We start from the raw sequence: 214,864 nt of genomic DNA on the forward strand, positions 1-214,864 counted from the left end.
GGAAGCTGATCTTCTCAAAACAAGTGGAAGTGAGAGTAGGGATGAATGAACTTGGACCTCTTCCTGGTCCATGAGCAGCTTCAGGGAAGAAGGGTCCTGGACCTGGAGGAAGACCTCTTGCCACGAAGCACAGAAAAAAACCCAATACAAGGACTGTGGAGCTGAGACACAGAGAACACTCAAATCTTGATGACATCATTTGAGATATACTTGTGTCTAGAAATTGCAGTTGTACATCCTATATCTTCTCTTTTTACTTAAGCCAGGATGTCCTAGGCTTTCTGCCTTGGTACAGGGAGTGAGCAGAGTGTTACTTGCATGGCTATCACTTCCTAACTCTCTCATATATACCTTAGGCCTTATATACTGAACTTTGTTTTTGCTTTGGTTGGCAGGGATAGCTCATTATGTCCCAATATTTGTTTTCTCTTTCTTCCATGTAATATCTAGCTAAGCTGTCTAGAAAAATAAAGATGACAATTCTTAGCTTCCATTGCAGTTGTGGCCAGAAGATGAAGTTTTGGCCAATAGAGTGCAAATAAAAAGATAATAAGGTAGCATCCAGAATGCTTAAAAGACAGAAAGAACTGGCCCTTTTCTCCATCCTTCCTCAATTTTGCCACCTGAAACATGGATGTCATCATTTTCTTTTTTTTTAAAGATTTTTATTTATTTATTTTTAGAGATAGATGGGAGGGAGAAAGAGAGAGAGAGAAAAACATCAATGTGCGGTTGCTGGGGGCCATGGCCTGCAACACAGGCATGTGCCCTGACTGGGAATTGAACCTGTGACACTTTGGTTCACAGCCCGTGCTCAATCCACTGAGCTATGCCAGCCAGGGCTCATCATTTTCAACTTGATGATAAGGCCAAACCAAAGGAATGGGATGGACAGGGAGCTGGAGTCCTGGGCATTGCAGGGAGCAGAGCCACTACATTGATTCTGGCCTGACACTCCCAGACTTCATTTATGAAAATGAGAAATATATTTCTCTCTTATGAAGCCAATTCTATTTTGGGTTTCTGTCAACTCAATGCTGAATCTAATCCTAATTAGTATACCATATTAAGTTTCATGTTGATAGATTTGGACTCTGGTCTTTAGGTACTGATGCCCTCATCCAACATCTCTGCTCTGTCCAGCTCTCTATCATCTGTTAATGAGAACAGTGTGCTGTCTGTGCTTCCCTCCCAGTCATTAATAAAAATAGAATCAGGAGAGGGCCAAAGACCATAGCCTACTGCCTATGACAGAGAGGTTTCTCACCAGAGTTCATGTTATTTATCCACTTTGCCTTTGGACACAGGTGTGGAGGTGTGGAGGGAAAATGAGGAGTATCAGCCATGATCAGTGGGTCTCAAACTTTATTGTGTATCAGGACCACCCAGAGGGCTTGTTGAAACACGGACAGCTGGACCTCATCCCCTGAATTTCTGATTCTGTACATCTGGAGTGTGGCTCACATACTTATGTTGCTAACAAATCCCAGGTGATACTGGTCCTGATGGTCCAGGGACCACACTTTGAGAACCATTACTCTAGGCTACGATTTTTACTTGGTAGGTGATCTATAAAAGAGGAAGAATATTTAAAAATAGTTTGGCTGTGGAAAGCAAGACCTTGAAGACACAAAAGGGGCTGGGATATCTGGGAGTGTTGGACTCTGAGAGGATCAGAGTGCTGCATGTGGCCTCCAGGAAGGAGACCAGCACTGTTGGGGCCAGAAAAAGGTAAACTGTTCTCTTTGCTCTGGAAGAGGCCAAAGGGGCTGCTAACCAGTGGCTTCTATTTTCTCAGTGACGAATATGTGAGAGCATTACCTGAAGCAAGGATATTAGCAGGGTGAGGAGAAATTACAAAACAGCCTCACACGTCCCATATCCTGAGGCTGTCTAAGGCATACTGGGGAATGACAGGAGGACTCTATCAGGGCTGTACCTGCCTGAGGAGTTAGCTGACTCATCTTTGTATTGGCACATCTAAATATCAAACTTGACGCAGTTCCAGGGAGGATATGGCACAACACTTATCAAGATGTCTCAGGCCCAGCAAAGTGCTTGAGGAATATTCGGCTCACATTTAACAGTCAATGAGCATGTGAAGCTCAGTTTGTAGTTTAGACTGTCTCCCTGGAACAAAATGACAATTTGTTACTTTTCACATGGATACATTTTTGATGACTTTTAATGAATTAAAAAAAATATGTTTTGTGGGCAGACACTTATAATGTGTGATTTTTCTTAAGAGAGGGAATGCTTCATGTATTGTTGGATATCACACCTTAAAAATATGACAAATACACAACTACCAAATCCCGAAATACAGTTTTCTTTCTGAAGTAGGGTTACAAGAAGACCCAACAGATGCTGCCACATGAACAGATGCTGCCACATGAGCACATTTCAGCTCACTTCTGATTCACAGAGCAGCCAGAACCATAGTTCAGTTCCTTTTCTCTGGGGATGTGAGGAACAGGAGAATAAATCTGAGGACATTTCGAATGGCTTCACACCCCACCGCTGAGCTTAAGATTGGTGCTATTTCTGAGAGGAAGAAATTAAGACCCTCAGAAAACCAGAGGACCCCTCTGTCACTAGAATGAGTCCACAGGGAAAATGGTGGAAATCAAGCATCAGGATTTGCCTGGGTTTAGGGAGGTGCCTGGGATGTGAGATTTTTTTCTTTTTTAAAAAATATATTTTATTGATTATGCTATTAAAGTTGTCCCATTACCCCCCTTTCATTCCCCTCCATCCTGCACACCCTCTCCTACCCACATTCTCCCCCTTTAGTTCATATCCATGTGTCATAAGTTCTTTAGCTTCTGTATTTCCCATACTGTTCTTGCCCTCTCCGACTATTTTCTACCTACCATCTATGCTACTTATTCTCTGTACCTTTTCCCCCTCTCTCCTCCTCCCACTCCCCTGTTGCTAACCCTCCAAGTGTTCTACATTTCTGTGGGTCTGTTCCTGTTCTAGTTGTTTGCTTAGTTTGTTTTTGTTTTTGTTTTAGGTGTGGTTGTAAATAATTGTGAGTTTGCTGTTATTTTACATATTTTTTAATCTTCTTTTTCTTAGATAAGTCCCTTTAACATTTCATATAATAAGGGCTTGGTGATGATGAACTCCTTTAACTTGACCTTATCTGAGAAGCACTTTATCTGCCTTTCCATTCTAAATGATAGCTTTGCTGGATAGAGCAATCCTGGATGTAGGTCCTTGCCTTTTATGACTTGGAATACTCCTTTCCAGCTCCTTCTTGCCTGCAAGGTCTCTTTTGAGAAATCAGCTGACAGTCTGATGGGAAGTCCTTTGTAGGTGACTGTCTCTTTATCTCTTGCTGCTTCTAGGATTCTCTCCTTATCTTTAATCTTGGGTAATGTAATTATGATGTGCCTTGGTGTATTCCTCCTTGGGTCCAACTTCTTTGGGACTCTCTGAGCTTCCTGGACTTCCTGGAAGTCTATTTCCTTTGCCAGATGGAGGAAGTTCTCCTTCATTATTTGTTTAAATAACTTTTCCACTTGTTGCTCTTCCTCTTCCCCTTCTGGTACCCCTATAATTTGGATGTTGGAACATTTCAAGATGTCCTTAAGGTTCCTAAGCCTCTCCTCATTTTTTTGAATTCTTATTTCTCCATTCTTTTCTGTTTGGTTGTTTCTTTCTTCCTTCTGGTCCACTCCGTTGATTTGAGTCCCAGTTTTCTTCCCATCACTATTGGTTCCCTGTGCATTTTCCTTCATTTCACTTAGGGTAGCCTTCATTTGCTCATCTAATTTGCAACCAGAATCAACCAACTCTGTGAGCATCCTGATCACCAGTGCTTTGAACTGTGCATCTGATAGGTTGGCTATCTCTTCATTGCTTAGTTGTTTTTGCTCTGGAGCTTTGATCTGTTCTTCCGTTTGAGCCTTTTTTTTTTTTTTTTTTTTTGTCTTGTCATATCTGTTATGTATGAGGAGCAGAGCCTTAGATGTTCACCAGGGTGGGGTAACCCAGTCACTGGGTTGTGACACTGTACGTGGGGGCAGGGTCTGAGAGAGAACAATGGTGCTTGCTCCACTCTGTTGGATTTCAGTCCCTTCAGCCACTTCCCCCGAGCAAACTGGGCCCCTCTGGTGCCGATTCCGTGTGGGTGGGGTTGTGCACCCTGTGGGACTTTCCAAGGACCCCTCCTGTGAGGCTTGGAGTCTCTCCCTGTGCCTCAATTCCCACAGGTGTTTCCAATCAATGTCATGAGGCTCTATTTCCCAGCACTGAGATCCTGGGTTGTGCGCATTGCCTTGCTTCACAATCGCTGCCTCACTGGGTCTGCCATTTGCCACCCCTCGGCCGGGGTCCACCCGCTGTAGTCTTGCACACCCGGATTCCTTACACACCCGGTTCCAATGCTCTCTGCTCTCCAAGCTGCAACCCACACCAGGCTGCCTGACTCCGCCCCTCCTACCGGTCTGGATGAATGGGTCTGTTGTAACTTCTTGGTTGTCCAACTTCCATACAGTTCAATTTTCTGTCAGTTCTGGTTGTTATTCTGTTTCGAAATTGTTGTTGTCCCTATCTTGGTTGTGCGAGGAGGCAAGTGTGTCTACCTATGCCTCCATCTTGTCTGGAAGTCGGATGTGAGATTATCAGTGCTAAACCTCTGATAGTTTCTGGCAAACCAGGATAAATTAATCACACTGGCAGGGGCTGATCACTGAGGGAAAACCCAAACTGGTATGGAGCACAGGAAGACTGCTGTATTGATTTCTGGTAGGAAACAGGGCTGGCCTTGTGGGTGTGTGACTAGGGTACCATAGTCACAGCCTTGGGGTCAGGAGGGCCCATGCTTGGTATAATGTTCTGCTGTTGTCACTTGAAAGTCTTCATAACTTTTGAAGAAAGGGTCCCTCATTTTCATTTTGTTATGGGTCCCACATGTTATGTGGCCAGTCTGCAAATTATGTGGCAAGGGAGCTGGGATTTCTGTTTTGCTTTCTATGAGGCCTGATGAAGAAATGCAGACTGGTTTTCTGTCCTGCCTTTCCTCTTTCTGGTTAAGCAAAACACATGTGAAGTATTTCTTTGTCCATTAAGTTTTTCAAAGGCTACCCTACCTTATCACACATGTTAGTATATAAAAAAAATTAAAGTTGGCTCAAATGAGGCATTTCCACCATGGATGGGATTCTCCTAGCAAGGAAAAGTGAGCAGGAGAAAGAACAGGTAAAGCATTTAGAAAAATCTGAGAAAGTGTGGTATAAATATCATCATAGGGGCCTCCACTGGGGGAGAAGCTATGCAGAACACTGGATCAAAGGGAAGCCTCCTGGAAGATGAAAGGGGTGATAATTGTAAGTTGAGAGAGAGAGTTTTAGAATAAAGGTGATAATAATAGGCACTTAGGGGGAAACTATGACAAGTTCATGTTGGGAGGTGGGTGGGTGGTGAGATTGAGGAGAGAATATTAATTCTCTCCAAGTTATTCAAACAGAAAAAAGTTTTTCAAACAGAAGGGTGTTTTACTGTGGTATTTACTGTTGCTTTTGTCATTTTAAATAGGGACCTTGGTGAGGACAGGGGATGGCTAGCTAAGAGAGTAAGGATAATAATTAGCTGAGAGAGGGTAAGGGAAGTTGAACTGGGAGTGTGAAGCCAGGGTAGCTGAGCAGGTGTGAGATTGTCAAGGTGACCTTGGGGAAGTGGCTGAGCTCAACTTGTTCTCACTCCTAACTGGGACCCAGAGGGTCACTCATCACAAGGGTGACCACATCACCCAGCCCCTGCCACACCTGGGTCAGACCTTCAGAAACAGTCCCCAGCACCAGAAAGACATTGCACTGAGCTGTTCCCCGAAGCAGAGTACCTGACACTGCAGCTTAGAAAGGGAGGTAGAGTAGGACCTACTGTGAAAGTCACAGGCTCTTTGAGATTTTCATTGTATTTTTCTTCTGGTCTGTGGATGGATAGATGTCAAAGCTGTGTAATGGATGACAGGGGGAATGTAGCTGGAATCAGACACAGGGATTCTGCCCCAGTGGTGGAAAGGATGCTGGGTTCCTGTTGTTTCTCTCCACCACCTGGAGGTAACAAGTTTGAGAATTGATTTGTGGAGGTCTGAGCAAAGCATTCTGAACTTCTCAAGGGGGAAAAGTATACTGTAAAAACAATGTGACCTGGCTGGAAAAGAATGATTTTTAAAGCTTAGAGAACTTGGCAGTGTGTGTGTGTGTGTGTGTGTGTGTGTGTGTGTCTGGGTTCTGAGTTCTGTTAAACTAAGTGATGAGTGGCTTCCAGGCAATGAAGCAGATATTTCCAAGAGGCTGTCAATATGTCCAGAGCAAGAACACCAAACCCAGGTGACCACATTGCTGTCTTGTTAAAATGCCCTTATATTGTAAAAGTTACTTCTCTTTTAAGCTCTGCCTTAATAACTTTTTTAATTTTATTTTTTCCATTACCATTTATCCCCCTTATACCCTCTCCCACCACACACCTGTCAGAAGGGCTATCATCAATAAATCAACAAACAACAAGTGCTAGAAAGGATGTGGAGAAAAGGGAACCCTAGTGCACTGTAGGTGGGAATGCAGACCGGTGTAGCCACTGTGGAAAACAGTATGGAATTTCCTCAGAAAATAAAACATGTAACTGCCTTATGACCCAGTGATTTCACTTCTGGGAATATATCTGAAGGAGCCCAAAACACTAACTTGAAATAACATAACCACCCCTATGTTTGTTGCAGCGTTATTTACAATCACCAAGATATGGAAGCAGCCCAAGTGTTTATCAATAGATGAGTGGCTAAAACAACTATGGGACATTTTCACAATGGAATTCTACTTGGCCATAAAAAAGAAAAAAAATTTACCCTTTGCCTAAACAATTCTAAAACTCAGAACAAGTCTGCTGATACATGACTTAAAAATGATTATGCATATCCACACAGTTCTAGAAGTAACTTTTATGAAACAGGATACATTTAAATATTTTTGGGGGGTGGGGATGGGAGAACTTTTGAAGTCAACTCAGGTATGCCTTGGAAAAAAAATAGACTATTTTTGTGTTAAGATAAAAATTTCCCAGGTGATCAGGCAGGTAAATATATATTTTTATCTTCACATGAGGACATTTTTTCATTGCCTTTAGGGATAGAGGAAGGGGGTGGGGCGGTGGGGAAAAAGAGAAAGAAAGAGACAGAAAGAGAAAGAGAGATACAATGATGTGAAACAGAAACATTGATTGGTTGCCTTGACGGAGGATTGAACCCAAAACCTGAGTATGTGCCCTGACTGAGAATAGAACCTGTAACCTTTGGGTCTATGGGACAATGCTCCAACCAACTGAGCCCCACTGGCTGGGGAAACAAGGTAAATATTTTAAAGTTTAAGGAAATAATGACAATGTCGACATTTAATGAAAGACAAAGGTAATTGAAATTATTGTTCAATGGTGAAAAACTAATTTCAAAATCTATTTTTAACAGATTTTACTGAATAGTCACTAGAGGGCAGCATTTCATAAAGGTTTGATAAAAATCTACATTAACTAATTTGTAGACATCACAGAAGTTTAATTTGTTTTATTAACATTGATAATAGTTGAAAGTACTTATCTTGCTTCCATCAGCACAACTAAAGGAAGCTTGTGTGCTTGGTTTCTATGAGGAGTAAGTAGTTCTTAAAGCAGTATATCCTAATTTGGAAAGGGTGTATCTGTTTTTATAGTGTTCAAGATGATAAAAAGCAATCAAAGGAACTAAAAACAATTTAGGCAGTACTCTACAAGTCCCAGATTGATCCCATTGGTTTGCTAAAAAGGAGTTTGGTTGCTTTAACTCAATCTCCAACATATTATTTACCCTCCCTGGGAAACTGCCCAAATTTGGCTACATTTCACATGCTGGGAAATGCTCTGAGCCTGAGCCAGCTGTGGGATTGCCTGAGGTTTTGGAACAGCAGAAGAGAGGTGGCAGGCTGGTTTCCAGGGGCCAGAAACATCACAGCCAGACCCGTGGATGGCAGTGTTCGGGAGTAACAGGGACAGATCTCTGCCTGGCTCATAGGCGTCAGTCAGTAAATGTTAGTTCCTCGTATGTTTACTCTCTATACAGTTATTTCTTGACTTGTGATACCACTTAACCTATATTTGCTGTATTTACAATTTTAAAATATATTTTTAAGGTTCATTTGTTTTTTTTTTAAAATATATTTTATTGATTATGCTGTTACAGTTGCCCCATTACACCTCCTTCATTCTCCTCCACCCTGCACACCCTCTCCCACCCATGTTCCCCCCTTAGGTTCATGTCCATGTGTCGTAAGTTCTTTAGCTTCTACATTCCTCATACTATTCTTGCCCTCCTCCTGTCTATTTTCTACCTACCATCTATGCTACTTATTCTCTCTACCTTTTCCCTCCTCTCGCCTCCCACTTCCCTGCTGCTAATCCTTCATGTGATCTCCATTTGTGGTTCTGTTCCTGTTCCAGTTGTTTGCTTAGTTTGTTTTTGTTTTTATTTTAGGTGTGGTTGTAAATAATTGTGAGTTTGCTGTCATTTTACTGTTCATGTTTTTTATCTTCTTTTTCTTAGATAAGTTCCTTTAACATTTCATATAATAAGGGCTTGGTGATGATGAACTCCTTTAACTTGACCTTATCTGAGAAGCACTTTATCTGCCCTTCCATTCTAAATGAAAGTTTTGCTGGGTAGAGCAATCTTGGATGTAGGTCCTTGCCTTTTATGACTTGGAATACTCCTTTCCAGCTCCTTCTTGCCTGCAAGGTCTCTTTTGAGAAATCAGCTGACAGTCTGATGGGAAGTCCTTTGTAGGTGACTGTCCCTTTATCTTTTGCTGCTTCTAGGATTCTCTCCTTATCTTTAATCTTGGGTAATGTAATTATGATGTGTCTTGGTGTATTCCTCCTTGGGTCCAACTTCTTTGGGACTCTCTGAGCTTCCTGGACTTCCTGAAAGTCTATTTCATTTGCCAGATGGAGGAAGCTCTCCTTCATTATTTGTTCAAATAACTTTTCCACTTGTTGCTCTTCCTCTTCCCCTTCTGGTACCCCTATAATTTGGATGTTGGAACATTTCAAGATGTCCTTAAGGTTCCTAAGCCTCTCCTCATTTTTTTGAATTCTTATTTCTCCATTCTTTTCTGTTTGGTTGTTTCTTTCTTCCTTCTGGTCCACTCCGTTGATTTGAGTCCCAGTTTTCTTCCCATCACTATTGGTTCCCTGTGCATTTTCCTTCATTTCACTTAGGGTAGCCTTCATTTGCTCATCTAATTTGCAACCAGAATCAACCAACTCTGTGAGCATCCTGATCACCAGTGCTTTGAACTGTGCATCTGATAGGTTGGCTATCTCTTCATTGCTTAGTTGTTTTTGCTCTGGAGCTTTGATCTGTTCTTCCGTTGAGCCTTTTTTTTTTTTTTTTTTGTCTTGTCATGCCTGTTATGTATGAGGGGCAGAGCCTTAGATATTCACCAGGGTGGGGTAACCCAGTCACTGGGTTGTGACACTGTATGTGGGGGCAGGGTCTGAGAGAGAACAATGGTGCTTGCTCCACTCTGTTGGATTTCAGTCCCTTCAGCCACTTCCCCCAAGCAAACTGGGCCTTTGTGGTGCTGGTTCCCGGGTAGGTGGGCTTGTGCAAATTCTAGGACCCTGTGGATCTCTCCAACAAACTCTCCTGTGAGGCTTGGAGTCTCTCCCTGTGCCTCAATCCCCACAGGTGTTTTCAATCAGTGTTTTGAGGCTTTATTTCCCGGAGCTGGGACGCTGGGTTGTACAGTCTGTCTTGTTCCCCAGTTTTGCCTGGTTTATCTGCACATGAATGTGGGACTGCCCAGTCAGCCAGCTGCCTTGTGCACTGTGTCCTGCTGCACAATTGCTGCCTTCCTGGGCCTGCCTGTTGCCACCCCATGCCCCTGGCTGCCAGCTGCTGCCTGCATGCCCAAGGTCTGCCTGCTGCCGTCTTGCACACCCAGGGTTTGTCAGCTGCTGCCTTGAGCACCTGATGTCACCACTTTTTTTGCCTCGAACCCTCTCTGCCTGGAGGCCTGACTCCACCCTGCCTACTGGTCTGGATGAATATGTCTATTTTAACTCCTTGGTTGTTGGACTTCCATACAGTTCAATTTTCTGTCAGTTCTGGTTGTTATTTTGTTTCTAAATCATTGTTGTCATTATTTTGGTTGTGTGAGGAGACATAGTGTGTCTACATACGCCCCCATCTTGACCAGCAGTCTCCAACTTTAAAATATTAAAGAAATACATGCAAAATGATAAAAAAAACAGTGTAATATGATACATGATCAAATATATCTTTCTGACCCCACATACCAGACTCCCTCTCAGGAGGTAACCATCAGTGATGATTTTTTTCATATCATTTAGAAAATTTCCCTGACAAACCTTGTCTATACAGGGATATACTATACACATTTTTATACAAATAGGAACATACTATATAAATGCTATTCTATGTCGTGCTTTTTTATTGTTGCAGTTCAAGAATGCATCTTAGAAATTTTTCATATCTTATTGCTTAACTTTTTGAATTTTATTATTTTCCAATGGCAGCAGCTTTATTTTTTTCTTTTCCCCTTTGCCACAGTGTCAGAGAGAGAGAGTACTATCAACATACTGGGTGTTTAACAACTATTCTGGAAATCTTTGGCTGGGATGTCAGCCAGCTCCTGGTGAGGTGGGCAAGGAAAAAGGAAGGGTATGATCACATTGAGGAATCTGTTTTGTTCATTTCCAAAAAATAAGACCTGGAAAGACTACATTGGGTAAACTTGTCCAGTACTTGACAAGCCCCAAATACTTGAAATTCACTGCAAAAGTCTTGTATCATTTTGGTCTGTGGGCTGTCCCAGCTCCTTTAACTTGTCATTACTAGTTACCTGTGCCTGTGAGTTGGCAGGTGTTCATAGTCTCATTGTTGCTGACTGGGTGCTCTGTGCTGATGGGGCATGAAGGGATGGACCTTCAGAGGCCAAAGATGTCATTTATATAGGTCTCATGTCCCATGCTTTAGCAGTGATGGTGGCCTTCAATATTCTCCTCTTGGGTCCCCAGTCCTTCATTTTAAAGATTGTGTATTAAGAAAGTGGAAATCACATACAAAGGCTATAGGCATTTTCCAACCACGGTCTGTGAGAATGACAGATAGTCCAGGTTTAAAGAGTAAGGCACCTGTGGAAGGAACTGGGGACAGACCATCCTAGATCCTGAAGAGCCCTGAGAAGCATGCTCAGGAATTTGGAATGGAAAGCCATGGAAGATTCCATACAGGATAACATTGAGTGGATGTCTATTGTGTTCATCAAAACAGAGGAACATAAGGTATCCAGGGAGGGAGAGAGCAGAGAATTACCTGAGTCTTGTGCATACTGAATTTAGGGGACATCAGAAATGGCTCTTGGTGATTTCTGATAAGAGTTTGGGAGCTCAGAGGGGTCAGGAATGGGGATGTGTGAGTGAAAGGTTAACAAAGCATTTTCTCCTTTATGAAAAAAAAAGACCTTGGGTTAACTGTCTAGCTCTTTGTGCCTGGAAACCTGACAGAAGTGAATGCTGGTTGGGTTAGTGGGCAGCACAGCTTCTGGGAAAGACTGACCTGTGATCAGTGGGCTGTGTGTGGACTGGGAGGAACGTGAATGAATGTGACTGCCTGGTGGAAAAACATAACTTTGGGCTTCCTGAGTGGAGTGAAATGATGGTGCATGCCTCTGCCTGAGACCTGGAAGCTCTGCTCTGGGATTGTTCCAGTAGAGATTGCTCCTAATATGTGGAGCATCTGCACCCACCTGTCGGTTCTCAGGCTCTCATCTCTGCCCTGTGACTTAGGCCCTTATACCCAGGCCCAGCCTGCTAGGGGCACCCTCCTAGGGTGCTGCTGCATGCACTCTACCTCTGGTAAAGCTGGCAGCAGTGAGGTTTCCTGGGTTCTGTATGTTTACCAGGATGAGCCTAAGATTACAAGGAGTGAGCACTGAAGAAAGAAACTACTGTATTTATATGTGACACACAAACCCCAAATTTTTTCTCTGACTTCGTGTTGTCAACTTTTTCCTTCACTGAACTCCAGTAGTGAGCCAGACAAATGTCCTTAGCATCTGGGATAGTCATTACTGGCCATGGGCAGGTGCCCGTTCAACGCTTGTTGTGTAACTGATGTCAATAGTTATTGATTATCTGCCATATTTCAAGTACTTTGTTAGTTTCCAAAATACAAATACATGTCAATAATCCCTTCCCTCAAGGACTTCACATGCTATTAGACAGAAAATACTTAGAATGTTGTCACAGTGTGTGATAAGGGGAATGACAAATGAATGACTTCCAAGGTTGATATTAGAGTAGCTGATTTTATATCCTTTGAAAACATACCAAAAGTGGAATTGCTAGATCATATGGTAATTCTATTTTTAATTTTAATTTTAGCTCTATTTTAAAAGTGAACCCATTTCCTAAGGTATGCCTTTGGTACTTGTTTTCAAGTTTATATTTAAATTCTCATATGTTTCTATCTCTCTACCAACTAATCACAAATCATCATCATCATCATCATCATCATCACCATCATAGTTAGCACTTATTCAGTACATATTATTTACCACTTTACAGATGAGAAAACTGAGTTGGTGGAACCAGTATTCAAAACCTGAAGTCTGACTCCAGAGCCTACCTTATTTCCTGTTGCTGCCCCACCAGGGACATTTAGGTGCAATGTATTCCAGGCATTTATGTGTTTGGACCAAAAGAAATAAAAAAAGAGTATTTTGTATATGTCTGTAAGTAAAAATTAAAGTGAATTATTCTTCAAATGTTTCATATGTACTGTGGATTTAGGATTGGTGTAGTAAAAAATTAAAGTGAATTATTCTTCAAATGTTTCATATGTACTGTGGATTTAGGATTGGTGTAGTAAAAATATCTAGTTCTCATGTACAGTTCTGCTAAGTGAGAAATCACTTAGAGTCCCATTAAAAAAAAAAAAACAACACATGGTCCAAACAAAAACCTCCCAAATAATCAGATTTAAAAATAGGCAAAGGACCTGAAAAGACATTTTTCCAAAGAAGACATAAAAATGGCCAACAGGTATATCAAATGATACTCAGCATCACTAATTATCAGGGAAATTCAAATCAAAACCACAATGAGGTATCATTTCACACCTGTTAGAATGGCCATCATCCAAAGGACAAGAGATAACAAGTGCTGAAGGAGTTATGGAGAAAACAGAACCCTGTGCACTGTTGGTGGGATTGCAAACTGGTACAGCCACTGTGGAAAACATTATGGAGGCCTCTCAAAAAAATTAAAAATAGAACTACCATATGACCTAGCAATTCCACTTTTGAGTATATTTCCAAAGAATATAAAATCAGGATCATGAAGGGATATCTGCATTCCCATGTTCATGCAGCATGATGTACCATAGTCAAGATGTGGAAACAACCTATGTCTGCTGAGGGGTAAACAGATAAAGAAGACATGCTACATATACACAATGGAACATTAGCCAGCCATTATAAAGAAAGAAATTCTGCCACTGTGACAATGTGGATGGACCTGGAGACCATTGTGTTAAGTGAGATAAGCCAGACAGAGAAAGACAAATAATGTATGGTCTCACTTATATATAGAATGTTAAAAAAAACATGAACTATAGAAACAAGGTAGAGATTAGAATGGTGACTACCAGGGGTTGGTAGGGAGGGGGAATGGGGAGATAATACTGTATTACTGTATACTTCAAATTCGGTAAGAGAGTAGATCTTAAGCAGTCTCACCACCATCAAACACACACATATACAACAACCAAAACATTTGACCTAAAGTTAAAAATTAGTGCCTATTATATTTCAGGTAAAGTTTCAGTTATATGGCTTTTTAGTTTTGTTTTGCCTTATGTATGTTTGTTTAGTTTTATATTATCCTTGTGGAAACCTCAGGTAATTTATTTTAAACTTTAATTATACCTGGAAGACTTAAAATTTTGTTATGGTTTTAACTGTGGTAGAATGTTGTGCATATGGATGTTGAATTTTACCGAGCACAGGGAAGTGGAAAAACATTTCATCGGTCCTGTATTTCTTGGTAATCCTTGAAAAAGGCTAGGAAAACTATTTCTTTCCATTTTTGTAACTGGCTCCCTCTTCTTCCTTCCACCTCCTTTGTTGACTATCCTGTAGTTTATTTGGGGAGCCAGCCTGATCTCATGGCTGCTCCAGTTGGTCTGTGTGACCTGGGCCCCGTGCTGCTTGGTTTTCTGCCCTGGGCTCTACCTTCCCTTCCCCGACTCTTGGACAGGCTGTAGGGAGAGATGACAGGAAATTCCGAGTTTCTCGTCACATTTCTGCTCCTAAATCTCTACAATGCCATGAATACAAGGCTGTGTGCCTAAGCAGGGAGTCCACATGATGCATTGTTCCAGTGGGAGGCCTTTTTAAAAAAAAATTTACTTATTTATTTTTAGAGAGATGGGAAGGGAGAGAGAAAGAGAAGGAGAGAAACAAGGATGTAAGAAAGAAATATCAATCAGTTGCCTCTTGGAGCTGGAACCTAGGAATGTACCCTGACTGGGAATCGAACCCACCACCTTCCGCTTCACAGGACAACACCTAACCAAATGAGCCATACTGGTCAGGGCCCAGGGGGAAACTTTTCATAGTGAGTTGGGGACTAATAATAATGACACCGGGATATCAGGCACAGAATGGCAATCCCAGCAAAGCTGAGATGAACAGTCCCCTCCCTCAGTGTGGGAGACATCAGTTGAAGGCTTCTGGACAGAAGGGAAATGCAGAGCAAGCAACAACTTAAAATTTACTATCACTTACTCATCACCTTCTAGAAAGTCCCTCAGGCCTCTCCCTGCTCTGTGTGGCTTGATTTCTGGGAGGGAGAAGGGACTGATGTGAAAGGGACTGGTGTGAAAGGTCTTCTCTGCTCTGCCCAATAGGTGTCCACTAGCTGCATGTGGCAATTTAAATTTAAATAAATTTTAAAATTCAGTTTCCTAGTCACATCAGCCACATTCAAAGTGCCCAGTGGCTACTACATTGGATGGGCATGAATGTAGGCCATTCCTGTCATCCCAGAAAGTTCAGCGCCGGACTGTCCTCAAATCTCCCTTCCCCCTTTCCTACTTTCAGGTTGTTTTTCCTCCCCACTCTACACACACACACACACACACACACACACAGCCCTCACCTGACTGTCCAAATTCCATTGGTTTATTACGCAAAGAAATTGACAATTCAGGCTTGCCCAAAAGGCCTCTTTTCTTCCCACTAAAAAGAAGTGTCCTAGCTCTCTGAACTGTTTTCCTCAAAACCAAAGACTTGGCTACCTAAAAAAGGATGGCCCCTCCCTTCTACAAGGCAAAAGTGTCCACAGTCAGCTTAGTGCCTCTAATGTTCTGACACCAAGTTCTGACTGTAGCATTTGCAGGCAGTTTTATTACTTTATCATCATATGGTGAATAAAGAAGTACAAGAGGTTCTAAATCATATCATTGGTTTATTTGGCTATAAATAGCAAAAGGAAGAAATGGAAATGAGAGTTACAGCTCAGGCTTAGGCATATTAATTTTTATTTTTTAATATATTTTATTGATTATGCTGTTACAGTTGTCCTATTATAGTTGTTATGCTATTACATTTTTTTTCTTCTTGTTCTCTCCCTCCACTCTGCGTCCTCACTCACCAGCATTCCTCCCTTACTTCATGTCCATTGGTCATACATAAAAATTCTTTGGCTTCTCCATTTCCCATACTATTCCCAACTTCCCCCTGTCTATTTTGCATTTATCATTTATGCTTCTGATTCTCTGTACCTTTTGTTCCATTTTCCCCCCTCCCCATCCCTGCTGATAACCCTCCATGTGATCTCCATTTCTGTGGTTCTGTTCCTGTTCTAGTTGTTTGCTCAGTTTGTTTTTGCTTTTAGGTTCAGTTGTTGATAGTGGTGAGTTTGTTGTCATTTTACTGTTCATATTTTGTATCTTCTTTTTCTTAGATAAGTCCCATTAACATTTCATATAGTAAGGGCTTGGTGATGATGAACTCCTTTAACTTAACCTTATCTGAGAAGCACTTTGTTTGCCCTTCCATTCTAAATGATAGCTTTGCTGGATAGATAACCTTGGATGTAGGTCCTTGCCTTTCATGACTTTGAATATTTCTTTTCAGCCCCTTCTTGCCTGTAAAGTTTCTTTTGAGGAATCAGCTAGTAGTCTTATGGGAATTCCTTTGTAGGCAACTGTCTCCTTTTCCCTTGCTGCTTTTAAGATTCTCTCCTTATCTTTAATCTTGGGTAATATAATTATGATGTGCCTTGGTGTGTTCTTTTTGGGGTCCAACTTCTTTGGGACTCTCTGAGCTTCCTGGACTTCCTGAAAGTCTATTTCCTTTGCCAGACTGGGGAAGTTCTCCTTCATTATTTGTTCAAATAAGTTTTCAATTTCTTGCTCTTCCTCTTCTCCTTCTGGCACCCCTATGATTCAGATGTTGCAATGTTTAAAGTTGTCCTGAAGGTTCCTAAGCCTCTCCTCATTTTTTTTTTTTTCAATTCCTGTTTCTTCTGCCCTGGTTGAATATTTATTCCTTCCTTCTGGTCCAAATTGTTGATTTGAGTTCTGGTTTACTTCTTGTCACTGTTGGTTCCCTGTATATTTTCCTTTATTTCACTTTGCATAGCCTTCACTTCTTCCTCTATTTTGTGACCATACTCAACCATTTCTTTGAGCATCCTGATTACCAGTGTTTTGAATTCTGCATCTGATAAATTGACTATCTCTTTATCACTTAGTTCTCTTTTTGGAGCTTTGATTTGTTCTGTCACTTGGGCTGTATTTTTTTATCTCGGTGGGCTCATTACATAGTAAGGGTTGGAGGCTTAGGTATTTGTCAGGGAGGGGCAAGCCAGGTCACTGCATTGTGGAGCTGTATGTAGGGGAGGTGTCCAAGAGGGAACAATGCCACTTACTCAGCTCTTGGCTGGCTTTCAGCCATATTCCCCAATACCCACAATCAAATTGGGCCCTCTGGTGCTGATTCCCAGGTGGGTGGGTTTGTGTATGTTCTAGGACCCTGTGGGTCTCTCCAATGAACTCTCCTATGAGGCTGGGAGTTTCTCCTGCCACCTCAGCCCCCATAGGTTTTTTCAATCAGATGTTTTGAGGCTTTATTTCTTCACACTGGAACCCTGGGTTGTGCAATCTGTCTCATTCCCCAGTTGTTCCTCCTGGTTTATCTGCATGCAAATATGGGACTGCCCACTCTGCCAGCCACTGCCTTTTCTAACCCCGTCATCCAGCTGCGGCCTTGCCATGAGTCTTATCTGCCCCGGCTGCCATCTCTACGGCTCCTAATGTCTGGATGAATGTTTCTTCTTTAACTCCTTGGTTGTCAGACTTCCATATAGTTTGATTTTCTGGCAGTTCTGGTTATTTTTGTTTGTTTGTTTTTAAATTTGTTGTTGTCCTTCTTTTGGTTGTGTGAGGAGGCAAAGTGTATCCACTTATTTCTCCATCTTGGCTGGAAGTCTGCACGTTGACTTTTAAATAGAAAACATTTGATTTGTATTGAGGAAGAGTCCATCTGTCTGCCTATGCTGAATAATCTTGCTAGATAGTCATGCATACAAATATATTGAAACAGGACTGGCATATGTGTGGTTTCATTGTCATTGAAAATAGCTTTTCTATTACCACAAGTAACAATTGCATGTGAAGGTGTTGTAGTTTACATAACTGTTCTGTATCATGAGATACACTAGGAAATAGTTATATTGCAGAAAATGGTGAATATTCACCTGAGGGAAGAGATGATTCATCCTGTCTTGGCAATGGTGAGGGTATACTTGTATGTTTTCAATCCAGTCTTTTCCAAAATCATCCAATTGCAAAAGTTCTAGGGCTTAAGCCTCTGCTTTGAGATATTTATTGCTGAAGTTTTCTCAGAAAATCATCATCCTCCCACTACCACCATGACAAAAAGACTTAAAGGGAAAATGCTGCCCTTCATGTTTTCTCTTTGTAACCCAGGACCCAAGGAGAGAGGCCTTAAAGGGCTCTGGAGGAAGTAGCATGGGATGTTATCAGTACCTGTCACAGACATGACACCAGCTAGAGACCACAGCAAGAGGATGGACAGTAAGAGTGACTGACAGTTGCCCAAGGGGAGGGGAGCTGGGTGAAAAGGTGCAGAGAATGAGAAATACAAATGGGTAGTTGCAGAATAGTCACAGGGATATAAGGTACAGCACAGGGCATATAGTCAATAATATTGTAATGAGTATGTATGGTGCCAGGTGACTATGTATTGGAAATATCAGGGCGATCACTTCATAAATTATATAAATGTCTAACCACTATGCTGTACACCTGAAATTAATATAATGTGGAATGTCCACTGTAATTGAAAAATTAGAAAATGAAAAAGAATGTATGATGGGATGATAGCAGTGGAAAGTTGAAAGGCCAGATGAAACGACATTGTCCTTAGCAGATGACAGCAAATGACTTTGTGGGACCAGGACTGTCCTTCTCAGCATCCCCAGGACTAATCACAGCCCAGTGCACAAAGAAAAAGGAGAGGTAGATACCTTGGGTTGACTGAGTTTAATCAGGAACAAAGGAGCTTTGAGGAGATCCTACCATCATAACAATTGAGTAACTAATGGTGATGCAAATCTGGAAGACTGGCTGGGCTGAGTTAATCATTAAGGAAACTGGGACAAATAGCCAGATACTTGGAATGGAAAAGAACATTTGACCTTTTCCTATACCAAAATGTTCTAGATAGTAAAAATGATAGTGTAAACAAAGCTAAAAGGCAATATAAGGAAATACTTTCTGATTGAATGTGAGTGGCCTAAGATGTAAATTTTAAAGAAAAACATAGATTTAATGATACAAAGATTTTAAAATTTTGCATGCAAAAATGTCTCATGACTGAATGCACATAAATTGGGGAAAATGTTCTAGCAAGTAAGACAGAAGTTTACAACCTAACCATATAAAAAACTCTTACTAATTCATGAGAGCAGGTTAATACCCAAAAGATACATAGGCAGACAATGTGAACAGACATAGTGTAAATAGAAATGATCAGTGGTTGACATAGAAAAATGTTTAATATCATTAGCTAGTGTTTAGGAAATATAAACTAAAACAAAATGCCTGTCGATTCAGGGAAGATTTAAAATGTGATAATCCTCATTTCAGGTGAACAAATAGCAAGACACTCATTCACTTTGCTGTTTGGAGAATAAATTGAGTCAAATCATTTGGTTAGTAATTTGGCAACCTGTAGCAAGAGTTTAGAAGAGATTAAAATTGGAAGCTAGCCCTGGCTGATGTGGCTCAGTTGGCTGGAATGTGGTCATATACACCAAAAGGTTCAGTATAGGAGGCAACAAATCAATGTTTTCTTCTCTCTCTCCCCCTTCCTCTTTCTCTAAAATAAATAGACATATTTAAAAATGTTTTTTAAAATTGGAAACTTATGTTTTCCAGATAGGGGAATATTTCAGGATATCGTGTATATCTACATGCTAGGCTACTATACAGCATTAAGATGGAGGTATTGGAAAATATTTAATGACATGGGAGAACACAAAGTGACTAAAAGCAACATGCTGAATTATATATACAGCATGACTGCAACTGTGCAAATAATGTGCATGGAAATGGTTTGAAAAAATGCATGACTCTATCTGTGCTTATTTTTGAGAGTTGTAATTATCAGTGATTTTATTTTCTTTCTACTTCTTTGTACTTTTATAGTGTAGAAAATTCTAAGTTAGAAAAATTTGAAACTAGTTTTTGTTAGAAATATATATATATATTTTTCAGCTTTACTGTAACTTAATGGCTCCTGCTCTAATGGTTCAAGATGGCTAATGCATTTGTCTCAAGATATTTGAATAATGATCCTGTTGATGTTTCATTTAATACTTTTTTATTCTTAGTATGTATGTGTCAGGTACCATATTAAGCACTTAACTCATATGAACTCATTTAGAATTTACAATACTCAAATAAGGTAGGTCATGTTGTTACCCATATTTTATGGAGCAGAAAACTGAGGCACAGGCAGGTTACTTAACTCCCTCAAGGTCACACAGCTAGTTAATAGCAGAGATGGGATTTGAATTCAGGTAGTGTTGCTCCAGTGGTCCCACTCTCTATGCTCTATGTGCTTATGTTTAAGAGAATAAATAATCTTGTCTTTCAGGCAAATAATAAAACCTTATGAAAACAAACTAGCATCAAACAAAAGTCAAAAATGTAAAATGACATTCATGGGTCAAGAATATCATCAATGAAATAAAAGACTTAAATTAGATCATCTTTAATATGCCCCTGGATATACATTCTATGATTATATTTATTAGTAAGAAAAACTGACTTTTGTATACTCTCCTAGGTAGGAATGTCAATTATTTCCTTCCCTATCACTTCCTTCCCAACCTCACACCTTTTTATTAGAGATTCACCCATGTGACCCCTGACACTGCCCCACTACCAGCCCAGTTGATGGATCAAAGAAAACTATCTCACCGAAGCTGGACCAGTGAGTCCTGAGTTTGGAGACAGTGTGCCGATTCTAGCCTGCCCTTGATGGTATGTACTGAATTCAATGTGGGACCCTCCTGGCCATTTTCTACTGTGTGCTGGGGAAGCACAGAGGCAGCTCTGCAACGTGAGCAGAAAAGAGACTAACAGAGAAGAGAGAGGACTTGATCCTGCAGCTCCATCAAGACTGGCTGGGGGTGGGACTAGACAGGTGGGGGTGTGGTTGTCTTATTTTCAGATCTTGGTTCTAGGACTCCATGACCATGGGCAGTATTATCTGACCTTGGATCCTACAACACCCTGTGTCCTTTCAGTACTCCCTTACTTGTGTTTGTTTGCTTTATCTAGTTTGAGTGGGATTATTACTTGCTACCAACCATGTAAGATGTGTGCAGTTGGTTTCCAGCACAGATAGTCTCACAGGCAGAGCTGCTGTGGGACTTGAATGAGATGATCCCATGAAAGAATCAGCACACTGTCTAGCACAGTGGTCTCCAATCTTTTTGACACCAGGGACCAGTTTTGTGGAAAACAATTTTTCTATGGACTGGGGTGGGTGGGGGATGGCTTTATAGCCTGCCACCAGATACAGCTTAATTGTCACTTGCCACTTACTGATAGGGTTTTAATATGAGTCTTCAAACAATTGATTTATTATGGTCTCTATGCAGTCAAACCTCTCTGCTAATAATACTCTGTATTTGCAGCTGCTTCCTAGCACTAGTATCACCATCTCAGCTTCACCTCAGATTGTCAGGCATTAGATTTTCATAAGGAGCATGCAACCTAGATCCCTCACATGCACAGTTCAAAGTAGGGTTTGCACTCCCATGAGAATCCAATGCCACTGCTGATCTGACGGGAGGCAGAGCTCAGGTAGTAATGTGAGTGATGGGGAGCACCTGTAAATACAGATGAAGCTTTACTTGCTCATCAGCCATTCACCTCCTGCTGTGCAGCCCGGTTCTTAACAGGTCACAAACTGGTTCTGGTCCATGGCCCAGGGGTTGGGGACCCCAGTCTAGTATGTAGAAGCAAAGTTATCCTATCTTCAGTCCCACTGCATCTCAAGAAAGGTCAAAGGGCTCAGTGTTCCCTGTGCTGAATACAAGGAGATCATAGAGGTTCAATGGCTAGGAGCTGGGCTGAGGCTGGAGGGGGCATGTGTGGAAGAAGGCAGAGGGTGTCCAACTGCAAAATCCTCTAGTTCTCAAATAGTCTGAGCTATAAAACTTTGCCTTCACTGCTCAGTCTGTTGATGAAATGATGATGGCCAGGAGTAACCAAGAAAACATTCAGACGTGGTATATATTTACTAAGGCAGGGCATTCTTATTTTAGAGTCTTCTTAAGAAATTGGAGAGAAAATTCTGTTATTTGAAGGCACTCATCCTGGACATTTGCAGGTTCCAGTATTTGAATATTTGGGTTTCCTTACAATAGTCCCTCAACATAGGAATGTCTCTGAACCAGGCAACCAGCCATGAGTCATTATCCTCTCCACCCCAGCTAAGCCAGATTAATTAGTTTTCTCCTTCAATATCATTCCCATTATAAAGACATGACTTATGAAAGTTAAACCACTTGTTGAGTTGCCTACCATGCAAGAGGCAAAACTTGGTTTTGTGCCCACATCTGTTCTGCAAAGCTTGCTGCCTTTGTTGCACATATCCATATGCTTGGCTTTTGCAGGCAAATATTTCAGCTTTTACCAGACATCATCTTGGCCTAGGGGAGGGTATCTAGGCTGGCTTGCCACCAGAATGGATATTGCCTTTTCTCTGCCAGGTTGTGTCTACATGCCTGGGACCACTGGGCCAGTGCATAGGGCGAGCAGCTAACATGTCTGAGCAGATGTTGACAGGCAATGGGTTTGAGGTGTGATCACCAGGGCTGAACTCTAGAAGAGGGATGTGCCTTCCACATGTTTTTAAAGATAACCTTGAACAGTTGACATGGGGAAGATACCCATTTGATTGTAAGTGATTTTACCATTGTAGGTAAAACCTCAAATCCTCTAACCCCAGTGAGCCCTCTGGGGTTTAAGTTAGTTACCCTTTACTTCAATAAACAGCACCTAAATAGAAGCAGATCACAAAACTTTTATTACATGAAAGTTAGACGTCATGGTAATTACCAAGTTACAAGTGCATTTAAGTTCATGTGTGTGGACACTGCAGAAGTCAGGCTGGCTTAATGACAGTCCTGTGCTCTGGCTCGGCACATGCCTGTGCAGCCCAAGCTAGAACTGTACACGCAGTGAGCACAGGTCAACGAGAATGTCAGACTAGACTACCAACATCAGGTTCATTGTTACATGAAGCATTACAGACATGAAACTCCAAAGACCAGAAGACTATTATTAATGTGATTCTTACTACAAACCTTTACTTCTACTTATATTCTCCCATAGGACCAATGTAGCAAATCCTTGACTTGGGGGGACAGCACCACTTCTATATTTTCAAACTTAAATGGGCCACAGAAGCTGTAAACATGTAGTGGTCCTCCTGATGCCCACTACAGGTAGATGCCAGCTGTCCCCTCAGGAAAGTGCAATTTCATTGAACTGGTGTGAACAGTTTATGTTGTACATCTTCAATCTGACATTTCTCTTCTATTTCAATTAGCACCAGTTTATTTGAAATATTTTTCCTGGTGTTAAGTATTTAGAAAACTTTTTTAAAGCACACACAAAGTCCCAAACAATGGAAAGCAAAGAAAAAAAAATCAAAAAAGTTGTTTTAGAGAACAGCATTTAGAAAAACAACATCATTTAAACATTCGACAAATCTATATACAACGTGCCAAAAGCTGGCCAGGAGCACGGCTGAGGAGCAGTCACTGAACGGTGTCTGAACCTGGACCTCCGCAGGCTGTATTTACAGTTGACTAGGTATTCAGAAACATAGTATCAGAACATATGAATTTGGCTAAAAATGATATAAAAAGACATTCCACATGACTTCTAAATGGTAGCAAACATACCCAGTATAACTAAACATGAGTGTCAGGTTTACAAGTGCGTTTCCCAGTATTTTACATACAAACAGTTGAGAAACATTGTCAGTGGACACAGAAGGAAAATAGACTGTAGAGAAATGGATTTCTCTATTTCCACATTGTCAGATGAAGGAAAGGATTTTTTTTCCATGTCATGTAATGTAGTAAAGCATTGATTAAGGAGCAAAGATAAATTATTGGTGGAAAAGTTTTCATGAACATACAAAATCAACAAGAGGGCTGAATAAACACATCTACATTCCATATAAACATCCCCCCCAAAATGAGTCATCATCTCCATGTAATTTTGAAAAAAGATCAGTAATTTGCTTTGCTAGAAAATATTTTATTTTTTCATTTTTAATTGAATTTATTGGGGTGATATTGGTTAATATAATTATAGGTTTCAGGTGTACCATTCTATAATACATCACCTGTGTATTGTATTGTCCTCACCACCTCAAATGACAATATTTTATTTTTATATTTTGTTCTTTGGAACTATATAACCCAAATCTTTGAGGAATAGTTTTTTAATAGAGGATTAAACACAACAGATACAACCCACACTCTATTTATCCAATGTGATCCTCGTTAACTCTATGCAATTTTGTTTGATTGTTAATCCAGTGTTACTAGAACACTCTAAGAACTGGGCGCATCTTGTGACAGCCAACATGTCCTTTTTCTGTTTAAGAGGTAAAATGTTTACATTTCCTATTAATGTCCAAAGACATTTCCTATTAATTCACCTTAATGGCTGAATTTGTTAGAGCCTGAAATTTCAATGCCCTGTCTTTAAAAATATCAGCTAGAAGAATATAGATGGGAGTCCCACCTCCCCATAATAACATGTGTTCAAGTTTATCTTGAATAATTTGTGGTTGTGATAAGTCTCTATGAAAAGAATTTACTTGGGTTCAACACAAAATAAACATTACTCTTTGAAAATGCATAGTTTGTAACATTATACATTCATTTACTGACATTAATAACCTTTGTAAGCACTCACTCATCTCCAAATGGTGGCTAAAACTATTTCAAAAGATGTCTAAAAATTGGATAGCATGGCCACATTGGTTTTGAATTAGTAGTGCCCAATTACAAGTTAAGGCCTGTCATTTGAAGGCTAGAATCATATAGGAAGAACCCTTCTTTCTCTTTAGTCTGATTTTCTCCTTTGCTTGTTTCGCAGGCACTACAAAGCAGTGTTTCCTACTGACAGCATTTCCACTAACAACCCCATAAAGATGTTTTAGATTTTCATTTCAATAGTTTAGATTTGGTATAGAAAACAATTTGAAAGATGGCTTGATTTTTAAAAGTGGACTTTTTTAAACTTTATCATGAACTAAGGGCAACAGAAGTTCTGTGATAACTGCTGTTTCTCTCAATCTCTAGCCCCTCATTTGAAGAGGACCATAGGCCACTTACTTGGCCTTTGCATTTGATGATAGTCATGAACCCTTTGGGACCTAGCAATTTCTTCTTATCCTGAGTTCTTCTAAGTATATAGGTTTTGATACACAAAACGCTTTGGAAACTATACTAGTGTCTGGTTATTCCAGAGAGCACATGTTCAAATGGCTGACCGTTGTCTGACCATTAACTACAAAAATAGGGATTTTAGGGTGTATTGTAGGAAAATATTGATAAATCGTGTTTTTTTACATATGTCATCCACATTCCTGGGTTATTTTACACCCAGGGCATTTTCAGTTATTGAAGTCACAAGTATATTTCGGGGTATTGAGCTCTTCCCTAAAAATCTAACTCTTTTCTAAAACTTCCTACCAGTGGTCATGAAGGTTCCCCAGACAGTTGGGAGACTTCAGAAGAAAGAATTTTTCTATCATCACAGGGCTTGGTCAAATCACAGTCATTGATTTCCAATTAGCAGAGTCTATCAAAAAAAGATTTAAAGAGCAAAGCAAGGGTTTATAATCTGCAGGAGATGCATCCTTATTTTGGGGTGCAGTAGGGGTAGTTTATGATGAAGCTACACCATTGATCCTGGAGGGTCATTCCAACTCTGGCAGCAGGCACTGGTCCTAAAGTTCTTCCTCTCAGTCTCTCCATCCCTGCTCAAAGCATGGGAGGGAGGCTGCCCCCAGGTGAGGGACTAGGGCTTCACTGTGTGAGCAGATTGGAGCTGCTACTTTCTAGATCCATGAATATAAAATTAAAACAAAGACACCCTGCAGAAGCCACTTCTTTTCACATTTTTAAAAATGCTTCCATTTTCATGTAATGTGGGCAAAGTGAGCCCTGGGGAAATTAAGGTGAAGCTTACTCCCTTTGCCTTCCTCCATTCCTGGTCCACATGCAAGGGGCTGGTGGTATGGGACTTGCATGGGGCTTTGAGTCAGAGTGAGAGGACTAGATATCTGCCTGTCCTTTATCAGTGACTTGGCCAGTCTTTTGTGATGAGTGTGGCGGGCTGCGTGCTGACCAACCCTGCTCTCTGAATGTACTCCTAAAACTGCTCAGATGTATGGGAATTCTTCCCAAGGGGGTGGCCTCACAGACTGAGACTAACGCACCAGTCATGATGACTTTTATCCCTTTGGATCTTATTTAAGAGTGAAAAACCAGCAGCCCCAGAAGCAAAATGCATAATCTGAGACCTTGGGAGAGGAACATACATATTAACAGTGTAGTAACATAGGAACATGAATGCAAGGTGGCTACCAGGATGGGGACTGTTCTCTGTTCTCAAAGCTCAACTTCTCCTGAGTGTTGGTTTTCCTCTTTAGTTAGAAGAAAATAGATGAGCAACTCTTTTTTTTAAAGAAAACATCACTCTTTAATGACAGCTTACTTTGCCTTCACCAGGAGTTGCTACTTTGTATTCTCGCTAATTTTCTGAGTTAAAAATGTAGAGAATTGCCCTCTAAGTGAATGTAATACATGGGCCCCGATATCAAAAGTTTGCCTTTGGCCACTTGGTTTTTATGAAACCCTTACATTGACACCTGTCTTTGCTAACAGAATGAAATTCGAAGAGGATTTTTACTTTTGAGAAAAAAGCCATCACCTTACTCTAACATAGGTCTTCGTGTTACTGATTCAGTTTACAAAAAGTTTCATAAGCTCACTCTACCTTTGGATAGGTGGGGGGGGGCTGTATTTAAGTAGACTTGAGAATTAATTTTTAACAGTTTCATAATACAAATGAACACAATCTTTTCTTTGGAAGGTGGCAGTTAAATACATGGATGGCACCCAATAAGAAAGAATATTTTTTAAAAAACAAGGGCTACAACTTAAGCACTGAGTTCAAGATTTCCACCTTCTTTCAGATCTATCATTACCCCCTCTCTGAGGGGGTAGCTTTCTTCTTGTTCCCTGCAGTTTAGTCCTTCTAAGTCCTGCCACGGTCACAGCGTTGGTGCCAACCACTGCACAACAGGCTTCTTTCCCAGCAGAGGAAGAAAGGGCTCCCCTCTGTCCTCCTCCAGTTCTGTATTATTGCTTTAGAAACATTTATTAAAAAGCCTGTTAATGATGTAGGTGATGGGCCGGAATGGTTTAGGTCCCTTCCAGCTCCCTGTGAGTGGCTTTATCCTGTACTCAAGAAGTGAAACCTGGTAAACTAATGCAGAAGGGTGGCAGGAAATCCATTCAAGTATCAGACCACATTGGCACCCCTCACAGTGACAGAAATCTCAGGCATCACCAGAGCTATTTAAATTGCATTCATATTTAAACATGACTTAACTAGATTCCCAGGTGTTTCCAACTTGGGGTTAACGTGATTTTTTGATGTGATCCTTACACACTGTAAATATGAGCTGTTTTAAAATTTTCTGGCATCAATTTAAGTTTACATGGATAGCAAATGTTGAATGTTAGCAGCAAAATAACTTTTCCCAAGGAGTCTAAACTGTTATGTGTGTTAGCTACTCAACTCCTATAATGACCACCTATATGGTTGGAACTTTGAAGATGTAGGATGGTGCTGCCCTAGTCCTAGTTTGCATTTGGAAATCATTCCTTTGTATTTAGTAATGTGAGTGAATGGGCTTTTCTATGCTGAGAAACTGGATTGGAAGAATGGGTTGAGAACATAGTAGGTCACTAGGTTTTCTCAGGTCTGGATTTGTTCTGGAAGAGTAAGGTCTGAGCTTTATTGAGCCCTTGCCCTTGAATTTGTAGGCATGCAAGAGGCTGACTCCCAGGCTCAAGATCACTCCAGATTAGCCTTGGAGGTAGGTGATAGTGATCCTAAATATCCCTGTTCTCCACTTGGTTCTTAGGAAGTACAAATAACCATGTATCTGAAAGAGACATACTTTATTATAAATGTGATTGTCCCAACACCATAAGGATTCTGGTGTGAGATACAGCCTAAAATCACTTAGTCCATCCATCCAAATGAAGGAAGTGACATCTAATTTTTTCCATGACATACTTATTCCTATTTTGTCTTCATCTTCAGATAAAGATGCTAAGGTTTTCTGTGTGGAAAAATTCCATTCTGAGGTCAGTGGACACTCTAAAATACCCAAATACCTACCAGTTTTCCAGCAAGGATTTTGCCATATTGGAGGTGAAACCACAGAAATATTACCCAGGGACAAAATGTCACAAGGCAGGAAGGGAGGGGGAAGGAGTGTAGAGGGGTTGGCAAAGGGCTTCAGCATAAGGGGGCTATGTGTGCTGTCTTAAACTTTGGGGGTTCCCCACTGCCTTCTTTTAAGGCTCAAGGCTGCTCCTTTCCAGCCCCTTATCACAGTAGTTATGGCAGTGAAAACACTAAGAAAGTTAGGATTACAGTTATTCAATACTCTGGGGCATGGCCTGAGCCTCAAGAAAGCAGAGTGAGAGCTGGGTACGACTTCAGTATGTTTTGATCTGAGGCAAGGCTAGTCTGAGGACATTATACTTCCATAATCAAGTCTTCCATGAGAATGACTTCTGGGGAGAACTGACCTCTTTCCCTCCCTTGATTTTAGTTGTCCAGATAGTGCCAAGGTGAGTGTGGGGGGTGTGGAATTTGGCTGATGGAGGAACTTGACTGATGGTTGTGGAATGTGAACTTTGTGTCTCCCAATAGCTGGATCTGGTGGCCAAAGGCTGCACCTGCCCACATATAGGTTCCTTTGGTCTGCACAGTGCTGGTCAAGAATCTGAGTTAGTGTCAACACTAAATGTCAGGTAAGATCATATTTCCAAGTCAGAAGATCTAGCTTCCCTGGGCCTGATTTCTGCATGGTTCTGATTGTCTATGGCTGGGTCACCCCTTCAAAAGGGACATGTTTTTTTCTTGTTCACCATGATTGCCACCATTCTCTAGTGTCCATATTTTGCCTGATCTAAATCATTCATTCACAACCCATCTGGGCCTTCTAAAGTATCTGGTCTATACCATTAGGAAGCTTCTACTTAAAAATGAAGCAATGCCGTAGCCGGTGTGGCTCAGTGGATTGAGTGCCAGCCTGCAAACCAAAGGGTTGCTGGTTTGATTTCCAGTCAGGGCACATGCCTGGGTTGTGGACCAGGTTAGGTCCCCAGTGGGGGTGCATGAGAGACAACCACATATTGATGTTTCTCTCCCTCTCTTTCTCCCCCCTTCCCTGTCTGTCTAAAATAAATAAATAAATAAATAAATAAAATCTTAAAAAAAAAGAAGCAAGACTCACTTGGTTCAAAACCATTCAGCAGTGAATACTTCCTGGGAACTTTAATGCTAACAACAGAGACATTCCAGGGGAAAGGACATAGAGATTTTCAGACTTCCTCATCTCAAGGACCAGGAGCTGAGACCATATAGTCATTCCTTAACTCCATGCATTTCTAGTTCTCATGTGTACAGATTCAAAAGCCCTTTTGAAAGCAAGGTCTGAGTGACCTTCTGATGACCTCATAGGAGTTGCCCAATGGGTATATGACCATTGTATCCTAGCTTTTCTTTTGATGTTATCTGCATACTTGGCTAATGGGTCCAGCTTTTGAATGAGTAAAATCTTAGAAAGACAAGATACTTTCTTGCTTTAACAGTGAGTGGGATAAAAAAAAAAAAAGAACTATAGCACTGTGAATGGTCTGGCAAAGCTCAGAATTACTTATAGAGTTAATAAAGTCTCCATGGGTGCCTTCCTCATTTCCCAGCTCTTGAGAATACTGTGACTTTCTGATGCCAACCTGGCATGTCTGTGAGTTTTTCTGGTTAAAAAAAAATCAATCACTTGTTCTGATAAGGAAATGCAAGTTTAGCTGAAGAGAAAATTATTTTAAATACCACTAACCATCTAAGAATTCTACCTTTGGGCTTACATTCCATGATTTTAGAAATTTCTGCCAAATGATACTTGCTAGTTTAACACAGGTTTGTGGTTCTGGTAGGTCAGTTGGTAGCTTGTGTGTGTGGCAAATCTATCATTTTACACTAAAAAATGTATAACAATATTTCTCTCATTACTTATAAGCATGTCTATTGACTTCTTCTAGATTTAAGATACATAGGATGATTCTTAAAGTGTCTTTCCCCTCACAATACATTAAAACACACTGTTAATGATAAAAGGTGTAGCTGTTGCCATCTTGATTTTCTTGTATTAATCTTTCCATCTGGTCTATATTTTGACCCCTCACTGCAGAGGGTTAACTGAAAAGATATGCACCAAAACACTTGCTTAAAAGAGGCATAGCCCTTTGTTTGGAGAGTAAGAATTGCTTATAATATTAATGCTTCCTGTCCAGTAAGACTGTCTTTTAAAAAATAAGCTACAATGTATAAAACCAAGGTCATTTCTCTGAAAATGTTCATGTTTTTTGTGATTACAAAACACTGCATCCTGTAAAATATCTCTAGTTCTGTTAACTTGAGAAGTTAAGTACTAATGCTTATTATAAAAGTGGTATGTCTCTCAGAATTATAGAAGCTTAAGCAGTGTATTTCTTGTCTTATTTGGAAAATTAAGTTATAATTGTTATTGTATTTCAGATTACATTCCAATATAACACATTACCATTGTGATTCTCAGACCCTCAGGAGAAGTTATAAAATATGAGATTGTCATAAAAAAGGATCTATTTACAAATCAAGACCACAAGTAAAAGTCCCACTTTGATTGCTGGTCCTATGATAGATACACTTTTTAAAGCATCTGGACCAGTGATTTTCAAAGAGTGTGTCACAAGAATTTTTAAAACATGCAATACCACTATTTAGTTAGGGGCACTCACCTCTTCCCCATAGATTGTCAAATAAACAAAAAACTGACAACAGCCAACATGACAGGTGTCTGGTGTGGATGAATCAAAATTATACTTTTTTTTCAGATTGGCAAAACATAGAACATATTTTTGGTATGCCGGAGAATTTTAGTAATTAGTTTACATTTTCCATGAGATTAAAAGGTTGAAAATCACTGATCTAGACCAGCAGTCCCCAAACTTCTTGGCACCAGGGACTGGGTTTTCCATAGATAGGGCTGTGGGGGAGGGTGAAGAGGAGGGAGAGTGGGAGACAGGAGGGGAAGCTCAGGCGAGCTTAGCTCATAGCCCTGTTTCTAATAGGCCACAGATGGGTACCAGTCCACAGACCAGGGTTGGGGACCCATAATCTAGACCATTGGATATGGGCTCAAAGTCAGTCGCAATGACATATATTTTATACTTTCTTGCTGGATTGGTGATACAATTGGTACTCCAAAGTGCTGATTTCATTTTATGTTCTGACTTGTGGTTCATCTAGTTACAATAGAAAAAGACAAAAGAAAACAGTTTCCATAGGGAGGAATCCTCAGAGAGGATCCCCACAGGTATAAGGAGCAGGAAGAGTGTGTGTGTTCATGGTCAGGAGGGTTATTTTCTTAGAAGAAATGAAATTTGCAGTTGCTCCTCATGCCCAGCACATTCTTCAAAATGATCCACACCCCAATACCTGCGAATCCTGCCGTGTTTCCACTCACTTGTGTGCACAGATTCTTCCTGGTGCTCACCAGGTCACTGCTACAGTTGAAGTAGTCAAGAGAAATTCTATAGGGTCATGAGAAAAAGCAGCACCTTGTCCAGGAAAGTCCATGGAAGTTTGCTCCTTAACCTGCTATCACAGATTTAATGTTTTTCCCCTGGGAGCTTTTGCTCATAGCTAAGAACTCTGGTGAACTAAGAACCTACTGGTGATGAGAGGAAGGAATGCCAAGGCTACATATTCACAACTACATTCCAAGAAAGCCTTCCATGAGTCTCTGGACACCTACCTGGGATGGTGCTTATGGTCCACACACCAGCCTTTGACCACAGCTCAGCCACAGAGAAACAGCTCTTCTCATAAAGCATCCCCTAGCCCCAGAAAAGTTGGTCTCGTCCAGTTCATGTAACTTTGTCTTGAAATAACATCATGTTCATGAAAAAAAATTTTTTTTCTGACTAGATGACTCTGGAGATAATATCTTTCTAATATTAAGCTCCTCCAGCTCTATTTTTCACATACTCTTTAATTTTCCCTGAGGAAATGAATATTATTTATAGTATTTTGCTACTTTTCTCAAGGCATTCTGTTCTAAATGTACAAGTCTTTCCACTTTTCTCTAAACATTCTCAAGTGAAAGCTATGCTTTCGTTTCCAATGAAGTCTGCTGAAAAAGGCAGTGGGCTGTTCCCATAGGTGTGGACACCTGATTTCTGCCCATGCAGATGGCCGCTCCCCAGCGGGGCTCAAGGACAGCCACCAGTGGCTCATCAGCACTAAGGGGTGGGAGCCAGGTGCCCATGGGCCTCTTGTGTTTCTTCTTGGTTCTCCAACACTCTTGTTACTTTTTCCATGTTGTCACGCTGTCATCCTACAACTTGGGTGCATGTTCCCTGGGAAGGACAAGGCAGGGGTGTCCAACCTTTTGGTGTCTCTGGGCCACACTGGAAGAAGAAGAGTTGTCTTGGTCCACACATTAAATACATTGTGACACACAATCACAAAAAAATCTTATAACGTTTTAAACAAATTTACGATTTTGTGTTGGGTTGCATTCATAGCCATCCTGGGCTACATGCAGCCCATGGGCCATGGGTTGGGCACCCATGGACTAAGGGTTAAAACTACTGTTGATGACTCTCTCTCTGTGCAGTTATCTGGAGAATACCTGTCCATCACTATGAAATGCCTTCTTTGGAGAGAGATGAAAAATAAATGTTTTCTGAAGGAAGGAGTATCAAGGGAGAGAAAAGTCAATGCTCTGACGAGCCTTATTTAGAAATACTTTGGGACCAGAGTCCACTACATTACATTCCTGTTGCAGACAGGTCTCTGAGGTCCCTGTGATGGATGGGGCTCCAGTTCAGCAGCCAGTGTGCTGTGGGACACCCCTTCCCATCCACCACCTTCATCCCTCCACCAAGTGAGAGAATATAAAAGAGCATGGTAGCCCAGGGATGGCATAAATAACTGTTGGGCTTAATTTGGCACTTTGTTTAGTTCCAAAGGATAACAAAATAGCTTTACATTAAAAAAATTTAGCTTTTATAATCAGTGTTGTACATTGCAATTCATAGCTTGCTGGGTGGCCTTCAAGAAATTGAATTCCTTTTTTTCCAAGGCCAGCCAAGAGAAGCTCAGTGGTCCCTTAGTTACTACATGCCTTTGTACAGGGTAGAGGTGTCTGTATGGCCAGGGAGGAGCCCCCATGTGGTGGGAGACTTGGGAAAGTATATGTAAAGAAGGTGTTGGAAAGGCAAAGAACTCCCAGGGAAGGGCATGCAGCTCTACCTTCTGCTCATACCTGTGCATTTGGCTAAAATCCAGGCAGAGCTCAGAACTACTCATGCCCCATGTCTCTGTAGGACAGCCATAGAGCCTGGTCCCAAGGTTGCTCCACAGCAAAGGTCTCTCTCTCCTTGTGTCCAAAAGTCCTCTCTGTGTTGCAGGGATAAATTCAGCACCTCATCATGTTAATCATTTTTATTAGTGACATAATCCAAGGATCAAGAGCCAGGGAACTTTGCTGAAGACAAAAACCTCGGCTCCAGGGTTGTACCCCAACCACCACTTAAATATATGGTGAACCTGCTCAAATGGGTGATCGGCCCTGAACTCATGGGTCACTCCACCTACAGCTCAGGGCCCTGGCACCAGGCCAGAGCCTCGTCTCACAGTGGGCGGTGCCTGTAGGTGAAGCATCAGGTCACCTGGGAGGAGAAAAGACATGCTTGGGTAGAGGATGCAAAAACATTTCCTTACTTTAAAAAAAAATGTCTTTTCTTGGCTAACCTCATAAATATTAAATACATTACAGATGATGCCATGGTGAGTGCTGATAGAACATCATGATGTGAAATTAAATAAAGTTTTTTTTTCTGTTCTCTCGGAATAAGTGTTTTTACAGAAAAAAATAAATGGAGGAGGAAAATAGGATCTTTTCTAGAGAATAATGTTTAAAAAAGTCATACGAGAATTAAAAAAATTAAGTTGCCAAAATATAACCATATAGATTGCGGATATTACATTACAGAATTATATATATATATATATGTTTCTGTTCTCACTAGATGACTTCTACTCTTTAAACAAAGGTGTATGTACAGTCTCTAGATGTATATTAAACTTTCCTCTGTGCAACCTTCTTTAACATTCCTATGGCTGATTCTAGGCTCCTGTCCTGCACAGTGCATCCTATAAGGTACTTGTACCTTTTTGCATAGGTATAGGAGAAATAGCTCTCTAGCAGGGCAATCGAGAGGAGGGTAGGAAGTTATAGGGCTTGACAACTACCCCCTCTCCCCACACCACTACCACAAAAACCAACCAACCAACCAGGTAAGAAAGCCTAATAATAAGCAGAACACAGCACAAGCCCTGTCCTACTAAATCAAGAGCATCCTATACCGACATGCATTTTCCTTTTGGCATTCTCAATGTTCCCTTCTGAGCCAAATACTTAATGAATAGCTCCACTATTTTTACAAGAAAAATAAAGGTTTGGATCCTCCATTTACCCATAAAATATTTAGATTATTCATAAACCCATCTTCCAGACACACTAAAGCATGAAACCTGCCCCAGTGCACGCAGACTGGAGGTTGGTCTGTTTGACCTCACGTGGCTTTCTGAACAGGTGGAGATGCGGAGGCTGTGCTCTGCTGTTTAAAAGCAAATCTGCAGGGACAGTTTGAGTTCTTGACATTTCTCAAACCAGACAGTGAGAAGTTTTGAGGGAAAGCTTGATGACCCATAGACCCGGCAATGACTTTGTCAGATGTGCAGTGACACACATTTTAGCTGCAGTTCCCATCACATCCCTGAAAGAAGTGTCAGGCTTACCCAGAGGGCTCCATGTGCCAGGTCTGGATTGAGTTGAGCAGGCAGAAGAGGAGCTGCTTGGGGAAGGGCTTCTTACAGATCTTGGGAAGACTTCTAGGTGTTTCCCATCAGTGACAGCTGGGTGTCCTGAGCTCAGCTTGGAGCTGAAGTCTGCTGATGAGTTCAGTCAACCTATTTTTGAGTTTCCACCATCAGGGGCCCTGCAAGCCCACAGCTCTACCATTTCAGGGCCATTCTTCAAAACAAAACAAAACAAAGAGAAAGACATGGAAAAGATACCCAGAGTGCTGCCCCAAGAAGTCAAATGGAAACTGGGAAAAGACTATTCACACGAAAGTGTGTATTGTTCTTTGTACAAAAGCTACAGAATCACATGTAGCTTTTTTGTGTGTGTCAATACCTGCCACTGCCCCTCACCCTCAACTGAAATGGTATTTTTCAGAAAGCTTGTCAAAATATGCCTCCTTTCTAGGTAAAATGGGCATTGTTGATTCCATTGCGATGGAAGTCCATAGTTTTCAAACCTAGACACATAGTAAAGCAAATTGACTTTCCTTTTCACACACACAAATTAGTAATAGCTGCTCTAGGTGGGTTCCGAACAGATCAGTGCCTGTGTGACTTATTTTTTGCTGTAATTCCACCAAGGTTCCTGGAAGTGTTTTCCTGGGCTCCAGATGTGTTTTGTTCAGAAGGAAGAGTGCTTTCCCAAAAGCTGCAGTGGGAGGTGAAGGTGGGGTGACCTGCTCGGTGGCTGTGACCTGGTGGCTGTGACTAGATTACTGCTGTCCCTTAGGTTCCTCAGTCCAGGAAGCGCTGGCAGGCCTTCTTCCAGCGGCAGGCCGTGCACCACAGGTCTCGGTTCTCCATGCCATATACCTTCCGGCATTTCTTGCCTTCTCCACGAGGCTTCCTGAGGGTGTGTGAGGGCAGCATGGTCAGTGGGAAGAACTCAATGGACATTCCACTGAGGGCTCAAAATCCCTCAAAAGATGGAGAAAAGAAGCTAGGAATTTCAGCAGAGCTCCCTCCAGGTCAGGCTTTCACATATGTTGGGTGATTTCCCCACCACTGCCCAGGGCTGCTACAATTGGCTTCTCTAACTCTTAAGCTTCTACTTGTCCACTTGCGGACATGATATTGGCCATCTGCACAACACTGAGTTAAACACATACAATGAGAAAGACCAGCAGAGAGCATTACTGTTTCAAATTTTTAAAGATGTGCTTTTAAGTGCTCTCTCTTTTTTCAAGTGTGTAGCATCACGGTTAAGGGAATCCCAAGAGGTACTCCTTGATCTGGAGTAAAAACTCTATCTTATAGTTAATTTAATACAGTGGTTAATGCAACATGGCTTTAAGTAGACCCAATAATCACCATTGCTTATTCTCTAGCAAAACTTACTGCAAACTGTTACAACAAAAAAACAACAAATTTTCCCTCATAGTTAACGGATGGGGAAAACCATGGAACAAAAGAAAGTGTGTCTCATCCATTATAGGGACATTTTATGGAAGGTCTTATCTCTCATTTCTCTTTCTTTGTTTCAGTTCTATGTTTTAGTTGATTCCCTTGAGATGAGGAGTTTCCTACCTTAGGCTGACCATCCCCCTGGGCGGGGAGGACAAGACTGTGTGACTGTGCTGTCTCTGCTCTCCTGTGCCCATAGGATGGTGATGTGTTGGTGACACCTGGTGAGGACATGGAAAACAAAGTTGATGGGGCATGTTCTCTGTGCCATACCTTTATTTAGCTTTGTGATGTGGGCAGTGGTTCTTCACCATTAGAAATGGAGGTGAAGTGTTTCCTTCACAGAGACCACGTGTTAAAATGGATGGGGGTGATGCTCACAGCAGAATTTAAATGCACCTCCAACAGAAAAGACCCAATGGCAATTAACACCTTAAAAATCTTCATGACTTCACATGTGTGCATTCTAATTTGCCCATAGTAACATATTTCATTTGAATAACATTTTAAACTATAAAGGATATTCCTATTCCAAGCATCATGATTTCTTTTTTAAAGAAGAAAAAGCTAGAGAGATTAAGAGATCTTTCTAAAATTATACAGCAAGTCAGTGGCCACGCTGAGTGGCCTTTGGCCTTCTGTTCACTTTGTCATTCACAGTCACTAAATAAATGGCTTCTAACATAAGATACTCACATGCAACAAACCCCTTCTGGAGTCGAAAAGGAATAAAGGGGAGAAACCAAGAGCTTGAGGAAATCAAGAACAAATATCACCCACATAATACTTACTGTCACTGTGTGCTAAGTCTACTGACAAGAGCTTTAATTTCCACAACTACCCTAAGTGATAAGTATTACTATTGTTCCCATTTTATAGATAAGGAAACCAAGGTAAAAGGAGGTTATAAAACTTGCCCAACATCATGGACCCTGCAATGGCAGGATAGAGCTGTCCTGAGCTCTACCCCCTAATGCCTCTGCCTCCAGTCATAATAGTAGCAGGGCCCTTCTGGTTCTCCATTCCCTGGATGATCACTGAGTCTCTCTGCACACCTGTTCTCATAACACTAAATATCTTCCCAGATTCCAGAATTCTCAAAAACTGCCAAAACTAACTTTCATAACAAAAGATAAATGTTTCAAGTAAATATACAACATTTGTGTTACAGAAGAGCAGACACTTGATACATTTTAAAACCCAATCATCTGGAAGCCAATAGGGACCTAGAAATACCATTACCTATTAACAGTCACAGGGACATTCCCAAGGCAAACTTATACAACTGATTTTCTCTAGTTCAGGGGCTAGTACATTTATTTTCTTTCAATGGGAAGTAGTGTATGTACATCTGTGTTATTTCCCCAGATGTTAATTTTAAAAAGATGAAACAAGTAACAAAAAAACCTAATATTTTAAACCACTGTTGCTATGACTCTGAATTATTCCGTACCATTGGTCTTTACTTTGCTAAAGTTGGGTGGCATGGATGCATTTGATGTATGTAGATACATAGGCTTTTCCAGGAGCAGAATCCCAACCCATTCCCCATCCCCATCAGAATGCATAACAGCAAACCAGAGAGTGTAAATTTTACAGGTGTGCTTAGCTGTGACCTAGAATGGTCTAGAATATACTCATCTGAATTGTTTTCAGTGATCAGGACAATGGAAATTTTAAAAAATAACTGTAGAACTTTTAGAATCCCAAGAACACTTCCCTATTTAGTCATAGAATTGAAAAAGTTGAGGGGACATGGCACTATTTCCATCAGCCCAGGATGTTGTGGAAAGTTCTAAATTTTGCAAAGCTGCCCCCCACCCCTTTTACGTGGGGTAATATGAGATTACAGGATGTTCTTCATTTAGTGAATATTTATTGAGCACTGACTGTACACCAGACAATGTCCTAAGCTGTGGGGATACAGTCTGGAACAAAACAAAGTCTCTGCCCTCATAGAGCATACATTCTAGTGGGCAGAGAGTCAATGAACACCAAACACAATAAAATAAGGTAAGAGGCAGCTTTGTCAAAGGACAGAACATTTATTTATTCAGAGTGGTAAGAGAAGGCCTCTCAAGGAGACTACCCCTTATCTCTAGGGCACCCCAGGGAAAGGAGAGCAGTGACAAAGCACAGTGGGTATAGAGTGTCAATGGGGTCAGAAGACACTGTGTGGGGGCAGAAGGTGGGAGAGCAGGAGGTGTTAGAGTCAGGTTATGCCCTGTGACTGTGATGAGGAATTTGAATATTATTCTAAGGCCAAGGGAGGCCACTAGAGAGTTTTAAGAAAGATGGCTGATTAGCTTTGAAAAGATTGCTTTTGGCTCCTGGGAGAATGACTTGGAGATAGCTGGAGAGAAACCCCAAGGCTGGTTCAGAGCTTATGTAGCATTTTGGTGGGAAACATACTGTTGATTTAGATGAGGGCATGGCTGTGGTGTTAAGAAGGGGCTGGACCCATGTCTATTAGGGGCAGAGTCTGGAACTTGCTATAGATGAGATATGGGACCAAACAAACAAACCAACAAACCCACAAATCTTTAGATGAATCTGAGAGGAATCAAGAGGTAAGGATGAACCCTCATTTCTGGGCTGAGCAGCTGGTGGGATGCTAGGACCACTTATTGAAGTGGAGAAACAGGTAAAAACTACAGGTTTGGGGGAGGAAAGAGGACAGGGTATTTGAAAATACCAAGAACATAGTTTGAAGAACATGGACCTTCTGCTGGAATAACCCTTGTCTACAGTCTATTCTTGCTAATGGCTTTCTCAGCCCCAGAGATGAGGGCCTATATGTCTTGAGTCCAGTCCTGGTGTCTACAGGACACAGCAGAGGCCAGGACTCACCATACCTCACATGTGGCTCAGGCGTGGGGGAGGAGCTGTACAATCCAGCTATTGAGCAGGCCTTGAGACATAATGGCAAAATGATGGGTTTTAGCTTCTTATTTTAGGTGGGACTGAGGGTGGGGAAGTCCAGGTGACCAGCACAGGGAACTAACATTTATTCAGCACTTGAAAACGTGAGAGGCTATGAGGTTATTGTGATCTCTTTTAATCCTCACAAAACCATGCAAAATGCTGTAGAAGTGCTACAACCTGCAGACGTGCTGTTCCTTCCCTTTTGCAGGTAGAATAATTCAGGCTCTGAGCAGAAAAGAGGCCTGTGCAGTGTCCTGGAATTCGGAGCAGCAGAAATTTCCTGGGATCTTGTTCAATGAATTACCTTCCACATGTTATCTCATTTAATTTTCATCATGATCCTAGGATAGGTATAGCCATCATTTCATTTTATAGGTGAGGAAATGGAGAGGTTTAGTTGCCAAGGCCACAGTTAGTCACTAGTGGACCTGGGATTTGAACATGGCTGTCTCATACCACCTGGCCTTGGAACTCGGTTCAGAGTGATAATGCCCTGCTCTTTCCCCTCTTCCATTGATGGGACAATGAGTGCCCTAAAGCATTCTTTTGTCTATTTCTCCCAATGGTCTCCACTTTTCAATTTTTATTTATTTTATATCTTAATGGTTTCTAAGTGCTCTTTTGGGGCATGTTTTATAAAGTACATAATGTGCTTAGAGAGTACTTTATGGTATTATTTCTAAATAATATAATGATTGGGTGATAGGCCTATAATTTGTCTACTAATTAGGTGTAACCTCAGAAGCATTTAAAGCACTCTAAATTATACTCTGCAAATGTCAGGCTAATTTCTCCTTCAAGTTGAGGAGATTCATGTCATATGTATGAGTCACTCCCAAATAGGGAGGATCACGTTCTCTGACTGCTGTGTTACGGCAATGCGATACGTCACAAGTGCCATGATGGGGCATGCTCAGAAATGTCAGTGCTAGGCTGTACTCAACAGAGCAACTTTCCAAGTGCTGCAGTTGAGGGCACTGCTTAACAGAGGCCCTGTGACTGTCAAGAGGTCACAATGTAGATGCCAGGGTTGGAATCTGTGGCTGAGCCTCACCAGGTCAGTAATATGGTTGTTGTGTCCTTCTGTAAACAAGTTGCAGACATTTCTTTTCTTTGTGATTTTCTACCTCTCAAATGGAATTTAAAAAAAAGATCTTTGTCTTGTTTTAACCTCTTAGGACATACTGTTTTGAATTCTCCCTCTAGGTGTTAAAAACCCCCAGCTAAACCACTAACAAGCAGGCATGGCTATTTCAGGTTGGGAGATCCTCCTGGCTTGAAGCCTCCTGGACTGACCCAGGGACAGCAGGCTGGTCTATTCCTACTGGCTTGCATGGGGTCTTTTATGGCCTGGATGTCTGTGTTGCCCCAAATCCGTATGTTGAAGCCCAAGCTCCTAGCATGGTTGTATTTGGAGATGGAGCCTTTAAGGAAGTAATTAAGAATAAAGAGATCCAAAAGATGAGATCCTGATCCACCAGGATTAGTATTCTTTTAAGAAGAGACACCAAATGGTTCTCTCTCCATTTCTACCCAAACCCTCCAAGAGAAAAGGCCATGTGAGGACACAGAGAGAAAGTGCCCTCTGCAAGCCAGAAAAATGCCCTCACTGGGAAGAAATTGGCCAGAACCTTGATCTGGGACTGTTGGCTTCCAGAACTGTGAAAACATAAGTTTCAGTTATATAAGCCCCAGTCTATGGTACTCTGTTAATGCAGGGTGAACAGACTAATGTGCCATGAAAAGACAGAAAGGAATGGACATAATTAGAAGAAAAGACAGTCATTCAGGAAAAACAGGTCAAAGAAAGTTGAATTAATGAAGGTCCTCTCCTTATCCCTATGTCTACAATCTTGGGCTAGGAAGACACAGCCCCCAGTGACATTTATAAATATGCAAATTGGCATTCTTGTTCCATACCTCCACAGCGGGCCTTACCCAGGGAACTTATTAAAGCTCAACATCCAGGAAGTCCAGCATTGGCAAATGAATAAACAAAATCCTGCAGACCTTGAGATTTCTCAGAAGGAGATTATTTGCACTCTCCAGGAGGCTTATAAAAGCAGCCCCTCTTCCAGGTCTCAAAGATTCTCAAAGAGGGAGGCAAATCTTAAATGGGGCCCATAGCCTCAAGTTGTTTGTTTTGGAGTACAGAAATGTATTTTTTTTAATTCTTAATTTTGTGTGTGTGTCTAGTTCTGGCCAAGATGGAGGGGTAGGTAGAAACCCTTTGCTTCCTTGCACAACCAAAAGGAGGATAACAACCAATCTAAAAACAATAAATAACCAGAAGTGCCAGAAAATCAAACTGCATGGAACTCTGACAACCAAGTAATTAAAGAAAAAAATCAACCAGAACAACCAGACCAGTAAGGCGGTGGACCACATAGGCTGGGCTGGCTCAGAAAAACTGAGGCAAGGCAGTGGACTGGTGGGGCTGGCTGAACGTGAAACTGAGACTCAGAGTTGACTGTGGACTATGGCGGGGGTTGCCACGATGGGAGAAACTCCCAGCTCACATGGGAGTCCATTGGAAAGTGGGGCTTGTGCCCAGCAAGCAAGCTGCATTGTTCCCTCTCTGACACCTCACCCAAAGACAGTATCACAACACATTAAAGAGGGCTGCCCCCGACCCCCCCCCCCACACACCTTGAATGCCTAAGGCCCTGCCCCCTTACAACTTAACAGGTGCACCAACACAAAGAAATATGGCCCAAAGAAAGAACAGCAAAACTCCAGAGGGAGAGAGAGAGTGAGCTAAGCGATGAGGAGATAGCCAACCTGTCTGATGTGGAATTCAAAACATTAGTAATCAAGATGCTCACAGAACTGATTGAGCTTGGTTGAAAAATGAAAGAGCAAATGAAGACTACCCAACGTGAAATAAAGCAAAATATTCAGGGAACCAACAGTGACAGGATGGAAACCAGGACTCAAAGAAACAATTTGGAATAAAAGGAAGAAATAAACATCCAACGGTAACAGAATGAAGAATAATTTAAAAAAATGAGGAGAGGCTTAGGAACCTCTGGGACAACTTTAAACATTCCAATATCTGAATTATAAGGGGTGCCAGAAGGAGAAGAACAACAGCAAGAAATTTAAAACTTATTTGAACAAATAATGAAGAAAAGTTTTCCCAATTTGACAAAGGAAATAGACTTCTAGGAAGTCCAGGAAGCTCAGAGTCCCAAAGAAGTTGGACCCAAGAAAGAACACACCAAGGCACATCATCATTAAGGTACTTGAGATTAAAGATAAGGAGAAAATCTTCAAAGTAGCAAGAGAAAAGGAGACAGTTACCTACAAAGGAATTCCCACAAGACTATATCAGTTGATTTCTCAAAGAAACTTTACAGGCAAGAAGGGGTTGAAAACAAGTATTCAAAGTCATGAAAGGCAAGGACCTACATCCAAGATTACTCTATCCAGCAAAGCTATAACTTAGAATGGAAGGGCAGATAAAGTGCTCCTCAGATAAGGTCAAGTTAAAGGAGTTCATCACCACCAAGCCCTTATGGTATGAAATGGTAAAGGGACTTAAGAAGATAAAAAATATGAACAGTAAAATGACAACAAACTCACAACTATCAACAAATGAACCTAAAATACCAAAAAAAGAGAAACAACAAAAACAAAAACTAAGCAAACAACTAGACCAGAAACAGAATCATAGAAATGGACATCACTTGGTGGGTTTTGGGGGTGGGTAGGAGAAGAATGAAGGGGGGTAAGGTACAGGGAATAAGAAGCATAATTGGTAGGCATAAAATAGTTCAGGAGAGGTCAAAAATGGCATAGGAAACAGAGGACTCAAAGAACTTATATGTATAACCCATGCACATGAACTAATTGGGGAATGCTGGAGTGTTGTTGGGGGGTGCAGGGCAGAAGGGGGATAAAGGGGGAAAATTGGGAAAACTGTAATAGCATAATCAATAAAGTATACTTAATTTTTTTGTGTCTTCCATGCACTTTATTTTTTCTATTGTATTTTTTCCATTACCACTTAGTCCCCTCATATCCCTTAATCCCCTCACAATGACCACACTGTTGTCCATGTTCATGAATCCTTTTTTCTTTTTGCTCAATCCCTCTACTCTCTAACCTCCCCCACACTTAGCTGTCATCCTGTTCTCTGTGTATGAGTCTGTCTCTATTTTGCTTGTTATTTCAGTTTGTTCATTAGATTCCACATATGAGTGAAATTGTGTGGTATTTGTCTTTGACTGGCTTATTTCACCTACCATAATGTTTTCCAGGTTCATCCCTACAGAAATATATTCTTAAGAAACATTTTACAAAATGCCAACTACTCTACTATTCAGCCTGAACATGGTTGAGGCTCTCATTAACACTAATTCACTATAATTTAATATGTTGAGAGTCTTTGTCTGAAAACCCTGTTACATTCATTCAGAAGGTAGAAATTCATATGTTCTTACATTCAACTTGGCTTCTGTCTTCCAGGGGTGAGATAGCATTCCTGCAGAAATAGGGACAGTGGCTGGTGTTCTCAGTGGATGCATGACAGTCCTGTGCCTGTGTGCTGTGCATTTGTGAGATCCAGCCCCGTAGAAAGAGGCAGACAGGAAACACTCATCTTTTTTTTTTGTTAAGCATCAACAGAGAGTATAGTGGATGAAGAACATTTTTGGTGGTAAGCTAATTTAGTCTAATCTAGACTAAAACAGATGTCCTGCAAAATAGTGCCCTCTGCCCTCATTTTTATTTCAAATAGGAATGGCAAGCTTGATTGCTAACACAGTCTACAATAGGCTGAACCAGACCACACAACCAAGTAATTGAGAAATAATTTATTCTCTGGTGAAAGAATAAATTGGAAGCTCATATAGGATTTAGTGAGAGACCCAATTAACCCAACTACTCTGTATACATTCTGTCAAAGCTCTAGTCTAGGGTGTCCCTGAACCAACACAGTGAAATTAGGGGCTCTGAAAAAAACCTAGGGCATTGAGATGAGGATAGAGAGATACATGGTGTTCACAATAGGGTTTTAAAATTTCACTGTTGTAAAACAAAGAAGGTACCTAGATAGTAGCCTATTGTGTAAGACATTGAGGAACTTTGGAGAACATACTATTCAGAGTGATTTTTCTATACTTCCATAGGAAATGGTTTAATTAATAAAATATAGGGGTAAATTCTGTCTGAAAAGAAGTCTGAACAGGGTTGTTCCATCTATACTCTCTGCTTGTTTTTACACAAGTCCAGCTCTCAAGTTAAAGACAAGAATAGCAGGTCCCTGTCATTCTGTAATTGCAGCTGCCTTTCTAGTTTAGAAGGATTGTTGCAAATGTGACCCTGAGAACTACTCTAGATCACTGTTCTAGCTTGAAACAACACTAATACCTAATTTATAAGTTGTTCTCTCCCCTGTCTACTCACATGTCATTGACTGCTTTCTTGGTCTTTCAGAGCAACCAGCAGTGATCACTATTCCATGAAGCAGGTAACTTTCATGATTACTCCAGATCCACAATATTGTTAAAAAATCAAATTCTAGAAGTCTTTTCTAGAAACTACAAATTCCCCAACTGCTGCCAGCAGGATGTTTTTTATTATTGGCTAGTTCTCTAGGGATTTAATAAATATTCCTTGGTGTAGAGCAGCAGAATTGATTGAGACACTTTCATTATTATCAGCTCTGCAGGAGGTCTTAGTATTTGCTGGAAACATCTGGGAGTTGCCAGGGGTTGAAAATATGAAGATTTTGTGAGGTCCTTGGAGAGAGATGTGTAAGGGAGAAAAATAACATGAATATCCATTATCATATGCAACTTTCAGGATCTTACCAGGAGTTATAAATGCCCTGAACATCAATAGTGTCAGGGGTCTATGGATATTCTGTGATAAACTATAAAGGAAAATCTACAGGGAACCAATAGTGGAGGGGATGAAGCCAGAGTTCAGATCAATGATTTGAAACATAAGAAAGAAATAAGTGTTCAACCAGAACAGCAAGAAGAAAAGAGAATTAAAAATAATGAGGATAGTATACCAATCCTCTGGGACACCTTCAAACATACTAACATCTGAATAACAGGGATCCCAGAAGGTGAAGAGAAAGAACAAGAAATTGAAAATTTATTTGAGAAAATAATGAAAGAAAACTTCCTGAATTTGATGAAAGAAATTGACATACAAGTCCAGGAAGCACAGAGAGTCCTAAACAATTTAGACCCAAAGAGGACCACACCAAGACACATCATAATTAAAATGCCTAAGGCTAAAGCCAAAGAGAGAATCTTAAAAACAGCAAGAGAAAAGCAGAGATTTATCAACAAAAGAGTTCCCATTAAGACTGTCAGCTGATTTCTCAAAAGAAATCTTGCAGACAAGAAGGAACTGACAAGAAGTATTCAAAGTGATAAAAGGCAAGGATCTCCAACCTACATTACTCTATCCAGCAAAGCTGTCATTTAGAATGGGAGGGCAGATAAAAGACCCAATATAAATTTTTAAATGAATGGTTAGGAATCAGGTTAATTCATAGTAATTTATCAGATAGCAATCATTTAATATGTCAAATCAATTCTTATCTACTACTTAAACCTGATGGCATAATTTAGCACTGACTTATTTTCAAATTACCCATCTATATGGGTATATTATTCAGGCTTTGGGGGGAAAAAGAGATCTCAATTTATTTACTTTTTTGAACCTTCAAGATAACATACCCACAAATAATAATTTTAAAGTCACAAATATTATAAAGTTACTCATAATGATAAATGCCATTTATGTACAGGGTCTTTTTCTTTTATGTTCAGGTTCTGAGTTCAGAGATTGATTTTATAAAGCCTTTTGGAAACATACAAATATACTGCCAACACAAAAAGTTTTGATGTATTTCTAACACATTGCTTATCAGCAGTGAAACATTCATGTGCTTTTCTTAAATTCCAGTTAAAACACCTTTCACAGAGTAGCTGGGCCTATCTGAACCATGAGATACATTGCTGAGGAGTTTACAAATATGATGTAAGACACAGGGTACTTCTAGTGTTGTGATGTTCGTCTTTTTCTTGCATGAGTCTAAAATTTGTTCCCTTACTTTATATTTGGTTTTGACCAGCTCTCCATGTTTTTGTACTTGTACTTACTGGAATGCCTGTGAAAGTAACTGGAGGAGACTGCCAAGAGATGCTGAAGCTGCTGCCATTGGGGGCAAACTTGGTGGATCCTGGAATGGTCACAGGGGGTGTGGCCTGTTACATAGGAAACAGAGAAAATTGTTATGAAAGAACATTTTTCCCCAGAGCCTTAGCTGTCGTTAACAAGGTAGGGCCTCAGAAATGATCTCAGCTGTATTAATTATCTTATAGGAAGAGATTAAACATGGTCAAAGAGAATAGCTAGAAATAAACTTTTTATATATATAAGCAAACTATCTAAGGTATGAAATTAGATGGTTTTTGATTATTCATCTCTATATTTTAGGACATCTGTGCTATAAAATTTGGCAATAAACTTTTATACAGTGGTGGTGGGTGGGTGTGTAAATTGGTATGACATCTGGTAGGGTGATCTAAGAATATATAAAAATTCTTAGTATTCTGGATATTAGCCATTTCACTTCTACAATTCATTCTAGAGAAATTATATATATAAAAAACTGTAAAGACAAATGTCCAACAATAGGGAAATGTGTAAATAAATCATGATATGCCCACAGAGCCATTACAAATGATGTTGTTGAAGAATACTCATTGGCATGCAAAAACATTCATGATATATTGACTGGGAAAACAAAGCATAGTATAAATAGTACTACAATAGATTCCTTAATTGTTCTAAATTGATTTTTAGAGAGGGAAAGAAATACCAATTTGTTGGTTCCACTTATTTATGCATCATTGATTGATTCTTATATGTGCCCTGACTGGGGATTGAATCCACAGCCTTGGTTTATTGGGACAATGCTCTAACCAACTGAGCTACTTGGCCAGGGAGATTCCTTAATTTCTACATATACATATGGGAGAAAGCCTTGAAAGATACAAAAAGTATTAACCAAGGGGCTTTCTTGTTGTTGGGATAAGGGATAAATTTTCTTTCTCTGTTTCTGTTTTTAGTATTTTAATTTTTTTGTTTATTCTATTACAGGTGTTCCAATTTTTTCCCTTTTGCCCTCCTCTGTTCTGCCCATGCCCCCACTCCCACAGTCCATCCCCACACCATTGTCCATGTCCATGGGTCATTCATACATGTTCTTTGACTAATCCCCCTTCTTTCCACTATTCCCCTCCTTCTCCCCTCTGGCCACTGTCATTCTGTTCCACATTTCCTTGTCTCCATTTTTAGTGTTTTCTACGCCGAACATTTATAATACCTATAAACAGAGAAATCCCAATATTATGAACACAGGGTTTAGGATGCACCTTCTAGATCACTGAGTGTATGTTCCAAACCATTTTATAGATGAAGAAAATAATTCTATTAAGTTTGTTCAAGCTCACTATTTTGGACCTAAGTGCAACATTGACAAACAAGAACAAAGAAATAAATAATTCCTTTGACCAACATAACAAGAGTCAGCAGTAATATTTATTGTACTATCTAATTGAATAATTAGCTCCATTCCATTGTTCTGGAGTTTAAGTCTACTAAATAAGTGGCCAAATTCTTCCTCTACAGATTTAGTTTTTCTAATGATAACTACAGTTGCTGATGACAGTGGTTATGTCTCTGGTACCATTGGAACAATATTTTGGCAATACTTAGAAGGAGCCATAACTGTTCAGGTTGTATCCTCTGACTCAGTAATTACCCTTCTGTGAATTCAAAGAAAAGAAAAAGCTACCGGCACAGACATATTCATAGTGAAGTTATTAATGACAGTGAAAAAACTGGACAGACTAAAAAGTAAGATACCTGATAATAGGAGAATAATGGAAAAATTTGATTTAACTTTTTGATGAAAACAATTCAATTTAACTTTTCCTACTTGGCTTTAAAAGGAAAAAAAGGAAAGAAGTGAATTCAGCTACAGGGTTATACACAGTGTGTAATGTTGTCTTTCCACTCATAGGTCAGAATGTGACTGCTTTTGGTCAGGGATAAATTGTCACTCAGGGTCCCTTGCATGTCACCTTGTAAGCATGGTTGGTGTGTATGAAGCACAGGTATGGGAGAACACAACTACAAATACAGGGTAGGGCAAAAATACGTTTACAGTTGTGAGTACACAAAACACAGGTTTTTTCATTATTTATTAACTATTGCATTATTTTCTATATGAACAACCACAAATCTTTTGCCCCACCCTGTATATAAAGGAGATTTCTTTTTTATTTTTATTCTCTAAAAGCTTTTATGTATTTGTTTTTAGAGAGAGGGGAGAAGGGGGCAAAAGAGGAGGAGAAACGGGTGTGTGAGAGAAACATCAACTGGTTGCCTCTTGCACGCCCTTAACTGGGGACCAGGCCCACAACGCAGGCAAGTGCCTTGGCCAGGAATCGAACCAACAACCTTTGGTTTGCAGGCCGATGCTCAATCCACTGACCTGCACCAGCCAGGGCAGATTTCTCTTTTCAAAGTTATATAAGGTAGTTGAGAATTATAGATAAAATGTTTTCTTAAAATTTGAGTGCATTAACATTTTATTAAAACAAACCAATTAAAAAAGTTAATAACTGCTGGGGTCAAGGAACTTCAGCCATGTCCTCTGTTTGATGATTTATCTGTAAGGCCTTATCAGACTTCAGAGTAAAGGAGTCTCCTGGAGGGCCTGTCATAGCACAGGCTTTGGGCCCACCCCAGCTTCTGGTCCAATGGGTCTGGGTGCCCCAAGAACTGACGTCTCCCAAGTTCCCAGGGGATGAGGACACTACTGACATGGGGAACACTGACATTCACCTGTCTAGTCTGAGAGGGTTGCTTGCCAACTCAGAAGCAGGGCATACAATCCCAGATTTGGGGTAGAGAGCTATTCTGTCACTATACTAATGCTTTTCAGTGCTCACCTTTCTTGTTATTTCACTTATAGCATGTGTCAGGCATCTTTCTGAGGCTTTTATACTACTAAGGATTGTAATCCTCATAATTGCCTCTAAGGGATATCCAGTCAATCCTGGGGATTCCAAGAACCCAGAGGGTCCTTTCTGTGAGATCTTGGCTTTAAAAGGAGAAAAAGGAAAAAATGAACTCAGCTACTGGGTTACTGTGTGTGATGTTGCTTTTCTATTCCCAGGGGAGAATGGGACTGCTTTTGGTGAGGAGCCAACTGCTACTCAGGATCCCTGGCACATCACCTGGTAAGCATGGTCAGTGTGCACGAGGTAGAGGGTGGTGGGGGCTGAGCGGCTCAAGGGCGTCATCAGTTTAGTTTCAGTTTTGGCACAAGGGGTTTCTGTTCGGCTTGAATCCGAGATGGGGAAGGTGGGTGGTGAAGCCAGGGACTGGGATGGCGAAGCTGGGGCCAGGCTACCCAGTCCATCTGCCACTGAGTCTGTGTTGAGCTTGATCTCTGTGTAGTAGAAGTCCTCTTCGCCATCACTATAATCGGAGTCCCCAACACGCCTAGTGCAAAGGACAGCAAAACAATCAGACTAAACCATCTTGCACATGCTGTTCCCTATATCTGGAAGGTTTTTCCTTTCCCTTGTCTACCTGGAAAACTCTTACTCTGCAACACTCAGCTGTCCACTTCCAAGAAAGACCTCCTTGACCTCTTAGAGTAATCTGTGTAACCAACCAACCAATCAATCACCTATTCAACAATTTATTGAGAATCTACTATGTGCCGACACCTTCTAGGGTCTCTTAATAGCATAGTGGCCAAATTATGGATGGACTCTGTCCTGATGGAAATTAAATCTACTGGAAGAGGCAGATAAGGAACCCATAAATAAATAGGTATTTAATGTACCAGGTAGTAATAAATCCTAGAAAGAAAAATTAAGAAGCATAAGAGTGTCCTTAAGCAGGGTAAGTGATGGGGATGGGGCATATTTTAAACTGAGTTCAGAGGTAGCTTCTCTGAGAAGGTGATTTGAGCAGAGACCTGGGTGAGGTGAGAGGGAATGCATGCCAGATTGCAGGAAGACTAATGCACAGTGAGGAGCAATGAAGGTCAGGGGTGGGAGTGGCTTGGTGTCTTCTGTGAAGGGCAGAGGCCAGTGGCTGGGGTGAAGGATAGTAGAGAGTGGTAGGAGAAGAGAAGACAGAGGCAAGGTCACAGAGGGCTTTGCAGCCCACAGGAAGTGCTTCAAGTTGTGTTCTGAATGTGATGAAAGCCACTGGGGCTTTGAGGAATCTCAGTGGCTTCTTAAACAGATCCCTCAACATCAAAGACCCAGATGAGTGCCAACAGTGGCTGGTGGGTGGGGTGTTGGAAGTGACGAGAGGTCAAGTTTTGGATGTATGTTTAAGGTTAGGATTAGCACTTCACTCTTGAGTGTTAGATCCTCCATGGTCCCTCTGAAGGGTGTTCATTTTATTTAATTCACTTTATTAAATTACTTTATACATTTTTTAATGCTTTAACCTCTATTGCCTCCTTTACAACATTCTCTAGGGCTATGTGTTGCTGCTCATCCTCTCGAGGCTTCACACATATCAGCATATGTGGCATACAGTAGGTGCCTATTCACTGTTGAATGGATGAATGAGGCTGATGCTGTTTGGCATGGTGATGACACGCATGAATTCTGGAGTCAGGTGTCTCAGTTTCAAATCCTGCGCTATGGAGCTGTGAGTGAGGTTCTCACTGAGCAAACGGGATAACACAGTGCCTGCTGGTGGCGAGGGCTAAGTGAGCAATGAGACAGTGAGGAGAAGTGTTTCTGACCGGTGAGAAGAACACGGTGCTTACGAAATCAGAATGAGGTATATGTCAGAAGGCAGGAAAGTGTCTTCTGCTTTCAAAGCTCTCCCTGAGCCATGGAAGTTTTTCACAGCACATTTTAAGTAAATTAAAATAACTGTCCGAACCATAGAAGACATTTATTCCAAGTGTTAATTGCTAAAGAAGCGGTGTGTGTCTAGTAACCTGGCTTTATGGGGTGGCTGAGCAAGGGCTGTGTGTCTTCCTCCTGTGGGGTCTCCCACATTTCAAGGATAGATCACTGAGTTGCAATAAACTGTTTCCCACTTATGATCCCTTTAGACAACCTAGAATAAAAACCCCCTTTTCTTAACCTTTCTCTTTGGCCAAATATGTGGCTTCTCCCAGCCCTGGTTCATGTCCGCTGAATGCTCAGGTAGAGTCTCTGGGGAGGTGTCTGTGCTGTCTCAGGTCTGGGTGGCTATGGTTTTTTTGATGGCACCCCCCAGAAGACCCCAGAGAATAGGATGAAGAATGCACATCTGTCTGTTCCATTTCTGTCCTCATTTCCTTTCCAGTCAAGGGCAGGCCGAGTTGCTACTGGTTGCTGCCAAGTCCTACACACAGGCTGGGGGAGAGGGTGCGTCCACCTGGGGATAAGTCAGGATGAGCCCCGGAACACAAGAACAGAGGGATGGTTTGGAGAAAAACGGTACTTTCTAAATTGGCTGGTGTGCACTGCATGACTCAGATGAAGACATAGTTTCTTTGGGCTTTGGCATCCACAACCAACATGCATTAAATATGTCCCCTTGTCTTATAGTCACAAAATTGAGCTCATGGGCTAGGGCAAAGGCAATTCATCTCTCTTGTCTGAGAACTCCTGCGAACCCAGGCCTGTTCCTGGGATTACTGGCAGGCTGTGAACGCTAATCCCCAAGGCCATTTTAGAGCCCTGAGTAAAAAGGGAACCCCTAGGAAGCAAATACAGTGACTGCACTGTGAACTTCACCCAGGGGGAGAGCACCCAGGAGCTCAAAGGAAACTATGTGGTACCACTTAGTCTACAGACAAGAATATAGCACCAGCTTCTGCATGATGCTGAACAGGGTACAATTTTCTGGGCAGATGGACTTGAAAACAAACACCCTACCTCCTGACTGTAGCTATGGGAAATTCTCTCTAGACCTCTAAATAATGCTGAGCTATTTCCATTGTGGGTCATCCTGATGATTAGGTAAAAGGGGAAACACTGCAGGATTTCTTTCCCGAAGTCTTCAGTTACAGAAATGGTGTGTCTGCCCACAGTGCTTCAGGGCAGACCTCCTGGCAAGGGGATTGAAAGCCCAGCCTTGCTGGGCCACACCCACTAGATGATCTGCCTGGTGACCTCTGTGCTCTGCTCTGGGAGGGACTGACTGTGCCACAGACATCAGCCTCACTGGTTGGGGAGGAGGTTCCTACTTCTCTCCAGTCATTGAAGGACCCCACCCATGCAGGTGAGCAAAATAACCTAGAACCCATTTTTTTTCTTTTATAACACTTTTATGGATGATGTATTTCCTAAAATTATTCCTTGCTGAGCAAAGTGACTGTAGTGTCTGTTTCTTAACACTCATCTTGTTGAAAGGACTCCTCTGTGTGTCCAAGCATTTGGTTGCTGTCTGTGCACTGGTTATGACTTAAAGCTTCATAAGGTCCCTTTTCAGTCCCATATCCCTAGACAAGAGAGACCCATACCCCAAAGAACAAGGCTGGGGAATCATCACTGCAATTGGTATGGCTGCTTATCACCATGGCTCCCAAAGATTTACCTTGTATTTCTTTAGAAAGGTTTTTATAAAACACAAGGAAAAGTGTAGAAAATGACAGAGCCAAGTCATCAGGCATCGTAACAATGGCAAGAGCAGCTGTGATTGACACATGGTGCTTAAAACCTTTTTAGGGTCTGTATGCCTCTGAGGGGATAAAATGCACATTTAATTTTACAGACAATTTCAGAGGGGTCCTATCCTACCCTAGTGTTGTCTTTTTGACAAATCACTTTCACTATGTTTTATTTTTGACCTTTGCATGTGACCCCCCTGTAGGGTGAATTGTATTATTAACCTCAGAGTGGTGACTCACCTAACATCTCTCAGCCAAGTACACTTTGCACCCATGATCCTCCCACTATGTGGTATAGGCCTCTTATCTGCAGTGATTAAGAAGACCCAGCAAGCCCAGGCCCTTCTTGTGTTCAGAACTTTGAAGGCACAGCTTGGTGGGTCCTGCCTGAGAGCGGGCACTAGAGAAGCCCACACCAAGCGCTGAAGGGAGGGTGGCCTCACCCAAGGTGAATGGTCCGGATGTGTTTCTGGATCCCTACTGCAGTACTCAGCACCTTCCCACAGTTTTTCCAGAGGCATTTGAACATCACCTTCATGGAGTTCTAGAAATGGGAGAAGAAGTTATATTAAAATGGAAACACACATATCAATATTGTCTTTATGTTGTCCCAACACATTTTTTCCTTACTTTTATTATTTAAAGCATTTAGTGACTTCACAATATTAAGGGACAAATCCTCACATTATGAGTGCTTCCTGCCCATTTTTCAAATGATGAAGCTGTGCTATTCAAAACTCTCTCTACCTGCTCTGTGCCATGGAGGTTGGCCTGGTGTATCAGTGGGCCCCTTGCCTGTGGGTCTCAGGTTGGGGCTGGCCCCTGAGAGACGGGAGGCTATGGACTCCCCCAGCTTCCCTTCAGTCTGGCCACAGGTAGGCAGTGGCCACATTTCTCCTCTGAAAACTACCACTTCTGCTAGTATTTCCAGAGTTTTGGTAACCTTCTGAGTTCTGGAAACCCCTCTCTTTACTCGTCTCCTGGGTCTTGGGGTGGTAATGACCTTGCCTGGTAGTTAGCCTCTGGGATACCACACCACCCTTCTGGGTTTTCCTCAACCCTGTTTGCACTTTTGTAAAGAGCCTCTTCATCAAACTCTTTTTAATTATTCCTCTGAGTACATCACCTGCTTCCTGCCAGAACCTAATGAATACAGGGAAAAGTAGGTTATAAAAGAATACGAACAACATGATTTTTGTGTGTGGGAGAGATGTATGTAATGCAAATAAGTATGTATTCTTGCATGGTGGAAACATTGGGTAGGGGTATCTTATCTTTACATTAATTTCCAAATATAAAAATTACCCTATTTTTAAATTTTTAAAAGTTATTTCTCTAAAAATGTAAGTAACCCTGTAGTGCACGTATGATTAGATCAACTTGAATGAAACCAAGGGTCTGTACATAGGTGAAGATGTTCTGCGTCAAACCAGAAGGTCCCTTAAATGGTAGTCAAGTACTTGTCAAAGTCCCCTAACTACATCCAATGAAGACAAGTCCTTGTCTACAAACAACCAACTTGCTCTTGCTGTGGGAGGAAACAGGATAAAACAGCTAAGTAAACAATGCTGGGCTTGCCACACAGGCCCAAGCCTGTCCCAGGCAGCCAAACTAAGTGCAGCTGCTGGCAGAGTCACAGCCGCCCAGTCTGAGTGTGACCACCTGTGATTCAACCCTGGCTTCTCCTGGCAGCTCGACCCAAGTTCAGGAGACTGAAGATCTGGAGGAGGAGACCACTGTCACTGGGATCACATGTGCCTGATCTGACACTCACAGCCATGCCAGGGGCAGCCGAAGCTCCCTGCAGCAATGAGCAGAGACACATGCCCAGTGTGTGGCTCCAGGCAAGATCTGCAGAAACACTGGCTTCAGTGCTGTGGCTCAGGACAGCAAGGGACAGCTGCCTGGAGGCTCTCTACCATTGCAGAAGCTTTTGGACTGTCGCTGACACCAACTGCCTTGGGGTTGGAGGCTGAGGTCCTGGTCCAGGATGCTGTCACTGTCTTTTTCATGGTAAGCCTTGGCCCTGGTATGAATTGTTTCCTCCTTAGGATTTATAAAGTGTCTTCTACTTTCCTCACAGAGCCCAGCATAATACGCAGGACTGACAAGACGATTGCTGAAGGTCACCTTTAATTCCAAGGGAGGAGACACACCTGCATTTTGAAGAATACTCATACCTATACTCACGCCTTAGGATAAGTCCAATTAAAGTTATATTCCAGAACTTACTTGACTGTCCAGTTTAGCAGTAGCAGCCTGGGGTTGATACCAAGTTGACTTTCCTGAGGCAACTAAGAAGATCCTAAGGTATGTCCTACATGGAGATTAGGGTGTGTATATATGTATACATGTGTGCATATGCATATAGGTGTGTGTTGGGGGTGGAGGCTCATACACCCAAGCCTACCAAGAGGACCAGGTCCTTGAAAGAAGGAGGCATTTGGTTATATTGCACAGGTGGGTTTGCTGCATTACACATGGCCCTCAACTGGCCTTATGGGGGAGGAACCCACACTGCTTGGCAGAAGCTTCAATAACCCTCTCAGAATCAAGAGGTCCACACAGACCCTCAGCAGTTTCCAAAAGACTGAGAAATGAACAGATGTATTTAAAAAACCATAAATGCCTAGAAGCTGACAGGGGTTCCAGTCCTTTTCTTTATTGGGAAAGCAAACTTATACATGTCATCTCACCACTTTGGGGCTTTATTTCTTTATTTGTAAAACAGGAACACTGAAGAAGATGGATATTTTCGGTCTGTGAAGTGTGTGAGGTTAATGCATAGTGATGGGTGAATTCAAATGTATATGAACCATTGATGAAACATCTCCTACCTACACGCACTGTTTACAGATGTTGTTCTTTACCTCAGCATAATGACTTTGAGCTTCACCCATTGTTTCGTGAATTGGTGGTTGGTTCCTGTCCGTTGTATGGTGACATTCCACTGAAGGAATGTGCCACATTTTGTTTATCCATTTCCTTGTTTATGGACATTTGGGTTGTTTCCAGTTCAGGGTGATGATAAATAAAACTGCTATGAACACTTGTCTACAAGTTCTTCTGTGGACACAGGTTTTTTTATTTCTTAGGTAAATATTCTAGGAGTGATTTACTTTACAAGAAACTGGCAAACTGTTTTACAAAGTGGTTGCGTTATTTTGTGTTCCTACAAGCAGCACATGACAAGTTCCTGTTAACTATTCCACTATTAATTCCACTTGGAATTTTGTACACCCAAAAGTGCATGCTATGTTATTCCATTTAGTTTAAGTTCCACAACATGCACAATTCATCTATTGTCAGCTCAGGGGGGGCCTGTTTGCAAGGTGCAAGGAGTGTCCGACTGGAGAGGGTCGCCAATAGGCTGGCCTAGATTAGAGTGCTCATTACCCAGGTGTAGAAACTTGCCAAAACTCACTGAACTGTATACTTAAAACAGGTTCATTTTATTGCACAAAGATTATGCCTAAAGTTGATTTTAAATGACTTCTTTAAAAACAACAAAAGCATCCCTGAATTTATACAAATCTGCAGTGACTATGTGTTTTCTCAATCAGTGGATTCTAAGAGTGCCTCTCATTTTTGGGGGCTTCTGCCCATTTGTAGACATGATCAAACAATCTTGTGAGGTGGAGAAGTTGACCCTGGACTGGATGACTTCTGAAGTCCTCCAGATGCTCCAACCCCATATACTGCTGGGGTGGCAGATTATTCTACAAGGCTGTCACTAAGTTGCCTAGATCACAGTCTTTACCCTGATCCACCCCCCCGCCCCCGCTCTGGCTGGCTGTGTGGTGTCATCACTGTGACATCCACTCAGTGTGACCTGAGTTGCTTTCTTAGCATTGCTCTGCCCACATCTTGCCTGATGGGCCTATTTCTGAAGCAGCAGGTTTTCCTGCACAAGGCTGTGCTCAGGGGAATGCTAGGAATGAAACCAGCACTGAGATGAGGACATAAGGGCCACGTGGGTCTGCTAGCTTTTCAGAACCATCATTCGCCATTTAGTGAGTGACTTCTTTCTGGGACTGAAAGACTGAGACACTGATTAGTTCTTTGTTTACTCCTGAACAATTGTTATGCTAACTTGATGCTTTTTCTTGTGACTTGAGCATCTCCTCAGTCCACAGGTAAAGTGGTCCATGGTCCAGACACCTGTGAAAGAGGTGAAAATGAAGAAGCCTGGAATTCTGTGACTGCCTCTGAGTTGCTGCGCTTGTTCTGGAAGTCAGAGCCCTGAGCTGGGTTTCTTTGTCTGGCCTCAGTTTCTACCACTGTCACTGCTGCCCTCATCCCTCACTGGATTGTAGGCTGGGGTCCCCATTAACCTGAAATACAGCCAAGGTATCTGAGGGGCCCAGGGTATACTGAAATGGTTATGATGGAGGCAGGCTGGAGGATGGAGGCAAGTATTCCGTTCTCTACACACCCATACTTCTCACATTTCCATTCAGTCTGTTGTCAATGCAAAATATGAGCAGCCAGCATTTACTGCTCACAGAACCCTCACAGCAACCCCATCTTTTTGGTGCTGCCATGACCCGTATTTTACAGATGAGGAAACAGAGGCTTAGAGCAGTCAAGTGACTTGCTTAAGGTCACATTACTTGGAGCTGGAGTGCTAATTCCCAAGCACAAACTGTTTGATTCTTTTAAGGAATGGGGAAATCTGGAATCTGAGATGGAGAAAAAGCATATTAATAGTTAGCTAATAGTTAGTTATCAGCATGTCTTGATTTTTTAGAGATCTCCTGGGATTGGTCCATAGGATTTTTCTTCCCGACTGCATGTAGGGTCACTGCATCCTCTGGTCATGATAGGGACTGCACCTTCCTACAGTCCCAGTGTCCTGCCCACACTACCAGGGAAGTCCTTTCAGTCTGTCTGTAACTCCAGAGGAAAAATTCTGCTAGAACTTGGCTGGATGCAGTTGGTTGACTAATCTCCAGAGCTGGGAGAAATCCTTTCTTTCCCCTTTCTTGCATTCCCACCTACCTTGGCTGAAGGGCATCTTGAGTGATAGGTGCCTCAAGCAGGGAGCCCCTGAACACAGCCTGCAGTCCCCCTTGCTGCCATCATTTCTTCCCCAACCCTCTGCTCCCTTCTCCCCCTGCCACCAGGTAATGTTGGCTGGTGCTGCCTCTGATTATTTTCTCTCCACATGAGTCTCCTCTGCAGGCAGAGGCAAATGTGGATGCTTTGAATTAATTTGCCTCGAGTTTCCTCTTTGCAATTTCAGCTGAGCTGATCTTACCTCTGCTACATTTTAAGAACTATAAGACCTTGAGCAACTCATCTAACCTGAATGAGCCTCTTCTTCAAAATGAGGATGTGGATATGCTGAGAATTTTTGTGATGATTAAATAAAATGCTGCATTTAAATATATTTCATAAACTGTAACTGAGTATGCAAATGTAGTTATTATCAGCAAGCATTTCTTCTTCACTACCATAGTAAGCAATGATGGCTTGTCTAGGGGCATCTCACACTCTCTTTCCTTTTACGTAAGTGGAACATGGGTGAGGTATCCATGGTGGGGGCACACAGGAGAGACGAGAGCTTCTGTAACCAGGAGAATCAGGATCATGGCTTTGTTAAGGGGCCCTAAAATGTCTATTAAAATGTTGTTATGTTCTAGTTGGTTTAGAAAGGGCTTATAAACCCTTTTTATGTATGGTCACTTTGAATCTTCATGGTTGTCCTAAGAGAGGGTTGATAATACCTGTATGTTTGTGTTGTAGATGAAGAAACTGATGACCAGAGAAGGAAAACAATTTTCTAAAGTGTTCAGTGTTGCAAAATTAACTTGAGAATGGGGCTCTTTTGATTTCTTTAAAAGATTTTATTTATTTTTTTTTAGAGACAGGGGAAGGGAAGGAAAAAGAGAGGTAGAGAAACATCAATGTGTGGTTGTCTCTCATGTGTCCTCTACTGGCCTGCAACTCAGGCATGTGCCCTGACTGGGAATTGAACCAGCAAACCTTTGGTTCGTGGGCCAGCACTCGGTCCACTGAGCCACACTGGCCAGGGTCTTTTGATTTCTGATCAGGGCTCCTTCCTTTCTCACAGATTATGTTATTTCTTTATGACACAGAACAGAATTTTTGCCCATGAGCCACAGTAAGAGATCCCTTATGCACAACACAAACAAGTGTACAAATGAAACAAAAGCTCTGATCACGCACAACACACCATATTCTGTCCAGTTCATTAATGAAGCCATATCTGATGATAGCGAGGGCCACACACACAAATGGCCCCAGAGAGAAAGTCTGTGCAGCCTGAAGCAACAGGATGACCCTTCAGGTCCCCACACGGCTGTTTTGCCTGAGGGTTCCCACCAATACAAGTGCCAGTCTCTCTCTAAGACTAGTCAAGCGAAGACCCAGTGTCCCTGGGAACCCACAGGACACTGAACAGGTCGAGCTCCCTGCCCAGTGGACTGGTGTGTGGAGCAATAATCTTCATGCACTGTCTCTGGGAAGGGCAGGAGCCTCCTTTATCCCCTGTTCTCCAAACAGAGAGAGGGTCCTTGTAACCTCCACAGTTACAATGCTGTGTAATCTAGCAAAGATGCAGGGAGGGATGGTGTTGGACCAATGCCATCTCTTTGTTTTCCTCTTTGAAATAAATTGGGAAAATAAAAAGAGAAGGGTTGTATTGCAGTTCTCAGGATTTTGCTTCGGATTTTTGTTTGTGAATAGTCACTCATAATGAAGCCACCAACAATAACTTAAAAGACAAATATATAAAATAACAGCCTCATACTGGCATAGCCATTTAAAAAATAATGTTAAAATGTTTTCTAGATGTAGCAGTGGATTGTTTTATTCTATGAAGTAGAAATGCTTTTGAAAAATTGTGAGTGGTCATGAATTTAAATATACATGAAGAGAATGAAAGAATATGAGCTTTAGGTTCAGGCAGATCTGGGTCTGAGTGGCAGGTCTGGCCCCTCTAACCTGCAGGACAGGGCAGGTTCAACATCTTATCTGCCTGATCTTCAATTACCTCATATCAAGTTGGGAAAATGATACTTACCAGACAGGACAGCTGTGAGGAGTAAATAAATGTGTAATTGTATTAAATCAACTGATTAGAGCTCCTTTTTTAGCTTTTAGTTTAGTAAAATACAATTTTTGTTCTGTGAGTACTACATACATGTATGTGTCGGCTTTCATGCATGTTTCACATATGGTTTTCTAAAAATAAAATTTGAAACATTGTTTCAATATGCTCTTTGAAGCTGAAAAGAGAAAAGGATATTTTATTTTACAGGATGAGCTGGGGCACCTATGTCAACTCTGACACCAGGTTGCAACTTGACCCAGAGGGGTTGGTAAGGGCGGGAACATACATGCTTGTAAGACACGTGTCCACACTTAGTGGCTCTGTCTCCGATCAGGACCCTGGATTTGTTGTGGGTCTTCAAAGACCAGGAACGGGGAGCAGAGGCTGACCTTTCTTTTCCTTGGGATGGGCTCGTCGAAGAGCAGGTTGCCGGCCTCAGCCTCGTCGATGCCATCGTCGGGCGCGGGGCTACGGAAGGGCTTGGCGCTGTCGGCGGACAGCGGTGGTGACGGGGTGGACGGGTTGGACTGGTCGCTGGGGGCACTCCAGCTCCAGTAGCCGCTGCCGCAGCTGCTGGACGGGGCGCCACCCTCCTTCCAGGATCCGCTGAGGCCCTCTGCAAGCCAGACAACCAGCGTCAGCGCGCACGCGCACCTGGAGTGCTGGGCTGGGAATGCTTCTGGACAGACTTGGACCCTGCAAAGCCCCTGCAGCCCACCCCAAAATGTGCAACATTTTGGGCTGGGGGTGCAGTATGCATACCTCACAAAAAGTTGTATTATGCTTTGTAAACACTGAGCTATTTTAATCATATAACAGGTTTTTCTAACAGTGTTCTGATGTGGGTGGTTTTGTGTTTTTTAGGATGACAGTGGAGATGATATGAAAACAACACAGAAAAAGTTGTCCTCATTCACTAAGTTTGGGGACCTCTGAGTTTATTGATGGTGTTTCTAAGAGGGAATTATTTGCAATATTATCCTCCTTTCCCCACCTCTTATTTTAACTTTTTAAAAAAGGAATTTATCATAGGTCTGTGATCTTTGGAATACGTTTATAAAAAAAGTTAGTCCAAGATTTAAGAATCTAAAAGAAATAATAATTTCCAGATAGTTACCTAAAGCCATTGGCCTTATTAAAGAAATAACATTGCTTTACATTTGGTGTTTTCCAACTCACGAAGCTCATTCACACAATCTCATTTGTTCTCACAACGTCTGTCTCTCAGAGCTTGGACTGTCATGCAGATTTTACAGATGAGGGCCTGAGGCACCAGGAACTTTAGTGATTTGCCATGGAATGAGTTTGTGAACCCGGGCCCAAACCATGGTCTACCAGTTGGTCTTCTTTGTCCTTCAGTGCATATGGGTCCTGTGTAGTAGGAATCCTCCTCTCTTTCCAACAAAGCTGAGATTGGAGATAATTACTAGTAAGATAGCTGTTGAGTTTCACCTTTCCACTTGTGGTGGAAACATGGAATGTTTGCTAATGTGGAGAGATCTTTGCCCAGTTAGAATGCCTTTGCGGAGGTTCTTTTAATCACTGAAGATTTGTTTTACCATGTAAGATGCCTGATTTTAATTAGCTTTTGTACAAACTCAACTTTCTTTTTGGATAATTTCTCCTCCATATTTATGTGCATTTTGAATATATTAAAACTCTATTATAAGTACAATGGGGCAAAATCCCAAAATGCCTCATTAAAACAATGCTGTTAACATGTGTGTAATTAGTAATGAAGTGAGGACACATGGTGGACTAGCATTCATGGAAAAATGTCTTGACTACCTTCATGCAATTATAGATTTCCAGCATATTCTTCAACTATGTGAAGCAAAAGTTCAGTTAGAGGAATGAAGTTTTAAGTTGAAATAGCAGAAGGGAGTTTTCCCATCTCATTAAAGTGAGGCTCTAACTGAATCAAATGGTCATTTTTGCAGGATCACATCTTTCTGACACTAAGAAAACCAAATTAGCATCTCATACAGATGCACTAACCAGACCCAAGTGGCCTTTTATAAATAAGAAAGCTCCATTCAATACAACATCACATGAAGAGGAGCCTAATGTAAGGCCTTAGGTACTATTACCTGGTGTGGCAAACTCTTCGGCAGGCTCAGGAGGCTTATAAATATACCACTGCATACACTTATAAAATAAAATAACTCTGTGGCACTTGCTGTGTCATCTCATGTTAGGTATGAAGAATTGAACTTATTTGGAAAAGCAACAGTTTCTTTTGAAAAGCAATGTGGTTGCATTACTTCATGTCAATGCCCAAAGTTAATTTGCTTACTTGGGAATGACATTTCCTTTAAGAAACACTATTTAATGAGAAGGATAATGTGAGATATAAATGAATTTTTCAGAAAAAAGTCAGAACCAATTTGTAATTTTTCTTTCTTAAAGAGCAGTGTCTCCTTGTCTTAAAAAAAGTATTGGGCAAAAATACAGACAAGCCCTGCTGGAACTCTCACCCTCTTTGCAGACCCATTTCCTGACAAAATGATCCTTTTCTAGCACAAAAAGGATCACAACAGTTTTCAAAAATTTACTGACATACAATAATTCTGGTCATAATATATATTTCTTAAAAATCCAATGCCTTCATTATCATTATTACCATTAATGGCTTTTCCTTGTTAAGAATTTGCTGCTTGTTGCAGACTTAATGAAAGATCAGACAATTTGGGAATATTAGTTGGATAGTTATTTTTAAAAACCATAATGAACACTGAATTACTTTCTTATAACTATGCTAACAAAAGTTTGCATTGAAGAAGCAAAAGGTTTTACTTTCATTCTAACCCTTCAAGGTAAAAAAATAACATTAAAAAGGTTCTCAATTCAAAAAGAATGCCACGTTAAAAATAATGGTCACATTAAAATATATTCTTTCTCCTCTGAGGGTTCTATGAAATCCTGCAATTCTTTTTTTTTTTAAGCAATGAAAATCTACAATTTATTTGCATTTGGTGGCCCAGCTTGGGACAAAGTAAATACTTGTTTGTAACCCCTAAGAATTTTTTTCACTATTAACTTTTTTATCTTTTATATAATTCCTTTTGCTAGGATTGGTTTTGGGGATTCTTCAGTTTTGCTTTAACTGCAATCTTTCTTTGGTGGCATAGCCTCACTGAGCAGACTAAGTCAGGATGCTTGTTAAAGGGGCCCTGAGAAGAAAGGCCCTGTCATTCCACAGCATTGGTTAGGCTCACCTCACAGTCAGCTCACCCATTCTGTGTAATGAGGTGGCCTCGCCTCCACTTGTGGTGGTCATGACAGGGGGTGGGTACTACTGATTTATGGTTTTGATTTGACTTCCCAGCACCTCGATCATTCTTTGCATCCACAGTTGGAGTGGAATATGTTTTGGTGAGGATTCACTGGCTGTTCAACAAATTTATTTTCACACCTCACACTTACTACCAGATTATGTGTGAACCATACCTTGGTCTCATAACTGACTAGGCTGGTTTTTGAGAAATGGTGTTCCAATGTTGGTAACATTCACTCTGTGGTCTCAGTGCATTACATTTCAGTCAGCTGCAATCTGATTTCTGCCCGTGGTTGGTCCACCATGAATGCTCTGGCCAGATCTCCAGGGACCTTCATCTTGCTACAGAATTCAGTCTGTTTCACAGATGAGCTTCTGAAGCATCAGATGTGTCCTTGAAACACACATCTGATGCTTGCCTTCCATGAAACCACACTCTTCTAGCTCTCCTCTACCTCTGGTCATCCTCAGGTTCTTCCTGGGTTCTTTCCCCTCTGCTGATCCCTTAAGTGATGGTGGGCTGCACCCCTTCCCTCTCAGTTCCCTTCTTCTCTTTGCTCAGTACCTTTCTACGATTCTCTCAGGGAGATCCCATCTACTCTCATGCCTTCAAAATGCTGCCTTTCAATTCCACCTGGATAGCTCAGATCTCCCCAGACACCATCCCTTGAATGAGCCTCAGTCCTGCCCACTAAACATGTTTCCAACTGAATCTATTGTCTTCTTCAGTGACCCCAGCTCTTGTCCCAAACATTCACCAATAGATGTACTCCTCTGCCTTTGTTCCCATCTCAGGGAATGGGTCTCCTTGATGAAGCATATCGACTGCTTGGAAGTCACCCTGTCACTCCCTCTCCTTCATCCTCTTTGTCCATCACTGAGTCCTGTTGATTCTACCTTCCTTATATTTCTCAGTTATGTCCTATCTGTCCCCTCTATGACCATCAATGATCAGGACACCATATTTTTTTTTTGTTCTTTTTTGTTTTTGCCTATAAACCCAATTGTAACTTTCCAGTGGCAATCACTTAATAGCTCTGCTGCAGCCTCAGATTAATGTCTACAATTAATGGTCTCTGATGTCATCTCCTATTGCCCTCCTGATTTCTCATAGTGAATCATATGAGTCCACAATATGTCATAACCAAGGTAACAGATCTGAGATCAGGAAGATATAGAAGAGAATTTCAGCTTTGCTATTTACAAGTCAATTAATCCATGTGCCTCAGTTTACTCATCTGTAAAACAGAGATCATGATATCTCACAGAGTTCTGAGAATTACATGAGATAAAGCAAACCTAGCACTTGTCACATAGTAAATGTTCAGTAAATGCTAGCTATTGGTATGGCTATGATTGAGAGTCTTTTACCCCTGCAAAGAGATTGGGACACTACATGGGAGTATGGACATTGTTCTCATTAATGTACTCAAACCATCTGGCACAGTACCTAATAAATATATATTGAGTGAATGAATGGACTAAATAATTGTGTTTGATTGAGGAGTCTGGCATAATGCTGTTTCAAAATATTTAATCTTCAAAGTTTTTTGATCCAATTACCTATCTGACTGAACAGAAAAAATGCTGGGAAAATAACTTCATTAAACCAATCCATTTACTCCATTTACTTGGGGAAAGGGACAAAGTACTGCAGGTAAGTGTCCTGGCAAGGTGGTATGTGTGGAATGGATAGAGGGATGAATGTGGTACCCTGGAGTCCCACATTTGCCCTGACTTCCTGATCATGGCAAGGATTAACTGTTCATTTCATTCAATAGGTATGAGACCCCTATGGGACCTCTCAAAGGGAGGCAGTGCTCTTGGTGCCCAGGGGCCCTTCCCTACGCTCGTCCCCTTGCTCACCATTTGGCCGCACAGGAGGACTTCGAACCAAAGGGCTGGTGGACAGGCTGGTTAGTACCATTGCTGCTGTCACTTTGTCCATGTCCAGTTCCTCTGAGGATTTCCTGGAAAATAGGGAGGGACACTATTAACAGTGATCACTCTGCATGGACTATGGGCCACGCCATGTACGACATACTACCACACACATGTACTCCCTGAATTTATCTCTTTGAAAATCCAGTGTTTTGTTAGCTTTATTGTACTGATAAGGAAGCTGAATTCCAGCAGTTAAGTGATCCCATCAAAATCCTATACCAGGGGTATCAAACTCATTTTCATTGGGGGCCATATCAGCCTCATGGTTGCCTTCAAAGGGACGAAGGTAATTTTAGGACTGCATAAATATAATTACTCCTTAACAGTTAAATGGGAGCTTGGTGCTTCTGCCGGGTAGAAATAAGGTACTGGGCTGGATAAAACAAGGTGGAGGGCTGGATTCAGCCCACAGGCCTTGTGTCTGCCACCTGTGCCCTATAGTATTAGGGAGAGAAGGATTCATCCATTTGAAGAACAACCCAATCAGTGTAAGAAGGAGACATGGGGGTCCTACAGGACATGGGGAGGTTCTGATTTTATTCTAAGTATAACCAGCCAGACAAGGAAGTCACTAGAGGGACTTAAGCAAGCCTAGTGACATTTATATTTTTAAAAATAATTACTGATCTCCTCTCTGGAGAATAGATTGTGGAAAGGAGAGCACAAGCAGGGAGTCTAGGGAGGAGAGAATTGCTAGGACCCAAGAGAAGAGGAAATGGTGGCTGGAATGATGGTTGGGGCAGTGGAAGTCAACCTGGCAGACTAGCTGAGACACTGGCTGTGAGGTGAGTGAAAGGGGTGACTCAGGGTGGCTCCCAGGTATTTGATTTGAATGTTAACTGGATCATTCACTGAAATGGGAGAAAGATGAGGGGCAATACTGAACCCCAGTGAGCTGCTTTGCAGCACTTTGCTGGAGGTGACAAGTCTGAGCAGTGGAGAATGTGTGGTAAAAGTGAGGACCACTCCCATCATTCACTGAAATGAAGATGATATTCTAGCTCGTGTATTTTGGCCAGTTAACCCCAATAAAGGCCCATAAGATAATGATCACTGTGGACTGGAGTCAGCTTTCTAAGGCTGATTTCAATAAAGAAGTTAATATCAAGAGGCAAAAACGTATGTAGTACACTGATATCAGATAAATTATACCTCCTGAGACATGAACATTTCAAATTGGGGGACAACTGAAGCAGCACAACAGAGGATTAATAAACCACACGGCCAAATTAATCATTGTGTTGACAAATGTGGCTTTCAATCATATGTGTGCTGCATAATTTGTAAAATCAATGAAGTCATAGAGATAGAAACTTGATAGTACAGTAGGAAAACAGATTCCTAAATCAGAAAAAAATCAAATTGTTTCCAATTTTGGGGGTGGGCTACTCAATTAATTTCATGATGAAGTTATAAAAAAAAGTATTATAATTTGGCTCTCCAGAGTCCACCATGATCCTAAATTACCAAACAAATCTTACTTTTCCAATCTAAGATGAGAATCTGAAATTTCCTTCTATACACAGTTCTTTCCAAAGTGCCGTTCACTCTTTCTTGGAAAATTGTTTTATTGAAAGACAAATTCCTTTTTTCAGAGACTTGCAATTAAAGATGCTTCTAGAACACTGAGTACACAGTGGAATTTACTCTGCAGAAGTTTTTAAGTCAACCTCATACACAAGAGAAAAAAACTACTCGGTCATTTAGTATGCCATGACAAGACTTTACAATATCCACAAGTCATAAGATCCTTAGACTTGGGAGTAAAGGTAAGGCCATTTTCTTATAGAAACGAAGTCTCCTGAAGCAGTGTGGAAAAGAACTTAAAGCACCTTACAGTCATTGAGTGCTCAACACCCCGTATAGGCATGTCACAGGGGCAGGCGTCACTAGGGGCCTTGTAGGAGAGAGGCTTGCTGGGTAGACTGCTGTCCAGCTAGCTGCCTACCTAGAGCCTAGCTGTTACCATTGCTTCACGCTGGTGTTGGGGCAGGAGCAGGCCACACTGTCACCCATCCCAGGACTGAATTGCAGGAGCTACTGACTGCTCTTTCCAACTCTGTCTTCTCCTTTTCTGTTTTTAACAAAGGGTTTGAGCCCTGGCTGGTGTGGCTCAATGGATTGAGTGCTAGCCTGAGAACCAAAGGGACACCAGTTCAATACCCAGTCAGGGCACATGCCTGGGTTTTGGGCCACGTCCCTGATGAGGGACACATGAGAAGAGACCATACAGTGATGTTTCTCTCCCTCTCTTTCTCCCTCCCTTCTCTCTCAAAAAAAAAAAATAAAATCCACCCTACCCACCAAAAAAACAATAAGTTTGAGAACCAGAATAAGAGGCCCAGGAACCATTGGGAAATGGCAGGAACTCCACAGAGAGTCCTCAGCACTCTTCCCTAATTTCTGCAAGGGCGGACTACATGGCTACTCTTTTTCCTTCTCTTTGGTTTCAGGGACCTTTATTTCCCCTCCCACAATCAGCTTTGTGTTTTTAAAAATATATTTTATTGATTATGCTACAAGAGTTGTCCCATTTTTCCCGCCTTTATTCCCCTTTGCCCTGCACTCTCCCCCTACCAGTATCCCCACCCTATACTCCCCACTTAGATCAGGTCTAAGGGGTCTTACATATAAATTGTTTGGTTTCTGCATTTCCTATACCATTCTTAACCTGGGGTCTATAGAAAATAGACCCCTGTCTATTTTCTATCTACCATTTATGCTCCTTATTCCCTGTAACTTTTCACTCATTCTCCTCCCTTTACCACCCTGCTGAGAACCCTCCCTGTGATCTCCATTTCTGTGATTCTGCTCCTGTTCTAGTTGTTTGCTTAGTTTCTTTTTTCAGGTTTGGTTGTTGATAGTTATGAGTTTGTTGTCATTTTACTGTTCATATTTTTATCTTCTTTTTTTTATAAGTCCCTTTAACATTTTACACAATGAGGGCTTGGTGATGATGAACTCCTTTAACTTGACATTATCTGGGAAGCACTTTGTCTGCCCTTCCATTCTAAATGAAACCTTTGCTGGATAGAGTATTTTTGGATATAGGTCCTTGCCTTTCACGGCTTTGAGTACTTCTTTCCAGCCCCTTCTTGCCTGCAAGGTTTCTTTTGAGGAATCAGCTGATAGACTTATGGGAACTTCTTTGTAGGTAACTGTCTCCCTTCCTCTTGCTACTTTTAAGATTCTCTCTTTTTCTTTCACCTTGGGTAATGTAATTATGATGTGCCTTGGTATGTGCTTGCTTGGGTTCAACTTCTTTGGGACTCTCTGAGCTTCCTGGACTTCCTGGAAGTCTAGTTCCTTTGACAGATTGGAGAAGTTCTCCATTCTTTATTCAAATAAGTTTTCAGTTTCTTGCTCTTTCTCTTGTGCTTCTGGCACCCCTATGACTAGGATGTTTCTGGAACATTTAAAGTTGTCCTGAAGCCTCCTAAGCCTCTCCTCAATATTTTGAATTCTTATTTCTTCATTCTGTTCTGGTTTATTTCTTCCTTCTGCTCCAAACCATTGGTTTGAGTCCTGGTTTCCTTCCCATCACTGTTGGTCCCCTGTACATTTTCCTTTATTTCCCGTTTCATAGCCTCTATTTTTTCCTCTATTTTGTGAGCATACTTAATCAATTCTGTGAGCATGCTGGTTACCAGTGTTTTGAACTGTGCATCTGATAGGTTGTTTGTCTTTTGTGTACTTAGTTTTATTTTTTCTGGAGCTTTAATCTGTTCTTTCATTTGGGCCATTTTTCTTTTTTTTGGTCTGGGTGGGCCTGTTATGTAGTAAGGGGTGGAGCCTTAGGTGTTCACCTGGGCAGGCAACCCACTTTGCTGTGTTGTAGGGTGTATGTGGGGGTGGGATCTAAAAGGAAACAGTATGGTTTGTTCACCTCTATCCCAGCTTTCAGTCATTTCCTCTTCCACCCACAATCAAATTGGGCCTTTCTGGTGCTGATTCCCAGGTAGGTGGGTATGTTTACATTCTAGGACCCTGTGAGTCTCTCCAATGAACTCTCCTGTGAGGCTGGGAGTTTCTCCCACTGCTGCCTCAACTCTCATGGGTTTTTTCAGTCAGAGGTTTTGAGGCTTTATTTCCCTGCACTGGATGGAACCCTGGGTTGTGAGGTCTGTCTTGCTCCCCAGTTGTTCCTCTTGGTTTATTTGCACAAAAATGTGGGACCGCTCACTCTTCCTGCTGCCACCTCACCCACTCCAGTCCTCCAAGTTGCCACCTTGCTGAGACTCCTCTGACCTAGCTCCCCATCTCTGCCTCTCCTACCAGTCTGGATAAATATTTCTTCTTTAACTCCTTGGTTGTCAGACTTCCATACAGTTTGGTGTTCTGTCAGTTCTGGCTGTTTTTTGTTTTTAAATTTGTTTTTGTCCTTCTTTCGTTTGTGTGAGGAGGCACATTGTAGGTAGATACCTATACATCCATCTTGGCCAGAAGTCCAGCTTTGTATCTTTTATTATTTTTCATTTCTGAGGTTTGTTTTAGAAGTCTAGTTGATAATTAAATCAAGAGCTGATCTAAGTGATTTTTTAAAATATGAAGATTCAATAGAGAAACTATCATTATAAAATATGAATTTCTTTTGCATTGCTAAAGTTTGCCACTACCTTTCAACATAATTATCAGATAGTAGATTCCTGATGAAGAATAACATGAACTAACATTAGCATCATCAGTGTTTTCATATTTGCATTACCTTTAGATTTCATGTTGGCATCAATGGTCACAACAACAACAACCACCACCACCAACATCAAGGGCCCACATCACTCGCTACTCAGCCTGTATTTCTCAGGGAGTACTTTTGGCATGTTGCATGAAACATCACCAGATGATAGCCTTGTGCTGAGCTGTGTTTTTGTTTTTTTTTTAATCTTTGTTTAATTTCTTTTGTTATGGTGCTATATAATTACTGATTAATTGGTTCTGCAAATTCAAATCCTTGTAATTAAACATGAAGAGATGATACACGAAGTAGAATTTGTTACACTTTGAGAAAGCTGTTGCAGAGGCCTTCTGGTAGACTTAGGGTTGGTGAAAAAAAACCCCAAACTCATTCCAGATGACAGTAGGTGTTTTCTTGTAATTGGAAATTGAATTTGAATCTACTGTTGAAGACTTCACCAATCACATATTTACAATAGGCTGAGACCTCCAAATAATCTTTCCTCCCAGATCTGGTTGAGTATTATAGAATTTACTGAGGTTGACTTGGCTTTGATGGATGAATAGGATTCTGGGATGGGAGAACCCCATTTCAGGCAAGGAAGCATGCAAGTGTTTGTCTTGCAAACAGCTTAGGAGTCCTGGTGGAGGAAGCAGTGGGAAAGAAGAAAGGATGAAACATGGGATGGTTTCTGTGCCTCATGTGCCTGGCTAAGTGACTTCTTGTGTTTTTGAAAGCAGAGAGAGCCACGGACATTCATGAACCCAGGAGACAGACAGATGATTAATCTGGGTTTTAGAAAGAGGTCAAAATGCTTAAAGTAATGGAAAACAAAAAAACTGAAAAAAAACTATGTAGCTATTTTTAGTTAAATCTTAATTCAAACCCAAAGTACTAGACTAAGAGACAGCTCTTCCTCTATGAACAGACAGTATTTAGTCTGTGAGTACAGAACTCCCTTGATATCAGCTAAGGATGTGTCTCTGGGGGAAAAGAGAGTGCAGGCTCTGGAATGAGTAGAATCATGTGGCTTTAAATCCACTCTCAGCCATCACTAGCTGTGTGACCTTGGGGAAATTACTTAACTTCTCTGAGTCTTTGTTTCTTCACATGTAAAAAGAGAATAATTGTTGAGACAATTCAATGAGAAAACACCTGTGAGCATCAGCAGAGCCTCACCTACAGCCAAGGTTCCATGAATGTGAGGTCTTAACCTTCACACTCACAAATCTACCCAGAGCATCTGTCTCGCAAGCAAGAGGGGTGCAGTCAAGGACTCTCCTAGCTCTTTTTACTGGGTAGCAGCACTAGAAAGATGTTGCTTTTCTTTTGGGTGGTGGTGGTGGGGAGTGAGGGTGCTGTTGGAGATACTGTTTTTCATAAAGAACCACACTGTTCTAACTTCATAGGAGTTACTCTGTAAGAGGTGACCACTGGCACACACAGAAGCAGCTGCCACATTGCTCACTGGGGCTTCACGGCAGTGCCTTGGCCAGGATCCACCTCATGACATCACAGCTCTTGAGGACTGTCTACAATAGCCAAAGCATGAATGTGTCTAGATTTTATGTTCACAAGTTCCTGCTTTTAGCCTTCACTCTAGAGGACTAGCTCTGTGCAAGCAGCTCTTCTGGGTACTGGAAATAGAGTCTCAAGACCTGGCAAAGTTTTGCCCCCCTGAAATCTATCCAGTCTGTTGGAGAAGCAGACCTTAATCAAACACATTTAAAAAATCATAAACCTATGGATGTGACAAATGCCAAAAGGGTGCTATGGACTTGATGAGGTCCTTCACACGTCCCCAGCTAAGGGAGCCTAGAAGTGAGCACTGGCCTTGCCCAGTTGAGGGCAGGGAGGAACTCTGGGCAGGCAGTTCAGAGCTTGGGCCAGGCTGCCTTGAAAAGGAGCAGAAAGGCTTAGCACGGTGTGCTATGAACTTGGACTGGGGACAGGCCCAGGAGGGCCTTCGCAGGTTGCTGGGAGTTTTCACCCTTATCTTCTAAGCCCTAAAGAGCACTGAACTATTTCAAGCAGGTTGGGCTTTGGAGAGGTCAGTTCAAGTTGGGGTGATGCTATCAGATTCACCTTTCAAAAAGCTCACTCTGGCTGCCAGGTGGAAAATGAGTTTCTTGGGTTTGACAACTGACGTTTCATCTGTGGAATTGATTGCTTAGTGACCATGGCAGCAGGTTGTAGAATGACATCATCTGTGATATGGAGGTACTCAGGAGTGTACATGGCATTAGGGAACTTGGCCACAGTCCCCGGTCCGTGCATGGGTGGGCACTGCTTGTCTGGCTCAGAGAGCTAGGCTGTGGCCAGTGCTTACAAGGCAAGCTATTGTTTATGTCACAAGGAGCTTTTTCTTCTTTTGAGTCACTTCACGCCTGAATGCCATTTGTTGGTGGGGAGGGAGCAGGGTGTGCACACACACCATATCCTTGGCTAACCCACCAGCTAAGAGAGAAATGTTTTACAGGCTGGAGTGCTGTAAGAGACATTAATCTGCAATTAAAGTGCTGTAGTAACAAATGGAAATAAGGGTGAAGAATACATTCCTCAGGTTAGCACTAATCCAGTTCCTTTGCAACAACAAAAATCTGCTGTTTAGACCCAGTTCAATTACTTTTAAAACTTGTGGTAATCCTAAAACAAGGAATTAAGTCTGAAAGTAAAAGTTCTCCTACTGGAAAGGTCAGAGTAACCATCCCCAATCTTGGAATTTTAGGAAAGCTTTTACTAAGAGTTTGGCAAACTGGATCTAGTTAACTACTAAATGTGTTTAAGCATAAAAAAAATTGTTTCCTTTCTGAAGGAATTTTGTAGCTAAAGTGGTAACTGTTAATACCTCCAAATTCATTTTAGTTGTTTCTTTTAGCACCAAAGGGAAGATCAGGGAAGCTGCCTATTGCAATAATATGTCCAGTGACCTTGATCAAACAACATGTGAAAAACAGCAAATACACTGTAACACATAAGGCAAGATAGATGTCTAACCCTTGCATCCAGTCTATGTCTCTGCTCACTGTGCACTGCTGACAGTTTGCACACCTACATTGACCTGTGGATCACACATTGAGTAGTATGGAAATATGCAAGTACTTTGATGTCTATCCCACTTCACCTGAAAAGATGATATTCAGTCTGTCCCTCTTTCTCTCACTTGTTTCTCTCTCTTTCTGGGCCCTACCACCATGGATTTCTTTCCTGGCCCTTGTTACTCTGGCCACAAGGCCCCACTTTCCATTGAAAATTGCCCCTTCTGCATCCTTACCTTCTCCCAGTTTCTGGACCTGAGCTCTCCCCTAAGTTTCTCCTGTTTCTGTTGGGTCACTCATCCTGCCTTACACAGAAGACAATCATTTATTTATTTATTTATTTATGTATGTATTTATTTATTTTTATTTTAACATTTTTTTATTATTGTTCAAACGTCCTCTTCATGTTCATGCAAAAGACCTTGGTCTCGCTGGGTTCAGCAGAGCAGTTACCTTGTTCTCTGACTCTTCCTAGTTCAGGCATCAACCAGCCTTTCCATTACCACCTTTCTCCCCGATAGCACCAAATATTTTGGCACATAAATTATAGCCACTATTTTTACCTGGAATTATGACCCCAGAAGATGTATTGAAGACCTCCAATTACTTTGCCATTTCTGTCCCCTTGGCCCAACAACATCTGGTGGATGGACTGAGGTTCATCCCCAGCAAATGCATTTAATAGCTGAGTGATTTTTAGGAAAATCTTGTAGCTTTGCAAAGCTTTGTATTCCTTATTTATAAAATAGAAATGTCAATAATACAAACCTTATAGGGTTTTTAAAGAATTAAATAAAATTATTAACATATATCTAGCATATACTAAACACTCAATTAATAGTAATTATTATTATCATCATCCTTTATCCAAATTCTCATTTCAGTGAACTAATTAGAGTAAAAGCCTAAATTGTACCTACTGAAATATTTATAGGTGAAATAACATGAAAATCCCCAAAAGCCTGAGCTTGAGATAATCAGGTGAAAAAAGATGAGCCATGTGAGCAAAAACTTTTTAGTTTGCTGTAGTCCCATTTGTTTAATTTATGACTTATTCAATTAATCATTTACAGGAATATTTTTTTACTTGCCCTAAAAATGTTGGCTTCTCTATGCAAAATTGACTTTGTTCCAGAGTCTGTGATAATTCTTCTGTATTTACAAAGGCTTGCAGACCCATCAGGGAACTCTGGAATGACAGCACTAACATTATTAAATAATAAGTTCCAAGTCCCCTGGAAACAATGCTGGGTGATTAGCTGGACTTGTTGATGTGAGCAGGCTGTGAAGTGCTGCTCTGAGAAACATTGTGCATGTCCCCAGATGGCCTTTTTGCTTTGTAGGTCTGGTGCTTCTGATGGCAGCCAACATATTCTCCCAGGGGTGAAAGGCCTGTCTTAGTCCATGCAGTTCTACCTGAACACAGAGCCCTCTGTGTGTGGGAGCACCCTTCAGTGATGACCATTCAGGTACCAGGTGATGGAAGACCAGAGGGAATACAACCAGGTTCTTTTTATGGTGTATGTGTATAAGTTGATGTCCTGTGTGAGTCTGCATGTGTCTCTATGCATATGTCTCTGTGTGTGTATCCTGTGTGTGCATGTGTCTGGGTCCATGTGTGTGTCTCTGTGGGGACCAGTGTGTGCTCTGTGCATAGAGGAAGACATGAAGGGAGTTGGAGGGGACCATAATAATAAGTTCCCAGACCCTGTGCCCATGGTGGCCACCTCTGTCTGGGTCGGCCATGTCCTTGCTGACATCTGCGTCCCACTAAGCAGCTCAGTTTGCCTCAGCAGTGGCCAAAGCAATGGTCAGAATGTCTGGAAGAGCTTGGGATGTTTCAGCCAGAATCCTGGGAGCAGTGGCCGGGCAGGGCCTGCAGTATGTGCAGGGTGGGGATGCTGGACAGGTGGGATGGAAGGGCCTGAGGCAGTGGGCAGTCTGCAGTTAGCAGTCCAGCTGATTAAGTGTCATAGTTGTCCTGGGGAAGAAAACTGTAATCAAAACTGTATCTCTTGAACTTACATTTGTGTCCAAGTTGGGTTCCTACAGACTTACTGTTAGGGTTGATTACTTTATTGCTTGGAGGCCTCAAATCCATTTAGGTCTTCATAATGGAAAGAACTTCCCACTACATTTTATGGTGATAATAGTCATTTCATGAGGGCAGTTGGAAAAAGTCAAGTCTGTGTTTTCTGGTATGCTAATTAAAGAAATATATGGTGAGTTTTGTCTCTAGAGTTTTAAAAAATAAGGTTTAGAAAGAATGTATTACTTATTTCTATTACTTCCTTGTCCTGAAATAGTAACATTATTATGTTGGCAACAGACCTAAATGTGGGCTTGGAGTTGTAGCCATTTATCTCATTGTTTTTGGAAAGAGAGAGGACTCACATTGTTCCCAACCAATCCAACCTGACTGACTGCCCTGGAGTGAGAGGGGACGCAAGGAATAGAGGGACACAAAGTAGTTTGCAAAGGCACTGCAGTATCTGCTCTGAGAATGAGGCCCTGCACCCCCCTCCCCTGCCACTCAAGCTGTGCAGAGAAGTGTTAGATACTCTGTGTGCTACCCCTGTCATGCTTTAGCCCGGGGGAGGGGGAGGGGTGGATTGGGGACTTGTATTCTTTTTGTAAATTTTGGTCTATTTCATGTTTGAGCTCTCTGGGACCTGCTTGCAGATTTCAGACACGTCTGGGTATACCTGAGCAGGACAGATGTATCCCCAGCACCCCTTCCATCTTGTGCTCTGAAGAGGGGACAAACTGGTATATGATGTAGACTAAATTAATCCCTTTTAAAGGTGCTAAGTTCCAGATTTGGTTTTAAAAGATGTAATCCTTTTTTCCTCAAATATGACATCTTTCCAAAATAGCTAGTATTTCCTGAGCATGCCCAATGCCAGATGCTTTATGTACACTGTTTAAATTGCCACTGTGGGTTGATATTATCACCCCATTTTACAAATGCCTTCTAAGGGCACTCAGCCAGCCAGCCAGGCCTGCTGAGTTCTAGTGACCCAAGGTGATCTTCAAACTACACACTAATGCTATTTGCATGACCATTTCTATAATTTTGTCTTAAATTTGAGACATACTCATCATCTTCTATAATTGAACTATATTTGAGAAATAAATGCAATCTGAGATTACATAGTTTTCTGTATAACATTTAAAATCATCTTATAATAAAAAGGATTTCTTATACATACATAGGTGATTCCATATTAATAGGGACATAGCATATAAATGTTCAAGTTGACAAAACAGATTAAATTATAGGCTTATTACTTATATTAAAAAGTGTTTTTGCTTTCAAAAGAATTCTTTAAATGAATTTTCTTTAAATAGAATTATTATAATATGCTTAAAGTGTGAATGATTAAATTCCAATTCAAATCATTTACTCAAATTCTAACCTGTATGTCACTATCTGTTTTATACTCCTAGGCTGAATCACATGAAATTGCTGATACTCACTATTTTTAATATGCAAAACAGTAGTTTCATATGATTCATATGTCTTGCTCTTATGAAACATTTATCTTTAGTTTCATGGGCTAGAAGTGAACTGATTTCTCCCCATTAAAAATTGATTGTTTCAGACTTCCAGCCAAGATGGAGGTGTAGGTGGACACACTGCGCCTCTTTGCGCAACCAAAATTAAGGACAACAAAAATTTAGAAACAAAAAAACCAACCAGAACAGACAGTAAATTGAACTGTATAGAAGTCCCAACAACCATTCATCCAGACCAGTAAGAGGAGTGGAGTCCAGGAAAAACCAGTGGCTGGAAGATCCAGGCACGCAGGGCACAGGTGGCTGCTAGCAGACCCTGGTGGCAGACCCTGGTGGCAGACCCTGGACGTGGGTGCAGAGAGGCAAGGAGCAGACCCAGTGAGGCATGCAAAGCAGCTGGCTGTCTGCAGTCACACATTTGAGCATAGATAAACCAGGTGAAAATGGGCAGCGAGATAGACCAAGCAACCCAGGGACCCAGCATCCAGAAATAAAGCCTAAAAGCACTGATTGAAAACACTTGTGGAGGTTGAGGTGCTAGGAGAGACTCTCAGCCTCACAGGAGAGTTTGTTGGAGAGATCCACAGGGTCCTAAAACATACACAGACCCACCCACCCGGGAACCAGCATTAGAAAGGCCTAGTTTGCTTGTGGGAAGTTGCAGAGGGGACTGAAATCCGACAGAGAGCAGAGCAAGAGCCATTGTTCCTTCTCTGACCCCACCCCCACACACAACATCACAACCCAGAGACTAGGGTGCCCGCTGGAGTAAACACCTAAGGCTCCACCCCTCATGCGTAACAGGTGCAACCAGACCAAAAAAAAAAAAAAAACTCAAACAGAAGAAGAAATCGAAGCCTCAGAGCCAATACTTTTTAGCAACCAAGAGATAGCCAACCTATCAGATGCACAGTTCAAAGCACTGGTGATCAGGATGCTTACAAAACTGGTTGATTTTGGTCACAAATTAGATGAAAAAAATGAAGGCTACACTAAGTGAAATGAAGGAAAATGCATAGAGAACCAACAGTGATGGAAAGAAAACTGGGTCTCAAATCAATGGAGTGGACCAGAAGGAAGAAAAAAAACAACCAAACATAAAAGAAGGAAGAAACAAGAATTTTAAAAAAATGAGGAGAGGCTTAGGACCCTCCAGGACATCTAGAAATGTTCCAACATCCAAACTATAGGGGTACCAGAAGGGGAAGAGGAAGAGCAGCAAGTGGAAAAGTTATTTGAACAAATAATAAAGGAGAATGTCCCCATTCTGGCAAAGAAAACAGACTTACAGGAAGTCCAGGAAGCTCAGAGAATCCCAAAGAAGTTGGACCCAAGGAGGAACACACCAAGGCACACCATAATTACATTAGCCAAGATTAAAATGAAGGAGAGAATTCTAGAAGTAGCAAGAGATAAAGGGACAGTCACCTACAAAGGAGTTCCCATCAGACTATCACCTGATTTCTCAAAAGAGACCTTGCAGGCAAGAAGGGGCTAGGAAGAAGTATTCCAAATCATGAAAGGCAAGGACCTAAATCCAAGATTGCTCTATCCAGCAAAGCTTTCACTTAGACTGGAAGGGCAGATAAAGTGCTTCTCAGATTAGGTCAAGTTAAAGGAGTTCATCATCACCAAGCCCTTATTATATGAAATGTTAAAGGGACTTATCTAAGAAAAAGAAGACAAAAAAATATGAACAGTAAAAAGACAGCAAACTCACTGTCTTATTAACAACCACACCAAAAAGAGAAGCAAACTAAGCAAACAAATAGAATGGGGACAGAACCACAGAAATGGAGATCACATGGAGGGTTAGCAACAATGGAGTGGGACTAGGAGAGAAGGAGAAAAGGTACAGAGAATAAGTAGCATAGATGGTAGGGAGAAAATAGACAGGGGGAGGGCAAGAATAGTATGGGAAATGTAGAAGCTAAAGAACTTATGATACATGGACATGAACTAAAGGGGGGGAATCTGGGTGGGAGAGGGTGTGCAGGGGGGAGGGGAGTGAAAGGGGGGAAATGGGACAACTGTAATAACATAATCAATAAATATATTAAAACAAAACAAAACTCTTCAAGATGCTAATTTGATTTTGTCAAAAAAAATTTGATTGTTTCAGGTCACTGAGCCTGACCGTGGTTACATTTCCTGAAGTATGTGCTGTGGATAATTTTATTTCTGGAGCTGGCTTTTACTGAAGATCATCTCCTATAATATAATTCAAGCAAGCTTAATTCAACATCTATTATGTGCAAAGTATTGCTCTGGGCAGAATTCCTTGCCCCACAACTTGTCCAAGGCTGATGTAAGGCCTCAGAATGTCTAGTTCCTGGGACAGGAGGAGTGGTGTCAAGGTGCCCTTTGAAGGATCCTCACACACAATATTACTTTTCTGTGCCTGGATTCTTTCAGTATGTTTTCACCATGTTACTCGCACAAGTTGGCATGAGTAGCATGTTCCATCAATTCACACAGCTATGATTTGATGACAGTCAATTTGAACTGTCAATTAGGTATCTGGTCCATAGAAAATAGTAACTCTATCACTCTTAGACTTGTGCACAGCAGTCTGATCTAAGGGCTATGAAATCAAACCTATGTACTGAACACAAAGGCTGAACAATTGCACACTGGGCTGTGTCTACTTGGTGCACGAGAAACATGACTTCCCCTGAGGAATAAGCAGGAGAAACCAATAGAGTCAGGAACACAATGCAAAGGTTACTGTTGGGCGTATCAGCAGATCAGTGACACAGCTGGGTGGCTACTGGCCAGGGCATATCCAGTTTACTGTAATACAAGGTAGATGAATACAGCTCAGTGATGCCAAACAGAGCTTAGGCTACAGCTAAGAAAAGTTTACAGTCCAAGGGAAGCAAAGCATTGGAGCTACTATTTCACATGTCTTCTGAAAACAATACAAGTAACTTAGAAGCCCAGGATGCTGGAATTAATATTTAATGTAAAAAGTATCACTAGAAATGACTGGAGGGGTCTCAGGTATAAATAATAATTTCCACCTCTGCTGGCAATGTTTCACACATTTAGGTTGTCATACCTAGTGTAGTTGTGGTTTATAGGTAGGTGCACTTACTATAATAGCATGTTGATTAAACTATCCACTCAATATATGTTTCAATTCTATGCTATTAAGAAGTTCTAAATATTCCCAATGCAAATAGACTTCTGTTACTCAATAGCTTAGTGGTTACCTGTCTTTTTTACTTAAAAAAATCATTATAAATTTGTATTTCTACATACTTGAAATGAACTTATGATAAGGAATTAACAAACATATAGACTACCAAATCTGGATTTACTTAAAATTTGATGAAAAAATGAGCCACTTAAACATGATTATAAAAATATGGAGAAAAAAGCCTTTCAGTATGACATGTCACTATCTCCATTAACAATACTTTCCTCACTTAGTATGGCATTTCTACAAAGGTTCATCTAGCACAGACAGAAATAAGTGCCTGCTTTCACTTGTAGGCAGGTGAAAGTTTGAGGAGTTGAGAGAGGTAATAATAATAGCCGCTGTGTCCATCTGAGTCCTCCAAGAAGCAGTCACCGGGACAAGATCAGTTCTGTAGGTGACTTATTGGGGAAGATGTCTGGGAAGGGTGGAGAAGTGGGAGCCCGTGAGGGTGAGGAGAGCCTGCATGCCCCCAGGTGGATCTGACACCCGTAGGTAAGGAGTGAGGAAAGCAAGCCTTGGGTAGGAAGTACTTCTGAGCAGTTTTAAGAGTCTCAGAGCAAGTCCAGTAGATGGGGGCATCCTGAACAATGTACCTGTTAGAGGAGTCCCAGGTGGGGCAAGGTGACCTGGCTCCAGCAGCCCTGCTGTGCTGGGTCCTGGGAGGGGAGAACTTCCTGTCTCCAGAACTATCTAAAGACCACTCCAATAACTGACCAAGATTTACCTTCATTATACTTTTTTGCATTGTGGTCCTACTGGGTCAAACCCAGGGTGTCACCCATTTCTTTAAACCACAACAGTTATCATTTATGCAGCATTTACTACATGCCAGCAACTGCTCTAGTTGTTACTTTCATGTACTCAATTGATCCTTATAGTAAATCTATGAGGTCAACAATATTATAGGTCCCACTTCCAGCGCTGAGGAAACTGAGGCACAGAGTGGTATAGGAAAGTAGGTAGTGGAGGTTGGATTCTCATCTAGGCAGCTGGACACCACAGTACGTGTTTGTTTGGATGGAATATTTGTGTCCTCCCAAAATTCATATGTGAAGGCTTACCCTGTAAGGTGATGGTATGAGGAGGGAATTAGGGTTAGATGAGATCATGGCAGTGGAGCCCCTGGGATGAAACTGATGCCCTTATAAGAAAAAGAGACACCAGACAAGAAGGCAGTCACCTGTCAACCAAGAAGAGGGCCCTCACCAAGCACCCAATCAGCTGGCACCTTGGTCTTTGACTTCTAGCTTCCAGAACTGTGAGAAGTAAGTGTCTGTTTTTTTAAGCCACACTGTCTCTGGTATTTTGTGAAAGCAGCTGGAGCTAAGAGTGTTTTCACCCCATATACTAAGGAAAGAGGTGGGTAAGAGTTAGACAAGTGGATAGGGCCAGACATGTGAGTGTGGTTTCCTGCAAGCTGGAGACCAGCGACACACCCAGTGGATGAGCTGGGCCAGCTTGTCAGCAGGGAAAGCAGGACACATCTCATTGCAAAGCTGGTTCCCAGGACCCCAGGCCTCAGCAGTACAACTCTCTGACAACACTCAAGGGTGGTTTCTGATGCATTCTGTCACAAGCCAAACTACATCCACAGCTGTGCTTGTCCTAGTCTGTTAGTGATGGGTGTCAGGGACAACCTCTAAGCAGCAACTTGGAAGATGGCAGTGATAGTTCTGATAGTAGCAGTGTCAATGGAAGTGCAGAGCAGCAGAGCAGCAAACAGCAGCAGTTGCATGGATACTGGGACCAGTGGTGTTTTGGTCAGACAGTAAGACTAGAGAAACATACAGTGAATGGGATTCAGGTGCAAACTCTGAATTGGGAAAGAAAAATCTATATATCTCCGCCCACAGATTTTGTAAATTACTTAAGTTGGTGGATTCTTTGAAATTGACTGATAGCCTCTGGCAGGTTAAACAGTCACTGTTTCAAAGAAACTGAAGGGAGAACCTATTAGCTCCAGCTATATGACCCGTCTTTAAGTGCCCCAAGCTAAAGGGCGGACAACAGCATACCAGTTTTAGAAGCAGGGTTCCCACCAATGGCTGAGGCTCAGATTTTTTATCTTTAATGCTGGTGGAAGTAAAATGACATGATTTCTGCAAAAGCAAATTATGCCTGACTCATCTATCACAACGCTTTGAGAAGAAACATGTGCACTGGCTCAAGCCCTCCATCTTCCCAACTGACACCAAGCTGTGGGATCTCTGAGGTTAGACCCTGCATGACTCTGAACCAAATCAGGTTGTGCAAGGAAGGGCATTGAAAATGACCCCTTTAGCCCTGATCAGTGTGGCTCAGTTGGTTGGGTGTTATCCTTGTAAGTGATGGGTCACCGGTTTGATTCCCAGTCAGCAGGGCACATGCTTGGGTTGTGGGTTTGGTCCTCAGCTGGGGCACATATGAGAGGCAACCAGTTGATACTTCTCTTTCACATCAATGCTTCTCTCCCTCTCTTTCCCACTGAAAATAAAATAAATAAAATATTAAATAAAGGTGACTCCTTTGGTATTTAAAAATGCCTTTAGTAACCAGTTTATAGACAGAAAAAAAAGGTGGAAATAAATGTGCTGTTCTTTAGATGGAGACATGTCAACCACTGAGTTCTTGTGAAACTACAGCTTTGGATCATTTTATGAATGGTCTGGATGAAGGCACAGAAACACTTTTGGGTTTGCTGATGGTCTGACTTCTGGTTGATAAGGATGGATTTCAGGAGCTATTTTAAGGGTCTTTTAAATGAGCAAAAACCTTGGTACATGTTAATGTGAGAACATGCAAAGTAACAAATGCAATAAGAAGAAAAACTATCACACACTTCTAGGCATATGATATCTGAGTGGTAGGTTACAACCCAGAAGAGTTTCCTGGGATTAAATAATAGAATCCACTAATAGGAAAGCTAGCTCGGGGTCAGCCAGGGCAACCTGTCATCTGAAGCCTGTGTCATCTGAGGCCTCTGCCCCTTCCACTGCCCCCTCCCCACATGCACATTGATCCTGTGCTGATACGGTGAGACAGTCATCATGCCCAGAGGCAGTCTCTTCTCTTTTTTTGGACAATCCCATGTTAGAAATTTCTCCTCTGTGTTGAGGCCACAACACTCTTTTCCTGATGTAGTTCAGTGTTTCAGGATTCCAGAGAGCAATTAGGATCCCTCCTCACATAAATGTCACTTGTATTTCAAGGACTCAAATGTACACTATAAGTCTTTTCTTTTTTAAAATAGATTAAGCACCACATATGTCTTCGATGTTTTGCTCCATACAATCTAAATGTCCTAAGTTCCCAAGTGAGATAAGGTTAATTTGCATCTGTCCCAGGCCCAGGACTGAATTCAGCATTTCAAGCATGATGTGGCCAGTGCTCTATGAAGGAGACCTTGTTTTGGAGGACTCATTTAAAAAAATAACAGATTTATTAAGTTACAATTTACATACCAAAAATCTCATGCTTTTAAAGTATATAATCCACTGGCTTTTAATATGTTTTCAGAGTTGGGTGGCTATCACTACTGCCAGAACATTTGCATCCTCCCCCCAAAAAACCCTGTGCCCTTTGGCAGTCACTACCTAGTCCCCAGCCTCTGGTAACTACTCATCTACTTTCTATCTTTACAGACTTGTCTGTTCTGGACATTTTACATAAATGGGCTGAGGCAACATGTTTTTTTTTTTTTTTTTGTGACTCTCTTCTTTAACTTGAGTGTTTTTAAGGTTTGTCCATGTTGTAGCATATATCAGGACTTTATTTCTCTTTATTGCTGAATAATATTCCATTATAAGGATAGATCACATTTTATTTATCCATTCATCAGCTGAGGAACTTTTATGTTGTTTCTACTTTTTTTGGCTATTATGAATAGTGTTTTTATGCATATTCACATACAAGATTTTATGTAGCCATGTATTTGCAATTTTCTCTAGGATACACTTGAGAGTGGAGTTGCTGTGGGTCACATATTAGCTCTATGTTTAACATTTTAAGGAAATGACAAGCTCTTTTCCACAGTGACTGTACCATTTTATAATTCTACCAGCAATAAATAAAGGCTCCAATTTCTCTATATCCTTTCCAGCACTAGATAGTGTTCATCTTTTTGATAACAGCCATTATATTGGGTGTGAAATCACTTTGATTGGCATTGCCCTAAGGACTAATGAGGTTGAATATCTTCACATGAGCTTGCTTTTCATTTGTGTATCTTCCTTACAAAAATGTTCAAGTCCTTTGTCCCTTTTCATTGGGTTAGTTGTCTTTTTAGTAGACCAATATCAGATATATGACTTGCAAATACTTTCTCCCATTCTGTGAACTCTGTTTTGGTGAAGCCCAGTTTAGCTCTTTTCCCTTTCATCACTTGTGCTTTTGATGTTATATCTAAGAAACTATTGTCTAACCCAAGGTCATGACTTTGTACCTATGTTTTCTTCTAAGAGTAGTATAGTTTTACCTTTCAAACTTAGGTGTTTGATTCATTTTGAGTTGATTTTTTTATATGGTTGAGTTGGAGTCTAACTTCATTATTTTTTTAAATATAAATGACAACTTTTATTTGGTGACAGACAGTGACAGATCTTTTTTAAATTATTCTTTATTGATTATAATATTATGGTTTTCCCAATTTTTCTCTCTTTATCCCTCCTCTGCCCTGTCCCTCCAGCATTCCCACCCTGCCTTAGTTTATGTGCATGGGTTGTTTATTATAAGTTCTTCGAGTTCTCTGTTTCCTATACCATTTTTTATCTTTCCCTGTCTATTTTATGCCTACGAATTATGCCCCTTCTCCCCTGTACCTTTTCCTTCCTATTCCTCCCTTCCTCTTCCCCACTGAAATCTCTCCACATGACGTCCATTTCTCTGATTCTTTTCTTGTTTTAGTTGTTTGCTTAGTTTTTGTTTTCATTGTTTTTTTTTTCTTTTTCTTTTAGGTTCATTTGTTGATAGTTATGAGTTTGTTCTCATTTTACTGTTCATATTTTTTATCTTCTTTTTCTTTGATAAGTCCCTTTAACATTTCATATAATAATGGCATGGTGATAATGAACTCCTTTAACTTGACCTTATCTGAGGAGCACTTTATCTGCCCTTCCATTCTAAATGATAGCTTTGCTGGATAGAGTAATCTTGGATGTAGGTCCTTGCCTTTCATGACTTCAAATACTTCTTTCTAGCCCCTTCTTGCCTGAAAGGTTTCTTTTGAGAAATCAGCTGAGAGTCTTATGGGAATTCCTTTGTAGGTAACTGTCTCCTTTTCTCTTGCTACTTTTAAGATTCTCTCCTTATCTTTAATCTTGGGTAGCTTAATGATGATGTGCCTTGGTGTGTTCCTCTTTAGGTCCAACTTCTTTGGGACTCTCTGAGCTTCCTGGACTTCCTGGACGTCTATTTCCTTTGCCAGATTGGGAAAGCTTCCCTTTATTATTTGTTCAAATAAGTTTTCAATTTCTTGCTGTTGGTCTTCTCCTTCTGGCACCCCATATAATTCAGATATTGGAATGTTTCAGGTAGTCCCAGAAGTTTATAAGTCTCTCTTCACTTTTTTGAATTCTTATTTCTTCATTCTGTTACCATTGGATGTTTATTTCTTCCGTTTGTTCCAAATTGTTGTTTTGAGTCCTGGTTTCCTTCCTGTCACTGTTGGTTCCCTGAATATTTGGCTTTATTTCACTTTGGTCTTCATTTGCTCTTTCATTTTTCAACCAAGTTCAATCAGTTCTGTGAGCATCCTGATTACTAATGTTTTGAATTCCACATCAGATAGGTTGGCTATCTCCTCACCACTTAGCTCTCTCTCTCTTTGGAGTTTTGCTCTGTTCTTTCATTTGGGCCATATTTCTTTGTGTTGGTGCACCTGTTAAGTTGTAAGGGGGTGGGGCCTTAGGCATTCACCAGGGCAGGGCAACCCTCTTTGATGTGTTGTGGTACTGTCTGTGGGTGAGGTGTCAGAGAGAGCACAATGCAGCTTGCTTGCTGGGCACAAGCCCCACTTTCCAATGGACTCCCGTGTGAGCTGGGAGTTTCTCCCATTGTGGCAACCCCTGCCATAGTCCACAGTCAACTCTGAGTCTCAGTTTCACCTTCAGCCAGCCCCACCAGTCCACTGCCTTGCCTCAGTTTTTCTGAGCCAGCTCAGCCCATGTGGTCCACTGCGTTACTGGTCTGGTTTTTCTGGTTGATTTTTTCTTTAATTCCTTGGTTGTCAGAGTTCCATGCAGTTTGATTTTCTGGCACTTCTGGTTGTTTATTGTTTTTAGATTGGTTGTTATCCTCCTTTTGGTTGTGCAAAGAAGCAAAGGGTTTCTACTTACCCCTGCATCTTGGCCAAAACTCTTAACTTACTCTTTTGAATAATGATATTCCAACAGACTTAGCACCATGTGTTAAAAAAACAATTCTTGAGTTGTCTTGGCCTCCTCATTGAAAATCAGCTAACTGTGATGGGGGACTCATTTCTAATAATGATACTAGAAATTTGCTTTTTATACTACTGAGTCATATTGAGTTTACCATCAACTAAATCCTTGAACTGTTTCGTAGGTATTTTTGTTTAGCCAAATCTCCCCCATCTTGCCCTTGAGCAGATGGAAACTGGGGCCCTGGATAATAGACTTCATCTTCATTGCCCTTAAATGTCACCTTTTCAGTTAAGCTGGTCATTTCACTAAGTTGAGAGCTTTAGGATGTGGAGTCCAATGTCTCTGTAGGTTTGTGTTATCCGTATCATTAGTTTTTCAGATCAGTCATGGAACATTTAATAAACTTCATATTGGGCAATGGATCTAGGTGTCCATGAGTAAGATGAGGTATCTGCCCTATGGAGGAGGCATAGAGGAGACAGATATTACAGAGGTAAGGTAATAAACAGATAACTTCAAATAGTGAGATTCTTCAGTAATAGGTCACTTAGGGAAAATCCCTTCTATCCATATATTTCTTAGTGGCATTTATATTAACACTATCATTTTAGAAGCCAGTCATGTCTCAATGGCATTGCCTAAGATTCAGTTCAGTAAGTAGTAAACTTTAAGATGTCCTCCTTGTATCTGATGCTGACATCAAGGAGACCACCCTCTTTGGTACCACTCAGAGGGGTTCCCCACAGGGACTGTTGGGCCATGAGCCTCACCCAACAGAGTCTTGCTTTGGGTTCTAGAAAATACATTGCAATCCTAACATGACTCCTTCAACTTATTATATTAGAGAGGGCCTGAGAACACTGCTGCCACTCTTCCTGGATAAATAATACAGTCATCTGGAGTGTCATCCAAACTCTTTCACCAGCAGCCACAACACTACACAGGTGCATGTTCTTCCTCTCTGTGAAAACTGCCACCTTGCAGAAAGTTCATAGGGTCAAAGAAGGATAATAAAAGGGGAAAGTCCTACTGAATCTAATGACAATGAAATGTACCAGAGAGAACCTTTCCCCAAACTTCTGTCACCTCCGAGATGAAAGTCCATCAATATGCATAAAAAAACAGCCTTATCCCCAGAACCAAAAACAGTGCCTGACAAGTCCAACAAATATTTGTTCAACAAATGAGTGACAAAAGGAAAAATTATTCTGCACTAGTCAAAACTGTGGCCTCTTCTGCAGGTTCTCTTGTCCCTGAGACTTTTCAAGTTCACCTGAGTATCAAATGTCCTGTTTTTTGTTTGTTTAATTTTTAAAAATTCCCTCTTGATTAAATACTCCCAAGGTTCTGAGGAGGTATTCCTGACTGCTTGGAAGCTTCTGGCTCCTCTAGGCAATTTTATTCCATGGGATTACTGGATGCTACTAATGACCTCCACTGGCTGGCTCCTCTGTGGGCCTTTGGATCTTTTCCTTCCTGCCTTTACATATTTAGATCAGTAGTTTTTTTTTTTTTTTTCAATAAAAAGGGGCTCCAAAACTGAGTTTCTTTTAGCAACTACTGATTTCCATCTGATTTATAAGTCAACTCCTAAGAGCAATTGTGAATAACATATAGGTCCTGTTCCATATAGCTCCATATAGGGTCATATGAAGGGGTTGGTGGCAGGAGGCCCATAGGGCCAGGACTGTGATATTACAGCATAAATATTTTGTTTAGCCCAAAATCTCTCTGTTGCTACTGATCTTTCTTTTCTGCCATTTTGCCTCCATGCACACAAGGAGAAGTCAGATTTAATATTCATCAATTCAACTGATTCCATGGAAACAATAGTAATTCCTAAGTTGAAAAAGAATTATGGATGCATGCTGATCATATTTCCTGGCTTAAAAAATCAAAATCCTCTCATCACGTTAAATTAGTCATTAAAATATAGGCCATCAAAGTATACTCTGCATTCAGGTCCTGATGTCTATCAAATGGGACAGGGAATAAGATAATATCACAAGACAGTAATTCGTTTCCCTTTTCTCATGGGCAGAAATACAGGATGCATTTCTAGGATCACTATGAGTTTATTAAGCCCACACAAAATGTGAATTAAATTACCCTTGTCCTTTATTTTCCATTAAGACTATCTCAGATACATGTTTTTGTTTCTCCCCAAAGGGAGCATTTTATTCTTTTTCTCATGAGAGGTTCAGAACAGGTTTCAGAGGGCACAGCACTTTGGGACAACATCCCTGGCAACTATTCATTTATGGCAGTGATTTTGCTATTTGGATTAGGCCCTCTGTGTTCTGGATTCTGACTTCTGACTTCTGATTTGGAGATGTAGGGATACAGGGGCACATGAGGCCTAAGAGGCAATGAGCCCAGAGATGCCTCCACATCCACCTTTCAGAGATTTGCTTGAAAGATTGATCTAATCCTACAGTTCTCAAACCTTCCTGCACCTTAGACTCCTGTGAAGACCTTTTAAAAATAATATAGGTGCCCAACCCCATCCCAGACTGATTAAATCAGAATCTCTGGGAGTGGGCCTGGGGCATTGATAGTTTTAAAACTTCCCGGGAGACTCTAATGAACAGCCTGAGTTCAGAACTACTGAGTATATGGTTCAGAGGTTAACAGGTGAGAAAGCCCTCATGACAAAAGACTGGAGACTTCTACCAACTCCTTCAGAGGGGCTCTCTTGATGTAATTTAATTCCTTTTATCTTTCTTATAAACACTAGGGGCCAGAGCATTAAAACCAAGATATATGCCGTGCTAGGGAGCTTACTTCACAGTCTTTGATATTTATAGGTCAGAAGACTTTGAGATTCCCTCCAGCACTTAACAGGATCCATATTTCTGAGCCCTGCCTACCTTCTAGAACACTCTTTTTCCCTGGATAGAGTCAAAGAAGAGCATGCCACTTAAAAAGAAATCAACAGCTCACAGCAGTAATCTTAGTTCATCGGGGTCACGTAGGCCTTTTCCTTTCACCTTCTAGCACCTGGAGCCAAAGTATTCAAGACAACACTCACATTCTTAGTCCCCAGAACTGATTCTGATTGCTCACAGGATGTGTATTGTCTCAGGACCTGACCCACAGGAGGAATTTTTGGACAGATGTTTAATTGCATGTCCAGAAAACTTAAGCTAATCTCTTTTGAGTCATTTAAACTGTTTTTGTTCATAATATAGCCATTTCAAGGAAAATAGTCACATTTTTAGCACTGCTCTCTATTCTGTATCCTTAAAATTGCATGTCTATTTCTAAACTGTGAAAACAAGGACTCAGGAGTCTATTCAAAATGGGATTACAATCTCATCAGTCTTATCTGCTGAAGGAGCCTTGCATTAAACTCTCTGCAGAGGGCCTGTGCTGTCAGGAACAATACCAAAGTGCCATGTCAGCAAGATTTGTTACTTGCAGCTATTCACTGTCAGCTTCCTCTGTTGGCTTGATTTATCTGCCACAGGGAAAACTAAGAAAGGCCAATTAAAACACTGCTTAAACTTTATCACACTTCCATTTTTAAGTTGCAAAGGCATTCCATACCCTTTAAATAACTGTAGTAGTTAAAGCCTCTCCAATGCCTTTAGCTAATGTAAAAGCCTCCTTGGCAAGGAAAATTTAGGTAAAAAAAATATGTGTGAAATGCCTTATAGTCCACCCATCACTCCCTAATTCTTGCACGAACAGCAGGGCTGTCACTCATTACTGTGAGAAGACACTCAAATATCCCATTGCCCTGTCACAACACCATGCATGCATGAAACCTCACTTACTCATTGAATTACTTCTTGGGAAAATGTGCATTTGCTCCTGCTCTGTGCGGGTTTGTGTCTGATACTGAGAACAAAATGGAAAACCAGAGTTGAACTCATGAGGTTCATACGTTATCAGGGGATGAACACAGACTCTGCAGTCTGCACAACTGGGTTGAGATTTTTGTTTTCTCAACTATAAATAGTAACACCTACTTCATAGGGCATTGTGAGATTCAGGAGATAATACACATAACACGGCCACCTTGCCCTCTTCCTCTGTTAGCCTGCACTCTGTCCAGCTTCTTTTGATTCTATTTCTGCAAATTTCAATCCATTCCTTGATTTCTAAATCCTGTTTCTGAATTACTGTCTTCTCATTGGGATTATTACCAGTTGGCTAGTTGGTCTGTCTGCCCACTCTAGTTTTTCTCTCCTCCCATTCTGGCCACCATCTTTTAATTAAGTCTTCAAACTGTGTCTTAGTGATCTCGCTGAACTTTATTCTGATCATGACATTTCCCCTTCTCCAAATCAGAAACACTGACTCCACGTTACAAGCTGGATGAAAGTCAACTCCCCAGCATGATGTTCAAGGCCATTCATGAGCTCACTCCAATTGAGGATTGTCTCTTTTTCATATATTTATGGGCTGAACGTGCATGAAAATATTTAAATATACTTATGTGTGTTGTTCTAAAATAAAGCTTTAGAGCATTCAACAAATTCTCAAATGAATCCAAAATGTTTAAGAACTTGCCCAACAGTGTCTGCCTGGTCTTTGTGTCCTCCTTCCAATGACTCCTGCTCCAGGGATTCAGCCACCCCAGAAATCTTCAATCCCTCACTAAAGTCAGGGGTTGGAACAAGAAATTTGTCTATAATTTCCTTTATGGAGTTCCCTCTCCCTGGAATGACCAACCCCTCAACTTGGCTTATTTAAATTCTACCCACTCTTTTAAGGTTATCTCAAATTCAAGTAAATGATAATAATTCCCTGGTTAGGATGAATAACTCTCTATATTACACCTCCAATACTGTGAACTTTATTGTATTTTTCTTCCCAGTATGGATGCATACTCTTCACTGTATGAGTTGACACATACAGTAACTAGAAGTTCCTTCTTGTAGAGGTGGAGTGCTCTCCTCACCCCACTGTTTTTGGGTGTGCCATGGCGCTTGCTTCGGCTAGGAGAATGGGACAGACCTGGTGGTGTGCCAGGTCTGGATTTAGGCCTCAAGGACATCACTGGCCTCTCCTTCGGCCCTCTTGCCCTTCGGCCATTGCTGTGAGAGGGGCATGCTGTGGTTAGCTTGCTGAGCCAAGGAGGGTGAATCATGAGGAGTGAACTTGAATCCAGGTGCAGTTTGAAGCCCAGGACTACTACATCTACTCTAGATCGTCTGACCCCCAGGCAACCTGCCTACAAATGAGTGAGAATGTGTAACTGTTGTTTTAAGTCACTGACTGTGGGGTGGTGTGCCACTCAGACTGGTTGTGCCAATAGCTACCTGGTACAATTTTTGTATAGTCTTGTATTTTAGCTTTCTGTGTACACAAATCTGTTCCTTCTGGTAGACAGGAGCCACACTCTTCATCTTTGTATTCTTTAGTGGCTTAGTCCATTTCTGTCATGGTGGGCACTCCATATGTTTTTGTTGATTTGAATCAGATAACAGACAATCTACTCAAGTTTAAAATCAGCAGAAGGAGTCATTACTCACCAATGTCGTGACTGTCATGAAAAACTACCTAGGAGCTCTGTACCTGCACAATCTGGCAAGCCCCCAAGAATGCTTCTAGGGAGGATCAAAGTAATAGTAACTACTAATTGATATACAAATAACTATTAGCTGCCAGGCCAATTATGGCAAGGCTACCCTTTTCAAAGTTGACAGAGGTCAATTATCACAAAGCTTTAAGGAGCTAGGACAAAGGAGCTGCTACTTGTCTAGTAAAGAGCAGATTTGGAGGTGTTTGACATGCACTCAAAAGGCCTTCTCCCTTTCACAAATCCTTTGGGGGCATTTTGGCTAGTTCATGAAGTTTAACTTAAAAAATGTTTGTTTATCATTCTGTTTTTAGGAAATGTGTTCAGAGCTGTGGGCTGGCCGCTGCTGCAGCCGGCAGAAGGGGGACCCTGAGTTCACCAGAATGAGCAAATTCTGTGAGAACTGGGTCTGCCTTTCCACCCTGGAATGGCTTCTACATTCCCCATGTGTGACCTCAGGAGACCACTTAGCTTACTTGACAAGGAAGAAACCTATAATAGAGTACAGTCGCTGGTCTAGATTCTATACACATTGTCCACTTCATCCTCACAGCAAAACCATGGGAAAAGTGAAGAGCTTTCAAGATGTTGATTTGTCTAAGTCACACAGCTATTCAATGGCAAAGCCAAGGTTTGAATGCAAGTCTGTCTGTCTGCCTCTAAAATCCAGGCTTTCCCCAGGATACCATGCCTCCCATTCACAATTTCTGTTGCCTTCCCCACCACCCAGATTTTACTGTTTGGATGTCCACCTCAGGTCAGGTGGAGTGTGAGGTTAACAAGTCCCCTGTATATTTGTATATAAATATAAAATAGGTTTATATTTCTGTTCCCCACCTCCACTGGGTTCTTCCCTTTTCCCCATGTGTTCTCAAAGTTTTGTAGCCAAGGTAATGCAGGTTATGAGAGAACTTCTGGGCTTTCTATAGACATGTCTGTATATAGGAAATGCTAAAGTATGAAGTGAATTTTCAAGACTAGTTTATGGAGCAATCTCCATGTTGCAGTCACAGGAACTTCCAAAATGTTCCATTTGAGTAACTCAGTGTGGAGGAGGCTAAATATCTGCAGTATTTTCCTTTTAGAGCTGCCAAAGCCACAAGGGAGAACAGGGAGCCACCAGAGAGCTCCTGTCATTCTCCTCAGTGGTCAGGGAGAAAGACCCAGGGGACTGTTTCCATGAGCCCCACTCCCTGCACTTAGCTACTCAGAAGGTTTATCAGATGCTGCCCTTCAGTTAGTCTCATCCAGCTCAGGCATCCAGCAGGGCCCTCCCAGGGCACCTGCACTGTGCTCTGGGGTGGCTCATCATGCTGTACTGCAGCCTTGGATCAGTGCTCACACCCTCTTCTTGACTGTGAGTTCAGTGGTTGAGAGAGCCCTTGCTTTTCTGCTCACTGCTCCATATCCAGAACCTAATACAGTCTGGCCTACAGGTAATGTAGGATCAGAGATTTTCAAATTAAGTTTTGAATCTTGAGGAAGCTAAATTTATTTTGGAATGATGTAATTTAAGAAAATAGAAGGAGGAGGAAGCTTGAGATTCCTAAAAAGGAAGGAGCTATGTAGATTACACAATCTTCATATCTGAGACATGCTCACCAAAGGAGATTGGTGAAGGCATGGGGGGACATGTGGGGGCACAGATGTTTGATTAGAAATTGCATGGGGGTCTAATTGTCTGTCTAATGAAAGTATTTACATTGTTAACCATACACCCAAGGCATACTAAGAGAGCTAAATAACATATTTGGTTAAAAATTAGAGCTTGTTCAGTTGTTTAAAACATTATAATATCAATTTTTACCATGTATACAATGACTTACTATGTTTTGTAACCAAACTGACTAAGCAGTTTCTGGACACTGATGGCATCTGCAGCATTCCTGACTTACAGTTTCTAAAACTATTATTATTTAACATTTGTAGTCCAAGGGAAGACCTCTTAACACACTGGCTTGGTTCAGTTAATCAAAAAAGCTTAATAAAAAGGAAAATCATACAAATGATCACACAAACCTTGCATTTTATTTTTAATTCAAACGGGCTAGATGGCAGGCTTGACCACCTCAGTGACCGAACATGACCATGCCAGGATGATCTGAACATAAATTCCCACCTGGACAGGTCATGGTGGATTGTCACATCCCAGGGCTACAGCCTCCTTAGCAAAGGTCAATCTTTACCTCAAGTGAGCCTGTCCATTGTTCTTATGTATCTAAGCTAACATACCTTTGAAATGTCAGAGTAATCTTCTCCAGACCCCTGGGAGGCACACCTACCACACACAGCAAAGACCACAGAACCCTCACTGTTATCTTGTTCCTTTAATACCCTCTCTGTGCTGTAAATGTTAATTGTTAACTGTCCTGTCCCCACCAACATAAAAGACAAATGCATTTCCATTTTACTCTTTATCTAATCCTAGAGATTGCCCTACTTTGCTTTCTCCCAACTCCCTAAATCTATCACCAATTTCATGTAGCCCCCTTAAGCCTTCTCCTTTAACTCTAAATATATAAAATAAGCTGCAAAACTGCCATTCTCTGAAGCATTTTATCAATCCACTGAGATCTCGCTTCTGGGCATGGTCCTCAGTGTTTTTTTTCTTGGCTCAAATAAATTCTTATAACATTTTTCTATAGGTTTGGATGTTCCTTCATTGACAAGAATCAAGATCTCAGAATGGAGGTGTACTCATTAAGAACTCAGACTGTGGAGTAAGACTGCCTGGCGGTGTCATTTAGTAGCTGTGTGGCCTCCACCCAGTTATTTCCCTCCTTCTCAATGTCCTCATCTGTGCAGTGGGCATGAGAACTTGCCTACCTCATGGGGCTGCTGTGAGGGTTAACTAATGAATGCAAACAGTTCACTAGGACCATCCTGGTACATGGGAACCTCTGTGTCAGTGTTCATTACTGTTACATGAATCATGAATTCTATAAAATACTTAGTTGTGATTTAAAGTAAGAATTTAAAGACATTTACTAAGCAAGAGAAATACATAATTTAAAGAGTTGTCCAGTCTTTTGAATATTTTGTAGCACCCAGTGTGTCATCAATTTTCAAAGCAACCTGTCTTTTTCAAAGCAATCAATTCCATTTTTATAAAAATAACTCACTGTTACATGCATCAACTTGTCTGTCCATTTTCTATAGCATCCTCCCTGTAATGGATTGGAGACTGTATCTGTGCTTGTGGACAGTGGGTTCCCTTTGCCTGCATTCCCCCCACCCCCCACATCATGAAGACAGGTGGTCTTTCCTCCATCTTTCTGTGAATTGCCCAGTGTGGTAAGACCACCAGGATGGCAACTGAGGAGTCCATGGGAGTTGGTGTCATAAAAACTGATGACTCTTGAGTATTAATTAAAAAAATTCTTTTGCAATTCAAGGGGTTTCCATTTCTTTGGTTTCAAGAAAACTGAAGAAGAACCTAATCAAGTTAGATCATTAAAAATAGCTGCTGAAGATAATACCATGTAACATTTGGCATTTATCTCTAGAAAGTTCAAATGATTGTGACATGGATATAATGAAACCCTTTCCTTTCTATCTACCTTAGTTTAGGTGTATATTTCAAAAACTGGATGATAGTGGCTATCAAATTTCTATGGCATTTAGATTCCACTGGATACTTTTAAAGTGATACTATTTAAAAAAATTAAAATATCAATATTATTATTTAAATTACTATTTAAATACAACAGTACCATTGAAATTCATAATGCAAAATTTAAGATGTCACCTTTAAACTGAGTGAGGGGGAATGTAGTTTTCAAAATTCTTATAGAGAATTCATGAGCAAAAAATTCTGAAGACTCTCACCTGGACCACAGCCTATCCAGTTTTTATTTTAAAGTATCAGAAGGAAAATTCTGGGTAATCCAGGGAGTCAGTTAATAGGTATTCCACTATTTTAAAGCTTCCAAAGGTCCTTATCATCATCACTTAGTCATTAATAAGAGAACCAATATGGTGGTGACACATTGGTTCTTACCAGCTTTAACACTGCCAATCCACTACAAGCCCTTCAGGAAGCTGTATTGTATTCATGCATGTCCATAAAAGGGGCTGCTCTGAAAAGTCTTAGGAGGGATTACTTTTTAACAATATTTTATCACCATCAATAATTATCTTGCCACATTGGAATTTTCACTTTTTTCTGTTTCACATAATTCAAAGTACTTATCAACCGCATTTGATCGGTCTTTCACAAAGCTTGATGAAATATGCAGGAGGTGGTCAGGAAGGGGTTGGGAAGTCAAGGGTGGTGTCAATAATACAGCAAATAAAACCAATGACCCTTAGTATTCAGAAAAGCATCTTGGATGTAGACTAGCCAGGCCATATTATGACTCACTATTTCTTTTCCAAGTGATGCTGATGTTTGGGCTCATTCAACCACATGCAAATACTTTCACATTTATATATGTACATGATAAATATATATTGTAAATTGACAAATATAAATATATATCTGTGAAATGGTACTTCCCAGGCCCCCATCTAATTTAATTTAAATTGTCTGGCTGTCTTCATCCACCATCATGGCTTTAAGACTCCCAAGTATCTCCTGTTCAGCCTCTGGCACTGTACTCCTGCAAGCTATTTGGAACTTTGTCCAATTTCCTGTGAAAGCCAGAAACCTGGGAGTATCTAGGTCTCACTCCCCTTCTTTGCCTCTGATACACAATCTATCCATAGTTCTATTGATTTTAGCTCAGCAATAACAAAAAACCTTTCTGTTCTGAATTTTTACCACCACTGCTAAAACCAGCCCTGGTTTCCTCTCTGTTGAGTTCATCCTCCCAGAGCAGGAGCCACAAACTGCTCTCCCTGCACTAGGCTCCATGGCATGGAGTCCATTCTCCACAATGCCATCCAAGCCATCCCTTCCCCAAGTGAACTGAAACCATGCCACTGGTGATTATTTGCACTCTCATTTCTAAGTGTCGTTTATGAAACCTGTCATCTGTCCTTTTTTAGAATGACACCCCCATCCCCTTTACCCTGGACTTCTCAATGGTCTTGCCTTTCTCTGAGTACACATGCTGTGTCCATCGACTCATTCAGCCCTTCATCCAGCACTTCCTCTGTGCCAGGCCCAGTCCTTGCTCACGGTCCAGCAGCAGATGTGACAAGTCCTTGCCCTGACACAGATCACATTCTGGGCTTTGTCATATTCCATTCTTTTTCACTTGTCCTTTTCTGTTCCTGGATTGCCCGCTTCCAACTCCTCATGTGTCTAGCAAATTCCACTCTATTTTAGGACTCAGCCTGTTTATCAGAAACCTTGGAAGGTTACCTTGACCACCCCCCCTCATACCTACAGTAGGTATTTCTAAGGAATGAACCCCAGAAGGTATAGCTTTCCCTGTGCGTGGCTGCATGCTCAGTGCCTAGACAGTGCCTTGCATATGGTGGGCTTTTAATAAATATTTATCAAATAAATTGTACCTTCCAAATATCTACCTAGCTGTTTCTACTTTGAGACCACAGGTATGAGTTTCTGATGGTCAGAAACTTGTCTAACTTGTCTCTTTACCTCCACTGCACATCACAGTGCCTGGTACAGTGCTAGCAACAGATAATGGTGGATATAGGCCATACGGATTTACATGAAGAAAACCAAAAACACAAATTAATTGGGGAGAGTGTGGTGATGGGTTAGTGTTATCCAACCCCTGGAGTGCGACATGTTAGTGGCTATAATGCTAAATTCCAGAACTCTAGGAATAACACATGGTGTTGTGTTACTAGGCAGTAGGAAGACACATATACATATGGCTAATTTAAAAAATGTTGGGGTGCTTATACATTTAATTAGCTGTTCCAGAAAAATGTCACGGTAGCAGGGTAGAAGGAGGGAAGCCCAGAAGGCTTCCCAGAAGAAAGCCAAGCCTTGAAGGGTTTCATTGCCAGATAAAACCCAGGACTCCCAGTTAAATTTGAATTTCAGATAAACTAAGAATAAAATGTTTGTAATAACTATGTCCCATGCAAGATTTGGGATATACTTATACTAAAAATGTAGTCACTATTTGAAGTTAAAATTTGACTGGGCCTCCCATATTTTTATTTACTAAATTTGGTCACTCTACCTCAGATAAATGGAATAGCTTGAGAACAAGGAGATCAGGGATGAAGAAGCACAAAGAGAATGGCCACCTGTGCAGCGTAGGAGTCTTAGGTGTGAGGGGTTGGAGAAAAGAGGAAGTTGGGGGGGGCGCCACTGGGTGGAAAGTGATGGGTCCTGATCACAGAGGCTTTGAATGAGTTTGATTTGTTAAAGAAGAATATGATGTCCTCCTTGGAACTTACATTCAGCAATGATACAGAGACTATATCCTTTATTAAAAATAGAGTGTACACATAAATTTTTATGGACATAACTCATACCTCCCTGGGATTTAATGTTAACACAGATTTTATGTGTTCTAAACACATATAGAGTTTATCCTTAAATGGGAAGATATTTATTTTCTAAAAGATAAATTAAATGTTTACATGTAACCAAGTACGGTTGAAATTTTTAAGTCATATGTTTAGATAATGAGTACATAAACATATTTGCCATCTGAATCACAGATATGAAATTAGTGATAAAAACAGAACACACTTGTTATTTAGTTACCCTAACCAGTACAGAACCTCTAATTTTAAAAATAAGTTACCAGATTAACAATTGACAAAAACAAATTAACAGTTTGTCTTTTCCTATTACATAAATGTCAATATTTGTGTTTTTTAATGTTTAAATTTAGCTCTGAAAAAGCAAGAATTCATTTGAAATATTTAGAAATCTTTTTTAAAAAAGCTAAGCATTGGAAAATGTTTTCTGCAGTTAAAAAAGTATAAAATGACTTTATTGAACAATTGAGGAAATTCGAATATAGGCTGGAGGTTAGATGATAATAACAGGTTATTTTAATGTTATAGGGTATATAATAACTGTGGCTAAATTAAAAATAAAATCCTTTTCTGTTTTGTAACTACATACGTAAGTGTTATGGGTACAATGGTACCAGGTCTGGGGTTTGCCCTTAAACTACTCCACCCAAAGGCGGGAGCAGATGAAACAAAGCTGCCAGAGTATCGACGACTGTTGAAGTGGGGTGATGGGTACATGGGGGTTCAGTGTATGATTCTATTTCAGTGTATGTTTGAAAATTTCCATAATAAAAGGTAAAACTCAAACAGGTTTTTTTCATGAGTAAATAATTTCCTTGAAAGTATATGCTATAAAACATTTACATCCTCTGTCCAACTCACATTTTAAAAAATATTTTTAAAAGATTTTATTTATTTATTTTTAGAGAGATGGTAAGGGAAGGAGAAAGAGAGGGAGAGAAGCATTGATGTGTGAGACATACATTGGCTGGTTGCCTCTTACAAGCCTCCAGTTGGGGACCTAACCTGCAACCTACACATGTTCCCTGAGTGGGAACTGAACCAGGAACATTTCAGTTTGCAGGCGGGCACTCGATCCTCTGAGCCACACCAGCCAGGGCCCAATTCACATTTTAAAATACATATATATTTACACCTTCATATTACATATACTGTATTTTCTTTCTGTGACTAGTTCATAAAGCAGTTGAATAAGTGTATGACATTAATGACCAGTCTTCCACGGACCAGTCACGGTACTTAGTGATTACCATGTAAGATTTATTTAATGTTTGCAACTCTTTTGATCCAGGCTTGTCATCCTCATTTTATAGATGAGGAAAGTGAGGCTTTATGGCAGTTCTCACCTCATAAAGTGTCTGATAGCAGATGTGTCTGATAGGAGATGTGTCTGAGTTGTTGGGACCCAGACTCAGGCTGCCTGATTTTGTGTGTTTAACTATTATTTGTCTGGCCAGGTAAACTAGTAGGAGTGTGAATATACTCTCCACACAGATTATAAGGAAAAGAATGTGGGAAACTCGCACACTCTCTTCCTCCCCACAATGTGAGGCTCAGGACCAGCCCTGTGATCAGATCAGAGCCAGCTGAGTCAGGCCGGGATTAAGCTGTTGTCAGAGCAGAAAAGGGGAAAGCTTCACTCAGACACAGGATGGGAGGAAAGTGAAGCAAAGGCTTCCCAGAGATCACAGCAGTTCTGCAACTGTTAACTGACTTCTTACGGATACAAAACATCTGAAATGCACAGGTGGCGTTTTCTGTGCCTTCCACACTGGTTCTCAGTCATTCAATGGGCCGGGCCGCGTCTCCTTTTGGCGTAGAGGCCCGCGTGGGGGTGGGGACAGGGAGAGGGAAACTGGAGGACGCTCAGCTACTTGGAGTGGCTGGCGCAGCTGCGCCTACAGCCCATGAGCTCATCCCCTGGCAGTGGGACCAGGGTGACGTCATGCAGCCCGCTTCCAGCCGCTGCAGCGGAGCGCGCGTTTTTCTCAAGCAGGAAAAATTAGCCTGGCTATTCCTAGTTGTTCCCGAGGAAATGGCATTTTATTCAAAAGTGTCGTGGGAAATGTAACGTATTGCCTGCCTGGTATCAGCTGCTGTGACAAAGGAAAACAGAGCTTATCAGTGAATAAGTCACTGATTACAGTCCTTACCAAAGGGGGCTCACTATAATGGCAAGAGATGTTCTGTGTGTCTTCAAAGTGGTTTAGCCCAAAAATATATTTAAAAAAACCCACTATGGCAATAATATCAAATTATAGTAATTATTATCATTATTTTTTAGCTTTTGCTGTATGCCAGGAACTAATTTAAATGTGTTCTATATATTGTCTAATTTAATCCCTACTACACCCTTGAAAAGTAGGCATACCCCAACCTCCCCATACACACTTTTCAGAAGAGGAAACTGAAGCTTGGAGAGAAAGGTAATCTGCCAAGTTTAGACAGCTTCAAAGCCCTCCACACTGTTAGTCACTGTGCTGCATTGCTCTACTAGCCACAGGACTGGAGGGATGGCAATGTTCAATAACAACTCAGTAGAACATGGAAGAGAGGGCTGTTTCTACCAAGTAATCTCAGGCATCTGAGCTGGGCTGGTTGCCATGCCTGACATCTCTTACCTCATTAGACCCCCATTTTATAAAGTGAAAAGACCTGGAAAGTAGTTATTTATTAAGAACCTACTGTGAAATAATAGAACAGATGTAGATTGGTTTCTGGCTCAGTTCCTCACACAGAGCTCCTATGATGGTAATTTCCTAAGTGATAAGAGCACTGGAAGCATCTTTTGTTCTAATATTTGGTCTTTGATCCTGGCCACTGACACTGAGCTCCTAAATCCTTTGGAATTTCCTTCATGACAGGAGCATCTTTTGTTCTAATGATGTGACTCTTGGTGGGCTCCTGGAAAGGGGCATGTTGCCAGAAAGACCAGCCCATGATTAGAAGTTTGGAATTTCCAGTCCCCCGCCCCGTCCCCCGCCCAGTCTGCCTTGAGGGGAGAGAGGCTGGAACTGGAGTTAATAATTGATCATGCCTATGCATTGACACCTCTATAAAAATCCCCAAAATGTGAGGTTTGGAGAGCTTCTGGGTAGGTGAACTTATGGAGATGGGGAAGGACTGGTGTCTGGAGAGCATGGTTTAAAATGCAAAAGTTTGATGTACACTCCACACCAGCTTTCATTTATCAATGGTACTGCAACAAGGACAGAATCTTCATCATCTTCTAAAGGACACTCACAAATTCACACTCAACAAATTCCTTTCAGACATATTCAATCTAGAGTCCAAAGTTAAGTAAGAGAGTTTCACTGGATGGTGACAAGCCTACTTTGCCCAGACGTCATTTCCTTCACTTTGCCAGTGAGCTGCCCAGATGGCAAAACAGCATGGTCACAAGCAACTTTGGTACAAACATGGCTCCTAGTAGATTATTTCCTTCTGTGGGTTATGCAAGGTGAGGGGGAAATGACAAACTCCTGCATGCTAATTATAGGTTCTCTATTTCATGGCTCCATGTCTTCAGCATAAAATAGGCAGAACTTTCTTTTGGTTAAATAAAGGATATTTAAACAAATTGGTAATTTATTTTTTTTCTAAACGCCTTAAGCAGATAATTCCCTTGACTCACGTATAGCAAATGTTGCTTTGGTACTTCGGCTTGACAGAGAAGAAGGAAATATAAACAGAAAAGGAGGAATGCAGCTCAGTGCCTTAACCAAGGAAAACATTTGCTGTCCTTTGACTACAGTTCACAAATAGCTTGCTTTGCTGTTGTAAAGTCAACAGAATTCTCTTGTGGTTTCTCTGCCCACCTGATAAACTCCTTTAAGTGAAAGACTGCTTCCTTCCTTTCAAAGAAGGCTCTATAATTCTGTGCTATTTCAGTGAACAGTTTTTGAATCTTATTTTCTTGCAACATATATTTCCCAATGCATAAAGTCAATTTTTTTTTTTTAATTCTCAACCGAGGATACATTCACTGATTCCAGAAAGGGAGGGAGGAAGGAAGGGAGGGAGAGAAAAACATTGATCAGTTGCCTCCTGTATATGCCCCAACCTGGGACTGAACCCACAACTGGGAATTGAACCAGCAACCTTTTGGTTAATGGGAAGACACTCCAACAAACTGAGCCACACTAGCTAGGGTGTTAACCCTTTCTTATATGGCAGACCTCCAGATGGCTCATGTGGATGTCCTATACTCTGGTTTAATTGGAACACTCAGAAGCAAACCTGTGAGAGGAAGGCCTCTACCCCTCTCTCCCCAGCCTTCCTGACTTTGTCCTATGTGCTGTGTAGATGGACAAAAGGCAGCAGCTCAAAGGTAATGGCTAGCTAGCTCCTGATATGGTCCCCGGACCAATAAATTCTGGGAGACAGCAAAGCCCTGTGTACCAGATGCTACTTCATCAAATTGATTACCCTGAAAAACATCTTCCTTCTTGAGCCTAATGGCTAGAAAGTATGTTTGGAAGCCATGTCTGCTTTTCCTCCCCTCCATTCAAACATTGGCTCCCTCAACAGTGGAAAAGGAGGCGAGGTAGGTTCCTTACCTTCATCTATAGATAGCAGACCCCGGGGTCCAGATCCTTACTCCATGGAAAAAGAAAAAGCCTTCCCATCAAGCCATATGGGGAGTAAAATCTAAGGATTTATAAATAAGCTTAAGGATATCTCTGTGATATTAGTGGATAAATACCTCACATGTCCCACACTAAATAAATATGAACTAATCTATGAGGGCTCCTACCAGCTCAGTCAGCCTGGAATCTCCAGTTCCCTAAGGTCAGGACAGTGAGCCTGGGACCAGTCCAGCAAACTGGGATTCAAATCTTGACTCTGCCACCTACCCTACTGTGACCTCACAGAGATGAATCGATCTCTCCCTGTGTCCATTTCCTCCTGGGTAATGTAGAGATACTGATCATGTCTAACTGCATGGGGTCATATGAGAGTTACATGAGATGACAAGTTAGTGTAACATGCTTATTTGCACAGTGGATGTTCAATACATGATGGCTTTTCTAATGATCAAAACTTCCTTTTCCAATAATCTGAAGACCTAGGGTAGTGAAATGTCACTCTAAGTTAAGGAAAAAAAGCCAAGAATTTTCACGACAAATCCATGTGAATGGCTTTTAGGCTATGAAACAGGGAGATCTTTTTAGACGTGAAATGTGGCTCATCTGAATTGAGATGTGTTGTAAGCATAAAAGAAATGCCTGACTTTGAAAACTTATTTTGTTTTTTTCTTTCTTTTTTAATCATTGCTCAAATACAGTTTTCTCCTTTTTACTCCCAATCCAGCCCCCTATCGCACCCCTCCCCACTTCCCTCCAATGACCACCCTCCCCTTAGTTTTTGACCATGTGTCCTTTAAGTTTGTTCCCGTGAACTCTTCCCACTGTCCCCTGAGATTCCCTCTACTCTCTTCTGTGGGCACTGTCAGCCTGTCCTCTATTTCAGTGTCTTTGGTTATATTTTGCTTGTTTCTTTGTTTTGTTGTTTAGGACCCTGTTAAAGGTGAGATCATATGGTATTTGTCTTTCACTGCCTGGCTTGTTTCGCTTAGCATAATGTTTTCCAGCTCCATCCAAGCTGTTGCAAAGGGTAGGAGCTCCTTCTTTCTTTCTGCTGCATAGAATTCCATTGTGTAAATGTACCATAGTTTTTTGATCCATTCATTTACTGATGGGCATTTTGGTTGCTTCCAGCATCTAGCTATTGTAAATTGTGCTGCTATGAACATTGGGAAGCATAGGTTCTTTTGAATTGGTGTTTTAGTATTCTTAGGATAGAGTCCCAGCAGTGGAATTGCAGGGTCAAAAGGCAGATCCATTTTGAATTTTCTGAGTAAGTTCCATACTACTTTCCATAGTGGTTGTACCAGTCTGCAGTCCCACCAACAGTGCACTAGGGACCCCTTTTCTCTACAACCTCTCCAACACTTGTCGTTTGTTGCTTTGTTTATGATAGCCATTCTGTCTGGTGTGAAGTGGTATCTCATTGTGGTTTTAATTTGCATCTCTCTGATAGCTAGCAATATTGAACATTGTTTCATGTGTCTTTGGATTTTCTGTATGTCCTCCTTGGAGAAGTGTCTGTTCAAGTCCTTTGCCCACTTTTTAATTGGATTACTTATCTTCTTAGAGTGTAGTCATGTAAGTTTTTTATATATTTTGGAGATTAAACCCTTGTCTGAGGTATCATTGGCAAATATGTTTTCCCATACAGTTGGTTCTCTTTTTATTTTGATACTGTTTTCTTTAGCCGTGCAGAAGCTTTTAATTTTGATGAGGTCCCATTTGTTTATTCTTTCCTTTATGTCCCTTGCTCTAGGGGACAAGTCAGTAAAAAAAACTTTCTGCGTGAAATATCTGAGATTTTCCTACCTACATCCTCCTCTATGAATTTAATGGTGTCACATTTTGTATTTAAGTCTTTTATCCACCTTGAATTTATTTTTGTATAAGGTGTAAGTTGGTGCTCGAGTTTCATTTGTTTGCATGTGGCTGTCCAGTTCTCCCAACACCATTTGTTGAAGAGGCTATTTTTACTCCATTTTATGTTGCTGCCTCCTTTATCAAATATTAATTGACCATAGAGACTTGGGTTTATTTCTGGGCTCTCTGTTCTGTTCCATTAGTCTGTGTGCCTGTTTTTATGCCATTACCAGGCTGTTTTGATTACAGTGGCCTTGTAGTATAGTTTCGTGTCGGGTATTGTGATCCCTCCTACTTTACTCTTCTTTCTCAAAATTGCAGCAGCTATTCGGGGTCATTTATAATTCCATGTAAATTTTGAAGTGTTTGTTCTATGTCTGTGAAATATGTCATTGGTACTTTAATAGGAATTGTATTGGATGTGTAAATTGCTTTGGGTAGTATGGACATTTTGATGATATTAATTCTTCCAGTCCATGAACACGGTATATGTTTCCATTTGTTTGTGTCTTCCTTGATTTCTTTCCTGGGTGTTATATAGTTTTCTGAATACAGGTCTTTTACCTCTTTAGTTAGGTTTATTACTAGGTATTTTATTTTTCTTTTTGCTGTTTCAAATGGGATTTTTTCCTTGATCTCTGCTTTTGCTGTTTCATTGTTGGTGTACAGAAATGACTTTGATTTCTGGATATTAACTTTGTATCCCTCTGTTTTGCCAAATTCATTTATTAGTTCAAGCAGTTTTTGGGTAGAGTCTATAGGATTTTCTATGTATACTATCATGTTATCTGCAAACAGTGACAGTTTTGTTTCCTCCTTTCTGATTTGGATGCCTTTTATTTCTTTTTCTTGTCTGATCGCTGTGGCTAAGACTTCCAGTACTATATTGAATAGAAGTGGTGAAAGTGGACAGCCTTGTCTTGTTTCTGATCTTAGTGGAAAAGATTTTAATTTTTTCCCACTGAGAATGATGTTGGCTGTATGTCTCTCATATATGGCCTTTATTATGTTGAGGAATGCTCCCTCTATTCCCACTTTCCTGAGTGTTTTTATCATGAACAGGTGCTGTACCTTATCAAATGCTTTTTCTGCATCAATTGATATAATCATGTGTTTTTTGTCTTTGCTGTTGTTTATGTGATGTATTACATTTACTGATTTGCAAATATTCAACCATCCTTGCATCCCTGGAATGAATCCAACTTGGTCATGTTGTATGATCTTTTAATGTACTGTTGGATGTGGTTTGCCAGTATTTTGTTGAGGATTTTAGCGTCCGTGTTCATCAGTGATATTGGCCTGAAGTTTTCTTTCTTTGTTGTGTCTTTATCTGGTTTTGGAATTAGGATGATGTTGGCCTCATAAAAAAGAGTTTGGGAGACTCCCATCTTTTTGGATTTTTTGGAATAGTTTGTGAAGGATAGGGGTTAGCTCTTCCTTAAATGCTTTGTAGAATTCTCCTGTGAAACCATCTGGTCCAGGGCTTTTGTGTGTTGGGAGTTTTTTGATTACTGCTTCAATTTCTTTTGTTGTTATTGGTCTTTTCAGGCTTTCTGCTTCTTTTTCATTCAGTTTTGGAAGATTATATTTTTCTAGAAATTTGTCCATTTCATCTAGGTTTTCAAATTTCTTGGCATACAGTTCTTTGTAGTAATTTCTTATAATCCTTTGTATTTCTGTGGTATCCGTTGTAATCTCTCCTCTTTCATTTCTGATTGTGTTTATTTGGGTCTTCTCTCTTTTTTTCTTGATGAGTCTGCTTAAAGGCTTGTCGATTTTGTTTATCTTTTCAAAGAACCAGCTCTTGGATTCATTGATCCTTAGAATTGTGCTTTTAGTCTCTATGTCATTTAATTCTGCTCTGATCTTGGTTATTCCCTTCCTTCTGCTTGCTCTAGGCTGCCTTTGTTGTTGTTCCTCGAGTTCTTGTAGGCATAGGGTTAGGTTGTTTGTTTGGAATGTTTCTAACTTTTTTAGGTGGGCCTGTATTGCTATGAACTTCCCTCTCAGGACTGCCTTGGCTGTGTCCCATAAGTTTTGGGTTGTTGTGAGTTTATTTTCATTTGTTTCCAGAAACCTTTTGATTTCTTCCCTAATATCATTCTTGACCCACTCATTGTTTAATAGCATGCTATTTAATCTCCATGATTTTGAGTGTTTTTGGTTTTTTTCCTTGGGGTTGGTTTCTAGCTTCAGTCCCTTGTGGTCTGAGAAAATGCTTGGTATGATTTCAATTTTCTTGAAATTCTCGAGGCTTGTTTTGTGTCCTATCATGTGGTCTATCTTTGAAAATATTCTGTGTACATTTGAAAAGAATGTATATTTAGCTTCTTTTGGATGGAGGGCTCTGTATATATCAGTAAAGTCCATTTCATCAAGGGTATTGTTCAATGCCACAATATCTTTGTTGATATTTTGTTTGGGAGATCTCTCCATTTTTGATAGTGGGGTGTTAAAATCTCCCACTATAATTGTGTTACTGTCCATATCTTTCTTGAAGTCCTCTAAGATTTTCTTTATGTATTTGGGTGCCCTATGTTCGGTGCATATATATTTACAATATTTATGTCTTCTCAGTGGATTCTCCCCTTGAGTATTATGAAGTGATGTTCTGGGTCTCTCTTTATGGCCCTTTTTTAAGAGTCCATTTTGTCTGACATGAGTATTGCTACTCCGGCTTTTTTTCCTATCCATTTGCTTGGAGGATTTGTTTCCAGCCCTTCACTTTCAGCCTGTGTAGGTCTTTATCCTGAGGTGGGTCTCTTGTAGACAGCAGATATGTGGGTCATTTTTTCTTATCCATTCAGCTATTCTATTTTTTTGATTGGGGCATTTAATCCATTTACGTTTAAGGTTATTACTGATAGGTACTTATTCACTGTCTTTTATGTACGTGTGTTCCTCTCTCTCTCTTTTCCTTCCCTTCCTTAAAGAAGTCCCTTTAGAATCTCTTGCAGAGCTGCTTTGGTGGAGGTGTATTCTTTTAGACTTCTTTTGTCTGGGAAGCTTCTTATTTGGCCTTCTATCTTGATTGAGAGAGACTTGCTGGATATAGTAGCCTTGGTTGCAGACCTCTGGTTCTCATTACCTGGAGTATTCTTGCCATTCTCTTCTGGCTTGAAGTGTTTCCACTGAGAAGTCAGCTGTTAGCCTTATTGGGTCTCCCTTGTATGTTACTTCCTGTTTCTCCCTTGCTGCCTTTAAGATTCTCTCTTTGTCTTGAAATTTTGCCATTTTAATTATGATGTGTCTTGAGGTGGGCCTCTTTGGGTTCCTCTTGATTGGGACTCTCTGTGTTTCCTGGATTCGCGTGACTTTTTCTCTCATCAATTTAGGGAAGTTCTCCATTACTTTTTCTTTCTTTTTTTTAAAATTTTATTTATTTTCAGAGAGGGAAGGGAGGGAGAAGGAGAGAGAGAAAAACATCAATGTACGGTTGCTGGGGATCATGGCCTGCAACCCAGGCATGTACCCTGACTGGGAGTCAAACCTGCAACACTTTGGTTCTCAGCCCACGCTCAGTCCACTGAGCTATGCCAGCCAGGGCTTCCTTCATTACTTTTTCAACTAGGTTTTTGATCCCTTGCTCTTCTTCTTCTCCTTCTGGTATCCCTATTATACAGATATTATTACATTTCATATTGTGTTGCATTTCTCTTAATCCCTCTTCATTCTGTCTGAGCCTCTTTTCCTTTTCTTGCTCTTTCTGGATGTTGTTTTCTATTTTGTCCTCTAGCTCACTAATCCGATCTTCTGCTTCATCGATCCTGCTTTTCATTCCTTCTACTGTGTTCTTCAGTTCAGAAATTGTATTCTTCAATTCCTCTTGACCTTTGTTGAGAGTTTCTATTTCCTTTTTAATGTTTATATAGTTTGTAGTGAGATTGATGTAGTTTCCCTCTAATTTCTGATAGCTCATTGTGAGTTCATTGAACTTCCTGATAATCATTGTTTTGAACTCACTATCTGATAGTTGAATTGCCTCTATTTCATTTAGCATTTTTCCTGAGACTTCCTCATTTCCCTTCAATTGGGGGTTGTTTCTTTGTTTTCTCATTGTTCATGGGTTTCTTCTTTTTTCTTCTTGTTTCTTACATTGATCTGTTCTGATTCCCTGTAATTATGGTGTGAACTTCTGTGGTAGAACATTTGTGAGATTCAGTGGTGCAATCTCCTTCGTGTATCCTGGTGTTCACAGCTTCCCCCTACTCTTTTTTTGTGATCAGTTGGAGGAGTAAGGCGAAATGGTTTAAGACAACAAGACAATGTACTATGATATTTACATTAGCAGCCAGAAGAGAAGAGATGGGTTATCCTTTGGCCCCTTATAATGTTAACAGTGATCCTCCACCCCACTATCCACATATTAGAAAGGATGGAAAGAGGGTAAGACTCTTATTGGGGATGAGAGGATTGTTAGCTGTATCTAGAAAGCTGTGAGGCTGTGGGAATTCAGATTCTAAGGTAGGGTTGGGTTAAAGATTAGTATATAGGAGTAGTGTGTAAAAGAATAGAGACAACCCCCACAATAATATAGTTCAGAAAATTGCAAAGTGGGCTGAGATCAGGTAGCGGTATTGAGTAGTATTTACAATTGTATGGACTAGGTCTTATTAACAGTAATAGTAAAGTGACAGTCTTGTGGCAGAATTGACGAGATCTAGATACCAAGAATAAAGAGTATAGAACCTTGAGAGGTGTATTAATGGAACACAGATGAAGGATAGTAACTTATCAACACATTGTGACTGAGATACCAGGGGGAACCTATCAAATGACAGTATAACCAGCCAAGCAAAGAAGATTATACAGAAAGAAAAAGAATACGAAAATATTATTAAAATAAAAAATGTCGGAAAAGTGAGAAAAAGATAATACAAATTTACAGTAACTTGCAAGATTAAAAAAAGGAAAGAAAAGCAGAAGATGGAGTGCAGGAGAGATAAATTTGGAGTGGAAAGAATAATATTAGGATGAATGGAAGAGAAACATAAGGGATTGTGAGGTATAAAAATAATAAGAATTGAAAAATAAAATGTCACATAAAACACAAGATAAAATCAATCAACCAACAACAGCCACAAAAACCAAACCAAACCAAACCAAACCAAACAAAATAAAAAAAAACCTCTTGTTGGTTTCTAACTGGCCAGACCAGTTTTTCTGATCTTGCTGGCTTCAGCTGGCTGAGGGACCTTTGAAATGCTTCTCTCTCTTCTCAGCCAGATCTCAGCCAGTCTGTTAGGTACCCTCAGTGCTCCCAAGAACACTCGCTCTCCGGAGCTCACTGCCACATTTTTCGGGACTTCGGGGTCCCTGCAGGGTTCCAGCTCTATGCTCTCAGGAGGCACCCGCGACGTGTTTTTTGGGATTCACTGCGCCCTCCCTGGGAATCCTAAAAGGGCACTCTCCTGCACCAAACCTTTGAGATCTGGGCTCTAAGGATCGCCCTAAGCGCCTCCCTGCGACCCTTCCTGGTTCACAGCGTTTGCAAGTCAGGCTTCCCGATGGGGCGCGAGCCGAGCTCTTCCCGGCTCTGTGTTTTCCACCCATCTGCATGCCCACCGCCCTAGGGGTGTTGGCACATTTCCCGGCTGCCCCTGATCATGTTGGCTGGAGGCCCTCACTTCTCCCAGGTCTCTGGGCGGGTGTTCATAGTCTCTGGGCGATTTTTTCCCAGTCCAACTGGCCAATCTGTTCCTTCAAGCAACACATTCTCCCCTGGAGTTGTTCAACCCCTGTATTCCGGGGGGGGGATTAGGGCCCCCTCTCCCGGGAGCCCTGAGGCAGACCCAGGAGCACTGGGCCTGGGGACTGCACACTCCTAGACCCTGTGCTGATCCCTGGGTCCCTTTTGTCCTGAAGCAGTCTCCTTACCATCTGGTTTTTCAGTGATCACAATAATTTTTGATGTCCTGCTTTCAAAAGTGATTCAGTAACCTAGTCCACTTGCTCTGTTTCTCCACCAATCCAAGAGTTTCCGTCCTCTTCACAGAAGCTGAGAAACACGCTGCCTAGAGTAAAGCCACCATCTTCCCTTCCGAAAACTTATTTTGAAAAAGGAATCCAAAATATCTCATCAATAATTTTAAAATATTGATTATATACCTGTTGATATAGAATTTTGGGCATATTGGGTTAGATAAAATATATTGTTAAAGTTAATTTCACCTTCTTTTCCCTTTAAAAAAGATTTTATTTATTTTTTTTTAGAGACAGGGGAAGAAAGGGAGAAAGAGAGGGAGAGAAACATCAATGTATGGTTGTCTTTCATGTGCCCCCTACTGGGGACCTGGCCTGCAACCCAGGCATGTGCTCTGCCTGGGAATCGAACCAGCAATCCTTTGGTTCACAGGCCAGTACTCAGTCCACTGAGCCACACCAGCCAGGGCTCCTTTTCCCTTTTTAAAATGTGATTCCTAGAAAACTTTACATATGTGTTTTGCAATATATTTTTTTGGATGATGCTATTCTAGAACACTGAAGTCACACTGGGAGAAGCTCTTCATTGAATTCTTAGAGCCATGAAAGGTTTAATGCATTTCCTAAGGTACTGCATGAAAATATCACAAGAGAACACAAGCCAAATGTATCACAAACTGCTAATGACATCATTAACCGCAGTCTCTCCCAGTGCCATGTGTAATCACTTAGGAGAGCAAAGAGCTCAGAGACTTTTGGATCATGGAAAGTTTCAAATATCCACTCAGCAATCTTCTTGTCATTCCTGCTACATCCATCATGATCTAATCTGGCTACAATTCAGTGCATGACATTTTTATCACAACCACAAATACACTAACTGATGTGCAGAGCCAGAGACAGAATGATCTTTGCTTAAAATAACGTGCTTAACTAATGGCCTGACCCTCTTACCATTGGGAAGGCCACAGGTAATGGAACACACATGTGAACTTAACCAATATTAAATATTCAAATAGCTAATTACATGTTTTTTTTAAATTAGAGGATAAACAGTTAAAGAGGAGACCCATCCCTTGCATTCCAGCAATATCATGTAGCATTCCATTAGCATTTTCCTCATTTTTCTACCACAGATTTTAAGTATGGGTATCATCTCAATATACTCGATAGAAATAAATTTGAAATTCCCAAATGCATCCTTAAGGAATGAAATAATTTTACTTCTTTTTGAGGCTCTATGGAATTTCAAATCAGTGTTACAGTATATTTTTGATGGCAGCTTCTATCTCTGCAATGTTATTATCTACTGTATTGAACTTTAAAGATAGTCAAGATAAAAAGAGAAATTTCAGTTCAAGGAATTTCCCAAGCACAGAGAAAAATCCCTTAGTTTTGATTAACAGGCCTGTAGCAATTATGCAGCTAAGTTTCAGGAAAAAAAAATGCTCTAAAAGAAAATTTAACAGTAGGTAGGAATGGCATTTTCTAGAAGAAATAACACTGTATGTTGAACATGTCCAGGACCTTAAGAAGTCAGTCACCCAAGTTTTAAATAAGGGTGAAACCTTAAGTTTATAATAAATAGAATATAAAATGTATAATTTATTCATTGTTTGGAAGATTTAAAAAAATATTTTATTTATTTATTTTTAGAGAGAGGGGAAGGGAAGCAGAAAGACAGGGAAAGAAACATCAATGTGTGGTTGCCTCTCATGTGGCTCCCACTGGGGACTTGGCCTGCAGCCCAGGCAAGTGCCCTGACTGGGATTCGAACCTGTGACCCTTTGGTTTGCAGCCCACACTCAATCCACTGAAGCTACACCAGCCAGGGCTAATTTATTTTGTTAGAAAGTGTATCTGTCACAACAGGAGGGACCCTGTATACTAGTGTGTCCATAAAAAGTATACTTTACAGTGCACACGCTTGTAATGAGTAGTAAATAAGTCACAGAAATCTAAAGCACAGTCTAATGAATATAGAAAGTAATACTGTACTGTAATGATGTAATATGATAAATATTGGTACATGGGCAATCATAATATATAAAAATATGAAAGTAACATGCTTAAACTTGGTAGTGTTAAATTTGATACACAAAGGTATCAAAGTACACCTGAAACTTATACAATGTCACATTCAAATTCATTCAATAAAGGATTACTTTGCAATTCCTCTTTCTACAATTCTGGAAGCGCTTTCACATCCTAGAACATCCGTCCATGTATATGAGCATGGCCCAATCCCACATGTACCAATACCCTTGATGTTACCCCTGAAAAAAACACCGTGCTTTAAAATGATGTGGAAGGGATGCTCAGAACCTAGCAGATTCTAAAGACAGACAGAGTGTATGCCACAAGAAAAAGCAGGCCCTTTGGAAAGATAAGGAAAACATCAAATCACCTGAAGCACTCTTAACTGATTAAATATATTTCTGTCAAGAGAAAGATTTAATTTCCTAGTACAACTCAGACTTTCTCAGGGCTGTTGTGAGGATTGCAAAATGGTACAATCTCTTAGGAGAGCTGTTTGACAGTTTCTTATAAAATTAAACAAGTATCCATACTTCTGGAGTTTATGTCCTGGCCCTACAATTCACCTGTTATATTCATTCATTCAAACATTTTAAGCACCAACTCTGTGCCTAGCACTCTTCTAGGTGTTGGGGGTTATCTTGATTGTGATGGTCCATATCTTTACTCTCATGAGGCTGACAATCTAGATGGGCAAGACATCTAAGTTTTCTGAACCTTGGTTTTCACCTCTGTCATTCAATGCAGCAGCTGTGACACACTGGCTACTGTGCTGAGTAGGGAGCACAAAAATCAACTAGACAGAACCTGTGCTTTCCAGTTCTTTACACATCCAACAGGGGCAGTGTACAATGCAGGCAAGTTCAGTGGACAGTAACAGGTGCTGGGAGAGGGGTAACGACAGTACTGTGGGGGGTCTGAACCTAGTACTTAGTGGCAAGGACACAGGTTGCAGGAGTGGGTCAGGGAAAGCATCCTGGAGAAAGCATAAATGCAATATGCAGAGTCAACCAGGCAAAATGTGCTCACAAGTTCATCATATCATTAGGAAGTTGACATGAGAATACGTATAGTCAGGAAAGCACTCATCAGTCCATTCCATTCACCAGTCTACTGTGCACCATGCACCAGTAATTGTATGAGGTGTTTGAAAACACAATATCCTCTTATCCTCCCATCAACCCCCGCAAAAAGGTACAATTATCATTTCCATTTTACAGATAAGGCAACTGAGACAAGTTTAAGTGACTTGCCCACTGTCACATGGCTATAAACATCACTGGAAAAAAAGAGGTTCACATACTACCCATAGTATGGGGTAAAACTGAGGGACAGGTGGTTTACCCCAATTTCCCTGTTTCTCCTGCTGTCACCATACATATTTCCCAGGAACTTGGATTCATCTAAAGAACATGACTTATTAATGGTGGCCTGTTAAGCATAATTTTTACAACTATCTATTGAATAATCATTTCTATTCAACTTCAAATGGATTTATTTCAATTTTAATAAACTTTAGCATTGTTATACATAATTCTCTTTTCTGACTAAGTCAGTGAAGAGTCTAGAACCTTCTCAGTGCCAATTACTGAGGAGACAATGGGGAGCAATAGATACATTTGCTGCCCCCTCAGAGTTTAGAGTTCAACAAGGCCCACAGGTAACTGAAAAGCAAGAATGGTGGGCTAAGGGGTATGATGAACAAGTATTATGACAAGGTGTTCCAGCCAATTTAACAGACACTGTCTCCATGTGGACTCTGTCCTTCTCTGATGTTCTCAGAGCTGTGCCTTTAGAGCAATGGTACAGCACCCCATTACTTCAGCCAGGTCTTCATTGTTGTGTATAGTATTGTTGGCTCCATGCAGAAAGGCCTCCCTTTAGCTCACTGTGAAGCAACTGCTCAGCTAGTCCCAAATTAGCAGTAATCACAGGAGCAGGCAAGCACAGTAGACCAGCATTGAAAGCTAGCTTTCAACCTGTTGAAGTACAAAGTGTAATTTGGACCTTTATTCTACTTTTGTTTAAGAGATGAAATGTGGAAGGCACACTTCCCACCAAAAGGTCTTTGTCAAGTGTCACATTTATTGAGCTTTTTGGACAGAACCACAGGACTGAAACAGCCATTTTACTAATATTCCACAACTTATTTGCAAAACTTGGCACTGGCTTTGTAGATGTGTTCTGCAACTCAATTTCAGGTGTTAAAATTATTTGTTTAGGATTTGCAAGAAGACCATAATTGCTAATGATAAAAAATAGCTAATACTTATTAGGCTCTTATTGTATGGAAGGTACGGTTTGCTAAGTGTTTTATGTATGCTACTCCAGTTAAACTTTATAAAAACCATAGAAGGTAGGCACTAGCATAACACATCAATTCTAAAGCACACATTAAAAAAACATTTTATTTATTTACTTTTAGAGAGAGAGGAAGGGAAGGAGAAAGAGAGGGAGAGAAACATCAATGTGTGGTTGCCTCTTGCGTACCTCCTACTGGGGACCTGGCCCAAAACCCAGGCATGTGCCCTGACTGGGAATCAAACCAGTGACCCTTTGGTTCGCAGGCCCACACTCAATCCACTGAGCTACACCAGCCAGGGCAAAAGCACACATTTTTGTTTACATTCTAATATGTTTGAAATTAGGGTACATCTTATAATCAATCAAGTTATATCAGTTTAATTGACAGCATTTTTTCTCTGTGAGTTACAGGTAAAGGAATGTCATATTCTATTGTAAAATGTATGCTGACTCAGATGCAATAAAATATGGTATTATTATCACCATTTCACAGATGTAGAAATTGAAATTGAAACACTTAATTAATGCCTGAAGTCACATAGCAAGTAAAGGGCAGAGTAAAGATGTACTATATTTTTTGGGCTATAAGATGCACTCTCCCTCCCTTGCAAATTTGGGAGGAATAAGGGTTGTTAGTGCTGCTGTTGAGTTCTGCTTACATTTACATTGGTGAAATATTATGTTATTTATGTGATTAAATATTTTACCACATTTTTTGCTTCAAATATTTTTTCCTATTTTCCGCTAAAACCTAGGTGCATCTTATGGTCTGAAAAATATGGGTAATCCCAGGTTTTTTTGGCTCAAAGTGCACTCTGAACTGGTAAATTTACTGCCTCTACCACATGGAAACAATGGGTTTTAGAGCTATTCATTAATTCAGCACTTAGCATCTGTGATGAGTTACCACCAAGGTAGGGATGCTGGGGCTACACAGATGAGTAAGACAGTTTTTTCTATAACCAATTAGGGACTATGGGCACCTGGGCAGTTAACTAGAAGGTTCAGCTTTGTACATTTTCAATGGACTCTAGAGTAACAGCAGATCTAAGTCCAGGTTTTCTTTTCAAGGCCTTTTTTTTTCAACTAAGAGCTGTTTTTTTCACTGGCTAAATATCTCACTCCTACACAGCAGCCTTACATGGAATAAGTTCTATTTAAGTCAACATTTTGTTGTACCAGACAGATTTCCCTTCCTCCCAGTTATACTCTCATATAACACTCTCCCTGTGTATGTGAGCAGGACCTGTGACTTTCTTGTAACCAACAGAATATGGTAAACGTGGTGGGATGTCACCTCCATGGATAGGCTACATAACTGTGACCTTCATCTTGCTGGCAGACTGTTTTGCTGCCTCTGATGAAGCAAATTGCCACATTAGAGAGACCCACATGGGTGAAAATTGAGAGCTGCCTCTGGACACCAGCCAGCTAGGAACTGAGGCCTTCAGTCCAATGACCCAACAGGAGACAACTCCTGCCAAAAACCCGTAAATTAGTTTGAGAGAGGATCCCTCTCCAGGTGAGGTCCAGATGAGATGTCAGCCAGGCTGACCCATTAAATGCAGCCTCATGAGAGAGACTCCAAGCATCAGCCCAGCTAGGCTGTGACCAGATTACTGACCCACAGACACTATGAGATAATAAATGTGGGTTATTTTGTGCTGCCAAGTGTGTGGTCATTTGTTATGCAGTAATAGATAACCAATATATGTGGTGAAAAGGTACATTCCTTTGCATTATGGACCTCCATGATGTTCTCAAATAGTTGATATCAAATGTTCCGATTGTGATTTTACTCTCCTTGGTTAGATCATATAAGTAACAGCTACCACGCAGTGAGTACCCACTAAGGGCCAAGTAAATGCTAGCACAGTATTAATGAAGCTAGGGCCACATTTGTCAGCAAGAGTTCACTCGTGTAGTTACAGCATATACAAGAAATATTAAGTATTCATTTCACTTAACAATTTTGGAAAAGGTTAGTGGACCCTAGCATTTTATTGTCTCCAAGGTGTTCTCTTATAACCTTGTTCACAAAGAGATTCTCCCATTCTATCTATTTAGCCTTTTTGCTGTTTTCAAAATTACCTCTCAAGAAGAGGCATCCAACCACTTTTTGCAGGGGTTGCTTTGCTTACAGCACAAATTTTAAAAATATATTACAGCATGGGGAATATAGTCAATAATATTGTAATAACTATGTCTGGTGCCGGATGGGTACTAGACTTAGCAGAGCAGTTACTTGGTAAGGTTTCTAATGTCTGAACTTGATGTTCTATACCTGAAACTAACATAAAATTGTATGTTAACAACTATGGACTTCCAGCCAAGATGGAGGCAATAGGTAGATACACTGTGCCTCCTCACACAACCAAAGAAGGAAAGCAACAAATTTTAAAACAAAAAAACAAAAAAAACAACACACCAGAACTGCCAGAAAATCAAACTGTATGGAGGTCTGACAACCAAAGAGTTAAAAAAGAAACATTCACACAGACTGGTAGGAGGGGCGGAGACAGGCAGCCAGGGAGGAGTGGACATTCAGCAAGGCCTCAGTTAGACGACTGGGTTGGGCAAGGCAGTGGCCGGCAGAGTGGGCAGTCCCACATCTGCATGCAAATTAACTGGGAGGAACAACTGGGGAATGAGACAGATTGCACAACCCAGGGTTCCAGTGTGGAGAAATAAAGCCTTAAAACGTCTGACTGAAAAAACCTGTGAGGGTTGAGGCAGTGGGAGAAACTCCCAGACTCAAAGGAGAGTTTGTTAGAGAGACATAGATGTCTTTCTATAAGATACACTTGTTTGAATAGCTATCTTTCTGGACACTTTTGGAATGAAATGGCAAGTGATGAAAATTTGCCCTAATACACAGATAAATGCTGCCTTACATGAGAAACTTCACAGAATTATTTTTCTTCTTGAAGGGGAAAAAAAGATATATTATGCGGGGTAAAAACTTTGGTAAGAGAATGAATACTTACCTTAATGATGAAGAGTAACTCATAAAGATGTCTTGAAAAGTATCATTTGTATTATGCGTGTAATTTTTCAATATGTTTAAACTTCACATTTAGAAATATTTTTCCATGCAATGTCCATAATCATTATTTTTTAAATCCTCATCTGAGGATATATTTATTGATTTTAGAGAGAGAGAGAAACATCAATATGAGAGACAAATATTGATCGGTTGCTTCCCATAGAGTCCTGAGTACTGAACCTGAAACCTAGGCATGTGCCCTGATTGTGGATCAAAACAATGAACCAGCAACCTTTTGGTGTATGGCAGGATACTCCAACCAACTGAGCTACCAGGCCAGGACTCCATCCTTCTTATTTTTTATAGCTGTACAATATTTCTTTGGGTACTAATCATAATTCATTAAATAGTGAATTATTGCTGAATATTTAACTCACTTGAAAAGTTTCACTTTTATAAATAATATAAGTGATATGTTTTCACACATAGTTTTCCCCTTAACCACTATTTTGGATACTTTACTTAAGCTAGAACCTGTGAAATAGAATTGTTAAACTGATAGTACATAATTTGTATGACTCAAGTAAGAACTGCTAACTTCTTTCCTAACAGAACTGGGCAGCTTTAACATGCCACCAGTACTGTTTGAGACAGGGACTTGTCTGCATTCTCTCCAGCAAGTCTGTTATTTTTAAAAAATTGCTTTTAGAGTTGTAGCTTTTGTTGCTTAATTTACAATGATTTACTTAGCAATTGATCATTAGTTTTATTTCTTTTGTGAAACATCTGTAGTTGAACTTTGCTATACATCTTTGGGATTTGGGAATTTTTTTTCTTTAAATCAGTTTGAATAAATTCTTATTAATAATAAAAATGTTGACATACAAATTATTTTCCGAATTGGTCTTTTAATATATTTATTGTATTAAGATTTTTTGACTTCTAGCCAAGATGGAGGAATAGGTAGATACACTGTGCCTCCTCATACAACCAAAGAATGACAACAACAAATTTTAAAACAAAAAACCACCAGAACTGACAGAAAATCGAACCGTATGAAAGGTCGACAACCAAGGAGTTAAAGAAGAAACATGCATCAGGACCAGTAGGAAGGGCAGAGATGGGCAGCTGGGTGGAAAGGACTTGCGGCAAGGCCGCAGTTAGACAACTGGGTTAGGCAAGGTGGTGGCTGGCAGAGTGGGCAGTCCCACATTCTCATGCAGATAAACCAGGAGGAACAACTGGGGAGCAAGAGAGACCTTGCAACCCAGAGTTCTAGCATGGGAAAAGAAAGCCTCAAAATCTCACTGTAAAAACATGTGGGAATTACAGAGGTAGAAGAAACTGCCAGCCTCATAGAAGAGTCCACTGGAGATACCCACAGGGTCCTAGAATGCACACAAGCCCACCTACCCGGAAATCAGCACCAGAAGGGCCCAATTTGCTTGTGGGAAGAAGGGAAGTGACCAAAAGCGGGTTGAGAGTTGAGTAAGCAGCATTGTTCCCTCTCTGACACCTACCCCACAAGCAGCACCACAATGCTGTCACGTGGGATGCCCCACCCTACTAAATACATAAGGCTCCACCCCCTTATACTGTAAACAGTGCAGGGAGACAAAAAATATGGCTCAAATGAAAGACCAGATTAAAGCTCCAAAAATAGAACTAAGCAATGAAGAGATAGCCAACCTATCAGATGCAGAGTTCAAATCATTGGTAATCAGGATGCTCACAGAATTGGTTGAGTATGGTTTCAAAATAAAGGAGAAAGTGAAGGCTATGAAAAGTAAAATAAAGGAAAATGTACAAGGAACCAAGAGTGATGGGAAGGAAACCGGGACTCAAATCAACAATTTGGACCAGAAGGAAGAAATAAACATTCAATCAGAACAGAATGATGAAACAAGAATTCAAAAAAAATGAGAGGATTAGGAACCTCCAGGACAACTTTAAATGTTTCAACATCTGAATCATAGGGCTGCCAGAAGGAGAAGAGGAAGAGCAAGAAATCGAAAACTTATTTGAACAAATAATGAAGGGTAACTCCCCCAATCTGGCAAAGGAAATAGACTTTAAGGAAGTCCAGGAAGCTCAGAGAGTCTTAAACAAGTTGGATCCAAGGAAGCACACACCAAGGCACATCATAATTACACTACCCAAGGTTAAAGATAAAGAGAGAATCTTAAAAGCAGCAAGAGAAAAGGAGACAGTTAACTACAAAGGAGTTCCCACTAGACTCTCAGCTGATTTCTCAAAGGAAATGTTACATACAGGGAAGACAGGGCTGGAAAGAAGTATTTGAAGTCATGAAAGGCAAGGACCTACATTCAAGGTTACTCTATCCAGCAAAGCTATCATTTAGAATGGAAGGGCAGATAAAGTGCTTCCCAGATAAGGTCTAGTTAAAGTCCATCATCACCAAGCCCTTATGATATGAAATGTTAAAGGGACTTAGCCAAGAAAAAGAAGATAAAAAATACGAACAGTAAAATGACAACAAACTCGTAACTATCCATAACCGAACCTAAAAAAACAAAAACAAAAGCAAACAACTAGAACAGGAACAGAATCACAGGTATGGAGATCACATGGAGGGTTATCAGCGGGGAGGGAGAGATGCGAGGACGGGAGGAAAAGGTACAGAGATTAAGTAGCATAAATGGTAGGTACAAAATAGACAGGGGGAGGTTGAGAGATAGTATAGGAAATGTAGAAGCCAAAGAACTTATATGTATGGACATAACATGAACTAAGGGGGTAGGAATGCTGGTGGGAGGGGTGGTGCAGAGTGGAGGGGAATAAGGATGGGGGAATGTGACAAGCGTAATAGCATAATCAATAAAATATATTTAAAATATTAATTTTTATACAGTTAAAATTTCTAATTCTCTTCTTTGTGATTTGTTCAGTTTATTTTCATATTAGAATGTCATTTGCTATAATTCTATTTTTCTTTTATATGTATTTATATTTTTTACTTTCCATCTGATATAATTTAGCTGTGTTTGAGAGGAAGGGCAAAGTTGATTTTCATTATTTCCAAAATTGTTAATGATCTATCCCAATGTGATTTTATAAGTAATCTTGCCCTTCCCTACTGAGTTGTCATGTGAGAAATTCTTAGTTATGCCAGGTCCTTGGACTGTCTGTCTAGCCACCAAGACTGAGTAGTTCTGCACCCATGCCTGTTCTCACAGCTGTGCTCACGCAGAACACAGCACACATCTAGTGACTGTGTCTCCAATAACTCCTGGCACTGGGAAGGCTGGCAACCCTCATTATTAATTTTTAAAAATTTTCATTAATATTCTTTCCTATGTTTGTTATTCCCCCTTCCACCAAATGTTTTATTTTGAACAATATCAAATCTACAGAGAATCTGAACACCTGTATACCCTTGACTCTCATTCTTTCTCCCTCCTTCCCCCAGAATGGTACCAGTAGGACTGGAAGGCAGGGGACAGAATCTTCAAGACTGGGAACTGAATGGTTGCTTACCAAACAGAGGCCTCCCCACAGACAGGCCCATGCCCTAATCCTTGAAACTGTAAGTGTGATCTTATTTGGGAAAAGGTCTTTGCAGATGTAATTAAGTTAAGGCTCTTGATATGAGTTCATCAAGTATTATGGTGTGGGCTCTAAATCCAATGACAAGTGTTCTTACTGGAGTAAGGGAGAAGCAGATTTGACACAGAAGGAGAGAAGACACAGAGAAGAGGAAGTAAAGTGCCCAGTAAGGAGAGATTGAAGGGATGAGGACACCAGTCAAAAAATGCCAACAGGCATGAGACCCCACAAGAGGGAAGGAATGGACTCTCCCCGGGGGGCCCTCCAGAGGTACTACGGCCCTAATGGGTCCTGGAATTATAGAACTGTGACAGAATAAATGTCTGCTGTTCCAAGTCACCTCATTTGTATTAATGAACATTTGATCCCATCTAAAACATACATGGAGATATTTGGTTCATAATCCACTAAATATTATGAACATTTAACTTCATTAAAATTTTATTCATGTTATTTTAATTGCAATTCATGAGTTTTGGACCAAATATCTCCATGGACATTTTGGACAAGACCAAATGTCCCACAAGGTCCAGTTTGTGCTAATTTATTATGGCAGCCCTAAGAAAGTAACACGGCATTCACACTACCCAATAAAAAAGTTTGGAAGAGAGCTGATTTGGAGAAGTGCTTGGAAACTGATCAGGATAATTTATATAGTTTGTGGGAAAATTATAGCATACAGGCTAAAAAGACAACACATTGGACAGAAGAAGCAAAGCAGCATAATTTTCTATTTCTATGTCCTGAGCTCATCATTATAGATTATTTGTCTAGGTGTGAACCACAAAGAGATGAAAATGCACATTCTTGGACCTTATCTCCAGACTTCTATTCCAATGGCCAGAGGTGGGCTCAGGAATTCAGTTTCAAAAACATCCTAGGTGACTCGGATGCAAGTGATCCTTTAACACTGGAAAATTTTTCTATAAAGGGCCAGAGAGTAAATATCTTAGGCTTTTCCAGTAAAATTTTCTTATGCATCCTAAAATTTGAATTTCATGTAATTTTCATGTGTTATGAAATATTATTCTTTAAAAACATTTTTTTTCTTCAACCATTTAAGAATGTACAAAAACAGGTGGCAAGCCAGATTTGGTTCAGGGGCCATCTTGTTTCCCAGCCCGGGCTTTACTATGCTGCAGTTTGCAAACTGCTGCTTTAAATGCTGGCACTGAGACTTTTCAAGCCAGTGGCATATTGTGAAGCAGCGGGAGGGAGGAGTCAGGGAATGTGAGGAGCCAGGTACAGCAGCTTCTTCTGGAGTAGCAGCCCACAGTGCAACTCTACTTCTGAAAGGCTGTCACTTGGGGAACACAATCTGCAGGTGTGAGGTCAACCCAAACATAGACTGAGGGCCCTGGGCTGGAGTAGTGATGGACAGCCCCAGTGTATAGTCCCAGTGTATGGGACTGTAGCCTCATGACAAAGCCTGGTTTCCACTACTTCTATTCTGCCCCTATTTCTTCCACTGCGGAATATCTCAGCCCCAGTGTATAGTCCCAGTGTATGAGACTGTAGCCTCATGACAAAGCCTGGTTTCCACTACTTCTATTCTGCCCCTATTTCTTCCACTGCGGAATATCTCAGAGCATGCAAAGGGTGGAAGGGAGTAGATGATAGAGAAAGTCTCAAATTCACTCCAGTTTGTAAGTACGTCACAAACTACAGTTTGTTAAATGCAGTTAGGAACAAATGACTTTCAATATATTTATTTCACAATGCTGGATTTTGGCCTGCTACCACAAGCATTAAAGAATTGCTTTCTTTTCGAGAAGGCCAGTTGCTTTCTCCCTTCCCAGGCAATCCCCACTGCTGCCTCTTCTCTGTACCTCTGGCTTTGCTTTGGCCCAGCTGGGAAAAAGTTATTTGCAAGCTCCCTGGACCTAGATCATAGACACAAGCAAGTACACATCACAGAAATCCATGACAAGAACAAGGGTCAATAAGATCTCAATAAGCTAGAAATCTAGGATCAAATAACAAGATGAAGTTTAACCAGGACAAATGTAATTGTTTGCATTTACAGTTAAAGAGATTTGATTATATAAGTACAAGGTGGAGCAGACTTTCTGAGTGACCTCAGGGATTCTTTTAACTAGAATCTCAAGGCTGGTGAGATGGCTGCTAAAGTACTTAACATGATTTTTGGCTGCATTAATGCAATCATGATGTCCAGATGAATATGAGTCCACTGTACTCTGAATAATAAGATGACATGTGGTGTCCTTAGCAGTTCTGGGTTGCAGGTTTTAAAAGGAACATTAAGACAAAATACAGGAAAGGTCTTCAGTAATCTGGTGTGAAGAGGAGAAGGAACAGGATAAGAGAGAGACAGAAAAATTTATCTTATTGAGAATATCTGAAGGAGCCCTAGTTGTCAGCAGTGCTTTTGAGAAAGTACTTATAAATATTGGAAAATGAGAGAAATGTCATATTTTGGAAGGTAAACTATACAATGAAAACATAATGGGTCAAAGCCATACATGTATAAAGTCTACATATTTGGACTCCTAGAGAGCAGACCTGAAGGTAATCTTGCTTCAAACACCTGGTGTGGGCAAGAAAATATGTAAAAAGGATATAATACTTGCATTCAAGTATTTTAGTAACTGTCACATAGAAGAGAGATAACATAGGTTGCTCGACAGGGCAGAACCAGAACCAACTACATAAGTTATTTGAAGTTAACGTGAAGAATAGATATGTAAAAATCAGAACTTCATTTTGAAAGGGAATGGGCTGGTTTTGAAAAGCTATAAACTCTATATACATAGGTGTGCTCAGGGCCTGGGTCCCCATCATCTGTCATTATGGCCACGATGGAGAGTCCTGTACTGGGTTGTGGACTGGGCTCCCTCACAGTCGTGCCTCCTCGGGCAAAAAGTCTAACATGTAAGAAAAGCTGCTTTTTAAAAAACAGTCTCATCATCTAAACCCACATGCTTATAGCCCCAAAGATTGGGATTTATTATCAAGAAATGAATAAATGAGACTAGTGATTATTGTTATACAAAAGAACACATTTTTAGTAAGTCCCCTTTAGTTGTGAAATACGGAAGTAAAATATACTAAAGAACAGAAGAGTCTTGTTTTTACTGAATAATTGTGAGTAGAGGTGGAGAGTGTATACTTCAATTGCTAAGATTACAGCAAATATTTGAACCACTGCAGTAACCTCAAGCAGGGAAAAGATTTCAAGCACTGTTTTACATCTGCTGTATGCTGTGTGCTCCTTCAGCTGACAAGAAGCTTCTGGGACAGAATCCAAAGAAATCAGACTATCTGCACACCTTTTTCAGAAAGGCTGCCAGGTCTTCTCTTTATCTTTCTTTTACTTCAGAAGTTATACATATGTGGCACACACACACACACGTGCATTCATGTGTGTACACAGACACCTTTGCTCTCCTTCAATAAGTGATAAAGGTCTAATTGTGTCACCAACCGTGTCACCAGGAGCCCTGATGTTCCCACTCAGAAGAAGAATTAACACCAACCCCATGAGAGTTAGGAGATGGAAGAGCTAAGTGAAGCTTGCAACAATTACAACCATGGAGTCATGTGGAAGGGGTACCATACCCTTCTAAACTACACACAATGAAATCATCAGAAACCTAAATGGAAAAAACTATTTCAACAGAGTCAACAAGAATGGCTGGTTTATGTTATTTCCTATTTTGGGGGGGAGGGGGGACAGCAAGGCAAGTTTTCATTGCTTCATGTTTACTCCTCCCCAGTACATTTTCTGGTGATAGCATCACAGCCCAGTCTCCCTCCCTCCCACCGTTCTTTAGGGTATGAAGCTCACAAGGGAGCTGGGGACTGAAAATGACTAACAAGTACCACCAGTGTGTTGTGAGGAGAAAAGAAACAATTGTAAAGGAATTTCTTCCTCCTCCTCCTCTCCCTCCTCCTTCTAGGAACTAATGTCTTTAAAAATTATACTGTATCAAATCTTAATTACAATAAATTTTCCATTTAAAAGTGCTCTGATGAGAAGGGAAACAATTTCTTTGCCATCTTGTAGCCATAGCGACTCATCAGGTTCTTATTTTCCCATATTAGCAAGAATTCAAGTCTATTTTCAAATTTCAAAATCAAAACACCAGGCAGCATAAATTTATGACACATTTTATTTTTCTCATTAAAATTCCATGCCTGAGAATAATCAGAATGTTTTCCAAATGCAGTGACATGATTTTTGAAAAGTGTTGGAACAATGAAAGTAGCTGAATACCTCTATAAACATACACAAAAAAACCCCAATAGAGTAAAAATTCACTCAGCTAAAGCAAACTCATCATCATAAAAATCTAGCAAATGTTAGCCTTGAGTTTACAACTCAACTTTTTTGACTATGAAGTTCACAACTTTTAACAACTCATGAAGGGAAAAAAAATCAATGAAACAGAAAGGCCCCAGTACCAGCCACCAATTCTATACCCAGTCTCTCTTTCTTTCCCACCTGAATGTCTACTGGACTTGGGATGACAATGTTTCCAACTAAAAAATTAGAAATGGCCAGGTAAAAATTCTGTCTGAAGATGTACCTGGACAGCGTAGGATGGGGAAGTCAGGGAAAGCTCTTTGAAAGGCAAACTGCACTCTTCACTTTTTGCTTTTTTCTCTTCATCTTATCCCCGCCCTGCGAAGAGTGTGATGTCAGAAGCTCCATACAGGATCTTAGTCTAGGAGGGTGACTGCTCCCTGTGTGGAAGGTGGAGCACAGAGCTCCTATGACATCCTGAGCTACTGTGTAAGCTATGAAGTAGTTTCTTTAGGACTTCTTAGTACATGGAGGAGAAAAGCCCATTTGTTTAAGACACTCTTTGTGAGGTTTCTACTACATGTTGCCAAACTCATTTTAACTGATAAAAATAATGTTGAGCACCCTTAAGGAATTTTGAAATACCTACTTAAAACAACTAATATACTGCCCTGGCTGGTGTGACTCAGTGAATTGAGTGCCGGCCTCCAAACCAAAGGGTTGCCGGTTCAATTCCCATTCAGGGCACATGCCTGGGTTGCAGACCAGGACCCAGCTGGGGGTGCACAAGAGGCAACCACACATTGATGTTTCTCTCCTTCTCTTTCTCTCTGGAAATAAATAAATAAAATCTTTTAAAAAGCAACTAATATACTAAGTGCTACCCATTTTTACCTATTTTTAAAGCAGATAGCCCAAGGATCTCTATTCTAAAATTAGTCCTGGCTGACTTTGAGTAAGTATATGGTCCCGAAAGGCAATGTTTTCACTAAGAATAGATAAACATGAACATTGTCATTGTTTGGGGGAAATAAATATCAAAGCACAACAAGGTGCCACTCAGAGAGAATTGCTTGGGGCTTCTGGGAGGGCCATTGATGGTGGAATGCCAGCTAGAACGATTCTGCAAAGCAGTTGAATATGAGGGATGTCAAATACCATAAAAAGTATGTGTACTCTCTAATGAGAAATAGTTTTTCTCAGGTTTATCATTTGAAAATTTGTAAGAATGTGCACCAGGCTTAGCTATAAGGTTGTTAATGTGGGTGGCACATGTAAGATGACTCCCAGTGATCTCTGCCTCCTGGTATTCTCCTCTTGAGTGTAGTCTGGTTCAGTGACTTGCTTCTAACAAACAGAATGTGGCAAAGATGATGGACTGTCATGTCTTTGACTAGGCTACATAATGTTGTGACTTTTGTGTTGCTGGCAGACTCTCTCCATGACATAGTAAAGGAAGGATATTCTTTTAACATATCGAGGCAAAGAAGAGTTCCTCTTGCTAAAGTTGGCTTTGCTGAAGCAGGCTGGCACACTGGGGAGGCCCCATGGCAAGGAACTGAGAGCCACTGCCAGCCAACAGCCACCTAGGAATGGAGGCTCTCCATCCAACAAAAGTGAATTCTGCATTAGTCACATGAGTTTGGAAGTGGCTACATTCCTGACTGAACTGTCACATGAGACCCAGACCCAGCTAACACCTTAACTGCAGGTTTATAAGGGATCCCAAAGTGAAGGACTCAACTAACCTGTACCACAGAAACTGATGTGTGTTCTTTTAAATCAATAGATTGGGGGATAATTTGTTAGGCAGCAGTAGATCACTAACTCAGTTGACTGAGTTTGTAATAATAAATAAGTGAAAACAACCAAAATGTCCACTAGGGTATTGACAGAGTGAAAATATCACACACATATGATATAATGCAATTCATCCACTAAAAATATGCTCTAGGTGAATATAAATAAATATTTATAAAGTATGTCTGCAGTGTATTTGTTACAATATATTTTTTAAAAGTTGAAAACATTCTATGCCATATAAAACCATTATTTGGAATAAATGCACTTCATATATATGCACATATAAAGAAGTGAGTAGAATCATACATGGCAAGGTGTTAATAGTAGTTATTACCAAATTACTGCTCTCTGGGTATTTCTTGTTTTATTTCTTCTGCTTATCTATACTTAGAAATTGTTTAAAATGTACACTGCATTATAATAAAAACACAGTTATGTACACTAGTCAGAGGAAAAGAACAATAAACAAAAAAAGGAATCACCAACAATATAGAATAACACAATAAATCAAGAAAGTTTCATTCATTCTTTTTGTCGATTGCCTTCTGTGTACCAGGATGAAATCTGAGAGGTTCTTTGATTTGATCTGGCATCAAAAAAGCAACTAATACAACAGTTGCTTCTGCATTAGTGGACGAAAGGTAAGTAATTCATTCTTACTTGCTAAGTGCACCAGATGGTATACAATATAAACAAATGAAAGAATTTCAAATAATGTTGCAAAAACATGATAATCAGTGCAAATGGGTAGAAATCATTACATAAAAACATCTGAAATTGATACTTACTATAAATAATAAAAAATTGACACCAATAGGACAAAGGTGAGAGGGAAAGTTACAAAAATGAGAAAGTCTAAGTAGTGTGAGTACAGGCAGATGAAATGTAGACACATCACAGAGGAATTGTTAAGGAAAGCTTAATGCTGTTTTGGTGAGTTTTGACTTTTTTGTCTGAATGATCTGTGTCTTTAGAGTACAAGTAATTTTAGGGCAGAAGCTTGAGTTTCTTCAATTCTATTTGTCTTATGAAGAAATACACTCATATGGCAGTCATTCAGAGTTTGCTTCTAGTGATAATTATGTAGGAAAAAATATTATATCAAGTTGACTTATCAGCAAAAAATGGCTATTCATTTTGTAGCTCAACATTTCAAAAATCTTTCTAGGAAACAACCCATATAAAAGACACCACCCAATTTCAAAATACTCTTCAGTAGACAAATCAGCTATTTTGAGGCAGCAAGATATCACACTGAAAGAAACTAAAAAGTGATTTTAATTTCCCAATGTGTCTCACTGACTTCCAGGGAGAAAGCTATGCAACCTGAAGGTAAAGCTCCTAGAATATAGGAGCTTTGATGAAGAAGCTCAAACAGGAAACCTGCCAAGGTCTTTGCAAACAAACACACAGTTAATTACAAATTCTTCTTCTGTTTGGACACTCCAAGCTGTGTTTGGGTACAAACCAACAAGTGGATGTGAATAATGTGGGAATACAGTAAGAGAACTAGTGATGGGAAACATAAAATGATTAAGCTTCACTGAAACTTGAACTTCAGAGCTGGAGGAAGAACTCTAGGATTATGTTCCCTGCTTGGTCTTTCTATGGCCTAATGGGTAGAATTCCAAGGAATTTTTCATGTAACTTTATGAAAACAGAAGTGAACAGTCACAGCATAAATGTACTTGAAGCACTGCATGGGGACAGAAGTGCAAGGGGTAAACACAAAACTGACCAAGCTGGGTTCCAGTCCAGGAGATGAGTGATAGAGCTGATGTGGTGATACAGAGAGGACTTACATGAATCCAGCAGAGACACAGAGATATTCAGGTAGACAGACAATAAGCACTAGTGCCCAAAGATGTAGAGACAATGCAAATGAATGACCTTTGGGTTTGGGAATGGACCTATCTTCCTTCCTTCCTTCCTTCCTTCCTTCCTTCCTTCCTTCCTTCCTTCCTTCCTTCCTTCTTTCCTTCTTTCTTTTGTTTCTGAATGGATCTCTCTCATACACACATTCTTTGATGCTGTTTGCTCTGTTTAAATGGCACAGTATATAAATGGCACTGTAACTTGTAATTTTGAGATATAAAATGTGAAACATAAAACAAGGAGTTATAAATCAGCAAGGGGCCAATTAAAATACTTAGACTGTCATTCAAAAACATTTCATAGAATGTAATAAAATGAGTAGGTGGTTGGTTCTATTTTAATAACTAAAGGCTACAGAAAGATTTTATTTCTTCCAGCTATCAGCCAAATATATCCAGGATTGATTGCAACATGGGAAAATACACTTTTGTGTTATGCTAAGCTAAAAAAATAAAATGCCTCAAAAGATTGCATCTGAGCAATGCTCCAGTTCACAGGAAAGATTATGTTAGGCTAAACAACCCTTTAACTTCAGTATTTTATAATGATATTGATAAACAGTATTTGTGCAATTAATGTAATAATCAAATTATGTTCAGCTGTTACTCCACCATTTTATCATAAATATGAAACCCATCTGTGTTTCTCAGTGAGGGTGTACTGGCCTTTAGAGCAGGAGAGTTATTAAGTGTGCAGAACTATTTTGCACAACCAAGACCGCACCCTAGACATTTCCAAATGCCTCTTGTGAGTAGAGTGGGGCTCGGTGGTGGTGTATTAATCACCTACAGAAAACAACTGATTTTGTGTAACATTTGTGACCATTAAATGGCATAACCATTTGCTCCTTTGAAAAACAGATCCTTATTCAGAAACCAAATAAAGCCTGAAAATAATGTTAACATTCCAAACTGTAGGATTGTATCTGGTAATACATATAAAAAATCACAAGGAGCCCTGGCTGGTGTGGTTTAGTGGATTAAGTGCCAGCCTGTGAACCAAAGGGTTGCCGGTTGATTCCAAGTCAGGGCACAGGCTTGGGTTGTGGGCTAGGTCCCCAGTAGGGGGTGTGTGAGAGGCAACCAGTCGATGTGTCTCTCACACATCGATGTCTCTCTCCTTCTCTTTCTCCCTCTCTTCCCATCCCTCTAAAAACAAATAAGTACATAAATCTTTAAAATTTTTTTAAAGTTGTAAGGAATAATTATAATAATGCATTATGCTGAAGTATTAAATTAAATCACAAATTTTTTAGAGTTGAATTAGATTTATCATTTAATTTGGAGACCCAAACCCTAAAATAAATGCTGACTTCTCCTGAGACCAGGCAGTGTTTAATGATGAATCCTAAGGTTTCCTGGATTCTTTGCTGGAAGGGATTTTAATAGTTCAACCAAAGTGCCTAAAACATCTGTAAAAACAGATGACAAATGGAGGTTTTTGTGTGCCAAGGGTAAATCAGTTGAGTGGAATTCAAGTCTCTTGACTTTAGGGGACAGTCCTTTTCTGTAGTTTACAAATTTTAGGATTTCAAGACCCTGCAACATTAAAAAAAATGGGAACCAACAGGAGGTGCTAATGTTTTAACTTGTCTACAATTAAACATTGGAAACAACCACCTACTACCCATCACCATGATTTCATAAAAGAAAAGCCATTCTAACACTGAAAAATGTAGCAACTCCACAAAGACTGACTATCCTTTCAGCTGAGAACTTCATCATGGACTACTGTGCAGAGGCTGCACTAGGTCACTTAATTCTTTTACTCATTCCTCATTTCTGATCAGCAGTGTTGACACTCAGCCAGTGACTACAAGGTTTATGATTGTTTTAACTATTAGTGACATGATTGAAGTGTAAATATTAAATATCTTACCACTGGAGTAGACAAAGACTAAGTATGTAAAACTCCATCTTTCACCAATAGACCAGTTGCCTGCTATGGAAGCTTCAGGCTTGGGGACCCACCTTGTCACTCGACAGAATTACCATTGCCTTTTTGGCGGTGATCCTGGGAACTTTTGGCTGGTGATACTGCAGTTCTGGGGGACAAGGAGAACAAACTGAACTGAAGAACCATGATTTCTGAGCCCAAAATAGAAACCCACACCATGTCAATCACAGGGTCTTTGGTGGGATTGGGGGAACCTGCCTTGATCTAAAATCTCCTCTTAGATAACACAAGATATGTTACTGGCAGTGATTTTAGTCAATTCAGAGAATCAAAGCTTCTGAGAGTCAGGGAATGAACATTAAAACTAGATACCATCTTTCTCAAGTAGGACTGTTATTTTTTTCTGCCTCACTAAATTTTAAAATGTTTGGTCATTTGTTTTCAGTGTCCAAAGGTACAGGAATAAGAAAACAAAGAGAATGTATTCCAGCCAGAGACTTAAACATACCATTTTCCAAAAAATGGGTCAGAATTCTGACTAGTAATTGTGGCCTTTTGTCCCTGCAGCATGGTCAGATTTATGTCAACTATTGCCTGTTTTGACTTCCAGTTTTTCTCCTTTATTCTGGACTCTCACTGAGCTCTGGCCATCACAAACAGCAATGTGCCATCCTGGTTGCACTCTTCACCCCCAGGCTGTCACCTTTGCTTCTTGGTCCCCATCAGGGTAGCCTTCAAAAAGCACAGCTGTCTTAAATATGAACACAAGTGGAAAACAGGTATGCGTTTCAGAGGATGGAGCAAAAGGCAGCATCCCTCCCCCTCCAATAAGAAGGAACACTGTCAGCCTATTAGCAAACAGTCACTCAGGCTCGATGAGTTTTAAGGGATGCCCTACCAAGAAAATGGGCAAAATCTGAAAAACCAGCTTTTAGAAAGAGTTTAAATCCATTGTCTGAACCCAAACTCTTAGCTTAAAATAATAATTTCCCATCTTTCAAATAATGTGGATGGAGCAGATGACTTTCTTGATGCTCATAATTCTTTTCACTCTGAGCTACAAAACCCGCCTTCAGCATGACTCGGTGACCACTGCACCACGTACCACCATGGAGCCTGTGGTGTGCACATCACCATGGTTTCTAGTTGTCATCTGGATGAAATACCCTACTTCCCTGCAGGCCAAGGTAGGCAGAAGAAAAGGCTTGAGTTTTTTCTTTATGTGGCTAATTAGAATTTATAGAACTAAATTACTCCGAGTCAGGGGAATAAAAGGGAAGCAACAAACACATTTGGACTTTGAAGTTTCAGCAATAGGCTCAGAAAAACTCAGTGTCTTTTCATTTTTATTCTTGGAAACAGGTTCTTTTCCCTATTAAGGCTGTTTCCTCCAAATAGACACATGGAGTTTCAATAATGTAGAGACAGAGGACTATAAGCAAGAGTGGGAGCTGTCCCCAAGCCACTAGGAGGTCCTTGCCAATGCAGAGGTTTGGCCTGATTCTGACCAGAGCCAAGAGAGAATAAGACTGACACCAAACCGAGCATGGGACATTCTTCGTGGAAAATGTCTCTGCCACTGATCTCTTCCAGATGTGATGCTGCTAGGCAGACCCATGTTGTCCTACTATGGATGCACAAAGAAGTAATTTCTCATTTTTTCCAGTTTCACCAAACATAGAAGGCTGACTGAGGCAGAGCCCCCCCACTTTTGCTATGGATGCCAGAGTGAACTTGCAAACTGCAGTGGTATCACATCTGAGATAAAGAAGACCAACATATTCAGCTGTGCTGGGAGTGATGCCGAGGAAAATGCAGGCAGCATAATTCCAGCAGAGTAATGTCTCCCTGTTTACAGAGGGAGAGACTCCACATAGAAAACTCTGAACCTAGAGACACCAAGCACATCAATGAAATGAAGTGGAAACTCCTTCCTTACCGATGCATTGACCTGACCTCTTGCTTGTCCAGAGGGTAGACACTAACCTGGCTTTAGGTGCCACATTGAAGTGGTCCAGGGCTGTGGCTCTACCATGGCTAAGTGGACTTTGCCACTGTGATGAAATGAGGCACAAAGCCCTCACAGCCACTAGTAATAGAGAAAATCTCATGTCATCAGATTCCTACAGAACACTTATGCAGTGATAAGGGTATGCTTTTGAAATGATAAGAAGAAAGCTTACTGAATTCTGTACAAAGATAGGCCTTGGGACAGTGTGTCCCAACTGTTACTTCTCAATGGACATTCAATAAACTTTGAAACAGTTATCAAAAATTTACATAAAAAGTTAGCCAAAAGACAATGAACCAACATTTTTAGAGCAGAAAGTGTGGACAATAGGTGAGTTAACTTAGCTTATGGACATATCAGCTCTCCTTAATGTATTTCCATTTGTTTGCATAGAAAAATATTTGAATTATAAAAAAATACAAATATTTATATAGTATACTATTGTCTGATACACCGCTGAGAAGAAATGACCTATCTTTTTATATCCATTCCTGTGGTTACAAAATATATTGACAATTGAATTTTGCATTAAGCAAACTAGCACTTCGAAAACAAAGTTGAATATTCTAAAACCACAAAATGGGCTTTTACTTCTTTTTAACCTTATCAGATTATAGGGTCTTCCTAGTTTTGAAGGATGTAATAAAGACCCAAGCCTTCTTAGTTTTCTCCATCCAGCCTGATCACACCTGTGGGAGGCACAGGCGACTGCTCTAGTGTCAACAGCAGTGCTGGGAGCAGGGTATCTCTTGGGTGGCCTGAGGGTGAGGCTGCCAGAAGAGTCACATATGGTGCCTCGCCCTGGACATGTCGGGGAAGGTCAATGGACTTCCTGGAGATGAATGTGCAGCAGTACTCCCAAATTCCTCCATCCTAGACACCAATTCTATTTTCTGAGTGATTTTATAGAAACACACTCTTCAAGAATTATTCTATTGCTTAAAATCATATTCTTCCTGAAGTAATCTTAAATGTCAATTGGAGGTATTATTGAATAGCTCTCTATAACCTAACAGACAAGAATCAAATTTCTAAAGTATTCCAAGTTAACCCTAACTCTCCAGCCTTAATCCTTAATACTTCCCAACTCAGAACTCTATATCAGGGAAGAAAACACGAGTTAAAATTTAAAAGAATTTGTAACAGTTTAAGTCAATAATAAGGTAACAAAGTAAACCCTTCCTACTTAGAAGCCTTTTTAAAAATTGATGTATTTGTTGAATTTCTAAGTTTACAGATAGCATGTATTAATGAACTAGTTTGTTACTAGTGTGTAAAGAAGCATGAGCACATGCATGAAGTGTGCTGACTGACATGCCAGGGTGGCCTTCAGGGCGGCAACTGCAGGAGATGTTGCAGCATCTAGTAACCATGAAACAGGCACTCTCACACTCTGGAAATGAGGCTGCTTTTATGTTTTTAAAGAACTATAACTGTGACTGTACCAATTTATCTTGTTTTTGACTTAGATGGAATTTAAATATCTTAAGAATTATAATTGTACTTCTGGCCAAGGTGGAGGCATAGGTAGACACACTGTGCCTCCTCGCACAACCAAGATAGGGACAACAATACTTTAGAAACAGAATAACAAAGAGAACTGACAGAAAATTGAACTGTGTGGAAGTCAGACAACCAAGGAGTTAAAATAGACCCTTTCATCCAGACCGGTAGGAGGGGCAGAGTAGGGCAGCCAGGAGCAGGTAGCAGTGTGGAGAGCAGAGAGCACTGGGACCAGGCGCATAAGGCATCCAGGCATGCAAGACTGCAGCTGGCAGACCCTGGCCAAGGGGTGGCAACCAGCAGACCCAGCGAGGCAGTGATTGTGAAGCAAGGCACTGTGCGCAACCCAGGACCCCAGTGCTGGGAAATAGAGCCTTGGGGCACTGGGAAATAGAGCCTTGGGGCACTGACTGAAAACACCTGTGGGGGTTGAGGCACAGAGAAATACTCCCAGCCTCACAGGAGAAGTTGTTGGAAAGTCCCACGGGGTGCACAAGCCCATCCACATGGGAATTGGCACCAGAGAGGCCAGTTTGCTTGGGGAAAGTGGCGGAAGGGACTGAGGTCCGACGGAGAGCAAAGCAAGTGCCACTGTTCCCTCTCGGACTCCACCCCCAACATACAGTGTCATAACCCAGCGACTGGGGTGTCCCACCCTGATGAAAACCTAAGGCCCTGACCCTCATACGTAACAGGCGTAACCAGACCAAAGGGGAAAAAAAAAGATGGCTCAAATAGAAGAAGAAATCAAAGCCTCAGAGCCAATACTTTTAAATGACGAGGAGATAGCCAACCTATCGGATGCACAGTTCAAAGCACTGGTGATCAGGATGCTCACAGAATTGGTTGAATGTGGTTGCAAATTAGATGAAAAAATGAAGGTTACACTAACTGAAATAAAGGAAAATGCACAGGGAACCAATAGTGATGGAATGAAAGCTGGGTCTCAGATCAATGGAGGGGAACAGAAGGAAGAAAAAAAACATACAATCAGAAAAGAATGAAGAAACAATAATTCAAAAAAATGAGGAGAGGCTTAGGAACCTTAAGGACATCTTGAAATGTTCCAACGTCTGAATTATAGGAGTACCAGAAGGAGAAGAAGAACAACAACAAGTGGAAAACTTATCTGAACAAATGATAAAGGAGAACTTCCCCAATCTGGCAAAGGAAATAGACTTCCAGGAAGTCCAGGAAGCTTAGAGAGTCTCAAAGAAGTTGGACCCAAGGAGGAACACACCAAGGCACATCATAATTACATTAGCCAAGGTAAAAATGAAGGAGAGAATCCTAGAAGCAGCAAGAGATAAGGAGACAGTAACCTACAAAGGGGTTCCCATCAGACTGTCAAGGTCTCTTCTCAAAAGAGACCTTGCAGGCAAGAAGAGGCTGGAAAGGAGTATTCCAAGTCATGAAAGGCAAGGACCTACATCCCAGATTGCTCTACCCAGCAATGCTTTCATTTAGAATGGAAGGGCAGATAAAGTGCTTCTCAGATAAGGTCAAGTTAAAGGAGTTCATCATCACCAAGCCCTTATTTTATGAAATGTTAAAGGGACTTATCTAAGAAAAAGAAGAAGATAAAAAACATGTATAGTAAAATGACAGCAAACTCACAATTATTAACAACCACACCTAAAACAAAAACAAAAAGATACCAAGCAAACAAGTAGAACAGGAACAGAACCACAGAAATGGAGGTCACGTGGAGGGATAGCAACAGGGGAGTGGGAGGAGGAGACTGGGGGAAAAGGTACACAGAGTAAGTAGCATAGATGGTAGGTAGAAAATAGACAGAGGAAGGGCAAGAGCAGTATGAGAAATGTAGAAGCTAAAGAACTTATGACACATGGACATGAACTAAAGGGGGGAATGTGGGTGGGAGAGGGTGTGCAGGATTGAGGGGAATGAAGGGGGGTGATGGGACAACTGTAATAGCATAATCAATAAAATATATTTAAAACATTAACTAAATAAATAAATAATTATAATTGTTCAACCTATCAGTTATGCACAGCTGGGAGTCATATTAGACTTACGCTGCTGAGTTTTCCTAACTAAATATCTCCTGAGCCACACATGCAGAAACATCTTACAGGGGAGGCACCTTTCCCCCCACTAACCCTTAAGAAAGATGGCCACAGAAAGCTACTGTTCCACCCTATTAGTTTGAGCAGAAAAAATAAACCACCATTTTACAGATAAATGGTAAATTGTGCTGAACTGTACAATTAGCTGATGGCTGACTCTAAAGCTGCAATGCCCTATTCATTTGTCACTCTCCACATGTGGCTATCGATCACTGCCCAGTTCAAGGTGAGACGTGCTGCAACAGTAAAATGCACATGTGACTTCAACGACCTAGTTTGCAGAAAAGAATGTAAATATCTCACCAATAATCTTTTATATTGATAATAGAAAGTAATGATATTTGGAGATAGAAGGTTACTTTTCCTGTTTTTAATGTAGCTATTAGAAATTTTTAAATGACGTATGTAGCTCAGATTAAATTTCCACTGGACAGTGCTGCTCAAAAGTTATTCTTTTAAAATAAGTAAACGATAAACCTCTTTTAATGATTTATTTGCCTTTAATTATTTATATGCCTTTCTGTAATAAAAGCAGAATAAAGGATCCATATTGGCAGAGGGGGGTGGGTAGTGGGAGGCAATGGAATGCAATTATTTCTATACCTGATTGTTTAAACTTTGAACAGGTGTAGGGAGACAAAAAGTTGCTGAATCAAATATAAACATAAACCAGTTCTGAGAGGTGATCTATGACATGGGTGCCACCAAAGCAGAGTGATGGCCCCCTGAAGCATTCTGGAACATTCCAGTGTAATTAACCTGTGCCACAAAGCCACTGTCTACCTAGCACAACATGGGAGAGGTTCACCTGAAGTTTCAGTAGTTAAATTTTCTCTAGTTTGCTACCAGAAAGGATTACATGAAGGAACTATTATTTACTATCCAAGGGCTCTTTGAAAGTCATGCCTGCAAATGTGGGAATGTAGCACTTTCAGTATTTTACTTCATAACTACCCAACTGCTCCAGAGAGCAAAGCCCTCAAAAATAGCACAGTGACATAAATTATTGATTATTTTAAAAATTCATATTAACAACCCAGGTTTTAAATTCACAATGGAATTCTAAACAGGTGACAAATTCTAAATTGACACTATTGTGTGCTTATAATACAAGGACATAAAACACAATTATTGGAAATTGATGAGTCTTCCACGTCATGAAGTCAACACAAATAAGTGTGTAAAATTTTCTTTAAAACACCGATACACACATACACACTTTCTGAGTCAAACTCATGTCATAAAACACAAGCTTTGTAGTGAAGAAAAGTAATAGTGAAGAAAAGACATCATCAATCCAGGTTATCAGTGTTAGTACAGGAAAGAGAACTGGTGATTCAGAAAGATTCTCTGTCTTACATTACTAATTTCCTTCAGGCTTTTGTAGAATATTAGGAAAGGCAACTGAAGTATATGTGTATTCAAATTACAGAAATTCAACCATAGGCACCTGGCAGCAAGAGAGAGCTATTTTGTAAAACAACAAAGTAGAAATCCCACCATTCCATTGAATGAAATTTTGCCCTAGAGTAAGAAGGGAAAGAAGACCTGTCCTTTTAAAATTGGTTTCAGATGCCAAATCTTTCATGGTGGGTCTCACAGGTGATTAAAGGCATTGTAAAGAATAATTTTGTCTGTACCTAATCTTTACTTATTTGTTGACTTTAGAATGTAAATCCCCAGCAAGAGGGCTTGATTGTGTCTGATGACACAATGCATTTCATTAAGTCATAATGTCAATTATAATCATTCCCAGCACTTCCTGTCTCCATCCTTCTGTCCATGATTATGCTTGCACTTTAGGAAGATTGTTTGACTGCTGTGTAACAAATGGTCAGACTGAGCAAGAAAGCAGGAACAACAGTTACTTGTTGGCCTGAATTACTAAAATGATGGAAAAGGATAAAAGTGAATAAAGGTTTCCTAAAAAACGATGTCTGTATAGCTGCTTCATAGAGAGTGCTTCAGTTCTTAACAGGAGTCCACAAATTATATAGTATTAGTATTTCTCCAAAATGAGTGGGTACATTCATATTCTCTTTGCAATGTATATATTTTGTTGAATAAGATAAGCTTAAAGTGACCTTTATACTTTCTCTCTTCTTCAGCAGTTTCATGTCGGTTACAGAGTTTGTGACTCCAACAGTTTTAATGCATTTAAATATTAAACACTTGCTCCAGAAACTGCTGTGCTCTAGAGATTCAGAAATAATGATACCCATCTTGCCTTACCTCTCACTTAATTCCAAATGTGATATAGGAGACTTCTATAATATATATATACAAGAAGTACATATAGTACAAATTAAGCTCACAATTTTCCATTGTATGTACAGGATATTGTTTGAAGTTCAGGTCATTTCCTAATTTTGAACTCAAAAGTAACAAGTTTCTGAAATTCTTTCAAACTGTACAACTCTCAGAATCATCCTATAAGCAGAAAATGATTTCATTTTATCTAGCAAGTGATAAATATGACATCACTATATTTTAAAAACCTGCAAAACAAACAGTATTGTATGGTTCTTTTTATTTTTCTTTCTTCTCCAGTAGCAAACCAACAATCTGTCATATTCTAATAAACTACTGTTAAATCTAGGAATATTTTGGTCCAAATTTTCTTTATTCCTATTACTACTGACTCGCTAATAGATTTCTTTAGCTTTAGGGTTTTAATTAGAAGATAGTTACTACTTTGCATGATCAAATTATAATTGCTGCTTGAGTGCAATCTAACCAATTTAAGTATCAGTGTGTGGGTACATCCAAAACAAACAAACAAACAAACAAACAAACAATGTCTAGCAAAAGAGAGTAACAAATGCATGCTCTAATGACCCAGATTATCTAATAAGGTTTGCCTAACTTTTGAGAGTTTACTCCTTTTTATTTTGTAGAGGCTGGATAGCAAATGATATTAGAAATATCAGTGCATTTTAAGGGTACATCATGATATGTAAAAAATAACAAATGAATGTTCTTCAATAAACACTAATGACAATCAGAAATCTACCCCAGTCTTCGGCCTCCTGTTTGTTACATGTGTGCTCCTGGGTGATCCCTTCGTATTTCTGAGTCTGTTTTACACACTTGTAAAACGAGAATTATGAAACCTCACTTGAGAGACATGTCAATTTTTTGGATGTCCCCCAAATCTAGGTGAGAAAAATGATAAACAAGAAAATAAGCAAAAGGTCTCATGTGTGCATTCTGTTATTGTTCATTGTCATTCTGCCATAATGTTGTCCTCTGGTTCAACAGTACCAGACATGTTTTAAGTAAAATTGTAATGTGACAAAAGCCTTTTGATATTTCAGATAAACACTCTCAGCCCAGTTTCAAGGTAGATCTGTCTTAAAAGGATTACCATGACATAAACATGGAATCATCAAACTTTTTCTGTAATGAGTCACATATAAATATTTTAGGCTTTACAGGCCACCTGTGATCTATTTTACATAGTCTCCATTTTTTTAACCCTTTAAAATATAAAAGCACTCTTTTTCCTTGTGGGGGAGAGTAGTTTCATTTTAAAAACATGCTATGATGAAACACTTTTAAATCCGTTTAAAAACCAGTGGTATTTTCTGAACAATAAATTTGTTTAACATTATCATTAGGTTGTTTGACTATACCTCACCCCCTTTTTTGCACTTTTTATTGGGGTATAATTCATAGAACACAAACTTAACCAGTAACTATTTTAAATGAGCACTTAGTACATTCACAGTGTGTGCAACCATTACCTCCATCTCATCCTAAGATATTTCATCGAATGTTGGCATTTATAGCTATAAATTCCCCTCTTAAAAGCTACTTTTGCATCTCATAAATTTTGATTTGTTGTGTTTCCATTTTCCCTGGGTCAGGATACTATGTGATTTCCCTTTTGATTTCTTCTTTGACACATTGATTCATCAGAAGTATGTTGTTAAACTTCCATATATTTGTGAATTTTCCAGTTTTTTATTGCTTGTGCTTTTGGTGTTCTACTTCATCGCCAAATTCAAGGCCATGAATATTTACCCCTGCTGATCTTGTATGCTGCAACTTTGCTGCATTTGTTTATTTAATAGTTTTTTTTTGTAAATTCTTTAGGGTTTTATGTATGTAAGAGCATGTCATCTGCAAATAGAGATAGTTTTACTTCTGCCTTTCTAATTTGCATGCCACTTATTTCTTCTTCTTGCGTGATTACTCTGGTTAAAATTTCTAGTACAATGTTGAATACACCATATTCTTTCAAAGATTATTTTTGGCTGCAAGCGGTTCTTATCCAAAAACAGTTTGTTAATTTCTACAGATTTCTAATGAGTGATAAAGGGGCAGCGAGGGTGTGGCTGGGAACGGTGGCCAGAGGCGGTCATGGTTCTCCTGGACTTCTGGTTAACTAGCTGTGTGGACGCAGCTGTGTCTTCAGAGGTAAATCTGAAGAGCACATAGTTTCTACAAGTGGTCGATACTTGTCCCTTGCTTCTTTCTGATGGTTATATGTAAACTAAAAGAGCAAATTGTTAATTGTAGCAGATTGTAAAACCACTCTTATCTCTAAGGCCACACAAAAAAAGGCTGGAGCTGAACATGGCCTTCAGCTCCAGCTCCCAAGCCTCTGACCAAAGACTGAGTATCCTTGCTGTAAGTGTCTAGGCTCAGTCCTACATTCCATGTGTCCTCAATATTTTTACACTTTTTTTCTTTTTATTATTCATTTGCCAAAATCTAATAAAATTTTCTTTTCTAGAGCTATAGGAGTTCCAACTACTGCAGCCTCAGTTGGTTCTGAAAAGCTGTGTCACACAAGCAAACTTCTTGGCAGAAAACCCTTCCTAAGTCACTATGTTTTTCACCAACCTCCAGGGCAGACACAGAAAAGATTTCATGGCCTCTTACCTTGCTGGAGGAACATCAATGTTGGAAGAAACAACTTTTCGCTTTTGCTCAAGGAGACAGATGGAGCGGGTATTTTCTTTGTCATGGTCAAGGGCTCGGTTTGCAGTTTTGGTGTCTGCTGTTTTCACATCTTCCTCCATGGCCAAGGGGAACAAGGGCTGATAAGACATTTTTTTACTTGAGTCTCGTTTTAGGTCCTCTGGTTGAAACGTGAAGGACATGTCCCGCTTAATGCTCCCTACCTGTGAAATGAACACAAAAATTCACACTGGCACCCACGTCAGCTCTGTACGACAGCGTACAGGTGGCTGCAATGGGAGACCGCAGACACAGCCCTCCTTGTTCATCTTGAAGATTGTATAGTTTAAATGGGAAAAATATAACAGAAATAAAATACCTGAACTACAACATAATACACAATTAATGCATGTTTTGTCATATGCAAACAAGAAGCATCAAAATATGAGAGAAGCCTTTCAGGCACACAAAAACTTCAAAGGCTTGAAAGCATAAGACTTCTAAAGAAAAATCTAAGAATTTAAAACATCATTGTTTTCTACAACTGAGAAAACTCAATTAAGTTACTAAATTCTTAAATACTTCATGCTGATTATGTTTCATAGAAGACAGCTATAAATTAAAAAAACAAGCCTTATCTTTGACTGTGAATATTGATCTTAACCATACTCTTTCATTCATGAAGAACTGGTTTTTATCCTTTATCTGAATAAAGGATAAAAACCTGAATAGGTAATATCTTAATGAAATCCCTCCATTAGTATGATGATAAAAAAAGATATTAACTTTTCTTAACTGTTGACTAACTGCAACAATGCTTAAGGTTTAAAACAAATATGTGAGTAAAATGGAATATCAGGGAATTGAATCTAGTTATTTCAGAACCTGGGAAGACTGAGAAAGAAGTCTGATATTAAAGAGAGATTTTTGTAAGGGGATGGGTATTGTAAATGAGGTTTGGAGTGAACTTGATCAAGTCTTAAGTGCACAAAGAAGAGCCAAACTATCTAGTAACCTGAATCCTCACTCATCAGTGATTTTAAAATATGTCTAAAAGACATGTCACAGGTCCCCAGAGTGGTCCATCACCTTGTGGACTTGGTTTCTGGAGTCATAAATCTTTGCCCACTCACTCAAATAAAATACATGCTTATTTGTTTCTTTTTAATTTTAGGAGGAGAAAAAGCACAAAGAATGTGATCAACTAGATTTAGAATTTTAAAAGCTAAAGCCACAAACATAAGGAATTTTCTTCAGAATAAAATGAGAATATGATGTGTGTTCAAGGATAGCAGAGACTAGCAAAGTATGGTATTAATGGCTATAAGTTGTCAGACTATAGGAAAACTCTGAGGTATGTGTAGGTGGGAGTCACAAGACCTGCTCACAGATAAGAACTGCCAGAGCCCAGGGAATGACTTGTGTCTTGGAAACCACTTGTCTCTTTGATATGAACAAGCTCCCTGTCTTGTTGGCCTGCACTTTTTTAGGGAGGACAGACCTTCCATGTGCATCAGGCAGACTGAGACTCAGCTCCACAGGAGAATGGTCAGCCACTTTGTGTCTAATTGTAACTCATTCAAAATTTACCACATTTCTTAGAATGCCTTAATGAGTCCAAGAAAAATGAGAGCTAACTGTTTTAATGACATCCGCACATAATAGGAATAAGAAAATATTTCAAACTTCCAAAAATGCAATGAATGTTCAATAACAATGTAGTTTGGAAAATTGACAAATGTGATGGCAAATATTTAAATATTCATCTCCAACCACTTTCTATGCAGCTTTTTCTGCTTGGAGGGGGTGTGAGAGTGGGTGTTTCTTCACCTCCACAGCAGCTCATTCTGCATCTGTGTTACAGCAGTGGTACACTGACCACCAGGCACAAAAGAGGAAAACAAAGGCCTGATCCTGATGATTATAAATGGTTTCTCCTGAAGGGTCAAGTACTACATTAATTAAATATTTAAGAAATCATTAATGTTCATTTGTAGCGATAATAATATCCATACCTCCCTTGGGGTCAACTACACTGGTTAAATGAATTCAGTCTAAAGAGAGGTGGGGTTGAGGGAGAACACTACAGGAACCTCAGCTTTTAGCCTCTGAAATGTAGGAAAAACTCAAAGCATCTAAAGTAAATACAAAGTAGAATAAATTTCCTATAAAGATGATGCTATAATTGTATGTAATATTCAACAATATAAGCTATTAATTTTCTATAATACATTCTAAACAAAAAAATCATCTCTTTGTAGTAATCAGGTAATTTGAGCAATGTATTGGATTTCAAAGGCTATTTAGACCAGACTCCTTGTTTAAAAGTGAAACTAAAATGAGTTAGAAATGACCAAGAGGACAACAAATGTAGAATGAGGAAGAGACTTTAGGTACTTTAAGGCTCCACAGTTTGTAAGGTGTGGTGACATGTGTGGACAGTCATTATATCATCATTAAAGTTGACAAAGATATTAATGCTCTCTTTAATGTTCTTTTATTCATGTCAGGTATCATATTTAAAAGTTTCTTTAAGAGGGAAGTTCACGGGAGAGGAGAGAGTGAAGAGACGACATGGAGTCAAACCTTGAGAAGCTGGCCTCAGAAATGCCTGAGAAATTGAGAGGCAGGGGCAGGGGTTGGCGGGAGAGGACAATCAAGGGGGCATCTTATAGGTTCTCCAGCAATGAGACAGAGAGTCGCCACATGACCCAGCAATTCCATTCCTGGTATATGCCCAAGAGAGGCGAAAACATGTGCCCAATGTGAAAGCTTGTGCAGGACTGTTCATAGCAGCATTATTCATAATAGCCTAAAGTGGACACCAACCAAATGTTTACCAACTGAAAAATGGACAAACTCTACTGCATCTATACAATGGAATATTATTCAGGATGAAATACTGACCCATGCTACAACATGGACGGACCTTGAAAACATTATGCTGGGTGAAAGAAGACAGGCACTAAAGATCCCGTATTGCATTATTTAATTTATACAAAATGGTCGAAATAGGCCAATCCATACAAATAGGGAGTAAATTTGTATTTGCCTAGGCTTTAGTAATAATAGGAAAAGTGACTATCTCCTAATAAGTAAAGTATTTTCAGGGGGATGATGTAAGGCTTCTGAAATGGATTCTGGTGATGTTGCACAGTTTGGTGAAAATACTAAAAAACATTGATTTTCACACCTTAAAGTGTGACTTGTAATACATGCAATTATGTCTCAATAAAGCTGTTACAATAAAAAGAAAAGATGCAGGGAACAGAGCATGTTTGAATGCTGAGGCAAATGAGAAAAAAAATGCATGAGTTGGGTTTTGAACTGCTACTCGGTTAGCAAAAGAAAGCAGCTCAAGGAAAATAAGATCCCATTTATGTGAGATTTCCAGAAAAGGCAAGTTTATAAAAACAGGTAGCAGATCAGAGATTGCCTGGTGCTGGGTTGGGAGCTGTGATTTCAATAGACTACAGTGACATTTGTACAGTGCTGTACATTTATTATAAGCCATTGAACTCTATTCTTACAATGGGATGAGTGTTATGGTATAAAAATTATACCTCAATAGTACCATTAATTAAAAAAAATAAAGAACCAAACCAGGAATAACTTGGCATTCCCAAGTCCAGAAATTAGGAGGTTGTACTATAAACAGCAGCTACAAAATGTATGGTTTGTTTCTTTTTTTAAATACAGGTGGTATGTGTTTCATACCAAGCTGCTATGTAGTTATATCCTGTTCACTAGTAAGATGGGGCTAACATCCAGGCCCCACTCAAGCCAGGTCCATAGCTTCATCACCCAGGGGATGGGAACATTCTTAATTCCTCCTCCTGGAGAGACATTTTGTACTTCATCTGCCCAAAGTGAGTATTCTTATTTATCTCCCCCACAACTTGCACAAGGCCCTGGTGACAAAGGGAAACTGTTCTGGTGACCTTCAGGGCTCTAGCTAACTTAAAACTGGTATCAGTGAATGATGTGACTCCTTAAGAATGAGCTGATGTTTTTATTCATGGAATGGCTGAGGCAACCTGAGAAAGCTGCAGCTCAAATGGTGGCAGAGGGTTCAACAAGGAAAGACAGCCAGAGAGAACAAAAACTCTGTTAAGATCGAGAGAATTCAACAGTGACATTAAAGGAGGTAAATGCAAAAGGAAGAAGAAGCAGGGCATGCCCCAAGCTAAGTAACTTAGTAAGGATGCTCAGCTCCAGTGGAAATGCAGCTATGCCAAAGAAGCTTCACTGAGGCTTCACTTAGCTGTTGGCTTCTGCAGTACCAGGAAGAGAGCAGGACACAGGTAAGGAAAAGACACCTTCCCAGGAGACAGGCAGGACTGGTGTGGCTCTTCAAAAGTGTGCTTGTCTTCCTGGACCAGAGGTGGTTTCTAAACCTTCTGATTCTCTACCGCCATTGGCTGTGAATGCATAAATAGTCCAGAAAAAAAAATCTACAAGTTATCTCCAGTCACCATAAAGATTCACCCAAGGGAAGTGAAAAACACAGTCATGTCTAGCAGGGTGCTTGTTTTTGCTTTACCACTCAAGCCTTCAGAAGGCAAAGGAAGATATTGGAGGCTAATAATTGCTGCACAAAAAGTCAAAGAGAAAGATCTGACTTTTTGTACCAGACATATGGACTGTTGGCCAGACAATATGGATCTTATGAGATCAAGAAGAATTTCCTTGTCAGGAGATTCACTGGCCTGAAAATATGGCTTTAACCTGACATTTCAGGAGGCAGAAGGATATGGTCCAGATGAAAGTCCCAAGCTAGAAGCCACACATGACAAATAACAAAGAAATAAAGCAAGATAATGACTAGTGATTTTCAGGAGAAAAGACAAGGGAAAGGGTTAGGAATAATCTTAGCCTTTTTTTTTTTTTTAAAGCTATGTTGTGCACAAGGAAGGAATAATCTGGCTGATGAGACTAGAAATTAGTAGGCAGCAGTATTTGATTCTGGTCATCATAATTCAAGAAGGACACTGACACATGGGAAAAAAGGATTTGTTAGGATGGCAAAGGACCTTATTGGGAGGAACTGGGAATATTTTGTCTAGAAAACAGAAGGTTTATGGCCCACAAAGCTGATCTTAATATCTGCAGTGCCCTCCTGAAGAAGAGGAATTTCAGTTCTTCTGGGATCCGGATCAGGATCAGTATCATCACCACCCACTTCTGCTTCTGGCTAATCCCTTCTGACCTCATGGTTTCCTCTCTCTTCCGCTTTTTATCTTCTCACTTTTCCTCCATATTGTGATTTGTACCTATAAGAAATACTACTTTCTACTTAATTGTGTTCCCATGGACTCATAAACCATTAAAGGGGTGCAGTCTCAGAGATTTCCCAAGTGTCTCTTAAATGTTTTATTTTTAACTATTTTTGGTAGCATTTAGATGTACTTTCCATTTTTTAAAATGCTTATTTATTATGAAACACACATTTGTTAAAATTTCAGTTACAAAGTACATAAAATAAAACAAGAAAAGCTGTCTAATCCTCCCCACTCTACTCCCAATCCTGCCCAGACAGGTCCAACAGAGAGAACAGACAGCTCTTAATAATTGACTGCAAATCCTTGGATTACTTAAAATACTTTAAATACCTAACTGTGCTGTTTGGGGTGTTTAAACACAAATGTGCTTATACTATATATAACTTTTTTTTCATTGCACAATAATGGGCATCTTTTCAAGTCAGTACTAGATCTACATTAAAAATTGTTGAATACTTTAACATTTCATGAGATTGTATTTTTTAACTGATCTCTTTTTGACAGTGAGGTACTTTTCCATGTTTCATAATTACAAATAATGCCACAATGAACATCCTTGTGGATGTGTGCTTATTTATGCACTTATATAAGCATTTTGTAGGAAAAATTCCTGAATGGTGGAATCAAACAACCAAAATTTTCTTTATGAGGAAACAGTACAAACTCCCCTACAATGGACATAGCATGAAGTCACTGAAGGAAGGACATCAGTATACAGTGTGCTCTGTGAAGAGGAAAACATTTGTTCATGATTCATTAGGAGAAACAGGAAAATTGCAGACTAATATGTTGGCATGCTATCTCTGCATTTTAGAAGACAATGTAGATTGTTAAACATCTCTGTTCCCAAGAGGGCTCTTTCAGCTCTTTTCTTAGGTAATTAGATCTACACATTCACACAATTTTTAAGTGGTGACTTTATGGGAGTTTTAATTTTTTTAAACAGATTTTAAAATTTTTAAAAATTTAAGAAAGAGACAATTTTTTGATGAGATTCAGAAAAATTATGAGGACTAATCTCTGTGCTGGTTGACACATGAGGGAGCAGGCACTCTCGACCTCTGTTGTAGGAGGTGGGCCAGGAAAAGGGAGCAAGTTTAATTGTGCATCTTGCACCCCTTTGTTTTAGCAACTCCATCTGTGAGGAAAATACAGAAAGGTACTCAGGGTATTTATTACAGAACTTCTTATAATATTAAAAAAATGCACATTCCCTAAACATTCATCAATAAATTTAGGGTTAAATATGCACAAATAAAATGTTTGGTCGAAACCAAAGATATTTTTATATTAACTGACATGGAAAAAGCTTTAATATATTAACTAAAAAAATGAAATCCAAATGAGTCTGTATAATATGATTTCATGGAGGAGGGGTATGTGTTAAAAAGAAAGGAAAAATTCTGAAAGGGCTTTCTAAAGTGTTAAGAATAGCTTTCCTTGGGAGCAGAATAATAGGTTAATTTTGCTTTCTATCTAGTTTGTAATTTTTACAATGTTAGTGTATAGTTTTCTATTTCAAAACCTATTAAATTATTCTATTATAAAAATACACATAATTTTTATAGAATTAACTGTTTTAAGAACCTGTCATTTATATAACTAATACTCTTTCTTCTACCAGCTTTCACTTATATATTAGAGGCGAAAGATGAGTTACTTTATTTTTTTAAAGTATATTTTATTGATTATGCTGTTACAGTTGTCCCATTTCTCCCCCTTTTATTCCCCTTCACCCTGCACACTCCCCTCCTACCTGCATTCTCCCCCCTTTAGTTCATGTCCATGGGTTATACATATAAGTTCTTTGGCTTCTACATTTCCTATACTATTCTTAACCTCTCCCTGTCTATTTTCTACCTACCATTTATGCTACTTATTCTCTATACCTTTTCACCCTCTCTCTCTGTCCCATTCCCCTACTGTTAACTCTCCATGCGATCTCCATTTTTGTGGTTCTGTTCCTGTTCTAGTTGTTTGCTTTGTTTGTTTTTCCTTTTTTAGGTTTGGTTGTTGATAGCTGTGAATTTGTTGTCATTTTACCCTTCATATTTTCTATCTTCTTCTTTTTCTTAGATAAGCTCCTTTAATGTCTCATATAATAATTGCTGGGTAATGATGAACTCCTTTAACTTGACATTATCTGGTAAGCCTTTATCTGCCCTTCCATTCTAAATGATAGCTTTGCTGGGTAGATAACCTTGGATATAGATCCTTGCCTTTCATGACCTGGAATACTTCTTTCCAGCCCCTTCTTGCCTGCAAGGTTTCTCTTGAGAAATCAGCTGACAGTCTAGTGGGAACTCCTTTGTAGTTAACTGTCCCCTTTCCTCTTGCTGCTTTTCTCTCCTTATCTTTAACCTTGGGTAGTGTAATTATGATATGCTTTGGCATGTTCCTCCTTGGGTGCAACTTCTTTGGGACTCTCTGAACTTCCTGGACTTCCTTAAAGTCTATTTCCTTTGCCACATTGGGGAAGTTCTCCTTTAATGTTTGTTCAAATAAGTTTTCGATTTCTTATTCTTCCTCTTCTTCTGGCAGCCCTATGATTCGGATGTTAGAACATTTAAAGTTGTCCCGGAGGTTCCTAAGCCTCTCCTCATTTTTTTGAATTCTTGTTTCTTCATTCTGGTTTGGTTGAATGTCTATTTCTTCCTTTTGGTCCAAACTGTTGATTTGAGTCCCAGTTTCCTGCCCGTTACTGTTGGTTCCCTGTACTTTTTCATTTATTTCACTTAGCATAGCCTTCATTTTTTCCTCTAATTCATGACCATATTCAACCAATTCTGTGAGCATCCTGATTACCAGTGTTTTGAACTGTGCATCTGACAGGTTGGCTATCTCTTGGTCACTTAGTTGTACTTTTTGTGGGGCTTTGATCTGTTCTTTCATTTGGACCATTTTTTTTGTGTGTCTCAGTGAGCCTGTTACATAGTAAGGGGTGGAGCCTCAGGTGTTCACCAGGGCTGGGCAACTGGAGTTGTTGTGTTGTGATGCTCTATGTGGGGGAGGGGTTCAGAGGGAACAATGGCGCTTGCTACATTCTCTGCCTGTTTTCAGTCACTTACCCCACTACCCACAATTAAATTGGGTCCTTCTGATGCTGATTCCCAGGTGGGTGGGTTTGTGTACATTCTAGGACCCTGCTGGTCTCTCTATTGAACTCTTCTGTGAGGCTGGGAGTTTCCCACCACCTCAACCCTCATAGGTCTTTTCAGTCAGAGGTTTGAGGCTTTATTTCCATGCTGGAACTCTGGGTTGCATGGTCTGTCTTGCTCCCCAGGATGGTCCTGAACAGCAGCCCCTGCCTCACCAGGTCCACCAATCGCAGCCTTGCCTTGAGTCCTCTCCATCCGGCTGCCCATCTCTGCCCCTCCTACTGGTCTGGATGAATGTTTCTTCTTTAACTTCTTGGTTGTTGGACTTCCAATGCAATTTAATTTCTGGCAGTTCTGGTTGGGTTTTTTTTTGTTTAAAAATTTGTTGTTGTCCTTCTTTTGGTTGTGGGAGGAGGCACAGTATATCTACCTAGGCCTCCATCTTGGCTGGAAGTTGGAAAACTAATTACTTTAAAAAATACATCCACTTACACCATCACTTTTCATGGATTATCAGCATACCTCATCATAATTGTAGTAGCTTCTCCAGAAACCTGCTTCCCACCCAACACAGAAGCCCTTCCCATAGCATCACACACACTCATCACGCAGTGTCCTTTCTTGCAAGGAAACAAAGTTTCAGCATTCAATTATTATACAACAATACCACCAATTACTGAATTAAATGACAAACAAAAATCAAAAGTTTTATTCCACTCAGCAGCTTTTGTTTTCCTAGGAGAAGATAAACATCATATCTATGAACATGATATACTTAGGAAATTTGCAATTTTTAAACAAGTTAACAACATCTATTTAAATCCTGGATTTATCTAAACGATGTCCTTTGTAAATTGAATGCCATTTGCTAAGACAGGGACTGAGCTCATCAGCTGTTCTCAATACAGAAACATCTAGTTTCCATAGGAATATTCTAATGGCACACCAGAAAAGTGGGTGTGTCATTATCCTCAGCCCACTGTCTTGACCAATGTCTCCTTCTGTCTACACTCAAGTGCATTCCAAGACACCTGATTCCTAATGCCCTCCCTATAGATTTACAGTAATAAAATGCCAAAAAGCATGTGTCCATACTCACTCCCAGAAACTGTTCTCATTCATTTCAACCCAATATGATTTGAGAAGTAGGCTCTAGAGATTAACTGAATTTCCAGAAATAATCTGCAGAAAGCCAACCCATTTGCCTTCTGTGGCTTTCTGTACAGTAACAAATTCTGGAAAAGAGAATAAAATGAGGACACAACAAAAACTACCCTTGGAGAGCCAGCCGTGGGAGGCAAGTGAATGCTCCACTTGGCTGAGAAATTTTTTGAGACTCTTCCATTTAAAACCACATGGTCACACCAGAGAAACCTTATAAGAGAAATTTTCCTAATTCAGATGGCTTTTTCTAGCATTAGGATTTATTTTTAAACTTGCTTTTACAGGACATAAATTCCATATTTAGTGAATAATGATAATGATGTGTCAACTACAGTGTGTAGAACATGGAACCAGACCCACAGATGTTAAAACATGTCACAAAAGAAGCAAAGGGATATCATCCAATCATGACACAGATGACATTCTTTATTAGTGTACTTTCTTATTCACATAATAAATGAAATTATGCCACAAAAAAAGAAGCAAAGGTTACATTAATAATAGGAACAATTTTTAAAAGATTTTATTTATTTATGTATTTTTAAAGAGAGGGGAAGGAAGGAGAAAGAGGAGAGAAACATCAATGTGTGGTTGTTTCCCATGTTCCCCCTACTGGGGACCTGGCCAGTAACACAGCATGTCCCCATGACTGGGAAAAGAACCAGCACCTTTAGATTTGCAGGCCAGCACTCAATCCACTGAGCCACACCAGCCAGGGTGGAACGATTCTTTAAATTTATATAAAATATTACCACTCAGGGTGGTGCTCAAAGAAAGATCAGGTTCTTTCATCAACTGATTAAAAACTATATCCAAAATAGTCCACAGAACTCTACTCCTCTCTTCAAATTAAATTCTTCAAATTTCATGCTAGGTAGCCAGAAAAATCAATTGGCTGCCAAATCTATCCCGTCCTGAGGAAAAGCTATAGTAGAAACACTTTAAACAACATTGCTTGCAACTGGTAGCCTCTTGATTTCATTATCCCCTTAGCCCTCTGAAACCAACCAACCTATTGCTCTATCCTCAAGTGTATTATTCGTCTATGCCAAGGCAGAGAAACTGGCCAATGAAAATCAGCCTGGACTGGTGGTGTGATTTTGGTGAAGCAAATAAAACAAAGCACATTGGAGTTGAATCCCTATGCTGGGTTCAGATATCATTCCTTCCACCCACCCACCTACACTATTTCAGTATAATGAGTGTTGTTAAAGCTGGGTTTGCTACAGCAGCTTTTAACTTAATGCCTTGGCAATTTAATATTCAACTATTTGATATTCAAAAAAACATGACTTGGTTTGACTGATGGCTGATTAGTCATCCATTAGGATGGAGAGTGATTAGAAAAACTCCTTGGAGGAAGATAACTTGGCCGAAGTTTCAAGCCTTCTACTAATATATGCAAGTGAAAACACATGACTTGGGCATTTAAAAAAAATCCTTTATGAGAAGTCCTGAGTGGAAGTATCCATTTCTGTAAAGTCCAATAGTCAATTCAAGCTCAGCAAAGTTCTTGTATATTTTTTCCAGCCAAACATAAGGACAGAGGGGAATTCATTATCAATATGGACCAGTGTTATTAGATTTAACTTTATATATAGAATTTTTAATTTGTCACATTAATTAGGCATTCCATTTGTTTTATATAAATCAGGGTTTAACTCAACCAGTCACATCCAATCTCTGGGGAAATCCTATAGGAGACCATTCTGCCTGGCGTGGGCCCAGCTCCCATTCAGAAAGGCCAGCGGAAAGTGAGGTCCAGTATACAGGGCCCATGCACACAGATAGGTTCTCCCGTGGGGAATCAGGCCTGCATTGTACCTAGGCTGCTTTGAGACTTGCTTTTTGCTAAAACTCCCTCACCCTGAATTGAGGCAGCAAACGTTTACTGCATATCTTTAAAGTAACTTCCTAAAATCTATGCTAAACCTTCCAAGGAGAAGTGTAACCAGTTCAACCACTTTTCCCTTTGCATTTACAAATATCCTTCTTCTGTGATGTAATTAGCAACATCCTCTCCTTTGTTTTCTGTAAAAGGTAATCACCTAAAGTGAACCTGTGCATAGTAAAAGAGGACCATCCTCAATGTAATGTGCCCAGAAAAGCAATAAAAGCTTATCAAAGCAAGGGTCGGTGCGCTCTCCTCTTGAGAGAGTGGAAGAGGCACTCCAAGGCACTGTCCCCTTGAGAGAGTGGCTGAGCCGTCCGTTTTCTTCCACAGGACTCAGTAGTCCTTGTGAATTTGTCTCGTCTCATCCACAATGCCGTGGACACGGCTTGCCAGTGGCTGCGTCAAAATCCTGTGAACTTTACCATTGAAAATATACCCAGAATCTAAGTATGTCTCACTACCACCATCCACAGCTGCCACCTTGGTCAGGCTGCCATCATCTCTTGCCTGTATTTGAACAAGTCTCCTCCCTGGACTGCTGTTTCCACGCTTGCTCTGCCTTCCCAACCCCAGTTCCTTTTGATATCAGCAGCCAGCCTTACCTCTTAACACCAGGCTCAGATCATGGCCCTTCTCGGCTGTGCATTTCAATCAGAGTTGAAGCCAAAGTTCAAACCCCATTTAATCTGCCCCCCTTTTTTCTCCCTCTCCTATGTCATCTTTCCATGCTCACCTCTGCCCCCACCCCTGCTGGCCTGGGTAGAGTTAATTTCCTTTATGTTAACTAATGTTATTTGCTACTGACCAAGAAATCAAACCAGACTTTAACATATGGTTATTCACACATTTCCCCAAAGTGGTTAGAACTTTTGGGTAAGTTGGAATAGGCCATTCTTTTATTATTATTATTATTATTGTTGTTGTTGTTGTTGTTCAGTTACAGTTGTCCCCATTTGCCCCCTCTCCCCTGTTCTGTCCAAGCCCCGCTCCCAAAGACAATCCCCTCCCCATTATCCCTGTCTATGGGTCCTTTGACCATGTTCCCCTTCTTTCCCCCCTGACCTCCCGCCTTCCTCCCCTGGGTCCCTGTCAGTTTGTTCCTTATTTCCATGTCTCTGGGTTTTTGTTTTTTTGAGGGTTTTTTCTTTTTTTTGCTCATTTGCTTGTTTTGTTAATTAGGTTCCACTTACAGGTGAAATCATATGGTATTTGTTTTCACTGCCTGGCTTATTTCACTTATCATAATAGTCTCCAGGTCCATTCATGCTTTAGCAAAAGGTAGGAAAAGTTAGCAAAAATTCCTTCCTTTTTTTCTGCTGCTTAGTATTCCATTGTGTAAATGCACCATAGTTTTGATCCACTCACTTACTGATGGGCACTTAGGCCATTTCTACAACTTGGCTATTGTAAATTGTGCTGCTATGAACAGAGGGGTGCACAAGTCCTTCTGAACTGGTGTTTCAGGATTCCTAGGGTATAATCCCAGCAGTAAAATCACTGCATCAAAAGTCAGTTCCACTTTTAGCCTTTTGAGGAAACTCCATACTGTTTTCCACAGTGGCTGCACCAGTCTGCATTCCCACCAGTAGTGTACGAGGGTTCTCTTTTATCTACAGGCTCGCCAGCACTTATTGTTTGTTGATCATGGCCATTCTGACTGGTGTGAGGTGATATCTTTGTGGTTTTAATTTTCATCTCTCTGATGGCTAGTGATGCTGAGCATCTTTTCATATGTCTATGGGCCCTCTGTCCTCCTCAGAGAAGTGTCTGTTCAGGTGTTTTATCCATTTTTAATTTTTAAATTATTTTATTTTATTTTTAATTTTATTTTTATTATTTTTATATTTTATTGATTATGCTATTACAGTTGTTCCATTTCCCCCCTGACTCCCCTCCACCCTGCATACCCTCTCCCACCCACATTCCTCCCTTTAGTTCATGACCATGTGTCATAAGTTCTTTAGCTTCTACATTTCCCATACTATTCTTACTCTCCCTCTGTCTATTTTCTACCTACCATCTATCCTACTTATTCTCCATACCTTTTACCCCTCTCTCCCCCTCCCACTACCCTGTTGATAATCTTCCATGTGATCTCCATTTCTGTGGTTCTGTTCCTGTTCTACTTGTTTGCTTTGTTTGTTTTTGTTTTAGGTGTGGTTGTTAATAATTGTGAGTTTGCTGTCATTTTACTATACATATTTTTTATCTTATTCTTTTTCTTAGATAAGTCCCTTTAACGTCTCATATAATAAGTGCTGGGTGATGATGAACTCCGTTAACTTGACATTATCTGAGAAGCACTTTTTCTGTCCTTCCATTCTAAATGATAGCTTTGCTGGGTAGAGTAATCTGGGATGTAGGTCCTTGCCTTTCATGACTTGGAATACTTCTTTCCAGCCCCTTCTTGCCTGCAAGATCTCTTTTCAGAAATCAGCTGACAGTCTTATAGGCACTCCTTTGTAGGTAACTCTCTTTTTGACTTGATGCTTTTAAGATTCTCTCCTTATCCTTAATCTTGGCTAATGTAATTATGATGTGCCTTGGTGTGTTCCTCCTTGGGTCCAACTTCTTTGGGATTCTCTGAGCTTCCTGGACTTCCAGGAAGTCTGTTTCCTTGCCAGGATGGGGAAGTTCTCCTTTATTATTGTTCAAATAGCTTTTCCACTTGTTGCTCTTCCTCTTCTCCTTCTGGTACTCCTATAATTTGGATGTTGGAACATTTCAAGATGTCCTGGAGGTTCCTAAGCCTCTCCTCATTTTTTTTTTGAATTATTGTTTCTTCATTCTTTTCTGATTGGATGTTTCTTTCTTCCTTCTGGTCCACTCCATTGATTTGAGTCCCAGCTTTCATTCCATCACTGTTGGTTCCCTGTACATTTTCCTTTATTTCAGTTAGTGTAGCGTTCACTTTTTCATCTAATTTGCAACCACATTCAACCAGTTCTGTGAGCATCCTGATTACCAGTGTTTTGAATTGTGCATCTGATAGGTTGGCTAGCTCTTCATCATTTACTTGTATTTTTTTCTGGAGCTTTGATCTGTTCTTTCATTTGGACCATTTTTTTTCTTGTCTTGACATGCCTGTTATGTAGTGAGGGGCGGAACCTTGGGTATTCACCTGGGTGGGCACCCCAGTTGCTGGGTTGTGACTCTGTATGTGGGGCAGGGGTCCAAGAGGGAACAATGGTGCTTGCTCCTCTCTCTGCCAGATTTCAGTCACTTCCCCCACTTCCCACAGACAAATTGGGCCCTTCTGGTGCTGATTCCTGTGTGGGTGGTCTTGTGTATGTTCTAGGACCCTGTGGGTCTCTCCAATGAACTCTCCTGTGAGACTGGGAGTCTCCCTTGGCACCTCAACCCACACAGGTGTTTTCAATCAGTGATTTGAGGCTTTATTTCCTCACTGCGACCCTGGGTTGTGTGGTCTGTCTTGCTCCCAAGTTTTGCCTGGTTTATCTGTGTGCAAAGGTGAGACCACCTGGTCTGTCAGCCTCCTTGTGCACCGTCCCCACACACTCCACAATCTGCAACCTCACTGGGTCCACCAGCTACCGCTTTGCTGCAATCCCTCTCTGTCCTGGCTGCCCAACTCCACCCGTCCTACTCATCTGGATGAATATGTCTTCTTTAACTCCTTGGTTTTCAGACTTCCATACAGCTCAATTTTCTGTCAGTACTGGTTGTTTTTTTGTTTCTAAATTTTTGTTGTCCTAATTTTGGCTGTGCGAGGAGGTGTAGTATGTCTACCTATGCCTCCATCTTGGCCGGAAGTCCCTTTGCCCATTTTTAAATTCATTGTCTGTCTTCTTGGTGTAGAAATATGAGTTCTTTATATATGTTGGAGATGCAGCCCTTGTGTGAGGTGTCACTGGTGAATATATTTTCCCATATGGTTGGGTCCCTTTTTATCTTCTGATGCTTTCTTTAGCTGTGCAGAAGCTTTTTAATTTGATGTAGGCCCACTTATTTATTCTTTCCTTTATATCCCTTGCCCTAGGGGATATATTTGTGAAAATATTGCTGCTTAGGATATCTGAAATTTTCCTGCCTGCGTTTTCCTCTAGAAATTTTATGGTATCACAGCTTATATTTAAATCTTTTATTTGTCTTGAGTTTATTTTGGTGTATAGTGTAAGCTGGTGGTCTAGTTTCATTTTTTTTCATGTAGCATTCCAGTTCTCCCAACACCATTTGTTGAAGAGGCTCTTTTTACTCCATTGTATGCTCCTGCCCCCTTTTTGAAATATTAATTGGCCAAAGAGACTTGGGTTTATTTCTGGGCTCTCTATTCTGTTCCACTAATCTATGTGTCTGTTCTTATGCCAGTACCAGACTGTTTTGATCACAGTGGCCTTGTAGTATAGTTTAGTATCGGGTACTGTGATCCCTCCTACTTTGTTCTTCTTTCTCAAAATTGCTGTGGCTATTTGAGGTCATTTATGACTCCATATAAATTTTTGAAATAAAAAATAATAAATATTTATTATCTGTGGAATATGTCATTGGTACTTTAATAAGGATTATGTTGAACCTATAAATTGCTTTGGGTAGTATGGACATTTTGACGATGTTAATTCTTCCATTCCTTGAACATGGTACATGCTTCCATTTGTTTGTGTCTTCCTTAATTTCTTTCTTTAGTGTTGTGTAGTTTTCTGAGTACAGGTCTTTACTTCCTTGGTTAGGTTTATTTCTAGGTATTTTATTTTTCTTGTTGCTATATCAAATGCAATTTTCCCCCCAATTTGTGTTTCTGGTATTTCATTGTTGGTGTACAAAAATGCCTTCAATTTCTGAATATTGACTTTGTGTTCTGGCATTTTGCCAAATTCACTTGTTAGGTCGAGGAGTTTCTTGGTGGAGTCTACAGGGTTTTCAATGTATACAATCATGTCATCTATAAACAATGGCAGTTTTACTTCCTCCTTTCCAATTTGGATGTCTTTTATTTCTCTTTTTTGTCTGATCACTGTGGCTAGAACTTACAATACCATGTTGAAAGAAGTGGTGATAGTAGACACCCTTGTCTTGTTCCTGATCTTAGGGGGAAAGCTTTTAGTTTTTACCTGTTGATTATGATGTTGGCTGTAGGTTTCTCACACTGCCTTTATTATGTTGAGGTATGGTCCCTTTACTTCCACTTTGCTGTGTGTTTTTATCATAAGTGGGTGCTGTACTTTATCAAATACTTTTTCAGCCTCTATTGATATGACCATGTAATTTTTGTTTTTCATTTTGTTTATGTGATGGATTACGTTTATTGATTTGTGAATATTGTACCATCCTTGCATCCCTTGGATGAATCCCACTTGATCTTGGTATATAATCTTTTTGATGTATTGCTGGGCCTGGCTTGCCAATATTTTGTTGAGGGTTTTAGCATCTATGTTCATCAGTGAAATTGGCCTGTAGTTTTATTTCTTTGTGTGTCTTTTTCTGGTTCTAGAATTAGGATGATGCTGGCTTCATAAAAAGAGTTTGAGAGTCTTCCCTCTTCTTGGATTTTTTTTGAATAATATGAGCAGGATAGGAGTTAGCTATTCCCTAAATGTTTTGTAAAATTTTCCTGTGAAGCCCTCTAGTCCAGGCCTTTTGTGTGCAGGGAGTTTTTATATTATTGCTTCAATTTCATTAGCTCTTATTGGTCTGTGCAGGCTTCCTGCTTCTTCCTGATTCAGTTTTGGAAGATTATATGTTTGTAGAAATTTGTCCATTTCACTCAGGTTTTCAAATTTCTTAGCATATAGTTGTTTATAGCAATTTCTTATAATCTTTTATATTTCTGTGGTATCAGTTGTGATTTCTCCTCTTTCATTTCTGATTTTATTTATTTGGGTCCTCTCTCCTTTTTTCTTGATGAGTATGATTAAAGGCTTGTCAATTTTGTTTACCTTTTCAAAGAACCAGCTCCTGGATTTACTGATCCTTTGAATTGTTCTTTTAGTCTTTATGTCACTTAATTTCGCTCTGATCTTGATTATTTCCTCCCTTCTACATGCTCTGGGCTTTCTTTTTTGTTGTTCCTCCAGTTTTTGTAGTTGTAGGGTTAGGTGGTTTATTTGAAATTTTTCCTTCTTTTTTTTAGGTAGGCCTATATTGCTATGAACTTCCCTCTCAGGACTGCCTTCACTGTGTCCCATAGGTTTTGGACTGTTGTGTGTTCATTTTTATTTGTTTCCAGAAACTTTCTGATTTTTTCCTTGATCTCGTTGTTAACCCATTCGTTGTTCAATATCATGTCATTCAGTCTCCATAAATTTGACTGTTTTGAGTTTTTTCCTTGATATTGGTTTCTAGTTTCAGGCCCTTACAATTTGAAAAAATGCTTGATTTCAATTCTCTTGACTTTGTTGAGGCTTGTTTTGTGTCCTATCATGTGGTCTATTTTGAGAATGTTCCATGTGCATTTGAAAAGAATGTGTATTTTGCTTCTTTGGGGTGAAAGGTTCTGTATATATCAGTTAATCCCGTTTGATCTAGGGTGTCATTCAGTGCCATGATATCCTTGGACAAGGCTATTCTAATATGTCCAAATAAAAGGGCCAATTAGTTCTCATAGAGAACATTGCACAAATTCTATGGGTACAAACACGAGAGGGAAGCCTTTCTTATAAGAATTTGGTTTGAGAGACCCAGAAACTGATGTCAACACATGGTGATGGCTGCAAGTGACTGCACAGGTGACCAGACCAGGCCAGATGCAAGAAAGAAAGGGGAGGAAAGAAAGGATGAGTGAGAAGAATGCTGTAACAGACTCTGGAGAGAATCCTGAGCAGGGACAGGAGGATCATCAGACAGACCTGAGGTCTGAGATGGGCTTGTCACCACACACTCACAAGCCCATCTACACTGACAGCCAGACTGCAGGGTGCTTCTGTCCTACATGCCCTGATTCCCTTACCCATAATCACAATCTCCATCCCACCCACCTCCCCCACCTTTCCAACGTGTAATACCTGAGCTGGCTTCGACATTCTTGCAACAAAAAGTTGGGTTAATTAACCCTATACCTTGAATTCCTTTGACAATAAGAACCATAAATATAGATTTTTAAATTCATCAGTTGTTGCCATAGTCTAACACAGTCTTTCACGTGCAGAGCAGATTAAGAAGCAGATTTTAAGTAGAAAAGAATATTGGTTGCTAAGGGTTCCTCCTTAAATATACATTTCATTTAAAATACAAGTTATCGCTGCTCTCAGCAAAAAATAGCAGGTGAAATTAAAAACTAAAGTGGAAAATGAATCTGCATGTTAGTTTGGGTTGTGCTGCTCATTTGCAGGGAGCCAATCACTTTCACTAGCAGCACAGATGACTGTTAATAAAATCTGTTAATAAATGCAGCTAGAGAAATTAAGTAGTATATACTAGAATAAATTTATATATCTGCTTATCATAAATTTAATTATTTAAGATAAAGGTCCAACTGGTATATAAAAGAGTAGATGGGAATACGAGGAAGAAAAACCTGTCACTTCAACACACTCTTTTGTAAGAAGGTAGATGGCTCATTGGAAGAATGGGTCTGACCCACGATTGATGAGTGGACACTTTCAGGTTAAAAGGTGCTTGTGGTATTTCAGCCCATTCAGGATCCTTTCATCCTGCCTTGCTGCCTATGGATATCAGACCAGCTTAGCCAGCATAATATATATACAAATGTGTGTGTGTGTGTGTAAATATAATACACATCTTCTAGTGGTCCTGTTGCTGCTAGAACCATGATTCAATATAAAACTTGCTATAAAGTATTCATGCTTTACCCATCTCTCTCCTCTGTGGTCCAAAAGCTACTTGGAGACAGAGAATAATTTTGCTCAGTTCTGTATCCCAAGCAACTGATATATACAGAGTTGGTACATATTGGGTGCTTGATAAATGGTGAACTTACATAATTAAGTGATGATAATGTGACAAGGGGGCCAGTCTATAAGAGCTGAAGGAAGATTTGTAAACCCCAGAGATGGAATTGATGACTCTTACATATTCACATACTCTAAAGTATAAAAAGGCAATTAGTAACAGTAGTAGTAACTGTAATAATGGCTACATTTACTGAGCCCTCACAAAGTACAAGACTCTGATTAAAATCTCTTCATACACATTATTTCACTCCAGGCCCCCAAATCCTGAGAGGACAATGTTATTACCCACAATTGGAGGTAAGTAAATTAAGGCAGAGAGAAGTTAAATAACTGACAAGGTCTTACAGACTTTTATCGTCACCCACTATCCCTGTATCTCCCTCTCTGCTGCACCCTTCCCATCATCAGTCAAACATGTGCCAATATCTCTTATCTTCAAAAAGACCTTTCTTTTGACCTCTGATCCTGCTTACCAATGGCTGCTGTAAGAGTCAAGTTACCAGTAGAGATGTCCTCATGAGTTATGTCTTCTTCCCAGCTATTCTCACTTCTATTTCATAATTCTTACTTCCCCAACACACACATACAGACGCACACACACAAGTCATGCCTTTGCTACAGTCTCAATGAACAATATATCAATAAATGTAATAAATACACACTTTTCAGTTTTCCTTCTCAACACTACTAAACACAGTTGGCCTCCTTGAAGCATCATCTTCTCCTGGATTTATGATAGCAAAGTGGGTCCCAACTCCTCTATGCAGAATAGAACAGAATTCTCTAAGAAAGATGGTATTGGCAGTTCCTAAATCTCCAAGGAGCCTGGAGAGCTAGACTGGGATGGACAACAGGACACCTGCACAGAGCCAGGACAAGAGTCCAACCACTTCACAAGTCTGCACTTCCCACTGCCTCCCACCACTCAAATCCCAGCAATAGGTCCTGAAAGACAATTCCCACCACCGATGCCCTGGCTGCACCAGAAGCCTTGGATACCATATTTACCAGAACATCTCTTGTGCACACAATTCCCCCTTGCTCTTTTACTTGTGCCTCCTGTTACATGCATCGTAGGTGCAATGCCTTGGCAGAACCTCAGTCACACACATAATTATAGCTGCAAGCTATTCTGGAGTGTTCTGGCCCCAGCAGCATAGGAAAACAAAGTGGAAGGGATGGTGGAGGTGTTGAATGAGGAAATATACAGTACCTGCTGTGTGACCACCATGCATGCCTGAATATCTGTTTTTTTTCTTTGCAGCCTCCTCTTTGCTACCCACCACGCATATTTTTAATCTATGAACTTCTATTTCTATTACCACCATCGTTTTTTCACTTAGAATAACAAAATAACTTCTCATCTAGTCTATCTGCCCACTTCCACCTTTGACTCCCAAGAATCCACGTTATTGAGAAATCAAGTAAGAAAGAAGAGTATTTTGTAACTTCAGTGTCATGTAAAAAGATTATTGGCAATACACTATTGTTCTTATTTATAACTATTAAACCTTTAAAAGCATCATTTAAGTTGGAGGCTACCTGTGTGACATGACTTGAAGGTGCCAGGAAGATGCCTGGTGGAGGTATAAACCCCAGTGGCTAGGAGTGATACCAGAAATTCCATCAATAGGGCTAAATCATACTTATGTTATTAAGCCAGAATTCCTACTAAAACAATAAACATCCCAAGAAAAGGAGTTAACTAAAACTGGAATGAAATCCTAGCTTTACCACTTGCTAGGGAGTGGATGTCAAGGTCTGGTCCTCATCTATCAAGTAGGGATGATAAGTTGGTAGAAGGAGCAGATGGAAATGTCCAGTGCAGTGGCTGGGGCAACATATGTGGGCAGTGAGTTGTGGCCCCTTTTCTCAGGCAAGACCTCTGTGAGAATTAGTGTGTGAAAGTGATTAACATTCTGTGTGATGGTTAACAAAAGATCTGACACAGGCTTATGTGTATAGGGGGTCACTCATAGAAATGGAGGATCTGGTAGGGAGTGAGGGGCAGCCAGAGAGAGGTAAGAAGGGGCTTGGAGTGGGACGAACTCATAAGAGAAACAGAAACAGCAATAAAACCAGAAGGAGATTGTGAAACCAGTTCACTCTCTTAAAGCTTTTGCACCATCAGCGTCTCTGCCACTCTCCACATTGTCCCACTTCCTGGGCTCCAACTGCACTACACATAGGTGCCCACGGCAGGGGCCATGCCAGTGATAAGAGGAGGAAGTGTCTCCGATGGCACCCTCCTTGCTGGTTCCCACGTCCCAGAACTTGTACAGCAGTAATCTTCCTCATGTCGACAGTAATCTTACTCAAATCGACAGGGTGTCGCATGTGTCTCCTTCACAAGGGCAGAGGGCAAGCCTTCCAGCCAGAGAACACACCAAACTGAACTTACCCTCTAACCTTTTCACACCTGCTCCATCTTCAACTCAGCACACACCAAGTCAGCCCTATGTAGCTGTATGTGCCTATGTCTGTTGACCACTACAAACCACGTGGAAGAAATTATTTTCCACCAATAGTCTACCAATGGACTCATTCAATTTATAGTTTTTTTACAACAGGAACTTTGTATTCATATAAACATTACTAATTTAATGAAGGAGGAACTCTATATCAGTTTGTATGTCCCAGAGTGGTGCAATTTAATTTAGTACTTCAAAGCAGTACTTGGAGAAGGTGAGATTTTGTAAGGAGTAGTATAGGCTTTGTATACAACCTTCTCCTTATGAGCACAACCATCCGGCATAACTAATGAAACTTGGCTAGTGGCCAAATAGGACTTTTCCCAGGACTCTGCACAGGGCACATGATTAATATGTGTATATGAATGTCAAAAGTTACATGTCTATTGTTTAAAGGTTGAAATCTTGTGTTCAAGTGTTAGCTAAAGAAGGTACAATACAAAAAGCCACAATTTGTTCTCTAGCTTCAAGAGGCAAATACATTGTTTACAGCCAGAAACATGTACATTCTTCCAGGAAAATAGCAGACAAGTGACAGACACTATATAAACACCTTCTGTGTCTCCACAGAACACAAGTTTTTAAGTCTATGATAATACATTAATTCACAACTAAAACACCTCTTAATTTTTTTATTTAAAGATCATTTTCATGGAACACTTTATAAAAGAGGTTGTATAAAGGATTTCAAAAAAGACACAAATTCTAAAGCTTGAATATTTATTCCAACCCACACATACACCACTCTCCTTTTTCCTTGGGATAATAAGAAATAAAGATATTTTAGTAGGCCTTTGAAAAGAGTGTTTGTTTGAAGTAATCATTCATTCAACAAATATTTTTACTTTGTAGTCACAAAGAGTAGTAGTGATGTACCGTATTTTTCAGATCATATGACACACCTAGGTTTTAGAGGAGGAAAACAGGAAAAAAAATTTGAAGCAAAAAATGTGGTAAAATATTTAATTACATAAATAACATAATATTTCACCAATGTAAATGTAAACAGAACTCAACAGCAGCATTAACAACCCTTATTTCTCCCAAATTGGGCAGGGGTGTGTGTCTTATAATCCAATAAATATGGTACATATGCACATATGAATTGTGTGTGCACATTCATGCACATACTAAGAGTGTATAAAGGTCCCTGCACACACAGAGCTTGAGATCAGTGGGGAGGAGGGCCATAAATTAATGAATACCACAAACATAATCCCACACAACTGCAAGAAATGCTCTGATAGAGGGGTACATGGAGAAGCCAGGAGCCCATGAGAGAGGAAAATCAGAGAGATCTGGGCTGCTATATCAGATACATCACAGGCTAGCCCTGACTGGCATGGCTCAGTTGATTGTACATCATCCCGAAAAGCAAAATGTTGCTGGGTGAATTCTTGGTCAGGGCACATGCCTGAGTTGTGGGCCAAGTCCCCTGTTAGGGCATGTGCAAGAGGCAACCAATCAATGTTTCTCTCACATGTCGATGTTTATCTCCCTCTCTTCTTCCCTCCAAAAGTAAAATAAAAGTCAAATCAAGAATATTTGAAAAAAGAAGAGCTATCACAGAAGGGGTAGCTTAAACATTCAACACTTATTAACCACCAAAGGTCAACATTTGGTGTCTGGTGAGGGCTGGCTTCCAGTTCACAGACAACTGTGTCCACACAGGATATAGAGCAATCTCTGGACTCTTTATTCCTGTATAAACACATCAGCTCATCATGGGGGCTGCACCTGATGCCCTTATCTGAATCTAATCACTGCCCAAAGGCCCCACCTCCAAATCACATCACACTGAAGATTAGGCTTCCACATATGAGTTTTGGGAGGACACAAACATTCAGCCCACAGCAGGAAGTGATGGTTGGATTGCAGTCTGATGACACATGGAGCTGCCTAGGTGAAAAGTGGTGGACAGGAAGTAATAGCAAATTTCAGAACTTGAAAGAAAACCACCAGAGCTGGAGACCACAGTAAGAGATGGTATAGGGCACAAGATAAAGCCAGAGAGATAGAGGGGTCAGCCCACATGTTATGGACTAAACAGTGTCTTCCTAAAATTCACATGTTGAAATCCTAACCCCCAGGAGATCAGAATGTGACTAGAGTAGGGCCTTTAAAGAAGTGCAATAATTAAAGTTAAAATGAGGTCATATGAATGGGCCCTAAATTAATAGGACTGGTGTCCTTATAAGAAGAGAAATTTAGTGCACAGATAACATCCAGACCAAGGATGACCTTGTGAGGACACAGCAAAAAGGTGGACATCTTCAAGCCAAAGAAAGAGACCTCAGAAGAAACCAAACCTGCCAGCACCTTGATCATGGACTTTGAGCTTGCAGAACGGTAAGAATATAAATTTCTGTTGCTTAAGCAACAGAGTCTATGGCATTTGGTTATGGCAGTCCTAGCAAACTTTGGACTGTACAGAATGTGGTCTTGATCCTAAGATCCTGGAATTCATGGGTGGGGTTTACACTGGGGGAAGGAAATGTCACACATCATGTGTGGTCTTTGCTCTAGCTGCAGTGTCAAGGTGAACTGCAGGAAGGCTGAGTGGATGCAGAGTGTGGAAGGCTGAATAACAGCCCCCAAAGACATCCACAGTCTAATCCCTGGGATCTGTGTCTGTTACCTTAGACAGCAATAGTAACTGTTGATGTGACGAAGTTAAGGATCTTGAGAGAGGGAGAATCTCCTAAATTATCCATATGGGCCCTAAATCTAATCACCAGTGTTCTTTCAAGGGGGAGGCAAGGAGAGATTTCATAGTGAAGGGTATGTAACGATGGAAGCAGAGTGAAGTGGTGTGCTTTGTCAATGGAAGAAGGACCTACAAAACAAAGAACACAGGTGGCCCCACCAGATGCTAGAAGGGGGTCCAGCCCTGCCTCCACCGTGTTCTCAGCTCACTGAGAACCATTTGGATCTCTGACCTCCAAAACAGTAAAAGAATAAATCTGTGTTGCTTTATACCACTAAATTTGGGGTGATTTGTGGCAATAGGAACCTAATACATAGGAATCAGCTAGGAGGTTGCAAGCAATAGCCTTGTGCAGAGATGCTTGGATGGGAGTGGCAGAGGGTGTGGGGAGGACACTTCCAGGAGACATCCACAGGAATGGTTGCACAATTTGATTTGGTGGGAGGTAAAGGAGATGCAGCCAGAATGAAGCATCCACGTGCTCCACTTCCCAAGCACAATCAGACAAGGTAGGACAGTCTCTACCACCCTGCACTGGGAGTCAGGGAGCTGGCTGGGCACTTGAAGGTTTGAAGGCAGGAAACAAAAGCTGTTTCTCTCATTTCACTCCCTCTTGGAGTTTCTACATTTTAAAAATCTGCCTCCAAAGTATGCTATTAAAATTTTATGTGGAGAAAATCAAAACTCTTAGTTTTAAAAATGTTTCCAAATGTGGAGTATTTCCTGACTTTTATTTCTAAAGACTCAGGATTCCCTGAGCACTCACCATAAGGATATCTGAATAGAAGTTACCAAGGATCTTTTAATTCTATTCTATTCTATTCTATTCTATTCTATTCTATTCTATTCTATTCTATTCTATTCTACTCTATTCTATTCTACTCTATTCTACTCTACTCTATTCCATTCCATTCCATCCCATCCCATCCACTTACTATATGCTTCCCTCCATAAATGTTTAGCTTCTCAAGGCCACCAAAACCATAGAATAACATTATTTAGAATTACATACCCTACAGAACTTATGCCTCTCCTGTTCTCACTTTTGTGGTAATGGACCCTGAGCTCCACACCAGCACTGTCATCAGAGGGCTGCTCAATGCCCCACCTAAGGGAGAGCACATCCTGCACCTGCCTTTCCACTTCCTCACTCCTGACACGAACCCTGCTGATAAGAAGTCTTGGCCACATTTAGGAAATTCAAGCATTTAATTAAAAGTGTTGTTCATGTGACTTGTGCTACCTTCCTTTCTCATACTCATTGCCCGGCTGACTGAGAACAAAAAGAGCTGGCCTGCTCCCAGAGTCTGCATTCCTCTCTCAGGGATGGAAAGACCACACCCTTCCAGGTATAAACTTCTGCAGACATTGCTGAGAATTTGGAAGGGCCTCCAGCTTTGAGGAAGAAGCTATGTCTCAAAAATGGTGGGCTCTGCTGTGAGTCAAATGCAAAGCAACTATCCTCAGAACCAAGGATTTAGACTTGCTTATAAAGTAAGCTTTCGAACAGAAGAGTCATACCTGAATTCTCTGACACAGAGGAAAAGCACAAAAAATCTGCAAAATTACAGCAATCTGGGGCCATCTTACTCAGGTATTAATGGCCCTGAATGACAACAAGTTTCCATGACAAACCCCCAGTACCTGAGGTTCCTCAGTCACAATCTTCATCCTCAGGGGGATGGAAAGCTGTGCTTTATTCAAAAAAGATTTCAATAAAAATTGCTAAAGTACAATATGCAAACTCCTTATCACTGCTATACCAAAAACTATGTGGTACTCTTCATTTCTAATAATGCTAAAATAAAGACTGTCTTTTTGTCTTCTATACTGCCAGGGGCTGTGTTGAATGTTCAGGGTTTAGAAGGATCGATTGTGAGGCTCTCTGGGAGTCTTATCAGGGAAGCTGCTTCTGAACACACGTGATCAAACCAGCCTTTGGTTTTGCAAAGTCTGGCATCCCTACTGAGGTGACCCAGGGCCATGCTGGCAACTCAGAGGGACTGAACTCACTGACTGATGACTTCACACTGGTGTTGATTAGCAGTTGCTCTAGGTAGTTTCTGGCAACAATGATTCATTTCTTAAGCGACAGTTTTAAAATATAATTGATATTTTATCTTGGAGGATATGAACTAAAGGACTTGACTACTCATCTTTACAATATAGAGACTTAATACACAAACAGGCACACAGATGGACAGACACACGCATCCAAGTCTTAATTCTGCATTGAGAATACTGTTATCAGTACATTGTTAAATGAATCAAGAGGTTAGTGGTTACTAGGGGTTAAGGGTTTGGAGTTGGGAGAGTGGGAAAGAGGTGGCTGTGGCTACAAAACAACAACATAAGGAATCCTGCCATGGGACTGCTCTGTGTCTTCACTGTGGAAGCATTGGGGGTGCACCTGAAATGGGTGAAATCTAACTAAGGTCAGCAGTGTGTCTGTCCATTTCCCAGTGTGACACTGTGCTACGGTTATGCACAGGTTCCCATTGGAGGAAACTGGGTCAAGGATATATGGGAGCTCTCTGCATATTTTCTTATCTTTTAAAGTTTTTTTCTCCCTTTTTTCTTTTTGCCCTGATTGGTGTGGCTCAGTGAATTAGGCATCAGCCTACAGACCAAGAGATTGCTAGTTCGATTCCCAGTCAGGGCACATGCCTAGGTTGCAGGCTGGGGTCCCCATTTGGGGTGTGCAAGAGGCAACTGATTGATGCACATTGTTTCTCTCCCTCTCTTTCTCCCTCCCTTCTCCTGTCTCTAAAAATAAATAAATACAATTTTTATTTAAAAAAAAGTTTTTTAAGCTAAAAAAGGGTAAAAAAGAAAAAGATATGTAGTCTAATTGCCCCCGGTTTACAGGTGAATAAAAGAACAAGGAATAGAGTTTACTCAAGATTACATTTGTTAAGAGCTGGATCAAAAAATAAGCCTCAGGCCTCTCTCTGAATTTTCCACCATGCCATAATCCTTAACACAAATAAAAAATAAACAGTCACTACTGTTCCATCTGTACTGGGGGTTAAAATGATAAAGAGACCTTTAAGCAGCTAAAAATCTAGTTGGATCTATAGAGAATATTATTAAAGGAACAAGTAAGTACTAAATGTAAGTATTATAGGTTCTAACTTAAATATAATATAATCTCAGGAAAAAAGTATAGGCTTATGTTTGTCACACAATTCTACTGCAAATCTGAACAAATCTGATGCAAATAACCTCACTTATATAAAATAACCCATAGGAAAGGGACTTCCTATCTAGATACCAAGACCCCAGTATGTTGCCCCAATATGTGCTATGCCTAGGGTACCACTGTGGGCGGAAGGGGACCACTATGGAGATGTGTGGCTGACAGTTCCCAGACACTATGACACTTCCCTGTCCCTACCCTCTGAGTGACAAGCACAGCCACACCAAACATCCCAGGAGAGACACGGGTACTTCTCTTCACAGAAATAAGCTACACACAATAAATATACCTGAGGCAGACTTTGTTATTGCCTTCTATATTCAAATTTGTTACTACCATAATCTGTGGCTCACAGGTGACAGAGCTTTGCTATAATGCTGAGTTCCAGCTTAATATAAACTTTTCAAAAACACACTGCAAAGGCCTGGAACGCAGTGTTCTGCATGTGGACCACCTGGATTTGCACAGTGAGCTCCAGTGACAAAGAGCATCATGAGGTGCTTGCCATGATGGTGGTTTTTTAGGCTGTTTACCTGGCTCTGAACATGACAGGTTTTTAAGGTCTGACAATGAAGATTAAAACTACCATGACAGTTTTATACATTTCGGGAACTTGATATATAGCTTAAATGTTCACTGGAATATGTTTCTTTTTAGGATTCAATTTTACTTGCTCCCAATAAGATACTTGTTTTTTTCCCTCTTAACACCATGAGCTGTGATTCCATCAAGTTTGTTTTGCTGTGTTTTTGTATCAGTTTTTCCTGAAATAATATTTTTTTGCATTCACATACAATGGTAACTTTTTTTAAAAGATTTTATTTATTTATTTTCAGAGAGGGAAGTCAGGGAGATAGAGAGAGAGAAACATCAATGTGTAGTTGCTGGGGGCCATGGCCTGCAACCCAGGCATGTACCCTCATAGGGAATTGAACCTGCGACACTTTGGTTCACAGCCCACACTCAATCCACTGAGCTACGCCAGCCAGGGCTCAATGGTAACTTTTTAGGATATTACTCAAATTTATTGTGATTTTACCTTTATTTATATTCGCTTTTCAATCATGCATTGGATAGAATGTCATTTCTAATTATGGCTAACACACTGCAACTTGCTTTCTAATCACAGTTCCATTATTTTCTTTATATCTCATGCATGGTATCGAAATAAACTCACCAGAAACTTGTCTTTTCTGTTTGTCATTAGCATGCCCTAACATAGACATGTAGCTGTTTGCACATTGTTGTTTTTTTTTCTCCAGAATGGGCAGACTGTCATGGTCTTCTCACCACTTGTTATTTCTATATTTATGGGAATATCACTTAAAGTCATGTATGACACATGTGGAGGAAGAAAATACTTAATCCCTTCCTCAAAAACACCTTCCCTATCCAACTGAACTGCATCTTATGTGATGGCATGGCACCAAGGCCCACCTCTACACAGCCACTGCTGGCTCTTTCACTGGTCCCTGACTTGCTGGTGCCTCTGTGTTGCTCTGCTTTTGCCTATAGGGCTACTCACCTCATTCTCCACTTCACGTCTCCTTTCAGCTTTCAGACTCAGTGCTAACATTGCTTACTCCAACCTTCATGGACTCCCCGAAGTAGTTACCTTTCCCTTTCTGGGGTTCCCAGAACACTTGAGCTCATTATATTCAGAACTCAAAGACTGTGCTACAAATATCTGATTACATATTTGTTCCCCGAATTTCCCAGGTGGGGACCATAGGAAAGTGCCAACATAAAGGGGGTATGTGTAGAGCAGGCTAGCTTCCTGACTGTCCTCAGCCATAAACCTGCTGGATCAGGCTATTGTTTTATTTTTGGAAAACAGGCAGGTTTATTCCCTTGATGTAGGGTGAATGTATGAGCCAATTGTATGGGCTTGGACATTTGTTTTTTCAGCTTACCCTGGCAGGACCTCTCAGGACTTCTACTGAGAGTGCAAGGGCTGAGAGAGAACACCCTCATACATTAAGCATGATAGAGCCACAGGGGATGGCACTTCCTTTTCTGGTAGGTGACTTGAGAGGACAATCCTACTTCGAGAGCAATGGCTGAGAAAGGAATCCAGTGTCCTCAGTCAGTAAGGACCCCTTAAAAATACACAATATGTTAAATGCCCAATGTACTTTACACACCAAAGTTAGAATATCATTTCTTGGACTTTTAAGATCTGCACCTTGCAAATTAGAGCAGGAAACAATGTGGGGTTTTGCTGAAATGAACCCTTAGATCACAGCTGGGAATGAATGAAATTATTTGGGAATGTACATCCATGCGGTTGTACATATGGTACACACAGTAATCCCATCAATGGTAGTGTACTTTCGGCACAAAAATCAATTCTTAATATATTGATTTGAGAAAGAGAGAGGTGAGGAGAGAGAGGGGGGGAGAGAGAGAGGGAGACATCAGTTTGTTGTTCCACTTATTTATACATTCATTGGTTGATTCTTGTATGTATCCTGACAAGGGATTGAGCCCGCAACCTTGGCATATCAGACCAATGTTCTAACCAACCAAGCTACCTGGCCAGGGCCATATAAATCAGTTTTTAATAAAATATATTGCTACTCCTGTGACTTATAAACCTTACTAATTTTTGTTTCAAGTTTTCTCTTAAATGTATTAATTACATTCTTGTTTCTCTCTCAAGCAAAACAAACCTTCCTTGATTGTACAAGATCCTGGGAATGTTATTAAAATCTCTAGATCCACATTACAAGGATCTGGAGAGTTACAATATATTATTTCCTATGCTCACTTGCACAGTGCTTTAAACACAGATCACATCTCCTCCATCAACATCAGTTTCATGCCTGCTGCTCTCAGGACACCGACTGTAAGTAGAGAGATGTACTCTCTTCCTGCTAATTCCTAACTTTCAATTTGTGGTAGGCCAAGAAATCACATAACCACATTTGTTGGGACTGAGTGTTATATAAGAGTGAGTAAGGCAATCAATGTGTTTGTGTTTCTCCCTAAACTTAGAACTCCTACAAAGTAAGAAATATTCAGTGAAATCTTGGAGCCCCCAAAGCACATGGTGTTTTGCATACTGTAGTACTTAGTAAATGTTTTCTTATTTGAATTAAGCAAGTATGAATTATCTTTTTATATCTATTCCAGACCTTGAAAAGCATTTTTAACTTACTTTTTTGTTTCAAGAAAAGAGTTTGCCAGATAAGTGATCTCCCTGTGATACCACTTATGGTCTGGAAAGGCACACACAGCCAGTGGTTGAATGATGTTGGTCTGTGAACAATGAGTGGAAGTCTATGTGAGTATTTACTCCTTCTTTCTTATTATCAGGACTTTAAAACAATCTGTAAGTATTGTTTCTTGAATATGAAAAAGTTATAAGGCCTAAGATTATTTTAGCAGCTCTGTGAAAAACAGACTTAAATGAGGAGGAACTGGAGGCAAAAAGTAAGCAACGAGGATAATGAAGGAATGAAAAACACATGATGGAAAAAATACATCAGACTTGGTAACACATGAGAAATAGAGAAGAAAGGTGATAGAGGAAAATGGACAGTGTCTGGACAATGATAATGCTTGGGTTTTCATTTTCTATTCATTTAAACATTTATTTGGTATGCCTACAAAGATATTTGTATTGGGTACTGCTTCCACCATTATTGTAGAAAATGAGAATCAATGAGTGTTTTTTTGGAGGGGGAAGGGAAGACTATGATGATGGTCTTGAACTCATTGGGGAATAAGATAAGTATCACCAATTGTGCCTGGGTAAACAGAAGACTAAAGCAAGAAGAAGTCAGATGGAAGCTATCAATATGATGAGGCAGGGAAATGGGGTAGGAGGATCAGAAAGAAAGGATTCAGAGTCATTTATTAAGTTATCTTCAAATGGCTATCTAACCTCTGACCATGGCTGCTTCATAATTAAATTGAAATAATGACTGGCAAGGAGATGGTAAGAAATACAAGAGGTATGTGTGTAAAGTGGCTCTAAGGACAGAAGATACAATGAATATTTTGCTATCACAAATCCAAGGGTTAAAAAAAAAGGACAAAAGCATTCACTTCCTGTTACATATTTACTTTAAAAATAAAGTCTTCTCGACTTCCGGCAAGATGGAGGCATAGGTGGACACACCGTACCTCCACACACAACCAAGATTAGAACAACACCAATTTAGAGCCAGAATAACACCCAGAACTTACAGAGAATTTATCTGAATGGAAGTCGGACAGCCAAGAAGTTGAAGTAGACCCATTCATCCAGACCCATAGGAGGGGCAGAGCCAGGCTGGCGCAGGTCGGCAGCAGCATGCGGTGATGGGGGAGAACTCAGCGCGCAAGATCACAGCGGTGGACCCTCAGTACGCAAGCAGCGGCTGGCGGACCCAGTGAAGCAGCGATTGTGGACCAGGGCAGAGCGCACAACCCAGGATCCCAGAGAAGGGACTGTGATCCCAGGAGAACGGAACTACTACCATTGTTCCCTCCTGCCCCCACACCTGTCCCCACATACAATGTCACAATCTAGCGACTGGGGTGCCCAGCCCAGGTAAACACCTAAGACTCCACCCCTCACCGTAACTAGAGTGACCAGACAGGGAAAAAAAAAAAAAAGGAGAGACAGAGAGAGACATGTATCCAACAGAAAAACAGATCAGTCCCCCAGGACTCATCCTTTTGAGCGACTAAGAAATAGCCAATCTATCAGATGCACAGTTCAAAACACTGGTTATCAGGAAGCTCACAGAATTGGTTGATTTGGGGCGCAAATTAGATGAAAAAATGCAGGTTACCATAAAAGAGATGAAGGAAGATGCATGGAGAGCCAATAGTGATGGGAAGGAAACTGGGTCTCAAAACAATAGAGCGGACCAGAAGGAAGCAAAAAACAACCAAGCAGGAAAACATGAAGAAATAAGAATTCAAAAAAGCTAGGAGAAGCTTAGGAGCCTCCAGGACATCTTTAAAGGTTCCAACATCCGAATTATGGGGGTACCAGAAGGAGAAGAGGAAGAGCAACAAGTGGAAAAGTTATTTGAACAAATAATAAAGAACTTCCCCAATCTTGCAAAGGGAATAGACTTCAGAGAAATCCAGGAAGCACAGAGAGCCTCAAAGAAGTTGGATCAAGAAGAAACACACCAAGGCCCATCATAATTACATTAGCCAAGGTAAAAATGAAGGAGAGAATCCTAGAAGCAGCAAGAGACAAGGGGACAGTAACCCACAAAGGAGTTCCCATCAGACTGTCAGCTGATTTCTCAAAAGAGACCTTACAGGCAAGAAGGGGCTGGAAAGAAATATTCCAAGTCATGAAAGACAAGGACCTATATCCCAGAATGCTCTATCCAGCAAAGCTATCATTTAGAATGGAAGGGCAGATAAAGTGCTTCTCAGATAAGGTCAAGTTAAAGGAGTTCATCACCACCAAGCCCTTATTTTATGAAATGTTAAAGGGACTTATCTAAGAAAAGAAGATAAAGAAAAAACATGTATAGTAAAAGGACAGCAAACTCACAATTATAAACAACCACACCTAAAGCAAAACCAAAAGAAACTAAGCAAACAACTAGAATAGGAACAGAACCACAGAAATGGAGATCACATGGAGGGTTAGCAACAGGGGAGTGGGAGGAAGAGAGAGGGGGAAAAGGTACAGAGAATAAGTAGCATAGAATGTAGGTTGAAAATAGATAGGGGCAGGGTAAGAATAGTATGGGAAATGTAGAAGCTAAAGAACTCATAAGTATGACACATGGACATGAACTAAAGGGGGGGTATGGGTGGGGGGGTGTACAGGGTGGAGGGGAGTGAAGGGGGGAAATGGGACAACTGTAATAGCATAATCAATAAAATATATTAAAAAAATAAAGTCTTCTCTCTTAAGTGATATGCTTCAAGTCCTATATCTTTCTGTATTCCTACTCATCAGTGCCTTCCTGTCAACTTTGACAACTTTTTTAAAAGGATACACCAAAACTACTTAGCAAAGCAAAGACTAAATAAGGGGTCCCGTCTGAACAGAGCTCTCATTTCCGACTCACTAGGCACTACACTGCAGGAGAATGTAATTAGAGAAACTTGCCTAACTTGGATGCTGATATCATAGCCTGAAAAACTAATTTTAAAACAAGGCTTTTTAAAAGACAGCAACTTAAAAATGGGATTTCTTTAAATATCTACAATTCCATTTCTCTTTGTAGTAATCTAAAAGCATGAATATAATTTATTACTTGATCATACCCACTAAACTTAAGTTTAAAATGCCACTCCCTTTGTTGAGAACAACAGAAAGAAAAAGAAGATGTTGGGTGAGTGGTGGGGGTGGGGGTGTGCTGATAGGAGCAAATATGTGCTTAGACTGGCTTGGCAACTTAGCAGATTATTAACCACTGCCAGGTTTCTACATTTCTAAAATGAAAACTATAATATGAATCATATGCTATCCTTGCATTTGTCATTTCATATTATTTGTTTGACTATTTCTCCCACTAAACTGAATGCCCTATGAGGGCCACATTCTTCTTGTTCAATAGTATTCTCTGTGTCTAGCTAAGTGCAGGGCAGGCACTAAATGAGTTTGGAGACTCCCAGATGGGAGTGGTAGCAGAGGAAATTTATTTAATTCTTAATCTGCTTTCTTAATTGTGTCTCTTGATGGTCATATATCTTTAATTTTGATAAAGCATAATTTATCATTTTTTTTCTTGTATAACTGGTGCTGTCTGGTTCTTGTCTAAAATTCTTTGCCTGCCTAAGGCTACAAAGATTTTTCTCCTCTATGCACTTCAAAAAGCTTTATAAAAGCTTTAGCTTTTACATTTATATCTATGATTCATTTTGAATTAATTTTTGTGTAACGGTTGCAGGGTAGGTGGCAGAGATTTTTTGTTTTCTTTCCATGTGGATAATGTTTCTAGGACTTAGTTGAAAAAACGTCAATGAATTTCTTCTGTGCCTTTCGCGAACCATTTATTTTCTTTTCAAAAAGATTTTTATTATTTTTATTTATTTTTAGAGAAAGGGGAAGGGAGGGAGAAAGAGAGGAAAAGGAACTTTGATCTGGCCCACAGCAGAGACCTTTCAGTTCATGGGATGATGCCCAATCCACTAAGCCACGTCAGTCAGGGCCTTTCTTGAGCCATTTCTGTGCAGATTTATTTGGGAGCTCTCTATTTTGTTGCATGAATCTATCTGAGCCCTAAAATTAAGTAGAGTAGGTCCTCCAATTTTGTTCTTATTTTTCATGAGTTTTCTATTATAGTTATAGTTTTGCATTCCCATGGACATCTACCAAAGTCCTGCTGAGATTTTTATTGAGATGGTATTGAATCTATAAATCAAATTGTGGAGAACTGACATCTTAACCATATTGAATTTGCTATTTAAACATGGTTTATCAATTCATTTATTTAGTTCTTCCTTAATTACTCTCATCAACATCATAGATTTCACACATCTCTTTTGCGTATTTTCATTAATTTTATCCCTGAGTATTTAGTTTTTGATACTACTGTTAATATTTTTTAAATTTCATTTTCCAAATGTAGTGCATACAATTGTTTCTGTAAACTGACCTTGTATACTGCGACCTTGCTAAGTTCACTGATCATTTCTACTGATTTTATTGATTCCTTGGGGGTTTCTCTATAAATGATCATATCACCTCCAAATTGAGATAGTTTGACTTTTTCCTCCTAATCTTTATGCCTTTCATATATTTTTCTTGCCTTATTACACTGGCCAAACTTTCAGCACAATGTTGAATAAAAGAACAAACATACCTCTCAAACACCCACTAAGCACTTATAACAAGAAATGCAAATAGCAGCCCCTGGTCCACTTCTGTAAAGCCTGCCTGAAGTTCTTTCAAGCCTCCAAGTGGCTCCTCTCTTATTGCCACTCATCTGTTCCCCACTCTAAAACATTAGAGTGTTCAGTACATCTTCCCCCCTTTTCTGAGATAATTTTTATTGCATCTAATATTTGATGAAATGAGACTATTTTTATTTCATATACTCTCCACATATTTATTATTATAAGTTCTAAGATCCTTATTCTAATGTTTCCACTATTTTTCTAATATTTTGTTAAACTAGTTTCGTGTTGCAAGTATGTGAACCTGCTAATTGAAAACATTTTCAAGCTTACATTTTCAAAAAAAAGTTTGTTAAACTAAACTTTGGACCCTAACTCAAGTTAATAGATATTAGTGAGGTGGCATCTTCAGTAACCACTTGTGTCTGACTTGTTAAGCAAGTGCAAGCTGTGTGGAAGTATTTATGACAACCCTCAAAAATTACATTTCACATTGTTTTAATTGATAATTTACTTCAAGATAAAGCTCCAAATCCCATTGTTGCTTAGGTACCAATTCCAGTTATTTTTTTAAATCTGTTGTTCCAAATGTTCACTAAAATGTTTGACAAATATCTATGTTGTTTGGAATATAATTACCTCATATATATCTTTTTTTTTTTTTTTTCATGGAAACTGCCTCATTCTTTCCTGGAGCTTATTTTCCACATCTATAAAATTGGAGATAAAAATATCTACTTTTCAAGATTACCAGAAGGATCAAATGAAGGCAGCATTGAGGGCCCTCTATAAATTATACCATTAAATGTTGGGTAATACTGAACACACACTGGACAGTAGCCAATAAAGAGTCCTGACATGAGGTATTCAGTGTTCCAAATGCTGTCGTTGACAGAAAGTGTGTCAGTCCTGGTATCCCAGTGAATCTATATGCTACTCTCATTTAGAGTATTCTGATATTTTCCATCTTTTCTCTTTTAGAATGTGGGAAACATTGTTAAATACACTTTCCTGGACATAAATGCTTGTGATTCCATGCTTTCTGACACTAATTAATTCTGTTCTGATTACTTCTCACAGTTCCTGTCCCCCAACTAGACCCATTGTGGGCCCTGATTTACCAAGAAAATGTATTTTCCATCAGTTTTTAAACTTCACACATGAGAATAGTATTCACAGGTATACAAGTGAAATTTTAAGTGAAATACTCCCCTTTCTAAGATACTTGATACTGGAGAAATTTTCAGCTTATAAGGAAAGTATTTCAAAGCCTATATGACCTACTAATAACATTTTAAGCTTTCCATGCATGTGACAATGTATTTCTTTAATAATGCAGTTTTCATTATTTATTGCAAGTATAAACCACTTATCCATGAATTTCCCATTTAGAAAAATAATTATAAGCCAGTATTTCCCAAAATGTATCCCAAGGGAAAGATGCCCTAGGAAAGGAAAAGCCTCCATAGTCCAATAAACAGCAAATGGTACAATCTATATTCACCTCCTCATAAATGCAACAGACTCTTGGTGTCTAGGATCACTGACTTCTTTATAGACATATGGGTGTTGCATGGCTTTTCCAATTGTTCTATATTAGAAGGTTTTCTAACTTAAAAAAAATCTGTCTCTCTGTTCTTAGCTGGAATTTCTCCATGTTGTTCAGCCACCCAGCCCTTATCTCACCCTTCTGGATGTCTCCCCAGTAGCAGAAGAAAGTAGGTACAAGAGTTTAGAACAACTTTGTGCTAGGCATCCCCATCTACCCAAAGAACAAAGAAGGACTTCTTCACCTAACAAAAGTACAGCAGGTCCTTGCACCAAAGCAGAGAAGAAAGAGAAAAGCAAACCCATACCTCCATCTCAGCCACATGCCAGGTAGGGGTGGAAGGTGACGTCACTGTGCTGCCATGGCAGCTTTTGGCGACACAGATCAACATGTGTAGTCAGCCCATCCCCACCCCTCAGGATGGCCTCCAGGTTTTCTCCAATAGAAGAGGTACAGATCTGAGCAGCCTGAAGAACCTGAGAGGCAGAAATTCTCTATTCTCTTTGCACAAGTAGGCAAGTGAGTTGCTGCTTCCTGGGCTGAAAGGGGCCTTGCACGATGGCACCCCACGGAGTTCAGACAAATGAAGTCAGAGTCACTCCAGGAAGCAGCTCTCTGAGCTGCCTTGCTAGCCTGGACCAAGGAGGGGGTTGTAATAGTCAAAATTACTGTGAAATTTTGGATCCTTGAACAAAATTTCATAACATCTTCCTTTCTGAAAACACAAAGGAAATAAATTGCCATCAAGGTCTAGTTTCAGGGGGTCTCTGGACCATATTCATCACAATCAGCTATGACAGAGCAATGTTATCCCAATTGTATTTGATAACACTAAAGCATAGAGACCTCAAGTAACCTGATAAAGCCACACAACTAACAAGTGGAGAAGCCAGCATTTGAACCCAGAGCTTGTTACATAATTTCTTGATCCACGCAAAGGTAACAGTGGGCTAGGGAGTGGTCAGTGGGATCAGCTGCTTTGACTCAAGCCTGTTTTCTCCATCTCACTAATGAGCCACAATGAAGGTTATTAATAAACTGAAATTATCCTGTCTTCGGATTTTTTCACATGGCATTTCAAGACACATAGACTTTTTAAAAATTGGATTGAATTTAGAATGTCAGTGCACTTTTGGCATTATGAAGTCTGACTAGCCATGCCCAATTAGTCTGAGACCAGGGAGATTTTATTTTTGCTTATCCATCCATCATGACAAGAATGTGAGGAGAGCACGTGTGTCACAGTGCAGCATGGGAATGAGGCACTCTGAGCCAGCCCTCACGGAGCAATGTGCAGGTAAGGCCCTTGCAGTTCTTGCAGTCAAGGTCTCCTGGTGTTCTGCAGGATGAATGAAACCCTCCTATGTGTTACTGCCAAGTTCTTACTGTGAAATTTTGGATCCTTGAACAAAATTTCACAGTATGAAATTGACATACTGTGAATGACAATCTCTCCTTTCAGACTTTAGAGTCGAGTCTGTTTGCCCTATGTACAAACTAACACTAGAATTATCAAAACACTTCAATGAAGTGTTAGAATTTGACCACTCTGATTCCACTTGACAAATCTCAGTGTTATTTATATTATATTCCCTCCCATTCAATAAATGAGAGCAACTTTTTGCCAAATTCAGTGATCTAAACTCATCCTTGACTAGCCATTCAGGAATTACCTCCTGGCCAAACCATATCATCATCTTCATATAGGTTGTTTGGCTACATTATTTTAGGGAATATATCACAATTACATCCCAAACTGTAGGAGCCAAGCTAGGTCTCTCAGTAGAGCTAATCATAGGGATAAAGAGAAAGGGGGCTCTTTCTAGACAACTTGGCAGGAATTCTTCAGGCTGTGGGCTCCCTGAAAGGGCCCCACCCACCGGACCTCAGCCACAGGTGAGCTGCCTCTACCTGAGGTACTTTATGAAGGAAGAACTTTCCCAAAACAGAATTTGATTAGCAATGAGTGGTAAATCATTTGAGAAAACTGTGATTTTTCTTCCTGCAGATATAAGGGAGTGAAGTGCAAATTTTTCCAGACCCAGGGAACTAACCCAGTGAAGATGGTGATAACTTGGACTGGCGGACCGGGGCTCTAATCCTTCCCCACCTGCCTTGCCACCAGCCCAGCTGGACACAGCATTTCACCTTCATTGTCTCAAATGAGGGTATTGGATTGCTAGATAATCTGTTTCTCGTCCAACTTCCTCAGTGAATGACAACTTTGTCTGGTATCTTATGCACATGCCTTTTGCTGCAGCCAACACAGACTATCTGCAAGACACGTACGTGTTAGCAAATTGGAATTCAGTGTTTGTGGTACAGCCTTGCCAAAGGCTTCTTACAGTCATCTGATACTCAAGAGATAGTCTGATAGTCATGTTAACCATCCCTAAAGAGCTGGCACACAGGAAGGAGATTCCATTCCATTAATATTTGTTGAGCACTGAAAGTGGGAACTTCAACATTTACTATCTCACTTAAAAGCCTTTCTTCCCAGTTTTTCACCAGAGGAGATCTTGATAGCATGCCTAGCTCTCTTTCATGTCCAGGTTTTTCCTAAACATATTATCCCAGCAAATTCTCTATCCCTGCAGTCTCTAGTCCTGGACTCTGAACTAATTCACAGCATCATAGACCTGGGCCTTATTATCTCAGCCTCCTACTGCTTGGCCTTTGCTGTGTAACAACATATTATAGAATCCTTCCTCTCTTTAATACTGTTTAATCTGCTACTCACAATTTCTTACATAAAGGCCCAGAAAGTTAGTTTTTCTTTCCTGTGAGAGTAGGAGGTGGGATCTTACCATTGAAGATAAATGCTTAAGCTTTTTTTGGTCAGAAACTGAAAACCATACAATACGAAGTTTCTCTTGTCTCATTGAAAGCCTACGTTAGTGTCCATTGTAGCAATCCAGCAACACATCTCAGATACTTACTAGCATTTATTCCTGCATTTCCTTAGCAATCTTTTAATCCTCCTGGAAATAAATGGGCATATAAATCCTAAATAAATATAGGGAGAGTCCAGTGAATCCAGTGGAATGATTGAAAGCACAGGCTGTGGACATGGCCCATGCTGCCACTTGGGCCACATTGACTCAGATGTGCCATTTCACTTCTAAGTCAGCTTCCTCATTTGGAAAATGGGGCCATGTTGATTCCCAAGTCATACTGTCTCATGAGACCCTCCTTCAAACCATTCAGTTCAGTTCCTGGCTCACAAGTAGTAAGCAAATATCCATTTGCCATAATGTTATTTTAGAACCCAAATTGCCCTGCATTTTACTTCCACTTTTAAAAATTTCATTGGTTTATTCTGTTTTCTCCGATTCACTGACCCATGACTTCATCACTATCCCTCACCCCCTCCTGTCCCCATGTTTCTTAGATCCCACCTGGCTAAACTGCATTCCTACTGAATCCAGCCATCTGCTTTGTCTACAGGAGACAATGCAGCCTAAGGCACAAGGGTGCTCTGTCACTCAACACCTGCATATCTTTAAGAAAACTGCTCACCACTTCTGTAAAATGAGGATGATGATAGTAATGCCGGATGACTCATGGGTATATAATCAAGTTTAAAAGAGATGATACACTTAGACCTGAACTGACCATAGTAAGCTCTCAATAACTGTTTACTGGGATTCTCTGTATTGTTATTATTTAATGCATGGGTTGATGGGATGAAGTTGGGAAAATTATATACCTGGAACCACAAATACCAGATGGGTCCTTGGGAGAGCCTGGCAACTCTGTTTATCTCCCTAGTATGTCTTTTCTCCACTCTCTCTCACACTATGTCACACCATCAGCTCTACTTCAAATCTCCTTCACCCTCAGCTGACGACCTTCTCTCCTGCTGTGTGGGGGAAACAGAAGCCATAGGACCATTACCACTTCATCTGACCATCATCTGATATATAACTACCCATACCTGTACTCACTGTCTCCACCTTCTCTGTAATTCAATGGGCAAAGGGCTCTTACTTCCTTCAAAAGTTGACCCATCCTTGGGGTCCACATTCCCTCCCCTATGGCTTTTCCAAAGAGTGTCACCCTGAAATTACTCCTCTTTTCTCTGCATCTTTGTTCCTCCCTAAGTGATCCCCCCAATGACCCTCAACTCCTGGTATGCATGCCCTAAGTGCGGGTGGAATCCAGGACTCACTTCTAACCAATAGCAAAGATGATAAGTTTTATTGCTCCTGTGATTATAGTGCATTATATGAGACTCCAGCTCACTTAGCAGACAGGAGATAAGATCTTCCTTGCTGGCTTGATGAAGTAAGAGGCCGAGTCAAGGAAGCCCACTTGACAAAGTACTGTCAGTGAAAAGAGGGACTCTAGGAGCTGAAGGTGAACACCAGCAAGAATCTGGGATGCTCAGACCTATAGATGAGAGGGAGTGAATTCTGCTGACAACCTGGGTGAGCTCAGAAGGCAGCTCCTCTTTCCCAGTGCAGCCTCAGGATGAGAACACAGCCCACCCAACACCTGGACTGCAGCCTGTGTGACTTAGCACAGACCCAGGGACATCGAGCTCAGACTCCTAACTGGTAGATATCTGTTGTAAGTGACATCTGTTGTAAGTTAAAAAGTTTATGATACTTAGTTACACTGCAATAGAAAACAAATATGCTTGTTCTTTACTAGATAGTCCCATCATACACTAGAGTCTACTGTATCCTGTCACAAATAAAGAATAAATCAAGACCACATGCCCTCCAGATGCTCTGCTTCTCTCTGCTCTCCTTTCCAGAAAAACTTGTAAAAGAGTTTTCCATGTGTCTCACTGTGTCCTCAACTCCATTCGCTGCTTAGCCAATGCTAGCCACATCACTGACTCACATTCTTTTGCCAAGGACACCAACAAGTTCCACATTATCAAATCTGAATGCATATGCCTCGATCCTTATCTTATTCAATATCCCAGCCAGTATTCAGCACCACTTAGCATGCCCCATTCAGAACTATTTCTTCTCTTAGCTAACTGGTCTTCACATTCCCCAGTTTTCTGTCATTCATGGTTGCTGCCTTCTCCTCCTACATTCAAACCTGCTGTCCAAGCAGCACTAAGCCACAGGGTCTGGGCCTGGTTCTCCTGTCATGGTCACTTCCTCTCTAGCCCCAGCTTTAATGACCTCAACGTGCTGGTGGCTCCCAAACGTTTCTCTCCAGCCCTGACCTTTCCCCTCTGCTCCACATCCTATAGCTATAGGAATTGCAGCTTCCACTTGGGTGTTTAACTGTCATCTCAGATGTAACATGTCCAAAATATGACTCTGTTCCCTCCCCCAAATCTGTTGTTTTCCCAGTTTTCCCAGCTGCAACAAATGGCACATCTAACCAACATTCACATGGGGGCCTCATCATGGATTCTCTTTCCTCCTCCCCCACCCTTACATCAGCAAGTTCTTGCAGGTCAATTGTCACAATAGATTCTGACTCCGTTTACTCCCCTCTAATTCCCTCCTGTTAACATAGAGAACACTGCCCTTACCTCTCTCTTGAACTACAGCACCTAGCTGGCCTCCTGCTTCTCCCTGCTGTCCACTGTACTCCATACTGCATGGCGTTTTAGGAACACAAGCAATCTTGTATGCCTTCACTGTTTAAAACTTTCCAAAATCTTTGCAATCTACTTTCAAAAGGCCAGCCAGGTTCTATGTTGCTGGCCCTGACCTGCCTCCTTGGTATATTTCCAACCTATCAAGTCCCAGTCACACTCACCTTTTCCTCCTTCTCACATCAATAGTTTTGCAACTGTAGCCCTGGCTGGCGTAGCTCAGTGGATTGAGCACGGGCTGCGAACCAAAGTGTCGCAGGTTCGATTCCCAGTCAGGGTACTTGCCTGGGTTGCAGGCCATGACCAGCAACCACACATTGATGTTTCTCTCTCTGTTTCTCTCTTTCTCCCTCCATTCCCTCTCTAAAAATAAATGAATAAAATCTTTAAAAAAAGCAAACATTAAAAAAAATACTTTTGCAATTTTTATTCTTTCTTTCCGGAAACATCTTCCTTTCAAGCTGCATAGCTTGGATCTCAAATCAAACATGTCCCCTTCAGGGAGGTCTCCCCCATAATAGCATTCTCTTCCTCCTAGACTCTGACACCAACATTACCATTTCCCTCTCATCATGTATCACAATCTCAGGCACCCATGCTTATTTATCTGTTGATTTGATTGTTGCTATGACTACTCTCACCAGATGTAAGTATATGGAAGGTGCATACTTCTGTGTTTCAGAATAGTGCCTGGCACCTCATAGGTTCTCAATAAATATTTGAATAAATGAATGCATATATATATGTATGTATGTATGATGTGGACATTGTTATATGCATTTATAATGAAATGTCCTGTTACATTTCATTAGAAAAATCTCTTCAGATTCAATGTCAAAATGGCTGAAAAGCAGTAAAACTTATATATAAATTATACCTCAAACTACTCAATATATACATTTCTGAAAAGTGAGCAAACTAAACATTATAAAATAAAACCCATTTTGAAAGAATATAAAAAATTTGTTAGGAGATATGAAAAATCTTTTTTGATAATGTTAAATTATCATACCGTAGTTACTCTATATTTATATATTTGATTTCTCCCCCTACATTGGGTTTGCTTGGGTCACAGAGCATAAATTATAATTAATTTTTAATCACAAATTGTTCAAGCACTGTTCAAACCACAAAGAATATTTTCAGTATTTCTGGACAAAAATGCTAAAGATTCATTTCTTCTATTCCTCAATGTCACTGATGCCATATGACTTAGTTCCAACCCAGCTATGTCCTACAGCCATCCAATGCAGGCAGGCTTTCTAACAGGCCATGGTAATGAGTGTGGTCATGGTCTGGAGTTCAACAAGTAACTGTCAAAACTATCTCCCCAAATGACTACTTGCTGAAAACTTCTCATTCCCAAAGCAGATATTTCCAGGGTGGTCTAGGAAAGAAATCTGTGACTATACCTACTCTGAAGCTCTTCTAAATGTTAATATTTAAAGTTTCTTTGGAACTACAATTTCATGCTTTAAGGAGGCAACTTTTATGCAAGCTCCAGGGGGAAAAATTTAAGTGGCTATTAAACTCAATTGTTTAAGTATTTTTCCTTGCTAATATACCCAAATCTTCTGAAAACTCCAGTAAGTGGTTTATGCAGTTGACTTTAAGATCCACTGATGAGAAAAAGCACTCTCTCCCTTTTTACCACTTGCTGCCCTCAAAACTTCTTAGCAACACACACGGTGCAGAACCTCGGCCTGGTTCGTCTTGTCCAATCGCATGCCTGCAAGCCCAGCCAGTCAGTTGTGTAATAATAAACCCCTTATCTCCTGAAGATACAGAAACCGAACGAGGTCGGTGCTTCAGTGCACAGGGACTTCGCTGGAATCCTCAGCACACACTCACGTTCATTTTCAATGCCAAATCCACCCCACCCTACCCCCAATTTTCTCAATTTCCTCCTTTTTACTCATTTGCAATTTTGAGGAGAGAAAAAAGCCAAAATGCTAAACAATATCAAGTTTAAACAGGGGAGGGCAGGAGGCACTGCCAACGCTGCCAGTAAAATTCATGTAGAAACCACCGGCTTGGCTGTGCCTGCAATGGGCACCCCGGTTCCCTCCCAGTGCCTGCGATGGAAACTCCGAAACACTTGTCCTGGGATGGAGAGGGGCTGAGATGGACAGGACAAACTGCCTGATGGTAGCAATGAGCCAGACTAGTCCTCAAATCCAGGACAGGGGATATTCCTGCTTCCTGGATAATGTCTCACCCCTCCTGCCTTGCCTGTCCCTAACGGGTGCAAACCCGCGCCTACCTCATCCCAACTCCAAGTTCCCGACCTCACCGACCTCACCGGGACAAGTGGCCTTTTCCTGCACTCGCACGAGACCCGGCCTTTGAAGAAGAGGCAGCGGCCGTCCGTAAAGGGGCCGGGACCAGCAGGGCTAACAGGACCCGCGCTGTCGACGCGCCTGACACACCCCTCCCCGCCTGACACACCTCTCCCCGGCCCCTCCCCAGGCGGTTCCCTCCCGAGCCCTCGGGCCCCTCCCTGGCCCTCTTCTCCCAGGCCGGTGCCATCCCCTGTCTGCTGGTCCCTCGCCCGCCCCGCACTCACCTTCACCGCTCCCCGGGCCGGGCCCCTGGGGACCGCGCGGCCAGGGCCGAGGGGCAGGAAGCGCTCCTCGCCGTCCTCGTCCTCCTCGTCGCCATCCACCACCTCGATGACCCCCTCCTCGTCGTCCTCCTCGTAGTCGTCATCGTCCTCCTCCGCGCCCTCCCGGGGCTTCTCCGGCACCCGCCCGAGACCCCGCCGCCTACGGCTCGCGCCCTCCTCCTCTTCGTCCTCCTCGCCCAGCAGCAGCAGCACCGACGACGCGATGGCCCCGGAGGCCCGAGGGAGACCGGTCCCCGCACTCCGTGGCGGCGGCGGGGGCAGTGGCGGCCTCCCGATCTCGGGCGCCGAGCCCAGGGGTTGCAGCGCGGAACCCCCACGGCGGCCGCCCAGGCTGGAGCGCTTGGCCAGGCGGCGCGCCTGCATGCCTGCAGCTGAGCTGTCCCCTCCCCTTCGCTCCCTCCCCCTGTGGCGGCTCCTCCTGCTGTTGCCGGGAAGCACGCCGGCCCCGGCTGCAGGGCTAAGGCGGGGCTATGGCGGGATGGGGGTGGGTGTGCTCGAGCAGTGCGCGAACACCTCCAACGCCGCCGCAGCCCAGGAGCCGCCGGCCGAGCTGCGCCCCGTGCGGCCGGCTGCCGGGCCCGCGCCTCTCCGGCCTACAGCTGCCGCCCCGGCGCGAGCTGTCGGCGCCGCTGCTACAGCTCCCGCTCGCCGCCCTCCCCGCAGCCCCGGGCCCCCGAGTCGGCAAAACCTGGACTGGACTACTCCCCGACCCGTGTTTTCCAGATCCACGGCTTACGAGAGGCCGGGCCAACGCCGGCCGCCTCCCCCAGCCCGAGCCGGCGACTCCCTGTGGACGGAGGACCGAGCACTTCGCTGCTGCTTGGGTTGTCAGTCAAAGTAAGACTCTGAAGGAAGAAATTTGCCCCCGCCAAGTTAAATTTGAATTGTTTCTGCGTGATGGCAGCTCCTGAGCGTCTGTGCTATCAGGGAAGGTGCCCCTATCGGAAATTTGGGGTCAATCCCTAGAATCACTAGACTCATCTGGATTCTTGAAACACGTTCATGGCGTTGCCTGCCCACCTGTCGGTCTCTGAGTGCACCCTTCTAGGCCCTGCCTGTCAAGCAATCTGGGCCCTTGTGAAGTCTTTACTTGCAGCTTTTATTTCTGAATTCCTACCTGGAGTGCTTGGTTACAGCTGCTACACGCCAAAATTTCTGTTCGCTGTCAGGGCCTTTGGAGAAAGAAACAGGATGGCCTGTTCCAGACTGCTTGAATTTGTTATTTAAAGAAAAAAAGTATGAAATGAGATCAAGCTTGGAAACCAATAACCCGTTCGCTGTATAACTAATGACTCATTTTCCGAGGATTTTTAGGTGTGACACAGAAAAGCCACTGGCTACTGTATGAGGTTAGGTTATTTGGTAAGCCATGCCCTTTACACTCACATCACATGCCAAATTCCACCTCTGTAGGTGAGGCCTGAGGGGACACCTAACTCACTCAGTACTCTGGCAGGCACCTCCAGGAAGATGGCCTCACCCTCAGCTGCCTTTCCAATAATTACTGTTGGAGATCTAACAACACTGCCCTCTGAAATGCTTGAAGGAGCTCATTAAATGCTCACTTATGGTGTCTTCCAACTGTTGAATGGGGGCAATGACAAAAATTATAAAATGAACTTCTTGTTCTCCTTCAATCAGATGGGCTTACTGATACACCTATTTCAGGTAATGACATTCTCACTGTAACCATTCAGGCCCAAAATAGCAGGATCATTTTTAACTGCCTTCCGTCTGGTATCCCCAGAGGCAGTTGTCCACTGGTAGGATCCACTATTCTCTCTGAAATGCCTCTGGCTTCCAATCCTTCCCTTCCATTCCCAAACCTCCTACACTGTTCATGGCTACCACGTGAAAGTTTCCAACCAGCTTTCTCCACACCTTTCTTCAACCACACACCCTCCTCTTCTCCTTCACATACCAGCACCAGATTCATCTTCTCCAGACCCTTCAGATCATGGTATTTTCCTGTTGAACTCTTCACTTGTAAATATTCCATTTAAGACTTCAGATAGAAGGTTAAGCATTTGAAGAGATGGGTGTGTAACAGTAAGGACCAGCCAGGAACTGAACTAATCAAATCCATGAGTGCTTACAAAGAATGGAGGAGGGCCACTAAGTGTTTTTGTCTCAACTGCAAGTAATTTGCCTTGGTCAGTTTGGGAGATGATTTTAGGGACAGGCAGCAGGGTCCTTCTCTGACCAGAAGAATAAAAGATCAGGGCCAGGGCTTGACTGACAGGTGCAGTGGTGAAGGATAAGGAAGGTGTGAGGCAAGTGGGGAAGTACCTGGATCCCAATCCTGGCTCTGAAACTTACCAGCTGTATGTACTTACTCCTCTCCTCCTCTCTCAGTGCCTCAGGTTCCTCATCTGTTAAATAGGGATAATAGCAGTCCCTATATAATAGTAAACTTGTTTTGTAGGATAATAAGTTATCCTACAGATATGTGTAGTATGTGTAATCAGCTTAGAAGAGGAGCTGGTACAAGAAGGTCTGTATTAAGGCTCATTAGAGACAATGTGTTGATATTAATACACAAACAAAGCAGCTTGGGATGTTGTCAAAGAACAACAAGTTGACTCTCTTTTAAGTAAACTCAGAACAGTCAATAACTAGCAAAAATGTGCTTTTAGAGCCAGACTCCATTTTATCAAGGGGCTGTGGTCAGGCCAAGGATAAAGCTTTTTGTGTCTGAAATTGACATTGATAAAAGCAAATAAGCATGTTCCTGAAAACTGACAGTACAAACAAGATTAAGTGAGTCATGGTTGGTATTTGTGGTTTAGTGGGAAAAGTTCTAATATACACCACTGTTCTTTCTTTCAAAATTGCTGTAAATGCTTTGAAGTCAGTTGTTCTCTTTCTCAGGCCACCTTGGCAGAGCCCATGCATATCCCCATTTCCTGGCCCCACTAGGCCTGAGAGTCTGCCCTCTGAGAAGGAGAGAGGCTGGCCTTGTTATTGGGACCATTAAGTGGAGGCAAATGTCACAGAAGAGGCTGGCTGAGATGGGCTGTGAGGGATGAGAAGGATCTAGATGGGCAGGGACATACAGGCCATTTAAGACCAATCTCATGATATTACAGGACATCAGTGAGAAGTAAAATCAAATAATCTAATTTGCCAGGAATCAAGAAATATCTAATGACAGAGGCTCATGACACACTGCACTCATGATGTGGGCTTTGAAGTCAAATAATGCCTCATGACGTTAAGCAAGTGCAGAGGAGTCATTGCTGTTTCCTTCCCTCGATGCTCCCTAAACATCACACGTTATTACTTCTAAAACCAGGCATACTTGCCATTAGGACAAGGCACACTCTCCGTCATCTGGTGGTCCAATTTAAGAAATCATTGTTGAAAAAGTAAAGCAGAGGAAGAGCTAGAGAGAGCTGTGGGTTTAATATAAAAAAACACTATATTTAAGACCTATTTAATATACTTGATTTATTATTATTATTTATTTATTATAATTATATTTTACTTACAACTACCTACAATTATACATATGATGCATTTATTTTCTATGATATTTATTAATATTTTTGCATTATATTTAATATCAATAAATATATTAGAACAAACATAAGAACAGTAGGGATTGTAATGTGAAATCTGAATGTACACTTGTAGCAGCGGCCATGGCAATGGACATTCATCTCCCTTCCTTGGTGGGTGGGGTCTGTTTTCCCCTTTGTCCTGCATGATTTGATTGAATGGTCTGTGAGGTGCTGAGCAGGGCTGAGAATGGGCTTTGGAGTTAAGTTCCATTCCACAACCACAGAGCAACTGGCTGCCTTGGCCTGGTTTCTCCAGATCTTAAATGACTCTGAACTTTGAGTGCTGAGCTCCAAACATTGTTTTCACATGTACTGAGAAATAGTACCAAAAGAAAAAAATCAGGCTCAATATGATCTTTTGTTCAAATTTTAAAAACTCAAATTCAGGAAAATAGTAACACATCCCCCAAGTCATGAGATGTAACTGTGACCAGTGCAGGGATACAACATCCTCCCACCCAACAGCAACAGCTCTTTGATGTCCTTGAGACCCTTAAGTGGCTGGATTCTTGGAGAGTAGTATGTCCTTTTTAAAATTATTTTCAAACTGAATGTAAAATTTTGCCCTTTAAATAGGTTATAAAGGTTATGATAAGGTTAGTTTTTCCACACCTCTGGAAAACTTAAAAATCACTTCAGATGATGACTGTCATCCAACTGTATGAAAAATAGATTAAGACATCTCTCAACAGCTGTCAGGCTGAACGCCTGCCTAAGTCAAGCATGAACGCCCCTCCCCCCATATAAATATTTCTTCCCCAAGCAATTAATTTCAACTCTCTTTAACAACATAGAAACTTTCAATGCATGTTTTTAAAATACTTCCCAGAGACTTAGATTTGTGTGTGTGTGTGTGTGTGTGTGTGTGCATAAAAAGGATTAGAATTATTTTCTTTTTTAGGTAACTCATGTTTGCTATTTCAGGTGTGTGTGTGTGTGTATGTGTGCATGCGTGTGTGAGACTTATTTCATTATCTGGTCAGCTAGTGCCAGATAGTGCAGATCTATAAGCAGCTCTGGCCACACACCTGTCAGCCTTGTGACCAGGGACAGGTTTGCCCCTTGCCTTTTGCAGCAGTTAAGGAAATCCCAGTAAAGGACTCTGGCAGGCCCAGTTGGCATCGTGAGCCCACATCAGTGGCCACACATGGAACACTGTGATTGGTTACCTTCAAACCACATGTGTAAATGGTTAAAGGATGGGTACTGAACTGGGCAGAAAAAGAACATAAAAGTTGTTATAAATAAAGCCAATACTATCTAAAATCTGAAACATATAATTTAAAAAAATCGTATCTAATCTCTCTACCCCAAAAGAACCACGCTTATTGTTTTGGTATGCTTATTTTAATTTTTCTATGCATCTTTTTTGTTACATATTATTTTCTGTTTTTCCACCTGGTTTTACAATGTTAGCTTTTCTTTCACACATGGCAATATACCTTGGAGATGGATTTTGAACTAGTCTAGCAGAACAGAATAAATCATAAAAATACTACAAGCAAAAGTGCATGAATATTTTTATCATCTCTGAGGAATGACAGCCATTTTAAAGAGCATATGAAATTAGAGGCTGATAAATTGGACCAAAAAAGACCTTTAAATTTTATGATAAATTTACCATTCAAAAGTTTAAAAATAGGTGAAAGATGATTAGAAGACATTTTTATCATGAAACCAAGGATTAATGTACAGCAGAATACAACCAATTCAGTATTATTAAAACAATTCAATATAATATTCACATATCAGGCTGGCAGACACATTAAAGCTTTGATAACATTCAGTGTTACTGAGAGTGTGAAGAAACAGGTGTTGATGTATTCTGCTGCAGTGTTGACTATAACTCCAGAAGGCAGCCAGCATTGCCACCTCTAGCTCTCCATCCTAGAGAAATATGAACTCAAAGGAGCGTGGACAGGGTATCTGATACAGCACTAGTTTTAACAGCAAAAATATTAAGAACAGTGTAAATAGTCATCAAAGGGGGAATGGTTTTAAAAGATGCCTCTGACAATGTGACCCACTACTCTGCTCCTCAAAAGAGCTGGTCACCTTTCTGTGTTCTCACAGGGAAAGGGCTAACATTTGTAAGAGAAAAGGCAAATGATAAAGTAATAGTTAAAAATGATTTCATATGTGTTCAAAACCAAACCCCACAAAATATATTTTATATTTCCACATAGTGTGATTTCTGATAGGAAGATGGATGGACAGATGGGAAAGTGTCTGAAAGACACCTTTCAGCCTCCAGGGGTAGGGGTGGGTATATGGGATTGAGGAAGGGGCACAGGAGGGCTCCTACTTTCTGTATTTTTTGACTCTGAAAAACAGTGTATTCAAATGCTGCCCAATTTCTTTTAAAGTAGAGTAAAAACTTTTCACAGCCTTATTTTTACTACAGAAAATCCTGACAAGCCATGATGGCATGATTTCCCCATGTTCTGCTTGCTAAGTAGGGGCTGTCGACCTTGGCACAGAAAGTGCTGTGCACCTTTTGGATTCTTTGTTTAGCATCAGAAGTGGAGTCAGTGGTCAAAGGGTGTGCATGTTTTCTCTGTACATTTTACGGGAGGGCTCTTGGAAATAGCTGCCTCGATTTACATTCTGACAACCATGGGAAAGTGGCTGGTCTCCTGTTCCATCCTTTGCTTTGATTGTGTCTCACTCTTTCCATCTTTCCCTTTCTGATCATTAATGAAGAAAAGTCTTTTCCCATAAGTTTGTGCTTTATCTCCCTTTGTGTGAATTCTTATCCTTTTCCCACAGGCCTATGAGAGCCTGGATTTTCCTTTCCATTTGTGTGAACTCTAGACCTTAAAAATCCTATTATCATATTTTTTGTATGTATTTCCTTAGCTTTGTTGTTTGTCTTTAACTGTTTCTTCCCCAAAGCTTTAGATTTGCCTATTGGTCTCTCTTTTCCTCTCTTTACTGATTTTGTAAGTCCTTATCACTGTTAACCTAACATTTGTACTAACTTGCACTAGACTTCATCCCTTATCACTTTCCTTCAATTCTTGTTTTCTTAAAAAATTTTTCTTTTTGCATGAAGGCTTCATTTTAGCTGCCATTATTTTGTTTATGTGCTTATCTAAAGTAATAATTTCCTTATAGTAGAGGATGTGCTATCATTGGGATGAACTCTTAAAATTCAATTTTCAGATTTGATTCCCATTTATTTTAGTTACTGATCACATGCCTTCCTGTATGTATTTTAGTTAATAAACCCAGTTTAATCCTTTCATCCTAATAGAACTATTTCTAGGCCATCATGATAATATCTCTAATTAGCAACATTTTTTCAAATACTAAACTAACTAAACTAACTCTTCTAACATAGTTAACATTAATACGAATGTGAGCATATGATTGGTTTACCTGCTCGAGCGTTCTGTGACCATGGAAGGAATCAGTTACTGTGCTGCCCATCATGGCAGCCACTGGCCATGACTTCTGCTGCCAGTGACCTCCTCGGATGAAGAAGGATTTCATTTCAGAATGGAGCCACATGGAGTTGATACAGCACTTGGAATGTGCTTAGTGTAAATGAGGAACTAAACTTTTTATTGTATTAATTTTAATTGAGTTTAAATAGCCACGTGTAGCTCATGGCTATGATATTGGACAATGCTTGCTCAGAACTTTCAGAGGCCATTTTCTGCTTTCCCAATCCACTTTTTAGGTGAACCTGACTAGTTAAGGAAACAGAAGTCATATTTTTGAACTTTGCAGCAAATCCAAAATCCTAACTACCATAACTATGTTTTCTCATTTACCTACCTAATTTGAAAAGACTAATGCTTTTGAATTATTCGTTTGTATTTAACAATTCTCATTTATTACCTTCATCAGGCTTCTAACTAGGCTATTTTCAGGTTTGAGGGTGACAAGATGTCCAAAGCTCCTCATTCACACCTGTGCCTCCAGTATTATTTTTTTTCTATACCATTTTCATTCCTGCATTTATTTTCTTTTTAAGCTGTTCCAGGGGGAGACATATTTGAATCAACCCCAGCCACTTATTAGAAGAGTCTAGAAAGCCATAAAATATAATGGGACATCAGCACATGCTGATATAAATGTTCCTGGGATTTCTTTAAAGTTCATTGTAAATTTTCTTGTCATTATTGTTTTGCCTGTTAATGTGGAAAGAAAAAAAAGGAGAGACAGAATTTAGTAAAGAGTGAAAAAATTCTTCCATGCTCACCATACTCGTAAGGTAGAGACCTCCCCCTGAACCACTGCAGGTACAGAGGCTGTTGGTGTGGTGCAGAGCCCGTGTGGATGAGGGAGGGTGGACAGACAGCCTGATGTCTTTGAGTCTTTCCCCTATGGATGTAGAGTTCACGGGCAATTGTTTCCTCTCATCTCTGTAGACACAAAGGTTGAAGCTTGTCCTGGCACCTCTTGCATCTGAAGCCCTGGGTCCCAAGGCCTCCACTGGTCCCATCTGTTCACCTAGCCATAGCCACAGCTGCCACCTGATGGCTTGCCTCCTCTTTCCATGTGGCACATGTGGCTGACTCCCCAGACCCCTGGCCTGGACTGAAATTTCAAACAAAACCTGCTGCAAATACTCTTGTCTCTTGCTCCTTTACAGAAGTTAAGAGGAGGGAAGAGAAGACAAATGAAGAGGAACAGAAAAGGAAGGAGAAAAAGAGGAAGGGACAAGAAGGGTGAGCAGCAAGAAAACATAAGGGGAGTCTTGGGTCTTTGGTAACTTACTATATTATGTGTTATAATCCACACATCAGAGGTTTTCTTCTATTTAGCCTAAATGTATTCTGCCTCAGTGTTCTTCAGCTTTTATACATTTATGCTGAACTATAAAGGAGATGACAGTTTATCTCCTAAAATCATCCCGATGGCTCATATTTGGGCCTTACAGTATCTCTCATTTTACAAGGGTGCTCACTTCACATTTGAACCACAAAAAAGGTGAAGAAATTTACATTTATTCTAATAGGTCATAAGGGTGGGGATGGGTGGTAAAAGGGAGATGCTTCTAAAAGGTTTAAAGGTATGTGTTATGATCTGTGTGTTTCTGTCCCCACCCCCTAAATTCATATGTTGAAACCTAACCTACAAGGTGATAGTATTAGGAGGTGGGCCCTTTGGGATGTCAGTATGTCACGAGGGCAGAGTCTTCAGGAATGGGATCAGTGCCCTTATGACAGAGACTGAGAGAGCGCTCTCATCCCTTCTACCATGTAAGGACACTGAGAAGCATGCTGTCTGTGGGGAAGTGACCTCTCAACAGACATTGACTTTGCAGGTGCCTTGATCTTGGACTTCCCAGCCTCCAGAACTGTGAGAAGCAGATGTTTGTTGTTTATAAGCCACCCATCTATGGCACTTTGTTTTAGAAGCCTGAACAGGCTAAGACAGTGTGTAATTGTGTGCATCTATGTGTGTTAACTTCTACTTAGATGGGTCAGCCTGACACACTTTTGGTCCTGTGAGATCCCCCCTGTTTTTCCCCACCTCACCCCCCAACTTTTCTTGTGCACATTGAAAACTAAGTGATAATTCTCAGCACATTTTCCTTCTATTTACTCCTAGATATTCTCTTACGTCTCACTCCCCAGAGTAAAATCATTAAAGGTTGTTCTGAAAATACAGTTATCTTGGGGGGTTGACGCTCAAGTTATCACCCACCAATATCCAATCAGAATTTATTTGTGATGAGCTAAGCCTGCTCTTAGCAGGTCTTTGAACTCAGAAGAGAAAAGCTTTGTGGAAAAATGGTGGGTAGGTGGTGGTCAGGGAAGGTCTAGGGTAACAAGAGTGATGGACAAGGGACCCTTGTGACAGGACTGTGTCTGGACTGTGTATGGATCTGTGTCTGGACTGTGTCTGTATCTGGACTGTGACAGTGATTATACAAATCATCATGTGTGATAGACTTGCATAGAACTACACACACACACACACACACACACACACACACACACACAATGCACCTCAAACTGGTGGAGTCTGAATAAGGTGGATTGTATCAATGCCACTCTCCTGGTTGTAATATTGTACTATTACTGTGCAAGATGTTACCATTGGGGGAAGCTGGGTGAGGAGGACATAAACAGGAACTCTCTGTGTCATTTCTTAAAACTGCATGTAAACCTATAATAATCTTCCAATGAAAATTTAAAAATAGAAGCACTACAGAGAAGACAGGCCTGGTTGATGTCAGAATGCAGAATTCTGGGCAGCCGGGGCACCGGAAGAGCATGAGGATCCAGACAGAGGGAGAAAACCCAGATCTAATGGGAAAAGAGGCATGTTCTAATGGGTAATTTAGGCATGTTCTTAAATTACATTCTCCTCTGCTTCTTATGTTATATTGTAAAAATTTGTCTATCAATAAGTCATAGTTTTTAGAGTGATCATCTATCAGGTGCTGAAAGTAATAGTAATAATAGCTATCATATATGGTTAGCTGCCAGGTGCCACTTTCTTTATATGAGTCATCTCATTTGACCCTCTCAAGAGGCCTATGGGCAGGTGTTGCCCTTCTAGCCACTTTCCAGATGAGGGCAGTAGGCAGGGAGAGGTGAAGAAACACAAATGGTAACCAGCAGAGCAAGGGCTCTGATTTCAGCAGCAGCGTCACCAATGTTCTCTGGGAGCTCCCATGTGTCAGATGTGCAGTCCTAGGTGCTTTCTCTTCATGACAAGGAAGTGCTTATCATCATGCCATAAATTCTGGAAAATTCTCCACCATATGTTGGCACCAAGTAACCACATTTGCTTATTATGTGCATTCTAGAGCCAGCCACGTTGCATAAATCATCCCATGAAGTCTTCACAGCATGTCTGGATATGTTATCTCTGCTTTATTGATGAGAACATGCGAAGTCTTGTCCAAAATCACACAACCAAGGCATGTAGAACCAGTGGGAGTATGCTGGTGGGCAGACTCCTGCACTGCCCTTCAACCTCTGTGCTCTACTGCCTCCAACCCAAAAACTACAAACTCAAAATCATTTCATTTCCCCCCAAAGCTTGATGATTTTCAGTCTCCTGGGCCCATAGTAATCTGTTCTATTTTCCAGATCTTCCAAATTCATTTTTCAGATTATTCTCAGGGAACTTCCTTTGCTAACTTCCTTTGTTAAGCTATCCTGTACTCAAGGCTGGGACAAGTTCTCTTTCCTTAAGTGGTTCAGTACACAAGAACCAGCATGCACAATCCATGTGTAACATGACCTCTTTAATGGTGGTGGCAATGGCCTTTTGCTTGAAGGTTTGTAGGAAGCAATCAGCATCTGTGCCATTTCTTCTCTGTGTCACCTCAGAGCACCTGGTAGGGGACCAAGGACTTAAAGGGCTATCTATCAGTCCCCTTGAGTGATGGGGACATGATCTCTTTTGCTTTATTGCCCTATAATAACAGAGATTGCATACGGAAAGTCAGAAGGAACTTGCCAGGGAAGTTTCTTGCTGGAGTTCAGCAAATAAATTCACAGCATGAGCCGAAGGCTCAGGGCAGTTGCCTCTACCTCACACAGTTTCCCTCTTCTCCCAGGGCACTCTCCCACTCCGAGCACTCCACGTCCTGGTTTTCATGGTAGCTGCAGACCCAGGCAAGTGCACGATTGGGGAGCCCAGCTGGCTTCCCTGGCCAGGCCCAAGTGTCAGGGACTGTACAATGAGAGCCAGATTTGGGTGCCACAGCTGGGAGTGAGGTTTTTGTTCCTTAACAAAGCAAGAGCCTGGGTGACAGGGCTGCCAGCACTCAGCCTCGCCAGGCAGGCATCAAGGAGCCCTCCTGGTGGATGTTTGTGACCCTTAATCAGAGACAGCTCCCTCTGATTCCAAATGATGATGGGGAGACACTGTGGCAAATTCTTTTCATACCTGCCAACCCTGCTCTCCCAGTGGAGATGGAGATGATTATCATGCACCAGGAGCCTGTTAGCTCAGGTGTGACACACGTTTTTTGTTGGTAACCAACTGAGTCCTGGCCAGGGCTTTCTCTCTTTTCTGTCAAAGACCTTCTATACATCCTCTGCAACCCATGTGCTGTCTTTTTGGCTGAAGCAAGTTAAATGATAGATTCATTTATTCCAGGAAGGAAAGTTAGGAATTAAATGTCCCAGTGCAGCTCACTCAATTTGTGGTGTCTGGTTACAAATACATAGGGACCTTCTGCTATATGAGTTGTTTGATTTTTGCTGAGTTAGAACACATGCAGCTCCAGCTTGTTACCTACTTTAAGAAAAGTCACATGAGAAAACCTAAATCATAAGCCAGATAGATTAAGGATGAATAGTCTCCATTCAGAAAGGACTGCTCATGTTTCAAAAGTATTAGAAAACTTGGATACTCACCCCCTCCTGGGGAAAAAAAAGCCACCTCAATTCGTGGTGCTGGTGTCTAATGTATCAGAAATAAAAATGTATTCCTTCAGCTTTTGGCTCAGGCTTGTTGGGCAAATACTTTTTTGGAAATGATGAGGTTACAAGATAGTCATGCACACCCAAGTATAAATAAGTTCAATCACTTCTTTCCTGAGAGCAGGTTTCCAAGAATGGAAGAAACTAGTTGCAACTGAATTCCTGAAAGGAGACAGAAGAGCAATATGAGTAGCAGTGAATGCAGAAAAAGGGAGTCTGAAAATTGGTGTTTGTTGCCTCACAATTCTGGGACAAGTCAGCTTTTCATTTTTTTAATCTTTTAAATATATTTTATTGATTATACTATTCCAGTTGTCCCATTTTTCCCTCTTTGCCCCCCTGGATCTGGTGCCACCCATTCCCTACTCAATTGTCTCCTCTTAGTTCATGTTCATGGGTCATGAATATAAGTTCATTGGCTTCTCCATTTCCTATACTGTTCTTAACGTCCCCCTGTTTATTCTGTACCTACCAATTATGCTCCTTAAACCCTGCCCCTCTTCCTCTATTCTCCCCTTTCCCCCACCCAACTGGTAACCCTCCAAATGATCTCCATATCTATGATTCTGTCTCTGTTCTGCTTATTTGCTTAGTTGTTTTTTTATATTCAGTTGTTGATGGTTGGAAATTTATTGCCATTTTAATGTTCATAGTTTTGATCTTTTTTTTTTTTAAATAAGTCCCTTTAACATTTCATATAATCATGACTTGGTGATGATGAACTCCTTTAGCTTTACCTAGTCTGGGAAGCACTTTATCTGCCCTGGGAAAACTCAGCTTTTTAAAGACAGGGTTTTTGTTTGCTTTGTTTTTGCAGTTCTGTTCAGTAAGTTTTTGTGATGATGGAAATGTTCTCTATCCTCACTGCCCAAGGTGGTAGCCAATAGCCTCAGGTGCTTATGAAGCACATGAAAGGTGGTTAGTGTGACTGAAGAGTTGAATTTTTAATTTTATTTCATTTTAATAACCATGTGTGGCTAATGCCTCCTGTGCTGGACAGTGTAGCACAGAATGCTTTGTTTTTCTCTGCTTTACTTTTTATTTTACTCTCTTCTATTATAGCACATTAGAAGTAGCCACTATGTAAAAATAATCTGGCCATTAAAGTAAAATAAGTCACATGTAATTATTAATTGTGTCATAGCCCCACCAAAAAGACAAAAAATAGATTCATAAACCCCAATTCTTTATCTAGCCTTGTTGGTTATCTCCAAGTTGATTAAAGGGAGCGATACTCATTTGTAAATGCACTTGGCAAACTTACCCTGCGATTGTTTCTATTCTTTTGTAAATTACAGACATTGAGATGAAGTCTCTGTAATTTCCTAGCTTTCCCTTTATTCCTGCTTGGAAAATGGGTATTGCCCTGGCACCCTTCCACTTTGCTGCTATTTCATTTGAATACAGCAAATTCTTTACAGTGATTAACAAAGACTTCTGCTCTGTTCCTCTTTGAATATCAGTTTGTTCCTGGAGATGAGTTGATTTCGAGCTCTGCTGTCTTTGAATCTCTCTGCTTCACTGATCTCAAACATATTCAGAAAAACAGACACCCAAGTATTCCTAAATGACATGGTTTTTTTTTGTATGTGTTTTTCTTTTGAATTATTGTGTGTTTAGTAATTTTACCATCATCTGGAACTTTTTTCTATTCTTTCCATTGTCTGATTCTAAATGTGTCCTTCACTCATTACTCGAAAACCTAAAAGAATGCAAGCAGTTGAGTTTGGTAATTTGCTATTTTTAAGCTTCTTTCTGTTTTAATATTTCAGTTTTTCTTTCTACTCATGCTTATATCTCTTCAGGATTTACAATATTTTGTAAGCAGGTGTGATACAAGGCACTTTGGGGCATCTTGGATACACACATGATTTCCCTTGAGCGCTGTGACTTCTAGTCCATTCATCAGACTGATCACTTTTCCCCCACTGAGCTCTCTTTCCTTAAACTTTATCTGGGTGATCTATATAGATATAAATGTATAATATATAGTACCCCATGAGTATATATTATTATATATTACTCCACAACTATATATTATTATATATATAATACTCATGGAGCAGTCCTTGCCCTTAGAGGATACTAAATACTCAACTCCTAAGGTAAGTTGTATTTCAAAGAATCTGGTTAAGAGAGCTCTTTCAGACCATAGACTTGGTGGAGAATGCTGGAACCCAAACAGGTTTCTGACTGTGACCCTGAGTCCATCTTACATGACCAGATTCCCACACACAGATTTTTTCTCACATCCTTCTCATTAGGCCAGGAGTCATAGAGCCTATCACCACACCAGCATGGCTGGAGGGGCTCAAACTCAAGAGGGATGCTTTCCTGGTACATGTAGCCTTACCAATCACTGCTCAAATGCTGCCACAGCACCTGCCCTTGGAGTCATTGGATCCACATGTTTTCCTGGAGTAAACAAAACCCTTGCTTGTCACTCTTCATGGAATGAGGTGGTTTCTGTATTTCTGCCCCTTTCCCAGGTGGGGATGTATTTGTATTGTTATCTCAGTTACAACTCATACCAATGAATAACAATGCTGAAGTAGTTACTATTTCTTCAGTATTTTCCCAGCAGATGGTCACTGGATAGCCATCTCAGTGATCAGATGGCTGTCTCAATATCACAGGGCTTGGGTACAGGTCCTAGCAGCCCCAAAGCACAAGAGTAGTGACACTGGCAATTTGGACATGCCAGAGAAAAGTTGTAAAGTGCTTCTTTTGTGCAGAAAGGTAAAAGTTCTTTACTTAATAAGGACAGAAAAAATCATATGGTGAGGTTGCCAAGAGCTATGGTAAGAACAAAACCTGTATCCTTGAAATTGTGGAGAGCAAAAAAGAAATTCACACTGGTTTTGCTATCATACTGTTACAGAATGGACCCATCGTGGGTGAAAAGATACCATTACTAAATGGACCCCCACTCAGGGTCCCTGCATACTAAGTTCACCTTGCCTGCCACGAGGGAATTATAGCTCTCAATGCCAGAGACTGGTGAAAAGGAAAGGAACTATTTATTTAGAAGCTATATAGACTTAGAGTAATGACTTAATGTCTTCCTTAAAACCCCAAAGTCCCTTAAGACACCCCCAAACACACAGTCCTTTCTTCCTCCCTTTGCCCAGTCAGGGGTACTGTATCTCAGGAAAAAAATAAAAGTCTGTGGCTTAGTTAGCCCCAGTTCTTCCCAATAATCCATGCTTGGCTGGCAGGCCTCTTGCGGTTCCTAGCACCATCACCTGTGTTGCTCTGATCTCCAGTTCTTAATCCAAAACCATGTGGCACCTTCCCATGGCTCACCAGCAAGAGTCCTTTCACCCCTTTCTTTCCCTCAGAGTCTCTCCTGCATTCTTCCAAACTGCAAAGAGAGAGAGCTCTACATCGCTGCTGTGTCTTGCTTTCCTGCTTCCTAAGCCATGTGGTAAAGAGAGCCCAAAACCATGTGGTTTCACACAAAATTGTGTGGTTCCACACCTTGCCAAAACTGCATGTTCCCCCCTCCCCCCCATAGCTGCTGCACCCGGGCTGCCGTAGTTAGTCTGGGCAGGCATGAAATGGTGGCATGGAGCAAACCATCTCCAAGCCCTCACACAGGCGCTGTAGCCTGAGGGAGGTGCCTCCCCTTTATGTCATGGGTCGAAGTCACTCCCATCTCCCTGACTCAAAGCATGGCCACAGCTACTTAAGTATCTATGAAACCAGTCAAAAGTTATAGATATGTAAACTAACCATTTGCAGTTATTTGCAAAACTGTTGATACGCAAAATAACTCTCACTGGCCCTGTTTCATGGGTCCCATCCCCCAGTTCAGACTTGTGCGGGTGAGAACATCCTATATTTTTAATATTTCCTGGACATCCTGAGTTCTGGACCCCATTACAAATCCCTCTTTGCAGGGGCCTTGGGTACACCCTGTTATAATGCCCCAAACTACAAAAGTTATGGTCACATTATGTGGTAAGTGTTCAGTCAGTTAAGACTGAAAAGGCATTAAAACTATGGATGAAAGACATGAACAGAAAATGAGTTCTTGGTCTGACTGTCAGCAACGTGTTGCTCATAAAGCATTGAGCTTCTGCGAAAACTTCAGCAAGGGATCCCTTAAAACAAGTGGCCATGATCACATAACTTAATTAGTGTATTTTTTAATAATTGCTCTATTTTATTACTAGTTATTGTTAACCTCTTACTGTGCCTAATTTATAAAATGAACTTTATCATAGTTATGGGTGTATAAGAAAAAACATAGTGTATATAGGGTTTGATACTACCCACAGTTTCAGGCATCCCCTGGAGGTCTTGGAACGTGTTCCCCATGGGTAAGGGGGGACTACTGTATGATAATTCAACAACTGTTAAGAGAGAAATATATTTTTATCTTTATTCTGGATGGGGAAATCAGATCAGGAAATTGTCAGCAACTTCCCCAAAGTCACACAGACAGTGAAAGGCAGAGCTGAGACATGAACCTGCCTCATCTTCTCAAAGTCCTTCCTGCTGAAGGGAACATTGGAGGAGAAGGAGATTGTCCAGAGCATGGGCACATCACCTATTGACCTCTATTCATTTAGACTCAGGCCGCTCTGAATGCAGAAAGTAGAAGGCACACGTGTTCACCACAGTGTCTGCAGCTCATAAATTGGAAGGGAGCCATCAGCTCTTTTCACGCAGGGCACTATAATAAACCCAGGCATAGGCCCTACAATTTGGTTATGGAAATAAAACAGGAAATGAGTACATTTTCACTGCAGTGTCCCTCTGAGGAGGGCTGGCATCTGACCACCACAGGGCTAGATTTTCTTGTCAATGTTGTATTTACTATCCTGATCACATGAGCCCGGAGAGTAGGATGAGTCGTCACAGTTAACTGACTACTAAATTAGGAAAATGTAATCCATTTGTTTCTTTCAAATTAGACCCCCTCAAAGCATTTTAAAGCTTTTTCTTTTCTGGGCAATCATAGTCACAACCTAAACATCGAATGCCTTCCCAATGTATGCTAATCTGGCTCTCCTATATGAAAATAGACTGCCATTTGTAGCATTCTCTTCCCACTGTGATGGCAGGATTTTTATTATATTAATTTCAACTACAAATGCTTAATGGGTCCTGGGTTTCTTTTTAAAATAATAAAAATATTCTGAAAGTAGATAATGATAATGGTCACACAACATCGTGAATGTACTAAGTGCCCCTGAATTGTGTAATTGAAAATGATGAGAAAATGGGTAAAAGAGGTGAAGGTATTGAGAAGTGTAGACTGACAATTACAGAATAGTCACAAAGATGTAAAGTACAGCACAGGGAATGTTGTCAATAATACTGCAATAAATATGTATGGGGCCAGTTGTGTATGAGAAATATTGAAGGGAACATTACATAAAATATATAATTGTCTACTGTTGGGGACCACCCTGCCTGGTCTGAGGAAGCTGTAACCCCCATGACTTAGGCTGAGTGAGAGACCTCCGGACCAGGAGCCACTAAAGAAGACAAAAACTTATTTCCCTGGCATGAACACTGCCTGTTCTGTGCCTAAACCTCCTAAGCTTGATCAGTTAGCCAATGATGGGTAAGATTTCTAACGGAGGGAAATGCCTAAAACAGGCATGATCACATGGAGGCTTCTGAGAAGAGACTTGGGGCTGTGGAAATGAAGGGGTGATGGACATCAACCCCTGCCCCCTCGGCTTTGTCAAAGCCTGAGTCCTTGTTCTTAGAAGTGAGTAGTCCAAGTCTCCTGGCTGCCTTTGTCTTTTCTGTTAACTCAGGTCTGTGGAAATAGCAGGGCCAGTGCAGCGCAGACCAGAAATGGCAGACCCCCCGGGTAATCAGGCCTGGGACATAGAATATGCAAGATCCTGTGAGATCTGTTTGCTGGAGGATGTTATTAGATTAGGATTTAAAGGCATAGACAGGAAACCAAAACTGCCCCTTGAGCCCTGTTACTCCTTTCAAATATTAAAACTCCAATCTCTGCCCAGAATCACAGTAGGGGTTCTGTCTGCACCTTAAGTCACCTACTTCTTTGATCTTTTCTGCCAGACTGTGAATCCACAAACTAAGTCTGTATTCTCAATAAAAATCTGCTTGGGAATGGAGACGGGACACTCCCCATTACAGAGAGTGGCCGTTCTGTCCCTATTTCCCCATAGGACCTGGATGTCTCTGTGTATGTTTTTCTTGTGTGTTGATGAGCCATCCACAGCATTGCCTGGTCACTGCAGGCTGGTGAGCATGCATCAGTCTACCACTATGCTGAAACCATTGCAGAATAAAATTGAAAGTAAATTTTTAAAAAATGAAATGATCAAAATGGTAAATTTTACATTATATTTATTTTACCACAGTAAAAAAAAAAAGGAGATCAAGGTACACTTACATCACAGGATTGTTCTAGGTTCTGAATTACAAAGTAAACACCAAGTAACTGTTGTCAGTGATGGTCTTGGCAGTGATAAGAGATTGGAGAAGCTAAAAATGGTGTCAGAATTCTGGATGGAAAATGTGGACTGAGTAAGAAGTGAATAGAGAACCTGGTGGTGTGGAGGGCAGGGAGGGAAGATTATATGGGATGTGAGGGAGGAATGGAGGAATAGGTGTGGGTCCAAAAGGTGCAGATGTGTGCACCTTAATGAGGGGAGACAGAAAAGCCTTTCCATGCCATTCTAAGGAATGGACTGGTTTCTACAAATGATCCTAAAGTCAGTGGTGTGGTTAGTATTCGTGGTGAGAAGAAGGTTAATGAATTTGACTTGCCATGTGCATAATTTTGCAAGCCCTGACTTGTGAAGTAACCAAAGTTCAGTTTTTAGAGAGAATGTTCACACCAAGAGTCTCAGTTTTTAACACTCCTTGTTGCAAAAAAGAAGAGACACACACATTTGATAGGAAACGAAAGATTTCTGGACATGAGGCTGTGAGATTTGGCCCCAGCTCTGTTGAGCTCTGATCCTAGAGCCGTCTTCTTCTCCTTCTTCTTCTTCTTCTTCTTCTTCTTCTTCTTCGTCTTCTTCTTCTTCTTCTTCTTCTTCTTCTTCTTCTTCTTCTTCTTCTTCTCCTTCTCCTTCTCCTTCTCCTTCTCCTTCTCCTTCTCCTCTTCTTCTTCTTCTTCTTCTCTTCTCCTGCGAAAAATAAAGTCATTTATTGAAGAAGATACAAGCTATAAGAAACATTGTACCTAATACAATGACACCTCAGTCCCTTCAAAGTAGGCACTATAGGACCTCCCACAGTTCTCCCAGCATTGTGACCTTCCTGAGGAAATCTGGTTTACTGGTAGCTGTTTGAATCAAAGCATCAGCAACTGCAGCATGATGTTCCATTTGCTCTGTAGCAGAAGCCACAGAATAAATTTTTCTATGACACATTTTCATGCCAAGATCCTGCAGCAAAATCTTGGGCACAGTAGTTTTTGGAATCCCCAGATCCACTTCCAGTTCTCACACTATCAGTAGTCAATCTTTGTTGATTGCAGCCTATACACATTCAACATTCTCAGGTGTTCTGCTTGTTGTAGGTCTTCCAAAATGTGGGTCACTTTCAACAATTCTCGACCATCTTTGAAGCACTTGTGCCATACTTTCATTTGTGCTGCACTCATTGCATCATCCCTGAAAGCCTTCTGAATCATCCAAATAGTTTTTGTGGAGGAATGTTAAACTTAACACAAAACTGAATGCAGATCTGTTGCTCTACTCACTCAGTCATTTTGAATGCATCAGCCACACAGTACACATGCTCACTCAATGGCATCTACCGCCTCCACTGACTAGTACAGTGAATCATCATTGTTCATGCATGTGTATTCCAGTCTACTCTCCTAGGCTGCCAGGTTACATCCATGTTGTGCAAATAGTTCTCATTGTGTTAACAATGCCTGGACTTTTTCTGGGCAGATCATATAAATATATATAAAACTGGTTCAAATATATGAAGGAACCATTTTCAGATATTAGGCAAACTGGCAAGACAGGATGGCAATCCCTGTGAGAAGGGAAACAAACAAGGCAAATTCCGCAGTTGTCCTGACTTTTGCACCTGCAGTTGTTTACTGAGCTGCCTCACAGAGAGGAAGAGGGAACTCAGGTATTGCATAGGCATTTTAGTGAGCACAGAAATAGAAGGTCAAGACAACTGTAATTTGTCAGACAGATTATACAGGGCTTACAGTAGAGATCCCAGCCAAGTCGCATCTTAGTAACAGTGTTCAAGTAGCCCAAAGCACAAGCTTAAAAGCAAGTCTTGAAATCATCAAGGTGACCCATAAATAGCTGGTTGCCCCAGCATGTTCAGTACAATCTGAAAGTACATTGCTCCCTCCTTGGCCTAGCACCCTCAGGATGATTTCCACATGTATTCTTTAGATTTTGCCAACAAAAATGAGCAAAATTGTACCATTATTTGCCTCTCCTTTTGGGTTTGACTTTATAATTGCCTTGGAGCTCTACTGGAATTGGATGATAGTTTGACATCTCTAGACTCTGGAGAAGATGGTTTTCCATTTGTACCAGTTCTGGGCCTGTTTCTCGGATCCATTCCACTCTTTCCCCTCCTCTGTCCATATCACAGATGAGCTGATACCTGCAAGTTATATTCTCTGCCTTCTGTGTGAGGTTGGAGGTCAGGAGAAAGGGAGAGGCCCGCATAGGCTTCCCCTTCCTTCTCTGCTTTGGCAGAAGCAGCTTCAACAGCAGCTGCAATTCTTACATGGTTCCAAGTCCTGCAAAGAGAACCTGTCATAGCCTGGCCTCCACTGGTTGGCTCTGGACCCTGGGCTCCAGTAACCACCTCTTCCCTTTGCTCCTGCCTCTATAAGAAATTCAAGATTCTTCAATCACAGTCATAAAATGTCCTTAGCTTTTAGGAGGACACTTGAGCCAAGTCATTAGGATATGAGCTTGAAGTCTCTGTGGCCTTTATACTGTTTTGTCACATGACCACTCAACCTCTTAGAGCTTTTCTTTCAATGGGCACTTCAAACCCAGGTGACTAGAAGTTTGCATTTAATTGCACCAGCCAGGGCTGAATTGTATGCAACAGAAACTGAGCAGACAAGGAACTTCTAAAGAGGACTTTTGGTAGCTCATGGATTCTTCAAGGGGGATGGAGGACCAGAATGCAGTCAGGGACAACACCCCAAGTCATGCTGCAGAACTGGTCCATTTGGGGACACCACTTTGGCTGCTGTTGGAGCTAGCTTGCACTGCCAGCCCCCTAGAAATTAGATGCTGGAGCTGCTGCCCCCAGTACCCCATTACCAATGGCTCTGCTTGGTCCCTATTTTTTAATGTCACTATCTTATAATTCAAAGTCAGAGTTATGTGATTGGTGAATACTAGTCCATGGGTTTTTTCATCCTCTCTCGGAGAAAGCAGAATCCACCTCCTTATCAGTGTGTGAATTCTCTACCCTAAAGGAAATATAGAAAAGGCTCAGATCCTGGACAAAGAGATAGTGCATATCCATGGCCCTGTATGAAACTTGAGAGCCTGGTATGTGCCTGCATTCTGTGGTCAGGGGAGAATGCTACTTGGGATATATTTTCCCATGTCTTAGAACCTCCAGATTTGTCTTCACCTCTTCACACCTGCTACTCAGACTCAATCCCTCTGAGCTTCAGTACCAGGGTGGCAGCTTGAAAAGCACCAGTGGCATACTGGGAGAAACAGAAGTGTCTGGCATCAGAGCAAGCAGAGGCCTTGGCCCCTTTTCTAAATGTTCCCTACCACAGAGCCACAAAGCCAGCAAGCTGGTGCCCATATCTGAGACTCCATCAACCTGGCTAACGCTGTTTGCCTATAGCCTTCTTGATAAGCACCTTCAGAGGATTGCCACCAAAAGAGGCTCTGGGGTGTTTTAATTAATAGATTCCTACCTCCTGCTTCCACATCCCCACAACTCTCCTGCATCCCCAAATGCTCTGTCCATGCTAGGCTGGATATGAGTTTTATGCATCCTATGCAAGAATGAGCTGTAATTCTTAGGGTCAAACATAGGAGGGAAAAGGAAGGGGGAGTAAGGTCTGAGCTCCTTCAGACCCCGGGACTCAGAGTTACTCCATTCCTTGCTGCTTGTCTGGGTGTGGTGCTCAGAAGCTTCTTTCAGGCAGATAGCTGCTGAGAGGGCAGATAAATACAGACAGGGGCTAAAACTCAGGAGGCTTGCGTGGGTGGTCTGAAATCTGGGGAAGTACAGGATTTCTGTCTTGCTAGTGCAGTGGCCCAGATGTTTGTGAGTGACCATTTCCAGCTCCCTCATTATCAGGCCCTCACCCATCCTTTTTACCTACTGAATGAGAACCCAGCTGGGTTTCTGCAGAGCTGAGGAGGCAAAGTTGGGATACTGGAAGAGGGAAGGCTGGGGAAATGGAAAGTGGGGTGGGAAGGGAGAGGAATGGGATGGATGCCTAGAGTGGCAGTGGAATGGACCACCCCGTGAAGACAAGAGGGCAGAGGCAGGAGGTGGACAGGAAACCTAATGGGCTGTGTTGCAGGTATTTGGACTTGGCCTGGGAGAGACTCTGCAGGGGTGAGAAGCTCAGAGGTGAGAAGCTCTGCAAGTGGGGAAGATGGATGATGGGGCCTTTTAACTGGAACTTTGAAGGGGATGAAAAGGAAGATTCAAGTCCTTTTACATTGCTATTAGCAGCTGGACTCATCCTCTTTGAATATAGAGATAAGAACACAGGAGATCAGCTAATGTTTGGGTTACACCATAAAGGTGCAGACTTGAATACCCTTAAAATGGGCAAAATGGGTGAAGGCGGTCAAAAGGTACAAACTTCCAATTATAAAATAAATTAAGTCCTGAGGACATCATTTTTCATCGCTTTTTCTCAACTAACTGCCTGCTTTTGCTGACCCGGCAAATTAAAACCTCCAACTTCTGTTATTTACTCCCAGCATTGCCCCCATCCTTGTGGCAGGATTTGTATTTAACTGCTCTAAAAAGATTAAAATAGTGAGAGAAACTATGTATATGCACTAAGCTTTCAAATGACCAGCTAGTTCCAATGGCGGCATACTTGTGGCATCAACAGAGATCAGTTCCTAGAATTAGAGACTATAGATTCTTTCTATTAAAAACAAAAAACCTTTGTGTGAGTCTTTTAAAAATTCTACTTTTTAAAAATAGCAAAACTGCTGGGAACCACCCTGCCTGGTTTCAGAAGCTGTAACTCCCCATGACTAAGGCTGGGTGAGTCACCGTAAGCCACTAAGGAGACAAAGCTTATCTCCCTGACGGGGACATCACCTCTGCTCTTTTTCACCTTGCCTGGCCCCCAGTGCTTGGTAAGTTAGCCAATGATGGGTAAGATTTTCCCAAGGGGGGAATGACCTAAGACAGGTCTGATCATGTGGAGGCCCTCAGGGAAGGACTTGGGGGGCTATGGAGAAAGGGGGTGATGGACCCTTGCCCCTCGGCTTTGACATAGTCTGAGTCCTCATTCTGTCTGAAAGAAGTCTCCTTATCTCTTGACTGCCTTACTTCCCCTGCCTGACTTAAGCCTGAAACAATGACAGAGGGCAGTGCAGCCCTGGGCTGGAAATGGCGGGTTCCTTGGGTGATCAGGCCTAAGAAAGAATACATAAAATCCTGTGAAATCTGCTTCACTAAGAATGCCCTCAATTAAATGATAAAGGTCCAAGCAGGAAATGAGTTTGTTTTCCCAAAGTTTTGTAGCCCTTTAGCTAACAAACCCTAACTCAGAATAAGCCCTCATAGTTCTTTGTATGCTATCTATTGTTTGATCATTACTGCCTGACAATGATTAATGAGCTTTACCTGTATTCCTGTGCAAATTGAAAGCCAATAAAAACATGTCAAGGCAAGGATCAGGGCGCTCTCCTCTTGAGAGAGTTGCCAGGCCACTTCGAGGCACTCTCCCCTTGAGAGAGTAGCCATGCTGTCCCTTTTCCTCCACAGGACTTGGTAGTCCATGTGAATTTATCTCATCCATATTTCATCCATAATGCCTCGGACACTGAGGGCCGGTGTCCGAGTCACAAACTCAACATGTTATTGTGTCCATCCTGCTATTTCCAGCCTGTTACCATTCCTGTCAGTGCCGAATCAGGAAAGACAGGAAGCAGTTCTTCCTGGAACCCTCAGGCAAGACTGAGGGGTATGAACAAGTTCCCCCTTTTCTCTTTCACACAGCAGGAAGAGCTTGGAATTGGGTGGCTTCCTTCTGACTTCATCACACCGGGGTGCAGAAGGGCATTTACCTGCTTATTTGAGTAAGACTTCTTGGTGGGGTTCCATTGGTCATTGCAGATCCATGGTTTCTGGGTTCCCACTAACAACCTTTGATAGCATGACATATCATCTGGGGATTTTAAAAAAATCTCAGTGTCCAAACCACACCCCCCCCCCAACTCAATCAGAACCTACAGAGGTTGGACCCAGGCATCAGGACTTTGTTCAAGATTATTTTTATGGTGGTAAAATATACATAACATAAAATTTACCATTTTAACCATGTTTAAGTGGACAGTTCAGGGTCATCAAGCATGTTCATGAGTTGTGCGACTGCTCCTACCATCCATCTTCAGCACTTTTTCATTCTCCCAAACAGAAAGTTAACCCCTGTGGAACACTAACTCCCCCTTCCTCCCTGCCCCAGCCTCTGGCAACCACTGTCTTAACTTTCTGTCCCCAGGAATTTGGCTCTTCTAGGTCCCTCATGTAAATAGAATCATACAGGATTTGTCCTTTTGTGTCTGCCTTATTTCACTCTGATAATGTTTTCAAGATTTATTCATATTGTAACATGTGTCAGAATCTTTTTTCTCTTTTAAGGTTGAATAATATTCCATTGTATATAGATATCACCACCAAATACCTCTGCTCAGATCCTTGAGAGAAAGGGCTTGCTTCTCACCCCTCTATCACTAAATTGGAAGTTAACCACATTCTGCAGCTGAATTAGTTCTGTATTTCAGCCAAAGCACAGTGTGATTTAGACAACTAAATATGTCTTTTCAAGTGAAACAAAGAAATTAATTAAAGCCAGACAGGAAGTGTCTCTGATGTGGTGTCTGGAATTGTACCCCTTCTAGCGCATGCAGGCACCAACAAGGAAGGTGCAATGTGGCAGGTGGTTGTAGAGCATCTAAGCCAGACCTTGAAGTGAACAGAGTACCCCTGGTGGGGTTCACAGCAGTGCTGGTGAGCATATTGTGTGGCCCACGCCTATAGGGATGGAGTCAATGTTCAGTGTGTGTGCTTGTATACAAGCATGCATGTGTATGTATGTATGAGTGCATGTGTACAATATATATGTGTGTATAAATGTGTTTGCACATGTGTTTGTACATGTGCATATGTGTTTATACATGTGCGCATGTACACAAGTGCCACACATGTATGCATGTATATAAGCATGTGTGTGTGTGTGCATATGCAGGCACTGCTGTGAGACCTGGGCAGGGGGAAGGGGGGAAGACAGTAGAAGAGTCATGACCATGATTAATGGGCATCTTTCTGTTCCTCAATGAAAAGGGACAGGGTCTCTGACAAAAGGAACAAAGAGTAATAAAGGTGCCAGGGAAGCTAAGAAGTGGGGCACTTTCTTATATGTCATTTTGTGTAATCCTTTGTCACACTTTTTCAAGTCAGTACGTGGAGGTAGACAGAGTTCTCTTGACCTGAAAAATGTTGAGTGTGGGTAAGTGAGGTTATTGGGATTTAATTTCTGGTCTTTGACACCAAACAAGCCTGTAGACACTCCATTCCCCACACCACCTCCCTAGTGGCCCCTTCCTGCCATCCTTCCTGGGACCAGTGGACATGTATCCTGGTGACTAAATGCCACCTTGGAGGAAATGCTTTGCCCTCCTAGGCCTTCATGCATTCACCTGCAAAAGGAGGCCAATAACTTAGGTGAATGCAAAGATTCTTTCTATGTCCAATGTTCTGCTTGTGAGGCCTGACAGATTTTGTTGGGGCAGGGTGGGGTAACCCAGACTCTGGACTAAGCTGGTCATGGTGTAAACCTTCCCTCATCAGCTCCAGGCACACCTAATGGCATTTAGGTTCCCCAAAAGGTGACTAGGATTGAAACATTGGTTTTAGAGTGAGGAAGAGCACATGGACCAATGAAAGTTTGGTAATGATCTGATGATGAATGAAAGATCAGCTGGCCCCCAGCACTCCCTGGGCCACATTTCAGTGGCAGGGGAAGTGGAGGTGCCATGTGCAGGAGACACAGAGAAGCATCTGTACCTACCCTAACATAAACAGATATTTACTACCAGGGCCACATGGTGGGCTGGATTTTTTTTTTTTTAAGGAAACACAGATACAGTATGATCAACGTCACTAATCATCAGAGAGATGCAAATTAAAAACCACAATGAGATATTACCTCACACCTGCCATAATGGCTACCATCAATAAATCAACACACAAGTGATGGTGAGGATGTAGAAGAAAGAGAACACTTGTGTGCTATTGGTGGGAATGCAGATTGGTTCAGATACTATGGAAAGCAGTATGGAGTTTCCTCAAAAAAGTAAAAATGGAACTGCCATATGACTCAGTGATATCGCTTCTGGGAATTTATTCTAAGAATCCCAAAACACTGATTTGAAATAATTTGTGCACTCCTATATTCATAGCAGCATTATTTGCAATAGCCAAGATCTGTACTATAAATAGCCCAACTGCCCATCAGTAGATAAGTGGATAAAAATGCTGCGGTACCTGCAGAGGATGGAATACTATGCAGCCATAAAAAGAAGGAAATGTTGCCTTTTGCAACAGCATGTATGGACCTGGAAATTATTATGATAAGTGAAATGAGCCAGTCAGAGAAAGACAAATACCATATGATGTCACTCATATGTACAATCTAATGAACAAAATAAACTTATGAACAGAATAGAAACAGAAGCATGGGTAAATGGAACAGACTGACAACTGCCAGAAGGGAGAGGGGACTGGATGAAAGAAGGTGAAGGGATTAGCCAAAGAACATATGTGCATAACTCATAGACACAGACAACAGTATAACGATGGCCAGAGGGAGGGGGATGGGGGCAGGGGCTGGGTAGAGGTGGGCAAATGGGGGGAAAATGAGACATCTGTAATAGCACCAACAATGAAGTTTAAAAAAGGAAACAGATACCGTTTCGTGGGCTGGTTAAATAAATTACTTTGATGTGGTACTTTGCAGGCCTTCTGAGATATACAGCTCATGTTTGTGGAAAAAAAGTAGTGAAAGTTCAAATCTGCTGCCTGTTTCTCTTTGCTGCAAGGAGGGCGACCCAGAGTAGGTAGTCTTTTGTTTCTACAAGCTCATTAATTAGTTCTACAATACGTCAGTGAAGGTCCGGAAGCCAGCGGGAGTGGAAAACGTTATTTCACAGTGTGTTCAGGTGAGTATGTTGGGAGGTGACAGTGTTCAGAGAAGCACATTGGAGGTGGTAGCCTGCAGTGCTCTGAGATGTGTAATGTTTGGTTCTGTCACTGTCAGCAGCCTCTGTTACCTCCTTAAATGCTTCATGTGAGTGACTGCAAGGAAATTTGAAATGTGGGGTGTGGGTCATGGTAGGACAGGGAAGAAAACCGTTTCAGGAGCTAAGAGAGAGCAAAGACAGTGGTTTAATATGCAGGAGCTGTGCATTCCAACAGTCCTTGAGTTCCTTGAGAATCCCAGGCCGTCTTGGACTTTCCACTGTACATGGCGGAGTTTGCTTGAATTTCAGAGGGGGCGAGAGCTCACCTGAACCCATGAGTGTGAGGGGACATGTGGTTTAGGAGGCGTGTTAAGGCAGGGCCCGGAGTCCACATGGCTGCTGTGCGACCCGCTGCTGCCACGGATGTGCGTGTATGTAACAAGCGTAGATGGTCAGGAACTGAAAGACAAGGGCCACAGTTAAGTCACTGGATCCAAAAGTTATGAAAAGGAAAGAAGTGAGAAGTATCCGAGGACTGAAAACGATTTAGAAAAAAAGAAACCACTAACAATAATTGTAATGGACAACAAAATCTCTGAACTGAAAACACCTCATTTTCAAAAGCTTCCCAGTAATTAAAGAGAATGAGGGAAGAGAGAGTAGGG

General features: G+C 40.8%; 1 protein-coding gene across 2 annotated transcripts; it reads right to left on the reverse strand.

The window, feature by feature from the left end:
- Positions 1 to 29,219: 29,219 nt before the first annotated feature.
- ZNF704 (zinc finger protein 704) lies at positions 29,220 to 187,224 on the reverse strand. 2 transcript variants are annotated; one of them, XR_004904329.1, is made up of 10 exons: positions 186,765 to 187,224; positions 141,571 to 141,812; positions 65,153 to 65,256; positions 60,399 to 60,625; positions 53,375 to 53,475; positions 49,531 to 49,798; positions 46,381 to 46,485; positions 36,452 to 36,549; positions 34,859 to 35,771; positions 29,220 to 32,460 (listed from the first exon to the last, which is right to left on the reverse strand). XR_004904329.1 is itself a non-coding variant. In XM_028518353.2 (9 exons), the coding sequence occupies exons 1-9, from the start codon at positions 187,185 to 187,187 to the stop codon at positions 35,660 to 35,662; spliced, it is 1,680 nt and encodes a 559-aa protein (XP_028374154.1). In that variant the 5' UTR covers positions 187,188 to 187,224; the 3' UTR covers positions 33,135 to 35,659. The 2 variants fall into 2 exon arrangements, 1 of the variants encoding a protein (XP_028374154.1); XM_028518353.2 differs by lacking the exon at positions 29,220 to 32,460 and having other exon boundaries at positions 33,135 to 35,771.
- Positions 187,225 to 214,864: the final 27,640 nt, after the last annotated feature.

This window comes from Phyllostomus discolor, chromosome 7 (assembly GCF_004126475.2).
Source record: "Phyllostomus discolor isolate MPI-MPIP mPhyDis1 chromosome 7, mPhyDis1.pri.v3, whole genome shotgun sequence".
In the NCBI taxonomy this organism is placed as follows: domain Eukaryota; kingdom Metazoa; phylum Chordata; class Mammalia; order Chiroptera; family Phyllostomidae; genus Phyllostomus; species Phyllostomus discolor.

What these genes read in the sequence shown, in the direction of transcription:
- ZNF704 (XM_028518353.2), bottom strand. Translation starts at nt 187,187, where the DNA reads ATGCAGGCGCGCCGCCTGGCCAAGCGCTCCAGCCTGGGCGGCCGCCGT. An exon ending in CGGCCCGGGGAGCGGTGAAG is followed by an intron (nt 141,813 to 186,764) that starts GTGAGTGCGGGG and finishes TTCATTTCACAG; the next exon opens with GTAGGGAGCATTAAGCGGGA. An exon ending in CCATCCCAAGGAAAAGAAAG is followed by an intron (nt 53,476 to 60,398) that starts GTCAGCCTCTGC and finishes TCCCATTTCTAG; the next exon opens with AACTCCATGAAGGTGATGTT.